This window comes from Equus caballus, chromosome 3, assembly GCF_041296265.1.
Source record: "Equus caballus isolate H_3958 breed thoroughbred chromosome 3, TB-T2T, whole genome shotgun sequence".
In the NCBI taxonomy this organism is placed as follows: domain Eukaryota; kingdom Metazoa; phylum Chordata; class Mammalia; order Perissodactyla; family Equidae; genus Equus; species Equus caballus.
The window spans coordinates 23,497,393-23,756,443 of record NC_091686.1 but is presented as its reverse complement, the minus strand read 5'-3'; the positions used below and the strand labels follow the sequence as shown (position 1 = coordinate 23,756,443).

At 40.6% G+C, this 259,051-nt stretch overlaps 4 protein-coding genes and 1 pseudogene across 5 annotated transcripts; 3 read left to right on the top strand and 2 right to left on the bottom strand.

The window, feature by feature from the left end:
- Nucleotides 1-8,711: 8,711 nt before the first annotated feature.
- MLKL (mixed lineage kinase domain like pseudokinase) lies at nt 8,712-29,572 on the top strand. Its single transcript, XM_014738452.3, has 11 exons — nt 8,712-9,109; nt 12,983-13,451; nt 16,658-16,732; nt 17,574-17,757; nt 19,890-19,987; nt 21,100-21,235; nt 23,799-23,883; nt 25,725-25,876; nt 26,086-26,135; nt 26,389-26,529; nt 28,044-29,572. The coding sequence occupies exons 1-11, from the start codon at nt 8,918-8,920 to the stop codon at nt 28,091-28,093; spliced, it is 1,632 nt and encodes a 543-aa protein (XP_014593938.2). The 5' UTR covers nt 8,712-8,917; the 3' UTR covers nt 28,094-29,572.
- Nucleotides 29,573-33,187: 3,615 nt separating this feature from the next.
- RFWD3 (ring finger and WD repeat domain 3) lies at nt 33,188-75,089 on the top strand. Of its 2 annotated transcripts, none has more exons than XM_023637327.2 (13): nt 33,188-33,342; nt 37,681-38,506; nt 50,610-50,812; nt 55,993-56,063; nt 57,999-58,193; nt 58,293-58,384; nt 63,043-63,157; nt 63,660-63,888; nt 66,254-66,404; nt 67,568-67,744; nt 69,394-69,608; nt 70,862-71,073; nt 72,896-75,089. In XM_023637327.2, exons 2-13 carry the CDS (start codon nt 37,683-37,685, stop codon nt 73,037-73,039), a joined length of 2,628 nt encoding a protein of 875 aa, XP_023493095.2. In that variant the 5' UTR covers nt 33,188-33,342; nt 37,681-37,682; the 3' UTR covers nt 73,040-75,089. The 2 variants fall into 2 exon arrangements, with proteins under 2 accessions (XP_023493095.2, XP_070118164.1); XM_070262063.1 differs by having other exon boundaries at nt 33,195-33,342; nt 58,002-58,193.
- Nucleotides 75,090-99,520: 24,431 nt separating this feature from the next.
- On the top strand, nt 99,521-256,268 carry GLG1 (golgi glycoprotein 1). The gene is made up of 26 exons (XM_003364635.5): nt 99,521-100,005; nt 186,379-186,411; nt 192,522-192,608; nt 196,528-196,743; nt 217,050-217,253; nt 218,297-218,368; nt 219,300-219,483; nt 221,753-221,967; nt 225,784-225,905; nt 227,415-227,516; nt 229,592-229,745; nt 231,564-231,701; nt 234,724-234,810; nt 236,111-236,173; nt 236,947-237,060; nt 237,771-237,859; nt 238,826-238,943; nt 240,194-240,286; nt 242,540-242,677; nt 244,060-244,183; nt 244,905-245,047; nt 245,237-245,338; nt 246,748-246,855; nt 248,257-248,377; nt 249,013-249,119; nt 251,147-256,268. Exons 1-26 carry the CDS (start codon nt 99,565-99,567, stop codon nt 251,312-251,314), a joined length of 3,543 nt encoding a protein of 1,180 aa, XP_003364683.2. The 5' UTR covers nt 99,521-99,564; the 3' UTR covers nt 251,315-256,268.
- LOC138923383 (DPEP2 neighbor protein-like) lies at nt 202,793-204,438 on the bottom strand. Its single transcript, XM_070262062.1, has 2 exons — nt 204,372-204,438; nt 202,793-203,238 (listed from the first exon to the last, which is right to left on the bottom strand). The coding sequence occupies exons 1-2, from the start codon at nt 204,436-204,438 to the stop codon at nt 202,937-202,939; spliced, it is 369 nt and encodes a 122-aa protein (XP_070118163.1). The 3' UTR covers nt 202,793-202,936.
- LOC102148510 (probable ATP-dependent RNA helicase DDX28) lies at nt 208,012-211,442 on the bottom strand (annotated as a pseudogene).
- Nucleotides 256,269-259,051: the final 2,783 nt, after the last annotated feature.

Here is a 259,051-nt window from a genome sequence, read left to right as displayed (position 1 = left end):
GGTGGCTTTATTCCTGCAGCTCCCAGCCTGAAGATAAATGCGACCTGTCTGAGACACCCATCCCTCAGTCTCCTGGAATCACTGGAATCGGGCCCATCCAAGCAGCAGGAATCACATCCTCCGTTTCCTAGACAGTAGTGGAAATCAGACCACGGAGCATCACACCCCAGGGGAAGGAAGAAACAAAAAGGAGGAGCAAAGGAAGAGATCAACTACTTGCAAATAAGTTCACCAGAGAAAAGTCTAAGATGAGCAAGTTGGAGCAAAAAATTAATTAAAAAAAAAAAACAACTTCTTTAAAAAGATTGAAACACAACTAGTAGGAAACACCAAAATCTGAGTTTGTAGCATGGTAATGAGAATATTTAGGGGAAAAATAGTAGGAAAAAACTCCACAAAACCAAGTCAACCTACTGACGGAAAGGTCCACTCAGTGAACACTGGACAATTTCCCCCAGAGCTCCTTGCTGTGTCCCCTGTAACTTTCCAGAGGGTTAGGAATTTCCACAAGGGCTTTGGAAGAGAGAGAGTGAGTCCCATTGTACAGAAGAGAAGAATATAGGAAGTGCCACGAGGCCCTTAACCTCAAACCAGTTGACACTCATGGCACAGTCCTTACTCAGAGGCCATCTGGCTGAATCAGAGAATTTTATGATTAAGTGTAAGAGTCAAAGATTAGATGCTAAAGCAAGCACGGAACATTGTCAAAATGCCAACACATCTAGCACAATGGGAAAGCCTGGAACTTATGGCACATGATTATGTTTATTTCTGTAGTGGAAGAAGACACAAAAATCATCAAAATTTGTTTGCTCAGGCGAAGGGCCAATTAACTTCTGATGAGTGTAAAGTAAATATGCAGGTTGACTCTCAGTGATCCTAGCAATTTACCTCACCTGACTCTCTAGCAACACCCCAGCTGCCCTTAGCAGACTCATAGCGATGATATTTATTTCTGCCATTGTGCTTGTCCTTCTAGACATGCTGTCTTTGGGCATTTCCTGGCTGACCTGGAGAACTGCCCTCTTAACTCAGCTCCATTCCACTCCTCCATTGGCTCTGGCCTCCCAGTCTCTGCCTTTGAGCTTTGTATGATTTCTTATTGTGCCCAGCACAATGCCCAACTTGTAACAGGCCCCAATAAATGTTATTCTTGCCCCTATCACAACTCTGGCAAGTTTCACTGTTTGGTCCTCACTTATCCACCTATTCCCTGGCCTCTGCTGCCCTCTGGTGACAGCATGAGGTCCTGCCCCCTTATGACTGCCGTCATAGTGACTTTTGGAATCAGATGTCTATGACTGTAAAATTCCAGCACTATTTCACCTTGTCTGTTCTCTTGATTTGCTACTTTGTCTCATCTATAGAACTATGTATATGAACTCTCCAGATCTAAATTTCTATAAAGTTATGATACCTGCAAAAATTTGACGGGAGCATTCTTTACGGTTAGATGATACAGCACAATGAATAAATTTCATCTATTAAAGATGCTACAGGATGAATGCTACAGGATGAATGTGAAATTTGGAAAATACCAGAACTCTCATCTTTCCTCCATCCAGACACCTTATAAGCTTGTAGCAGGGAAAAAGAAGAAATGACAAGAAAAAGAAGAACAAATTTTTTTTGACAAAAGCATAAAGGTGAGATCCTGTCTTCATTTAGGTTCCCTAAAAAGCAAAACCTGGAATGAGAAAATGGATGCAGGCAGTTTATTTGGGAGGCAATTGCATAAATAAGGAGTGAGAGATTGCGAAGGGTTAGGAAGGGAAAGTGGGGAGCCATATAAGGATGAATATGTAAAGTTCTCCTATGGATTCTGCAGGGGCGTCTTGAGAAACAGAATACTGGCTGAAATTGTCCACTTAAAGGACAAGAGACTGGAAGACTTATCCACCAGCTTCCTCTCCTCTTGGTTGAGAGTTGTCTTCAAGAGTGTCGACTCCCTTCTCAGATGTGGGTTGTCCTGGCATGGAAGCCAGACAGATTCATTGGCTTTGACGAAGATCCTGGAGCAAAAGCAGAAAGATGGCTGTGTGCACTTCCAGGGGGTTGCAGTCAGTACCAGTTGAGTGTGAGCTTGCCGGGAACTATCCACCAGAACTGTGGCTGAAATCAAAGCTAAGACAGGGTTCACGCAGAACCTCCCAACACAACTGAAGATAAGACCAGAGGTGGACAGAAGGGATATGACAAGACTTACCAGATGTGTCTCCTACAGACCCCAAAGGGCTATATTCTCAATGTAAGAGTGAACCAGAAATAAGCCCACCTTCCCAAGGCACCACAAGTAAAATTGCCTGCATGGAGTGGAGAAAGGCTCTTTTGAGAATAGAGATCCACAAACATAGCCCTCATGGAGGTCTGAAGCTTGAATTCATGCAAACTGGATGGTCTGAAACACCTTAAACCAAAAATTTAGTGTAAACTAGCCATGACGAGTGGAGCCACAGCGCTCTCAGAAGAAGCACTTAAAAACTTCTGGGGAGAAACACGACTTCAATCCAGGCCTCAAAAAATTCCCACAGATAAAATTCCAAGGACTATAAGCTCACAATACAAACAAAAGAAAACACACAAGGAAAGAAGGCACCATGAGTAAAGCTGATAGAAACAAAATGCATCAGAAATCCACCCACAAAGACGTCACACATTGGAATTATGAGATGTGCTAGATATCTTCCATTTGCTCTCCAGATTCACTGTCTTTCCCCATCCCTCTCGGTACCCTGAGGGGCTGATCTGTGTGAACTGCATCAGTGTGTTCTTCTGTTTTTTGGCTGCCAGTTGTTCTGCAAATGCAGGCACTGGCAAGAGACTGGCAGGATGGAAGAGGTTGAGGTCCAGGTGTTTATTCCCGCAGCTCTTTGATTTCCTTCAGCAATGTTTTGCAGTTTTCAGTGTACCGGCCTTTTCACCCACTTGGTTACATTTATTCCTAAATATTTTATCCTTTCAGATGGCATTGTAAATGGAATTGTTTTCTTAACTTCCTTTTTGAATTTTTTATTACTGATGCATAGAAACACAACTGATTTTTGTATGTGAGTCTTGTATCCTGCAACTTTGCTGAATTCATTAGCTCCAGCGAAATTTTTTTATAGATTCTTTGAGTTTTCTGTATACAAGATTATGTCATCTGTGAACAGAGATAGTTTTGCTTCTCCTTATCCAATTTGGATTCCTTAATTTTTTTTCTTGACTAACTGCTCTGGCCAGAACTTCCAGTAGAATGTTGGACAGCATCCTTGTCTTGTTCTTGATCTTAGGAGGAAAGCTTTTGGTCTTTCACCGTTAGGTATGATGTTAGCTGTGAGTTTTTTATAAATCTTCTTTATCATGTTGAGAAAATTCTCTTCTATTCCTGGTTTGCCGAGTGTTTTCATCATGAAAGGGTGTTGAATTTCATCAAATGTTTTTTCCTGCATTAATGGAGATAATCATGTGGGGTTTTTTCCTGTGTTCTAAGAACGTAGTATATTACATTGATTTCACATGTTGAACCACTCCTGCATCCCTAGGATAAACCCCATTTGATCGTGGTGTATAATCCTTTAATATGCTCTAAGATTCCATTTTCTAGCATTTTGTTGAGGATTTTTGCATCTACGTTCAGTGATGTTGGTTTGTAGTTTTCTTTCTTGTGTCTTTGTCTGGCTTTGGTATCAGGGTAATGCTGGCCTCAAAATGGGTTAGGAAGTGTTCTCTCCTTTTCTATTTTTGGAAGAGTTTGAGAAAGATTGGTGTTAATTCATTTCTAAATGTTTGGTAGAATTCACCCGTGAAGCCATCTGGCCTGAGCTTCTCTTTGTTGGGAGGGTTTTGGTTACTGATTCAGTTTCTTGACTTATACATCTGTTCAAGTTTTCTATTTCTTCTTGATTCAGTTAGGTAATTTGTGCATGTCTAGAAATTTGTCTATCTCATCTAGGTTATCTAATTGGTTGATGTGCAATTGTTCATAGTATTTTCTTATAGTTCTTTTTATTTTGGAAAGAACAGTTAACATGAGATCTGCCCTCTTGACAAGTTTTTAAATGTACAATGTGTTATTGTTGACTATAGGTACAGTGTAGTACAGCAGATTAGAGTTTGTTCATCTTGCTTGACTGAAACTTTATGCCCATTGGTTAGTAACTCCTTACTTTCTCTTCTCCCTCAGCACCTGACAACTACCATTCCACTTTTTGGATCTATGGATTTGACTGCTTTAGATACCTCATATAAGTGGAGTCATGCAGTATTTGTCTTTCTGTGACTGGCTTATTTCATTTAGCATAATGTCCTCAGGATTCATCCATGTTGTTGCATATTGCAGAATATCCTTCTTTTGTAAGGCTGAACAATATTCCATTGTATGTATATACCACATATTCTTTATCCTTTCATCTGTCAATGGACATTTAGGTTGTTTTCACATCTTGGCTATTGTGAATATTACTGCAATGAACATAGGAGTGCTATCTCTTTGAGATCCTGATTTCAATTCTTTTGGAAAAATATCCAGAAGTAGGATTGCTGCATTATATGGTAGTTCTACTCTTAATTTTTTGAGAAACCTCCATACTGTTTTCCATAGTGACTGCACCATTTTGCTTTTCCACCAATGTGTGCAAGGGTAACACTTTCCCCATATCTTCACCAACATTCGTTGTCTTTTGTTTTTTTGATAATAGCCATCCTGACAGGTGTGAGATGACATCTCATTGTGGTTTTGATTTTCATTTCCATGATGATTAGTAATGTTGAGCATTTTTTCATATACCTGTTGGCCATTTGTATATCTTTTTTGGATAAATGTCTATTCAGGTCTTGAGCCCATTTTTTTCCTCAAGTTATTAGGGTTTTTTTTACTGTTGATTTGTAGGAGTTCCTTATATATTTTGGAGATTAACCCCTTATCAAATATATGATTTGAAAATAATTTCTCCCATTCTATAGACTGCCTTTTCACTCTGTTGATTGTTTCTTTTTCTGTGCAAAATCTTCTTAGTTTGATATAACCCTACTTGTTTGTTTCCGTTACCTGTGCTCTTGGTGCCATATCCATGAAATTATTGCCAGGACCAGTGTCACAAAGCTTTTCCTCTATGTCTTCTTTTAGAAGTTTTATAGTTTCAGGTCTCATGTTTAAGTGTTTTATCCATTTCGAGTTGATTTTTGTGTGTGATGTAAGATAACAATCCAATTTAATTCTTTTGCATGTGAATATCCAGTTTTCCCAACACCATTTGTTGAAGAGACCATCCTTTCCCCATTGTGTATGCTTGGCACCCTTGTCAAAGATCAGTTGACTGGGGCCGGCCCCGTGGCGCAGTGGTTAAGTTCGCACATTCTGCTTCTCGGCGCCCTGGGGTTCACCGGTTCGGATCCTGGGTACGGACATGGCACCTCTAGGCAAAAGCTATGCTGTGGTAGGCGTCCCACATATAAAGTAGAGGAAGATGGGCATGGATGTTAGCTCAGGGCCAGTCTTCCTCAGCAAAAAGTGGAGGATTGGCAGTAGTTAGCTCAAGGCTGATCTTCCTCAAAAAAAAAAAAAAGAAAGAAAGAAAGAAAGATCAGTGTACATGTGTGGATTTATTTCTGGATTCTCTATTCTGTTCCATTGGTCTGTATGTTGGCGTTTATGCTTTGATTCCTATAGCTTTGTAATATATTTTGAAATTGGAAAGTGTGATACCTCCAGTTTTGTTCTTTCTCAAGAATGATTTGGCTATTTGTGGTCTTTTGTGGTTCCATATTAATTTTAGAATTCTTTTTCTATTTATGTAAAAAATGACATTTGGGTTTTGATAGGTATCGCATTGAACCTGTAGATTGCTTTGAGGAGCATAGACATTTTAACAATACTAAGTCTTCCAATCCATGAACACAGGATGTCTTTCCTTTTGTTTGTGTCTTTAATTTCCTTCATCAATATTTTGTAGTTTTCAGTGTACATCTTTCACTCCCTTAGTTAGTTTATTCCTAGGTATTTTATTCTTTTTGGTGCTATTGTAAACAGGATTGTTTTCCTAATTTCCTTTCCAAATAGTTTGTCATTAGTATATAGAAACACAACTGATTTTGTATGTTGATTTTGTAAACTGCAACTTCACTGAATTTGCTTATTAATTCTAATAGGGTTTTTATGGAGTCTTTAGTGTTTTCTGTGTATAAGATCATATTATCTGCAAACAGGGACAACTTTACTTCCTCTTTTCCCATTTGGATGTTTTTCATTTCCTTTTCCTGCCTAATTGCTCTGGCTAGGACTTCCAGTACTGTGTTGAATAGAAGTGGTTAAAGTAGCCATTCTTGCTTTATTCCTGATCTTGGAGGAAAAGCTTTCAGTTTTTCACTGTTGAGTATGATGTTAGCTGTGGGTTTGTCATATATGGTCTTTATTATGTTGAGAGAATTCCTTTCTATTCCTAGTTTGTTGAGAGCTTTTGTTATGAAAGAGTGTTGAATTTTGTGGAACACTTTTTCTGCATCTATTGAAATGATCATGTGTTTTTATCCTTTATTCTGTTAATGTGGTGTGTCATATTAATTGATTTTCATATGTTGAACCATTCATGCATCCCAGGAATAAATCCCACTTGGTCATGGTGTGTGATCCTTTTAATGTGCTGTTGGATTTGGTTTGCTAGTATTTTGTTGAGGATTTTTGCACCTATATTCATCAGGGATATTGGCCTGTAGTTTTCTTTTCTTGTGGTATCTTTGTCAGGCTTTGGTATCAGGGTAATGCTGGCCTCGTAAATGAGTTTATAAGTATTCTCTCTTCTTCAATTTTTTTCAAAAGTTTGAGAAGGATTGGTGTTAATTATTTTTAAAGGGTTCCATAGAATTTGCCAGTAAAGCCATCCGGCCCTGGGCTTTTGTTGTTGGGATGTTTTTTAATTACTGATTCAGTCTTCATACTAGTTATAGATCTGTTCAGACTTTCTTTTTTTTTTAGAGAGAGATTTTATTTTTCCTTTTTCTCCCAAAGCTGCCTGGTACATAGGTGTGTATTTTTAGTTGTGGGTCTTTCTAGTTGTGGTATGTGGGATGCCACCTCAGCATGGCTTGATGAGCGATGCCATGTCCGCGTCCAGGATTTGAACTGGTGAAACTCTGGGCCACCGAAGCAGAGCTCACGAACTTAATCACTTGGCCATGGGGCCCTGTTCAGACTTTCTCTTTCCTCATGATTTAGTCTTAGTAGGTTGTATGTTTCTAGGAATTTATCCATTTCTTCTAGGTTATCCAGTTTGTTGGCGTACAATTGTTCATCATAGTCTCTTATGATTCTTTTTATTTCTGTGACATGAATTGTAATGTCTTTCACTTATGATTTTATTTATTTTAATCTCTTTCTTTTTTCTTGGTCTAGCTAAGGGTTTGTTGATTTTGTTTATCTTTTCTTTTAAAAAAACTCAGTTTCATTGGGTTTTTTCTATTTTCTAGTTCATTTATTTCTGCTCTAATATTTGTTATTTCCTTCCTTCTGACTGTGGGCTTAATTTTGTTCTTCTTTCTCTAGCCCCTTAAAGTGTAAAGTTAGGTTGTTTATTTAAGATTTTTCTTCTTTTTTAACGTAGATATTTATCACTATGAACTACTCTCTTAGTACTGCTTTTGCTGCATCCCATAGGTTGTGGTATGTTGTGTTTCATTTTCATTTGTCTTGAGGTGTTTTCTAATTTTCTTTTGATTTCTTCTTTGACACAATGGTTGTTTAAGTGCTGTTTAATTTCTATGTATTTGTTAATTTTTCCTTCTGCTGATTTCTAGTTTCATTCCATTATGGTCAGAAAAGGTACTTGGTATGATTTCAAGCTTCTTGAAATTGTTAAGATTTATTGTGATCTCACATGTGACCTATCCTGGGCAGAATGGAAGCTGCCTCTTGCTCCAGAGCGTTGTGCTCCAGACCTCCCCAAGGAATCTGGCTGAAGGTAGAATCCACTGAGACCACATCCTTGCTTAGTGTTTTTTCTCCCCCCTGCCCTATCCTACCCTCTGTCCTGAGAGCCTTCCTTCAATAAATCACATGTACCTGAATCTCTCTCTCAGGCTCTGCTTCTAGAGAAGCTGACCTAAGATAAGAAGAAAACTAATGATGCGATAGATGGGGAACAATAGCAGGGGCAAAAAAGTGAATAAACAAACACCCCAGACATCCTCAACCCCTGCCTTCCCAATCCATAACATCTTTTTGTACAATCCAAGTCTGTCCTTTCAGAGTAAAATAGCCTGATGAGAAAATGAATGACATCACTTAGACTTTCCAGCTGGGGGCACAGCTAACTTTAATAAAACACATCTCACACTGTAACAGAAAGCTCTGCAATGACCTTAGAGGAGGAAGTGCTCTTTTTCCCACTTAGGTGTGTGTCCCCACCACACCCCAACCCCCTTCTCAAACACAGAGAAGCAGACACAAGAACCTTCTATCTGGCTCCCACAGTTTTTTGCCCATCCAATCCTTCTCATATTGTGTCCTGGTTATAATAGTTCCCTGGGACCTTATTCCTTTCTGAATCCCCAGCCCCAAGCAGAGAGCCTGGCACCCATGAGTACTCTATAACAGAGTGAATTTGGGAGGGTAGGGAGAGTGTCTAAAGGACAGGAGGAGAACACCAGGAGGAAGGAAGGAGGCTTCCCTATGAAATGCCTGGAAAAGGGTTCTAGGGAGCCAGGCGTCGTGAGCCTGGTGATTGGCAGCAAGAACCACGTGCAAAGCTCCAAGGAAACGCGTTAGACTTCCCTGCCCATGTCCCAGCCCAGGGGCAGTGGCCTTTGGAGGGTGCAAGACTGACAGCCGTTCAAAGGCTGATTGGAGGGACCCGTGTAGGGGCTGGGCTTAGGCACAACGTGCCGTCTCGAGTTTCACTTCGGAAGGAAGCAGAACCGCCCCGCCACAGCTGGCGCCGCCCGTATGAAATCCCGCACTGCCGTCAAGAGCACAGAGCGCCGGGTACTCGAGGGAAGGAGGCTCTGGACTCGCAACCCCCCCGCCTCGCGTCTGCAGACTTCTCCCCTGGGCAGCAGGCAGCAGGCAGCGTTCGGAGAAGCCTGTGTCTTCCTGGAACTTTCTGGAACACATTGGACGCCTTCGGGAGGGACGAGGGTGAGTCTGCGGGGCCTCCCGGGGCGCGCTCGAGCCCCAGAGGCGGGGTGGGGGGGGAGGAGGGGCGGCGCAGAGGGGCTGCAGCCGGATTCCCGGGCAGTGATGGGAGAACCCGGGGTAGGGATGAGGGTGACTTATAGTCCGCTTTTCTGGAACTCAGGACCCAGTTGGTTTCGTTTCCTCCGCTCTGATGGTGAAGTTACTCAGGTCTCTCTGCTTCCTGCTAAGGAAGAAGCGGAGCAGGGGTGGGGATCAAGGTGGAGATCGGGGAGCGGCCTCGGGAACCTGGCTCAGAAAAATTGCACCAACAGCCCTAGACAGGCGAACTCCCGGTTGTCAGTGGGGAAATTACCAACATGGATAATTCCAGTTCTTTTTGTGTGTTTCTGAGGAAGATTGGTCCTGAGCTAACATCTGTGCCAATCCTCTACTTTGTGTGGGATGCCGCCACAGCGTGGCTTGACCAGCAGCGCTATGTCCACGCCCGGGATCCGAAATTGCGAATCCCTGGCTGCCGAAGCGGAGCGCGGACTTAACCACTATGCCACCCAGCTCGGGGATCCATTTTAGGCACAGGGAGAATAGCCTGACGTGAAATGTAGCTTCAGAAAAGGAGTGCCTCATACCATTTTTTATTGTAGGGGAGAGGGAAATGGCACCGGAGTTCTTTTTGGGTTTATATTGTTACTACCATTTTAAGATTTTTCACTTTTAAAACATATGAACACATTCTTATCAGAGTTGTTAGTAGTTTTTACATATTAGAAACAGCACGGCAATGAACAGCTTAGTATCCGTCTATCTATATACATACAAGCTTTTCTACAGCATAAATTCCTAGAAATTCACAGTGTTGGGTCAAAGTATATATGTAGTTATAGTCCCTTTGAGCCTTTCAATATCTTTATCATATGCTTAATAAGCCCTAAACGATTTTGGTTAATTCAATTTTTAATATTTTAATATCTTATAGGTAAGTCCCTTTATTTACCTGTTTTTTTAAATCATGGTTATGGCTACTAATTTTCTCTTTCAAATGAACTTTACGATCATTTGGTTTCAATACCAAAATATACCATTGGGAATCTTATTGAAACCGCGTTAAATTGGGTTTACATTTGGGAAGGATTGGCAGATTTGTCATTTTTAGTCTTACCAACCAGAAATGTAACAATTCTCTCCATTTCTTCAAGCTTTGATTTGTGTGATTTTCTTCATACCGTCCCATCACTTTTCCTATAAAATTTATTGTTTTAAATTGCCATTTAATGAAATATTTTTCCCATTATCTTTTCTGACTGGTTATTGCGGAGATATGGCTTTTTGATGAGGCTACTAATAAGATAATTGGAGCTTGGAGCTATGCGGCTGAAATCCACAAGATTCCCTGAGCAACGCTTTCACATGTATTTCTGTCTCCGGAGGACCAGAGAAAGACGTAAAGCCCATTGCCCTCCCAGTCCCAAGAAATGGCCTTGAAGTCATCTGCTTAGCAACTGGGAATAGCTGGATACCCTGAGATCCATTGAGTCTTTTTAGTCATTCCTTAATACCTATTTCCCTTGCCAGGTCAATGCAACTCTAAGGCAACAAAAATGAAAGTCTATCAATTGATTGCTTATCTCAGTTCACTTTTGCTAGTTTCTTACTCATATTTTAAAGCCAGATTTGGGTTCCAGGCCAATTATCTTCTCCAAATGGCTATCTGATCTGTAAAATGCTGATAATGTGTGTCCAACCTGTTTCATTGAGCTGTTGAGATTAACTTTGTTTAAAAGTACATTGGAAACTGTTTCCATGGCCTTGTACTTATTTAAATGCAATCTCCCTGAATTTCAGTATCTTTATCTATAACACGACGAAAACCACAGTGAGCTCGTGATTCCAAAGCAGTTAGCATGTGTTAGGTCAATAGGGAGATTTGTGATCATCGTTGTTATGATCATTCATTCCTGAACCCAGTTGCCTTGAGTTGCAAGTATAACAAACATGATTCAAACTGGCTTAAACAATAAGCAAGGTTATTGGTTCGTGAAACCTGTAATTGAGGAATGAGGTAGACTTCAGGGTCAGTTCAAACCAGTGGCTCAATGTTGTCATCAAAGACTCAGATTTTTCTTTTCTTTCCATCCTGCCATCCATAGGTTAGCTTCGTTCCAAGGCTTTAGGATCCAGGCTTCATGCTTTCTCTCTCATATTCAGAGAAGAGAAAGAGAGGTTAAGAGTTAGAAGCTGGCTTCCCAGGCTGTCTTAGGGAAGCTCCCCAGCAAATAGTCTTCTCCGCTCAAATTGGCCCAGGTGCCCAGTTTTGAACTAATCACTGTGATAGGCTATTAGGAATTGTCTGATGGCTTAGATTGAAGTTTCTGAACCTGCCCTGTTGACATTTTGCGCTGGATAATTCTTTGTTGGCGGGGGTGGGGGGGGCGAGAGGGGGCTGTCCTATGCCTTGTAGCACCCTGACCTCTGCCCGCTAGATGTCAGTAGCACCCGCTCCCCATCTGTGGCAACCAGAAATGTCTCCAGACATTGCCAAAAGTCCCAAGAGGGGCAAAGTCACCTTCGATGGAAAACCCCTGGCTTAGACACACGATGTCTCACCCCTGGAACCAGGGGTGGGACCATTCCCTGCAAACTCATTGCTGAATGGGGAAGGAGCAGATAGCTACTGAAAACCTGGTCAGTAATAGGAAGTAGAGAAATGGATGCTGTGTGGGGAAACACAAATGTCCACCACAATTTCTCTGAGCCTGGAAAACCTTAGAATCTTTAGTGCAAATACCTCTTGGGGGGGCAGCACTTGCAACATGAGGTCTTATTGATTTTAGGCCAATGAGGAGGCTGGAACCAATTCGCAGCTTGCTAAAAATGGGGTAGAGAGGGCTTGGGGTGAGGACTAGGGAGGCAGGGATGCTCGAGCATTGGGAAAAGAGACAGAAAGGTATATTTGAGATTGACAGAATCCAACTTCTATTATTATCCTGAATATCCTTGGCCAACTGTGGGCAAGGTTGCAAATTGGGGCTTCATGGGCAATATCCAGTTGGCAAACATGTTTTATTTGACCTACACAGTGTTGGACTGCGTAGGTTTTAAAACATTTTTCGACTTAGCCGCAGGATTTTAAATTGGGAGATTGAACACAAAAATCCAGATTATGACTGCTCTTTGAAAGCTGGGAGATCTTCCACCACTGGGCCCTTTATCCTTGAAGAGCATCAGTTGGTGACTTGCTGAGTAACATTTGCCTACTTTAGACAGGGCTTGAGCTTTCCAACCCACCATCCTATTGCCATCCATATCCTTTGACAGGATACATTTGTTAGGACAGGCTCAACTGATGTAACAAATCGGCCCCAAAATATAATGGCTCAAATGCAATAGAAATTTATTCCCTGCTCACTTAACAGTCCATGGCAGACATTCCAGGCCTGTGAGCCAATCTCCTCCAAGCAATGATTCAGGGATCCAGGATTCTTCCTTCTTGGGACTCTGCTTTCCTTCTTGGGGCTATACCACACCTAGGGCTGCATCATCCTAGCATCCAGGTGACAGTGCGTAAAGGAGACAAACCTGCCTCAGCCCAAAGTAGCATATATCATATCCACTCATACCACATTGGTGAGGACTAGTCACATGGCCACATCAAGTCACAAGAAAGGCTGGGAGATATAGCTGGGCCCACACTTCCTGGCTTTAACTCTGTTACTGTGGAAGGACAGAATAGATTTCAGTGGACATCAGGCTGTCTCTACCTTACATGAAAATAGTGGGGAGACCTCTTCAGCCATTTAAATCACAGACATCCTTGATGTTCTTTTAGCCCAGTAGTAAATATGCAGGAGATCCTGGGACTTAAACAAGTTCCATCAGTTTCTTCTAGGTATGGAGAAACTGGGGCAGATCATCTCCTTGGGCCAGATTATCTACAAACAGTGTAACGAGATGAAATACTGCCAGAAACAGTGCCAGCGTCTAGGGCAACGTGTCAATGGCCTGCTGCAGCCTCTGCAAATGCTCCAGACCGAAGGAGGGAGGAGCCTGCCTGATAAGATAATCAATGCCCTGGACCGTTTCCATGCTGTCCTCCAGGAAGCCCAGGGGCGGATACATGAGTTCAGCAATAAACCCAGTATCTTGAAGTTTCTAACAGCAGGGCATGAGAAAATACTCTTCAGTGAAGTGAATGAAAGGCTGAGAGATGTCTGGGAAGAGTTCTCACTGCAACTTCAGGTGGATCAACGGATCCTTCTTTCAAGCATCAGACAAAAAGCGTCCTGGCAACAGGAAGATCAGCAGGATGCAGAGGAAGACAGGAAAGTCTTCCAAAAGCTGGAAAGTGGTAAGGTTTTGGTGGGGGGTGGGGGAAAGGGAGTGCAAATGGGGGCATATTAATTTCATTTTGATTTACCAAAGGAGCAGGAAGGCTGAAGACATTTGAGTAGATGTCTATTTATATGACTCGGAACTCCTAACGTCCCTGGGCCTGGATATGGTGGGGGCCGGTGAAATTTGGGCAAGCCAACGGGCAAAAGGGAGGGGAGATAATACTGATGCCTCTTCTTTGCCTTTCCATTCTCTTTTTGATGTGATACCTGAAATTCCAGAAGCTAATTCCTTCCAGCCTTAGTTTATCCAGGATCTTCAGTTAATATGTAAATTATCCAGGAGGAAGAATTAACTAATTAACTAAGCAAACACAAATTGAGAATCTCCTGTGTGCCAGACACTGTTCTAAGTGTTGAGGATACACACAGAGCAAAATAGATGAGATCTCTGCCCTCATGGAACATGAAGTCTGCAGATAGAGGGCTAAGTAAATTGTTTTATTGAAAGGCAATGAAAGTCGTAAGTGGGGTGGGGAGGTGGAAATGGACAGTGGGTGCAGAGAGAGTGGTCAGGGAAAGCCTCTCTGATGGGGTGACATTTGAATGAACACCTTGAATAATGAGAAGGAGCAAGCCATGTGAAGATGAAGGAGAGGTGCACTCCAGGCGGAGACAATGGTGAGTGTGAAGACCCCGAGGTGGGAATAAGTTGGTATGTACAAAGAACAGCCAGAGGGCCAGGATAACTTCAGTGTGGTTGGCAAGGGAGAGAGTGGAGTCAGATGAAAGTGGGGAACCGTAGGCCAAAAGATAAAGGAGCAAGGTCATGCAGGGCTGTGTAGGCATGATAAGAATTTTAGGTTTTATTCTAAGAGTCATAGGTAGCCACTGAAGGAAGGTCCTTAAACTTGGGCCTGTCATGATTTGACTTGTATTAAAAGAAAATCACTCAGGCTGTCATGTGGCAAATGGACCGTACTGATGTGTATTAGTCAATTATTGCTGCACTGATGCTGCACAACAAACCATACCAAACTCAGAGGCTTAAAACAATGGTTATTAATTCTCATTCTCACGAATCTGTGGATCTATTGAGGTTCTCCTCATCTCATGTGGGCTTGTCTGGGCTTGACTCCAGGCACCAGGTCCAATTTGGGTCTATCCATGTGTCCCACTCTGGAGCCAAGGCTGAAGAAGCAGTGAGTACCCAGAGAATGTTCTTGTGGCAGAATTGCAACAAGGCAAGCCCAACTGTGCCAGGACATTTGAAACTTCTACTTGTATCACGTCCACTACCATCCAAAGCAAGTCACATGGCCAAAGCCAACATGAAGGGACAGGAAGTACAAAGTGCCTGTTATGAGGCTATGGCCAGGGTGTGGATGTATGTTCCTCCTCCTACATTGGGAGTGAAGAACTCGGACTAATAATTCAACATACCCCTGCGGACCAAGAGTGGGAGTTGAGCCCAGTTAGGAGACCACTATAGAGCCCATGTAAGAGATGACCATGGCTTAAACTAGAATGGCCCTAGTTTGACTTAGTGGAGGACAAGTTTCTAAGGGGATGAGATGTGGGCTAGGTTCGAGTGGGGGATGACAGTGGAGCCATGGCCAGCAGAAGAAGGAAGAGGGCGGAAGAATGGAAACAAATGTGGTCTCTTTACGCTTTTACAGATCCTGGTGATATGAATTCCAAATCCTTCCCTCTTGTAAGGATTATGGGTGGAGAAAGAGGAAGGAGGAGAGGGTAAAGGACATTTGGATGAATCTTCTGGGCACCAGAGCCCAGAGGAAGAACTGTTCTGCCACCTGGATGGGGAGGGCAGTCCATCCCAAGTCATATCAGCAGGAGAGACTCCAGCAGGACAAATCAGGTCTGGGGAGACCTGAAGAAAAAATGCATCTTTTTCTGGATAACAGAAAGTGAAGCATTTGTAATCCCCCAAACAAACAGCTGCTGCCAAGGAGAAAGAGAGTCAGAGACTGGGTTAGAGGGAAGTTGGGGCGGGGTAGAGGCTGACCCAGCTGAAGAGCAGGATTGGTCCCTGACCTTCCTAATCTTCTGTACTCATCGGTCCATTTCCTGGTGGAGGTGGGAGGCATATTGGTGTCATCAACTTAGAGGAAAGGATTTACTTCCTGTTCTCGCTTTTAAATTTTGTAAAAACATTTCTGTTACGTAATACATTCCCATGGTACAAAATTCAAAAGGTACAAAAAAGGCCCAGCATGAGAAGAAAGTCTCCCACTCACCCTTGACATCAAGGTATATTGACTCACCTTGACATCAAGTGTATGTATTTTGTTGTTGTTACACAATCGGCCACATACTGACACACTGTTCTGCTTCTTGCTTTTTTCATTAAATAATCTTGAATATTCTTCTGTGTAAATATCCATAGAGTTGTCTAGTATTTCTTCGTGTACATGGACCAGATATATTTAAGCAGCTCCCTAGTGATGGGCATTTGTGTCCAATTTTTAACTATTGTAAATAATCCTGCAATGAGATCTTTGTATATATTTGAGGATATCTTTAGGAAAATTCCCAGAAGTGGAATTACTGGGTCTAATTGCTGGATCAAAGAGTATGAGCATTTTCAATTTGGATAGAGGTTGCCAGATTACCCTCCACAGAGGTTACACAAATTTCACTCCTACCAACAATGTATAGAGAGTGTCTGTTTCTCCATACTTTTTTCCATTAGAGGCTTTCCTGGTTTTAGCACTGAAGGTCTCATGTCCACAGAACTCCTCAGTCCTGGGAAAACCAGGATGGTTGGCCACTCTATATAGTATGTTATCAATTTTTAAACATATTTCTGAGTATATAAATCAGGATAGGTTAGATTATGCTGTGGTTAAAAAAAAACTATCAAAACTTCAATGTCTTAAGGAAACAAAAGCTTATTTCTCATTCAGGCAAAGTCCAGGAGACTCTCCAATGTCACTGTCTTCCTTCCAGTATATTTCAATATTTTGGCACTTTTTTGTTGACACGAACTTCCCTGACATCTCTTTCACTTCATTTTTTGGCCAAAGCAAGTCACACGGCCAGGCTTCAAGGCACTTCCTGTGTGCTTAGAAGTAGAAAGATAAATATTTTTCAGCAGTAATAATTCCTACCACAATGAATTTGACAGGTGAAAAAACAGTATCTCTGTGTGCTTTTAATTAGCATTTCTATTTTTGAGTATTTGCTACTCTTTTTCCTGCAGGAGATGAAATTGTAGAAGCTTCATTGAGAAAATTGGAAATCAGCATAGAAGAAACCGGGAGAATCGTGAGGCAATGTGAGTTATCATGTGCCCTGCTACCTCTGACTGTCCCCAAACTAGAAGTCATTTGTTTACTAGGAACTCCGGCCTGCCCCTACCCCCATCCTTGTCTGTTTTCTGGGCTAGATGGCTGGAAGCAGCTAACAGGTTTTGGGATGTGCTCGTGGCTAGCCCAGGCTTTTGTCCATAGAGCAGCATTTGAAGGGAGCTTCTTGACCAGCAAGATATCTTCTAGCACCTGTCAAAGTGCTGAAAACTTCCTTTAGATAGCATCACACCTTCAATCCTTTTGCTGAATTTGTAAGAAGAAATTCATATCAAATTTTAAATGCTCATTCATTCATTCAACAAAACTGAGAGTATCTGCTTTATGACAGAACCTGTACATAGAGGAAACTAAGATGCAGAGAAGGACCCTGCCTTCCAGGAGCTCACAGCCATGGGGTGGAGGAAGGGAGAGGGAAGAGAGACATGTGAACACATAACAGTAGTGGAGTTACTGAGCCTGAACTATGTATCTAAGTATTAGAACTGAAATGACTAGACAAGATGCTAAATGCTCAAGTGCCAAGTGAAAGAGACGGGTAGAAATGGAGATTTAGGCTGGAGAGACAGGCAGGATTTGAAGAGGAGAGAAAGGACACATTTCTGTTAACCATCCAGCTGTGTCTTTACCAGTCACTCAGAGGCATTGGCACCTCTCCCCTAGATGCATCAATCGGACACTCCAGCCAGTGCCAGCTTTGGTTTATGGTGTAAGGGCTTCCCACTCACGTGTTCCAAAGATGCCTCTTTCCCTTAGGACACCTTCCTCAGCTCATTGACTCTATTTCCTTTTCTCCCTGGCTGAGGTCAGACTTACAGAAACCCATGAAGGAGATCCCACAAGATCAAATCAAGGAGATTAAGAAAGAGGAGCTTTCAGGATGGGATGGGATCCCACTAACGAAAGGTGAATTCAGCACACTTTATAAAGGAGAATACCACAAATCTCCAGTGGCCATAAAAGTATTCAGCAAATCACAGGCCAGAAGCATTGGGTAAGTCCTTTTGTATAGTTGTCTCATGCATCATTCCACTTCCTCCCTATAACTTCCCAAGGAGAGAGGGACATTGTCTCCATTTTTAGGTGGGGAAAGCCCAGCCCCAAAGGGTTAAATGACTTGCCTTCCACTATTAAGGAGCAGAGCCTACGCTTAATTGCATGTCTTCTCACCTCAATACTAGAAACTTCTGTCTTTTATTCATGTATTTTTAAAAATCTTTTCTCTTTCATTCATGTTTCTCAGTTCCCCATCCTCCCACCACAGACAATAAAGTGTTTTGCTTGTATGTGTTCTTGCAAAATGTGTGTTGTCATTACATGTGCATACATTTTCATTTTTCACAAATGGTAGCGTTGTATGTCTGTTTCCTGCTTTTCTTACTTTTTGCACTCAGCATCATGGACTTGTAGTCCTTTCCTTCTGATTGCTGTCCGTGGTGTAGACCCACATTTTAGCTATTTTTCCAGTTATGGAACCCAATCTGTTTCCAACTTTTCGCCACCAAAAATAATATGATATATGCCTTTATGGACCTGTGTGGGAATTTCTTTGGGCTATATTGCCAGGAGAGGAACTGATGGATCATAGGATTTGCGTATATGAAATTGACTAAGTTCTACCTGATAATTCTTCACAATGGATTGAATACACCTACTCTCCCACCAGCAATGACTGAAAGCTCTGTAGTTGCATGTCTCCACCAACCCTTGGTATTATCCAGCTTTCTAATTTTTTTCATCCTTATAGTTATAAAGTAATATCTTATACTTATTATAATTTGCATTTCTCTGTTTACTAATGAATTCGAACATTTTTTTTCTTATGACTTAGCTATTTGGGTTTCCACTTCTATATAGTGCCTGTTCATATCCTCTGCCCTTTTTTCTGTCACAGTTGCTGTTGTTGTCTTGTCAGTTTGTAGAAGATCCTATGTATTGTGGAAATTAATCACTTGTCAGTTTTAAGTATTCCAAAGGTCGTCTCTCATCACGTTATCTACATTTTAATTTTGTCCATGGTGTCCATCATCAAACAGACCTCTTAAATTTTGTTGTAATCAAATCCACCAAAATTTGTGCTCTTGAGGAGCCCTTCCCCAACCCTAGGTGGCAAAGTTATTCCAGATTTTCTTCTATTAATTTTACAGTTTTATTTTTCACATTTAGGCTTTAAGCTTGCAGGAATCCACCTTTGTATGTGATGTTATATAGGGCCTAGTTTTATTTTTGTCCACATGGTGAGTCCATTTTCTCTACACCATCTATTAAATGTCCTTCCCTGTTGATTTTTGGTGCCCCATTTATTGTATGTGAAGTTTCTATTTAGACATGGATGGGGCTCTGATCTCTCTCACCTGTTCCACTGGTCAACTTGCCTGTCTTTGTACCATTAACACACTGTGTTTTGTTTTGTTTTGTTTTTATTATGACTTTGTAGTAATTCTCAATATCTAGTAAGGCATCTCCTTCTTCTTGACTCTTCTTTCTCAGGGTGACTTAGCTAAGTGAGTATCAGAGAAAGTTTATCACATTCTTCAAAATACACATTGAGATTTTGACTGAGATTATATTTAACAGCTTTATTGAGATATCATTTACATACCATAAGATTCACTCATTTAAAGTGTACAATTTAATGGCTTTTAATATATTTATAGCGTTGTGCAATGATCACCACAATATAATTTTAGAACATTTTCATCATCCCCAAAAGAAGCTCTATGCCCATTAGCAGTCACCTCCCATTCACTCCCACCCACCAACTCTAGCCCTAGGCAACTGCTAATGTACTTTCTGTTTCTATAGATTTGCCTATTCTGGACATTTCTCACAAATGGAATAATACAATATGTGGACTTTTGTGTCTGGCTTCTTTCACTTAGCATGACATTTTTAAGGTAAATCTGTGTTGTAGCATGTATCGTACATGCTAATTCTGCTGCCAAATACATCTAAGGGGTTCCATATGCTGCCATCAGTGACCAAGCTCATCCCAGCACCAGTTCTCACCCCAGGAGATGCTGACAGTCCCTCCCGCCCCACACATACACAGACAATCACTACACCAGATGTTCTCTGGGGGACCTTCCAGTCCTGAAATCTTAATTTCCCCTTTTATCCTCATAGAATAGTGAGGCATACTTTCAATAATGAGATCAGAACCATGAAGAAATTTGATTCTCCCAACATCCTGCGTATATTTGGGATTTGCATTGATGAAACAGGTAAGGGTGCTTCTGGGATAGGTCATGCTCTTGGTGGTCTGTCATATATCTTCTGTGCTATAATGTGTTGCATTTTTAAAGAACAGTCAAAGGGGCAAAATCTACACAGTGGTATTACTATCAACATTAATTTGTTTCCACTCCCAGGATGCAAGTTCCCATCTTCTTTCTTGAGAAGAGGGCTTGAAGCTGGCTTCAGCCAGAGGGCTGGTTTGCACTGATGTGGCCATGTCTCCTACCAGCCCACTGGGAACTGAGAGGGCACTTGTTCAGATGTTGCCCTAGGTGATGGGTGCATTTCGTTGCTATCAAATATAAGGCTGACTGACCTAAACAAGGAATCTAACCTTGATCGTCATCGGTGTAGATTAAGCCTAAAAACTAAATTAACCGCCTCTTTGCCAAGAACCTGATGTGTCAGCTTCTTTTTAATTTTTATTTTTTAATGTGGCCGCGTTTTCCCTCACGGCATGGCTTCTCCTGCTGGTTCTGTTTTGCTGCTCTTGCCTACAGAAAGGACAGAGCAACCCCCATTTTATCCCCTCTGGAAGTTTCTCCACAGCCTCAGGTGACCTGATTTTGGGGCTTAGAATTCCAGCCTGAACGAAAACTTCCAGTGACGTTTATTCTCCTGGGTGACGACTGAGTGACTGACACTGTGTGTGTTGGTTCCTGCATCTCAGGCCCATGACTTGAGACCTCGGCTTCTTGTCTGAGTTTCCCTCACCTCACCAGCCCCTGAAGTCTGTGCATCATTCCTTCCTTCCACACATATTTACTCAGCTCCTTGTGAGCACTGTATGAATAAAACAGACTCTGTACTCTTGGGGCTTACAGTTGAGTGGGGGGGACATTACTCAAGTAGCTAAGCCAAATGTAGAATTATGACATACCCTATACCACGAAGAAGAGGTATGGGAACTCTGCAGGTATTTGACCCATTCAAGGAGGTCGGGGAGCAAACTGTGTGAGATGGGGATAGAGGGTGGGGGAGAAATGAGACTCGCAGCAGAGCTGAGTCTGTCTCTGTAGAGAGAGGGGGAGGTGGGCTGCAGAAAGTGAGAGCTCTGAGTGGAGCAGGATCCTCATAGTGTTTGGCTCCTTTCCATCAGTGACCCCACCTCAATTCTCCATCGTCATGGAGTACTGTGAGCTCGGGACCCTGCGAGAACTGCTGGACAAGGACAAGGACATCATATTTGCTCTGCGCATCGTCCTGGTCCTGCAGGCAGCCAAAGGCTTGTACAGGTACCAGAGGGGGTGAAAGGGCACCGAGAAGAACGGAATGAGTCTGTCTCCCCTGCTGATAATCCCAGATGTGATGAGAGAACAGGCTGGAAGCCCCACGAGTCTCGCCTTCCATAAGCTGTTTTCTACTTACTCTGATTAGAACACCTTAGACAGGAGGGAAAAGGAGGCTTTGCCCAGTGAGCACCAGCTCACAGAATTGAGGGTGGAATTTATTGTCCAGGCTGCTCTTATGGAGCTGGACAGATCTTACTCTTAAGGTGGCCAGATTTAGCAAATAAAAATACAAAATCCTAGGGCTGGCCCACAGCATAGTGATTAAGTTCTGTGTGCTCTGCTCCAGCGGCCTGGGTTCATGGGTTCGGATGCTGGGTGCAGACCTATACCACTCATCAGCCATGTTGTGGTGGCGACCCACATATAAAGTAGAGGAGGATTGGCACAGATGTTAGCTCAGGGGTAGTCTTCCTCAAGCAAAAAAAGAGGAAGATTGACTATAGATGTTAGCTCAGGGTGAATCTTCCTCAGCAAAAAAAAAAAGCAAAATAAAACAAAACATCAAGATGCTCAGTTAGGGCCAGCCCCAGTGGCTTAGATGGTAAGTTAGGCATGCTCCTCTTCGGCCGCTCAGGTTCAGTTCCTGGGCATTGACCTACACCACTCGTCTGTCAGTGGCCATGCTGTGGTAGTGGCTCACATACAAAAAGAGGAAAATTGGCAACAGATGTTAGCTCAGGGCAAATCTTCCTCAGCAAACAAAAAAAAAAAGATGCCCAGTTAAATTTGAATTTCAGATAAGCAATGAATAATTTTTTAGTATAAATATGTCCCAAATATTACATAAGACATACTTTTACTAAAATTTCAGATATATAGAATTTCAGATAATTAATAAATAATTTTTTAGGAGATGTATGTCCCATGGAATTTTGGGACATATTTATACTAAAAAAATCCATTGATTATCCAAAATTCAAAATCAACTGGATGTCCTGTATTTTATCTGTCAACTCTACCTACTCTCATATAGTCTGTGCTTCCTTTAGCCCAAGGATCCCCAAAGGTCAGTCACTCACAGACCACTTCCATAGTTTCTACCATATCCACAATCCTGCTAGTATTATTTACTTCATATGTTTCCTTAAAATAGCTCACTTTTTAAGAAGCTAAATAAGTATAAGAAAAGGATACTTTCTATTATTACCATAAATTGGAAACTAGAATCACTTGCCACAAAAAGGTGACCACAAATGAAACCAAAACAACGTTATGAAATTCTGGCTGAATCATGCTGCCTGCCAAAGGTCCATAATTCAGACCCACGTTTTCTTTGTACAAAGGAGATATTAACAGATTTAGAGAGATGTTAAAGACACCTGACACCAACCAAGACTTTCTCCTTGATAGGATCAGAAAGACTGGAATAAATTGAAGAGAGAATAATTTTGTCACGATGTCATCTTGCATACCACTTATCCCGTACTTTTGGAGACCCTGCCTAGCTATTTCTTTGAAATCATAAAGTTTATTTCTTCTGGCCTCCCTACACTAGTGAGTTTTATAAGAAGTAATTTTGGACTGTAGGGAATACTGTCAGTGCCCCATCCAGACGGCCTCTTCGCCGGCTCTGCATATTCATCCCCCACTCGGCATGCTTTGCTGCTGACACCTCACGGCTGCCATCTACAGAGGACTATCCGTGGGCGCTGGAGCCCCTTTGCCCTTATAGATAGCTGAAAGTGCCCATGAGTTTTATCTCCACCGTTCCTGTCTCAATCCCCCTTGCTCCCAGTCCATCGCCATTGAACAACAGGTGTGAGTACAAAAGTCCAGATTCTTTGCTTCATGCGGAACAAACCTTGAAGGGTAATTATCCTCCAGAGAGCCCCATGGGATCATGCTGAGGCTGGAACTTCAAGTGAAATCACACTTTCGCTTTATTCCTTCTTCTTCTCTATACTGCTTCCTCCACTCTCTTGCCAGTTTTGCCTAGCAATACCTTCTTAATAAATCACTTTGTACCCAAATCCTTGGCTCATGATCTGCTGCTGGGAGAACTCAACCTAAGGCAGTTACTATGATAATGACCAAGTTGGGATGCAGGGGCTCCATCAATCCAAAGCACTTACCACTTACTAAGTTGGAGGAAATCCCAGCTTCACATCCTGTTTCAACCAGAAGCATCCTAGGCATGGTCCAACCATCCAGCCATGCCTCTGGGCACTTTGATCTGCCCATCACTCCCTAGGCAGAGAACCAGAGAGGCACCTTCATCTTTCTCCACCTAACGTGACCTCTAGTACCAGATCATACACGCTCCCCAAGGACTGTCACACCCACTTGTCCAATGGACACTTGGGGTTCCATCTTAGCTCTGCTCTACACTCACAGTACACAACTGTCAAATCTCACTTCTGCATCCTGGTTTCCCCACCTATCCATGGATAGCTACCCATGAAGAAGGCGTGATACTGACCAGCCTCATTATCCCAGTAATGACTGTCAAGCCCCCAAGAAAGTCTGTGCAAAGGTCACTAATTCTCCTTGCCTTTGGTCATGTCAGGTTGCACCATTCGGAAGCATCTCCAGAACTCCACAGAAACATCAGCAGCACAAGCTTCCTGGTAACTGATGGCTACAAAGTGAAGGTGAGTGCAGCCTTCCAGGGGGTTCTTTGGATTTGGCCTGTGTGACTGGTGGTGGGAGAGGGACACGTTTCCTAGAAGTGCTGTGCCTGCTTGTTTCTCTGCCTTAACCTTAGAACTGAGCTCAACTCCTCCACTGGCTGGACACCTTTCTGTGTGCCCACCGCAGGACAGACTCAATCCTGTCTGCTGTTCTGATGCTTGTCTTCCCTCACTGCCTGCTTAGCAGGAATAGGCTAAGAGCCATTTCCCTTGAGGTGCTTGGACACCACCTCTACATCCCTCCAACACCCACCAAGGGATCTTCTTAGGTCCAACTAAGCATTCGGACTCACAGGACTGCCATAGGTCTCACTGATATTGGGAGTCACCTAGAAGGGTATCAGGCAGGAAACACAGCTTGCCAGCAGGGCAGCATCAAATCCTTCTCTCCAGTGGTAGTCCCCACAGCTGTCCCCACAGTCATCCAGGAGATATTTATTTTGCTTTTGCCCCAGGTGCTAGAGAAAGAGGCTCCCCTCAGGGGTGTGCAGGCCGTCCAGGGTAGAAGCCTCATGACCTACAGAAGTCAATATTCTCTTATAACGACTCTGGGCACACCTTCACGTGTCCCCACAAGGGGCATGCTAGTTATGAGTCACCACAAAGCCCAGCATCCCCATCAGCTCTTTATAGTCCCCGTTCCTCCTGACCCCCCACCTATAAGCAATTTACCAATCAACAGTCATTTTTTATCATCAGCAATATTACGTAGGAGCATAGGTGACAGTGTGCCTTTATCAGGTTCCCAGGGGAATGGAACCAAAAAGTTAACTGAAAGTCAGATTCTCAAATGGAAGAGGAAAATGTTTTGTTAATTCAATGTCCACAATTCCCAAATGCTAAAAGAATATTTTCTTTGTCATCCATTGATGGCTTTCTTTTTTCCAGCCTTATGAGCATCCGGAACAGCTTTCAAATAACAGAAGACAGGCCTTTTCCGCCTTTCGGATCCCTTTCCCCCTCACTGATATGATTTAAGTGCTCCCAAAGCACCATGTCTACACCACACTCATGGTGCTCATCCCACCTAACCGTAACATGTGTTATTCAGCCTTTCATCCCTGGTATCTAACATGGTGCCAGATGTCAGAGGATGTCAGTGCTCAGTGAACTTGTGAATGAAAGGGGGATGAGCCATCTAAATGTCTAATCCTTTTCCTGACTTTGCCCCCAGATTTGGGTATCTGGCTGAGTTTGGGGCTGGCAGCCCTTTGCACACTGATGGTGCTAATGACAGGTGTGCCGGGAGCAAGGAGAATATACACTGCCATTAACTATGCTGTGGCTTCAAAGAACATGGCGTTGGACATGCAGGGTTGGTGGGGTAACTTACAGTTATATTAAATCCAAAGGAACAGGCTGGCCACTCTATATGATCAGAAAGAAGAGAGGAGATGCTCCCAAGTCATTTTTTCATCTGCTCTGAGAGAAAGAAAGTCACGTGGTGACATAAGGAAGTTGAGTCTTCAGGTGAGAAAGCCCTGTATCTAACGTAGTAATACCAGAACAACTACAGCTCACCAAGTCTTACAGGTGCTTTACAGCCATTATCTCAAGTAACCTTCATTGTCCCATCTTATATAGAAGACACTTCTTTGTGTATCTCTTGGTCGATGTGCTGTAAGTTGAACCCATAATGCCAGTGCTGGAGTAGCCACACAGGCAGAGGACAGCACTGGAAATAAATCCCAGAGGCAAAAGACCATCCGCTGACGATTGTGTGTAGCACCAACTCCCTGCCCTCTACTCCACTCCCAAGATCGTGCTGTTTCTTTTTGTCTCTAAGTCACCTCTCTATCTAGCTTGCAGGATTTGAGTTGAGCAAAACACAGACTTCCATCAGTCGAGGAACTAAGGGAAAAGAAGCAGAGAGAGTCATTTCTGCAGCATACATCTCACCTGAGAGACTGGAAAATGTGTATCGTAAATATGACATAAAAGCTGAAATATACAGGTGTGTTCATGTTCTTGTGCAGATTCTAACTCAGATGAACAAGACGGGAAAGCCCAGGGCAAACCCCACCTTTGAGGACCATTGTAACTCAACTCTGTTGAGTGGGATCGGGTGGTAATCAGAAAATTCACTGAATTTTCTGGAAATGCCTAGAGGTGCATAGGAAAAGAGAAACATTATGGTTATTCAGTTTCTTGGTTTTCTTTTAGCTTTGGAATCGTCCTCTGGGAAATTGCCACTGGGAAGGTCCCTTTTGAAGGTAACCAGTGTGAAGCCTGGCTCAGATGATGCTGGGATTGGGTCTCCTTCCGATAGACTAGAAATTCCCATCAATGCTGTCCTGGGAGCGTTGTACTCCAATGTGGGCACTGCCTGGGCTGGTCAATGGGTCATTGGAAGCTCTTGTTTCTTCAATACTCAGAGTCTCTAGTTCTGATGCCAGCCATCAGCATCCAGAGAGATGTGTGCCAGATCAAATTTTTAAGCCTCCCATCCTATTGTTCCTATGCTAGGCTTTGATTCCAAGCAGATCTACCAGCGGGTGGTTATGGACCGGTACCAGGAGCCTCTGGGTGAAGACTGCCCTTCACAGTTGCAGGAGATTATTGATGACTGCCGGTCATATGAGCCCTCCAGGCGACCCTCTGTTAAAGGTAGACCTTTCTGGTCTAAAGAGCATGAGCCACACATGTGAAAGATTTCCTTTGTACTTCACAACCGGGGTGGTTTTGCCCCTCAGGGGACATTTGGCAATGTCTAAAGACATTTTGGGAGACTCGGGAGAGGTGGGGTGGGGTGGAGTGCGCTACTGGCATCTAGTGAATAGATGCTTCTCAACATCCTGCAATGCACAGGACAGCACCCTACAACAAAGAATTATCCAGCCCACGTATCAATGCTACAGAACTCCAGAAACCCCGCTCTAAGGGTGTGGTTTAGTCTAAAGTGTATTGAGAAGGCAGATTACTTCTCTAACCTATATTCTTTCTCCCTCTCTTTCCTTCCTCCTTCCCTTCCTGTCTCTTCCTTCCTTCTTTTCTTTTTTCAACATCCTGTGACTCCCTGCTTTTCACATTCCTCCCCCCTCCTCCAGGTGTAACCACTGTTCTAACTTTTGTGGTAAAAATTTATTTCTAGTTTTACAACTAGGTACACTATATTATTTGGTTTCTCATGTACAAGAACAAAAATGATATACTATATTCTACAATAACTTGCTCAACATCATGATTTGAAATTCATCCATGCTAATGTGATGGTTTCAACTCATTCATTTTCACTGCTTATAGTGGACCATTAGATAACCATGCACCTCACTTACCCATTCCACTATTGGTGGATATTTTAGTTGTTCCAGTACTTTGTTCTCAGGAACCATGCCCCTTTAAATAGTCTTATGCATATATCCTGGGGCACTCATGAGAGAGTATTTTGAGTTATAGACAAGGGGGTGGAGCACACTCATTATTGAAGATAAAATGCCTTGAGACACAAACTAAGGAGACAGGTGTCCAACCTTTTAAGGCAGTTCCCCAAGGACATCATCAGTATTTACAGACGTCTGTGGCATGAGGACTGTTCTTTAAGGCTGTCTCATAGGTGGTCCATTGGGAATCACTCTAACAGACACATGAGAGGGTATCTCATCCCTCACCCTTCCTCTCCCTTCACTACCATGCCTACCTTTTGGAGTGAAAAATCAAAATTGTGGCCTAGCTTCTATCTGAAACTTTCTCTTTGCCACCACAGAGCAGAAGAACAGACTCAATGGTGCTTCCTGAAGAATTAGCCTTCAGGGTGGAAGAGAAGCCGACAATGTTTTGTGTAGTACCTTCCTCTCCTTCAAACTCTCCCATGTCTTCTTCCTCCCTCTTCCAGGCTCTCTTACAACCCAGGGTCCTCCTGGTATTAGAGAATCTAATACCCGAGACTAATTCACACTAATGTGTGAGTTTATCCTTCCCACAAGCTATTTGTATTTAAAAGTTGACCAAGTAAGAGAGAACTTCATATCATAAAGGCATGAATGCAGATGGTGGTTTAGGCCCCAGCCAGACCCGGGGGAATGCAGTTTCTATACTATTGTGAAGAATAGAAACATCTTTATGTTTCTATCATAGCTGTCAGCTCCCTGCTGTTGTCTCACTTTCTGTTCACTTATTTACAGAAATCTTGGAGAAACTGTCTGACTTTCACCAAGCTGTGTATTCAAACTGAAACTCAGGAGTCCCTGGACAAGAAGCTGGAAGAGGCACAAGCTGGGCATCTGTCTCTCTCAAATCCTTTCATGAAGTTATTTATTGGTACAGATTGGCAGCACTTTTCTGTTACAAATAGAACACAATTCCAGTCATACTGAGCATATCCCACTCCAAATGATATTGTCAAAAATACCCCTCCAGTGGTAACTATGACAGACTCTTTGCAAAAATGTCCTCTCTCTCTGTATTCACATCTCTTGGCAATGTGACTTTGTAGCTCCTCCCGTCAAGAAGTGGAGTCTTCCTCCCCACCATTTGAATCTGGGCTAGCATCGTGACTTGCTTTGGCCAATAGAATGTAGAAGAAGTGATGGTGTGCCAGTTCTAAGCCTGGGTTTCAAGAGGCCTTACAAACTCCCACTCCCTCTCTGGGAACCTTACCCAGCCATGAACAAGCTGGGCTAGTGTGCTGGAGGATGAGAGACCTCATGGAGCAACCTGCCCCAGCTGAGGTCATACTAGCCCTGGTATCCCAACAGGTGACCCAGCCACATGTGTGAGCCCAGTCAAGGCCAGAAGAACCATACAGCTGAGCCAACCAAAACTGCCCGTTCACAAAATCATGAACCAAAGAAATTATTGTTGTCTTAAGCCACTAAATTTTGGGGTGGTTTGTTACACAATAATAGTAACTGAGAGAATGCTGTCCAATCCTTCCTCTTGCCCACTGAACTAAGTACAAACTGCCCATTTGGATAGCCATGGCCTTGTATCTCTGACCCCAACCTGACTTCCAATATCAAGTCCCAGAGTTCTCCTACCAGAGATTGAAAACTCTACTGCCTTTAGGGTCTAGGAGGGAATCTAAATGAGTGAGTTGAGCTTGGAGGTGACTTCAGGGAACACATGAGCTTTGTTAAGGACGGCCTCCACTCAGCTCCAGCCTATTTTTATCATGTAGGAATGGGATCCCAATGTTTCCAGAGCTTTCCGTTTTGTCAAAAGAAGCTGGAAATTCAGATTTTTTAAAGGTTGGGATCTCATCAAAAATTCTTTTAATGCCATATAGGAAAAACAAAATATATTAATCTAGGAACTCCCAGATTTTAATCTCTGCCAGACTCAAATCCCTCGTCTCCTGCATGTGGCCCATGTGTTCCAAATTTTTACACCTTTGCTTGGCGTGTATGCTTTACTAGGATACACTTACACTTATCTCTACATGTTGCTTTTTTTTCTTCTTTCTGCAACTCATCCCAAATCATTCAACAGCAAATGTGCTGGGCGTTGTTCTAATCACAGAGGAGACAACAATAAATAAAACACATTTGGGGTTTATTTTCTAGTATTCATCTCTGAGGAATAAAATTATGACTGATTTCTATTCTTTTTTATCTTTTACTTATTCTTGATTTCTTTTTTTAAACCTAGAACATGTTTTTCTATAAAGAAAAAGATGTAGATGAATAAACACGGACAGGTGGAACATTTAAAATGATTCTTTTTATTTATTTACTTATTTTTTAAAGATTGGACCTGAGCTAACATCTGCTGCAAATCTTTTTTTTTTCCTCTTTCCCCAAAAGCCCCCAGTACGCAGTTACACACTCCAGTTGTAGGTCCCTCCAGCTCCGCCACACGGGATGCCACCCCAGCATGGCCCAATGAGCAGTGCCAAGCCCATGCTGTCGGTGTCGTGATCCAATGTACACACCAGGATAGATGCGGAGAGGGCTGATGGCCACTCTGAGTTTATTATAACCAGCATTTCAATATATACATAGCTTACATCTGTTAAACATACACAGGTGTTCTGGATGAAGTAATTAGCGAATGCCAAGAATTCTTAGTGATTTTTCAAGGAGCCCTCCCTTGGCCTCTGTTTTGATATTATCATGTTATTGCTGTGCTCGTATATTTTTATCTCGGAGCAGGCAAGGTCTCTTAGGCAACGGCCCCTCCTGCTCCCGATATCGATATGTGTCTCCATCTGTGCCCCCAGGCGACCACGCCTGTCTTAGGTTGCCCCGCCCTGGGGGTCTTACCCATCTTTGGCTGACCGGCATTCTCACCTCTGGGTCACAGTTTGCTGGCAAGCCTTTTCCAGTGATTATTAACCCTTCCTGCATCAGGGGCGGCTACACATGCCCAGGATCTGAACCAGCGAAACCCTGGGCCACCAAAGTGGAGGGCACAAACCCAACCATTCAGCCACTGGACTGGCCCCTAAAATGATTCTTTTTTGGAGTTTACCATCAAGTACTACTATTTTCATCTTTAAAATCCTTTGTTCTTGGGGCCGGCCCCATGGCCTAGTGGTTAAGTTTGGCTCTCTCCGCTGTGGCAGAGCAGGTGTAGTTCCCAGGCATGGACCTACACCATTCAGTGGTGGCCATGCTGTGGCGGCAACCCACATACAAAATAGAGGAAGACTGGCATAGCTGTTAGCTCAGGGCAAATCTTCCTTAGCAAAAAAAAATAAAAAATAAAATAAATTCTTTGTTCACTTTACTGTAAGAGTTACAATGACAATTCTCCCTTGTAGATTAATTATTCACACTCTGGCAGACCCACAGGGAGAGGTGGATTCACTGTGAAACTATTAAACTTAATCTTCACGGCCCCTCACTTGCACAGGATATCCTCTCAGGCTCAGCACCTAATTTTTTCCTCAACATTTATTCATGAAAATTTCCAAATACACAGAAAAGTTAGTAGAATTATATTCTAAACACCTATATATGTACCACCTAAATTCTACAAGTAACAGTTTACTATATGTATTTTATCGCATACAAATCCGCCTGTCCATGCCTCTTTCTATCCACTAATCCATCCTAATTTTTATGCATTTAAAAGAAAATTTCAGACATCAGTACTATGATTAAAAAAAAGAAAGAAATCAAGCAAATCACCATGGACATATTTCTGAAAAGAGTGACATCTCTTTAAGAAGAGCCTCAGGCAGGCCCTTCAGGAGATATTCCAAAAGAAAGCATTTTGTTACTGTAGGAAATGATAACTTCATGTGTGTTGTTGCCCCTGAAGACTTTCCAGTGGGACAAGATGTGGAGGTGGAAGACAGTGATACTGATGATCCTGACCCTGTGTGGGCCTGGCTAATGTGCATGTTTGTGTCTTAGTTTTTAACAAAAAAGTTTAAAAAGTAAAAAAATTTTAAAAATTTTTAAAACACAGCTTACGGGGGCCGGCCCCTGGGCAAGTGGTTAAGTTCATGTGCACCACTTTGGCGGCTAAGGGTTTTGCCCATTCGGATCCTGGGCGCAGACTTAGCACCGCTCATCAGGCCATGCTGAGGCAGCGTCCTACATAGGACAGCCAACTATGTACTGAGAGGCTTTGGGGAGAAGAAGATGAAAAAAAAAAAGATTGGCAACAGACCTTAGCCCAGGGCCAATCTTTAAAAATAAATAAATAAATAAAAATTTTAAAAAACAGCTTACAGAATAAGGATATAAAGAAAGAAAATATTTTTGTACGGTTATACAATGTGTTTGTGTTTTAAGCTATGTGTTATCACCAGTCAAAAAGTTAAAAATATTAAAAAGTTTATAAAGTAAAAAAGTTACAGTAAGACAAAGTTAATTAATTATTGAAGAAAGCAAATTATTTTTTATAAATTCAGTGTAGCCTAAGTGTACTGTGTTTATAAAGACTACAGAAGTGTATAGCAGTGTCCTAGGCTTTCACATTCACTCATCACTCACTCATTGACTCACCAGAGCAAATTCCATTCCTGCAAGTTTCATTCATGGCAAGTGCCCTATACAGGTATACCATTTTTTATCTTTTATGCCGTATTTTTACTGTAGCTTTTCTATGTTTAGATGTACAAATACCATTGTGTCCCAATTGCCTACAGCATTCGGTTCAGTAACGTGCTGTATTGGTTGTAGCCTAGGAGCAATAGGCTAGACCATACAGCCTACTACAGTGTGTAGCAGGCTATACCATCTAGGTTTGTGTAAGCACACTCTGTGATGTTCACACAACGACGAAATCACCTAACAACTTTGTTGTTGTTAAGGGATGCATGACTGTATTTAGATAGATGTAGATTTAAACAAAGTTGGTAACGACTTCTCTGGATAGAGACAATTTTTTTTCTGCCTCTCTGCATTGTCTAATTTCTCTGCATTGGACATGCAGTACTTATACAACAGTGAGAGTCACTCAAAACGTTTTTCATTCTACTCCTAATATATGTGTTTGTTTATGAAAGAAAAAATTCCTTTCTCCTAATATGAGCCATTCTATGACTCAGCAGCAACTTCCTTAGAAAGGCAAGAAAAGGAAAAAAAGTGCAAATGCTGATACCGCCTTTGGTGAAAAGTTTAGAGGAGAAAAATACCGAAAAGTCAATATTCAGATTATCTATGACTTTCAGTTATTTATGGCCTCCTCTGCTACCAATTTCACTGAAAATTCGTAGCTGAATAAATAAAATTTTGGCAATGTGTAGTCTGTGTCTAAGGTTTACATTTTTAGGTTTTCTTCTTAAAAGTGAGATTTTGTCTTTCAGCGAGATGACTGAAAAATGTTTGCAGTTAAGCGATGTGATGATAGTTCTAGCAGCAGGCAATGTATTGCAAACGTTTCAAATTGAAGAGATCGTGTAGGCAAGTTCTTTTGCACGATCTCTCCAACCCCGCAGGAGGATATATATGAAGGGGAGTGTCCCACGCCTCTTAATGGGGTCCAGAATTCTGGGGGCAATATTTTGAAATTATTAGATTAGCTACCAGCCTTTGCATAAAGACAGCTCCTTCGCTAAAGAGCTGGGGAGAAGCAGCAGGAGCCACAGTTTTAATATTTCCGTCTTCTTTTCGAAATGGGTCCAGAAATCTTTTCCTTAGAACTTTCTCCCGCCAGAAAGTTCAAATAAAAAGCGGTAAAACCCTTTTTCGGCTCTTCTCTTTGGAAACGGGCGCGAGGTGACGGACGTAGATTTCTACCAATTGTACGAGGGCTCCCCGCGCGTGGTCCCGCCTAGTCAGTTTACGAGGGACCAGCCAATGAGAGCGCCGCTGTTTCAGCCAGGGGCGACCAAAGGAAGAAGAAAAGAGGGTATTGGCCGCCGGCTGGGACTGCTGCCCAATAGGAGCAGGCTGCGCCCGCGGCGCGGGCGGGCAGCTTGAGCTGCCCAGGAAGTGGTGTTTGGCCCTGGCGTAGGCGATTTCTACTAAAGAAACGGTCTGCCGCTGCGGTGCCCTCGTGGGCCGGACCTCGCCTTTCCGGCTTCAGGTGAGGAGGGCGCTTGCCCCTTCCCAGGCTTTGAGCCTCGGGCTCCGCGGTAACGACCCGGGTTGGTCCCTGCATGCGGGGCCTGGGGACGTCCCACGAGGTGGGCTGCGGGCGGGCATGGAATCCGGCGGCCTGAGGAGGTTCGGCCCCTCCGGGCGGCGCCAACGGTCGGGGCTGAGCTCCCGAACCCCCGCCCTTTCGGGATTGCTGGGGGAGGGGGTGCCCGAGGTCGGGTGGGGGACGGGGAAGGCAGGAACTTCGGACCGTCTGGACCGAGCCGAGTTCGCCGCGGGCGGGAGTGCGAGGTCCCTCGGCTGCCCTCCCGTTGAGCGCCCGTTCTTTGCATCGCTTTCAAGTAAACTGAAAACCTAGTCGTTAGTTTCATCCAACTTTACCTTACAACAACAGCGTGGCATAAATACTTTCATTATCCCCACCCTACAGTTTAACAGAGGATGGGAAAGTAGTACGTGGCAGAGCAGGGATCCTTTGTACCGAGGTGGGGCCGCCTCTTACCTTGCTCATTGGGGCCTGTTGAGGACGTTGAAATCTGAATAACGAAGCTTGGTGAGATGACAAGTGAGAGGTTAACATTTTAAGCACCAACTCTCTTGGCATACCTAGAAAATAGCATTTGTGTGGCATGCCGAGGTCAAGGACAAGGCTGCTCAAGGCTTGGCGGGACCAGCCGGCGGTCTTTTGCACCGCTGGTTACCCCAAGGACTGGAGGGATCGTATTTCCCCACATTGTCTGGGAAGCTTGGCTCCAGAACAGCACTGTTCCATAGAACTTTCTGCCGAGATGATGTTCTATATCTCTGCTGTATCTATATCTCTCTACATCAGGTGGTACGTTCTTAGTTGTTGGGTTTTTTTGGTTGGTTTGGGTTTTTTTAGGTGTATGATGGATAATTCAGTAGGTATTTAGCATCTGCTAGGTACTTGATGCTGTGGATATAGGAATGAGTCAGACTAGGATTCGACTGTCTGCCTTCCTGTTTTAATCTGAACTGGTTGCTTTCTAATCAGAACTGGCATATGATGGGAAGAAATTTACTTCATTTTCTAATATTTAACTGTACTGAAAGGTACAGAGAATAATAAAAAAAAACAAAAGATGTGCACTCATCACCCAGATGTAACAAATTTTGCCCTTGACCTTTTAATATAGTTGCTTCCAATTTCTTTTTAAAGAAATAAAAATACTATGTATATATATATAGTTGAAGCCTCGTGTGTACCCTGCACCCTCCCTCTCCTGCCTTTGTTATTTTTCATGCCCAGGCTTGTTTTATTCTGCAATTGTATATAAGTCCAGATAGTAGCATGGTTTTGCATGTTTTTAAATGTCCCAAAAATGGAATTATAATGGATTTGTTTGCAACCTGATCTTTTCTGTTGGATTTATTTTTTTGAGGAAACTTTACCATGTTGGGCTTCTTAGTTGGAAGAGAGCTTATGGTTCTATCTTGACCAGAGGTTTTTGCTACTTTCTTCTCGGTTTTCTGCGTTCGTTCTTTCTGGTACTTCAGTTAATCAGATATCCTGGCTTGAGTCTTTTCATTTTGTTATTGTCTTACTTGGCTATCTTTTTATTGTACTTTCTGGAAGAGTTCCTTGACTTTATCTTCCAATCCATCTATTAAATCCTTTATTTTGACTGTCATTTTTATTTCCAAGAACTCATTATTGTTTTCTGATTTGTGCTTTTTTCCCCTGGCATTCTTTTCTTGGAAATTTGGATTTTTTTAAATTTTAATTTACTTTTTTTTTTTTTTTTTACTGTTTCTTGCTTTTCTCCCATTTTTCTCTCCAAGTTTCTTCTGTTCGTCTAGTTGGATCTTTTTCTGTCATGTTGGAGGCTTTCCTCAAATGTCAGTTGATCCTTAGCTATTTATTCATTATTAGGAGAGACCCCCTCCAGAAAGCTGATTGAAAGCTCCGTATGACCGGCTGAACCTTATCAACCAGTGGGCTTTTACTGTTAGGTTTATGAACAGAGATGCAGCCATTTTCTTGGGGGATTCACAACTGTCAGTATTTATAGATCTTTTTTCTTGAGCTAGTTTTCTCTGGGGAACAATCCTTTAATCCCCTGCTTTGGGGCATAGAGAATATATATAAACCAGAATATTGTATCCTGGATTTGTGCAGGGGAAAAAAGCTGGGGAGAAAGGTTGGAAATGCCTCACACTGTTCAGTTTGTAGACTTTCAGATCAGTTTGTAAAACTCCTTATTGTCACATCTGTGCCACCTTCCATGCTGGTCCTAAGCCTGTCGGGTTCAAACTTCGAGTTTTCTACAGCACAGCGGGGAGGAGGTTTTGTTTGTTTCTTTGGCTGACTGGCTTTTTGTTGTTTGAGTGGGAGACAGGCTAATTGCTTTTACAGGCTTTCAACCGGCCCTCCTTTGCAGCTCCATCTTTCAATGCTGCCTTCTGTGGTACCTGGTTTCTACAGTTCCCTTAGTGGGAAACCAATAGCACACATTTCCCTCTTTCCAGGCTGTTGTTTCATCTTTTCAGCTCTACTAAGTAATTGCCAGTCATCAGTCTCCTTTATGGCCTCAAAGAACTGATTTGCATATCTTATATCCTGTTTGCATATGCTTTGTCCTTGTGGTTTATCCTTTTTTTAATGCTTGTTGTTATGTTCATGGGTTTTCAGGGATGACTAGAGAGAGAAGGCTACTTTGCTTTATCCACCATGTATATTGGAATTCCCTCCATTTACTCTGCCCACTCCAGTCTGGCCTCTGACCCCATCACTTACGGGAGATTACTCTTTTCTGGATTGGCTGTCATCTCCATGTTGCTGAGTCTAGTGGCCATTCTTCCCCAGGTAGCACTTGACACACTTGAGCATTCCTTCCTTGAAACATTCTCCCAAGACACCATACTCCTCCAGGTTTCCTCCTACTCGTAGTCTTCCTTACTGGCTTCTCTTCCTATAACTCTTGTCGTTTTAATGTTAGTCTCTCTGGTTTTAGTCTTTGGCCCACTTGTCTTCTATCTCTATTCCTTCTTAGGTAGTTTAATCTATCCCATGATTTTAAGTAACGTGACTATGCTGAGGATTCTTAAAGCTGTCTACTCCTTTCTATCTCCACTGCTGTCAAGCCTCTGACCACTAATTTACACTCCCACAGTAGCCTATAAACTGGTCACCTTGCTTGCACTCTGCTCCCCTACAGTCCATTCCTAACAGAGAAGGCCCTTACCAAGGCCCTTGAGGCCTTTAGTGATAGCATCCTGCCTCATCAACTCATCCCATACTATCTGCTCTTCCTTACAGTGATTTCTTCTCAAAAGCACCAAATCCATGCTCACCAGGGACCCTGCCTACTGATTTCCTTCTGAAACTTTTTTGGCTCTTCATATGATCAGCATTTTTGTTTGTTTGTTTGTTTTTGTTTTTGCTTAGCAAGATTCACTGTGAGCTAACATCTGTTGCCAATCTTCTTTTTGTATATGAGCCGCTGCTGCCACAGGATGGCCACTGACAGACAAGTGGTGTAGGTCCACACCTAGGAACCAAACCTGGGCTCACAAAGCAGAGTGTGTGAACTTAACCACTCGGCCGTGGGGCCGGCCCCCATAGATTGTAAACTCTTATATGAGATTTGTCTTTGCCTCTGGGGTGTCTGACTGCATAACAGGTGCTTCATAAGTATTTCTTGAATAGACTGATGTAATGCAGTTAGAAATGGAAAACATAATGAAAGAGACATAACAGGTGATTGATAAGTATTTGTTGACTAGACTGACAAGTGGAATTAGAGATGGGAAACAAAGATAATGAAAAGAATCGGGTAAATAAAGGTTACTCAGCCTTTTTGGAGAAATTAGGTAAACTTCCATTTTGAGTTAGTAATCAAGTTAATTTTGCAAGTGTAAACATGTCCTTTGTTTATGCTTTGTAACTTGGTGCCATGAGGATGAATGTTGCCTACTAGAATTAAATACAGCATTTTATGCATTTGTTTTGGTAAATATCCATATTCAGGTTGCGACAAAGAACTGCAAGAGGTCTGGGAGAATAGTTCAATCTCCATATTTTATAGATCTTTCTATTGTAGAAGACAGTGCTATGATCACATGACTTCATGTTTTCAAGGGTGGAACTGGAAAACTGGTTATAAGTGCTTGTTATGGAGGAAAAAGTTGATGATTACCAAAACACTCTGACTTAAACTAAGTAACTAAAATCTTCTCTTTAAGCTTCTCAGTTTTGCCGAGAATGATTTGAAACAAATTCTCCAAGACTAGATATGATTATATCAGCTACATCGTATGTTTTTTATTTTGCTAATACATTTTACAACTATTGCTTTCCCAGTAATGGCTCATGAAGCAATGGAATATGATCTTCACGTGCAGTTAGATCATCATGCTGCAGATCAGCCTGCTCCTGCTCAAGTGGTCAGCAGCCAAGGAGGGCCACTCCTGCTTCAGCCTGCTCCGGCTCAGGTGGTCAGCCAAGGAGCTCCACTCCTGCTTCAGCCTGCTCCTGCTCAGGTGGTCAGCAGCCAAGGAGGGCCACTGCTGCTTCGGCCTGCTCCTGTTCAGGTGGTCAGCAGCCAAGGAGGGCCACTCCTGCTTCGGCCTGCTCCTGTTCAGGTGGTCAGCGGCCAAGGAGGGCCACTCCTGCTTCGGCCTGCTCCTGCTCAAGTGGTCAGCAGCCAAGGAGGGCCACTCCTGCTTCGGCCTGCTCCTGCTCAAGTGGTCAGCAGCCAAGGAGGGCCACTCCTGCTTCGGCCTGCTCCTGCTCAAGTGGTCAGCAGCCAAGGAGGGCCACTCCTGCTTCAGCCTGCACCTGCTGATGTGGTCAGCAGCCAAAGGGGACCACCCCTGCTCCAGCCTGCTCCACAGGTGTCCATTGACCTGACAGAGGAAGTGGAGCTCTTGGGAGAAGGGAGTGTGGAGAACGTCAACCCAGGACCTTCAGAGGAACATACACAGGAATCTGGTGCTAACCGTACCCTTGGAGTGTCTTCGTTGAATTCAGTGAACAGCTTCATCAGCGGGCTGCAGAGGCTTCATGGCATGCTGCAATTCCTAAGACCACCCTCAGACAGTGGTGTGGGGCCAATAAGAGCGAGGAGGAGGAGGTCTGCTTCACACAGGACACGAGTCGGAGGGTCTCAGAGGACAGACAATGCCAGGTAAATATGTGTATATTTTGTGTGATTAGTGCCAGATTGGGAATTGTGAACCTTAGGCTCTGGTCATACCCCCGGTGCTGCTGAGGATGGGCCGGAGTCAGATGAAAATAAAAGTGCTTGCCTCATTTACTTCACGAAGTAGTGAGGGAATGTGTTAACCTTGGTAGCTCTGAAGACTAGGTGGTAGCTTGTTGGCAACAGTTCCTGTAGAGGCTGGCCCTTCTTTACATCGTTTGTATCTTGTACATCAAGAAACTGTTTCTTTTTTTTTTTAAAGATTGGCACCTGAGCTAACAACTGTTGCCAATCTTTTTTTCTTTCCTGCTTTTTCTCCCCAAACCCCCCCCCCCCCACGGTACATAGTTATGTATTTTAGTTGTGAGTCCTTCTAGTTGTGGCGTGTGGGATGCCACCTCAGCATGGCCTGATGAGCGGTGCCATGTCCACGCCCTGGATCTGAATCAGTGAAACCCTGGGCCGCTGAAGCAGAGCGCGCAAACTTAACCACTCAGCGACGGGGCCGGCCCCAAGAAAGTGTTTTTTAATTTGCAAGGCTGCTCTCCCAAGATCCATTGTTGGTTGGCGCTCCACTTAGTGGTGCAGTGGTCTTGGGAGACAGGCAGGCTGGATTTAGAGAAGCATTGTGAAAAGTAGGATGTCACTTAGTTTACAGCTTATCTGACTAAGTGGCAAATGTTCCAGCTTTCACCTGAGAATGTGTTACAGAGTCAAAAATAGTTTTCTTTCATAGTTTTTTGGTTTGAAGTAGCCTCTTAAAGGGCTTAGCTGTCAAGTCTTGACAGGGTGATTATGAAGAATAACAATTGTCTATGCCTTGTCTGTTTTTTAACTTCCTCCTGCTTTATTTCAAATACTTTATTTCACATTTGGCCTTCTAAGTGTTTTCATAATGTTTGAAGAGATTGAATTCAACCTCTTCATTTTACTGTGAAGGAACTTGGACCCTGAGAGAGTACTTGGTTCAGGATCTCACTGCCCCAGCACAGAGGAGGTTAGAGCTGGGATTGGAACCTGGATCTGACTTGTTTTCTACACAGGCAAGTAAAGGAAGCTTCAATCAGATCCATTTGTTTTCTAACACTATGAAAATAATGAGATGATGGGGCCAGCCTGGGGTTCGCCGGTTTGGATCCCACGTGCCGACCTACGCATCGCTTATCAAGCCATGCTGTGGCAGGCGTCCCACATATAACGTAGAGGAGGATGGGCAGGGATGTTAGCTCTTCCTCAAAAAAAGAAAAGAACGAGGGGCTGGCCCCGTGGCCGAGTGGTTAAGTTCGCTTGCTCCGCTGCAGGCGGCCCAGTGTTTCATTGGTTCGAATCCTGGGCGCCGACATGGTACTGCTCATCAGACCACGCTGAGGCGGCGTCCCACATGCCACAAATAGAAGGACCCACAACGAAGAATATGCAACTATGTACTGGGGGGCTTTGGGGAGAAAAAGGAAAAAAAAACAAAATCTTTTAAAAAAAGAGAAAAGAACAAGATGATACTAAAAAGTGGTAGACATCTACTACCTACATTTAACAAATAAGAAAGCCAATGGGATAATTTGTGATTCGGCTGGGTAACTTTGGAATTGGGATTGTGCCTTCTGATTCTGGATTCAGCATCTTTTTTCCATGGATCCTGCTGATTACTGTCTCAAGGCCTACTCTTACTGTGGCTCCTGTTCTGTAGTGTCTGGTCACTTCTGGGTGTGACCCATCAAGGAAGCTGGGTGCATAGTTCTGTGTTGACAGGAGTTGCAAATGCATGTTACTCTGTTATTTTAGGATGTCATTCCCTTGGATTATGAAGGCAAGATAAGATTTCTTACATTTGTGTCATAGGTGAAGGCAACTTGTATTGCAATTTGGGGACCCCCTTGAAGTGAGTAAGTGGGTTGAGAATTGAGAATGGTGTCCCCAGGAGCTGGTGGCTGCCAAGAGGCCTCTGCAGTAGTCCTCAGCCTTGTTCATACACTCACTCTTGTCAGGGGTAGTTGATTGCTCATGGTGGGGGACGCTAACTTGTGTTAATCAACTCACGGGAGAGTGACACTTGTAAACCAGTTACTAATTTACAGAGAGAAATAGAAACACCATAGAAGCCAAATTCTCTTGTTGGCCTGGTCAGCATGATTTTCCCAGAAGATATTTACACAAAGCCAAACTCCAGTCAGAAAATTGCTTGATGTATGTAGAATCTGTGCTCAGGGACTAGGTTGCAAAATTTAGATGTTGAAAGATGTCAGTCAAGTTATTTGACTGACACTTGCATGTGTCTCCCCACAAAGGGAATAAACCTAAAGGGCCAGGGACTGAGCAGTTCAGTGGACAGAACATGGGTTCCGGAGCCAGATAAACGTGGTATTAAAACTTTTTTTTCCCTAAATATTGTGTTGTAAGCAGATTTCACACTAAAGTCACATGAAAGTGTGAGCTTTCTCAGGACTGATTTTACTCCTGCATCTCTTGAGGTGAATTTCTCATTCTGGTATTTGGCATTAACTCCGCCTGACAGACTCACTGGCCAGGTGTTGAGAGCCTGGGCCAGGTGAGCAGCTTTTGCATCAGACTCCACCAAGAAGCCAAAGTTGGGGAAAGCTGAGTAGTGAGGTATTTTTCCCAACAGGCTTCCCAGCCAAGGTCACAAACTCCTTTCCTGTTTCTTTGTTTGAGGCTGCTTGATTCTGGCTGCCAGCGTCATCACTCATTCATCAAATGTCTATAACACTCCATTATGTGGGAGACTGAACTTTGCCCTGGAGATACACTGGTGATCAGGACAGATCAGGGTATGTTCTCAGGGAGCTTATGGAACCTAGGACGACAGAGGGTAAGCAGGAGGCAAGTACTTACTATACTATTATTTAATTCAAAGATAAGTGCAGGGAAGGAGGAGGATTTCTTGGGTTTCAAGGCTGAGAAACCCTAGCACTGCCTCCTGTTACTCTTCATAGCTCCCCTTTTCTGTGTCCCCAGCTGACCTTGGAAATGCCTGTTTTGCTATATAAAAGCAATATTCATGAGTGATTTTTTAAAAAGTAGTTAATCACTTAATTGTTTACTGGTTTCTATGCAGACTGCTATTGGTATGCATGTCAGTAACCCAACTATTAGCCTAACTTTAGTATATGTTTAATTTGATTAAAATGTTCTGGGGCCAAGTGGTTAAGTTTGTGCGCTCTGCTTCGGCGGCCCAGGGTTTCACCAGTTCAGATCCTGGGCTTGGACATGGCACCACTCATCAAGCCATGCTGAGGTGGCATCCCACGTGCACAACTAGAAGGACCCAAAACTAAAAATAAACAACTATGCACCAGGGGGCTTTGGAGAGAAAAAGGGAAAAATAAAATCTTAAAAAAAAAATTTTTTTTCTTTGGAAATGCTGTTATGTTCTTATATTTATTCTCATGGTAGTGAAAGCTGCTGTTCACACACAGTTCCCGAAAATAAGTTGGTAAACCTGCTTAGCATTTTTTCAAAAAGAAAACCTGAGTGATATCAGTGAAGATGGCAGAGTCAGGACTTCAGAAAATTCTCTCCATAAACGCAGTGAAACAACTGGAAAAATTTAACAGAATCAACTTTTTCAGGACTCTGGAAATTTACAAAATGCTTCTAGCAATTCAGGGAGTGATTATTAAAGAAAAACAGCTGAATCTCAGTAAGAACAGTGAGCTTTGTGGCATTCCCTATTCCCTACCCCTTTTCAACTCCCTGGTGACCTTGAAAACCAACTGCCCGCAATCACAGTGAAAACCAGTGGCCTGGCAGACACTAGAGGGAGTAAAATGGAGTTGGAGCTCTTTCAAAGCCTCATTCCCAAAGAATGCTCCTTTTTTTTTTTTTGAGGAAGATTAGCCCTGAGCTAACATGTGTTGTCAGTCCTCCTCTTTCTTTGCTGAAGAAGACTGGCCCTGAGCTAACATCCATGCCCATCTTCCTCTGCTTTATATGTGGGACGCCTGCCACAGCATGGCTTGACAAGCAGTGCCATGTCCGCACCTGGGATCTGAATCAGCGAACCCTGGGCCGCCAAAGTGGAATGTACGAACTTAACCACTGCGCCACCAGGCCAGCCCCCAAGAATTCTTTTTTTGACCTGTTTAGTGGTTTCCTAGAAGATCCCACTCACAAGACTGTCCCTGACTTAGAGCTTGCCAAGTCTAAAAAGACTAAAGCCTTTTCCCCAACAGCTGCCTGAGGCGGTAGATAACCACTGGGGCAAACAATAGACTCACCAAAAAGCTAAAAGGCAAAGCTGGGGAATGAGGGCTTCATAGGAGTTTCGAAAAGCTCTGATGTATTTTTGGGAATCTAGAAGGCCACACATATGCCCAGGGCTTTGTGCAGCTGTGCCCATGCTCAGGAAAAACCTAAGAAGGACTAAGCTCTCAACTCTGGCTGACCTTGAGGCTCTGCACAAGCAGGAAGTGAAAGCCAAGGCAGAATTGTCGCCTAGCTGGCTGATTATGGAAGGCATGCCCCAACACATACACACAGTCCCTCGGCAAAGACTGGGAGACTTGCTAGTTCTAGGTGTTTAAGGAAATCTCTGTCCAGTTAGAAATTGACCACTAAGCTAACTAAACAAACTTTAGGGATTACTTAAGAAAAGTCTCTAAACAGTAGCAACTGTAAGAAATAACAACAACAAACCATGGAAAGGGGAAAATTTGATTTCCAAAGTTGCTGTATTATTTGAAATGTCCGGTTTTCAAGAAAAGAATTACAAGATGTGCAAAGGAAGTATGACCCATACACAGGGGAAAAAAAGGAACTGTAGACTTACTGGACAGACTTTAATTCTGCTATTTAAATATATTCAGAGAGGGCCGGCCCCGTGGCCGAGTGGTTAGGTTCACCCGCTCTGCTCCGGCGGGCCAGGGTTTTGCTGGTTCCGATCCTGAGTGGGGATGTGGCGCCACTCATAAGCCACGTTGAGGTGGCATCCCACATGCCACAACTAGAAGGACCCACAACTAGAATATGCAACTATGTACTTGGGGGATTCGGGGAGAAAAAGCAGGGGAAAAAAAGAAGATTGGCTCAGGTGCCAATCTTTTTTTTTTTTTTAAAGATTTTATTTTTCCTTTTTCTCCCAAAGCCCCCCGGTACATAGTTGTATATTTTTAGTTGTGGGTCCTTCTAGTTGTGGCATGTGGGACGCCACCTCAGTGTGGCTTAATGAGTGATGCCATGTCCGTGCCCAGGATTCTAACTGGCAAAACCCTGGGCTGCCGAAGCAGAGCGTGCAAACTTAACCACTCGGCCACAGGGCCAGCCCCACCAATCTTTAAAATAAACAAATATATTCAGAGAACTAAAGGAAAATGTAAAATAATGTGTCACCAAATAGTTTCAATAAAGAGATTGAAATTATACAATGTACAAAATAGAAATGCTGGCATAAACAAGAACAATAAATGAAAAAAATCACTAGAGGACCCAACAACAAATTTGAGCAAGCAAAAGAAAGAATTGACTTGAAAAGTCAAGAAGCAAATTTGAAGATAGGTCAATTGAGATTATCCTATCTAGATATAGAAAGAAAAAAGAATGAAGAATGATGAACAGAATCTCAAGAGACCTGTGGGACATCATCAGATATTTCAACATGTGCATAATGGGAGTCCCTGAAGGAGATGAGAGAAAGGGGCAGAAAGAATATTTGAAGAAATAATGACCAAATACTTCCCAAATCTGATGTAAAACATTACAAAAGCTCAACAAACTCTTAAGTAGAATAAACTCAAAAGAGATCCATCCACAGCATCAAACTGTCAAAGCTAAAGAAAAGAGAGAATCTTGAAATCAGCAAGAGAGAAGTGACTCATCGTGTACAAAGGATACTCAAAATTAACAGCTGATTTCTCATCATCGTGAAAGTCAGAAGGCAGTTGGATGACCTATTCCAAGTATTGAAAGAAAAAACTCAACTAAATTCTTTGTCAAGCAAAACTATCCTTAAAAAATGAAAGAGCAATAAGGCACTTCAGGATTTTTTTTTTTTTTGGAAGATTAGCCCTGAGCTAACTACTGCCAATCCTCCTCTTTTTGCTGAGGAAGAGTGACCCTGAGCTAACATCCATGCCCATCTTCCTCTACTTTATACTCGGGATGCCTGCCACAGCATGGCTTTTGCCAAACGGTGCCATGTCCGCACCTGGGATCCGAACCAGGAAACCCTGGGCTGCGGAGAAGCAGAATGTTCAAACTTAACCGCTGCGCCACTGGGCCGGCCCAGGATTTTTTTTAAAAAAAACATTTCCTCAGAGGAATCCTGTCCCACAAGAGTTACTAAAGAGTGTTCTTCAGGCTGAAATTAACACCAGACATAAATTGAATCCATATGAAGAAACAAAGAGCACCACAAAGATAACTACATATGTAAATGTAAAAGACAATACATATATATTTCTTATTTATAATTCTTCTTTTCTCCTATATTATTTAGAAGACAACAGCATAAGTAACTATAGGGGCTGACCCGGTGGCACAGCAGTTGAGTGTGCACGTTCTGTTGTGGCAGCCTGGGGTTCGCCGGTTCGGATCCTGGGTGTGGACATGGCACCTCTTGGCACACCATGCTGTGGTAGGCGTCCCACGTATAAAGTAAAGGAAGATGGGCACAGATGTTAGCTCAAGGCCAGTCTTCCTCAGCAAAAAGAGGAAGATTGGCAGCAGTTAGCTAAGGGTTAATCTTCCTCAAAAAATAAAAAAGAGGGGCTGGCCCGGTGGCACAGCAGTTAAGTGTGAACTTTCCACTTCTCGGCGGCCTGCAGTTCGCCAGTTCGGATCCCGGGTGCAGACATGGCACCCCTTAGCATGCCATGCTGTGGTAGGTGTCCCACATATAAAGTAGAGGAAGATTGGCATGGATGTTAGCTCAAGGCCAGTCTTTCTCAGCAAAAAGAGGAGGACTGGCAGTAGTTAGCTCAGGGCTAATCTTCCTCAAAAAAAAAAAAAGAAAGAAAAGAAATAACTATAAATCTGTGTTGATGGGCACATAATCATCAGATGTAATTTATATGACAATAGCAAAAGTGGAGAGAGAATGGCGCTATATAGGAGTAAAGTTTTTGTTACTGTTGAAATAAGATGATATCACTCTGAACTAGATTATTGTAAATTAAGGTGTTAATTGTAATCCTGAGGTCAACCACTAAGAAAATAACTCAAAAATATGTCGTAGAAGAAATGACAAGAGTATTAAAGTGGTATGCTAGAAAATATTTAACACAAAAGAAGGCAATGATGGAGAGAGAGGAACAGAAAAGACCTAAGACAGAAAACAAACAGCAAAATGGCAGACATAAATCCTACCTTATTGGTAATTATGCTAAATGCAAATGGATTAAATGCTGTAATCAGAAGGCATAGATCAACAGAATGGATTTATAAAAAATCTATATACTGTCTGCAAGACACACACTTAGTATTCAAAGACACTAATAGGTTGAAAGTAAAAGGATGGAACAAGATATACCATGTAAACAGTAACCACACAAGAGTTGGAGTTGCTATGCTAATATCAGACAAAATAGACTTTAAGACAAAAATTGTTCTAGGAGTCAAAGAGGGGCATTTTGTAACGATAAAAGGGTCAATCCATCTAAAAAACATAACAATTATAAGCTCATATGCCCCTAACAACAGAGCCCCCACATAGATGAAGCAAAAACTGACAGAATTGATGGGAGAGAGAGACAACTCACCAATAATAGTAGATGTCAGTACCTGTGGTGTAAGTCCTGGCAGGGGCTCTTCTTTTGTAGAGCAAGTACCTGACTTAAGCTTTTATTGCTGAGGCATCCACTGCGAAGAGGCATGTGCTTCACTGAAGGCTGTCTCCAATAAAGACACTGCCAGCCACACAGCTAGATAAGTGCCTGGCACCACCACAACCATGAGGCTCCCTTGTTTTAGAGGTCCCGGTTGATTTAGATAACTGGCCATTTGGGCTGCTTGGGTTTTCTTCCTTTCTTTTTCTTTTTTCCCCTGCACTTTAAATTCCCGCGCTTATGTTTTAAATTTGCCAATAGAGAGCAAGCCTGCGAAACCCTAGACCCCTACCCTCAACCCTAATAAAAGTAGAACCCTAGGCCCATGCTTGCTCACTCTCCCTCTCTACCTGCAACCTCACCACATGCTCCCTGGTGTGCTTTGTACACTCCAGGGCCTGTAAGTGATAAATGTTTTTTTCTCCAAGTTTTCTAATGGTTATTGCTGAAGGGCGTCTTGCAATCATAATAAGAACCACAAGGTTCGATCTGGTCATAACATTGATTTGGAAAGGAAAGATGTCTGTGGGAGACTCACTGGGACCCCTCGGCATTTCTAGCTGGTAGCTTCACTACCAGTAGGCTAAGACTGGCACAAAAGAGTACCCCACTTTGGATGATGAGTAGAGCAGCTACATGGAATATTAACGAGGAACTAGAAGACTGGAACAACACTATAAACCTACTAGACCTGAGGCCCGCCCAGTGGCACAGCGGTTAAGTTCGCACATTCTGCTTCTCGGCGGCCCGGGGGTTCCCGGTTCAGATCCTGGGTGCGCACATGGCACTGCTTGGCAGGCCACGCTGTCGCAGGCGTCCCACATATAAAGTAGAGGAAGGTGGGCACAGATGTTAGCTCAGGGCCAGTCTTCCTTAGCAAAAAGAGGAGGATTGGTGGCAGATGTTAGCTCAGGGCTAATCTTCCTCAAAAGAAAAAAAACGTGCTAGACCTAAGAGACATTTATAGAACATTCCACTCAACAACAAAAGAATACTTATTACTCAAGTGCACATGGAACATTTTCCAGGGTAGATCATGTAGTAGGCCATAAAACAAACCTCAATAAAGGATTGAAGTGATACAAAGTATGTTCTCTGACCACAATAGAATGAAAGCAGATATCAGTACCAGAAAGAGTTTTGGGAAATTCACAAATATGTAGAAATTACACAACTCATTCCTAAATATCCAATAGGTCAGAGAAGAAATCCCAAGGAAAATTAAAAAGTACTTTGAGATGAATGAAAAGAAAAACATAGGGGCCGGCCTGGTGGCACAGTGGTTAAGTTCGCACGTTCCACTTTTCGGCGGCCTGGGGTTCTCCAGTTCGGATCCTGGGTGTGGACATGGCATCACTTGGCAAAAGCCATGCTATGGTAGGCGTTGCATGTATAAAGTAGAGGAAGATGGGCATGGATGTTAGCTCAGGGCCAGTCTTCCTCAGCAAAAAGAGGAAGATTGGCAGTAGTTAGCTCAGGGCTAATCTTCCTCCAAAACAAAAAAAACATAGTATATCAAAACTTTTATGCAGCTGAAGTAATGCTTAGAGGGAAATTTATAACTGTTGACGGGCATACTAAAAAAGAAGAAAGTACTCAAATCAATAACCTAGCCTTATAAAAAGAAAAGCAAACAAAATCCAAAGCAAGCAGAAGGAAGGAAGGAAATAATGACCAGTAGAGTAGAAATAGAGAATTGAAAAGCAAGAGAGAAAATCAACTAATCCAAAAGTTGGTTCTTTTAAAAGATCAACCAAATTGACAAACTTCTGGCTAGACTGACTAAAGAGAGAAGACTCAAAGTATTAAAATCAGGGATGAAAGGGGGAACATTACTGTGAACCTTGCAGAGGAAAGCAATATTATAAGGGAATACTGTGGACAGTTTCATACCAAGAAATTAGGTAACCTAGGTGAAATTGACAAATTTCTAGAAAGACTTAAGCTACACAGTCAAGAGAAAGAAAATCTGAATAGACCAATAACAAGTAGAGATTGGATTAGTAATTTAAAAAACACTTCCTACAAAGAAGAGCCCAGAACTAGATGGCTTCCCTGGTGAATTCTACCAAATGCCTAAAGATGAAATAACACCAGTACTTCATTAACTCTTCCAAAAAATGGAAGAGGAGGGAACATTTCCCAACTGATTCCGTAAGCCCAGTGTTACCTTGATACCAAAACCATACGAAGACATCACAAGAAAACTATAGACCAATATCCTTTATAAATATAGAAGCAAGAATTCTCAAGAAAATACTAGCAAACCAAACCCAGCAACATATAAAAAGTACTATAGGCCATAACCAAATAGAATTTGTTCCAGGAAAGCAAGGTTGATTCAACATATAAAAAGCAATGAGATACACCATATTAATACAATAAAGGGAGAAAACATGAATATCTCAAACAGATGCAGAAAAAGCATTTGACAAAACCCTATTATAACAACAACGACGAATAGGAATGGAAGGAATCTTCAGCCTCATAAAGGGCATCAGTGAAAAACCCACAACCAGCATCATACCTAATGGACAGAGACTGAAAGCTTTACCCCTAAGATCAGGAACAAGACAAGGAGGTGTGCTTTTGCCACTTCTATTCACCATTGTCCTGGAGATTTTAGCCAGAGCTGTTAGGCAAGAAGAAGAAATAAAAGGCTTTCCAGTTGGAAAGGATGCAATAAAACCATAGCTATTTGCAGATGATGTGATCTCTGTATATATCAAGTTGTGAAAGAAGCCAGAACAAAAGACCACATATTATGTAATTCCTTTCTTATGAAATGTTCACAGTAGGCAAATCCATAGAGACAAAAAAGTAGATTAGTGGTTGCCAGAGACTGGGGGAAAGGGAGAAGGAAGAGTGACTGCTAATGGATACAAGGTTCCTTTTAGGTGTGATGAAAGTGTTTCAGAATCAGATAGTGGCGATGGTTCTGCAACCTTATGGTTATGCTAAAAACCACTGAATTGTACACTTAGAAATTGTGACTCAAAAAGAAAAAAGCACTTGATTGCTACTTCTCATTTCAATTCATTCACATTTCTTTTTTCTTTACAAGAGTAAATCTTTTATCTACTGAATTAGATACCAAATAGTGTTTATTTTGTTCCATTCAATCATTAATTTTTTAATAGAAAGCCCTAATTTGTCATAAATTGCAGCCAAACTATGAAAAATCAAAATTTTTTTGTGTGAGCAGTGTCCGACAATGTTTCTGGACAATAATGTATCTTAATGTCATAAAGATAGTTATTAAGACTTAAAGTAGGCCACCTTTCAGTAATACTTTGTAATCATTAGCTAGGAAGTATGATCTAAAGTTCAGAACACCTTTTTGGTTTTTAATATTAAACTTCATTAATTCTGTGCCATAAGTGGGGATGGCTTGTTATCTTGGAAGTGAGGGAAACTGAGGTGTAGTAGTGGTTACGGTTAAACTCAGCCAGCCAGAACAGATTGGAGTGTTGTCTCCTCCCAGCTCTTCTTATTTTGAGTTATTTTTTGATATTATACTGTTTTTAATCTTAACCTGACATTATTTAAACTTGAAAAGAAAAATGGTATCTTAAGAGCCAGCCCTGATGGCCTAGCAGTTAAAGTTTGGCACAGTCTGCTTTGGCAGCCTGCATTCAGTTCCTGGGCATGGAACCATACTGCTTGTCTGTCAGTAGCCGTGCTGTGGCGGTGGCTGACAGAGAAGAACCAGAAGAACTTAGAACTATACACACTGTTGTATACTGGGGCTTTGTGGGTGGGGGTGGGGTGGGGAGGAAGATTGGCAACAGATGTTAGCTTAGGGCAAATCTTCCCCTGCAAGAAAGAAAAAAATATTATCTTAAAATAAGAAGTGAAACAATGATGACTGAAGCCAGACTTCATACAATGCTCTGAAAGACTTGTCTCCTGAGCTGCAGCAGCAGAATCCCGTAGGGTCATGCTGATCAACAGTGTCCTTTTTCTTCTTGCCCATCTTCTCTTTTCAGTTCTCTAGTAACAGCGAACAAATTGCTGAGTCATGTCTGTTAAAAGATAGCGACACACTGCCAAAGGCCAGTAAAGTGGAATTAGCTTTTAACAGAAGGGTCAAGCTCCAGTGTGGGCTAATAATTGAGTGGAAAAGAGAATGTCCAGGTCAGCCAGCATCTGCCTAAATCTGCTGTTCCTGCTTCAGTGTTCAAAGGCAGCATTTAATAACCTGGAGATGGGTTGAAATTACTAGGATTTACATTCAAATTATTCCTGTGGATTATTCTTGTGATGATGATCCATTGTACTATAATTCTGTTGTCTTTCTGCATATGTAGGTCAAGAGCACCATTGGATGCTTACTTTCAAGTGAGCAGGACCCAGCCTCACTTGCCAGCTACCTCTAATGATTCAGAGACCAGGAATCCTGTCTCTGCAGACTTGCAGGTATCAAGTAGGTCCGATTCTGACAGTGACAGCTCCACAGAGAATGAAGAGGTTGTTGTCCTGGCGGAGGAACCTGGAGCTGTCGTTTTAGAAGGTGTGTATTTTGTCCAGTTTTGGATTTGCAAGGCTATCAGGCAGAAAGCTTAGACTTCAGAAGGCTAGAAACTCTAGATTTGTGTTTCGATATTTTCTCTCCCCCCACCCCCTGCCCCCAATCTAATAGATTCCTGCCTTATAGTACAAAGCTTTCACTGGCCATAATTATATAGAGAGGATTTGATCTAGCTTGCAATTTAATGTGATTTGTGACCCAGTGAGTCAGTCACTTTGTAATGGCATTTTACATTCCCCTTTATTTTCTTAGATATCTGAGAAAAAAGTTGATTCTTTATTTAAAAGAAAAGCTTTGTAAATTCAGCACCCTGTCCAGTCTGCCACTCTTTAAGTCCTACTATAATGTTATGTATTGTGCACATGAACTTTATGTAGTGATCTGCTTACATTAAAAACCTCCTGATACCCCACATTGTGGTCTTTTTCCACTAAAAAGAACCAGGGCTTCTTGGAGTAATAGCTTTCCAGGTTTGGGATAGGAAATAGACAATGTTTTTAGGGCGTTTTATTGTGCTAGAAAGCAGGGAAGCCATCTAAGTCTCGTAGAGTTGTGTCAATAGGCCCAGGAGCAGCCTTGAAAGAAATCCTAGTGGCCTAAGATGGGACAATTTGAGCATTAAAAAGAATAATGAATGTATCTTGGATTGTGGATTGAAATACATGAAATCTATGAAAAGCTGTAAATTCATAATTATGCACTTTTTTAAAAACCTCTTTTATCACCATCATAAGTTATTAGGGCCCTAATTCATTACTCTGAAAACTGATAAATAAAGGATTAAGCATTTATCTTGCCTTTCCTGTGTGAACTGTATTCAGGAAAACCAAATAGTTGGTGAAAGAGATTTGGGTTTTTTGGGTTTTTTTTAAATTTTTTTTTCCGGCTTTTTCTTCCCAAATCCCCCCAGCACATAGTTGTGCTTTTTTTTTTAAACACAGATTTTTTTTTTTTTAAGATTTGTTTTTCCTTTTTTTCCCCAAAGCCCCCTGTATATTCTTAGTTGTGGGTCCTTCTAGTTGCGGCATGTGGGATGCCGCCTCAGCATGGCTTGATGAGCGGTGCCATGTCCATGCCCAGGATTCGAACAGGTTTAAGCCTGGGCCGCAGAAGCGGAGCACATGAACTTAACCACTCGGCCACAGGGCCGTCCCCAGTTGTACATTTTTTAGTTGTGAATCCTTCTAGTTGTTGCATGTGGGATGCCGCCTCAATGTGGCCTGATGAGCAGTGCCATGTCCATGCCTGGGATCCAAACCAGCAAAACCCTGGGCCGCCGAAGCAGAGAGCATGAACTTAACCACTCGGCCACGGGGCCGGCCCCTGGGGTTTTTTTTTTTCAATAAAGATTTTATTTATTCCTTTTTCTCCCCAAGGCCCCCCAGTACGTAGTTGTATATTCTTCGTTGTGGGTCCTTCTAGTTGTGGCATGTGGGACGCTGCCTCAGCGTGGTTTGATGAGCAGTGCCATGTCCGCGCCCAGGATTCGAACCAATGAAACACTGGGCCGCCTGCAGCGGAGTGCGCAAACCTAACCACTTGGCCACGGGGCCAGCCCCTGGGTTTTTTTAAGACTTCATTTTCTTAGAGTAGTTTAAAGTTCACAACAAAATCGAGAGGAAGAGTCAGAGATTTCCCATATATCCTCTGTTCCCACACATGCATTGCCTCTTCCCCATCAGCATCACTCACCAGAATGGTGCATTTGTTACACACCACGATCGCCCGAAGTCCATAGTTTACATTGGTGTTCACTTTTGGTGTTGTACATTCTGTGGGTTTGGACAAATGTATAATGACATATATCCATCATTATAATATCATACAGAGTATTTTCACTGCCCTAAAAATTCTCTATTCTCTGCCTTTTCATCCCTCTCACTCACCCCCAAGGAAGTTTTTTTAAATAGAAAAATTCCAGCCAATAATTGGAGCAGGAATGATAGAAAATAAATCATCATTTTATGACTCCTAATGAAATGATGTATTTAGGCAAAGATCATCAGTGCATCATTAGGTTGAAAGGTTGGTGGGATTCTTTATAATGGAAGGACCAAGCTGATACCACCAGAATCCATTGATCAGTCTTAGCATCTCAGAGAAGGAAAACCACCAGACCCTGTGTGCCTCTTGATGTGTGGCAGTCAGAAATATCCACACCACCTAGGAAGTACTGTTGCTGCCCCAAAAAACCCTGAGTCTACTTAAGACTCTGGATATGATAACCATTTTGCACAGTTTATAGGCAGGAGTAGAAGAAAAAGGTGAACAAGACTTCAAAGATGTAATCATTCAAATCTAAAATGTAGGACATTCTACAAATGGAACATCTAGAAAAAGGTCTTAAATGAGTATGAAAATCTATATTGTAAAGGGAATGTCTCAAATCAGTGGAGAAAAGATAGACTTTTACATTAGTATTGTTAAAACTGGATAGCTAACTAGAAAACAACAAAGTTGGAAGAATCCTCATACTGTAATTCAGTATATATTATAAGTGAATCAGAGATCTAGTGTAAAAAGTGAAACCATTCTAATATTTAGAAGAATATGTGAAGGATAAAACCCAGGAGTAAGGAGTACTTCAAAATCTAGAAGCAATACAAGAAAATTACAAGCCAGCATAGATATTTCCACTTATATAAAATGTCCAGAAAAGGTAAATATAGAGACAAAGTAGATTAGTAGTTGCCTAGGACTGCTGCTGCAAATGTGAAATGATTCTAAATTGGCATGATGGGTCTTTCTGGAGTGATGGAAATGTTTTAAAATTGGATTGTGGTGATGGTCGTACAACTCTGTAACTTTACCGTAAATGAGAGTTAAGCAGTACCATGAGGAAGCAGTCAGTCCAGTCGAGGATGTAGGACATTTTACAGGACAAAGGACCAGATTTCTCCAGCAAATCAATAATAAAACAGGTGAATTTTAATTTAGAACTTATGCTCATCAGAAGACAGTATTAAGAGAGTGAAATGGCAACCCACAGACTGGAAAAGACATTCATAATACATATATCTGTAAAAGGACTTATATCTAGGATATATAAATAACTTCTACAACCTAACAGAAAAATGGGCAAAAGATTTTATTTCCAAAAGAGGGTAGCCAAATGGCCAATAAATATGTAAAAAGACTTCATTAGTATCAGGGAAATATAAAATAAACCACAGTGTGGTAACCAGTATGCACCCACTACAACAGCTAAAATTACAAAGACTGACAATATCAAGTATCGGAAAGGGTATAAAGTAACCAGATCTCTCATACACTGCTGATGGGAGTGTAAATTGGTAGAAACATTTTGATAGTATCTTTCAAGCTCGTTATACATATATAACCTATGGCTCAGCAATTCCACTTCTAGATATATACCCAAAGAAGTGAGTACATACTTTTGTTAAAGACAAGTACAAAAATGTAACAGTGCTGTTTGTAATAGGTGAAAAACTGATTACTACAAATGCTCATCAGGAGTAGAATGGATGAATAATTGTTACATATGTAGTATTGTATGTAATAAAACACTGGAGCAGTGAAAATGAATGAACTACAACTCCACACATTAGTATGGAAGAATCTTACAGACAGCGAGGAACAAAAGTAGCAGACACAAAAAACTCTGAGGTGTCATTTATATACAGAAACACACAAAAATCAATTGATGGTGTTAGAATTTAGTGTAGTGGTTACCTGTGGTGCAGGCAAGGTGAGCCCCTCCCCTTACAGATACAAGGGGGACGTAAGGGTATAAGAGGCACTCTTGTGGTTATTGGTGATGTTCTGGTTTATAGTAGTTTGTGAAAATTCTTTAAACTGAATACTTATGATATATTTTTCTGTGTGCATATTACACTTCAATAAAAGTTTGGATTTTTTAAAAGAAGAAGAGCCAATTTGAAGGGATCCCCCCCCCCCCCACTGGCCTACAGTGGGACAATTTGAGCCTCAAAAAGAAAAGTGACTAAAAATTAAAAATCCTCTTCTTGATCATTAATGGAGGCTGTGAAAGGTTGATGAGGAAGCTGATGGTCTAGGGACTGGACTGACACCAGCTAAACCCACTGTGAGCCTCCTGATGTGCTGCAGTCAGACGCACACAACCCGTGAAGTGTTCTTGCTGCCGTTCCTCTTCCCAGCAAACAGGATTAAATCTACTGAGACCTCTTGATCTAACTGCCAGTTTATAGGAAATGTAGGCGATAAAGCAACAAGGAAGCAGTGCCACAAGGAAGCAGTCAGCCAAATCCAGGAGGTAGGACATTCATCAGACAAATGGCCAGGTCTCTTCCTAACAAATCAGTGACAAAGAAGGGCTAAAAATGAGTGAAGGAGAATTGTCATAGAATGAAAGAGTCTGGGTTTTCTTATTTGTTTTTTGGGTTTTTTTTGCTGAGGAAGATAATCCCGAGCTAACATCTGTTGCCAGTCTTCCTCCACTTTATATGTGGGTTGCCACCACAGCATGGCTGACAAGTGGTGTAGCCAGAATCTGAACCCACAAACCCAGGCCACTGAAGCAGAGGGCATCACACTTTACCCCTGTGTCATGGAGCTGGCCCCCGAAAGAGTCTTAAGAGACGTAACACTCAAGCTCATTGTGGAGACCTTGTTTGGATCCTGCCTGGAATAAATCCACTGTAAAGAGCAACTTTAGAATAATTGGAAAATTTTTAATTTGAACTGGGTCTGGGTATTAGATGGTATTAAAGGATCATTGCTCATTTTGTTAGGTATAATAATGATAGTGTTTATGTAAAAAAAATTCCTTATCAGTTAGTATTACAAACATTTTTACAAGTGAAATGACATTTAGGGTTTGTTATTAAGTATTCCAAAAGAAGATAATGGGAATGGGGGCTTCAGTGGAACAAGATTGGCAAAGTATTGATTACTTTTGAAATTGGGTAATGGGTACTCTTGGGTTAATTATACTGTTCTGTCTACTTTTATATTTGTGTGAAAATATCCAAAATAAGTTTTAAAAAAATAAATTCACTGATGCTTCTTGGGGAAATTGTCATCCCTTTTACGACAACAGTGCCAGTTAGAAATGGAAAGCTTTGGTGAGTCAGACTCTCCCTCCTGCTAGCCTCTCATGCCCGATTTGTGTCTTCTTTTGTATATTACCTGTCCTATCATTTCTGGAAACGGCTCGGCAGAGCAAGTAGGAGGTATGTCAGCAGAGCAAGAAGTCACATGTATCAATGGAGAAGAGACCCTCCCCAAACAGGTAATATGAGCATCTTTTTAAATGAAAGCCTTGGATTTCTGTTTTAAAAGGAGGTTGAAGGGGGCTGGCCCCGTGCCTGAGTGGTTAAGTTTCATTGGTTCGAATCCTGGGTGTGGACATGGCACTGCTCATCAGACCACACTGAGGCAGCATCCCACATACCACAACTAGAAAGACCCACAATGAAGAATATACAACTATGTACCGGGGGGCTTTGGGGAGAAAAAGGAAAAAATAAAATAAAATCTTAAAAAAATATATATTAAAAAAAAGGAGGTTGAAGGCCAAAATGGAAAGCTTCCGGACTTTGTAGGCAGGAGGTGCAATTGTGAATTCTATCCAAGTTTCTCATTTGTGTGACTGCTTCCGCTTAGGTTTAAAAAGTAGAAGGGGTGGGGGAAGCAGGGTGGGGAGGAGGATAACTTGTCCTACCTACACAACAAGGTTAAGTATCAATTAAAATAATAGATATGAATGCAGTTTATGAACTACCTGGCAGAATATGATTGTTATGTGATATATTTTGATTTTTAAAAATAACACATCATTGTCCTTAATACGAGAGTTATTTACATCGACTGTGGACTCTGCCAATCCCAAAACATCATTGATCCACTTTTTGCATGTTTCTGTATGGCCTCCGTGTTTTTATTTCTTCCTTCTAAAACAATTTTATGTACCCGTAAGTTTGTGTGTATAAATGTTCTATTTTTAAATTTACACAAAAGGGATTATATTATACCTTGTTCTGAGCCTGGTTCCTTTTTCCTGTGATTTATTACATCTGGTAGAGTTTTCTGTTATCAGTACATAAAGTTAAATCTCATTAATAGTTGCATAGTTTCCATCATATGAATAAATTTTTGATTAACTCTTCCTTTGTCATGTACACTAATGGTTCCCTATTTCTTTTCTTTCTTTCTTTTTTATTTTGTGAGAAAGATTAGCCCTGAGCTAACATCTGCTGCCAATCCTCCTCTTTTTGCTGAGGAAGACTGGCGCTGAGCTAACATCCGTGCCCATCTTCCTCTACTTTATATGTGGGATGCCTACCACAGCATGGCTTGCCAAGCCGTGCCTTGTCCGCACCCGGGATCGGAACCGACGAACCCCGGGACACCAAAGCGGAATGTGTGCACTTAACTGCTGCAGCACTGGGCTGGCCCCCTCATTCTTTTTTGATAGAAATCAGACTGGACTAAGTATCCTTGTACAATTATCTTGGCAAATATTTATGACTCTGCTTATGGGATATATTTCTAGAGAGAGATTGCTGTGTCTGAGGAAAGATATATGTACTTTAGCTTTGATAGATAATGCCAAGTTGCCCTCTGGAAACTTTGTGCCACTTTCTCTTTACAGCAGCAGTATGTAAGCATGCCCATTTCTCCCTCATCGTCAAAGTGCTTTGTGTCATCAGACATCACTTTATACCATCTAATAGATTAAAAAATGGTCTCTTTAGTTTGCATTTCTTAAATTGCTAGGTGAACACCTGTTGATCATCTGTATTTTTTTGTAAACTGTTTATATCCTTTCTTTGTTTTCTTGGTTTTTTTTCCCTTTGATTCACATGAGCCAAGTATATTGCAGCTACTTGAGTTGATTATGAACCTAATGTTGAATGTATAATAAACCTATTATTTCCTCCTGGTTATCTAGGTAACTGCTAGGTTTTTTTAATCTTTGTAAAGATACCTCCTTCATTTGAATGAAAAAAAAATCCAAGCATTTCGTAAGTTCAAAGGGTAGTGATATTTTCATGGCTTGTATTATGTTTGACTAGATTACGTTCTAGAAAGAATGGCAAGTGATTCATAGGCATTGCAGTTTTCCTACAGAGTTTTCAGTTGGGTTTTGTTAGTTTGATAGAGTTGCACATCTTCTTCAAGACTGCATTTTCTGTAATTTGAATGTATTCTGGTTTCCATCCAGCAGTCTCCCCAGAAGTCCAGCCCCCTTGTACCTTCTGTTTCTATGGATGAGGAAGAAGGGGACACCTGCACAATATGTTTGGAACAGTGGACCAATGTTGGGGATCACCGACTCTCAGCATTACGCTGTGGACACCTCTTTGGATATGGGTGCATTTCTAAGTGGCTTAAAGGACAGGCTCGAAAATGTCCCCAGGTAAGGACCGTAGGCAAGGACTATGCATGTACACAGTCAATGTGTTGAGTCAGGAGGATTGCTAGAACTGCACTAATTGTGTCCTCTTGGGCTCTTTAGTGCAACAAGAAAGCCAAGCAAAGTGACATCGTTGTCCTTTACGCCCGAACCTTGAAAGCTTTGGACACTAGTGAACATGAGCACATGAAAAGGTAGGTGGCAAGAGTCTGCCTAGCTGGAATGTTCTTTTTTTGGTTCCTTGTAGGCGCATCTGAAAAAGGAGGTATAAGTCACTGTTAGTGCGCTTCTGAGGCTACTTGGGCAGTGAGTGGGGATTCTTGGCAGTCTGTCTCACATTGTGATTTATAATACATGACTGATCATCTTCTGAAGGAGGTCTGCATGGTTTGTTCTCCATGAGCATTAAAAATGAGGATCTGGAGGGGCTGGCCCCATGGCCGAGTGGTTAAGTTCGCGCGCTCCGCTGCAGGCGGCCCAGTGTTTCGTCGGTTCGAATCCTGGGCGCGGACATGGCACTGCTCATCAGACCACGCTGAGGCAGCGTCCCACATGCCACAACTAGAAGAACCCACAACGAAGAATATACAACTATGTACCGGGGGGCTTTGGGGAGAAAAAGGAAAAAATAAAATCTTTAAAAAAAAAAAAAAAATGAGGATCTGGAGTAACAAATAATTGTGACTTCAGCTAGCTCAATGAATGTAGGCTCTAGGACTTTTACTCGAACCCTTGAGAAAGAATAGAAGGTAATCCCAGAACTCCCAAGTGCCTTCTCAGCCAGAGGACGGGGGAGTCTGCCTGAAAATGAAGTCGATACACAGGAAAGCAGAGCTGAGAAGTGGAGGAAGACAGGTTCCTGACCCTTGAATCCACCGTGCTTGCGGTTAGACTCCAGTGGATTTCTCAGTTACATGAGTCAATACATTGGTTTTCAGCTTTAGTTTGCCAGTTTAAAAAAGTTTTCATCCCTGTAATCTAAGGAGTATTGACTAGTGCTGTGTCACCTGACATAGCCATCCTGGGAAGACTGACACCTGGGTCGTGAAACTCTCCTTCCTTGAAAGAGAGGGAGGTGAAAGCAGGGCGATAGGTAGGTGGTAGACTATGCCACTTACTCCTTCTGTGTCCTCAGCACCTCTCGTAAACCTCTGCTTTCAGAAGCCTCTTTTGCGTGCTGATTGGAACAAGTAGATTCAGCAGGAGTGGAGCAGCCGTTCCTTCTGCAGGAGCACTTAGGCATTTCCATGAACTTGGAATCAGCTCTCAGACTTAAGCCTTTGGTAATATGACCTAGGAAGTACAATAACGTGGTGTCTTAAGCCTTCCTGAAATCCAGAAGCCATAGAGAAACCTACAGCCCTATAGTAATACCTCACACTTGCCTGGGCAGCAGACCCAAGCTGAAAGATATCCTGGATTTTTTGTAGCCTGTCTAGATTCTTCGCTAGGGATTAAATTTACTGCCTGCCTCTGCTGCTAAATACCGTGAACACTGAATCGGGGATTCCCTGCCTAACTCTTTGTAGCCAATTCATGGCCATGTGAACCCTCTCCAAGTCTTAGTCTCCTCATCACTAGAATAGAGCTAATGATACTTTAAAGAAAGACCATCTGGCATATTGCTTAAATGTTGCCATGTTTGCTTCTCGTGTCTCTAAGCCCTCCTACAACAGCACTCTACACAGAAGACTCCTAGGTGAAGCTTTGCACATGCAGTGCAATGCAAGAAATGATCAGGATTTTGAAAGCCAAGAATAGTTGCTAGTGACGCTCCTTAAAATATGCTTCAAGAACATTAAATAATAAAAATACCCACCACTGTGAGAGAGCATGGGACATGGGTTCTCTCACACATTACTGGTAAGAATGTACACAGGCACAGCTATTTAGAGAGGCCCTGGGCTGTATGCTTCAAAAGCCATTAAAAGCCTTTGATGTAGTAATTCTTCAGGCATTTATTCTAAAGAAACGATTAAGGATGTATGCAAAGATTTACTTACTGAGACTTTTCATTTAGCATTGCTAATAATCCAAGCTGAGAGGATTGTCATGTTAGTGGGTTGAGTACACTGGCATATCCATGTGATGGGGTATTACACACTCATTAAAACTGATGTTGAAGTGCACATAATATGTTGTCATTGAAAGCACGTTATTTGTGTGAACTGGAAAAAAACCACACAGGTAGTCACTAAGGAGTGGGTTTGCAAACGATTTTAATTTTCCTCCTTACTGGTTTTTTCTCATTTGCTCCAATACTTATTTGTAGCATTTTAAAATGGCAGCTATGTGAAGAGGGAAATTTTGTTGAAAAGGCGGAACCTATAGGTGTGCTTGTAATGGATGATTGTATTAAAAAATTTGCTGATTACTATAATCAATCAGGGTGCTCCCTAGGCTCTTTAGAAAATGTGAAAAATTTCAAAATGCCATTCAATACAGAAACTAATAAATGAAAACCCTTTTAAATCCTTTTTCAAATCCTAATGTTTTGCCATATTTGTTTTGGGCCTTTTAAGAAAGAAAGAAATCATTATAGATCAGTAGAAGCTTCCTTGTGAACCAAGTTCTCCTCAATTCCATCTCTCTCCCTAGAGGATCTATATCCATAATTCATATATAGTAGATTTAGAAGGTTTATACACTTTATTCAAATGTTACTAGATTATAATTTTCCTTCTGTAGCTTGATTTTTTGCTTAATATTATGTTTGGGGCATATATGCTAGTTGATCCCTGCAGCTCTAGTTTATTCATTTCAATTTCTGTGTGGTATTCTAGTTCTCTAGTTCGAATTTACCTAGATGTGTTTTTTATTGGTGGTCAGTTAAGGTGGTTTGTAGTTTTGTTAGTATAAGCCACGCTGCAGAGATAGGCGTGAGTTTCTTTAGGTCTGGAAGTGGAATTGCTTTATTGTAGGGTACTTGTAATTTCAACTTTACTAGATTTTGTCAAATTGCTTTTCCAGGAAGTCATTTCAGTTTATACTCCTACCAGGCCGCCAGCCCCGTGGCTGAGTGGTTAAGTTCACGGGCTCCACTTTGGCGGCCCAGGGTTTCACCTATTTGAATCCTGGGCGTGGACATGGCACCACCCAATAGGCCATGCTGAGGCGGTGTCCCACGTAGCACAACCAGAGGCACTCACAACTAGAATACACAACTATGTACTGGGGGGCTTTGGGGAGAAGAAGAGGAAAGGGAAAAAAAAAGATTAACAATTTATACTCCCCCCAGCAACAGTGTAAGTGATTTCTTGTTTTTTTCATACACTCGTCTCCTTTTATTATCAGATTCAATTCTTGCCAGTCTCATGGGGTGAAATAGTATTTACCTAATTTGCATTTACTCAATTACTAATGGGGTTGAACATACTCTTCTATGAATTGTGTTTATATCTTTTACTCATTTATATTGAGCAAAATGTATTTTGTTCCTTATTAATTTATAATTCTTTGTGTTTTCCTTATATTGATTCCTTGTTGGTTGTATACATTGCAAATGTCATCCCCCAGTCTGTGGCTTCTCTCTTTAACTTGTTTATGGTCTCTTTTATTGACCATGAGTTTTTAATTTTTAACATAATCGTTTATGAATATCTTGTTTTGTGCTTTTTGTGTCTACCGCTTCAAGGTCATAAAGACGTAATATCTTCTAAAGTCTTTAGAAGTTTTGCTTTTTACACAGATTTTTAATCTATCTAAAATCTAGTCTTATGGATAACAAGTTCTAGCATAATTATTAAAAAGTATATTCTTTCTATGTGAATTCTCATTGCTGCCTCTATCCTAAATTAAGTTTCTACGTATGAATGAACTACTCTTGCTACGTGCTGTTTGTTGATTCTCGCCCAGTACTCCCAAGTTACAATTTATTGTAGCTTTAAAATACATCCTCCCACCTCGTTCTTCAAAACTCACTTTCCTGTTCTTGCCATTTTGCTCTTCCATATTAATTTAAAATTAGTTTGGTGAGTTCCCTGAAAAACTCCGAGATCTTGATTGAAATTGCACTGTATTTTTAGAGTAACTTGAGAAGTGCCATCTTCATGATTTTGAGTCTTTACAGCCATGGACATTATATAATATCCTTTCATGTATTCACTGTTTTCTTGTGTCTTTTACAAGTGTGCTTTCCTTTGTAAAGATCCTGCATGCCCTTTACCTTTATTCCTAGGTTGCTATTGTTAGAATTGCTGTTGTCAGTGAATTTATTTCTATTATATTTCCTGATCAGTTATCTGGTGTTTAGAAAATGCTATTATCTAATTTTCTTAATCTTGATTCAAGCACTGATTTTTATTCTTGGTGAATGTGTCCTCTCATTATGCATTGTTCTTTATAGGTATTTGTGCTTTTTAATTCTAATTGTTCTTTCTTTTGTTAGCATTTTCCTGGTATATACTTTCTTTTTAACTTAAGCCCTTTTTTGTGGTATTATAGGAGTATCTGATGAACAATGAATAGCTTATTATTTTCTTTTAATAGAATAGAGAACCTTGGTCTTTTAACATGTCATTTTACTCTTATATAATTTGGTCCCAACTCAAGCAGTGAACTTGGCTCTGTTCTCTCATTTTCTATTTTTAGTCCTCATTCCCTAGAGGGAGCCTGACTTCTGGCTGTCACTACCTGCTTTGACACCAAAGCCCAGTAGGCTCATGAGTTCAGCCCTGCATGCTACTTTTCTGTATTGTTTCTGGACTTGAGAGATTTTTCTCGTATTGTACTCACTATCATGACATAGTTACAGCACAGTATGTATATCATAGCATGAACTTACTGTGCCATCTTGATGGGAAGTCTTCTGTAGCCTCCTAATCTCCCCCTGTTGCTGGCTTTCCCTCTCTAGTTCCTTACTGAAGGAGCAGATGCTGCGGCAACAGGCCGAGCTAGAGTCAGCACAGTGCCGGCTCCAGCTGCAAGTCCTCACTGAGGAGTGCACCAGGCTTCATAGTCGTGTCCAGGTGAGGTGGCCCTTTCCAATCCGAAGAATTTGGGGGATAGGAATTGAAAAGAAAAGGAATCTAAATATTGCTTGGGTTTATCTTGGATACAAATAGGATTTACTAAGTTTTTCAGGATGTAAACATGACCTGCTATTTTATTTCTGATTAGAGTATTTGTCTGAAGCTTACACACTTTATGATGAATTCTACTGCAGTCTGGATTTTTAAAAAAATTAAACAGCCAGCTGATAATTCAAGCTTGTTTAAGTCATTTCACCTCCTTGAATCTGCCAATAAAATGAAAGTTTTAGACAAAACAACCGTTGAAGACTTTCAACCCTAATATTTTCTGATTCTGTGCTCTCCTTATTTCAGTTGCTTGTTGAAATACCGTGAAAACTGCAGCAGCTCTCTGGGATTTGTGTTAACATTTTCATATGTTAAATTAAATCAAGGAATTGTACATGAAGGGAATATCAAACGAAAAAGCTTCACATTTATAAAATATTTTTTATTTTAGGACTTGCAAAAACTTATTGTGCAGCATCAGGATCAGATTTCACAGCAACCCAGGGGCTCCCAAGCACGTTTACAAAACAGCGTGCCCTCCAGCCAGGGCCAGCACAAGTACCATTTCCAGAAGACCTTCACGGTGTCTCAGACAGGAAACTGCCGAATTATGACATACTGTGATGCTCTGGGCTGCCTGGTGGTGTCACAACCTTCTCCTCAGGCCTCCTTCCTTCCAGGTGAACAGTCCACAACCTCTGCTTTCATGTTCATTATTGGACTACATTTATTTCTCTCCTCTCTTTTTGGAGAATCCATGACTCACTAATGGGTGCACACTGACCACAGCCCACCAAATCACCTTTCCTAATCAGTTCCCTGTTAATGCAGATACTTTAGCGTGCTGCAGAGATGTCTGTAGCGTCTATTGACTTCATTCTGTGAAGTTGTTCACCAAAAGGGCAGAAATACTGATAACTGGGATAAAGTGAAAGAAGATGAGGTACTTGGAAGTGTGGGTTCCTGGGATAGTCCAGGGAGGACATCACCCCCTGGATGTCCCATTAAAGGTACAGATTCATTTTAGACTGGGAGTACTCAAAAAACACTCCCCCAAGGGCTAATTCAAGTTGAAATAAGATCTAATACTTATTTTCTGTAGTGTACAAATTCCAAATAAAAGAATTTGGGAATACATTGATACTCTACTAATTTTCTCATATTGTGCTTTTTAACCTTAATTTTAGGTTGTATTAATTTGGAAAACCAGATCTCCTCACATACCCAATTAAATCATTCCTCAGTGTTGTGGATGTTTCTTTGTACCACCTTCAGCTTGTGATTTCTGCCAACTGTCAGGGCCCTTTGCTTCAGCCTGATTTCCTCTGTCTCCGCACTTAGAAGTTCCATTCACATGCTTCAAAACTGTGTCCTCGAAGTTAGGATTGGGAGTGGAATCCCTAGATTGTCATATATTTTTCTAGTCACTGATATTAGCTATGAGTTGAGAGATTATCAAGGGGCTCCAATTGAGGGGAAAATATGAAGATTGTTTATAATGTTCCTATTTCTCATCCAAGTTTTTAATAAAAAGAATTATAATTAAATAAAACATCTTTGAAAATTGGAAAAATACTCGTTTCTTCTCCTTGTTCCCCCAATTGGGTATGATCTGTTCCTTTTTCCTTGATGTATCTATTCCACCCTGCACAGCCCAGCTCTTCTTCTTTTTTTTTTTTTTTGAAGAAGATTAGCCCTAAGCTAACATCTGCTGCCAATCCTCCTCTTTTTGCTGAGGAAGCCTGGCCCTGAGCTAACATCTGTGCCCATCCTCCTCTCCTTTATATGTGGGACACCTACCACAGCATGGCTTATCAAGCCATGCCATGTCCGCACCCAGGATCTGAACCAGCGAGCCCTGGGCTGCCAAAGCAGAACGTGTGTGTTTAACCGCTGTGCCTCCAGGCCAGCCCCAGCACTAGCTCTTCTTGATATCCTGCTGGTGCTGATTTCTCCTTGTTGCCATTGATGATTACCTAGGCAAGTGTTCATGCTCCCTTCTTGATTTAAAGCCTATAGTTTCCCTGTTTATGTCTCTGGCTCTCCTAATTCTGTTTCAGGAGAAAATGCAAAGAACTCGCCCACTTGATTTCCTGGAGAAGCTGAAGTGTGATTCAAGGCTATCATGTGTAACTCAGATAATAATAGATATTTAGTGAAAGTAAATATATCATCATAGCCTAATAAGAGAACAGAGTAAGAAATAAATTAAAAAGGACAAGTTCTGGAGTTTTTTGCCCTCCTGGAATGATATACATTGATTGGGATTCTTGAGGTGTCATCTGTTTTCATTCCATTTCAGACAAATGTAGCATATCTTGACCCCCTGAGATAGAAATTTATCTTCATTCTTTTTTGTTCAGTGTCTCTTCTGCATCTTGAGTGTTGGTGGTTGAAATGGTATGGTCTCTTTCTCTCTGTCTCTCTTATCAGCTTTATTAAAGTATAATTGACATATAATAAATTGCACATGTTTAAAGCATACAGTTTGGTAAGTTTGGATATATTTGTATGCCCCTGAAATCATCATCACAATCAAGATAATGAGCATATCTATCACCCCACGTTTTCTCATGCCCTTTCGTAATCTGTCTCCCACCTGACCCTCCCTTCTCTCACCATCCCCAAGCAACCACTGATCTACTTTCTATCACTATAGATAAGTTTACGTTTTCTAGGATTTTACATAAGTGAAATCATACAGTATTACTCTTTTTTGTCTGGCTGCTTTCAGCATAAGTTTTTTGAGATACGTCCATATTACTGTATATATCAATAGTTCATTCTCTTTTATTTATGGCTAGTATTCCACTGTATATGTATACAATGATTTATCCATTTACCTGTTGCTGGAGATTTGGAATGGAATATGCTTTTTAAAATAACTTATAACCCTGGGGAATTTTTATTTTCTTTGTTTGACCTGCTGTTTTCCAGGGACTTGTATGCCAAGAAAGATGAACAAGGGAGCCTCTTGAACAGGTAGTTTGCTTTGCCCTAGATTGACTTTCATTGTGCTGTTTCACTCTCTCTTACCTTTGGCAGGCTTTGGCGTTAAGATGTTGAGTACTGCCAACATGAAGAGCAGTCAGTACATTCCCATGCATAGCAAACAGATCCGCGGACTGGCTTTCAGCAGTCGGTCCAAAGGCTTGCTGCTCTCTGCTTCTCTGGACAGCACTATTAAACTGACCAGGTGAGTCCTTCAGGGAGGAGATGGGCCCTGGGCTGTTTAATGTTGAACGGTGTGGAAATTAATATCCTTATTATGATGGTCTTAGCTTGCTTTTTTTTTTTTTTTTGGTGTGAGGCATTGTCTTCTGAGATTCAGGCTCATTGAATTTAAAATCTGTCGCTTTTAAGTGGACACAGCAGGTTATAAAACAGTATGTGTAGTGTCCTGTTTCTTTAAAATTATATATGTTGCAAAATACTTCTTAAGCCATACAGACGAGAGTAGTACGCTAGAGATAGTAGAATGACAATATGGAGAGAGCCTTGGGATCTGGCACCATGGAGTCACCATACCAGCTTGGCATTGCTTATTCCTGATCTGTTACGTGGATCATTCTGCCTAACAGAAATGCTTACCAGGAACTCAGTCTCCTGGGGTACCAGGATGACTTCTCTCATCAGTAACCCTCAGTTACTGCCTTTTATCTTTCACATGCTCTGCCAGTGCTGTGAATTAGATCTCAGTGTGCTCCATGCCCTTATCTTTTAGGAAGTAGTTCTGATCAGATCTCTGATAGTTGGCTTCCTGTTTAATTTCTGCAACTAAATCTGAGGGACATCACGATAGCACTATCAGGCCTGATAAGCTTTTTGACTTTTCAAGACTGCTTCAGCTTAATTTTGCCCCAAAACTCAACATACCATTATATTTTATATGTATGTATTAGCCTATGATTTTTTTCTAGTGGTTTTCAAAAATAGGGGGAAAAGAAGAAAAGTTAAATACCAGAGTGTTATTGACTACCTCTGGGTGTTTAGATTATAATTTATTTTACTTCCCTTATGTGTATTTTCTAATTTTTTAACATTGAATATGATTACCTGTGTAATAGGTAACTATGGAGAAGGTAAGGGGTAGGGTGGGGAATGTACTGTTTATATGGCTTTTTAACTTATTCTTTTACATCCTTAGAGCTCAAAGGAAAACTGTGTCCCCCAAAACAAATATTTTTGAATGAGAAGGAGTTATCTGGGCAGTCCCCTAGAAGAAACTGGGAATCCAAATAGAGTTTGGGTGTGTGGGTGTGTTCTTAAAAGATCATCGTTGAAATGATAATCTTTACATCTTCGTTACATATTTGATTTTCTTAATGCATAGTTGTAAAAGTCTCTTGAACTCCACAGCCTGGAAACAAATACCGTGGTCCAGACTTATAACGCTGGACGTCCTGTCTGGAGCTGCTGCTGGTGTCTTGATGAAAACAATTACATGTATGCCGGACTGGTCAATGGTTCAATTCTGGTGTATGACCTTCGAAACACGAGCAGTCATATCCAGGAGTTAGTACCTCAGAAAGCCAGGTACGGAGCTGCTTACTTTTTTCCTGTAGGTAGCAGCTTTCTCTTGGACTGTTATTTTTTAATCCTCTCCTTCCAGAGTGTTTCACAGATGGTCAGAATTTCTCACAGAGGGCAGTTCTCTGAGTCCACTGATTAGTCTCACTTCTCACTTCAGAATCAGTAAGATCCTTAGAGTTTTGTGTTCATACTTCACATGGTAGAAAGCTCTGGTACCAAGTATATAGAGTATATATACTCATCACCCAGCATGGCAAAATGAAGTCAGATCTGTGTTCAGAACCCAGCTCCACAATGTACGAGCTGTGTGACCTTGGTCATGTTTCTTGGCCTGTCGTAGCTTCATCTGTAAACTATGGTTAGCATAGATTTGCTCTCATAGTTGCATGTCTAACACACTAGAAGAGATCAGTAAAGAGTAGCCCAATAAAAAGTGATTTAAAACTTCCCTAATCCACAGCTAAACCAACTTGGTCTAAGGATACAATACAACTATGATTTATCATAATCAAGTTACAGAGTTGGGAGGTTTGCAAAGTCAGCCCCGTCTCTGAGGGTGGGTGGCCACCAGCGCTACTGTGGCTCTTCAGAATGTGTCGAGTGCCATTTGGGGATAATACTCTTCTAGAGGCATAAAGTTCTCAAAAGGGGAGTGGGGTCTGTGACCTGGGCCAAAATGAGAAGTGTCTTAGGAGGAATTTCCATTTCCAATTTGAATATGTATTAAAAAGAGGCACAGGGATCTAAATATAAAGATATCACTACAGTGATAATGACTTCTGAAACCTAGCCCAGCACTTGGGTTTTCTTTTCATTTCGGTGGGGTGGAATCATGCTTCAGTGATGTGGTCGTGGGCCTGAAGATGATTGATGCAAACTTAGACAAATGTGAGCTCCAGGCAAACAAGGTAACTGCCATCGATGTAGAAGGATCCACATAGAGCAGGCAGTAAAATACAGCAAATAGCAGCAAGGAAAGAATATGTGTATGTATGGTTCATTTTTTTAGTTTGCCTGGGTTAGCTTCATTCTGACAGGGCAGTGAAATAAAGCAGACAAAGTGATCGCTTTGGCAACTTCAGCAGAAACGGGTTCATAGTAACATGGTCTGCAGGCCAGTATTTCTGAGAAGAGTTCTTGGCATATGACGCTGGTCATATGCTTGCAGAAAGAGATTTAGAAAATCTCTAAAGAAAAGATCCTATTTCTGAATTAAAGTGTGGTTGCTTTAGGCTGTATTTTAATTGAAGGGTCTGTCAACAACAGCTTGGAAGCTTTCTTTTATTAGATGTATAAGCTGTGTTTCCTTCCTGACTTTTCTTGTATATGTGGCTAACCCCATTTCCAGAAGCCTCACACCAGTCTAGCTTTCTTGTAATTGTGATCTTATACTATTCAATTTCCTAGTCCATTTTTTCATTGCTTTTAGGGCATGTGGTGTCTCCTCTGAAATTGGACACAGAATGTTACATATATGCCCTTTTGTTTCTACAAGTGGGTTGGTAGTTTTTATCACATAAAGGATAGTGACCCACAGGTTTTTAATCTCTTCTTATAGAGGTAGGAATGTGCTTGAGGGCTCCTGGTAGTGGGGTCTGGAGCAGTCCAAGTATTGGAACGTGAAAGACATGGTGTCCTTTCTTTCCCTTCAGATGCCCACTGGTATCCTTGTCATACATACCCCGAGCTGCCTCAGCTACATTTCCGTATGGTGGAGTGTTGGCTGGAACCTTGGAGAACGCTTCCTTCTGGGAACTGAAAATGGGCTTTTCTCATTGGCCTCATGTGCTGCCTGTGGAGCCAGGGGGCTGCATAGACTTTCAGACAGAGAGCAGTACCCGCCACTGTCTTGTGACCTACAGGCCTGGTGAGTGTTGGGGTGTCCTTGTGGGACCTTCTGTGGTTTGGGTAGAGGGGAAGACAGGAGAGTTTGCCCTACCCTTCAGATAGTACTGAGGCCCCTCACAGGCTAACAGCTCTTGCTACTACAGTGAGGATGGTGGCCCCAAGTCCTTCCATAGAGCCTGCCTCCCGACTCCTCACTTGTGTGAACGGGGACATAGTCTGCCAGATACTCCCTGGAAGTGAAGTAGCCACTTTAGGAGCCTCTATGATTTAGAACAGTGGTGGTATGAGGAGACCTGCTCTTGAAGCCACTGAGCCACCTTCACATCCGTTTCATATCTGCTGCTTGCCCCTCACTTCACTTAAAAGAAAGGACCAGATGAAGGCAGCCCGGTGGGGCTGAGTAGGGTATTAGCTGTTCCTCCTTATCTGGGGCCAACAAAGGTAAATGGGGAGTAGATGGACAGCCATGGTGGGCCTAGCCGGCTGAACTTCTCACTGCCTCCAGAACCAGGGTGGAGCCCCGGACAGCCACCTGTGCTTAAACTCCCTGGTTCTTGTAGCCTGAGAGGTCTGAATCTAAATTCCTAATGAACTATACTGATGGTGAGGCAGGTGTTTTGGCAGAGACAGTCATTAAAGTGCCCATACTTCAGCTAGTTGTGGGTAGGCCTAATCAGTTAAGTGTTTTTTGGGCTGAGCATCTGCGTCAGCCAACTCTTCCTACGGTTTTGGTTCTTAGTTACCTCATAGGTGTTCTCTCTCCAAGGCTGTGATTTGCTGTGACTTATGTAGAAAGCTTGGGTGTCCCATTTTGTCCTCCAGCTTTTGTTTGCCTCTGCAGAACTGCAGGTATCTATTCCCCCTCTGTAGTAGTATGCTTTCACTTCATAAAGATGTGCAATTCCAGGGGCTCATGGGGTCTTCACGGGGGAAGGAAGAAAAAACTTGTGGTCAGAACTCTTAAGGAAGATAAAAACCCAAGCAGAGGTCTGGCAGGATACAGTGATTTTACTAAAAAGGATCTCAGAATTATTTCCCTCATGGGCAAAAACCTATTGTAAACACCTTGCTTCATCCTAGCCTAGGGTTCTACATTTCATTTTTGCTGTATTGTTTTGTTCTTGTTATTATGTTTGCTTTGTAGCTATTGTTGATGGTTTAACAAAGTGTGGCTTTTCCATTCAACTAGGTTGTAAGCATCTGAGGTTCAGGTACTTGGTTATTTTCTTTGGACCATCCCTGTGAAGCAACACTGATTTCTCTGTCCCGTAGATAAAAATCATACCACCTTACGAAGCGTGCTGATGGAGATGTCCTACAAGCTGGATGATGCTGGAGAGCCAGTTTGCTCCTGCCATCCTGTACAAACATTCCTTGGGGGACCCACTTGCAAACTGCTAACCAAAAGTGCCATTTTCCAAAACCCAAAGAATGATGGCAACATCCTGGTGTGTACTGGGGATGAAGCGTCAAATTCTGCCCTGGTAAGCCTATTATTTTTGATACAGAAGAATTTAAAGCAAAAAGCTCAAGTTCTCTGTAATTTCATATATCTGCATATGTGTGTATATCTGTGGTTGCTTAATCTATTTTTTACACAAGTCACACTTTACATACTGCTCTGTCGTTGGCTCTTTACCCATTTAACTTACTATCTTGGATATCTTTCCATTTCAATATCTGTAGATTCACCTCATTCTTTTTACCTGAGTTATAGTGTCCTGTGGGACTGTGAACCTATAAAGAAAAAAGGCGCTACTGAAACCCCTATGAAATAATTGATTCAGGCATCCACTTCATCAATTCAGGATAAAGCCAACACATGAAAGGTTAATGGGAAATTTTACAGTGGAGGGGTCAGCCTGTCACCACCTGAAAACATTGATCAGCCTTAGCATTACTGTAAGTGGGTTAACCAGGAATTCTTTGCCTCTTAATGTTAAGACAATATGAAGCACATGGTGTCTTCTGTGAGATGTCCTTGAACCTGAATTTAATCAAGCCTTAGAGCAGCACTGTCCAATATAGTCACACTAGCCACGTGCGCGCTTGAAATGTGGTTTGTGTGAATGAAAACCTTAATTTTTAAATTTTTAATATAAATATAAGTAGCTTTATGTCGCTAGTGGCCCCCATATTGGATAGCACCACTCTAGAGTGTAGTGCTAACTTTCATTTACTGGAATTGCAATAGATAGAGAACAATGTAGATAATAGCACAGAAAGCAAACAGGCAAATCTAGGTTGCGGGCGTCCTGTGGGACAACGGGCCCAGCTTCTGCAACAATGGCAGAAGAAAAAAAGCGGGGAGGTTGGGATCTGCTCTAGATTAAAATAGACTTATTAACATTTATAACTGCCAATGTAATGTAGACTTTACTTGGATCCTGATTCAAGCAAACCAAATGTAACAAGAGACTATCAGAAAATTTTGATTATGCACTGGATGTTAGATAATACTATGAGATTATTGTTTGTTTTGTTGTACATGATGACGTTGTTATAAGAAACTTTTTTTTAGAGATGCATACTTAAGTATATAGGAGTAAAATGACATGAAATCAGCCAAGAAAAAAGTAGAATCAATAAAGCAGAGGTGGCAAAAGCTTAATGATCTGAGTGATGGGTAGCTCATTGTAGTTTAAAATTTTATTACTTTAAAATTATTATTACTTAAGAATTTTTTCATTAAAAAACATTTTTTAAAAGGAAAAGAAAACTCCAGTTAGAAGATGGGGTCCATGAAGGCAGAGACAGGGACTTTGTCTTCTTTTCCTGTCTGTCCCTAGAAGAGTGCCAGGCACACAGATTAAAGGGGTGATGCTCAGCTTGATTTTCAGATCCGCTCTGAAAGCCAGGCAGACTAATGGCTGATTGCAGTAGGTGAGGATGTGCCTGAAGCATGTCAAGTGTGCTGGCTTGGTGCAACCTTGTGAAGGTTAGGGATGGGCTACTTTGCTCCCCAGGCAGTGTGCTCTCTGCAGCTCTTTCAAAGTTGTCTTATGATAAAGCAAGCAAGTCTCAGGGCTGGCCCCATGCCCAAGTGATTAGGTTCATGCGCTCCGCTTCAGTGGCCCAGAGTTTCACCTGTTCAGATCCTGGGTGCAGACATGGCACCGCTTAAGCCATGCTGAGGCGGCATCCCACATGCCACGACTAGAAGGACCCACAACTAAAAATATACAACTATGTACCGGAGGTGCTCTGGGGAAAAAAAGGAAAAAAAAAATCTTTAAAAAAATAGAAAGCAAGTCTCTCAACTGACCTGAATGACTCCTGACCTTTATCTCTGCTTGTCATCTTTAGCTGTGGGATGCTGGGAGTGGCTCCTTGCTACAGGATCTGCAGACCCATCAGCCTGTCTTGGACATCTGCCCATTTGAGGTGAACCATAGCAGCTACTTGGCTACCTTAACAGAGAAGATGGTCCACCTCTATAGGTGGGAGTGACCATGGTCTTGAAACTTACAAGGCATGCTGCTGGTTAAGATTAAAGATCGTTTGCTAGCACCTAGCAGCCCTGAGCAAGAGCTCTGCTTATTGTCTGTGGCCGAGAACTTTTGGGATCATGGTTCCTTTGGATTGGTGTAATTCTAGGACTCCAGGTCACTGAAGCACTACAGATCATGTATTTGCTGTGTCCACCAAAAGAGTAAGTGACTGGTACTCCATCTACGTTATCCATTCCTTGGGTTAAAAGTTTTCATTAATCTTTGTTGAGAATCTGCATTTTCGATCAGACTTTCTGCTGGACCTCAGAGAGTATCCTCCCCTGGCAGTTATTTAGGATATGAGTGTGCACCAAGCATTTTCTGGAGGATGTCACACCATGCCTGAGTGGTCTTGTCACTTGAGCTGCGTGAGTTGAGAATGCTTATGTCCCTGAAGGGACTAACCATCTTCTTGATGCTGCATGGATGCAGAAGAGTCTTCAGTGGAACACAAGAGGGCACTGTAGAACCTTGCGAGGGATTTGATCTATTTCTGACCTTGTGGGCTGACAACCTTTTAGTAAGTTGGTCTTATCCCCACAGAAGTGTCTGGTAGAGTACATCTAATCTGCTTTGTGGCAGCAGCAGTTATCTTTCAGGTGTGCAGTGCTGTGATATTGACAAGCCCAGTGATGGAGGCACCTGATGAGACGTAGACCTTTTCCTAAGGCATGAAGTTCATCAGGTTGTGGGAGCCAAGGAAAGAGACCTGCTGTTTGAGCAGTGGGGAAGACTCATTTTTTTCTAGCCAGCTTAGAATCTCAGGATGGGTTTTATATAAGCCCAGCTTTGAAGATCACTCCTTTTCCTTCTCATTAGGAAAAGATGAGTGGTATGTCAAAGCTCTTGCTTAAGTCTCTACTAGTATCAAAGATAAAGTGTTGTTAGTGAAATATTTATTCTCAGGAAGATAATAGTGGTTCGAGACGTGTGTGGATTTGCAGGGAGATGCCCACCAGCTTTCATTCCATCCCTGGGTTGTCCGACTCTGGGAGCTGCAATTTTTCCAGCGGAGGGTTCAGTTTATACCTGTTTGCTTTGCCTGAGGCTACTCTGCAACACTCCGGTCCACAGCAGAACGTGCCTCAAGGGCTGGACAGTCACTGCCCTGTTCTTGGGAGCAGGATGGCTAACAGTGTGATTTTCTTAAATAATTGTTGGAGAAAAGTTATCATTATTTTTATTTTACAACAGTTATGACCTGTCAACTCCTGAGCTGTTTCCAGTATTTCTTACCAGCAAGAGGTTATTGCAGTCGATTCTCCCCAGAGTTCCAAGTTCTAGGTGTGCCTTTTAAAGAGTGGCTTCTTTCTATTTAAGGTCATCTTTCAAAAAGCCAGTTTCCAGGCCTGGAAAGAGCCCTCTTTTCTCAAAGATATTCCTTTTGCTATGTTGATAATTAAGAATGTCTGCCAGGCCTAGAGCATCAGTGGCAGAAAGAGATTTGAATTAAAAAGCAGAACTCATCTGGTTTCCGCAGATTGTCACAGAGAGGATGCAGATGGTCAGGCCCTGGCTGCCTTTGTCTTTGGCAGGGGCAGAACCTGGGCAGGGTTAGGACTGGACTAGTGTTGAAGTACGCTCACCTGAAGCTGATGCCCCAACGCGTAGGAACCGAAGGAAGCTGAGTGAACCTCATGTCTTACCAAGCCTTGCGTTATTCTGGTAAATTTGAATGTTTTAGAAACAAATTCATATGACTATGGCTAATTTCTCCAAAGGAAAAAACTTCACCCCTAACTCCCCAACCCCAGGCCCCCTCTGCCTGGCAGGAGATTACATCTATAGACCTGGCCCTGCCCCACTCTGTTCAGTCACCCTGTCTGTAAAGTGCTTTTCCTATTTGAGGGTGGGAGTTAAGCAGACTGAAAATACCCTGTCATTGTAGATATCCTTTACCTACTTTGAAAACAGGGCAATTGGATCTCTGTTCGTGTTCTATGTTTTAATGTTTGTGTTTTATGTTTTAATGTTACTATGAAAATAAAGCATCTGCCTTGTGTACCGGCTCCTGGTGTCTGTTGTCTCTTTGACTGCCAGAGGCAGGAACAGGTCTGCCTCTTGGGAGAGGGGTATAATCCCAGTCTGGGAGATTTCTCCATTTCAAGCAGTGTCCTAGGTCTGAGTTGCACAGGATGGTCCCTGGATCTGAAGTAAACATCTCATTTACGTTTATGAGGTGGTTTAAGGTTTAGCTGGCAATTCTATTTCACTGTTGCTAATGGAAAGCTGTGTGTTTGCCTGTTAAGAATTCCCCTTCGCTGGTTATTTGTCTGTTTACTCTCAGATCCAAGGGGCTAACTCCTGAAAACTACGTATCCCAGACTCCCTTTGCCTGCTGTCTTCCTGTTAGTTTCTTTGAATCCAGAAGACTGCAATATAGGAGGAGAAGACGACTTACCCTTTTATTTCTTCTAGTCTTTGGCAGCACTTCTGATGGTGGCAGCAGTGTTGGGCAAATGTGGGCTCCTGGGTTCCTACTGAGCACAGTTCTGGCCAAGTGCCTCAGTTTCTTTGTTCTGTTTAGTTTAGGAATTTCTATTGCCATAAATCATGGTGTTCTGGGATTAGACTGGAAGGGCTGAAAATGTGTTCCAGCTGAATAGCAAATTGAGTCTGTATACTAGATTCCGGGAGGACTGAATCCATAGGTCTTAGCTTACTATTGTAATGGAGCCTGGTACTCCAACAGAAGATGACAGAGGTCCTGGGGTAGAAATAAACCCCCAATTACTAAGAAACCCTACATCGTTGTTTTCTTGTTCATAATACTCTTCCTCTTGTTTCCCATCTCAGTGACTGGCTGTAAGTGAAATTCTGAAAATAGATGTTTGTGTGTCCTTGTCCTTTTATCAGTCAATTTCTGTTTGTTGGTAATGATCTCCTGTTTATTTAACCCTTTTATAGTTTACAAAGCCCCTTCCTAATATATTTTTAAACAATGTTGTGGAATAAGTATTGTTACTCCAATTTACAGGGGAAGAAAGAGGTTAAAAATTCTATTAAAGGAAAATGGCATTTAGGTGGTATTCAATTAAATTTTACATTCCCTAGTCTTTACATTCTCTACTTTCCAATAGTGACAGCTGAGCAGGAGTTGGGGAACCTGGGTGGAAGCTCACTTCCACCCTTGATGTCTCTGTTTCCAGAACAGCCTAGGCTGATTCCCTACAACTTCTCCTACATTTAAAATGAAAATAAAACAGACAGTCTTGCATATCATGACACTTACAAATGCCCTCATTTGTCTTGAGTTTCTGGGTGCTGAGGCTGGGAACACCACCGTCCAGTGAAGAGTCCGTGACACATGGGCTAGAACCCCCCCAGTTCAGGGCTATCACAGACGTCAGCTGAAAGGGGAAAGAAGTGGGTGGAGCTGCTCTGTCTTGCTCCTAGAGAGCGGAGTGCAGTGCTGGCTGAGGAAGGAGCCTGCTGTTGAGACGATGTGCAGAGGAGTGCCATGACCCCTCGTGTGCCCCTAAAGAGTAACAATAGGTTCATCCAGTTATGGACTCACCAAGCAGAATGGCTCACCTGGAGGCTAGACGTGGGCCCAAATAACAATATCTGGATTAAAAGGAAATGTTGCACATTGAGAGGAAAACAAAGGAAGTTCAGAACTTCACTTAACAGATGCTTGGGTAAAAAGACTGGAGGTTCTGTTACCTAAGCTAAACTCTGAGCTGCCGACAGTTGGATGGACTGTTGGTTAATGAAAGTGGAGGCTTAGCAGGGCACTTGTTCCTGGAATAGAGGAGAGAATGTCTTCCCCGGGATAAATAGTCATACTCTGCCTTCAAACTCTTTGCAGTGCTCAGGTCTGTATCATGCCCATAGACCTTCCGTACCATCTGATTAAAATGTCACCATAAGGTTAAAGCAGTGCTTCCAGAAGGGTCCTGGTAATTCCAGGCTTGAGCCATGGTGGGAGGTATTGGGCGTTGGTGTGGCTCAGTTGTTTCTCTTAAACATGGTACAGAAAATTGATTGTTTGTCAGGTTAGCCAGGAACAGATCAGGAAGGAATGAGGGCCTGTCATAAGAAAGTGATGGGGGTAGGGGGGAAGGGGCTGGCCCCGTGGCCAAGTGGTTAAGTTAGCGCACTCCGCTGCAGGCGGCCCAGTGTTCGAATCCTGGGCACAGACATAGCACTGCTCATCAAACCACGCTGAGGCAGCGTCCCACATGCCACAACTAGAAGGGCCCACATCTAAGAATATACAACTATGTACCGGGGGGCTTTGGGGAGAAAAAGGAAAAAATAAAATCTTTACCAAAAAAAAGAAAAATAACATTTCTAAAAAAATAGAATTTGCCTGGGTGTGGTGGCCATAAAAATGAACCTCTTAGATGTCCGACTATAGTTCTAGCTGCTCAGCTCCGAAATCCATTACTGCATCCACAGCAAGGCCACGCTTCCCAAGGGTTCCTCCCAGCCAGCAACTAAGGATTGCAGGGATACTAAGCCAGGCCCATTTCTAGGAGACACTGAACTCCTGACGGGCAACTTTAGCTTGAAGACTCTCCGATGGCCTTGGCCAAACTCTTAGAATTGAACTTCAGCCTAAATTTGATCTGTTTCTCCCAACCATCCTTCCTTCCCTCCCTCTCTGCTTCACAGAGGGTGACACCTGCATCACGGTTTGATGGCTTTCTCACTCACCCAATTTTTTTTTTTATAGATGTTGCCCCTAATAAATTTCTTGCAAGGCTAATCCTCCCCCCTTTTTTTCCAGTTCTTTTTATTGTGGGAAGATACACATAACATAAAAACTTACCATCTAAACCATTTTTAAGTGTACAGTTCAGTGGTATTAAATATATTTATAATGTTCTGTGAGCATCACCACCATCCATCTCCATAACTTTTCGTCTTGTAAAACTGAAACTCTTTACCCGTTAGACATTAACTCCCCTTTCTCCCTCCCCACAGCTCCTGGCAACCACCGTTCTACTTTCTGTCCCTGTGAATTGACTGCTAATTGCCTCATATAAATGGATTGATACAGTATTTGTCTTTTTGTGCCGGCTTATTTAACTTGGCCTAATGCCCTCAAAGTTCATCCATATTGTAACATGTCAGAATTTCCTTCTTTTTTAAGACTGAGTAATATTCCATTTTGCTTATCCATTCGCCTGTCAGTACACACTTGGGCTGCTTCCACATTTTAGCTATTGTGAATAATGTTGCTGTGAACATGGGTGTACAAATATCTCTTTGAGACCCTGCTTTCAATTCTTTTGGGTGTATACCCAGAAGTGGAAATGCTGGATCATATGATAATTCTGTTTTTAGTTTTTTGAGGAACTGTTCTTCCACAGCGGCTGTATCACTTTACATTCCCACCAACAGTGCACAAGGGTTCCACTTTCTCCACATCCTCTCCAACTCTAGTTCTTTTCTGTTTTTTTTTGGTAGTCACTGTTGTAGTTTTGATTTGCATTTCCCTAATGATTAGGGATGTGAAACATCTTTTCATATGCTTATTGGCTATTGGTTTATCTTCTTTGGAGAAATGTTTATTTGAGTTCTTTGCACATTTGTTATTTTTTATGGTTTTGTGGGTTTGTTTTTTTTTTGATGAGGAAGATTGGCTCCAATCTAACATCTGTTACCAATCTTCCTCTTTTTGCTTGAGTGAGATTGTCATTGAGCTAACATCTGTGCCAGTCTTCTATTTTGTATGTGAGATGCTGCCACAGCATGGCTTAATGAACCATGTATAGGTCTGTGCCTGGGACCTGAACCTATGGACCCTGGGCCACCAAGGCAGAGTGCGCGAACTTAACTATTACGCCACCAGGCTGACCCCATTTGTCCATTTTTTAATTGCGTTGTTTGTTTTTTTGTTGATGGCTAGTCCCCTCTTGTCTGCTGTTGGTAGACCTAGACTAACACAAGTAGTGCCAGGAGTGTGCCAGAAAACAGGTGCTAAGATTGGGATGATTGGGGCCTCAGAATTATAAAGACCAGGTGGTAATGCTTAACTGCCACAAGCCAGAAGACCACAATTACCATTGTTACCAGCAAGAATGAACAGGCAACCAAGGGTCTTAACCAGCAGGGAGTTGTGGAGAAGGTTAATAGAAGATAGCATCCCAGGCCAACCCCGTGGCCGAGTAGTTAAGTCCTCCGCTCTGCTTCGGGGGTGGGGGGGGGTGGGGGGGGCCAGGATTTCGCCAGTTCAAATCCTGGGCGTGGACATGGCACCGCTCATCAGGCCATGGTGAGGCATCGTCTTACATGCCACAACTAGAAGGACCCACAACTAGAATATACAACTATGTGCTGGGAGGATTTAGGGAGAAAAAGAAAATCCCTAGGGGCAAAATAGATACAGCCAACAAGGGTGCTTTTTAACATCAACCAAAAAACCCCACAAGAATGGCAGAGCAGGAGGCTAAGTGTGGTCATCCCCACTAAGTCATGCTCTCTTGCTCAGTTTCTAGACTTGAGCCCAGTTTTCAGATCCAGAACCCACTGATGAATAAGTACTTGGGAACCTAGGAATAAAGACCCTGCAGCCCCACAGCAAGTATATACCACCACGGTGATTCCCTCAGTCCTTCCCCAGAGAGACTCCTGCCCATTTACTTGGCTGGATGTACATTCACGAAAGGGAAATAACCAAATATTTTGAGGACCATTAGACACTTGGTCTGAGTTCAACTGATACTGAGACCAAAGGCGTCATAGCCCCCTGGCCTCTGAGGGCCAGGTAATAAGTGGAGTCCTGGCTGAAGTATGGCTTACAGTGACCCAACTGGAAATGTGGACCCAACCAGTGGTCATTTCCCCTGTCCCCAGATATATAACTGGAAATGATCTAGAATAACCTCACATTGTGTTTCTGGCCTATGGGGTAAGAATGAGCATGACAGGCAAGGCCAAATGTAAACTTTGGAAACTGCTCCCCACCACCAGCCAAGATAGTAAATTAAAAGCAATGTCTTATTGGAGGATGGATGGTGGTGGAGATTACAACCACCATTAACAACCTAAAGGATGGGTGCTGGCCCCATGGCCGAGTGGTTAAGTTCTCATGTTCTGCTTCAGCAACCCAGGGTTTCGCCAGTTTGAATCCTGGGCGCGGACATGGCACTGCTTATCAAGCCATGCTGAGGTGGCATCCCACATGCCACAACTAGAAGGACCCACAACTAAAAATACACAACTATGTACCAGAGGGCTTTGGGAGAAAAATGAAAAATAAAATCTTTAAAAAAAAAAAATAAAAGACCTAAAGGATGCAAGTATGCCCAGAAAAGATGGTGAAGGGTGAAAAATATTCCCAATGAGTGGAGCTGTAAGCTGTGCCCCTAGTCTTTCCACTTTGTATGGAAGGAGAAGTGGTCTTAAGTGAGAGTATATACAGATTCTTGGGCAGGGTCCAACAGCCTAGTCTGGGATATAGGCATGTGGATGAACTATATGGGAGAAGGCACAATAGGTAAAGATTTTTTATCACATGACAATGCCCACCAGAAAGCCTCCACCGTGGAAGAGGTACTGAACAACCAAGTAGGCAAAATGACTCAGCCAATTGACATTAGCCAGGCTTCAGCTCCTGCAGACCTGATATACTAGGCACAAGAAGAGAGTGGCCATGGTAACAGAGATAGAGGCTACATATGGGCCCAAAGTCCACATGGGAGAACAGACTTCCAGTTACCAAGGCTGCCTCTGCATGTTCAACCTGTCAGCAACAGTGACCAACACTGAGTCTCTGATGTGCACTATTCCTAGAGAAGACCAAGCAGCTACTTGGTGGCAAATCAGCTGCAATGGGCCCCTTTCCTCTAAAAAGGCCAGCAGTTCATCATTGCAGGGAGAGATACCTATTCTGGGTGTAGAATTGCCTTTCTTGCTTTCAGAGCCTCAGCCAGTGGAATGCCTGATTGAGACACAAACTGCCACACAGCATGGCATTTGACCTAGGAGACTAACTTTACAGGGAAGGGATTGCAGAAGCAGGCCCATGACCATGGGATCTGCTGGTCATGTCATATACTACACCGTCCAGAAGGAGCCAGTTGACAGAATACTGGTAGTGACCTTCTAAAGGCACAGCTGAAGCACTAACTGAGAAGCAACACTCTGAAAGAGTGGGGTGCCATTCTTCAGGATGCAGTGTTAAATAAGAGACCTCTAAATGGTGCTATGTCCCTAAAAGAGAATGTATGGGTCCAGGAACTAACATGGGGAAACAGGAGGGTCCCACTTACCATTGCTCCCAGTGACCTGGGTGACCTTGTACTTCCCATCCTAGCAACTCTGGGCTCCACATGGTTGAAAGCCCTGGGTTCCTACAAGGGATGCACTTTGCCGGAGGCCACAGCAAGGATCCCACTGAAACTACAAGTTATGGCTGCTACCAGGACACTTTGGAACCTTGTAGCCAGAGACCAGTAGGTGAGAAGAGGAATCATCATACTGACTGTGGTAACTAACCCTGATCAACAAGAGGAAGTACAGCTGCTTGTACATAACAGAGGCAGGGGGAAATACTCAGGTGGTCTATTTGGGTGCCTTCTGGTACTCCATTTCCTCTCTGTAACTGTGAGCAGACATGTGCAACAATACAACAACAGACAAGAAGGGTATGGTGACTAATAAGCGTTCAGACACTACCACCACCGCCACCTCAGAAATAAAGGCTTGTGTCACATCACCCAGTAAGCCATAAAGACTTCTGAGATGCTAGCTGAGCGTAAAGGAAATTCAGAATGGAGGAGAAGGGGATGAATAACAGTGGCAGCTCTGAAATGACCTGCAGTGATGGATGTTAGTTTATCCCACTAGTCTCCCTCTTCTGAGCTTTTCCCTCAGAAAGAGAGATCCATGGACACTAAGGAGTAGCTGCTCACCAAAATTGTGTGGAGAAATAAATCTGTGAGGCACAAGGGGTGAAATATGGTGGTCATGAAAATTTGCCTCTCAGATCTCCAACTGTGGGGAGTGTAATTGACCAATTGTACTTCCCATCCCCGCAACTCTGGGTTCCACATGGTTGAAGGTCCTGGGTTCCTACAGGGGGTGCACCTTGGCAGAGGACACAGCAAGTGTCCTACTGAACTACAAGTTATGGCTGCTACCAGGACTGCTGAAATCCATCATGGCATTCACTCTGAGACCACACTCCCAAAGAGTTTCTCCCACCAACGAAGGGAGCATGGCAGAGATGCTACAGCAGGCCCATTCCTGGGAGGCTTTCATCTTAATACATCTCTTCCATGGCTAATCCTCTCTGGAGACTGCTTTTCATAGAACCCAGAATAACCCATCAGCAGATAAATGGTGGAGTAGATAATGAAACCTAGACAGTCTTGGCTGGTTCTTCCAATAACAGTGCTGTCACCAAGGCAGAAAACACATAAAAGGTGCCCAGAAAATAAGTGCTGAATAAATGAATAAATATGAAAATGATATGGAGTGACATCAGCATCATGGTGGAGAAAGCTGTTCCCTTAGTCTCTCCACACTAAGTAACTGCCAGATGGACATTCGTTAACCAACAGAGGATTCCCTACAAAGCACAAAATGACATCTGAGAGATCCAAGCACCCATACATCTAAAGATGGGGGTACTGGATTCCTGGGAAGCAGTGGAAGGAGGTAAGTGGATCCCCTCCCCCTCCAATCTAAGTTGCAGGTCCTCACACAGCAGCCAGTGTGTGACTGTAAGAGGAGGTGGGGGAGCAAGCAGGCCCATATGTGAAAGCTTTCACTTTCAGAGTTGCAGCCTGGCCTACAGGAATGCTCCACACCAAGTGGTGCAAGTCAGCCACCACATGGGCACCCCCGCCAAATGCAGCAGCCCAGGTGGGCCACCTGTGAGTGCAGAATGGGCCAGCATGCATTCAATAAAGTGTCCCCCTACTCCACCTAGCGCACCAGCTCATCTAGTCCCCAACCAAGGCAGCAGACCTGCACCAGAACACCTGCATGTGCATGTGTGATCTGCCAAGTGGCTGCAGCCAGGGGGCAAATGCAGATTAGGCATATTGGCACAACTTCCAGCATATGCAGCAGGTTCAGAAAACACAGCTCCTGTCCCCTTCTCCCCAGTGGTGGCAGGTGGAATCTGTGACCTGATATCACCACTGTGCACTGGCAAAGGATCACTTCATCAAACACTATGAAGAACTACATTAACACTCCAGAGCAGAAGGAAAATGACAAGTATCCAGAAGCCAATCCTCAAGTCATAGAAATTTACAATCTAAATGACAGAGAATTCAGAAGAGTTGTCATAAAGAAACTCAACGAGGGGCTGGCCCCGTGGCAGAGTGGTTAAGTTCACGCACTCCACTTTGGTGGCCCAGGGTTTCGCTGGTTCAGATCCTAGGCGTGGACATGGCACCACTCGTCAGGCCATGCTGAGGCGGCATCCCACATGCCACAACTAGAAGGACCCACAACTCAAATATACAACTATGTACTGAGGGGATTTGGGGAGAAAAAAGCATAAAAAAAAAACCAACTCAATGAGTTACAGAAACACTCAGAAAGACAGTTCAATGAAATCAGGAATAAAATTAATGAGCAGAAGGAATTATTCACCAAAGAGGTTGAAACTCTAGGAAAAAAACAAACAGAAATTCTGGAGATGAAGAACACAACAAATGAGATTTTAAAAAAACAATCTAGAAACCTTTGGAAAAAGAGCTGATATTATGGAGGACATAATTAGTAATTTAGAGGACATAAATGCTTCAGGTGGACGAGGAGAGAGAACTGAGACTTTTAAAAAATGAAGAAATTCTTTGAGAAATATCTGACTCAATTAGGGAATGCTACATAAGGATTATAGGTATTCAAGGAGAAGAGAGGGAGAAAGGAGCAGAGAGTTTGTTCAAAGAAATAATAGCTGAGAATTTCCCAAACATGGGGAAGGAAATGGACTTACAAGTATATGAAAACTTTCCCAGATAAACAAAGGCTGAGGGAGTTCTTTGCCACTAGACTTACCTTACAAGAAATGATCAAGGATGCCCTCATACCTGAAACAAAAAAGCAAAGGTTTACAAAGCCTTGAGCAAGAAGATAAATAGACAGACAAAATCAGAAAATTACAGCTCTCTATCAGAACAGGTTAGCAGGGGCTGACCCAGATGGCATAGTGGTTAAGTTCATGTGCTCTGCTTCAGCAGCTGGGGGTTCATGGGTTCAGATCCTGGATGTGGACCTACACACCTCGCTCATCAAGCCATGCTGTGACGGCATCTCACATACATAAAATAGAGAGAGATTGCCACAGATGTTAATTCAGCAACAATTTTCCTCAAGCAAAAAGAAGAAGATTGGCAACAAATGTTGGTTCAGGGCCAATCTTCCTCACTCTTCCCCAAAAGAACAGGTTAGCAAATGTTTAATTATAACATAAAAGATAATGGGAAAGACACCATCAAAAATAACTATAAACACTTCATTTTAATCACAAACTCACAACACAGAACACTAATTTGTGACAATAATAACTTAGACAAGGAAGAAGAAAGGGATGAAATCTGCTTAGGCTAATGGAGATAAGAGGCTGTCAGTGAATGGACTATCTCATCTATGAGATCCTTTATATAAACCTCACAATAATCACTAAACAAAAAATCAGAGCAGAGACACAAATCATAAACAAAGAGAAAACAATCACAGCAAACCACCAAACTGAAATGACAGTCAGAAATACAAGGGAAGAGAAAAAAGGGAAATATAGAACAACCAGAAAACAAGAGATGAAATGGCAGTATTAAGCCCTCATATATCAATAATAAATCTAAATGTAAATAGATTGAATTCTCCAATCAAAAGATACAGAGAAGCTGGATGGATTAAAAAAACAAGACCAAATAATATGCTGCCTCCAGGAAAACATCTTAGCTCCAAAGACAAACACAGGCTCATAGTGAAAGGATGGAAAACAGTACTCCAAGCAAATGGCAAGCAAAAGAAAGCAGGTGTTGCTGTACTTATATCAGACAAAGCAGACTTCAAGATGAAAAATGCAATGAGAGACAAAGAGGGGCACTATATAATGATAAAAAGGGCATTTCACCAAGAGGCTATAACATATGAATATATATGCACCTAACACAGAAGTGCCAAAGTATATACAGCAACAATTAACTGACCTAAAGGGAGAAATTGACAACACCACAGTAATATAGGGGACCTGAACACCCCACTTACATCAATGGCTAGATCATCCAGAGAGAAAGTCAACAAGGAAATAGGGGACTTAAATGAAAAACTAGACCAGATGGACTTAATAGATATATAGAGAACATTCCATAAAAAATAGCAGAATACACATTCTTATCAACTGCACATGGAACATTCTCAAAGAGAGACCACGTATGTTTGGAAAGAAGGCAAGCCTCAATAAATTTAAGGAGTCTGCCCGGTGGCATAGTGATTAAGTTCACACACTCCACTTTGGTGGCCTGGGGTTTGCAGGTTTGGGTCCAGGGCACAGACCTACACACTGCTGATCAAGCCATGCTGTGGCAGTGTCCCACATACAAAATAGAGGAAGATTGGCAAAGATATTAGCTCAGGGACAATCTTCCTCAAGCAAAAAGAGGGAGATTGGCAACAGATGGTAGCTCAGGGCCAATCTTCCTCACCATAAATAAATAAATTTAAGAAGATTGAAATAATATCAAGCATCTTCTCTGACCACAACACTATGAAACTAGAAATCAACTACAAGAAAAAAGCTGGGAAAGTCACAAATATGTGGAGACTAAATAACATACTACTGAACAACCATCGGATCAATGAAGAAATCAAAGGGGAAATTAAAAACTACCTGGAGACAAATGAAATGAAAATACATCATACCAACTCTTATGGGATGCAGCAAATGTGGTTCTAAGAAGGAAATTCATAGCAATACAGGCCTACCTCAACAAATAAGAAAAATCTCGGGGCCAGCTCCATGGCTGAGAGGTTAAGTTCGCGCGCTCTGCTGCGGCAGCCCAGGGTTTGGATCCTGGGCGCGGACGTGGCACTGCTCGTCAGGCCACGTTGAGGTGGCGTCCCACATCCCACAACTAGAAGGACATGCAACTAAGATATACAACTGTGTACGGGGGGGTGGTTTGGGGAAGATAAAGCAGAAAAAAAAAAAAAAAAGATTGGCAACAGTTGTTAGCCCAGGTGCCAATCTTTAAAAAAAAAAAAAAAAAGAAAAGAAAAATCTCAAATAAGTAATCTTAAACTACACCTCATAGAACTAGAAAAAGAAGAACAAACAAAGCCCCAAATCAGCAGAAGGAGGGAGATTATAAAAATTAGAGCAGAGATAAATGAAATAGAGGCCAAAAAAAAAAAAAGAAAGAAAGAAAAGAAAAGAATAGAAAGGTGAAACTAAGAGCTGGTTCTTTCAGAAGATAAATTGACAAAATTGACAAATCCTTAGCCAGACTTACTAAGAAAAAAAGAGAGAAGGCTCAAATAAATAAAATTAAAAATGAAAGAGGAGAAATTACTATGGATACCAGAGAAATACAAAGAATTATAAGAGAATACTATAAAAAACTATATGCCCACAAATTGGACAACCTGGAAGAAATGGATAAATTCTTAGACTCATGCAACCTCCCAAAACTGAATCAAGAAGAAATAGAGAATCTGAATAGGCCAATCACAAGTAAAGAGATTGAAACAATAATAAAAAACCTCCCGAAAACAAAAAGAACAGGACCAGATGGTTTCTCTGGAGAATTCTACCAAACATTCAAAGAGATTTAATACCTATCCTTCTCAAACCATTCCAAAAAATTGAAGAAGCTGGAACACTGCCTAACTTATCCTATGAGGCCAACATCACCCTGATCTCAAAGCCAGACAAGGACAACACAAGGAAGGAAAATTACAGGCCAATATTGCTGATGAACATAGATGAAAAAATCCTCAACAAAATATTGGCAAATTGAATACAGCAATACATCAAAAGGATCATACATCATGATCAAGTGGGATTTATACCAGGGATGCAGGGATGGATCAACATCCGCAAATCAATCAATGTGATACACCACATTAACAAAATGAGGAATAAGAATCTCACGATCATCTCAATAGACGCAGAGAAAGCATCTGACAAGATCCAACATCCATTTATGATTTAAAAAACTCAATAAAATGGGATAGAAGGAAAGTACCTCAACATAAAAAGGCCATATATGACAAACCCACACCCAATATCATACTTAATTGTGAAAAACTGAAAGCCATCCCTCTGAGAATAGGAACAAGACAAGGGTAGCCACTCTTGCCACTCTTATAAACATGGTACTGGAGGTTTTGGCCAGAGCAACTAGGCAAGAAAAAGAAACAAAAGGTATCCAAATTGGAAAGGAAGAAGTGAAACTGTCGCTGTTTGTGGATGACATGATCCTATATATAGAAAATCCTAAAGAATCCATCAGAAAAGTATTAGAATTAATCAACAACTACAGCCAAGTTTCAGGGTACAAAATAAACTTACAAAAATCAGTTGCATTTCTATACACTAATAATGAACTAGCAGACAGGGAAGTCAAGAATACAATCCCATTTGCAACTGCAACAAAAAGAATAAAATATCTAGGAATAAATTTAACCAAGGAGGTGAAAGATCTAAACACTGAAAACTATAAGACATTGTTGAAAGAAATAGAAAATGACATAAAGAAATGGAAAGAAATTTCATGCACATAGATTGGAAGAATAAACATAGTTAAAATGTCCATACTACCCAAAGCAATCTACAGATTCAATGCAATCCCAATCAGAATCCCAATGACATTCTTCACAGAAATAGAACAAAGAATGCTAAAATTTATATGGAACAACAAAAGACCCTGAATTGCTAAAGCCATCCCAAGAAAAAAGAACAAAGCTGGAGGCATCACAATCCCTGACTTCAAAATATACTACAAAGATATAGTAACGGAAACAGCATGGTACTGGCAGAAAAACAGACGTACAGATCAATGGAACAGAACTGAAAGCCCAGAAATAAAACCACACATCTATGAACAGCTGATCTTCAACAAAGGAGCCAAGAACATACAATGGAGAAAGGAAAGTCTCTTCAATGAATGCTGTTGGGAAAACTGGACAGCCACATGCAAAAGAATGAAAGTAGGCCATTATCTTACACCATACACAAAAATTAACTCAAAATGGATCAAAGACTTGAATGTTAAGACCTGAAACCATAAAACTCCTACAAGAAAATACAGGCAATACACTCCTTGACATTCATCTTAGCAGCATCTTTTCTTTTCTCTGAGGAAGATTAGCCCTGAGCTAACATCTGCTGCCAATCCTCTTTTTGCTGAGGAAGACTGGCCCTGAGCTAACATCCATGCCCATCTTCCTCTACTTTATATGCGCGACGCCTGCCACAGCATGGCTTGCCAAGCGGTGCCATGTCCGCACCTGGGATCTGAACTGGTGAACCCCAGGCTGCCGAAGTGGAACGTACGCACTTAACCACTGCGCCACCGGGCTGGCCCCAGCAGCATCTTTTCAAATACCATGTCTATTTAGGCATGGGAAACAAGAGAAAAAATAAACAAATGGGACTACATCAAGCTAAAGAACTTCTGGGGTTTTTGTTCGTTTTGGTTTTGTGAGGAAGATTGGCCCTGAGATAACATCTGTTGCCAATCTTCCTCTTTTTCTTGAGAAAGACTGTTGCTGAGCAAACATCTGTGCTAGTCTTCCTCTATTTTTTTGTATGTGGGATGCTGCCACAGCATAGCTTGATGAGGTGTGTGTAGGTCCAGGCCTGGGATCCAAACCCACAAACCCTGGGCTGCCAAAGCAGAGCTCATGAACTTAACCACTATGCCATCAGGCCAGCCCCTAAAGAGCTTCTGCAAGGCAAAGGAAACCATGAGCAAAATGAAATGATGACCCACCAACTGGGAGAAAATATTTGCAAATCATATATCTGACAAGGGGTTAATTTCCAAAATCAATAAAAAACGCGTACAACTCAACAACAAAAAAAGAAACAACCTGATCAAAAAAAAGATCAGAGGGGACTGGCCAGACGGCGTAGGGGTTAAGTTTGCACGTTCCACTTCAGCAGCTGGGCTTCGCAGATCGGATCCCAGGCATGGAGCTACACACCACTCATCATGCCATCCTATGTCAGCATCCCACATACGAAATAGAGGAAGATTGGCACAGATGTTAGCTCAGGGACAATCTTCCTCAAGCTAAAAGAGGAAGTTTGGCAACAGAGGATCTGATCTAGGGCAGAGGATCTGAACAGACATTTTTCCAAAGAGGATATTCAGATGGCCAAGTGGCACATGAAAAGATCTTCAACATCACTAATTATTAGGGCAATGCAAATAAAAACTACAATGAGATATCTCCTTATACCTGTTAGACTGGCTATAATTACCAAGACAAAAAAAAAAAAATAACAAGTGTTGGAGAGGATGTGGAGAGATGGGAACCCTCATACACTGCTGGTGGGAATGCAAACTGGTGCAGCCGCTAGGGAATACAGTATGGAGATTTCTCAAAAAATTAAAAATAGAAATACCATATGACCCAACTATCCTACTACTGGGTATTTATCCAAAGAACTTGAAATCAACAATTCACAGAGACTTATGCACCCCTATGTTCACTGCAGCATTATTCACAATAGACAAGACATGGAAGCAACCCAAGTGCCCATCAACTGATGATCAGATAAAGAAGATACGGTATATATATACAATGGAATACTACTCAGCCATAAAAAAGATTAAATTGTCCTATTTGCAACAACGTGGATGGACCTTGAGGGTATTATGTTAAGTGAAATAAGGCAGATAGAGAAGGACACTGTATGATTTCAGCCATATGTGAAAGATAAACAAACACATGGATAAAGAGATTACTGATTACCAGAGGGCAAGGGAATAGGGGGGTGGAGTGGGTTAAAGGGTTATATAAAGGGGCACATATATATATATATATATATATATATATATATATATGGATGGATAAAAATCAGACCATTGGTGGTGAGCATGATGCAGTCTACACAGAAACTGATAAATAATAATGTACACCTGAAATTACATCATGTTATAAACCATTGTGACCTCAATAAAATAATTAAAAATATATATATATAAATGATATGTTGGCAAGGCGTTCATTTTCCCAAGAAAGCTTCAACAACATTGAGACTTTTGAGATGAACATTAAAGGATAAAAGAAAAATTTTTATGATGAAAGTGTCAGAACTGCATGGATTGGGCGGGCCCCATGGCAGCAGATTGGTTAAGTTCACTCACTCTGCTTCGGCAGCCTGGGGTTTCACTGGTTTGGATCCTGGGCATGGACATGGCACCACTCATCAGAAAGAAAAAAAAAGATTAGCAACAAATGTTAGTTCAGGTGCCAATCTTTGAAAAAAAAAGAAAAAAAAAAGTTAATCCATGCACTTCTTTTTTTTTCTCTTTCTTCTTCTTCTCCCCAAAGCGCCCCCAGTACATAGTTGTATATTCTAGTAGTAGGTCCTTCTGGTTGTGCTATGTGGGACACCACCTCAACATAGCCTAATGAGTGGTGTCATGTCCGTGTCCAGGATCCAAACCAGGGAAACCCTGGGCCTCCGAAGTGGAGCGCGCGTACTTGGCCACAGACTGCCCCGATCAATGCTATTTCTAGTTGATCTTGAAATCTTGGCAAAGTTCAGGAAGCTGCCCGAGGGAGGGAGCCCACCAATGCTGCCCTGCACTAGAGCAATAGTTGTCAAAGACTGGCAGGCACCATGCCGGCTTAGTTGTTGGGAAAGCACCTTCCTGGATACCATAATCAGAAACTTTTGAAACTTGCTCCAGGCGATTCAGTTGCATAGTCAAGTTTGGGGAAGTATTCCTGTACTTTGGAAGCCGCCATAGTCCTCAAATGAGAAAGATGGTAAGAAGTGAGGGGGGAAAAGTGCTCTGCTCGTCACCTCTTTTCATCTTGCTTGCCCAAACGGTGGGTGAGAGAGAGCTGCAGGGCTGGAGGACTAGTGGGCTTCAGGGAAGTAGGAACGTTCCAGCCACTGAGCAGTGGGAGGAGCAGGCTGGCCTATTGAGTACGTCTTCATTGATTGCCCTCTCTGTGCCCAACTTCATGCTGAGTACTGTGAGGGTGGTTGTGAGGCGGATAAAGACTCTACCTTTACCAGCTCTTGCTTGATGCTTAAACCACTCCGCTGCTGAAAACCCTCCAATGGCTTCCCATTGCACTTACATTTAAGTAGACTTCAACCTAATGCAGTTGTTTTCTATTTGTCCCAAGTATTTTCTGTTATGTTATTCCCACCCTTTTTGCCTTCCTTTTGGATTAAAGTGCTTTTCATTCCAGTGTTGTTTTTCTTCTAGTAGCTTTATACTTACACATTCTCATAGTATTCTTTTAGTGTTTATCCTAGACTGTAGGGCCTATAGATTACAATCTGCATCCTTGATTATATGCTTGGGAGTCATATATTTCAGTGTTACATATGTTATAAATCCCCCATTGTTTTCTAAAATAGATTAATTGTCCACATATTTACTCTTTCAGTGTTCTTTATTCCTTCCTATTGCCCTTCCATCTGGGATATTTTCCTCTGGTCTAGAGTAGTGCAAGTCTGCTAGCAATGAATTATCTCACCATCTCAGCTTTAGTTCGTGTGAAAATGTCTTTATTTCACTTTCTTTTATGGTTCCAACTGTATTTTTTTTCAAAGATTTTATTTTTCCGTTTTCTCCCCAAAGCCCCCCGGTACATAGTTGTATATTTTTAGGTGTGGGTCCTTCTAGTTGTGGCATGTGGGATGCCACTTCAGCATGGCTTGATGAGCAGTGCCATGTCCGCACCCAGGATCTGAAGTGGCGAAACCCTGGACAGCTGAAGCAGAGCATGTGAACTTAACCACTCGACCATGGGGCCAGCCCCTCCAATTGTATTTAAAAAAAATTTTTATTGAGATAAAATTCATACAACATAAAATTCACTATTTTAACCATTTTTTAAAAGGATAGCCTGTTTATTTTTTTGAATTAATAAACATTCCTCTCATTATTTATTTATTTATTTATTTATTTATTTATTTTTTATTTTTTTTTTTAAGATTTTATTTTTTCCTTTTTCTCCCCAAAGCCCCCCAGTACATAGTTGTGTATTCTTCGTTGTGGGTTCTTCTAGTTGTGGCATGTGGGACGCTGCCTCAGCGTGGTCTGACGAGCAGTGCCATGTCCGCGCCCAGGATTCGAACTAACGAAACACTGGGCCGCCTGCAGCGGAGCGCGCGAACTTAACCACTCGGCCACGGGGCCAGCCCCTCATTATTTATTTTTATTTTAACCATTTTTAAGTGTACAATTCACTGGTTTTTAGTATGTTCACAAGGTAGCGCAACCATCACCACTATCTGATTCCAGAATATTTCCACCACCCCCAAAAGAAACCCCATACTTCTCAATTCTCCCCTCTCCCCATCTCTTGGAAACTGTTAATCTGTCTCTATGGATTTGCCTATTCTGGATATTTCATATAAATGCTATCATACAATATAGGTGGCCTTTGGTCTCTGGCTTCTTAGCATTGTTTTCAAGGTTCATTCAAGTTGTTGTATCATCTATCAGTACTTCATCCCTTTTTGTGGCTGAATAATATTCCATTTTATGGATGTATGGATATATCACATTTTATTTATCCATTCATCAATTCATGGGCATTTGGGTTGTTTTCACTTTTTGGTTATTATGAATATGGCTTCTATGATCATTTATGTATACGTTTTTGTGTGAACATATGTTTTCACTTCTCTTGGGTATGTACCTAGGAATGGAATTGCTGAGTCATACAGTAACTCTAAGGTTAACTTTTTGAGGAATTGCCAAAAAATTTTCCAGAGTAACTACACTGTTTTACATTCCCACCATCAATATATGAAAATTCTAATTATTCTACATCCTTGTCAACACTTGTTATTCTGCTTTTTTTCCTTTTCTTTTATTATAGCCATCCTAGTGGGTATAAAATGGCATCTCATTTTGGTTTTGATTTACATTTCCCTGATGCACAATAATGTTGAGCATCTTTTCATGTGCTTATTGCTCTCTGTATATCATCTTTGGAGAAATGACTATTCAAATCTTTTGCCTATTTTAAAACAGGATTATTTTTCCTTTTATTATTGAGTTATAAAGGTTCTATCCGCATTCTGGATATTAGACTCTTATCAGATATATGATTTGCAAATATTTTCTCCCATTCTGTGGGTTGTCTTTGCACTTTCTTGATTGTGTCCTTTGATGCACAAAAGTTTACTTTAAAAAAAAAAAAAGATTTTATTTTTCTTTTTCTCCCCAAAGCCCCATGGTACGTAGTTGTATATTTTTAGTTGTGGATCCTTCTAGTTGTGGCATGTGGGATGCCACCTCAGCATGGCCTGATGAATGGTGCCGTGTCCATGCCCAGGATCTGAACTGGAGAAACCCTGGGCCACCGAAGCCGAGCATGCAAACTTAACCACTCGGCCATGGGGCCGGCCCCCAGAAAAGTTTACATTTTGATGAAGTCCAACTTATCTATGTTTTCTTTTGTTGCTTGTGCTTTGGTGTCATATTTAATTTACCTTCATTTTTGAAGAATATTCTCCCTGGGTGTAGAATTCTAGGTAGGCAAGTTTTTTTCTTTCTTTCTGTATTTGTTTATTTATTTACTTATTTATTTTGAGGAAGATTAGTCCTGAGCTAACATCTGCCACCAATCTTCCTCTTTTTACTGAGGAAGGCCCGAGCTAACATCCATGCCCATCTTCCTCCACTTTATATGTGGGATGCCTGCCACAGCATGGCCTGACAAACAGTGCTTGGGTCCACACCCGGAATCTGAACTAGCAAACCCCAGGCCACTGAAGCAGAACGTGTAAACCTAACTGCTGTGCCACCGGGCTGGCCCTCTCTTGGTATCCAGATTGTACCATTCCATTGTTTTCTGGCTTCCTTAGTTTCTACTGGAAGTCAGATTTTAGAGTTATTGCTCCTTTGAAGATGTGTCTTTGCTTTTAAGATCTTCGCTTTCTCTTTGATTTTCAGCAGTTTCACAATAATGTGCTAAGATGTGGTATTCTTTCTATTTATCTGCTTGGGTTTCAGGGAACTTCTTGAATCTGTAGGTTGATATCTTTCATTGGTTTGGGGAAATTCAAAGTATTGTCTCTTCAAATGCTAAGCTGCACCATTCTGTTTCTCCTCTCCTTTTGGGATTCTAAATTATATGTACATTAGAACTTTCAGCTGTGTTCCACGTATCTCTTACACTTTGTTCTTTTTAAAAAAATCTTTCTTTCTGTGCTTCATTTTGGGTATTTTCTATTTATCTGTTTCATTTCAATTAATTCTGTCTTCTGCCAGAATCCAGTGCTACAGACCGAATGTTTGTGTCCTCCTAAAACTCATGTTGAAATCCTAATCCCCAATGCTATGGTACTTGACGGTGGCACCTCTGGGAGGTGATTAGGTCATAAAGATGGAACTCTCATGAACAGGATTAGTACCCTTATAAAAAGAGACCCCAGAGAGCTCCCTGGTACCCTCCTACCATGTCAAGTTACAGCACGAAGACGGCTATCTATGAACCAGGAAGTGGGCTCTCACAACACACCGAACCTGCTACCACCTTGATCTTGGACTTTCCAGCCTCCAGAACTTTGAGAAGTAAATTTCTATTGTTTATAAGCCACCCAGCCTATGGTATTCCATTATAGCAGCCCAAACAAATTAAGACATCCAGTCTGCTGTTAAAGTCATCTAATGAATTTTAATTCAGTTCTAGAACGTCCATTTGATTATTTGTATAGAATCCAATTTTCTGTTGAAATTCTCTATTTTTCATCCATTTTATCTATATTTTATTTTTTATGACTTATTAGTCACAGTTATTCTGAAGTCTCCATCTGATAAGTCCAATATCTGTATATTATGGAGTTTGTTTTTGTTGACTTTTTTTTTCTTTTTGGTTTTGGTTATTTAGTCTAGTTCAGTTTCGTTTTGTTTTTAGCATGCCTCAACTTTTGATTCAATCCTGCACCATGAAAATTAAAAATTGTAGATGCTCGGGGCTGGCCCAATGGAGCAGTGGTTAAGTTCGCATGTTCCACTTCTCAGCGGCCCGGGGTTGGCCGGTTCAGATCCCGGGTGTGGACACGGCACCGCTTGGCAAAAGCCATGCTGTGGTAGGCGTCCCACGGATAAAGTAGAGGAAGAATGGGCACGGATGTTAGCTCAGGGCCAGTCTTCTTCAGCAAAAAGAGGAGGATTGGCAGTAGTTAGCTCAGGGCTAATCTTCCTCAAAAACAACAACAACAACAACAACAACAAATTATAGAGGTTCAGGATAATGTTATTTTCTCTAAAAACATTAAGTTTTCTTCTTGTAGACACAGTACTGATGAGTCACCTTGATCCCACTGAAGCATGTTTTAAGCTTTATAGAGTTGGCCTACTATAGTTTTGCCCTTTCTTCTAGGGCAAGGTCCTTACTCTTAGGGTGTTGTCTTTTCTCCTGGGGTGTGGGCTTTATTCCTCAGATGTAACCGTTCTGAGGCCTCAGTTAAAAGCCTGTGGTGTTTACCAAGGCCTCTATACCTCAGCAGAGTTTAAACTCTAACTACTACTTCCCCAGACTTACGGGGCCGCTGAAATCTCTCTCAGTTTATTGCTCTCTCTGTTATTGCTTTCTTCAGGATTTGTTTGACCTTTCCCCTGTGCCTGCACAGCTTACGAGTCAGCCAGTGACTTGAGAGAATTTTATTCACAGATTTTCAGCTCTTTCTCCGTGGTTTCCTTCTCTCCAGTATTTTGACCCTTAAGTCTCAGCCACTTTGGGGTCTCTGAACTCCCACCTGTGTATTTTTAGCCCAGTAAGATTGCTGCTTTCTGCATGGGTTCAATTCTTCTGAGTCACAATTTTGATACTACCTCAGAAAAAATCTGGGCTGGATACTTCCCTGCATACTTTCCTTTTCTCAAAGATTGTAGCCCCTCATTCCCTGACTACATTGGTTACTTTCTAATCCCTTCCAAAGATATTTTATATACTTTATCTAGCTTTTATGATTTGATTTTGGTGGAAATACAAACTCAGTCATGGTTGGAATAATTACATGTATATGATCTGACCCTTGATCAGTTCTCCTTCTGTTCCCCTCTTTCCTCATTTCAATTCAGCCACATGGGCCTTCACTTTGAATGCTTATTCCCACGTTAGGGTCTTGAACTTATTAACCTCGTCTTTTGGAACTCTTTTGTTATGGTCTAAATGATTGTGTCCCCCTTAAATTCATATGTTGAAATCCTAACGCCCAATGTGATATATGAGGAGTTGAGGCCTTTTGGAGGTGCTTAGGACATGAGAGTGCAGCCCTCATGAATGGGATTATGTACTTATAAAAGAGACCCCACAGAGCTCCCTAGCCGTTTCCACCATATGAGGACACAGCAAGAAGCCGTCAGTCGCAGTCCAGAAGAGGGCCTTCACCAGAACCCAACCATGCTGGCACCCTGATCTTGGACTTCCAGCCTCGAGAACTGTGAAAAGTAAATTTCTGTTTATAAGCCATCTGGTCTGTGGTATTTTATTATAGCAGCACAAACAGACTAAGATAACTTCAGATCCAGTTTTTTATATGGTTGGCATCCTTTTTTTTTTTTTTAGGAAGATTAGCCCTGAGCTAACATCTGCTGCCAATCCTCCTCTTCTATTTATTTATTTATTTATTTTATTATTTCTCTTTTTTTTTTAAAAGATTTTATTTTTTCCTTTTTCTCCCCAAAGCCCCCCCTGGTACATAGTTGTATATTCTTCGTTGTGGATCCTTCTAGTTGTGGTATGTGAGACGCTGCCTCAGCGTGGTTTGATGAGCAGTGCCATGTGCGCGCCCAGGATTCGAACCAACGAAACACTGGGCCGCCTGCAGCGGAGCGCGTGAACTTAACCACTCGGCCACGGGGCCAGCCCCAATCCTCCTCTTTTTGCTGAGGAAGACTGACCCTGAGCTAACATCCGTGCCCATCTCCCTCCACTTTCTATGTGGGACGCCTGCCACAGTATGGCTAGCCAAGTGGTGCCATGTCCTCACTCGGGATCCAAACTGGCAAACCCCAGCTGCCAAAGCAGAACGTGCGAATTCAACTGCTGTGCCACTGGGCCGGCCCCTATGGTTGTCATCTTGATGCTGATTGACTCTCAGCTTAATTATCACTCAGAGAGCCTTTCCCTTGCTGCTTTCATATAAAATCCCCTCCCCACCTCAGTCATCCCATGTATCTTTTATTTCTTCATAGCATTTATACCGTCCGAAATTATCCTGTTCTTTTTTTACTCTCTTATTGTTTATGTCTCATATAAGCCAGTTCTTGAGCAATGCCTGTAACGTAAAAAAAAAGAAAAAAGCTCACCGGATATCTATTGAATGAATTAGGGAAGTGAGGATCACGAAACAAACGGTAAAATGAAGGCTAAAATGAATTCCCACCCTTTTTGTGTTAGTGATAGAGATAGTCTATTCAATATTGAAAAGTCAGTGAGGCCAGGAGACCCAGGTTAGGTCAACCCTCTTCCCACTGGCTTAGGGGTTTGTGCCTTCTGTAAAGTCTAGACTTGCCTGACACAGCCCAAGCTGGCTGGATTCCCAGATTTCTCTTGGTTACTTGCTTCTTGGTCACTGTGATTTCAAGATAAGCACATATACTCTTCCCTATCTCTGGAGGCAATCTGTGTCTGGGTATAGGGTTTTCTCAGTGTAGGCTGAGAGGCAGGCAACTTCTGGCTTCTCTTAGCAGATTATCAATTTCTAGCCTTAAACTGGCTTAAAATAATCTCCCACTTGTTGTCTGAGCACATGTAGACCATCATTGAAAATTAATGGCCCCTTGTGACTTTTCAAGAACATCTGGTGATGTCTTCAGCCTGCCTGCCCGACATACCTATGCCATGTACCTGTTAATGAACATGTATATTTATCTGGCCTACCCTGGGCTGCCTTAGCTCATGCTCAAGGTTGGCAGCGGCCTCAGGACCATTTTATGGCAGTAGCAGGGATGAGTCTTGATGGAGATGCCAACATGCCCTCATTCCCAGAGATAGAGGCCTGCAGTCAGCCACAGTGGGAAGTTTGTACCCCAAGAATATTCTCATTCTCAGGGGTACCTGAGCCCCCACCCCACTTCTCAGGCTCTAGTTATATCTGATCTGCTCTTCACTGCCCCTTTGTGGGTCAGGACAGCAGATGCTGTATTTTTGAATACAGACAACCAGTGGGGATCACATGCCTCAAGCTGCCCTCATTCCCCAACACACTGTATTGGCAGAGTGGGATAAATGTGCACCAGGGCAGAGGGAATCCCAAGGGATTCTGGTACCCAGGCTAGCAGAGTTCATCCTGGGCAGAATTGTTACCATCTCCATGCCATTCCTCAGTTGAATTAGAACCCAACCCAGGCCTGACGATGACACACACTGGTGACTGATGAAATCACACAATGGATGTGAAGATGCCTTGGGAACTTATCTCTTCTAAGGAGAGGGAAGAGACACTGGGGTGAAGTGCAACCACCAATCTCTGCCTGCAGTGCTGCTGCAGATCAGCAAAAACAATTACTCAGGCACGGACCTAACCTGAGGCCTCAAAGACGTTTGTTATTTTCTTCTCCTTTAAACACGAGTTTAAGTTCTCGCTTACTATCAAGACTCATGCAGAAAGGGCTTCACAGTGTATTTATAATATTAGCTATAACTTTTGAGTTCTATATCATGGGCCAGGCACTTTCCTTATTATTATTTCTAATCTTCACAATTATACTTTACATTAGAACTCCTTCTCTTCTTTCTCAGACAAGAAGAATGAGCTTCAGAGAAGTTACAGGACTTGCCTAGTTTGCGGAAAAGCAAGGATTATAACGGATCTTTTTTTTCATCCCGTGGATAGGAACCTGTGCTCCTAACCCTGATTCAACGCTGCCGTCTTCTCCAGGTAGGAAAGACTTCTGAGGCGGCTAGCAGGAAGCAAGGAGAGATGCAAAAGAGGCTCTTAGATTCCGGAATACACCTGATCGTGTAAAGTTCACCTCTAGACACATAAAGTTTTTTTTCAAGTCATTGAACGGGCGACACTACCGGCCATCTTGGTTGTGGCAATCCCAATTCCTTTTTATTTTTCCGTGACGACAACCAAGGGAATTAGGCAAAGCCACCCTACCCAGGCTCTTTAAGGAGCGCCACCGACTCCGCAGGCAAAGAGCGCCGCTCTCCCGCCCGCCGAGCCCCAGGGCGTGGGCCGTTCCCAGCACGGCCTTCTCCCAGACTCTGCTCCCAGCCCCCGGCTCGGCGCCGGCCGGGACTTACTCGGGTGGGCCAGCCGGGCCCCGCCCCGCGGCCCCGCCCCCTCATTTAAATACGCGGCGCCGCCGGGCGCGTTGAGCTCGCCGCGGACCCAAGATGGCGGCGTGTGGACGTGTACGGAGGATGTTCCGCTTGTCGGCGGCGCTGCAGCTGCTGCTGCTCGCCGCGGCCGGGGCCCAGAAACACCCAGGCCAGGGCGGCCACAGCCAGGTCCAGGGCCCCGGGGCCAACCTTGTGTCCTTCGTAGGGCAGCCTGGAGGCGGCGGGGCAGCGGGGCAGCAACAGCCTCAGGCATCTCAGCTCCAGCAGCAGCAGCAGCAGCAGCAGCAGCAGCAGCAACCGCCTCAGCCACCGCAGCCGCCTTTCCCGGCGGGAGGGCCTCTGGCCCGGCGGGGCGGAGCGGGGCCCGGCGGGGCTGGCGGGGGCTGGAAGCTGGCAGAGGAAGAGTCCTGCAGGGAGGATGTGACCCGTGTGTGTCCCAAGCACACCTGGAGCAACAACCTGGCGGTGCTCGAGTGCCTGCAGGACGTGAGGGAGGTGAGGAGACAGGACGGGCCGGGAGGGCCAGGCCTGGTGCGGGCCCGAGGGTGTCGCCGGCCTTGGAAGCTGCTGACGCTGGTCTGCCGCTTCTCCTGCTTCCTCTGCTGCACTCCCACCTTCCCTCCCTGCCCGTCGCTTCCCGGCGCGTTCTGAGAAGAGGACCCCACCCTCACCCCTCTTTCCCTCCCTGGGGCGGGGGTCTGGAACCGAGACCCCGGCTCCTGGCCGCGATCGGCGAAGGCCCAGAGCGTGTTTATGTTTGCTCAGGTCTTTTGTGTGATGCTCTCTAAGCACAGTGGCTCCTTGGCGAAAACCTGCTTAGGATTTGGCCATCCGTTTCGACTTGGATAATTTGTAGCAACCCTTTTAAACATGAAAAATGTTGGCGTACTTGAGCTGTTAAAGAATGATCCGCTCTTTATTGGCAGTAGGTAATGTTTATTTAGGTAACTCGGCGTCTGTATTCTGTGTGTATTGTAATCAGCAGCCAAATTTACTGTCTTTACCGTATTCTTTTGTAATTCGCAAATTTCTGTTATCTACCGGGTGCTGAAAATAATGTATGCTTTTCTTTTTTTCTTCTACTTCTTTTGGTCAATTTGTAGTGAATCTCAAGTTTAAGCTATTACTTCAAGTGATTTAGAGTTCCAAAGCTTGGAAAGTTGGGGCGGCATCTGAAGCTGTAATACATATACAACATTTGTGATTGGGTTGTGGGGTCTTGCTTTTCTGATGTATGAATGATTTTAACAGTACTTCTTAATGAAATCTGGATTTGATGTTGTTTGATGTGTTTCAGTTAAATGACATATCTCCTCTAGATTTAATGCAGCAGACATAAGTGCGTATTGGACAGTTCTGTAAGATTTGGAGCAAATCTGGTAGGGATACTTTTTTTTAAACAATTAAGTATGGAGAATTAGGCCCAAAGGTTGACAAGTAGAATGAAACTGCCGCTTGATACACTTTTGTCATCAGAATTATCTAAGGTGTTCATGGTCATGGGAAGACCACTAGTTTGTAGAAAATTGCTAGTCTTGGCAGTCCCCCCCCCCCCCGCCACTGTGATATTTGCTCTAGTATTCTATACAGAGTAATTCCCTAGAGGAAAAGACATATATAATCAGGAGACAGACGGAAGTTTCCAGAGCCATCAGAAATGTGGAGCCTCAGATGATTTCTCATGGACAACTTGAAGACTAGAAAGATAGTATCTTTTTCTTTATTCTTCAGCTACTTCTCTAGTGGATAGACTGAGATTCTTAACTCTGTCAAGCTTTTTGGAATTTCCTATTTGGTCTTTGGGGATATATAATTCATGTTGTTTCCTCAAACTAGAATCCTAATATTGTTGACCTCTTTGTTAGTAGTTTGTGACAGAAATAGGACATCATTAGGCAAAGTGGCCCATCTGAGGAGTACGTATCTCTTCCTTTGTGTGCGTTAGAGATATTTGGAAACCTCCACTTACAAGAGTGGTCTTCCATTGTCATGCATGTGGCAGTGTGTAGCAGCATATATAATCCATAAATAACTTAGATTTGACCACTTTTGGAGTCTGTTTAATTTAGTAGTTACTATCTTTCTTGGATTACTTAGAGCAAAGAACCTGGCCTGAAAATGTAGTCCCTGCTCCACCTTCGATTGACAGGAAGATGCTCAGGAAGGATATTGTTTTAGTACCTACAGTTTTCTTCCCTTATGGGGATGATATATAAACTCTTTGAGAGTAGTTTCTAGGTCTTATATTCCTTTGTAACTTTCCAGAGTACCTATTTCAGTGCTGAGACTCAGTAAATGTTGTCAACTGATTGAGGATGAGTAAACAAATGCAGTTGTATTTATGCTCCAGAGAGGGAAAAGGTGTTGTGTAAATTGGATGTGGAGGTGTTTTGGGGAGCAGGGATTTCCAAATTTAATTGATTTTCCTCCAATTTTATATACATAAAAATTGAAAGGAGAGTACCATTAACAACTGTGTATATTCTTCAGGAGGTGGAGCTATTTTTTTCCCTAAGATTTTATTTTTCCTTTCTCTCACAAATCCCCCTGGTCATAGTTGTGTATTTTTTAGTTGTGGATCCTTCTAGTTGTGGCATGTAGGATGCCGACTCAGCATGGCTTGATGAGCAGTGCCATGTCTGCACCCAGGACCCCAACCGGTGAAACCCTGGGCCACCAAAGCAGAGCGTGTGATCTTAACCACTCAGCCACAGGCTGGCCCCCTGGAGCTATTTTTAAACTACTTTTTTCTTCTTTAAAGATAACAAAAGCAAATTTTATTCCACTTAGTTTGAGAATTAGTTAAATCTGATTTATGTATGTGAAAGAGCATAAGTTAATTAAAGAAATAAAAAAGGTAGGCACATTTGAAGTGAAATTATGGAATATGTTCTGTATTTGCTTTTTGGTAAGTGGAACTGTTTGGTAGGGAAGTAGACATGTGCTCCTTTATCCCTTTGGATGCAAATTTGGGGAAGATTGTTCTCTGTGTACTTGCTATTAGAATTATGAAAAGGCAAAGCATGTAAGTATTTAAGTGGCAGTATAGTAAACTACATTTTTATTTTGAAACAACATGGGAGTATTTAGAGTTAGATTAAGTCTGAAGTTCAAATATTTTAAGGTTCTCTCTAGTGTAGTATTCAAAGTTATGTAGTAATTCACTTAAAAAATTTATTTGAAAGTATTTATGGTTACCTTTAAATAATTTCAACGGATTGTCTAATGCATCCTATACCAACAAATTAAAAATCTGTTCGTAAATTATAATAAACCTCTATAAAGACTGCAGATTAGTTCACAGCTTTTCCTCAGTCATTGTGGCTGTTATTTTGAAAGTATGTGCTCTTCTTTTTTTTTTTTTAACCCTCTCGGATGAGTCATGGTTTTTAAAAGGTCAAGTATACCCAATGGGCCCACTATTAAATAGTAGGTGTAATAACAGTAATGGTGGGAAAGCAGTCCCGGTTATATGTATATATATATAACTAGTAGTAGTTGTAGTTATAAAAAAATATAACTAGAAAGTATAAGGGGAAAAAGGAAAAATACAGCCTGGCCTGTTCTACCAGGTGGAGGAATAGTAATAGCAAAGAAGGAGAAGATGCTGCTCTTCTAGCTAATATTTGATAAAGAGACAAGAGAAGCTTTATGTTGAGAGTAATTTTAAAATACTTCATATATTTTTGGCTGAAATGACCAGTTGTATCTTGTGTTTAGGAGTTTCGGATGGAGACCTTGGTTCCTTAGGAGAACGTTTTTGGTGGTGTGCATAGTTTTTCTTGTTTTCGTTAGATTAAAAACAAAACCTTTCTCATATGGAAAATTTCAAACATACACGGAAGTAGAAAGAATAGTATGATGACTCCACATGTATGCATCACCCAGCTTCAACTATCCCCGCCTTTTTTTTTGGCACAGTAGTTGGGAGACTGGTATATTTTAAAGCAAATCCCAGACACTATGTCATTTCACTTATAAGTACTTCAGTATGTGTCTCTGATAAACACTAAAAAAAAGAAAAATCTGGAACCTAAGTGTTATTTATTTATTTATTTATTTATTTATTTTTGGAGGAAGATCAGCCCTGAGCTAACTGCTGCCAATCCTCCTCTTTTTGCTGAGGAAGACTGGCCCTAAGCTAACATTCATGCCCATCTTCCTCTACTTTATATGTGGGATGCCTACCACAGCATGGCTTGCCAAATAGTGCCATGTCTGCACCCAGGATGCGAGCTGGCGAACCCCGGGCCACTGAAGCAGAACGTGCGAACTTCTGCTGCGCCACCGGGCCGGCCACCCTAAGTGTTATTTTTTAGTACTTAAAAGTATCATGAAGTAGTTTTTCTAAATTTCATGATACTATCTCTTGATATATCAGTTTAGATTATCAGTTTAGATTCTCTTGATATATCAGCTTTAGATTATAAATTTGTGGACCATTATCTTTAAGCTATGCACAGAGTGAATATTTTTTAAATGTTTACGTAAGTGGTACTATTTTATGTATTGAACAGGAATTAATATTTCAGCATTACACAGTGTAAACCCACTTTCTTTTTTTTTCAGATTTTTAAATTTTTCCTTTTTCTCCCCAAAGCCCCCCGGTACATAGTTGTATATATATTTTTTTCAGTTGTGGGTCCTTCTAGTTGTGGCATGTGGGACACTGCCTCAGCGTGCCATGTCCGCACCCAGGATTCAAACTGGTGAAACCCTGGGCCACCAAAGCAGAGCACGCATACTCAACCACTCAGCCGCTGGGCTGGCCCCTAAACCCACTTTCAAACTCATAAAGTGAACATTTTTCTTAACCTTTCACTTAACAGTATCCTAAGATAGTGTACCACACTATCTATATTATTTAATATTCTTGATAGTCTTAAGAGGTAGTATCTTTTTTCTTTTTGCTTTTTCTCCCCAAATCCCCCCAGTACGTAGTTGTGTAGTTTTAGTTGTGGGTCCTTCTAGTTGTGGCATGTGGGATGCCACCTCAATATGGCCCAATGAGTGGTGCTATGTCTGCGCCCAGGATCCGAACCAGTGAAACCCTGGGCCGCCTAAGTGGAGTGCATGAACTTAACCACTCGGCCACGGGACCAGCCCCTGAGGTAGTGTTATCTTATTATCTCAGTTGAGAAATAGGCTTGGAGAGATGAAGCAATTTGTCCAGTGTTATATCCTAAGTGAGCTGGTAGTCAGCAGGTTCTCTTTGATTTCAAAGACCGTACTCTTTCAAGTCTACCCTGGAGGGTTGCAGTTGGTGAAATTAGTGTGTGACTATTGAGAATGCCAGGGGTTCATAAATGGACACAAAATGAGAAGAGTCACCTGGAACTAGAATCCTCTTAAAGATTGGTAACTGAGCTAACATTTGTTGCCAACATTCTTTTTTTTTCCTTCTTCTTCTCCCCAAAGCCCCCCAGTACATAGTTGTATATTCTAGTTGTAGGTCCCTCTGGTTGTGCTGTGTGGAACCTGCCTCAGCATGGCCTGATGAGTGGTGCCATGTCTGCACCCAGGATCCAAACCAGCGAAACCCTGGGCTGCCAAAGCTGAGCGTGCGAACGTAACTACTTGGCCTTGGGGGCAGGCCCCCAAGAATCCTCTTTTCTTAACTGCCAGGAACAATTGTATATCACACGTTCTGCTTCTCGGTGGCCCGGGGTTCGCCAGTTCAGATCCGGGGTGCGGACATGGCACCGCTTGGCACGCCATGCTGTGGTAGGCGTCCCATGTATAAAGTAGAGGAAGATGGGCACGGATGTTAGCTCAGGGCCAGTCTTCCTCAGCAAAAAGAGGAGGATTGGCAGTAGTTAGCTCAAGGCTAAATCTTCCTCATAAAAAAGAACAATTGTATAGCAACAGCTCCTATCCTTTGGAGTATTGTAGATTTCTCAGGGAGACAAACCAGCATTATTAGACAAAGTTAATTTAATTACTAGTCTGAGTCCATCATGAGCAGAAATTCTACGTAATGAAAAGATTTTCGAATCCCACCTCACCTTAAGCAGGATTTGTACAAGTATAATGGAAGAATTTAGATATATTTCCCCACTGTTTGTTTGAAATCCATGAAACAGCACAAAGAGTGAACTAGGACTAGAGCTGGCACTGCCTTTAACTAATTGTATGACTTTGGGCAAGTTGTTTTTACCACTCTGAGTCTCAGTTTCCTCATGTGTTAAATGAGAGGTTTGAGTAACAGTACAATTTCTAAAATCCATGTTATTTAACTTATATGAGTTGTTTCTGGTAAACGTATATTCTCTGTATGTATATTTTATATAGTTTCTAGGACTTATATGTATACTATATCCTGATTCCTTATTCATTCATGGGGGGAAAATAGTGAAATGAATAATGCAAAAAACAATTAATCCAAACTTTATTTGACTTTAGGATATATTATGATTGTTTTGTTTGTGCCAATATGGGATTTCCGCCTGTGCTAACTTTCAGTAGTTGGAAACAATCTAACCACATAATCAAGGCATTATTAATCCCCTGTTATGCACCCATCATTGTGGAAGAACATGAATACTTTAAGACACTACCATTGTTTACAGTTGTTTGATAAATGAGATTATGATCAAAAACAATTGTATAAGAAAGTTAATCACTTGGTGTCATACAGACAGTAGATTCTTTAGGGCAATGAAAAGAGCACAAAATTAGGATTTTTTCTTGTTTTGGTGAGGAAGATTGGCCCTGAGCCAACATCTGTGCCCATCTTGCTCTATTTTGTATGTGGGATGCTGCCACAGTATGGCTTGATGAGTCGTGTGTAGGTCCATGCACGGGATCCAAACCTGCGAACCCTGGTCCTGTGAAGCGGAGCATGCAAACTTAACCACTATGCCACCGGGCTGGCCCCCAAAATTAGAATTTGGACTTGAGTGGAACCCAGCTCTGCTACTCTTAGCTTAAAAACCTACCACTTTTTTTCCCCTTTAAGTAGGGATTGTCTACTTTATCCCCTGTCGTAAGTGAAGATACATGTGAATTCTTGACTTTGATGTCCTGGTTATGTTTTTCTAATATACATTAAATGAAATATATGACCATTAAACCATATGACCATTAAATACTGACACACAGCACCTGAAATCATCTTGCTGACCACCTATGGTACGTGCTTTGGAAAATACAAAGACTGGATTATCTCTTAAGATCCTTCTGGTAGTTTGTGATTCTGTGATCTGTTGGAATACAAAACGTGCAAGGGAGTCATAAGCACAGGTGAAAAATGAGATGTTTTGAGAAATTAAGGAGGCCGTACTGACTGAAGTAAAGAGTTTAAGAAGTTTTCAGCATCTAGATTATAAAGGATCTTACATGTACCACTGGTTCATTCTCCATGTAAAGCCCAGAAATGGGATGTGTTTTTCTTTTTTTTTTAAGATTTTTTTTTTTATTTTTTCCTTTTTCTCCCCAAAGCCCCCCGGTACATAGCCGTGTATTCTTCGTTGTGGGTTCCTCTAGTTGTGGCATGTGGGACGCCGCCTCAGCGTGGTCTGATGAGCAGTGCCATGTCCGCGCCCAGGATTCGAACTAACGAAACACTGGGCCGCCTGCAGCGGAGCGCGCGAACTTAACCACTTGGCCACGGGGCCAGCCCAATGGGATGTGTTTTTATCCCAGCCTCAGACAGAAATATTCCTGCAGATAATTGAGAGTTAACACTAAATTAGCACTGTCATTTATGGCAAACACTTTTTAAGAAATCTCTCCTCTTTTCTTAAAATTTTTAAATTTTTCTCTTTTCTCTCCAAAGCCCCCCGGTACATAGTTGTATATTTTTTTTAGTTGTGGGTCCTTCCAGCTGTGGCACATGGGATGCCGCCTCAGCATGGCCTGACGAGTGGTGTCGTGTCCGCACCCGGGATCCGAACCCACGAAACCCTGGGCCTCCAAGTCGGAGCGCGAGAACCCAACCACTTGGCCATGGGGCCAGCCCCTAGAAATCTCTTGATAAGAGTGCTTTACAGTATATAGTTGCTTAATAATTCATTGTTCTTTGGAAGAAAATAAAGTCCGTGAACAGTCCAAGAGATGAAATGATACTTTTCTCTTGTGTGCATTTCTCCTAATTTGTGTTCAAAACAAATTTAGTCACCAACAATCCAAGAAAATCTTTTCCTGTTTGTATGAGATATTTGTATATTTTACAAAGAAGCAGTTAAAATGGCTTTCAGACGTCTTGCAAATTAATTTTTCTTCCTTCAGCAAGCATTTATTGAATACCTACTATGTTCAAGACAGTGTGCTTACTGTTACAGGATACAAATATATGTTAATAGTTGGCATTTATTGAGGGCTTTCTGTGAGCCCTCTCCTAAGGGACCAGGTGTTTTCTAGGCATTATATCTCCTTTAATCCTATGAGAGATGTATTGTTATTATTATTAATTTTTTTTTAAATGAGGAAACCACCTCAGGGCCAGGAAGTAGTGGAATTGAGATTTGAAAGCAAGTCTGTCCAACTGTAAAATAGCTTATCCCCCCGCCCCCTTTCCCTGTGGTGGTTCAGTGTGGTAGTCACCAGCTATATGTAGCTATTGAGCAGTTGAAACATGAATCGCCTGAATTGAGATGTGCTGTAAATGTAAACTACACACTTGATTTTGAAGACTTAGTACAAAAAAATGTAAAATATTTCATTAATTTTCATATTGATTACATGTTTAAATGACAATATTTTGGATATATTGGGTTAAATACATTATTAAAGACAATTTTATTTTTTAGTTTTTAATGTGACTACTAGAAAACATAAAATAATATATGTCTCATATATTTCTATCGGACAGCATGGATCTAGAAGAAGAAAAAGTTATCTTCACTAAAAACCATAATGCAAGTTATAAAGTAGTAAGTACCATAAAAGAAGGATAAATTAAATGCTATGGGCATATGGTAGAGGAAATAGTTGGGAAGATCAGAAAAAAGCCCTTCAGTACTTTTCATTCTTCTTAAGTTGGTTGTTCATATCGTGAAATTCTTAATTTAGCTGCTTTAAAATGCCTCCTAATCTGGTTAATGGAGGGATCTCACATTCCCCTTGCCTGATTTATGAGTTGTAAGGGGTACTGTAGCTCCTTCAACTGGAGAGGAACAGTATTTATAAAACTGGAAGTCAGTGACTCATCTTTATTTGAATGAGTTAGATAAATTTGAAACTAAAGAAAGAATCTCAAGTGATGGCCGTCAGAACTGTGCCAGTACTTACTCTTGTATCTGCATTAAAATAGAGTGTGGAGGAACAAGAAGTGTGGACTGGAATCTAAAAACAATGAATGGAGAGAACCAGGCATCTGTTTTCATTCAACTTTAATAATTTTACTGAAATTAGAAAATTGTGTTAGATTGAATGCATGGTATTTATAGTACCTATAAATTCTCCTCTTGAAGGCTTGAATGACATGTGTAACTCTCTGTAGGAGGAGTGATAGTGAAAATGGGTGCTGACTTGGATTCCTGGATTTGTGCACTTGTAAAACAGAACAAACTCTTAACCGTTTTTGTTTAAAAACTGTTTTAAAATATAACAGATGTGATGTATATTTAAAATCATAAGATAAACAGTGAAGTGAAATGATACGTGAGAAAAATTAACCAGGAGAATGTGCATGTAAGTTATAAATAATTCAAATGCAAAGTTACAAAAAAAAAAAAGAAACAAAAAGAAATCATGTTTAAAGAAAGCACTCTGGTATCTAGGAAGATTTCATTTGTAATTTAAGTTTAAACTAGAAAGACAGCCTGCAAGTCACCTAACAGAATTCCCAGAGTTCCTGTGTTACCAAACCTGAAGTGAGTTCGCTCACCCGTTGCGCAGCAAGCCAATCTCTGACACCGGGGGTGGTGGAAGAAAGTAGGAACTTTATTTTTGCACAGCGCTGAGCAAGGAGAGAGGGCAGCTAACGCTGAAATACCAAACTCCCCAAAAAGCTCAAAGGAAGGGTTTTTATTTGGGGCTTTAGGTAGGAGAGGGGGAGCATATGGCCTTGCTGGTCAGAGCTTTCCCACCAGCCTGTCTTTGGCCTTGAGACACTTGTAGAGAGGAGGGAGCTCATGACCTTGCTGGTCAGCAGCTTTCCCACCAGCCCGTATCTCTTTGCGGGAGGAGATAGTCCAGGTGCTTGTCCTTGACGGTGTCTGTCTCCATGGAGGATAGTGGATTCTGGAGCCAGGAAGCCAGAGAGTAAGCAGGGAATGAGTGTTTTGGTTTTAACCCCATATATGCTGAGTTTAATGTGGGGAAACTGATATCAGGGTCGATATCACCTGCACTGGCCGGATCAGCTCTGCAACGTGATAGAAACATGAAGTGGACAAAAACTTCAAGGAGGGAGAAGGGATGTAATGGAGAGTTTTATTCATGAACAGAATCTGCCATCGGTTAATTAGTGCCATTGCTGAGCACACCTGTTACACCTGAAGGGAAAAACAAGAGAGATGAAGTCCTGTAGTCATGTGGAGCTCGTGTTGGGAGAGGCAATGTGAATGGCAAAATAGAGCAGGCTTTGGAACTACAGTCCTGGATTCAGATCCTGGCTCACTTACCACTTACTGTGACCTGGGCGAATTACTCTCTTCAACCTTCAGTTTCCTTCTCTGTAAAACTGAGGTAATGAAACATACTCCCACAGGGTTATGGTGAGGATGAAGATTTTTAAATATGTAGACCATCCGTCAAATTGCATTTGCCCATAAATGGTCTTTCCCTTTGTTGTTGCAGATGAAATTGCTCAAGATAAGGCTTTTTATGGGAAGTCAACTGTAATGCACCACACCTTTTATATAATCCTTCCAAGGCTCCTTCAGGAAAACGTTAGCTGAACTTACTTGAAGAGTAAGGCCAAGGATATTTATAGAGCCCTTACCTGGTATTTAAAATGTGTACGCGTTGAGATTATAGAGAGCAAAGGAGTGAAGTCTCTTGGTAAAGGAATTCAGTTCTACCAAATACTCTTTAGTTCTCTTTGCCTAAATGATGCCTAAATTTGGAATATACTGCCTATCAAAGGACAACTTCATTGTCTTAGATAAGAGGAAATAATTAGTCCTTATTCTAGAGACTGCCTTAAGGAATGCAGTCAAAAGGAATGACTAAGAATTTAGCTCTTTTATCAGCTGAGAAACAGAAGGCATTGATTTTGTCTTTTTGCCCTTTGTAAAACCAGATAAATATAAAAATCACTGAAATTTTTCCAAAAGTTAGCAACTTTTAAAAGGGAAAGTAATATGTAAGGACTTTTATATTGCTAAGGTTGGAACATTCTCTGGTCTATGAAACTGGTCTATATTAAAGTATAAATATATAAATTAATCATACATTAAGGACAGTGCAAAAATATTTTCAGTAGGTAATCCACTTTTCTGAGGTAATTAGGTAGCAGAATTAGTTTTGAATAGTTTTTTTTTAAGATTTTATTTTTCCTTTTTCTCCCCAAAGTCCCCTGGTACATAGTTGTGTATTTTTAGTTGTGGGTCCTTCTAGTTGTGGCATGTGGGATGCCACCTCAGCATGGTGACAAATAAAAATGGCAAGCAATAGGATATCTTGGAGAATATGAGGAAGCCATTTGGTGTAAACCTAATTCGGCCTGACCTTTGAGTGTGCATAGTATATCTGCTTTAGATATTCCCTATGGCAAGAACAAAGGCCCTTGAGATAAAGGTGCAACTTCCCTCCCCCTCCCAACGTTGGCATTCCCTTAAGGATTAAGCCTCTTTCCTTGGGCTAGGAACTGATTGCTGCGCTCACCTGTGACCACCCAGCTCAAAACAATAGGCTTGCCTCCTGCTACGCCCTCTGAGATAGCAGACCACACTACCTGCTGTGTCCACCAAGCTCTGTGCTGACAGGGCAATCTTGTGACTATTGTGGGAGGGACATTTCAATCATATGTGAAACGTCCTGTATGGGGGTATATAACCACTCTGTATACCTCACTTATTTTTTTTTTTTTAAATTTTTTTATTGAGTTATTGATAGGTTACAATCTTGTGAAATTTCAATTGTACATTAATGTTTGTCAGTCATGTTGCAGGTGCACCACTTCACCCTTTGTGCCCACCCCCCTCCCCACCTTTCCCCTGATATCCACTAAACTGTTCTTGGTCCATAGTTTTAAATTCCTCATATGAGTGGAGTCATACACAGATTATCTTTCTCTCGCTGGCTTATTTCACTTAACATAATTCTCTCAAGGTCCATCCATGTTATTGCAAATGGAATGATTTTGTTCTGTTTTGCAGCTGAGTAGTATTCCATTGTATATATGTACCACATCTTCTTTATCCATTCGTCTGTTGCTGGGCACTTAGGTTGCTTCCACGTCTTGGCTACTGTAAACAGTGCTGCAATAAACATTGGGGTGCACAGGACTTTTGGGATTGCTGACTTCAGGCTCTTTGGATAAATACCCAGTAGTGGGATGGCTGGATCGTATGGTAGTTCTATTTTTAGTTTTTTGAGGAATCTCCATACTGTTTTCCATAGTGGCTGCACCAGTTTGCATTCCCACCAGCAGTGTATGAGGGTTCCTTTTTCTCCGCAACCTCTCCAACATTTGTTGCTATTAGTTTTAGACATTTTTGTCATTCTAACGGGTGTAAGGTGATATCTTAGTGTAGTTTTGATTTGCATTTCCCTGATGATCAGCGATGATGAGCATCTTTTCATGTACCCATTGGCCATCAGTATATCTTCTTTGGAGAAATGTCTGTTCATGTCTCCAGTCCATTTTTTGATTGGGTTGTTTGATGTTTTGTGGTTGAGTTGCAAGAGTTCTTTATATATTAAGGATATTAAGCCTTTGTCAGATATATGACTTGCAAATATTTTTTCCCAGTTAGTGGGTTGTTTTTTTGTTTCAATCCTGTTTTCATTTGCCTTGAAGAAGCTCTTTAATCTGATGAAGTCCCATTTGTTTATTCTTTCTGTTGTTTCCCTTCTCTGAGAAGGCATGGTGTCCGAAAAGATCCTTTTAATACTGATGTCAAAGAGTGTACTGCCTACATTTTCTTCCAGAAGCCTTATGGTTTCAGGTCTCACCTTTAGGTCTTTGATCCATTTTGAGTTTATTTTGGTGAATGGTGAGAAAGAATGGTCAATTTTCATTCTTTTACATGTGGCTTTCCAGTTTTCCCAGCACCATTTGTTGAAAAGACTTTCTTTTCTCCATTGTATGCCCTCAGCTCCTTTGTCAAAGATAAGCTGTCCATAGATGTGTGGTTTTATTTCTGGGCTTTCAATTCTGTTCCATTGATCTGTCCACCTGTTTTTGTACCAGTACCATGCTGTTTTGATTACTGTAGCTTTGTAGTATGTTTTGAAGTCAGGGATTGTGATGCCTCCCGTTTTGTTCTTTTTTCTCAGGATTGCTTTAGAAATTCGGGGTCTTTTGTTGCCCCATATGAATTTTAGGATTCTTTGTTCTAATTCTGTAAAGAATGTCATTGGGATTCTGATTGGGATGGCGTTGAAGCTGTAGATTGCTTTATATACCTCACTTCTTTGGTGCCCTTTCTTCCTTCAGGAAGAAAGACCCCCTGGTCATGGTCCTCAGATTTCAGCTCAGAATAAACTCTCCCAAATTTTCATTTATAGATTGGTTATGGATTATTTTCATTGGCAATGGCCTGATGAGTGGTGCCATGTCCTGGCCCAGGATTTGAACCGGCGAAACCCTGGGCCTTTGAAGCAGAGCGTGCGAACTTAACAACTCGGCCACGGGGCCTGCCCCTAGTTTTGAATAGTTTTGAAACGGAATTCCTTAATGTCATATTAAAACTCTGATTTGGTGGATTTATTAGGGCCTGGCTGTTTGTTATTTTGTATATAGATAAAAGCTTTTGTGTGTCTGGTTGTTGTTGTTTTTATTATTATAAAAGGTTTCAAGGATTTATAGTATTGTATATTGATTTTCAACTTGAAAGTGTATCTGAAATAGGAGAAACTAGTGCAGTGAAAGCAGAAGTCAGAAGAGATTGGTGTGGTTCCCTTCCTCATATGGAAAGAAAGTCGCATACTTTTTTTTAAAGATTGGCGCCTGAGCTAACAACTGTTGCCAATCTTTTTTTTTTTCCCCTCTCTGAGTGCCCCCAGTACATAGTTGTATATATTTTTTTTAATTGTGGGTCCTTCTAGTTGTGGCATGTGGGACGCCGCCTCAGCGTGGCCTAATGAGCAGTGCCATGTCCGCGCCCAGGATCCGAACCAGCGAAACCCTGGGCCACTGAAGCAGAGTGTGTGAACTTAACCACTCGGCCACGGGCCGGCCCCAAATTCACATTCTTTAGCTGGACGGTCACAGCCTACTTCCCCAGCTCTACTTCCCACTAACTCCCTACACAGCATCCTGCTGTCCCACACCCATAAACACATAGTGCAGTGGTGTGGGCTTCTAGAGAGTACCAAGTTACAGCTTTTGAGTTTACAGGGTTTATATGTAAATATTAGTTGTTGGTAAAGATTTTTTTTGCTGAGAAAGATCAGCCCTGAGCTAACATCTGTGCCAGTCTTCTTGTACTTCATGTGTGGGTCACTGCCACAGCATGGCTGATGAGCGGTATATGTCTGCGCCCAGGATCCGAACCTGGGCTGCTGAAGTGGACTGCTTTGAACTTAACCACTATGCCATGGGGCCGGCCCTGGTGAAGATTTTATGTTCAGTGATTTGGGAATTTTCTGCACCAAAATACTGCTCAGTACTTTTCCTTTGCACAGCCCACTGCCCCTTTCCCCTCTTCCCAGCTCTCCTTTAAGCACTGTTTTCTGGCCTCATTGTTTTTGTTACGTTGAACCATAAGAAATTACCAATATTTGATTGTATTTGACTTATACAGCCATATGCCACATAATGACGTTTGGTCAGCAACAGACCGTGTGTACAGTGGTGGTCCTGTATAGCCAGTGTCTGTAGTAGGCTGTACCATCTAGGTTTGTGTAAGTACACTCTATGATGTTCGCACAATGATGAAATTATCTAAATGCCTCATTTCTCAGAATGTATCCCGCATAACTGTAAAAGCAGCAGTTTCATGTGATTCAACCTAATTGTTCATCTTGTTCAGATTTTGAGTAAATAGTATCTCCTTTCCAGCAATTTCATTGTTTTGTTTTGTTTTGTTTCAGCTTGAAGTCTCCAGTTAAAAGCAAGGAGATAGGAGGAATTAGTCATTTTAGTGTAGAGTTCTCAGCTTGGAGGGTCTCCCTGAAATTTTTTTTCCCAGCTTCTGATTTGGCTTATCTATCCCCAGGACCAAAAGAAGAGAACCAGTTATTTTATCTTATACTTTTATCTTAAGCTTTTTACTCATTCGTTTGTAAAATAGTTACTGAGCATTTACTGTATGGGTTAATTAATAAGCAGGATTTTATTTGGCATGAAAAAGGTGACAAGAGTTTTGTTTCATATAAAATGTGTTCTGAAAAACTTAACTCTCTTACAACAGGGGAAATGTGGAACCAGGTGTAAGTGTCAGACAGGAACTCACCAAATATTCTTGTTTTGTTTTTTTTTTTTTGAGGAAGATTAGCTCTGAGCTAACATCTGTGCTGAGGCAGATTGTTTCTGAGCTAACATCTGTGCCCATCTTCCTCTATTTTATATGTGGGACACCTGCCACAGCATGGCTTGCTAAGCATTGTGTAGGTCTGCGCCTGGGATCCGAACCGGCAAACCCCAGGCTGCTGAAGCAGAGCACGTGGACTTAACCACTATGCGACTGGGCCAGCCCCTAAATTATTGTTTCTTTTTTGTTTGGGTTTTTTGTTTTTGTTTTTTGGTGAGGAAGATTGGCCGTGAGCTAACATCTGTTGCCTATTTTTCTCTATATTCTTGCTTTTTAAAAACTGATTATTGGCCTAACAATCTTCTCCCTAAATGTTTAATTATTCTGAGTCAAGTCACTATCCAACATTTAATTTATGGAACTCTTTTTATCTCATTTGCAGCACTTGATAATGGTATGCAGTAGATAGGACAGATATCAGCCTTATTTTACAGATAAAAAAATGAATCAGATGGATTGTGTTTGCCCAAGTCACATAAGTATTAAGAAACAGAGCTTAGCAGACTGACCTGGTGGCCTAGTGGTTAAGTTTGGCCCGCTCTGCTTCGTCAGCCTGGGTTTGGTTCCTGGGCCTGGACCTACACCAGTCGTCGGCGGCCATGATGTGGTGGTGACCCACATACAAAATAGAGGAAGATTGTGACATAGATGTTAGCTCAGGGTGAATCTTCCTCAGCAAAAAAAACCAACAAAACAACGAAGAAGAAATAGCTTAGATGCCAACCCAGGTCTTTTTAAATTCAAAACTTCAGTCTTTCCATGTTACCACATTGCTTTTCTGGTAACTTGCATATTTACATAGATAATATATTTCACACTATTGTTTTTTATGTTTTTATAGCCCTTTCCTGTTTTTATTTATGTCTGTCAGCAAATACTTGAACACACACTGTGTGCCCATTATTTCTTCAAATAGTTTTTCTGTTCTGACTCCTCTTCTGGACTCTAAAAATCTTACCTAAGTTAAATTGCTTGATATTGATTCACAGGTCATGAGGCTCTGTTCTTCACTTCCCCTCCCCCAAAAGAAATTTTTTTCTTCCTGCTTCATTTTTGTTAATTACTATTGCTGTGTCTTTAGGTTCACTGATCTTTTCTTCTGTAGTTTTCAGTCTGCTGTTAATGTTGTCCTGCGTACTTTTTTATTTTGGATATTCTATTTGTCGTCTGTAGAAGTTTGACTTTGGTCTTTTATGTATGTGTGTGTGCATATATATATATATATGTATATACATATGTTCCATTTTTCTCTTCATTATGTTCATATTTTCCTTTACATCCTTGAGTGTACTTGTAATAACTGTTTAAAGGTCCTCATGTGCTAATGCCATCATCTGTCATTTCTTGGTCTTTTTCTACTGATTAATTTTTCTTCTGATGGTCATATTCCTGCTTCTTTGCGTGTGTGGTGATTTTTTTATTGGATGTTGGCCATTGTGAATTTTACATCTTTGAGTCCTGAATTTTGTTGAATTCCTTTAAAGTGTGTTAGATTTTGTCTGGCACACAGGTTACATGCAGATTAGTTTGATCCTTTTGAGGCTTACTTTTAAGCTTTTCTAGGGCAAGTCCAGAGTAGCTTTTAATCTACGCCTAATTTAATTCTGCTGCTAAGATGTGACTCTTCTGGGTCCTGAGTTATATGAAGTCTTTCCATTGTGGCTGGTGTGAGTGAACTACTCCCTGACTTCTGTGAGCTTCAGGAATTATTTGGCCATTTGCTTTTCAGTGTTTTGTTTCCCACCACATGTACATAGGACAGGATTCAACCCAAGGGGATCCCTCTGCAGATCTCCTGGGCTCTTTGCGTGGCTCTCCTTTATAGTAGTACTCTGTCTTGCAAATTCTAGCCCCCTTGGATTCCCTGAACTTTGATTTCTCGTCTCTGCTCAGCAAGAACACCAGATTCTGTTTGGGTTCCCTCTCCCTGTGCTGCAGCCTGGAAACCACCTCCAGGCAGCAAGCTGAGATAATCGTCAGGCTCACCTTGTTTCCCTTCACTTAAGGATCGTAGTCCTGTGCTGCCTGTTGCCCAACGTCTGAAAATTATTTCTTACATTTTGTCTAGTTGTTAATTACTATGGGGGCGTGGGGGATCAGAATTGGCCACCTCAAAATGTGTCTCTTTGACTTGATTATTTTTAAGAACAAAGGACTCTGAAAGAAACTCTGACATTCCCCCTGTCTAAAAAATTTCAAGGCAGAAGGCCTGTTCTAGGAAGGAGCTAATGCTATAAGATAACATTGTCTACAACTGTTCCAATAAACACTTGTTTAACAAACATTTACATTTTTTTCTCCATGTAAATTGCCTTCCTCCTCTTCGAAGCCCCAAACTCCCACCCCCAGCATCCTCCTTTGTCTTTAGCTGAAGATGGTATCTAAGGTAGTGACCTCAGCCATTCTGGTGAGTTGCGCGGTTTTCCTGGATTTCTCCCATGTATACATATTGTAAAGCTTTGTTGATTTTTTCCTGTTATTCTGTCTCATGTCAGTTTAATTCATAGACCAGCCAGAAGGACCTAGAGAGTGGAGGAATTGTCTTCTTCCCCTACAGGGGCAATTCCTGTAGTAATTAATTAGTCCTTCATGAGTGGAAGTAGAAATCACCATCCCTTGAATTTTGACTTCGGTCATATCAAATGGAAATGAATGAGGAGAATTTGTTAGAAAAGGAGATTGAGATTTATTAAAGTTGCAAATGTATGTATATATCCTTTGACCCAGCATTTGTATACATAACAGTATGATGAATGTGTAGGAGGTGTTTTATTGAATAATTTTTGTGGTAACTGCAAACAATTGGAAGCAACCCAGCACCCTTCAATAGGGAGTGATTAAATGCATTATTGTGTATCCATACAATGAACAATTGTATTGCTGTGGAAAAGAAGCTCTTTATATCAGGTATGGAAAGATCTCTAAGATCTGTTATTAAATGAAGAAAGTAAAGTTACCACTCAGTATAGTATACTACTTTTTTTATAAGGAAGAAGAATAAAAATAGTTATTAGTATTTGCTTACATTTGCGTTAGAACACTCTGGAAGGATACAGAAGAAACTAGGCTAATGGAGGTTGAAAATTGGTGTGAAACTTTCCACAATATTCTTTATATTTTTTATTGAAAGAATGTTTGAGCCATATGTATGTGTTACCTATTTAACATTTTTAAAAATTTAAGATAAAGATCTTCATTGGCTCATATTGACAAAAGTGCTTCAGCGTGAGAGTTCCATGGGTACAGTTTCGTTATGTGTCAGGAAGGTCAGCTTATCTTATAACTGGGTTGAGCTAAGCCCTTTACCCACTTACAAGATAAAAAATTTCTTTTCAGTTCATGTATTATTTGGGGTAAGACTAACTGTCATACCAAACCCAAAAATATCAGTGGCTTAGCACAAGAGAAGTTGTGGGAGACTATCAGCCATCTGGTGATCTGGAGACCCTGGTTTCTCGCATCTTGTGGTTCCATTTCCCAGGGCTTGGGAGGCTCTGCTGTCAGGCAGGAAAGAGGCGGAAGCCCTGCCTGCTGCTGCCTTTTGTTTTCTAAGTCCTTATCACCTCTCTCTCCTTCCTTGCTCATTGGGATGTGATTTACATACCATAAAATTCAACCTTTTAACCACCTGTTCTTAAAACCCTGGCCCCAAGGTGATCAGCTCTGCTTTTGTTCACATTACATTGGCCAGAAGTCTTCAGCAGCACATACCCAGGGGTTGGGTAACTCCTGCCCGGTGACAACTCCACACTGAGAAGGGGAGCACGAAATGCTAGCAGCTAGCTAGCAAGCTCTGTCACGGTGGTCTGGGCAAGTCGAGTCAAGTTCATGTGCCAGCCTTTGATTTGTCATATCAAGAAGTTACATTCCTTCCCATTTTCTCCAGAAAAGTGAATGTTGTTAAGCAATAAGGTTTTTCTTTTTTCTGCTCTAAATGTATGGAAAGGGAGACACTTTCTTGTGATCAGTTTTCAGTGTTATAATCTCTTTGGTTTAAAGTATGGAAGTGGTTTCAGGCTTATGTAGTGACCTCAGTTTCGCTTTTCTCCTTGCTGACAGTCAAGACCCTGTGTTCTGTCCCTGGTCATTAAGCCTCAAGCCTAGGTTAATGGAACAGTCTCCCCTCTTCCTTCCTCCCCTTCTTGGTGCCATGGTTTTTAATCCTCCTTCCCTCTTTTTCCTGGCACCTAGGGTATTCTCCTTTCTTCTGAGTCCATCTGTGTCTTTGAAAGAACTTTGTTTATACAGCTAAGTGTTTATTGTTGAAGGCTTTTCATGTTGTGTTCTTTACTCAAAAACATACATTGCTAGAACCTGAAGTTCTTGATTTTTTGAGTTAGCCCATTCTTTGGATAACTGACATTGTTCAAAAGGGACCAGGAGATAGATTAACATTTATTGGGCAGCTGCTGTGTGCTTGTGTACATTATGTTGTTTAATCACTACTGTCTCTCTAAGGGGTAGATTTAGTTTTAGCCCCCATTTATTATGAAAAATTTCAAACATACAGAAATGTTTTAAAAAATCGTATGTTGAACACCCATATACCCAACCACTGAAATTCTACCATTAACATATTACTATACTTGCTTTATCACATAAAGATGTTAGTTTTAAGCATTTATTGTAAACTGTATGAAAAATTGTATTCTGTATCAATTTTAATTCATAGATTTTCTTGTGGTTACTAAAAACAAAACACCCTCCTATTGCCAGAATTTTAAACAAACAAAATCTTGTATCTTAGGAGAAAACAACTGTATTTATTTTGTGTTAGTCTTTTTTTCCCTCCAAGCGATTGGGAAAACCACTCTCTTTTTTTAAGCAAGTCTGCTTCATTCTGCTCTGATGAGCCAATATCTTTAGATTTTCCTTCTTTGCTCAGTTTCTGAAGGTGTTATTTTCACACTTTTCTGTTTCTGGCTCTGTCCTTTCCATTATTATAAGTATTAATTTATGTAACCTAAAAGAAATTCCAGATGATTCAAGATACACCAAGCTTTCTCTTGAGTGGCAGACCTTGCAGCATGTCATGGCAACTTGGACTGATACATGTTGGAACTTTTGCTGGTTTTCATGAAAATTTAGTAATGCTGGGTAACACTGATTTGTACGTTTCATTGACATAATAATAGATTTATTCTTTAAATTAATTAGAACTAGCAAGTAGAATGTAGCAGGAATGCAGAATAAGTGTTACTCTGAGCCAGTGTCTTCTAACCCAAAATAATTGTTTGATAATTTAATTATAATAATAGCCTTTATAGATGTTGTCAAAGTTTTGAAATGTTTATGCTTAGTTTTATTTATTTATTTATTTTGCTGAGGAAGATTACCCCTGAGCTCACATCTGTGCCAGTCTTCCTCTATTTTATATGTGGGTCACCGCCACAGCATGGCTGATGAGTGATGTAGGTCTGTGCCCAGGCTCTGAACCTGCAATCCCAGGCCACTGAAGTGGAGCGTGCCGAACTTAACCATTAGGCCCCTAGTTATTTTATTTTTTTTAAATTCCATTATTTCATCTCTCCATTGGATGATTGGGAGATCAGTCTTTTGTGATGATAAATTAAGTCCATTGACAACCTGTAGTCTAGACATAGGTTTATTCTTGCTGTGCAGTGCTTGTATTTCTTAGATTCAGAAGATGGCTGTCAGCTGGAGTTTCCTATGAGTCAATTTAATATGACTGGATATATGTTAAATGCTGTTGGTGTTGGTAATGATTGCTTTTTGCCAAAAGGGCATTTAAAACATTGGGTCCTTGGGGCCGGCCCTGTGGCTGAGTGGTTAGGTTCGCACATTCTGCTTTGGCGGCCCAGGGTTTCGCCAGTTCAGATCCTTGGGTGCAGACATGGCACTGCTCATCAGGCCACGCTGAGGTGGCATCCCCCATGGCACAACCAGAGGCACTTACAACTAGAATCTCAACTCTGTACTGGGGGGCTTTGAGGAGAAGGATTAAAAAAAAAAACATTGGCAACAGTTGTTAGCTCAGGTGCCAATCTTTAAAAAAGAAAAATAAATAAATAAAACATTGGGTCTTGGTTAATTTTTTCTTTATTATGTGGTTAAGTTACAAACCAGGATTCTTGTGAAATGATGCTACTTGTTGTGGCAAACAAATTCGTTTATATAACATTTATATATTATTTTCTCCCAAAACGGTTAATTTGTTTTCTTGCAACAATTCAGAATTCATCACATTTTTAGCAGAGAAAAAGAAAGCAAAGCAACCAAGGTGAATTTTTGCTATCAGCGTGGAAACAGATTATTTAAGAAATAGTTGTGTGTATAGTTTTTGCAACATATTGGGTAATTTTGCGCGTATTCTAAGTGGTGATGCCCTACGTTATTTAGTGTTTATTTGTATTTTCTGTTTTTTCCCAGCAAATTGAGTAATTACTGAGCAAACACTTAAAGTTACTTGTTGAAATGGACAATAAATATCCAATTGTGGATGTCATGCAGTCTGGTTTAGAAAGTTAGTGCTTGTTCAGGCCGATATGCCCATTCTGCTAATGATGCTTTATTTATTGATGAAGTAAAGGAAAGTAGATATTTTAACTAAGGATGAGCAAAATATATAATTTTTTTTAAACTTTGAGTCAGAACACTTAGATAAATTGTTTTGTGCAGGTCAGTTTGGGGAGCTTCAGTTTCCTTAATTGTGAAAACAAGCAGTTGTAAGGAGTAAAGTTGAAGTGAGGCATAGTAGAGCTAAACGCGTTTTGTAAACTTGAGAGCTTCCTATGGGTGTAAAGAACTCTGCTCCTGCTCAGGATGTCCTGCGGGAGTTGGCAGATTATCTGATGCCGATTTAACATCATGTGGAGGAATTACGGCTCTTCATTCAAGTATTGGGAGAGTTTATGAACAAATATTTAAAAATTATTTTTAGATAATTTAAAGGAATTATTCTTACTAATGTATTATTACCTAATTTGATACTTGTGTATAAACTTGGATTTGATTTATGCTCTGGATTAGATTGAATACATTGGACTTGACTTTACAGACCACTTTTTGTTAGCGATAAACTTAATAGAGCCCTTTTGCTGTGTTGTGCTTTCATCATTTGCCTTAGCTTCAGGGCCTTGATCTCTGTTTGCTTTACACTTTTCTCCAGGGTAATTATTCAGTACATTTTAAAACAGGTTCTGTGTTTATGCCACTATGCCATTCTTACAACCTCTTCCCTTCATTTTGATTTTGGGCAAATTGCCTAAGGTCTCTGGGTTAATATAACACTGGAGATAAAACACAGAACAACTGGAGTCCTTGTTTAGTTCCTTTTGAAAAATCAAATTGGAATTCTTTTAAAAAATTTGTGGTAAAATTCCCATTGTCTTTTCTTGAGTTTAGATGTGATGTGAGGACAGGATTATTTTATAAAGTTCAGGGAGTGTGACTGCTAAGGTTTTTTGTTTTGTTTTTCTTAATTGTATTTAATCATGAACTGAGGTCCATTTAATTCTCTGAAAGCACTGAAGTTAGCAAGACTGTTTAATAGTGTTCCCCTCCCTGCTAGATTTTTGGGTCTTATCTACTAGTGGTCTTCTAGTAGTGTGGTACCTGCCTACCTATTTGTCCACTTGTCTGTTCTTTTTCTAATCCGTAAGTATTCTAACTTTAATAATAATGCAGGTTTCCAGTTCAGGAAGTTTTTTTGTGTTGAAACATGCATAAAATTATGCAGCATGAGATTAAATCACTTAGAGATCTTACAAGAATTTTAAAAGTTTAGTATTTCTTTCTCTGTAGCTCTTACCATAAATTATATGAATAATCTGTCTGGGGAAAAAGGCATTATACTTACCATTAGAAAACCTAGTTTAAATTATTGGGCTTTAATGAAGAGAAACTAAGCCACTCGATTTGATTACATATTATTATATTTCATAAAGATTTTAATATCATAGCATAGTAACACATTATGGTTATTTTTTTTTCTTATTTTTGGTGTATGTTTTATGAATTTTATTTCATACAGAAACAGTCCCTTGAAAAAGAAACTTGCAGTTTCTTTCTTCCTTTCTTTTTTTTATGAGGAAGATTAGCCCTGAGCTAACATCTCTGCCAGTCTTCTCTACTTTGTACGTGGGATGCCTCCACAGCATGGCTGATGAGTAGAGTAGGTCCACACCTGCATCCGAACCTGCAAACCCAGGCTGCTGAAGTACAGCATGTGGAACTTTAACTGTTCGGCCATGGGCCTGGTCCCTTAGAAACTTGCAGTTTCTTTTCTTTCTTTCTTTTTTTTTTTTTGAGGAAGATTAGCCCTGAGTGAACATCTGCTGCCAATCCTCCTCTTTTTTGCTGGCCCTTAGCTCACACCCATCCCCATCTTCCTCTACTTTATATGTGGGATGCCTGCCACAGCATGGCTTGCCAAGCGGTGCCATGTCCAGGATCCGAACTGGTGAACCCCAGGCTGCCAAAGCAGAACGTGCGCACTTAACCGCCGTGCCACCAGGCCAGCCCCAACACTCGCAGTTTCTTAATGGGGTGTGTTATATTAACAGTTTTTTCTAATGTTAAACCAGTCTTCATCTGTTATTTTAGATAGGTAAATTTAATTTGCCATAATTTACTTAGACTTTTTGAATCTGTGATCATTAGAATTTAAGGCCAAATTTATGAAACTATCCGAAACTATAATTGATAAGAATTTCATAAATAATAATATTAATCATACCTTGTAAGAAACACATCCTAAGAGATAGTTTGTAAATGTATTGCCAATAAAACTTGGTTAATTAATATTAGATGTTTGTGATGCAGTTAGTAGTAACATTTCCAAGGTAATGTTACTGCTGGTGGTCTGCAGGGAACTTAGAATAAGGGAGAGTCAAAGAGAAGAACTGGTGTGTTTTTCAAAGCCATGGCCAATGGGAAGGGCTGTCCTGAGCAGCTGACATTGGTGTTCTTGGCAAATTGAGCTCTTTAGTGAAATGTCTGCATTAGCTTAGATTTATTTTTGAGGCAAATAGGAGGTCACTGAAGATTATTGGTTAGGAGAATGGCATAGTAAAAAAGTTAAGGAAATTATTCTTGTGGCAGTGTAGAGTGAAGTGAGGAAAATCTGAAGGAGCTCATGGAGTAAACTACTTTTGTATTTAAACCGTGAAGTAGAGACCTGGATTACAGTGGAATATTAGCAATTGAGATGGAAATAGGATTGATGGGAGACTCGTTACCCAGGAAAAATGTAGAGCGCTTTTGTTCATTCACTTGACAAATTTTGGATCAATGTTATTTACTACATGTCTGAAACTTAATGGTAGGTGCTGAGAATATGGTGATTACCATACCCCTCACCTTCCACTCCCAAAAGGCTTGATCCCTGCTCTCATGGACCTTACCAACTAGTGGAGGAGGTAGCCATTAAAGAATCACAAAATAGATGGGAAATTATAGCTATGAACGGCTGTGGATGAGAGGTATGTGGACATTTGGTAATCAGGGAGTCAGGAAATGTTTTCCTGAGAAAATGATGATTGAGCTGAAAGGGTGGTAGAATTTAACCAGGTGAAGAAAAGTTAAAGTTTAACTGTTAGCTGCCCAAAAATATATTTCTTAGCTGTGTTGAATTTGAGCTGACAGCTAGGCATTTCAAGCAATTTCCAGTAAGAGGATGTAAATTTGGAACTCAGTCTTGAACTTAATCTAAATTTCAGTCATGCAACCAAAAAGTCTATAGTTGGAGGTATGAAAATGGTTGAGCCCTCTTAAAGAATGTGTAAATAGAAGAGTACGTATCCAAGGACTGAGCCCTGGGGAATGCTCACAATTGAGGGTTGGAAAGAGGGTTGTTGAGGGAATTACAGGGGGCAGAAGGTGTGGTTGAGAAGTTAAAAGAAGATTTAGAAGAGTTTAGTTTTGGGAGCCAAGGAGGGAAATTTTAGTTGTGGGAACCAAGGAAAGGGAAATTTGAAAGGAGGTGCTAGTAATCACTAGGGTAAATAGAATAACACCGTTAAGGTTAGGGACTGAGAAAAGAGCATGGTTTTTGGTAAAACAGAAAACAGTTTCTATCGAACCCAGATTTGGACTATTTGAGACTGTTTTAGTCTGTTTCAGAAGTTTGATACTGACAAGAGGTGAGACTATCTGGAAGGGAGGACATCCCAGTTAAGATTTTTCAAGATTAAGGAAATCTATTTTAGTTTAAAGGCAAAGAGAAAGGAACCAGTAGAAGATGAAAGATTAAAGATGCTTGAGAGAAAGAGGGTGAATATAAATGTTCATAAAGAAAGAAAAATGGAGGAGATTCAAATCAGTTTGGTGTCAGAAAACATGATTTATAATTTTTTTGAAGAACTTTAAAGGCTATAGCCCTTTTAAATTTCACAGACCTTACCAGTTCCCAGGAAAGTTGCTATCTTGGGTTTAACTTATGATCCACAGAGTAAAGAATATCCAGCTTTTCTTCTTTTTTTCTTCCTCAGAACCTTTTCATTATAAGTTAAATTTCAGCAAAAGTAAATAGAGATGTTTAGCCTTCTTGTCCAAAATAATTGTGTAGCCACTTTCTAAATTGTCACCATGTTGGTTAATATTGCCAGGTAGTATTGTGTTGGAACCAAACACTTGGGGCTTGTGTCCCACAAATAGTGTTTAGTAAGCCATGGTGGCTTCTAGGAAAGTAGATAAAAAATAGTTTAAATGTCATTCTGGAATAGATCCAGATCAGTTGGGAAAAGCACCGTAAGTAGCTGCTGTCTAGAAGACTTACAGCTTTGGGAAGGCAAAATGTTTGGACCACAAAGAGTGAACATTCTGGATCCAACTAGAAGTTTTTCAATACATCACATAATGCCTAAACTTTGTCACCTGGTTTTGTGTTTGTATAAGAACACTTGGCCTCTTGGGCTCTGAGTATGTATGCATACATACAGCAACACAACATATTCCCAGTTCCTAACCTAGTGCCTCGTTTGTGCTCAATAAATTCTTGATGAGAAAGAAGATTAACTTTCTACTGGTTGGGAGGAATTAGAAACTTAATTATTTTAAGTTTCTCTGCCACTAATACTAAGAAAGACTATCTGGTTTTGTATAGTTTGTTTTCAAACTTGGCCTCTGCCTACTGTTTGTTTTATTATCGTACCAGGAGCATACAGGTTCAAAAACAACCCAAAACGATGTCATCTATTTTTTTCCCATTTTTTTTTTATTGTGGTAAAATATACATAACATAGAATTTACCATTTTAACAATTTTTAGGTGTACAGTTCACAGTGAATTAAGTACATTCACACTGTCATGAAACCATCATCGCCATCTGTCTTCAGAACTTTTCATTATCCCAAACTAGGACTCCATACCCATTAAACAATAACTCTCCATTCTCCTTGTCTTCAGCTCTGGCAACCACCATTTGTTTTCTGACTCTGAATTTGACTACTCTAGTAACTCACAGAAATGGAATCATATAATATTTGTCCTTTTGTGTCTGGCTTATTTCACATAGCACAGTGTCTTCAAGGTTCATCCATATTATAGCATATGCCAGAATTTTCTTCCTTTTAAGGCTGAATAATATTCCATTGTTTATCTGTACCACATTTTGTTTATCCATTCATCTGTCAAGCAATTTGAGTTGCTTCCATGTTTTGGCTGTTGTGAATAATGTTGCTATGAACATGGGTGTACAAATATCAGTTTTTTTGGGTATATGTACTCAGAAGTGGAGTTGCTGGATCATATGGTAATTCTATTTTTCATTTTTTGGGGAATAGCTATACTGTTTTCCATGGTGGCTGCATCATTTTACATTCCCACCAATAGTGCACACAGAGTTCCAGTTTCTCCACATCCTCCTCAACGCTTATTTTCTGTTTTAGTTTTTTTTTTTCATTTTTTAAAATAATAACCATTCTAATGAATGTGAAGTGATATCTCCTTGTGGTTTTGATTTACATTTCCCTCATGATTAGTGATGTTGAGCATCTTCACGTGCTTATTTGGCTATTTGCCTACCTTCTTTGAAGAAACGTATCTTCAGGTCCTTTGCCTATTTTTTAATTGGGTTTTTTTTTGTTGTTGAGTTTTAGGAGTTCTTTATGTATTCTGTATATTAACCTCTTATCAGATAAATGGTTTGCAAATATATTCTCCCATCCCATGAGTTGCTTTTTCACTTTGTTGATTGTGTCCTTTGATGCACAGAAGTTTTTAATTTTGATGTAGTCCAGTTTGTTTTTTTCTTTTGTTGTCTGTGCTTTTGGTGTCATATCTAAAAAATCGTTGCCAAATTCAGTGTCATGAAATTTTCCCCTATGCTTTCTTCTAAGACTTTTATAGTTTTAGCTCTTACATTTAGGTCTTTGATCCATTTTGAGTTACTTTTGTACATGCTGTAGGGTAAAGGCCAAGCTTCATTCTTTTGTATGAGGATATCCAGTTTTTCTAACACCATTTGTTGAAGACTGTCCTTTCCCCGTTGAATGGTCGTTGCACCCTTGTTGAAAATCATCTGACCACATATGCTAAAGTCAGGAACCCACATCAAACTCTAAATGACAATTGCTTTTTGGGCTCCTTATTCTATTCTTTTTTTATATGTCTGTCTTTATGCCAGTACCACAGTTTTGATTACTGTAGTAATCAAAAGTAATAATAAATTTTATAATAAGTTTTGAGATCAATAAGTGTTAGACCTCAAACTTTGTTCAGGATTCTTTTGGCTATTCAGGGTCCCTTGAGATTCTATATGAGTTTAGGATGGATTTTTCTATTTCTGCAAAAACCTTTGTTGGGACTTTGATAGGGATTGCCTTCAATCTGTAGATCTCTTTGGGTAGTACTGACAGTATTAAATCTTCCAGTCTATGAGCATAGGCTGTTTTCCCATTTATTTGTGTCTTTAATTTCTTTCAATAGTGCTTTAGAGTTTTCTTTTTTTTTTTTTAAAGATTAGCACCTGAGCTGACAACTGTTGCCAATCTTCTGCCTTTTTTTGTTCCTGCTTTTTCTTCCCAAATCCTCCCAGCACATAGTCGTACATTTTAGTTGTGGGTCCTTCTAGTTGTGGAATGTGGGATGCCGCCTCAGCATGGGCTGGTGAGCGGTGCCATGTCCGTGCCCAGGATCCAAACCAGCGAAACCCGGGCTGCCAAAGCGGAGCGCGTGAACTTAACCACTTGGCCATGGGGCCGGCCCCTGTAGTTTTCATTGTACAAATTTTTCTCCACCTTGGTTAAGTCTATTCCTGTGTATTCTTTTTGATGCTATTGTAAATGAAATTGTTTACTTGATTTTCTTTTCCGATTGTTCATTCTCCTGGGGTTTTTAACCCCCAAGCTTGTCCACACTGAGCCTGGAGCAGTTGTCGTTCAGAGTTTGAGTTCCTGTGGGTTCCTGACTCCAAGAGTGGGCTTCTACTCCTGGGCTTCAGCTGCCAGTAAGCTGTGATTCTCCGTATTCAACTGTCTCTCCAATTTTGTGGCAGAAGTTTGCCCCGTGACTTCAGTTCTATGAAGGATCTAAGAAGAGTTGTTGATTTTCAGTTTGTTCAGCTTTTTTCTGTTGTGAGGATGAGAGTGTTGGTTTCCAAGCTCTTTATGTGTCACAGCAGAAACTAGAAGTCTCTCAGGCTCATCTTATACTTTTCCAATTCCAGCCCTGGAATCAACCACTTCTCCAAGGAACCCGGTTTCCTTTTTAGCGAAGAATGGTATTTAGAAGCTAAGGTCTGGGTGCTAGATGTGCTTATTGCTGTTAAAGTGTCATTGCTTCAGCAGATAGAGCCAGAAAATGTACAAAGTGTGTGTGTTTTTGTGTGTATTTACGTGCATGCATTCATGTGTACATATACACACGTGTGTATATACACAGATATCTATTCATATCTATACATATATGGACATGTTAAAAACTGATTTTTATTCATTTGATGCCTCTAATACTACAGGGTTCATTCTAGCTTTCTCCCTTTCCATATTTATAATTCCCTTCTCTGACAGTGAAAAACTTGATTCTTATTATCCACAAATTATTTATTTAATTGCTGAATCCTATAGTACACTTAAAATTGTTTCAGAATTGCTAAACTATGCCATTATGAGAAAACAAACCTACTAACTGGAGTTCAGTATTTGTTTACAGCTGTTTTTGTCATTGGGCTGAGAATATACAGTCAAAATAGTGTGTTCACGAGCCGCTCGGGTTAGTCTCCTTTCTCCTTCCCTTCGCTCCCCTTTGGTTATACCATTCCTTCAAAATATAGTTAGATTCATTTGTTTTTCTTTGAATTGCAATTTTGCTTGCCCCATTCTTATTTTTTAAGTTTTGAGTCAGTAAAAATTCTAGAACATGATTCTAGAATTGCCTCCCTGGTACACTTTTTATCCCATTCCCATCCTTCCATCCTTTCCTTCCCATTCCCAGGGTAGTCAACCTCTATTTTTAGTTTATACTTTGTTTCTTTATGTACAAGTGAGCAGATACGTCTATATTTTCTTATTTCCCCTACACACTGACCCAAAAGGTAGCATACTTGATACTCTTTGGCACTTTGCTTTTTTCCCTTTAACATTATGTCCTGGAAATCACTTTATATCAATTCATAGATATCTTCCTTAGTTTATTCAGCCACCCTCCTATGTATGAGTATTTACTTCCCGTATTTCACAGTTATGCACAATGCTGCAGTAAATAGCCTTGTGGTTATGTAGTTTCATAGTGTTGGAGGAAGTATTATAAGTATCATAGTATTCCCGGAAGTGCAGTTTTGTTGGCTTTTGTCACTGTACCAGCAGCATATTAGTTCAAAAGCAAACTAAAAACTTTTGAAGTTTTGTACAACTTATAGTTCACAAACATTAGTTGGTTTGGAAAAACCTGTTAATAGATGACTCCCCAAGTACTGTTGCTGGGTGATGTAACCTGGCAGAAAAATCCCACCTAGCTGAATTGCTCCAAAAGTAAACACGCTGAAGGGAAACAGGAAGCACCTCCTTCTCTCAGTGAGTTACGGTCAAGCCAGTAATCTACTCTTTGTAAGTCACAGAACATTGTACGTTATTATTTTTCTTAATTCGTAATTCTTAGTTGGAATTTTTTGGAAAAGATTATGTCATGTACATCTCTGTAAATAATGTGATGTGAAGCCCAAGCTTATCACTCATTAGGGAAACAAAGATGGACATATATTAACAATACAGATTTTTTAATTGGCACTTCAAAAAACAAACAAAAACCTCATTGCATTTATTGTTAGTTTGGCTTTGATTCTCGAGGCCTTCATATCATGAGCTGTTTTCTCTACCCAACCCTTGGATCTCCCGCTTTTCTGATAGGCCCAGAAATGCCTCACTGGAATTTGTTCTTATCCTTAAGAGCAACATTTTCAATTTAGTTCTTTGATCTGGCATCTTTATTATCTAATAGCCTTTAGGATTTAGACCTGTGTTTTGAAAAATGGTACAGCATGCGATTCAACTATTCTGGAAAAGTTATGCTAATATTTTTAAATGAGGATTTGAGTTTTAAAAACAGTTTATGCATCTCATTTCTCATTTCTCCTGGTATGTTATTGCTACTCAACATTCCTGATGCAGCTTTGAACCCTCTGATTTAGAATCACAACCCATTTATGTGAATTATTAAGAGCTGGCTCTTAAAAATGCAGAACTTTCAGGACACATTTACCTATTTTCAGCTAGTTAAAGATTACTGAAATACCTTGTAAGACCATGTCATCTTGGAGGAAAACATTGTCAAAGGTCTTTCCTTAAATCTTGTTTTAACTGGATGACTCAAAATAATCATGCAAATAATGTTTTGGGGGAATTAAGACAAAATGAAACAAAACCAGTATCTCTAGACTAGGTAAATTTCTGTTCACTGAAGCGCAGCAGAGTTAGAGTGGGAGTGCATCTTCAGAAAGTGCTTCCATGCTCACAGTCTCAGTCTCTTCCCCTCCTTTTTTATTCAACTTAATACATACGTAGTTTTAATATATAATTTTAAAAGTCAGAGTGCTACCAGGTTTATAATGGAAAGCTGTAATCTCCTATTTTAGTTCTCTCCCCTTTCAGCTCTTTTAGCTCTTTGTTCCTGTATTTACCTAATTTTTCAGTAGAAACTTATGCTGTTCTCTTGTTTTTTGTTATATTAGACATTATCTATTGATTTCTTACAAACTATTTACATTTAGTCCTCATAAAACACACTTGACAGTATTTACTCTGAAATTGAACTTCAGAAAGCAAGAAATCCTGCAAAGCTAAAGGATAAAGTAGATTATACTGCACAGACAGTATTTAGACAAGTCAGTAGCTTTAGAATGTGGCATTAATTGGCTGAGTTCTACAGAAAGCTTTTATCTGCTTTAATAAGATCAATTTGGTCCATTTCCTTCTTGTCTCAGTCTTATTCATCAATCATGAGTCATCAACATACTCATATAGCAACAGTTTTTTAAAAAAAAGATCAAATTCATCATTAGTTAGGTCTGATTAGTTAAAAAACAAAAGCAAACAAACAAATGAAAAAACCCAAAAGAAATCCCAAAGTTGTGTCTTACTCATTTTTTTACTTTTAACAGAGAACTGGAGGCAAATCTAAGTCATTGCTGTGAGAATGTTTTAGCGTCATGTCAGAATACTTGGAGCAAACGTGATTCCCCCCTTCATGTTTTATAATTTTCATTGTTACATTTGGGATTTTTGTTTCAGATTTCAGTCCTTTAGCTATGTTTCTTTTGCATTTCTGGACCCATAGTCATGACCCATTTTAACTTTGCAGAGTTCTTTGTTGGACAACATTTCTTTTTTTTTCTTTTTTTCCTAAAGATTGGCACCTGAGCTAACATCTGTTGCCAATCTTTTTGTTGTTCTTCTCGCCAAAGCCCCCCAGTACATAGTTGTATATTCTGGTTGTGAGTGCCTATGGATGTGCTGTGTGGGACACCACCTCAGCATGGCCTGATGAGCAGTGTCGTGTCCACAGCCAGGATCTGAACCGGTGAAGCACTGGGCCGCCGAAGCAGAGCACGTGAACTTATCTACTCCGCCATGAGACCAGCCCCTGGACAGCATTTCTGATGAGTCTACCTTTTAGTGATTTCCTTTGTGACTCAATTTATCAGGATAGACTTACATAGAACTTGTGTGAATCTGGGTTTTAAATTGGGAAGTGTTTTCTTCTACATAGGAGCAGCTAAGGGTCTCTTTCTGGGCACTTTGACAGAGATTCTCTTGAATTGGCGTTCAGTTTTTAAGTTTCTCTTAATAACTACTGAAAACACCATTTATATAAAACTCACCAATAAATTTATTTTCCTTTTATAAATGAGTACATGTTGGACAGCACTAATACAAAAACTGTTGCCTTAGCCTTGGCTTTTCACTGGTCTTAGAGACTGTCGTCTTTCTTCATGGTTACTAGAGCCTGGATAGATAGACTGCTATTAGCGAAAGTGAATAGGATGATCCTCTGAAAGTTATTTTTTGTCTATTTATGTCAAAACCCAGAATTGTAGATGATGGGGTCCCATGTATAAAGTATGATAGAAGTCATTAGAAAAATGATTTGACGTCAATAAGATCTGTGTCTTTTTTTCCAAATTAGAATTGGTACGTGATTTCCTCCAAAAAATAAAAATAAAAATATTTCTGCAACTACTCATTCAAGATCTTATTCATGAGTAAACAGAAGCTTGTCAACAACTATATTTTAAATGAAAAGAATGAAAAATAAAATTTTTCTTCAGTAAACTTTGTTTTTTTGATTTAGCGGTTTTTGTTAAAGCATTATTAAATACCTATTAATTAAAATCTAGAATAGATCTCTTCTCTAATTTCTTCAGCAGTCTTGTTTCATGAAGCACCCATTTATGCTCATTTATGTCTTAGACTAGGGATTGGCAAACTACGGATCATGGGCTAACTTCAGTCCACAGCCTGTTTTTGTATGTCTCTGGAGGTAAGAATGGTCGTTACAGTTTTAAAAGATTGTTGAAAGAAGGCACCACAAGATTGTAGAGACTGTATGTGGCCTGAAAAGCCTAAATATTACTGTATATGTCCATTTACAGAACAAATTTGTCTTACACTATAAAATATAATGTACATGCAGCTCTTTTTAAATGGTTTACAATCCATCCGAATCAGCATCATGTTCAGTTAGAAAAATATTAGGCTATAATCTCTTTACATAGCCTTCATTTTTATAGGAATTTATGAATTTGTCAGTTTTTATAGTTGGTATGGACTTTCATTAATCAGGGCCATTTGTGTATGCATGACACTCCAGACTTTAATTAAACTAATTTGGGTTTTTGAGAGAGAGAGAGAGAGAGTGTGTGTTTGCTTGTGCTTAATCTTGTGTTTGCTCTTGTGTGTGTACATTTTTGTGATACTGCTTTAGTGGTGGTAGTGAATTTGAATATTGCCATTTCTCCATAGACGTAACATTTTCTCATTGATACGTCTGCCAGTTGCATAGAGGAAGTGTTATTTCTTTCAGGCTGTATTTTGATGTTAAATTGGGATGTATGGTTGTTTTGGCTGAGAGTTTTAATACAGGTAGACAGCTTTTGGCAAAAATCCTCTCGTTGCCTGGTTATAATGCTTTGTCATTTATCATATTTTATTGATTCTAAAACATACTTTTTATTTTTCATCTTAACATCTTTGAAATCAAGATGCATCTTAGATTTTATGACATAATTATAATTCGCAATTTTTTCTCCTAGTGGTACATAAAATAATGGTGCATCTTAAAATCATTGAGGTATGCTTCATATACTCTACTCATTTATATTCTTTAAGTGCATCATTTTCTTATTCCTTATATTGATTCCACCCCTTCGTACTTATTTTGATATTACAGCCAAAGTTCATTATTTTGGAAATCTTTCATCATTTGAGGGTTTACTTTGGGGGTTATTTTAATTCTGAGATTTGTGTATTGAGTTAGATCATAAGCACTATCATCCATATCTAGTTAACAGAGCAATTTAGGGAAATGAACAGTTAACGCAGAGTGTTTTGAGTAGCACAATATCCTGATCTGTTGCTGTTGGTTAGCAGATGGCTTGCAGCCTGGTCTTTTATATTAGTTACTATTTTGCTGAATATACTGTAGAAGAACATTAACCAGAAAACCTGTTTAGCTGTAACCTTAGCTGAGATACTTGGATGCTTGCAACTGGGAACACCCTGTGAATTTATAGTAATATCCAGTTGACAGGAAATAATTAGAAATTACATAGTCATTGTTTTTGGACCTGTAGTATCTCCCAAGGTGAGCCGCTTTGTATTACAGAGACAGTAAGTCTTTTTAAAGCTTATTTCAATGGAGGATCATGTCAGTAACTTCAAAAAGGCAATCCAGATAAAAGGGGAAGGAAAGTGGAGATTAATGAATGCCAAGTTTACATGTACAGGCATAAGTTTTTAATCTAAGTCACAGTGGTTTTAAACCCTAGTTGCACCTGGGGTGCTTTTTTAAATATCAATATCCAGATGTCTCACGTAAATTAAATCAGAATGTCTCGGAGTGGTCTCTGTCATTGAATTTTTTTAATCGTTTAAGGTACTATTATTATTGTGTTATAAGAGCAGTGTTTTTATAGATTTACCCACATATTTAGCACTTTCTTTGCTCCTCATACCTTCTTGCATCTCTGATCTTCCATCTGGGACCACTTTCCTTCTGCTTACAATACATTCTTTAGAATTTCTTTCAATGAGGGTCTGCTGGTAGCCAGCTGTTAGGTTTTGTCTGTCAGGAAATGTCTTTCTTTCGCTCTATTTTTAAAAGATATTTTTGCCGGGTCTAGGTATCAATTATCTGTTTCTGGGTAACAAACGATCCCAAACTTAATGACTCGAAAACAACAAATTCCCCATGAATCCGTGGGTCAGCGGTTGAGCAGGGTTCAATGGGATGGCTTGTCTCTGGTCTACATGGTGTCAGCTCAGCTCATTCATATATCTGTAGTCACCTGTCAGGTCAGCTGGGGGCTAGACAGTCCTAGATAACCTCACTTAGATGTCTGGTGGTTTTCTAGGGTGAGAGAGGCAACTAGGCAACGTATCTCTCATCATTCAGCTGTCTAGCCTAAACTCCTTCACGTGGTGGCTAGGTTCAGAAAGCCATATAGAAATGGCAAGCGCCAACACACAAGCACTTTTCAAGCCTCTGCTGTCGTATTTGCTAATGTCTTCTTGACCAGAGCAAGTTAGGTGGCCAAGCCCAGATTCCAAAGGGTAGAAGAATTAGACTCCATCTCTTGATGGGAGGAGTGACAATGTCACATTCAAAGGGGTGTGCATAAAGAAATGAGAGGGATTTGTGGCCTTAAAAAAAATCTATCACAGTATAGAATTTTAGGTTGGAATATTTTTTCTTTCAGTGCATGTTCTTCTTTCCACTGTGTTTTGGCTTTCACTGTTGCTGCTGAGCAGTCACTTAGCTCCTGTAGCTTCTTTTCAGATTTTCTCTTTGTGTTCTCACGTTCACTGTCATTTGTCTAGGTGTGAAATCCCTTTTATTTGTCCAATTTCAGCTTTATTGAGTTTTTTTGATTTGGTGTTTTTCATCCTTTCTGGAAGATTTTCAGCCATTATCTGCCTTTACCCTACTCTTTCTCTTCTTCTAGAACTTTAAGTTAGATTTCTTGCTGTTTTTCCATGTCTTTTTTTTTTTTTTTCTGTCAAGGTTTTATTATGCACAGAGTGGGGAGGGGGCTCAGTCCTTGGCAGCTGCTTTCCTCTTGGTAGGCAGGATGTTGTTCAACTCCTCTTACATCCTCTTGGCATGGATGTGTGTCCCCACTCTTTTCTTGATGAACTTCAGGACTTGCTTGTCCTTGGAGACCTTGAGCAGCTCCAAGGCACTCTGCTTGTATGAGGTGAAGTGGCATACCTCTTGTATCATGTCCCATAGGAGCTTGGTGTGCTTGGTGAGGTGTCTCTGGTGGTGGCTGTGCCTCAGCTTGCTCATGTTCTTGGTCACCTTGTGGCCCTTGTTGAGGCCCATGGCCATGGGTAGCACAGAGCCATGGCTGCTGTTCCTCAGTGGCTGCTGTGATGGAAGGCTCCGTGTTTAACTTCTCTTCTTCATGCTCCGTTCTAGATGATTTCTTTTGGCTTACCTTACAGTTTACTAATTTTGTCTTCAATTATGCCCAACTGCTTAACTCTTCTACTTTTTTAACACTAAATTACCATAGTTCATTGTTTTTAAAAATTAAGGTATAATGTACATGCAGTAAAATTTACTTTTTTGTGTGTGTATGCAGTCTATGAGTTTTAACACATGCATAAATTCATTCCTTTAATCTATATATCTATGCTCTTGCCAGTATCCTGCTCTTAATTACCGTTGCTTTATAGTAAGTCATGAAATCAGGTAGTATGAGTCTTCCAACTTTCTGTTTCAAAATTGTTAGACTCTTGTAGTTCTAATCTGCTAGATCACTTTTGATGTTTTTCTGTACCTTCAAGATTTTTTCAAGTTTGCCTCATTTGTTTAACTATCATTGTACCATGCATGACCCAATTTTAGTTTTTGAGTTTCTTTTTTGAAAAATAACATTTGTGAAGATTGATATCTCATGACGTTTATTCTTTTTTAGACATCTTTCAAAGAACAAAGAGAAAATTTACTTTCTATCTTGCAATTACCACATGGATGCATTGTACTCTATTGTAATTCTAAATACCATCTTTGTAGTTTACTTTAAGCTTTCATTGAACACAGTTGAAAATTCAGAATTTTTCATTTTCTGCCCATAATGGCAAAGAGAAGAACATTGACAGAAGAAAATACTTCACAATTATATGAATTAGAAGATAAATGTAAAGAGACAAAATAGCAGCACTGTAGACCTGCGCATTTCGGTATGGTAGCCACCAACCACCTGCAGCTGTTGAACACTTAAAAAGTACACTTAAGATGTGCTGTAAGTGTAAAATACACATGGGACTTCAAAGACTTGGAAAGAGGAAATTTAAAATATCTCCATTTTTTAGATTGATTACCTGTTGAGATGACATTTTGGATATTTTGGGTTAAATATATTAAAATTAATTTCACCTGTTTCTTTTTACTTGTTTAATGTGGTTATTAGCAAATGTAGAATTATATGTGTTGCTCATATTATATTTCTGTTGGGCAGCAGTGGTCTATAATCTTAATAGTATAGAAGCAATATTTCAGACTGAGTCTAGATGACAATATCCTAGATTAATTTCCTGAAAATGCGTGAACAAATTATTTCTAAGGATAAAAATGAAATATTGTATTCTCGTGTAATTAGTTATTCAGCAAAAAGGTCTTTTGTGACGAGTACCTAGAACATCTCATTTTGCTAGGAGGATGTGTGACAATGTTGTACATCTTTTATGACTTTGCTCTAAAATTTACTGGACAGGTGGGCAAAGGCTGAAGTCAAATGTGTATACAAAAGTGAATAGAAGCATATAGGAGATGTAGAAATGAAAATATTTAGATTTATTGTTCTAATTGGTTTTTATTGATATATAAATGAAAATATATTGCAATGATGGAGCTTTAAAGAAGAGGCAGTCCTGTTTTCAACGAAATTATGAGGTATCAAAATTTTCAAGCATTGCATTTTATGATGCAAGTCCAAGAAGAAGCAGAAATAATGATAAGCTAGAATCTTTTATAGATATATTTGAAATCTGGAAACAGTATTTACAAGAGGTTATGTTCTACGTTTGTGATTGACAGTTGATAAGCAGCTGGGTATGTATACTTTCAAACTCAGGAAAATACAGTATATATATTGGGTTTACTATGTTAAAATGTATATTAGGATTTCTAATAAAGTTTCCATTTTCACTTTATTCTACTCTAAATTTTCATAAAGGATATATAAAGTATAACGTATTAGTTTAAAAATGGTAAATGATGATTATTTTTCCTAGTATTCTGAAGGTTAGCTAATATGATTGTTCCATCATCTCTGTCTGATAATTCCAATAACCGAAGTCTTTTAAGATCTGTAATATGTGAAGTTTTTTAAGATCTGTTTCTTTGTTTTTCTGCTGATTCTCATTAGTATCTTGTTTCACAGTATGTTTAGTTATTTTTACTGTATACTACCCATTTTCTTTTGGGAAATTATTTGTAGGAATAATTTGGGGCCTAAGATGAAAGTGTTGTTTTTCAGAAAGTATTTTTATTTGCTTCCATTAAGCAGTTTGGACCACTACCAGTCCAGGACCATCTTTTTTTTTTAAGATTGGCACCTCAGCTAACAACTGTTGCCAGTCTTTTTTTTTCTTTTTCCCAAAGCCTCCAGTACATAGTTGTGTATTCTAGTTGTAGGTCCTTCTGGCTGTGCCATATGGGATGCTGCCTCAGCATGGCTTGATGAGTGGTGTCATGTCTGCTCCCAAGATCTGAACCAGCGAAACCCTGGGCTGCTGAAGCAGAGCATGTGAACTTAACCACTCGGTCACGGGGGTGGCCCTCCAGGACCATCTTAAATCAATTTCACAGACTTGAGATTTTCTGAAATGCCCAGACAGTGCAAATCTATGGAAGGGCTGGTTTGCTTATAGTTCGCCCTTGCCTTAAGACTGTAGCCTTTTGAGATTCCAGCTTAAAGTGAGGAGTGTCTCATATTAGATTTTCTACTTTGGGCAGGTCTTGGGCTTGTTTTCTGCCCACGTGGCCCTTCAAAGAGGAGGACCCATTTTGATTGGTTTAGCAAGTACCTTCAAGGCAGAAAGTGAGCTTTTGAGCCTTCCTATGTTTCTGGGTACTCCCTTTTCCTTCAGCTCTGGCTTGGTAATACCTACAGTATTGTTAGCTCTTTGTTGCTTTTGAGATTTTTTTTGTCTTATAACATTTTTAGTTGTTTATAGTTTGAGGGTTGTTCCAAATAATCGAACCCACCATTACTAGAAATGGATTGATTGCCACATCTATTTTTTCTTTAAAGTTTCCCTATTAATTCACATGTATACCAGATTTAGTATACTATTGATTAAGCACTTTGCAAATAGAAGATACATGTAGAACTATTAAAATTAAATCAGTGGGGAGTCACATTTTATGAGGAAGAATCTAAGAGTCATTAAAGTCAGTGAGTATTGTTCACTTCAGTTTAAATGCATACACATGCACACACACACACACCCAGACACCAAGACAAAAACTTTCGTTTTTTGAGTTAATAACAGGATGACACAAAATATTTTTGTTATCTTTGAGGCTTTTGAGTTGATCAGACGTGTTTGTGGTTGTAGGAAGTTGAGTGCTTACCAATATGGAAAATTCAGGCTTGGGATGAAAAAATGATTACCAAAACACTTATTGATGGCTGCTATAGTACCTGGATGACAGAAGATCATCCACCCCATACTCATGAGTAATGACATGCCTAGTGAAAATGTAAGGTTAAAACTCTTGCATCAACCTTATTTTGAACATAGCTTAATCCAGTAATTTATATTTATTTTATGGTTCAATTTTTTTGGGGGGTGGGGGTGAAGAAGATTGGCCCTGAGCTAGCTTCTGTGCCAGTCTTCCTCTGTTTTGTATATGGGATGCCACCACAGCATGACTTGATGAGTGGTGTGTAGGTCCACGCCTGGGATCCGAACCTGCAAACCCCAGGCCTCTGAAGTGGAGTGTGTGGACTTAATCACTACACCACCGGGCCAGCCCCTTCAATTTTTTTATAGTGAGCCATTTTTCTGAGCTACCTTATATATATGTAGTAAAACAATTGTAATTTGACAATCTACAGGTGAGATATAAAAGGATTGCATCTAATTATTTTGTTTCCTAAAGATTTTTTTCTTCCACTAACAATAAACATATCTTTCTTCCCTGGTTATTTTTCATTAAGTTTACACACTGTTGTAGCTAGGAAAGTGACAGTTTTTTCTTAACATTTAACAGGTGGCTTTGCTTGCCACACCTCTTTAAGAATGTGGTTTATTATGTTGCTCTGGATTACACAAGCTAGGAATTAAGGTATTTAAGTATTATAGGAAGATCAGATATTTTGGTAATTGACAGTAGGCTGTTGCTGTGATTCTTGGGTCTTGAGGTTAGCGGTCTCAAATTAGAATTGTCTTTTCTTAAACAGCGAAACAAATGTTAGAGGAGTGTGTCAGAGACATGGCAGAAGGTGAATCAGATTGGTGGAATGGTGAATGGATGCTTAACAGCTGGTACATTTGTCTCTACTCCTATCGAATCTTGTGGTTGACAAAGGCGAAAGAAGAAATAATAAATGTAGTTGCTCTGTAAGGAATGCAATTTTTGCCCCTTCCATGATTTGACAGCTGTATATGCCTTTTGTAACATGCTCATACATAGTACTTTCGTTTATTATGCATTGAAGTCAACAGTGATGTTTACATTTTGCACAGTGAATTATGTCTAGGATCATTGTCATCTGAGATAGTCACTATAAAGTCAAACTGGAGTTATTCCAAGCATTGAATAATTCAAAATGCTTTGAAGTTTGAATGGCAGAATTGAGCATGTTAATATTTACCAGGCTATAAACATTTACCACATTTTTACACAAGTGATCTAGCCCCACTATTATGAAAACATGAGCAGGTTCTCTCCCTACACTTGTCGTTTTGTTTAATACACTTTTTTTTGTTTTCTCTCTTGACTCTTGCATCCTTATGGTGGTTGTAGCAGTAACTATTACAAACCAACAGCCACAAAACCCTGTTTTTTCGTTGGTTTCGTTTGACAAACCTGTCTCTGAGAAAACAAACATGATGACTTCTTTCCAGGGCTCCTTTCAAGTCGTCAGCTTCTGGGCCTTCCAGAGAGACAGGCATTTTATTTTTACTAGTTCCACAAAACTCTCATTTGGTTTGTTCTGCTGTGAGACTATCATTGAAATCCTCTTCAGTATTTCAGCTTACTATAGTTGCAGCCAGGGAGCTGTTAATAGAATTTATTTAATTCTGAGATATAAATTTAGTAGTTTACTGTCTGCCCATTAGAAAGCTGATGAGACTTCAAATAAGCAGGTGAAAATTTAGTAACTCTTCTAGGCCTTATTGAAAAATGTGATTTAGAAGGCTGACAGATCCCATTGAGATTAGATAGTTATAGGATATGAAAGTGTCATGTTACTTTTGAAAGATGCTAGACAGAAGTTGCTGTTAAATGTGGCTTGGAATTAAACAGGTCCATTTGCCAGAGTATAGAATAATTAGCTTTAATGTCTTAAAAGTAGTATGTTCCTTTTTCCCATGTTCCCTTAAATGTGACTGGGTAACTTCATTGCATTTAACATACTTAACCACTGGATTCCTTTAAAAGAAAAGAGACTTTTACTGTGTTGTCATTACAACTTTAGATAAACATGGGCTAGGTTAAAGAGTTGTAAAATTATTCTAATGTTTCTTTCATGTTTGTTTTATCAGAGTGAGATTTAAGTAAAAAGCACATGTTCCTCACTGTGTCAAAAGTTATGATTCTTTGTAGTAACAGGAAGTCCTATCCAAACTAGCTTAAGCCGAAAAGAGAGTTTGCTTCCTGTAACTATAAAGATAAGGTATAACACTGGCTTCAAGCTTAGCTGGATACTGGAGCTCAACCTCTTAGCTGGACTGATTTCTCTCTTACTGTCTGCTTCTGGGTTGGCCTCCTTCATAGCCTCCACGTGGTGCCAAGGTGGCCAAAATATCTCTTATCCCTACTCCTCCATCTGTGCCAGCATTATTTGCAAGTGTTTTATTGTTTATCATTGTCCAAGTCCCTGAACACTTAGGAATCTTATATGTATAGACTTAGATTGGAGCCATTTCATCTACTCCTGTCTGTGGAATGAAGTCCCACCTGAAGTACTTGGACTAAAAGTGGGAGAGACAAACAAAAGTGCAGCCATTTATACGTAGGATTTCATACATACATGTATATGTAGGGTTTCAGTATAGGAAGCAGTGATTTTTATCTTTGGGAGTTTTACTTCTGAGATGACCCAAATCAAGAACAGTGCTATGTCCTTGGGCACTAATGTTTAGAATTCACTTCCTTTATTAGAATAAAGAGATAGATACCTGTCAGTTTGCTCATTTCACATTCTAAAGAGCTGGCATCACAAACTTCACTGAGACCACTGTGAGCCAGGCGAGAGCCAAGGGAGATGTTCACAACAGAGGTAATTGAACTTACTGTGTTCCTCGCACCAAAAAACAAAACAACTGAGACAAATAACACACACACACACACACACACTCACACACTCTCCCCCTCCCCCTCCCTCCCTACCTCTCCCCCTCTCTCCCTCTCTCCCTCCGTCCCTCTCTCCCTCTCTCCCTCTCTCTATGAAAGGCCAGTCCAGGAGGCCAATGCTCATGTTTCATAACCTGAATTGTAGATCCCAGCTGTCAGTGAGTCCTCACCAATAGCCTTGAGAACTTTATAATAATGAAATTTTGGTGTTTTGCTAATTTAAACAGTTTTCAACATCTATGCAATCATATCTTTATTTAAAAAAGTTTTACACCTTTTCTAGTCAGAAATGTTATTAGCACTGTATGAAAACGAAGAAAACTAAATGACTCTTGGGGAACTCACACTTTATTTCCTCAACAAAAATAAGATGTGCCATCCCCCCCCCCCCCCTTTTGCCTCTGTCCTCCCTTCCTCTATTTCATGTTGTAAATAGTTGGAAAAGCTATACCACAGTATCTCCCGCTCATAGGTCAAGAGACAAGATTACATCCCTGTGGTATAGGATATGTAATTTTAGTCAAGATTTTCTCCTATAGAAAGTTCAAAAACACCAGATTTGGGGAGACTCGCAGAGTCTGAAAGATCCTTAGATTCTTTTTCTGGGCAAAAACATTTTCCTTTTCTTAGCTTCTTAGTTACAGTTTTGTAACACCTTAAACATTTTCTCCTCTGATGTTTACATTCTTCCTATGATTATATATACTTTTCATTCATGCCATAGCAATATGTGTTAGGTTTAAGATAATTAACATTTAAATATTTATCTTGTTTTTTAAATTTTCTCCAGGCTTTTTATTTTCCTAGCATGAAGACTAAACTGTGGTGAAGAAAAATTGTGTTGTATATTCTACTTCCCAACAATTATTTATTATGCACTCTCTACATTCTAGGTACAAATCTATAGTCAGGAATACTCTTTCTGTCTCAAACAGTGTGACTGCATGCTATGAAAGCGGATTGGAACAGAACGAGGCACGGAGAACAAGGCCAAAAAAAAAAAAATAGACCTGCTCAGAGGTTATTCAAGTCATCTAGAAAATGAGGACAGCCTGGATTAAAGTGATGACAGAAGGAAAGGAGACTGACTAAATCTGAACAATACTGAAAAAAGATGACTAGGGAGAGCTTGTTAAAGACTAAGATATGGGACATGCAGGAGAGAAAGGAATCAAAGGTAAACCCAAAGGTCCGTTGGGTGCATGGGGATTGCTCACGTGAGGGAACGATGATGCTGTGAGAGAAAGAACTGACTTGGGGACAAAAACTAATTCTGTTAAATAAATAAATGGGAGAGAAGAGACAAATCTCCTGTACAGAAGTATAAATAATTTATGTAGATATGCCCCCTTCCAGGAGGTAGAGCTTAACTCCGCATTCTACACTTGAGTATGGGCTGAGCTTAGTGAATTGCTTCCAAAGGGTAGACTGTGAAAAGGTGGAGGGGAGTTATTTTAGAGCGGAGAAACCTGGCAAACATTCCCTCGGCCAGGTGATCAAAGTTGGTATCATTAGCGATGCCATGTTTTTAGCGTGTCTGCCCTCAATATGATATGAGGAGGATGGCACTTCTTCCCCAAAAGCTGTAACCTATGAGGAAACATCACACAAACCCAAATTGAGGGACATTCTACAAAATACCTGACCAGGCTTCCTCAAAACTGTTGACGTTATCAGAAATACAGAGGTTAAGGAGACATAAGGACTAAATCCTGAATGGGAATAATATTTGACCAAATATCTGGGCACCCCTTGGGCCAGTGAAGTTGACACTTAGTCTTGTGTCACTGCCCAAAACTAAGAGAGGATAGAGAGTTAAAGAGGATAAAGGGCCAAGGAGAAGAGAGTTGTTTTTTAAGTACCAAAAACAGCAGAAAGCCTAAAGATGAGATAGGGTGGATTACTTTTAATGATAAAAGTCATACGAAGCAGGAAATAAAGAACTGTAGTCAGACTCCTCGTTTAAAAAGTGAAAGGAGGATGCACAGCCAGTGACAGAGTGGATAATAGAATCAGATTAAAATTTCATTTTAAGATGAAATTAAATGTTTGAAGATGGATTTAAACATTATTTATCTGCCCTTCTCTTAGGACATCCTTTTACTTCTAACTACTCCAGTCCCCCAATACTTCTAGGGCCAAAGTAGCTAATGCATAAAACTTTTCCTCAACTCTTGGGGGGAAGAAACAAGTCCCCCACCAGCTCAAAAGCAGATTCTTCATGTCCTCTAAAAATGTCTTGAGATTCTCAAGTACTCAAATTTATGAATGTGTATCCATAGAAACATGGATAACTGCTAGATAGGTTAAAGTCAGACTTACATGTGATAAAGCAGGTGCTCAGTGAGTTAACAAATATTATAAAATCCTAAATTTTTCTTAACCTTTTAGGTACAGTCTTCAATAATGTAGTTCAAACATTTGTGCACTTTTTTTTGTTTTATTATCCATCCTTTATAATTGAGTACATGGAAGACTGGCTTAAGACCTAAAAGCAATCAGTTACATTCGAGATGCTTCTTTTTGCGAATATCAGCACTTGCATTTTCCCCCTAAGCTGAATAAAATGTTCTAATAATTTCACAAGATACACCTTAAGTGGTGATACTGCAGAAAGTGAACTATGGGTGGGTGAGTAGGACCTGCACTCAGTAGATCAAAAGTCTGTCAGCTGGCAAACACAAAACAGAAAATCAACATGTAAGAGTCTGGGAGGGTGGGAGAAATGAACTGTTTTGGTGTTTTTTTTAGTTAAATTGGATACATTTTTAAAAGAGTTTCTTAGGTATATAAAGCATAAAAATCAAACTGTGAAAGTTGAGGACCATTTGTAAATAAAAATCCAAATTTAAAAAAAATTCTTAACCACCCAGTTTCATTGTTTTACTGCTTTCTTTAAATTGGTATGTATCCAGCATTTCAAAATGTTCTCCTTTGTTCAGCACGTTCTTCCCAAGTAACTAGTATATCTTCTATAAAAAGGACTCATTTTCTTCCTCCTTTAATATAGGAGAAACTGATTCAAGGCTCAGGCTTTTCAGGACGGCACTATTTACAGGGAGCCAGGCTGGCTGTTTCTAGCCAGCTGCACTACACTCCTGTTAGATGCTCCAGGGTACGGTCTTCCAACCAGGATCTTCAGCCTTCTTTGCTTCGTGTTACTTGCTCAGTCTCACAACTCCTCACTCAAGCCTTCGCTCTCTTTCCCTACAGTCTCTGCACTTGGACAAGTGTTTGAATTAACCATGCTCAGAGTTTTGGCCTGTCAGTATCTGCAAATAGTATTCACCTCTACCCAGTCACACCCTCTTAGACCAGTCTATTCTCTGGTCACTTCCTTGACCCAAAGAGCTTCCTGCCTATTTTAGTACCTAAAAACCCTATGATTAAAATTTCCCGGGCCAGCCCCAGTGGCGTAACGGTAAGTTCAGCATGTTCCACTTCAGTGGCCTGGGTTCGGTTCCCAGGCGTGGAACTACACCGCTCTGTTAGTGGCCATGCTGTGCTGGCAGCCCACATACTAAAAAATTGAGGAAGATTGTCACAGATGTTAGTGCTCAGGGCAAATCTTCCTCAGCACACACACACAAAATTCCCTTAGTTGGGAGTCTTACTGCTTTACTTCAGCTCACTTATTATACTGTAAAATGGGTGACTATTCAATAAATAAAGATCCGTAAGAATAAAGTGAAACTCAAATACTATGTAGTCGTAGAAAAGTTTGTAATATTTGAGATAAGGATTTACAAAGCTGTTGAATCAAAGGCCCTGAGTTCCTTGTAGTTTTGCTAACTCTACACCAATTTTGGGGGGAAAAATTGGTCAGTAGGAAAAGTAAAGATTCACTCTAGTGATTAAAGTGTGGAGAGTAAATCTTCCTCCTACCAAATTACTGAAAGTACTTTACTGTTCCTGAATAGTGAAAATCTGAATAAGTTTTCTTTATGAGAATGCAATTAAGTTAATTACAGCCATTATTAGAATTGTTCTTATGATTTCTTTGTATCAGCCTATATAATGTAAACAATGTACATACAGTTAGAGTGTTAGTTTCTGCTTTTACTCTTTGGCTACAGACTTTAGGTTATTTTGTATGAAATCTGCATATACTAAGTTGTGCCATACAAAAGTTGTTTATATAAAAGTGCTTGAGTTAGCTTCAAACAAAAACAAAAATTTTGTGGAAAGAAGTCTGTTTCTCCTAGTGAAAAAACTTTCTAGTAAAACTATTCAAAGTCACATTTTATAAAATGAAGAATAATCAGTAGGCTTTTATTATTGCATGTTTCCAACATCTTGCTTTTCTCCTATAGGATTATTTTGCTTTCTTGTAGTAAAAGCAAAAGGGATTTTTCTGTGATTTAGGAATTTAGAATTAACTCTTACTTTAATATAAAGTAGATGAATTATCGCCAGTTTATAATTTTCCCTGTATGAGTTAGTGACTCTGTTTTTTCCATAGAAATTGTTTAAATCCTAGGCTAATTGTTTCTGAGCCATTGGTCAACCTGTGTTCAGGAGTGGGAGCACATTTTAATAACTAGCTCAAGGAAAATATAATTAATAAAGTTAATCTGTTGCTAAATGAAACCTTATGATGTTCCAAAGCAAAATACACATAGAGGTTTTTATATTCCAAACCAAGTTCCTTAGCATAAATAAGTGAGAGAAAGCCCAGGAATGGTCCCAGTTCTTAGCATGGAAAGAGGAGCTAGCAAGAGACATTCTTTTCTGCCATCCTCTGCAGTATGTGAAAATTTTGCCGCTGTTACACTATATTACAGAAAATGATTAATACATATTAACAGTTATCTTGATGTTATGTGTGGTTATTTTCCACAGAACCATAAAAATAGTTGTAAATCATTCCTTGGAGGATGGAATCACATTTTATTTTATTGATTTATTTATCAGTTATTTTATTGAGGTCATAATGGTTTATAACATTGTGTAATTTCAGGTGCCCATTATTATATATCAGTTTCTGTATAACTGCATCGTGCTCGCAACCAATAGTCTAACCTTTATCCGTCACCATACATATGTGCCCCTTCACTCCTTTTGCCCTCCCCCCACCCCCTTCCCCTCTGGTAACCACTAATCTCTTCTCTTTATCCTTTTGTTTATCTTCCACATGTGAATGAAATCATATGGTGTTTGTCTTTCTCTGTCTGGCTTATTTCATTTAACATGATACCCTCAAGGTCCACCCATGTTCTTGCAAATAGGATGATTTTGTCTTTTTTTATAGCTGTGCAGTATGGATTCACATTTTAAATGTACTGATGGAGTTGACGATTTAAAGGAAACGTGTACTAAATTTAAGTTTTTTGTTTTTGTTCTGAACAGTAGTTCCTTTCACAACATGGATAATTGACCTATTTTATGTTTTGTCACTCTGGAACAAAGCCACTAGACAAAGACGAAATTATGACTTGAGTTTGGTGACCTGATCCAGTTTTCAAAGAAGGAAACATTGCAATTTGTGAACATATTTTTTAAATCACTACAGTGATCATTTGATCAGTATGTAAGAATAGTCCATCTAGTTGGTACCTCCAAGCGCAGCTATAGCTGATTTTTAAAAAATGTTTTGTCGGGGGCCAGCCCTGTGGCCAAGTGGTTAAGTTTGTGTGCTCTGCTTCAGCGGCCCAGGGTTTCGGCACATCGGATCCTGGGCACGGACATGGCACTGCTCATCAGGCCATGCTGAGGCGGCATCCCACATGCCACAACTAGAAGGACCCACAGCTAAAAATATACAACTATGTACCAGGGGGCTTTGAGGAGAAAAAGGAAAAATAAAATGTTTTCTTGATTTTTTTTTTTTTTTTTTGGGAAGATTAACCCTAAGCTAACATCTACTGCCATTCTTCCTCCTTTTGCTGAAGAAGACTGGCCCTGAGCTCACATCTGTGCCCATCTTCCTCTACTTTATATGTGGGACGCTTACCACAGGATGGCTTGCCAAGCAGTGCCATGTCCGCACCCAGGATCCCAATCGGCAAACCCTGGGCCACCGAAGCAGAACGTGCACACTTAACTGCTGCACCACTGAGCCCCTGTTGATGGGTTTTTTTCTTCCATTTCACCACAAAACTCTATAAAATACTCTGAGGGAAACTACATCTTTTTATGTTAGCATCTCATCTGTATTTGAATATCTATCAATAAGTCCACTGTTGAGCAATGAGCTAAAGTGACAAACGATGTTGTTGAGTTTGCAAGTTGAGGAAGTGAATATTAATAAGATACATCCATCAAAAGATAATTTTATTCATACACTTTACCAAAGTTCCTGTCTATAATGTAGTTCTTTTCCTCACTGTTCGTTTTCATCATAATTTAATGAAGTCTCATCTGACTTTAAGTGACCAACTGATATTTAGCGATAATATATAGAGAAAAGTATAGGAATGTCAACCCATTTATTGAAGAAATCCTGTCTTAAATAATTTTGGGCCAAATTAGGCTTTACATGAGTAATACTGAGGAATTGTAGTTTTTTTTTTGTAAGGCTAATTTTGTGGAGTCATTTTCAAGTATCTCCTGTAGGTGACTATTTTGTGTTATACCTGATTCTTAAAGACTTCTGTTACTGAGATTTACCGTGGTTGTAAACTATGTTGCCATGGTTGAGAATGTTGGATACATATGCTTTGCTTGAGGATTTTTAGTAATCCCATAATCTAGATTGATAATTGTGTCTTTGTATGTATGAGACTTGCTGTTATCATATGGCTGCTTGAGTAAAAGAGCTGTTTACCAAATTGTAGAATTTGAATATACAGTGAAAATTTAGCTTTTAGCAGCCACAAGAAGACCAAAAGAATGGCGGAGTGTCAGAACTGGAGTTGAAACTGCTGTGGAGTCTATACTTATTTTAAAGAATGTTCTAGAAGATTGCCATTTACTTAACTAATACTGCTAAGCTAGAATCTGTCAGAATAGTCAAATTTTGAAGAAAGAGATAAAACAAGGTCCTGTGACTCAACCATGAACTTAAATATCTCTCATAGAAGAGGAAGTAAAAGCTGGATTCAGTGAGTTACCTGGGAGAATTCTGCCTGAGTCGGAGCCCACACAACCTATACTGAGGGTGTGGTTGCTGGAGACACTGTAGAGGCAAATCCCAAATGAAACCACTCACGTTCCTCTGGGTCCCTGTTTTACTTGAAATGACCCAAGCTAATTTTAATTTTTAAAAAGGCGGTTGTAGAGCAGACTGAGTGACCCCCTTCATACATATCATCACTGTACTTCCACACTGGTGAATTAGTGGCATATTTATAAGGAACCTTTCTCATTTTTCAAGCATGTGATATAATAAAAAATATGTTTGGTCTTTGTTTCCAGTTTCTGGCACAGAGCTGCTAAAACCTTGGGATTTCCTGAGTGATGGGGATTCTTTTGTTATTCCTAAGAAGCCACTTTCTATTACACCTGAGTTTATGTTAATACGACAATTTAAGGTGAGGCCCCTAGATAGCTTCACAATGGGGCTGGTTATCAGAAAGACCGAGTGACTGGAGGGTTGGAACTTTCAGCCCCTCTCACCAAGGAGGTGTGTGTTAGTTTGGGGAGAGGAGGAGGCGGAGGCTGGATATTGAACTTTATAAAAATTGTTGAACTCAAAGACCTGCGTTGGTGAACACATGAAGACATCAAGGTGCTGGGAGGGTGACATGCCCTGAGGGCATAAGGAAGCTCTGTGGCTTCTCTGCCCACTTTGCCCTATGCGTCTCTTCCATTTGACTGCTCCTGAGTTGTATTCTTTATAGTAAACTGGTAAATGTAAGTAAAATGTTTTCCTGACTTCTCAAAATTGGTCTAGAGAATCATCAAACCTGAGGAGGGAGTCTTGAGAACCCTCCAACTTGTAGCCAAGTTGGACAGAAGTACAAGTGTCTTCGGATGTGGGGCTTAAGACTGGCGTTTGAAGTGAGGGCTGTCTTGTGGGACTGAGCCCTCAACTTGTGGGGTCTGCACTAACTTCAGGAAGTTAGTGTCAGAATTAAATTGTTTGACGCCCGGTTAATGTCGGAGAATCTGAAAGTTGGTGTCACAAAGAATAAGCTCTGCTTTGTTTTTGTGTGTGTTTTGTAGATATTAAAATTTGCATTGAAAAACAGTACATGAGAATAAAGTTTGAATAGGCAGAAGTCATCTACTGTGATAGAAAATAGACCATTAGTTGCCTGAGGCAGGAGTAGGGACAGGAGAGATTGACTGCAGAGGGGCACAAATGAATTTAGGGGAATGGAAATGTTCTATATCTTGATTGTGGTGGTGATTACACAGACGTGCATTTGTCAGAAGTCACCAGCCTATACACTTAAAACGTGGATTTTTTTGGTGAGGAAGATTGGCCCTGAGCTAACATCTGTTGCCGGTCTTCCTCTTTTTGCTTTAGAGAGATTGCCGTTGAGCTAGCACCTGTGCCAGTCTTCCTCTTATTCTGTATGTGGGACACTGCCACAGCATGGCTTGACAAGTGGTGTGTAGGTCCACACCCAGGATCGGAACCCCTGAACCCCAGGCCACTGAAGCGGAGCACACAAACTTAACCGCTGTGCCACCGGGCTGGCCCCAAAATGTGGATTTTTTTATTGTAAAGTATACCTCAAAGTTTATTTAAGGAAAGAATTTTATTGAAAAGTAGTGAATAAACAGTCTCTCTTACAAAAGTAATTTGATTATGTCTGTCCTCTGATTCAAATCCTTTAACACTTTCTCATTGCATTTCAAATAAAATCCAGACTCCTTACTGACTTCTTTTTGAATGCATTTTCTGCCACTCCACTTCTCACTGGGCTCTGTCCGTGCCTCTCTCTCTAGTTCAGAAAATATGCCCATCTTTCCCATGGAGTATTCCTTCTGCCTAGAATGCTCTCCACACTCCCACCTCCCGCACTCACTTTTTCATAGCTACATCCTCTCCCTTTAGATCTCAGCTTAAATGACGTCTCCACAGAGAAGGTTTTCCTGTCCTCCCCACCTGAAGTAAATTTTCCACTGTTACTCTTTATTCCCTAGTTTGCTTCACGACAAAATTTGCCGTTATTTTAGTCGTCTGCCTGTTTGTTTTTTATTTATCTGAGCGCTGTTGAGTGTAAGCCCCAGGAGGGAGTGCCCGTGACTGTCTCTTTGAGCACTCTGTCTCCAGCACCTATCCCAGAGTAACCTATGCTTTTTGAAGGAGGGAACATTGCTCCCTGTGCCTGAAATCTCTCTGCCTTTTCATCTGTGGAAATTGCCTCTCATCTTTCAAGGTCCAGCTCAGATGAAAACTATTCTTCAAAGTCTTCTCCCACTACCTTATTTAATGTCCCTCAGAATTAAATTCTTTGATGTACAAGGTAGTGATAATAAGATACTTTCAAAACTGTTGAAGGAATTTAGGACAAAAGCACAGGTTGAACACTGGATTAAGCAAAAGGACCTATAACTTAACAGGGTTCATATCTTCCGAGTCAAGACACTTGAAGGAAAAGAAGGTAATCCATCCTGTAGCAGGCAATGTTGAGTCTCAAATAAATGTTGGATACATTTTTGATTGCTCAGGAGAATTTTTATATAGCCCATTTTCTGTATCCCTCAAACTAGGTCATAGCAGTGGCTTAAACTATACACACTTCAGACTTCTTTGGATAAAACTTAACTCTTCAGGAGGAAAGGTGAAGGACTGGTAGGAAAAGAAAAACTAGAGAAATGTTTGCCATTTTCTTCTAGTTGTAGTTAACTTGCTGTTCTAGACTAGTTTCTGTTGTGTCTACTTAGACTAATGGGTAAGATTTTTAAGAACCTGCAGGTGAAAAAAAAATCTTAAAAAAGATGCCTTCCCTTCCTTGCTCCTCCTTTTCCTGCCCAATACTTCTGGTACATAATTCACCTGGTGCATTTGAAATTACAGTCATATACTGTGTAATGACGTTTTGGTCAATGAGGGACCACATATACGATGGTGGTTACCTAAGATTATTACCATTTAGCCTAGGTGTGTAGTAGGCTATACCACCTAGATTTTGTAAGTATACTCTCTCATGTTCCTACAGTGACAAAATCGCCTAGTGACACATTTCTCAGAACGTGTCCTCATCGTTAAGTGACACATGACTGTATCTATGTAGTATTGTTACAGGCTTTGGCATGATACCTCAAGGAAGGCCCCTTACCACCCCCCTATAAACACACACCTGCACACGAATCAACCAACTGACTGTTTAAAGTTGTATTGTATTTTTTTTAAGAAAGAAAAACATGTAGCACTTAGAGGAATGAGAAGATACAATTCTGTAAAACCCAAAAAGTGTTTCTCAGTTCTCCTGTCATAGACCTCTGGTTAATTTATAACTTCTAGGCGTTAATATTGTCAGAAAATTACAACAGGGGGCTGGCCCCGTGGCCGAGTGGTTAAGTTCTCACACTTCACTGCAGGCGGCCCAGTGTTTCATTGGTTCGAATCCTGGGCGCGGACATGGCACTGCTCATCAAGCCATGCTGAGGCGGTGTCCCACATGCCACAACTAGAAGGACCCACAACGAAGAATATACAACTATGTACCAGGGGGCTTTGGGGAGAAAAAGGAAAAAAATTAAAAAATCTAAAAAAAAAAAGAAAATTACAACAGAAAGTATGACAAAAGAAACCAAAGTTGTTATATTGCTTTTCAGCAGTAATGATCTATATTTGGCATTCTTTGGCTTTCTTACCTCAAAATCCAAGTACTCTTTCCTCAGTAGTTCTTAAACTTGAGCATGCATTGAATCACCTGGAAGCCTGGTTAAAACACAGATTGCTGGATCCCATCTCCAGAGTTTTCGATGCAGTATGTCTAGGGTGGGGGTCCAAGAATTTGCAGGTGCTGATATTGATGCACTTTGAGAACCACCGTAGCTTGTTTGTTTTTACATGTTTGGGTTGACTGGACTAACTCTCTTTAGTTAGGTGAGTGTTAAAGTTTACAATTCACCTTACTCTAGATAATTTGTGTTTATTGTTATGCAAGATAATAAATGGGCAGGAAAATGGAGTTTTTCACTTGTAATTTTAGATTCAACCTAGTCCTTATCTTAAAAATTTCTTGCTTTATATAAAGCAGTTCATAAAACCTATTTGCCAGCTCAGGACAAACTAAAAGCTATTTTTATTATCTATAATTAACCTAATTCAGGAGAAAGGAGTAGGCTTGGGGAAAAGGCTTTGAAACAAGCATGGAAACTCAAAACTTCCTGTACCAAAATTACTTTTACCAGCCTCTCTATAGCATTTCGAATTGTTGATTTTAGAATCCTGGACCCAGTTACTCAAATCTCGGGCTGAGTTTGTAAGAGCTAAATTGTTTGTCTGTTGGATTTAACATGAATGTTTCCAAGGTTGCTCTAACTTTAAACATTAGATCAGCTTATTTGAGTAGTTGGTGTTATTGTATAAAAACTTGGAGAGTGGCTAGAGAGAAATACAGATTCCATCCCATTCATACCCCATCTTTCACCTTTTCACTTCTACTGCCCTAGTTTGGTGTTATCAAAATATGGTATTCCAAAAGCTGTTTCTATACATTGCACTTTTATATCTATAGTATAAATATTAAAAAGACTTTGTTTAAATCGTTAAAAAAATTTTTTTTGAGAAAATTGCTGCCAAGCTTATTCCCTGTCTCTTGGCTTTTGTTTGCGTCTTTGTCTTATTTCAAAGACTGAAAGCTGTTTCCCAGTTGAGCCTTGGATTATACAAGTCTAAATTTTTTTTTTTTTTTAAGATTGGCACCTGAGCTAAATCTGTTTCCAATCTTTTTTCTTCTACTTCTCCTCCCCCTCCTCCCCCTCCTCCTCCCCATCCTCCTCCTCCTCCTCCTCCTCCTCCTCTTCCTCTCCCCCTCTCTCTCTCCCCCTGCCCCCGCCAAAGCCCCCCAGTACATAGTTGTATATTCTAGTTGTGAGTGCCTCTGGGTGTGCTGTGTGGGACGCAGCCTCAGCATGGCCTGATGAGCGGTGCCATGTCCGTGCCCAGGATTTGAACCGGTGAAACCCTGGGCCGCAGTGCAGAGCAGACGTACTCAGCCATGGGGCCAGCCCCCAAAAATCCAATATTTTTGAAATCTTAAAATTAAAAAAAGGTCTTTCTTAATTTTAAAAATCCTTCTGTTTTAAATTTGGGATATATCACGTTTCATGGCCCAAAATAGCACAATCAGTTTTTGGCAGCTTCTGTCTTGCTCATGCCAATAAAAGCAGCACCATATGGTATGACTTCTGTTACGTTAGGAAACCCACACACTGTGGAGACATTGCCTGGCATAGAAGCAGAGCCGCTGCTTCCCATATGCTTATCTTTTTAAGCCAACATATTGACCAAGATATAGAAAGATTCCAGGACATCATGGTATCCTATCAATCAGGACTTCCAGCTCTTTTTCCTAGCAGCTTTAACATTTGGCCACATTATGAAAACAATACTCAAAACTTCATGGAATCTCTTACCCAGCTTCAGAGAGGAGCTTTTGAATGACCGTTGCAGGAAAGAATGTACTTTTTAGAATGCAATCAATAAATATTTTTGTACCCCTTAAGTGCTAATACCCCTCCATCACTGTTTCCTCTCTTGATAATAATCTCTTCCTCTCCCACTAAGCCCCCTCCCCTAACCACATACCCAGAAGGAACAGAGTTTGCAAATATTGATCTTAGGTGTTGGTGTACGTTTGGCAAGATGGGATGACATTTGTAGTTTTATGTGATGGGAAGAGTTTAGAACGTGACAAATAGAAGGGACTAATCGTTTTTCTTCTCTTACTTCTGTGTATTTTGTCCTTGTTGAACAGGTATATTGTGTTTTCCAAATGACATGCCCTCTGCCTGTTGTTGTCTGTTTTATGCTAGAGCAATTATTTAGTTCGCTGTGACCTTCATCCAGACGCTTCTTAACTTTACACAATTATTATTAAGGCTTTCTAGTATAAAATTAACTAATTCTCCTGAAAATAAAAATTAGTTACACAGGTTTTGTTCATCATATAGGTTATGTTTATTAGTTTTCAATAACATTGTTCAGTTATTCTTGAAACAAATATTATTGAGCACCTACTATGTGCCAGCTGTTTTAGACACTGTATAAAAAGATGGAATAGACATAATTCCTCAAAGAGCATGCAGACAGGTTATAATAACAGTAGAATGCTTTACTAGAGAGATATACAGTATACTATGGTTGTTTCGAGGCAGCTTATGAAATTACACTTTCAAAAGACTCAAAGGAAAATATTAAATTTCGGCGTTACGCAGAAGAGCTTATAAATGTTTTTGCCTGGTCTGGTATAGAATGCTTAAAGCTCAGAGAGAAATTTGTAAGTCTGGTTCAAGCTAAATGACAAATAACTGAAAAATTAAATATTTATTTAAATGTTTGATGTTATTTCTAAATTTTGAACATCTAATAGTCGTGTGCGATTTTTCAAAGTTAAAATGTTGGGAAATTATACTTTTAATTTGAATATGGTGAAATATTTTGTTAGTAATGTGTATGCCTTATATATTAATATTTTAGAATAAGAATCTACAGGTACCTTACCTTTTGAGGTACTAATAGGAACATGGTTTAAATCAATATTTCTCAGCAGGAGTGCTTTTGGCATTTTGGAGGGACCATTCCTCTTTGTGCAGTACTGTTCAGTGTGTTGAAGGACATTTAGCATACTCAGCCCCTTTCTATATATTTTATATTCATATAAAAAGTTGAATGTGGGGCCGGCCTGGTGGCGCAGCAGTTAAGTTTGCACGTTCTGCTTCGGTGGCTCGGGGTTCCTCAGTTTGGATCCCTGGTGCAGACATGGCACCGCTTGGCACACCATGCTGTGGTAGGCATCCCACATATAAAGTAGAGGAAGATGGCCGTGAATGTTAGCTCAGGGCCAGTCTTCCTCAGCAAAAAGAGGAGGATTGGCAGCAGTTAGCTCAGGAAAAAAAAACCTTGCTTAACCATCACCGTAAATCCATTTTTGAACATTTTTACCACCACAGAAAGATCTTTCGTGCCCATTTATAGTTAATCCCCATTCTTTCTCACACCTAGACTCCACTAATATACTTTGTTTCTAAATTTGCCTTTTTGGACATTTTATATACATAAATAGAATCATCAGTATGTGACCATCCTTTCTTAAAACACTTCTCTGTAGCTTCTCTATCAGACTGTTCTTTCTCAGTCACCTCCTCTATCAAGTGCTTAAATGCCGTAGTTCTATTCTCACTTGCATCAGCTGATTTCATTCCCATCCAAATGTGATGACTCCCTTATTTCTATCATGAGCCTAAACCTCTTTCCTGAGCTCCAGACGTATATTGCCAACTATAGATCTGCAGGGGATTTCCATGGGCACTTCATTCTTAACATCTCTGGAACTGAGCTCAGTACTTGCTACTCCAAGGCCAGTGGGCCTGGATTTGACATCTCGGTGAAGGTACTACCGTCTCCTTTGTCTCCCAACCTGGATACTAGGGCAACCATCATGCTTCACTCTTTCACTTCTACATCCAATAAATTACCAACTCTGAAATCATTTCCTAAATACCAGATACTTACTGATTATAGTCAACCTGGATCTAAGTGATATAAGTATGTCATGTAATTTGAGTCAAGAATCTGTAGAGATTCTAAGTCAAGATCAGGCCTTAACAAGAAGTGTAAATTCTCATCCTTCCAGTAGTTTTAGGTTTTGAGATTCACAGGAATGAACTCAGCACAGTTTTAGTAACAAGATATCTTTAACAAGTTTCAGAATCAAGCTTTTCATCAGCTTAAATTTTATTATTTATTTTTAATTTTTTTCTTTTTTAAAATTTTTTTAATCAAAGTTACACATACATATAATTAAAAAAATCAACGAATTCTGCAAAGTTTAAGATACATAGCAATCCATATTTCCCCTTAAAATATATATATATATTTTTAAAGACTTTATTTTTTTCCTTTTTCTCCCCAAAGTCCCCCGGTACATAGTTGTATATTCTTCGTTGTGGGTCCTTCTAGCTGTGGCGTGTGGGACGCTGCCTCAGCATGGTTTCATGAGCAGTGCCGTGTCCGCGCCCAGGATTCGAACCAACAAAACACTGGGCCGCCTGCAGCGGAACGTGCAAACTTAACCACTCAGCCACGGGGCCAGCCCCTAAAATATTTTTTAATTAAGGCTAAAATATCGGTTCTTCTGGCTCTTACCTCCTCTCTCCTTATAGTGTAAGAAAAGTTTTCCATTTTTTATAAAACAGAAGTATAATTTACAGTTTCATTGGTCACAAAACAGAATTGCTGTTTGGATAGCAAATTGAATATCTGTTTGCGGCAGTTTGAAGTTTGACTTAGTTAGAGGCAGTTTCCTGTTGAGTAAGTAAAGACCGCTATTTGTATTTTCCCTTTACAAAAGAGTAAACTTCCTTTTTATTTTTTATTCAACAGCAAATTTTAATTGGATAAAGAGCATTTTAAATTTTATGCAGAATCTTTGTTGACTTAGACTTCAAGAGTACTCAGATGATGAAGACTGAGTGGAATTCGTGAAGAACAGAGTGGAACAGGGAATAGAATTAGAAATGAGTTGTTAGATACTTAAAGATTCGGTAGAAGTTTGCAAGAATATCTTTTCTAAAGAATTGTTGAGAAACTAAGGGAAAGGGTTTTTTGTTTGTTTGTTTCTTTTTTTTTGAGGAAGATTAGCCCTGAGCTAACATCTGCCACCAATCCTCTTTTTGCTGAGGAAGATTCGTCCTGAGCTAACATCTGTGCCCATCTTCCTCAACTTTATATAGGGGACGATTGCCACAGCATGGCTTGACAAGCAATGCATAGATCCGCACCCAGGATCCGAACCGACACCTGTGAACTTAACCAATGCGCCACTGGGCTGACCCCTAATTGTATTTTCTTTTTCACTCTCGCTACTCAGGTCCTCTGCCTTTCAACATTTCTTCCCTCTCAACAGGCCCAAGAAAATGCAGATCCTTTCTGCCCCTTATTTGAGGTTGACTGATGCTCATCCTCAGTCATTGCCATGAACCTCACCTCCACTGCCCAGGATTCCTCATCTTCTGACTTTCCTAAATAGATGTTTCTAAGAAAGAAAGAAAGCAGAATTTACTGAGATTTCACATGAAATTGATTGATTTCTGAAGCACTCCTATGTTGTAACTAGTGATATAGTAGACTAATTTTTAGAAACTCTTAAGAGGGTGTATTTGAGGGGAAAGTTTAAAGAAATAAAGTTGTCCTCATGAGATAACTAGACTTGGAACTCCATTCAGAAGTTCTCTCTTTTTTTCAGATCTAATTCATTGGTGTTTATTCATATGGGATTTTTTTTCTTGGTCATTTCTAAAAGCTTCATTTGAAGGATGAGAAGTTCCTCCTGGGGAAATTGGGTTTAAGTAAATAATGGTGGTGAATTCCTTTAGAGGTGTGCAGAGACACTCTGGAAATGTAATTCCTTTTTTCTTTTTAGATTGGCACCTGAGCTAACAACTGTTGCCAATCTTTTTTTTTTTTCCTGCTTTTTCTCCCCAAATCCCCCCAGTACATAGTTGTATATTTAGTTGTGGGTCCTTCTAGTTGTGGCATGTGGGACGCCACCTCAACGTGGCCTGACAAGCGGTGCCATGTCCATGCCCAGGATCTGAACCAGCAAAACCCTGGGCCACCAAAGTGGAGCGTGAGAACTTAAGGACTTGGCTGTGGGGCCGACCCTGGAAATGTAATTCTTGATGACCCTTTTCTTCCCCATCCTAGTGCTTTTCCATCAAGAAAACAATGTAGTGGACTTAATTTTCTGAGAATGGCACTAATTCTGACAGTGCTCTTTGACATCCTTATTTAATGATTTCTTGTTCTGTCCAGCTTGAAGCCATTACATAATTTTGGTCTTAATTTGGGGCTATGGTAGAGAATTGATATTATAATTGAAAGGCCTGAAAAATAAACTAGAAAGGAAAAACTTTGAGAGAAGCTGTTTATTTCATTTTGACCCCAGTGAAAGAGAGTGTTTGTCTTTGGAAGCTTAGAGGTCAGATAGAATTTCTGTCAACCAAATAACAAAGGTACAGAGAACGGCAGTGTGTGCCTAGTATTGTGGTAGGCCAAGCTGAGATTACTGCCTTCAAGAAACTTCCTTAAATGTAAGTATCTGGACTGTTAACAAGAAAAATTCTGCCAGAAACTGTCGGGGTTTTATGATCAACCCAGAAGTTATTAGGATTCTGATATTTTCAGGAAGAATTTCAGATAGATACAACTTGGAACCAAATTTACGCCAGCAAAATTATTTGTGCCGTTGCCTGCTCTGTGACGTCATGTTTGCACAAAATAAGAATTAGAACATAGATTTGAAGTTCTTACTCGATTTCAGATGGAATAAGGTGTCCCGTGGCAGATATTTTTAGAATGGGGAGCAGCTGAAAGACTCATTGTGAGTCAGGTTCTCATTCAGAAACTGATATTGAACATCGACTGTAAAACTTTGAATTTTTCATTATTCTTAAATTAACTGGCTTTAATTTTAATTTAATTAAGTTAACTGGTAGAATAGGAATCAGAATTAACGATTTCACAGTCAGTTGCTTTCCTCACTATGCAAAAAGGAAGCTAAATATGAAAAAAAAACTTTGAATTTTGTCATAAATGGAAAGTGTAGCCTTAAGCCAAAACACAGATGCAAGACACTTTTGTTGTGTCTGATCTATTTTGGTGGCAATTACTTATGTTGGCTAGATCTACTTGATCTTAAATTCTAAGGCGTATGTGGTTAGTTATCTTTGGAAACAGAATCTGCCTGTTCGTTTTTTCTGTTTTTGTTTTTCTGAGATTTTTAGAGAGGATACATAATTATACTAAATAAGCTGTTGGTGAAACAGGGAAAAGGTTGAGGAGGTAACTCACACTCATAGAAAGTTTTTGGGTTTTGCTTGTAGTTGAGGTACTACCACTTCTAAGGGGTCAGGGGAAGAAAATAAAACCAGAAAAACTTAGGAATTTTTAGTGACCCCAAAATGAACTAATAAGAGACCATTTTAAACCAGGGAAGTCAACTTCCTATTCTTATATGCACTGTTTCTTTATTCTGGAAGCAGAGGCAGTTTCAGTAACCAGCTGAATAAATTATTTCGGTAAGTCATGGGTATTGAGATCATTTGTTCAATGTCATGCCTTTTGGAAGGGAAGGATTAATACATTCACTTCTGGCTCTTTTCAGACTTCATTAACTTGCTCTTAGGTCAAAATTATCTCATGGAATTTTATATTTTAAAATGTATATTTGATAATTTTGAGATAAAATTTAAAAATTAAAATTCTGGCTAAAGGTTTTTAGTAAGTTACTTAATTAGATAAAATATTCTAAGATATCTTAGTGTGAGTTATGTCCTAAATTTTTATTTTAAAATCTATCACAAATCACATAAATTGGCTTTTGTACACACTTCTGAATTCTCTCTGTTAATGGCATAACTATCTACCGACGGTTGTAATGTTGTAAGATTCTTAAGCAGACAGATGACTGAGGCTGGGTATATGTGTGTGTACAGAACTATTTACAACCAAAGTGTATTTTAAATGTCTTAGAATGTTGCATTTTGTGGATTTTATTAGTGAGGTAAAAATAAGGAACATAGAGAATCTAGGTAGATGGTTAAAAAAAAATCCTTGGTATCAAAATCAACAGTTTTAGAAAGAGAACAATCCAGCATTAACTTTCTACTATCCCCCTTCCCCTAGTCTTTTTTTTTTTTTTTGAAACTGAAACAAAAATATGTTTTGGGTAATCAGATATCACCTCTTGCTTCAGAATATACTTATGTGCTCCCTAATGCGGAGGGCCTTTCCCCAGTCAAGGTCTGTGACATGGATTATTTAGTAAGATTTCAGTTGGGAAAACGCTTGCATGCCTCCTGTGGCTCACTTATGTTATTTGGTCTGTCCTCTTTCTTTGGTAAATGAGGTATTTCATTTGTATCACAATGAATTTAAAATTCAGTGAGAATTTAAAATATGTTTGAAATAGCAAACTTTCCTCCAGAAATGGATTTTTTAAAAAATTGAGGTCATAATAGTTTATAACATTGTTAAATTTCACTTGTACATTATTAATTGTCAGTCACCATATATATGTGCTGCTTTACCTCTTAGGCCCACCCCTCAACCCCCTTCCCTTCTAGTAACCACTAACCTATTCTTTTTGCCCATATATTGGTTTATCTTCCACATGAGTGAAATCATTACAGTATTTGTCTTTCTCTGTCTAGCTTGTTTTGCTTAATGTAATACCCTCAAGGTCCATCCATATTGTTGCAAATGGGACAATTTTGGTTTTTTTTTTAAGGCTGAGTAGTACTCCATTGTGTATATATATCACATCTTCTTCATCCATTCATCAGTCATTGGGCACTTGGGTTGCTTCCACATCTTGGCTGTTGTGAATAACACTGCAGTGAACATAGGGGTCCATAAGTCTCTTTGGATTGTTGATTTCAAGTTCCTTGGATAAATACCCAGTAGCCGGATAGCTGGGTCATATGCTATTTCTATTTTTAATTTTTTGAGAAATCGCCACTGTTTTCCATAGTGGCTGCATCAGTTTGCATTCCCAGCAGTATATGAGGGTTCCCTTTTCTCCACATCCTTTCCAACATTTCTTTTTGTTTTCTTTTTCCTTTTTCTCCTCAAAGCGCCCCGGTACATAGTTGTGTATTTTTAGTTGTGGGTCCTTCTAGTTGAGGCATGTGGGATGCCGCCTCAGCATGGCCTGATGAGCAATGCCATGTCCACACCCAGGATTTGAACCGGCAAAACCCGGGCCACTGAAGCAGAGCGCGCAAACTTAACCACTTGGTCATGGGGCCGGCCCTTCCAACGTTTCTTATTTTTTGTCTTGGTAATTATAACCATTCTAACAGGTGTAAAGTGATACCTCATTGTGGTTCTGATTTTCATTTCCCTAATGATTAGTGATGTTGAATATCTTTTCATGTGCCTCTTGGCAATCCATATATCTTTTTTGGAAAAATGTCTGCTCATATATTCTGCCCATTTTTTGATCAGGTTGTTTTTTTTGTTGTTGAATTGTATGAATTCTTTATATATTTGGGAGATTAACCCCTTGTTGGATATATGATTTGCAAATATTTTCTCCCAGCTGGTGGGTTGTCTTTTCGTTTTGTTCCTGGTTTCCTTTGCCTTGCAGAAGCTCTTTAGTCTGATGAAGTCTCATTTGTTTATTTTTCCTTTTGTTTCCCTTGTCTGAAAAGAAATGGTATTCGAAAAGATCCTTCTAACACCAAAGTCAAAGAGTATACTGCATATATTTTCTTCTAGAAGTTTTATGGTTTCATATCTTACCTTCATGTCTTTAATCCATTTTGAGTTAATTTTTGTGTATGGCGAAAGATAATGGTCTACTTTCATTCTTTTGCATGTGGCTGTCCAGTTTTCCCAACACCATTTATTGAAGAGAACTTCCTTTCTCCATTGTATGTTCGTGGCTCGTTTGTTGAAGATTAGCTGTCCGTAGATGTGTGCTTTTATTTCTGGGCTTTCAAATCTGTTCCTTTGATCTGTGTGTCTCTTGTTGTACCAGTACCATGCTGTTTTGATTACTATAGCTTTGTAGTATATTTCGAAGTCAGGGATTATGATGCCTCCAGCTTTGTTCTTTTTTCTCAGGCTTGCTTTAGCTATTCAGGATCTTTTGTTGCCCCCCCCCCCCCCCCCCCCCCCCCGTGAATTTTAGCATTCTTTGTTCTATTTCCATGAAGAATGTCTTTGGGATTCTGATTGGGATTGCATTGAATATGTAGATTGCTTTAAGTAGTATGGACATTTTAACTATGTTTATTTTTCCAATCCATGTGCATGAAATATCTTTCCATTTCTTTATGTCATCCTCAGTTTTTTTCAGTAACGTCTTATAGTTTTCAGTGTATAGGTCTTTCACCTCCTTGGTTAAATTTATTCCTGGATATTTTATTCTTTTTTTGTTGCAGTCATAAATGGGATTGTATTCTTGAGTTCTCTTTCTGTTACTTCGTTATTAGAGTATAGAAATGCAACTGATTTTTCTAAGTTGATTCTGTACCCTGAAACTTTGCTGTAGTTACTGGTTATTTCTAATAGTTTTCTGGTGGATTCTTCAGGATTTTCTATATATAGGATCAGGTCATCTGCAAACACAAGAGTTTCACTTCTTCCTTTCCAATTTGGATACCTTTTATTTCTTTTTTCTTGCCTAATTGCTCTGGTCAAAACCTCCAGTACTGTGTTAAATAAGAGTGGTGAGCATGGGCACCCTTGTCTTGTTCCTGTTCTCAAAAGGATAGCTTTCAGTTTTTCACCATTAAGTATGATGTTGGGTGTGGATTTGTCTTTTATGGCCTTTATTATAATGTTGAAGTACTTTCCTTCTATACCCATTTTATTGATAGGTTGTCTCATAAATGGATGTTGGATCTTGTCAAATGCTTTCTCTGCATCTATTGAAATGGTTGTGTGATTTTTATTCCTCATTTTGTTAATATGGTGTATCACATTGATTTGCAGATGTTGAACCATCCCTGCATCCGTGGTATAAATCCCACTTGATCATGGTATGTGATCCTTTTAATGTATTGCTGTATTCAGTTTGCCAATATTTTGTTGAGGATTTTTGCATTTATGTTCATCAGCAATATTGGTCTGTAATTTTCCTTTGTGTTGCCCTTGTCTGGCTTTGGGATCAAGGTGATGTTGGCATCGTAAAATGTGTTAGGAAGTGTCCTGTCTTCTTTAGTTTTTTGGGAATAGTTTGAGAAGGATAGGTATTAAATCTTTGAATGTTTTGTAGAAGTCTCTAGAGAAGCCCTCTGGTCCTAGACTTTTATTTTTGGGGAAGTTTAGTTACTGTTTCAGTCTCTTTACTTGTGATTGGTCTATTCAGATTCCCTATTTCTTCTTACTTTAGTTTTGGGAGGTTGTATGATTCTAAGAATTTATCCATTTCTTCTAGATTGTCCAATTTGTGGGCATATAGTTTTTCATAGTATTCTCTTATAATCTTCTGTATTTATGTGGTATCAGTTGTAGTTTCTCCTCTTTCATTTCTAACTTTATTTATTGGAGCTCTCTCTTTTTCTTAGTACGGCTAAGGGTTGTCTTCACAAAGATCTAGCTCTTAGTTTCATTGATCATTTCTACTGTTTTTTTGTTTTCAATTTCATTTATTTCTGCCCTAATTTTTATTATTTCTCTCCTTCTGCTGACTTTGGGCTTTGTTTGTTCTTCTTTTTCTATTTCTGTTAGGTGTAGTTTAAGAGGCAGTGGTTAGGGGCCGGCTCCGTGGCTGAGTGGTTAAGTTCGCATGCTCTGCTGCAGTGGCCCAGGGTTTGGATCCTGGGCGTGGACATGGCACCGCTTGTCAGGCCACGTTGAGGTGGCATCCCACATCCCACAAGTAGAAGGACCGGCAACTAAGATATACAGCTGTGTACGGGGGGGTTGGGGAGATAAAGCAGAAAAAAAAAAAAAAAGGGAAGATTGGCAACAGTTGTTAGCCCAGGTGCCAATCTTTAAAAAAAAAGAAAAAAGAGGCAGTGGTTGGCCCGGGCATGCAGCTCTGCCATCATCTCTTCCCAGGTTGTACCTGCCGTTGTGCTTGGTGGGCGGGGTCTCCCCACAGGGTCTGAGCCTAGGCCACTCTCTGGGACCCCGTAACACTGTGGGCTGTCTCACCAGATGGGAAAGTGATCACACAGGGGCTCAGGGTTGCCATCACCTGCTCATAGTCTTGCCTAGATGCGCTTCCCTCAGAGTCACAGTGGTACTACAGGTGCTCCACCCAGGAGTTGCTCGCTTGCAGAGGGTTGCCAGGGGGCAGGAGGACGCCCTGAGAGTGCTCAGCTATCTCCACCATCTCCCTGGAGGTAATCCGTCCACCTTCAAGGGTATAGCTGTGCAGGTCTCTCAGGCTTCCTGTTGTTCTGTGTGAGTATCTTCCTCTGATCAATGAATGTACATTTAGTTGTAGTTTGAAGGGGGAGAGATAAAGGGAACAGCTCACTCCACCGGGTTGCTGAGGTCACTCCCCCAGAAATGTATTTTTATCTTCTCTCTTTTTGGTGTAGACTAAACATTCAGAGGCTTTAAATTGAAGGCTTATATTTTAAACATTAGATTTCCCAGTACCCTTCTGAAGAATAATAATTGTGATGATCAAAATTTTAAAGATATTGTTGTAAGGTCTGAGCACATTTGAAAGAATTATGGTAGTGTAGCCCTGGACCTCTTTTGTACTGCTTTGTACTACCTGTTCACAGGTGGCTGTCAGGTGATTTAAAGTAATGAACGTAGACAAATGTATGACATTTAAAGTGAATTGTCCAAGTCATTGATCTTCCTTATTAAAGTTGACCAGTTGGTGACAAGCAACATTTACTTTCACAAAATGAATCAACTTGAGTTTGATGTGATGAGAGAAGTACGTTGACTCAGCAGTAAGCTAGAAACATTTTCCAAGTAAAATTTAGAAAAGCTATCTTAGTTGACTAATAGCCTTGGTTTTTTTGCGTATTTAAAGATAGCTGCATCTGAACAGTTGAACTTAAATGCAGAGGTTGTTTGGAGCCTTAGAACATGTGAGTGAACAAAACCAAAACTATTTAATCCTCTGATGTTTACTTAGAAACAAAAACCTAAATGAAGTTCAAAACAGATATCACATCTGAATTTGTATATGGCTGTTAGATTGAGAAATTAGGTTGAGGGGCAGCCAGAAATTCAACACACTTATTTGTGCTAAGCAAACTTGGTGACGTTGTTTAAAGACTGTTCTTTTCATTAGAATAAGATTTTTCTACCATAATTTCCTAAATTATTTTATTCCTTTAGTTTGTCCTAATGTGATTGAACTATTTAAACTGAAGTTTTCTTTCTGTAGCTAAGAATCTGTAAATTTACAAATTTATTCCTGAAGTTGAGGTTTTAAAAGAAAACTTTCTATTTATTTTTTCCTTATTTTTGAGATTGACTTACTCTGGGGGTGGGGAAGTACAAAATTAACACTATTCTGGAAGTATACTATAATAATAGTAATAATAACATTATTATTCTTATCGTAGGTAATATTTATTGTATGCTTACAATGAGCACTGTGCTAGATGCTTTATATGTTTTAGCTTACTTATGCTTACATATGTAATAAATATGCTTATTATCCTCATTTATAGATAAGAAAATTTAGGCTTACCTTGTCAGAGGTCACATAGCTAGTAGCTGGAAGAGCCCAGATTTGATCCCAGGTCTCCGTCTCCCAAGCCTGTGCTTCATAGCCAGTCCTATAGTCTATATGGTAATGAGTGCTTCGAAATACTTGGGAGTGTCCTTTGTTTCTGTTATGGGAGGTAAATATTCTTACTAGAGAAGTAATACATTTTCAAACCATTGACTTGCTTATGAAGTGTTTTAAAAGTGTAATGCTGAAAGACTTGTAACTCTTCTGCCTATCTCCTTTCATGTCTCCCAATCATTTCTATAGCAGTACGTATTTCCTCTTCCTCAGAGAGAGAGTTATCTGTTTTTACGGAATCATTAGATTTGCAACCAGTTAGAGTCGAAGTGTCTTGCTTTTTATTCAGTTCCCTACATATTCTAACTGAAGCCTGGGGAATTATGATTTTCTCAGCCCACAGAATGATTATTGGCTCAGCTGGAGTACCATCACAAGGGTCCTCCTGGTCTTTTGTTCTTTGCACTTTGGTTTCAAAATCAATTAATTTTATAATAGAAAATTACCACTTTAAAAGGCAGAGATGTAATTTGGAGATAATAATTCTTACAAGATATTGTATCTTTATTATCTTTTACTTTACTTTATCAATATTTCCCAAAGTAAATGTTTAACTTTTATCATTTCAGCATTTATAGTTTGATATAGTGGTAATTATTATTATTATTGTTATTTTTTAAAAGATTATATTTTTCCTTTTTCTCCCCAAAGCCCCCCGGTATATGGTTGTGTACTTTTAGTTGTGGGTCCTTCCAGTTGTGGCATGTGGGACGCCACCTCTGTGTGGCCCGATTAACAGTGCCATGTCTGCGCCCAGGACTCAAACAGGCCAAACCCTGGGCCGCCACAGTGGAGCACGTGAACTTAACCACTCAGCCACTGGGCCGGCCCCCTATAGTGGTAATTATTGATGTATAATTAATAGTACCTTTCCTACCAACTGTAGAATGATGTTATCTAAGCAAGAAACAGTGAAGTTATTTATTGATTTATAGTCTTATCTTTCCTGGGCAAAGATTTCCTGAAACAAACAAGTATGTCATGTTTAACATAGATGGACTATAGTCTAAAGTTTTATTGACAGAGTTGGTCTTAGTTATCAGTCCTCTGTTATGGTCCTTCTTCAGCCCAAACTGGAGAATGGAACGTTACTATCTGGGGGCACACAAACCAGTTGTAGACCACTGTTTTAGAGAATCATGATTATATATCCAGTTTCTGGTGGTAGTCATTTCATCCACTATATTTATGTCAAGTTTCCCTGTTCTTATTGTGCCATGATCATTTATTCATTGGATCATCTGATCCATCGTTTAAGACTCTGGAGATCATACAGTTGAACACTGCACCTCAAACAGGAGAGAGAGATTATGGTCAGAGTTTGCAATGTATTTCTAAGCCAGGAATCAAGAGTGCCCAAATTAAAACACGGAAATATCTCATCCACAGTCCGAGGAGCCAGATGAATTACCTGTGGGGCTATCAGCCAACTTACCTGTTTCATGATTTCTTTGATTGTCTAGCTCTCATTTCAGTCTCTGAACCATATATAACATGTAATATTTTCCCAACTTTCTGTGCCTCTTGTGAAATGTGTATGAAGAGGATTGAGGACAAAAGGAAGCTGTCCAGAATTCCCTTTGAGTGGTTAAGCTTTCAGATCTCAAATCGAGGCCCACTTTTATTTTTATTTTATTGTGGTAAGATAGACACAACAAAAATTTAGCATTTTAAACCATTTTAAAGTGTCCAGTCCAGTGCCGAGGCCCGTTTTTTTGTTGAGAGAAGTAATTTAGTCTCTTTTTCCTGGAGGAAGGAGGGGGAACAGTGGACCAGAATGGACCCTGAGTGGCAGCAGGGACTATCTTGAAGACAAGCATTCATTTAGCAAGCTAACAAGTTCCTGTCGAGTTTGCTGGTAGTAACCAAGAGGCTTTTGTGTCACAAATCCAGTACCAGTCATTAGGGGCTACCCAATGACCTGTTCTTGACCAAAATATCCCTATAGGGTTGCTAAATTCTCATGTATAGTTTTCTTGTCATTCAAAAGTAATTAGATGCCAGATAGGACAATATAAAGTAGAGACATCATCAAGTAGACGAAGGGTTAGAGCTGATAAGGAATCAGAAGATTATCTATATAGTAAAAGGCCTGTAAACATGAGACAGGCATTAAGTACACACTGTTTCCTGTTACATTTTGGTTACAGACTAGCTCCAGAAAGTAGTCATTAAGTCTTGTTTTGGTGGAGGCAGAAACCTCCTTTCCTAAGTGTGACAGGATAGGGGATTTTAGATTTGAGGTTTTACAATGGGAATATAGGAGAATAAAGGAAAAGGTAGGGCTTTCCATTGGGTTTGTGTTTTGTATTGGAGTACTGGTTATGTTTTTGATTTTTGAAGGATAACTTTGTTTTACAGCTGTATTTTCAGGTCTCTCAAAACAATGTACCGGGATGCTAGGTTTTCCCAGTTCACTTTTCACACAGGTCTTAGTTTTCTTCTGTACTGAATAGCATTTATATGGAGCCTTAAGATTTTCATTCAGCCAATTATTGACTTTGTGACCTTGAGCAAATGACTTCTCCATTCTGGACTTAAGTGGAGGGGCAGAGTGGTACAGGGGCGGTTGGGGAAATGGTTTTGGACTACCTCAGTGATGTTCAGTCTATGTGCCTCAGACTGTCGGGGGGAGTAAGAAGGAGGTCCCAAAAGTCTGAAAATCTCTTGGATAGATTATCTCTAAGTTACCTTTTAGTTCGTTGACATTCTGATGATTTCATGAGCTCCAGGACATACTATCCTTTGTAGGTCTTGATCAGGACTACTTCAGAAATTTCTGTAGGTCCTGATAGTTCTATTTGTCGTTATCTTCAACTTTATTCAGTTTTCCTTATATTCATTTGTTATTTTATATTTATCTTTCTTCATTTTTACTGTTGGTCAATAGTGATTACTTTTGCCTCTTCACAATTTTTTTTTGATGTTCTTTCTTTCTCTAAAGATTGGCACCTAAGCTAACATCTGTTGCCAATCTTCTTTTTTTTTGCTTCTTCTTCTCCCCAAAGCCCCCCCAGTACATAGTTGTATATTCTAGTTGTAGGTCCTGTTAGTTGTGCTATGTGGGATGCCACCTCAGCATGGCTTGATGAGCGATGCCGTGTCTGCTCCCAGGATCCGAATCAGCGAAACCCTGGGCTGCCGAAATGGAGCGTGTAAACTTAACCACTAGGCCACGGGGCCAGCCCTTCTGCTCAATTTCTTGATGTGACTCCTTTTCAAGAAGAGACTATTTATATGGTAACTATTTACTGTTTCTCTACCACTTTTAAAGATTTTATTTTTCCTTTTTCTCCCCAAAGCCCTCCGGTACATAGTTGTGTATTTTTAGTTGTGGGTCCTTCTAGTTGTGGCATGTGGGACGCCACCTCAGCATGGCTTGATGAGCGGTGCCATGTCTGTAGCCAGGATCAGAACCAGCGAAACCCTGGGCCGCCAAGCAGAGCGCGTGAACTTAACCACTCTGCCACAGGGCCGGCCCTTCTCCACTTTTGAGGTTCATTTAATGAGACTGAGGTACCCTTCTTTCTCCATTCCAACTTACCATTTCCCGATACCTGAATATGCCTGATCTCATTCATCTAACCTAAGTTTTGTCCTCCTGCCAGTTTCTGCTTCAAAATTTGCACATCCTTTAGAATTATGCATTGTTAGTTGCTGTCTTAATTCAGATGGAACGTCTGTCCCTGAATCAAAGGTGTTCTCTTAAGAAGCACCAGTTTGAGTTATACAGGATGGATTCTGCACATTCTGGCAGCTCAGCTCTATTTGCTTCTCCTTAGGCCAGTGAAAGTAAACAATGCACTCACCACTGGTTAGTATGGAAGAAATGCGGTATTTTTAGATACTTGTGTATGGTGGGGCGTGAGAAGTTGTATTTCGTTTCAGGACTTTTTTTGCAACCTATAATCTTATATCCATTTCTTGGTTTGATCTTTTCAGAATTGTAGAATAGAAGTAACACAGTTGGATTGGAGGTACTGAGCTGCATTGACAGAATCAGTCCAATTTACTGGGTGTAAACATTAATAGTATTGTCAGATGTCTGGAAATTTTCTATTTTAGTCTAGTTTCGTACTTTGCGTTTGGCTATAGTAACGACTGTTTTGACAAATTTGTACTTATATTCATCTGTTCCAAATCATCTGAGACAGCAAATAAATAAAGGATATAAAGGATCCCATATAAAAATTGATGTTCTGTTCCTTATTCATACATTGCCCTTCAGCGAATTTTATTTTCACCTCTTGTTCTAAAACTGCCACATCAAAGTTGGCTGTACTGGGAAAACTATCCCATAAAATGGTTACTGTATTTTTCTTGGAGTAGAACTACCAATCTAGGACCCTTAAGAGGGCTAGATTGCTACTTGCCGTGTCCCAGAGGACGTAGAGATCCCATATTTCCTCCCTACCACCACTCCCTTTGATATAAACAGTGCAAGAGAAAGAAATAGAAAAATATGGACTGGGAAGAATACATCATTTATCATTAAACTTCCTTGGTACCCCAACCATGAAGATGTATTCCAAATATTTTCAAAGGTGTCTGTGTATGTCTTAAACTGGAATTATCTCTATTTTTTCGCACATGGCACAAAATTCAAAAAGTGCAAAAGCGTAGAAATCTTTTTATGTATTCTTTCAGAGTTAATATACACATATTCAATCATATATGTATGTCACGTATATTGAATTCTTATTGCCTGCATAAAATATGGCCTACTAGAAAGCAGTAATGTTGCTTTTGATGTTTAAATGATTAGCTTATATACAGAGAATGAAAAGCCAGTAGTATCTTATATTTGCAGTGCCTTCTATAATTTTCAAAGACCTTTTACATAACTCTTCTTGTTCTACCCATAACAGCCTCATGAGGTAGTAGGTAAAGCGGGATTTATCTCTGTTCTAGAGACATGAAAATTTGAAGCCTAAAGAAATATATGACTTGATCATGGTTGTTATGTAACGAATGTACAATGAAACCAGAATCATATTCAGAAGAAGTAGGGCCTTTTTGATGAATTTCCTATAAAACAGTTTATAAGTGTAGGTGCCAATCTTGTAACATAGGCACCAAAACTGACTTTATCCAGGCAACTGGGCAATGAAAGACCAGGCCTTTTATCCGTTTACAGCTGTGTGCCTGCCATGGTTGGGGGCTGAGTTAATAGACCTGTCCAAGGTTCTTCCTCTTGAGACTATGTGGAGTCTGGCTGAGCATTTGATAGAGTGCCCAACTCTGTTTCCTTCCTGTATAAATTAGGTAAAATTGCACACCATCAGCACCAAACTGGGTTCTAGATTTCTAAATTATCTCCTAGGGAGGAAAAGTGAGTGATGGGAGGTAAGTTTTCCCTCCCTGCTGATCAAGGCTTTCTGGAGGATGCTTTTGTCCCAGAGAAACTCATTCATTCACAATGGAGAAATGAGGCAGGGTCCTTGCAAGGCCGTAATTGGATTTTAAAACACTTATCATTGCAAAACAATCCCTACGTTTCTTGAACATTGGGCAGTCTCAAATGGGGAGTTGATGGAAAGGTGTTGACTGGGCTCTATATATGAAAAGAAGTATGGCTAAACATTCTTTGGAGAATGACCTGTCTCCTACCATTTATAGGTGCCTCTATTTCAAATTCATAATAGTAAAACAAGTGGGAAAATGGGGGAAGTTCACAATATTTCTTGGAGAAAAGTGCATGGTTTTATAATTTATATTTTTTAATAAACTTTAAGATTTGCAAAACCATGATCCAATGTGTATCCCTTTGCCATAATGTAATGTAGCAATTTTTGTTCCATAAGTAGATTACTATATCCTTTTGGTATTTGTCATTTCCTGCTCTGAGACAGAAGATGATAAATTATATTAATTTTGAGTATTTCCATTAGGTCAATTTAACTAGTTTTAGACTTTTCTTAAACAAAAATATGATTTAAAATTTGACGTCTCAAAGTAGAATTTGAGACATAGCATCTTCTTAATGCATATGGATCATTCTGTCAGTGAGACAAGAGTCACTCAGTCTTTCTTTTTTTGGGGTCAGCCATTTAAGTCCAGTAATTTGCCAGATTATACTGTGTTTTCATATTTTCAGAATAAGAGTATAACCTCACTGAAGATGAATGAATTAGTGCTTGACAGAGCTAAAAGTCCTGCCAGGATTTATATCAGTGAGTAATTATGCTGTCTGAACCAGAGCAGAACCATTTTGCTAATTCCCACTGTAATGTACACTGACACATGCGCATATTTATATACACACACGTGTATATATATATATATATATATATATATGCACACACACATACGCATATATACACGTATATATATATATATGCACACACACATACACATATATACACATGCATACATACTCTTTTATTTTATTAGAATTAAAGGACATTGGGGATATTTTTCATTTTAAAAGTATAAAGCAAGTAAGTCATGACCTCAACGTAGCCCACACACTGCTCTGCATTTATGTGAGACTGTCCAAGAACCAGGGATAAATGGGCCCTAATTTGTTTGTGAGAGTTTCACCTATATATCTTTTACTCTTTTTAAAATTCAACATGCCCTATAGAAGTAACTACAATGTTTACCAGCTGTTACCTCACCACCCACTAGAGAAACACGCTAGTAAATAAAAGTAAATAAAATCACCACTCTCTACACTGTGTTTAACATAACATATTAATTTGGACTATGGGAAAATTACTGGACCAGTGTTGGGATTTTATTAAAACTTTATGGTTATCCTACCATGTATTAGGAGATGCCAAATATGTAAGCCTAAGAATGGTGACTGTATGGCCAGCCCCAGTTGCCTACTCGTTAAGTTTGGCATGCTTTATTTTGGTGACCCAGGTTGAGTTCCCTGAGCAGAGACCTACACCAGTCGTCTGTCAGTGGCCATGCGCTGGTGGTGGCTCACCTACAAAAAGAGGAAGATTGGCAGTGGATGTTAGCTCAGAGCGAATCTTCCTTAGCAAAAAAAAAAAAAAAAAGAATGGTCACCATAGGATTCCTCACTGTCTCACTCAAGTGTGCTCTCTGACAGAATGTTCCTTTCCAACTCCTCCCACACCCTAGTGTTCTGTCCTACACATCCTCCATCTCATCTGCCTCAACATACATAGAGTGTCACATCACCAAGTCATAACCTCCTTTTAAGGCTTAACTCAGATGTACCCTCCTCCATTAGACTCTTTCTGATTTCCTTTCTATCTTGCTACTCGCGGGGGTTGGCAGTACTTTTTTCATTCTTTAAAATATCAGGCCCTTCTTCCCAGCCCTACAAACTCCACGTTCAACTTTGTGTGATAGTTAAATGTAGACTCATGTTTTATCTTCTCTACCACACTAATCTACTTGAGAGCCAGGCATCTGTAATCTATATTTCATACCATTTTTTTTAATCTCCCACTGGACCTGTACAGTAAATCCTTTTTGAAAAAATTGGATGAATGTTGAAGAATAAGCACAACTTTTTAGTGAATCAGAGCATTGCTGGAGGGCATAAAGCCTATGTTGATCACTGTCCTTTTGGAAAAATAATACTTAGCCGCTATCCCTGTGTACAAATAAGAAAAATTAATTCTAATTGAGCCAGACTAAGGCACTAAGAGGAGCATAGTTATGAATCTGACCGAAGGTTCAGATTCAGTGTACACTTGTTCAGGGAAGGTTTTTCAAGGTTAAGGACTGGATTTATCTAATCATTACCAACTACGTTATATTCAGTTTGCATTTTTGGTAGGTGGGAGGTGGGTGCTTTGGGCCAAGTTAATAAATGAATTTCTCATATGGTTGGGAGTTTACTAGGTTCTTAATGAATAAACTCCCAGAGGAAGAATTTACTTATTACCGCAGCAGAATGTTTTTAATCAGGAGGCATCAGCTTGTTGCCCAGCCTTCAGAGTTTTGCAAGGCTATAAAAGCACTGATACTATTGATATTTTTCTGTTTGTTTTCCCCCAGGTGATTAATAAACAGAGTCTGTTGTCACTTAATTTAGTACCAGGTGTGGTCTGATGGGTAGTTCAACTTTAGTAATGTAACTGTAGAATGTTCCATATTTTAGACACAATCCAACTCCTAAGCATTTCTGTTTCAGAAACTGGGACAACTTCCAAGTTAGTTTTGTGAATCCTTTAATTTCTCCTGCCAGACTCATTAAGTCAGCCTGTTCACCTTGGGGAAATCATAGGTCCAGACTTGTACTTTATATAAAAACCATCCTCTTAAGTGAATGTGATGGTTGATTTAATTGAGAATATTCACAGTCAAGCTTTTCAGTAGTTTACTATTCTGAAACCCATTGTTGTGATTTTGACCAACAGAATGGTTAAGATGAAGCAGTAGGAAACCATAATCATAATGAGCAAATTACCTGCATAAAAAGACATGGCATTCAATAAATACTTCTATTTTTGTATTCCACATCTTAGAATTTATAGACTCATAAAGCTGGAAAGAATAACCATTTTAGACCAGTGTTTCTTAATTTTTTCTTGTCGTATGGATCTTCTTGAGATTATGATGACAGCTGTGGATTCTCTTCTCAGAGAAATACACTTGCACACAAAAGTTTGTATTCAATTTCAAGATGATTTCAGACTCCTAAAGTCTGTTAGGGATCCTGGGAGAAGAAATCTGTGTTCCAGTCCAAATCCTGTTCTCAGACGTCTAGAGACGTTAAGTGACACACGTGAAGTACACAGCTTCTATAGCTGAATCCTTCTGTTGGTCGATTGTTCTCCTTTCACTATTCTATCCCTTTCCTTAAAACCAATTCTGAGTTGATGGAAGTTAGAGGAAGGGCTAATGGTTTTAAGCCTTAAAATCAGCTATTTCAGCTTTGGTTTGCCCAACTAGAAGATTAAAATACAGTAATACCCAAAGCATCTAAATCATTGATTTAGAAAAGCCAAATGAACTAAGCAAAGTTTTTTATAGCTTGCTGTGGTTGTTCAAGAGCTAATCCAGATCCCCAGTTGATCTAATTACTTCCGCAATTTCTTATCTGGGCTGCCTGCATCTAAATTCATCACATAGCTGTCAAACAAATCACTCTAGAGCACTGGTTCTCTTTGTTCATTTTGTCTACCCTTTTCTTGCACCTCCCAAAGTCCCCCATCATTGTGCTCAACCTGACCTATCGAGCCTTTTTTGGGAGGTATCAAGTTGATAGCATCACAGTAAGTATTAGTCGCCATTTATTATTATTTAAATCCCAGTTTTGTTGTCTCCTAGCAGTGTACCTTTGATCACATTCTGTTTCTCTATATTTCAGTATTTTAATCTGTAAAATTAGATACAACACCATTTATGTTACAGTGCAGCATGTAGTAAGAAATAAATGTAGGGGCCGGCCCCATGGCCGAGTGGTTAAGTTCCCGCGCTCCGCTGCGGCAGCCCAGGGTTTCGCTGGTTCGGATCCTGGGCGCAGACATGGCACTGCTCATCAGGCCACGTTGAGTCGGCGTCCCACATGTCACAACTGGAAGGACCCACAACTAAGATATACAACTATGTACCAGGGGGGATTTGGGGAGATAAAGCATTAAAAGAAAATAAAAAAGATTGGCAACAGTTGTTAGCTCAGGTGCCAATCTTTAAAAAAAAAAAATACTCCTAATAAAAATTAAAAAAAAAAAGAAAGAAATGTAGCACCTAGTTCAGTTAGTGAAGTGACAACTTTCACTCTTTCCTGCTACACCTATCACATTCTTTATTGGAGTCAGGCAGGTGTCTCCAAGTACTCAGGGCTTACCTCCTTTACGGAGATACTGTAAAGGTTGATGGTTAATACCATCATTTGTTCAGCATTAACTGAGTTCCTTCTCTGTTTTAGTCACTGCTGTGTTGGGTTGGGGGGACGTGTCATATTGTCTTCTTTTTCTCTTTCCTCTATTCATAATAGTTTCTTTACTGATATTAACATATGCAACTTTAGCAGTCGCTTCTGTAAAATTTGATCATTTAATTAACAGAAAGCTATTTAGGAGGCTTTTCATAAATTTTTCTTCTCTCAGTTTTCCATTGTTAAGGGGACAATTATTTTATTTCCACTTTAAGTAAGAGACTTCTTTTTGAAGTCCACTCTAGAGTGGTAGAGTAGCTAATAATGTGGCAAAGCTCAGTTTCTAATTTAATGCTTCCACAAGCTAGGAGCCAGCACTTTGCCTCTGATTTGAAGGGGTGGGACTCCTACAGTGATTATAAGAAAGGTTTCAGATGTTAATCTCCTAGCTTGATCATCTTCTTATCATTTGAAAAAATTATTAAGCATACTCCCAGGAGATATATATTTATTCATAAAATATTATTCTAATATATACATTATTAAAATATAAATTAGTGGCTGGCCCCGTGGCCGAGTGGTTAAGTTCGCGTGCTCCACTGCTGGCGGCCCAGCGTTTCATTGGTTCGAATCCTGGGCGCGCACATGGCACTGCTCATCAAACCATGCTGAGGCAGCGTCCCACATACCACAACTAGAAGGACCCACAACGAAGAATATACAACTATGTACCGGGGGGCTTTGGGGAGAAAAAGGAAAAAAATAAAATCTTAAAAAAATAAAATATAAATTAAAGGATAAGTTTTTGGAAAAAGAGAAGTTCTGTTATTTTCTTCCTGAGCCCCAGGGGATCATCTAACTTGCATCCTCTTTGGAAATCATTCTTCTGTCTAATCCTTCTGGCCTACCTCAAGTTCCTACTCTTGCTTAATTGCTTGATTTCACCGTTTTATCTCTGCAGCTGGATTGTAAACTACCTGAGATTAGAGACATTGTCTTATCTTTCTTCTGTGTCCCACAAGAGTACCTAACACAATTTGGGGTACATCGTAATTATTCGTTATTTGCTTGTTGATTCATCTTCGGATCATTTCAGAGTGTTATTTCACTGATTTTAACAATGAGCAAAAACAAAAGGAAAAAAATCCTCAGCCTTATTCTACCTTAGTAATTTGGGATTTTATTTCACGTGCTATTCATCTTCTAAGATTAAAGATAATCAAGCCTATCTGCATTTACAGTTTTGCAGAAGTAGATGAAGTGATTTGATTGGGACATAACAAGAATGGTGCAGTCTGAGAACCAAACCTGTGTCAGCACCCTCATCTGCTTTTGTTCCTTTTCCTTTTTAAAAACATGTTTTTACTTTTAATGTTTTAATGAGTTCATAGTAGTTTACATCAATGTGAGATTTCAGTTGTACATTATTTCTTGACTGTCACCACATAAGTCCTCCCCTTCACCCCCTGTACCCAACCCCCACCCCTCTTCCCCTGGTAACCACTGAACTATTTTCTTTGTCCGTGTATTTGTTTATATTCCACATATGAGTGAAATAATCTGGTGTTTGTCTTTCTCACACTGGCTTATTTCGCTTAGCATAGTTCCCTCTAGGTCCTTCCATGTTATTGCAAATGGGATGAATTTGTCTTTTTTTCTGCCTGAGTAGTATTCCATTGTGTGTGTGTATATATACATATGTATATGTGGTATATATATATATATATATACCACATCTTCTTTATCCAGTCATCAGTCTGTGGGCACTTGGATTGTTTCCATGTCTTGGCTATTGTGAATCTTGCTGCAATGAACATAGGGGTGCATATGTTACATTGGATTGTTGATTTCAGATTGTTTGGGTAGCTGGGTCATATGGTAGTTCTACTTTTAGTTTTTTGAGGAATCTCCATACGGTTTTCCATAGTGGCTGCAGCAGTTTACATTCCCACCAGCAGTGTATGAGGGTTCCCTTCTCTTCACACCCTCTCCAACATTTATTGTTTTTTGTCTCAGTGATTATAGCCATTTTAACAGGCATTAAGGTGGTATCTTAGTGTAGTTTTGATTTGCATTTCCCTGATGATTAGTGATGTTGAACATCTTTTCATGTGTTTATTGGCCATCTGTATATCTTCTTTGGGAAAATGTCTGTTCATCTCCTCTGCCCACTTTTTGATCGAGTTGTTTGTTTTTTTATTGTTCACTTGTGTGAGTTCCTTATATATTATGGAGATTAACCCCATTTGGTGGGTTGTCTTTTTGTTTTGATTCTAGTTTCTTTTGCCTTGCAGATTCCCACTTGTTTATTTTTTCTTTTGTTTCCCTTGTCTGAGACGACATGGTATTTGAAAAGATCCTTTTTAGTTTGATGTCGAAGAGTGTACTACCGATATTATCTTCCAGGAATTTTATAGTTTCAGGACATATCTTCAAGTCTTTGATCCATTTTGAGTTTACTTTTGTGTATGGCATGAGATAGTGGTCTACATTCTTTTGCATGTGGCTCTCCAGTTTTCCCAACACCATTTATTGAAAAGACTGTCTTTTCTCTATTGTATGTTCTTGTCACCTTTGTTGAAGATTAGCTGTCCATAAATGTATGGCTTTATTTCTGGGCTTTCGGTTCTGATCCATTGATCTGTGTGCCTGTTTTTGTACCAGTACCATGCAGTTTTGATCACTTGGCTTTGTAGTACATTTTGAAGTCAGGGATTGTCATACCTCTAGCTTTGTTCTTTTTTCTCAGGATCGCTTTAGCAATTTGGAGTCTTTGGTTGCCCCATATGAATTTTAGTATTCTTTGCTCTATTTCCATGAAGAATGTCATTGGGATTCTCAGAGGGATTGCATTGAATCTGTAGATTGCTTTAGATAGTATGGACATTTTAACTAGGTTTATTCTTCAATCCATGCGTAAGGAACCTCTTTCCATCTCTTTATGTCATTATCAGTTTCTTTCAGTAATGTCTTAGCGCTTTCATGGTATAAATCCTTCACCCCCTTGGTTAAATTTATTCCTAGGTACTTTATTCTTTTAGTTGTGATTGCAAATGGAGTTGTATTCTTGAGTGCTCTTTCTGTAAGTTCGTTATTAGAGTATTCAAAAGCAACTGATTTTTGTAAGTTGATTCTGTACCCTGCAACTTTACTGTAGTTGTTAGTTATTTCTATTAGTTTTCCAATGGGTTTTTTGGGGTTTTCTATATATAAGATCCTGTCATCTGCAAACAGCGAGAGTTTCACTTCTTTACTCCTTATTTAGATTCCTTTTATTCCTTTCTCTTGCCTAGTTGCTCTGGCCAAAACCTCCAGTACTGTGTTGAATAAGATTGGTGATAGTGGGCGTCCTTGTCTTGTTCCTGTTCTCAGAGGGATGGCATTCCAATTTTTGCCCATTGAGTATGATGTTGGGTGTGGGTTTGTCATATATGGCCTCTATTATGTTGAGGTAATTTCCTTCTATCCCAATCTTGTTAAGAGTTTTTTTATCATAAATGGCTGTTGGATCTTGTCAAATGCTTTCTCTGCATCTATTGAGGTGATCATGCGGTTTTTATTCCTCAGTTTGTTGATGTGGTGTGTTACGTTGATTGATATGCAGATATTGAACCATCCCTGTGTCCCTGGTGTGAATCCCACTTGATCATGTAGGATCCTTTTGATGTGTTGCTGAATTCAGGTGGTGAAAATTTTGTTGAGGATTTTTGCATCTATGTTCATCAGCTGTATTGGCCTGTAGTTCTCCTTTTTTGTGCTGTCCTTGTCAGGCTTTGGTATCAGAGTGATGTTTGCCTTGTAGCATGCGTTAGGAAGTGTTCCATCCTTCCTAATTTTTTGGAATAGCTTGAGAAGGATAGGTATTAAATCCTCTCTGAAAGTTTGGTAAAATTCCCCAGGAAAGCCCTCTGGTCTTAGGGGTTTATTCTTTGGGATGCTTTTGATTGCTGTTTCAATCTCTTTACTTGTGATTGGTCTATTCAGATTGTCTGTTTCTTCTTAGCTCAGCTTTGGGAGGTTGAAAGAGCCTAAAAATTGATCCATTTCCTCTAGGTTATCCATTTTGTTGGCATATAGTTTTTTGTAGTATTCTCTTATAATCCGTTGTATTTCTGTGGAGTCTGTTGTTATTTCTCCTCTTTCATTTCTGATTTTGTTTATTTGAGCTTTCTCTCTTTTTTTCTTTGTAAGTCTGGCTAGGCGTTTGTCAGTTTTATTTGTCTTCTCAAAGAACCAGCTCTTTGTTTCATTAGTCCTTTCTACTGCCTTTTTTGTTTCAATAGCATTTATTTCTGCTCTGATTTTTATTATTTCTCTCCTTCTCCTGACTTTGGGCTTTGTTCTTCTTTTTCTAATTCAGTTAGGTGTAATTTGAGATTGCTTATTTGGGATTTTTCTTGTTTGTTAAGGTGAGCCTGTATTAGGATGAATTTCCCTCGTAAGACAGCTTTTGCTGCATCCCATATGAGTTGGTATGGTATGTTATCATTTTCCTTTTTCTCCAGATATTTTTTGATTTCTCCTTTAATTTCTTCAATGATCCATTGGTTGGTTGTTCAGTAGTATGTTGTTTAGTCTCCACATCTTTGTCCCTTTCTCAGTTTTTTCCTTGTAATTAATTTCTGGCTTTATAGCATTATGAGCAGAAAAGATGCTTGTTACTATTTCAACTTTTAAAAATTTATAGAGGCTTTCCTTGTTCCCAACATGTGGTCTATCCTTGAGAATGCTCCTTGCATTCTTGAGAAGAATGTGTATTCTGCTGTTTTTGGATGGAGTGTTTTGTATTTTTCTACTAAGTCCAAATGTTCTATCTTTTCACTTAATTCCACTGTTTCCTTGTTGATTTTCTGTCTGGATGATCTATCCATTGATGTGAGTGGGGTGTTGAGGTCCCCTACTATTATTGTGTTATTTTTAATGTCTTCTTTTAGGTTTGTCACTAGTTTCTTTATGAACTTTGGTGCTCCTGTGTTGGGTGCATAGATATTTATAAGCATTATTTCTTCTTGATGGAGTGTCCCTTTGATAATTATATACCGCCCCTCTTTATCTCTCTTTACCTGCCTTATCTTAAAGTCTACTTTGTCTCATATAAGTATTGTGACGCTTGCTTTCTTTTGTTTGCCATTAGCTAGGAGTATCGTCTTCCACCCCTTTACTCTGAGCCTGTGTTTGTCTTTGGAGCTGTGGTGTGTTTCCTGGAGGCAGCAAATTGTTGGATCTTGTTCTTTAATCCATCTTGCCACTCTGTGTCTTTTTATTGGAGAATTCAATCCATTTATATTTAGGATGATTATTGATGTATGAGGGCTTAATGCTGTCATTATATCACCCATTTTCCAATTTTCCTGCATTTCCTTTGTTTCTTGTCCTGTGTGTTTTGGTGCACCCATTGAGTTATGTAGTTTTTTATGATGTGTCTCTTTGTTTGTTCCTTATTTGTATTTTGTGTCTCTATTCTGCCTTTTTGTTTAGTGGCCATCCTGAAGTTTGTATTCAGAATCTCGTGTATAAGATAGTCCGTTTTCCAATGGCCTCTTATTTCCTTAGTCTAAAACGATTCAGTCCCTTTCCTCCTCCCCTCCTAAGTTGTTTTTCTCATATCTTATTCCAACTTGTGTTGTGAGTTTGCAGTTAAAGTGACAAGATTGTGTTTGTATTTGGTGTTTTCCTTCCCTTTAGCCTAATGCTGTAGCTGAATATTTGCTATCCTATTCTGATTCTGTCTACCTTTTCATCTCTTTACTCTGCATTTTGTGACTCCTTTCTCCCTTTTTTTTTTTTTCAGGTATGAGGGCCTTCTTGAGGATTCTTGTAGCAGGGGTCTCCTGGCTACGGAGTCCCTTAGCGTTTGTTTGGGAAAGATTTAATTTCTACCTCATATCTGAAGGATATTTTTTCTGGATAGAGTATTCTTGGCTGAAGATTCTTGTCTTTTGAATGTGTCATTCCATTCTCTCCTAGCTTGTAAGGTTTCTGCAGAGAAGTTTGCTGAAAGCCTGATGTGGGTTCCTTTGTAGGTTATTTTCTTCTGCCTTGCTGCCCTGAGTATTCTTTCTTTGTCATTCATTTTTGCCAGTTTTACTACTATATGCGTGCAGTAGGTCTTTTTACATTGACAAATCTAGGAGATCTTGAAGCTTCTTCCACACATATTTCCCTTCTTTCTCTAGATTTGGGAAGTCCTCTGCTATTATTTCTTTGAACACGCTTTCTGCTCCATTCTCTTCTTCACCTTCTTGAATACCTACAATTCTTATGTTGCATTTCCTCATTGAGTCAGATATTTCTCGGAGACTTTCTTGATTTCTTTTTAGTCTTAGTTCTCTCTCCTCCTCTGTCTGGAGCATTTCAACATGTCTATCTTCGATTATGCTGATTCGCTCCTCTATGATGTCCACTTGAGCATTTGGGGAATCCATATTTTGTTTTATCTCTTCCATTGTGTCTTTCATCTCTAATATTTCTGATTGATTCTTCTTTATGTTTTCAATCTCTTTTGTGAAGTAGCCCCTGAACTCGTTGAATTGTTTCTCTACATTCTCTTTTACCTCGTTGAGTTTTTTCACAATAGCTATTTTGAATTCATTGTCATTTAGCTTACATGTTTCTGTGTCCTCAGGACTGAGTTCTGGGTGCTTGTCGTTTTCTCTCTTGTCTGAAGATTTGATGTAGTGTCTGATGTTGGAAGGTTGGCTCTTTTTCATTCTGATGTTATTTGGTTGCAGTTACAGCCTTTCACCACTGAGTGGGGGTCGAGAGCCACATAGTCTGAGCTGTCCACTTTCAGCCAAGATGGCACAGGGCAGGTGAGGGGAGGGACGCTTTCTCTTGCGTGCAGTCCAGGATTTCTGGATCAGCTCTCACTGTCTGGTCTCCTGGGATCTAGGCTTGATGAGGTCACCTTGCGGCAAAGCTTTCGCCCTGTTAGAAGGCTTTCCTATAAGCTTCAAGGACCTGTGGGAGTCCTGGGTGATCCCAAGGATCCTCGTGATGCCTCCCTCTCTCCTTCCCTCACACATCCTCCCGTGGCAGCAACGACAGTCTTTAGGGGAGGGAATGAAGTTCTCCCTTACCCCGTTCCAGCTCCTCCGAGGGGGGCTCCAGCCTCTCCACCCTCCATTGTGTGGCTGCATGTCTCGCCAAGCTTTTTGTGTTGTTAGAATATCTTCTGTTGGAGTATGGATGTCCCCTTTTGTTGTATGTTGGAGGGGAGAGAGTTCTTGGCATGTTCACTCTGCCATGATGCTGATGTTACTCCACTGCTTTTGTTTCTTGAGATTTCAGTCCTTTAGTTCCTTATCAAATGGTTAAGTGCTAAACCGTAGAGTTTTGTTTTTATACTTTCTCTAGAGTTAACTTGTGCTGGCATTATTCATGTTCCTACTATTTGGGTATACTACTTTATATTTTGCAGGTCTTTGTTCTGTTCCTCTTAACCATTACTGTGTTCTTTGATTCTAAAGATCCTTTTAAATTTCTGAAATTATTTGCAGTTACTCTTAGACTTTCTTTGCAGCTATTCAGTTCTGTGAATCCCAATGGTTTAACGTCATAACCATGTTCTTATGGCATGCCTATTTTGTCATCCTGTCTTTCTGAGTAGAGAAACTAAATCTGGAAAGAAAAAAATTAAAACCCACTTATAGTCGTTTGCAAATCCAGACAGTACAAGAGATGAATACCAAACATGATCTCCAAATTTGTAGTTCATTTGAGTCTCTGGATTATGTCGTTCCTTCATAAAAGACAGTACTCTGTACTTACTAATATATATATAATTCACTAAATTAGATCATAGCTGTTACCAATTGCAACTTAAACATTTTGGAATTTTTATTGTTTCATTTGCTGAGTAGGAATATTAGTTATCTTTTTTTCTTCAAACACCCTTAAAATTTCAAGGGCTTATAATGACAAATATTTATTTTTCTTGCTCATGGCTATGCAGGTTGATTGGGATGATTCTGTCCAGAGTATGGGTTACTTTTAGGTCTCTCCACATGTCTCTTCTCCTTGTACTAGCACCTACCTGGGCATGTTCTTCTCATGAGGAATGGCAAGAGTGTGAGAATACAAGCCAAACCACCCAAGCACATTTAAAAAGTGTCTGCTCATATTACGTCTGGTAAATCCTGCTGGCCAAAGCTAATCAGATGCCTAGCTTAACGTCGGTGGAGCTGGGTATGTACTCAGTCCACAGCAGGAGGCTGTGCAAAATTACAAGGCAAAGGATCTGGATATCAAATCCTGTTAAAGAGGAATGAAAACCTGAAGGAAATAGGCTAATCTACCACTGTAGGGAAGCAAGCCAGTAAAAAAATTATTGATTTGCTAATAATAGGTCTTGTGGATTGTAAACATGACTACACTTTTTTCCATGGGTAGCTTACATCTTATTTGACTACTTTATTTTGAAAATTCTCCAATGCTTTGAATTTCTTTCAAGAGTACTCCTTTAATCCAAAGTTATTGTTTAGTAGAAATGGGTATGAGTAGAGATGGTAGTGATATTAATTGCCTTCTATGCTTTGTTTCAGAAAGAACTAGAAATGCTGATTGAATGGAAAAAATTTAAGGATTAGATTAAAAGTGGATAAGGTGGAAAACTGCCTAAATAAAATAAAGCATTCTTGCTAAGAAACTGTTAAGAGAGATAAATTAAGCACTTGGAATTGAAGTGGAGGGGAAGTGAGTTAAGCTAAATTAACTCAGTATGGAGGCTGATTTCTGAGACCCAGAAAGGCAGTAAAACATCTATTCTTACTTAGATGAGTAGGAGGAAAGTTCAAAAGTGATAGGTTATAATCCTGTGATTGCCTAGCAATCTAATTAAAGTCAGTTTTAATATAATATTTTATAAGTAAGTACAGAACGAGTTTATATTTAGTATTAATGCCTGCTAAATCCTGAAGTAGAATTAATAGTTTCCTAAAAACCTTTTTCTTCCTGAAGTAATGCTAGATGTGGCTGCTTAATTTGTTAATATTTACTATTTTCTTTATTTCTTTATCTTTACCTTGGATAGAATCCTTTATTTTGAAAATGGTACCATTTACAACCTAAATTGGTAATTTCTCATAGAAAGTACACAGAATTCACTTCGTTTGAACTGGTTGGAGTGCTATGGAAACTCAAAGGAAATGGTGCTTTATTATGATGTATATTATTACAATTGTATCTCCTTTAACGGTATGAACAAGGAAGCTAAGGATGTGTATTGCAAAGCTATGCGATATTAGGCATCACCTTAGCCCACCCTTTTTCATCATGGAATCTAAAGTTTGTTGTATCTCTGGTACATGTACCTGGCTTTACAAAGCAAATGTATTCATGGGACTATATATATAATTTCTGGGGTTTTTTAACTTTCTAGTTTTAATTATAGACTTGAAAGATTATGGACTCACAAGAAATTACAAACATTGCACATAGAGGTCCTGTGTACCCTTCACCTAACTTCCCCTAATGGTCACATGAGACTTATTTTTAAATCATTGGCAGACTTTCTTTGCCCTCTTTAATAAGTGTATATTTTTTTTGGATACTTAGCTTTCTTTAAAAAAGAACACCTGTGTTGTGCCTGATCCTCTTTAGCTTTCAGAAATATTAGGAAATGTCATGTAAGGATCATTATGTCACTATTGCTTTATCTCTTTAGCAGATTGTTCTCTGTCTTCCCCCATTTCCAGATTGTACCATTGATTGGGAAGGGAGTATGTCTCATCTACTTTTCTGATATATTCCTCCCCAGCAATCTAAAAGATATATAAGCCATTTTCTGCTCCTTATATTGAACAAACATATTCAGTTGAATATTCAGAGTTCTTGTTTTGAGTTTATTTTGGTGGTGTTTGAAAACTTGAGAGGGTTTTTTTTTTAACCTCATCTCTTCTTTTTTTCCTTTTAGCCTGAAAATGAAATTTCTTCGGACTGCAATCATGTAAGTATGGATTTTCCATAATTCACCATATGTGTTTTATATATATAGTGACAGACTTTGGGGTGCTTTTCCTGTTGTTCTGGGAAACATTATGTTTTCTTAAGTTCTCTTAATCTTAACAAGAGGGTGATAAACTTTGTTTAAGGGCATGGTAAAATCTACAGATATCATTCCATTGTAGAAATTGGCAGCTTCTGCCAAATAATATTTATGCACTTGAAACTTAAATTTTTCTTCAGTTACTGCTACCATATGAAAATGATTGTTTCTCTGCTTGTGAAGTTTACTACTTTAGAATTCTGTATTTTAAAGTTATTTTGTTTAGTTATACTGTCATCTATGTGCTGAACACTGTAGTAGAAACTAGAGGCATGTAGAGAAACACTTTGAAGATACAGACATGTGTTAGAGTTAGCACATAAGAACTCCAGGGATAGACTATGATTAATATGTTAAAGGTTTCGTATATATAGATAGATAACTATAATTAATACACTAAAAGTCATATGTATATATCCATATTATATAAAGTATAACATTAAAAGGAGACTGACGTGAAATCACACCTATGCAACAAGTGCTCAGTACTGTGATAGAAGTCTGTACAGAGCAGAGTGGTAACACAAAAGTGAATTTTAACCAGGTGGCTTGATGTCAGGAAAGATTTAATAGTGGGGGTGATACTTGAGCTGGGTGTTAAAAGAGGTTGTATATCTGACAGTACTGGAAGAAATCACTCAGTCACAGTGTAGAAGGTAGTTTGGACAGGAGACTGCGATAACAGAAGCAGCTTTGCAGCTTAGGTTCACTACTTATTCTAAAGAAGATCTGGATGGGCAGATTTAAAGTCAAAATCAAACCGTGAGAGTACTAGAAGAAAACACACACAGAAGAAAGGTTTTTCTGAATATGATACAACCTCAAAAAATATTAAAAAGAAAAAAGATTGATAAATGTGATTGCATTAAAAAACTCAAAAAAGATTTGAGGTTTTTCCTTCAGGAAAGTTATGTAAATTATGAAAAAGTATTTGCAATGCAGATGAAGAGACTACATTCTCTAGTAGAAAGTGCTGCTAATAAATATAGACAACAACATGATTATTAATAAATATAGACATATTAATATGTATATTATATTAATATACATATTATATAATATATAATATACATATTATATATTATATATAATATACATATTATATTATATTAATATACTATATTAATAAATATAGACAACAACAACATGAATAGACTTCATAGGAAAAGAAAAAGAAGTCCAATAGACAACAAAAAAATTGATTCTCCCTCATAATTAAGAGCATGAAAATTAAAAGAGGGGCCGGCCCAGTGGCGCAGTGGTTAAATGTGCACCTTCTGCTTTGGTGGCCCGGGGTTCACTGGTTCAGATCCCAGGTACGGACATGGCACTGCTTGGCAAGCCATGCTATGGTAGGCGTCCCACATATAAAGTAGAGGAAGATGGGCACGGATGTGAGGTCAGGGCCAGTCTTCCTCAGCAAAAAGAGGAGGATTGGCAGCAGTTAGCTCAGGGCTAATCTTCCTCAAAAAAATAAAAATAAATAAATAAATAAATATTTTAAATCCCAAAATCTTTCAGAGAGAGAAAAAAATAAAGTACTGGGAATTTGAATAATATTATACTTCTTATCAGCATTATTAGAAGCTAGAAGACAGTAGATCAGTGCCTTCCAAATTTTGAGTAAAAATGATATCCCATCAAGATAATGTAAAATAAAGGCATTTCAGACATGTGATTTTTCGAAACATTTCCAAGCCATCCATGTTTTCTCATACAGCTACTGGAGGGTGTGCTTCCACCTTCCACAATGAAGCAATACACCAAGACAGAGAAAGATAAAGAATCTAATAATTAGTGAATCAACATAGGAGCAAAAGCAAAGGAAATTCTAAGGATGACACCTGTACAAAGGCCTGCTAAACAACCAGTCCTGGGGCCAGCCCAGTGGCGCAGCAGTTAAGTGCACACATTCCACTTCGGCAGCCCTGGGTTCACCGATTCGGATCCCGGGTATGGACGTGGCACCACTTGGTACGCCATGCTGTGGCAGGTGTCTCACATATCAGGTAGAGGAAGATGGGCACGGATGTGAGGTCAGTGCCAGTCTTCCTCAGCAAAAAGGGGAGGATTTGTGGCAGATGTTAGCTCAGGGCTAATCTTCCTCAAAAAATAGGTAAATAAATAAACAAAAAACAAAAAAAACACAACCAGTCCTGACTGAAGCAGGAAGGTGGAAGACTCCAAGAGCAATGTCTGACCTGAGAGATTACCTGATGCGTTTGAACATTTTGTGGAGTTTATCTTTTCATAAAGAGATTGGGGATTAATTAGTAGTGGGTATATAGAGAAATAGACCTATGAAATAAATGACTGCTAACTATATGACAAACTAAAAGTTGTAAGGAAAGAAATATAATAATATTCTATATAGCTCAGTATATATAATTATTTACAGAGTCAATAATGTAAATACTGAATATTTAACAGCATTCTGATTTAGCTTTCTGTGAGAGGATTGGGTTCAGCAAGAAGGTTGTAAGAGTTTATTCCTTCTATAGTGTAAAGCTACTGTAGGATACCGAAAACTGACAAGTCAAGAAATAGCAATTTAGTTTAAAAATATGGAGGTAATTACCATAAGAAAAAGCTAAAAGAATTTAAAGTGTTTGCCTCTGGGGAGTGGGTAGGAGTTTAGAAAGGGACTTGACAGCGAACTACTTGTTTTGATTTTTTTAACTACCTTTATAGAACTGTTTGACCAAACAGATAATTTTGATTTAAAATTTCTAGGGATAAATGGAAGAGTAAGTAGATAAAATGAGCTATAGACTGTACTTTCTGGGAGCTTCTTTGTGAAGGAAGAATTTTACTTTGCCCTCCACATCCACATCTTGCCATTACTCTCTTCTAAATATATCAGATACACCCCTTCCCATCCACGTCAGTTCTTGCCTTTTGACTGGTCTACTAACCTCCCTCCATCTAGCCCTTCTTTACACTGTGACCAGAGTTGATCTTCTGAGTTCTCTGGTTAAAATTATCCACTAGCTTCCCATTTCCTTTAAGATAAAGCTTCGTTTTTTAAATATAAGCTATAATATTCAATATGATCTAACCCCCCCCACCACCTCCCTCCACCCCCTTTCATACCCTCAGCTCTGGCCATTCTGAGCTCCATGTGATTCCTAGAAGTTATCATTGTTCTTTCTGTCCTTTTTACCTTTGCATCCTGGAACCCCCAATCTCCCTCAGTTCATTTGACAAAATTCCTTCTTATCCCTGGCGATGGCGCCCTGTGTAATTTGACCACTGTCAGCACCACCTATCCCTCTGACACCTTCAATGAGATGTATTCTTCCTGTGTGTTGCCATAACCTCCTTCTGTTACCACATTTATCACACTCTATTTTTATAGCTTATTTTCTTCCTAGTCTGACTTTTCCTTCTTTTGTCTCCCGTGGTTGAGCTTCTCAAATGCAGAGACAGTGGCTTTTTTTTTCCTTCACCTTTCTCAACTCTGTCACGTAGGAGGGTACTCGGATTACAGTAGTTACTCAATACATGTTTGGGAGAGGGTGAGGAACGGAATCTATCTATCCATCCCTATATCTATCCATCTAATCTATGATAGATAGATTCATAGATGAACGTCTTAAATTTAAGGAAATTGAAACTGAGTTATATCTTGTAAACCAATAGCACTTACTGTCAAATTGCAGTTATTTTTCTTATTTATAACCACTCAGGAAAGGACACTATTAAATATGGTATAAGTAATCAACTCTTAATGATCAAGTGTATGTATTTATTTTCTAGCGGAAAATGTATTGGTGGCAACCTGTGTTGAATTCCCTTTTTACTTATATTCCTGAAAGAGAATAAGAATGTATTAATAGGTCATATTAAAAATGAAAGACTAGAAAGTTGATTAATGATTGTCAAAGGATGGAAGTAGGGAGGATGGGCAGCAACAGAATGGGTATGGGGTTTCTGTTTGGGATGATAGAATGTTCTAGAATAGATGGTTGTGGTGGTTGCACAACTTTGTAAATATACTAAAAACCACTAAATTGTACAATTTAAAATGATAAATTTTATGGTATGTGAATTAAATCTAAAAAATAAAAAAAGACGAGAGGTAGAATATTTTAGCATTTAAAAATACTGTCATTTTGGGAGGAGTGCTGTTCATAAGGAAATTTATATCTGTTATCAGAATAAAGTTCCAAATTAAAAGTTGAAGACATTGAAAAGATCTAAATTATTATCTAAATGGCTATTGATAGGAAATCTATTTCTGGTCCAATCACAGGACATCTGAGTTTGCATTAGATAGAGGAAGTATTCTGTGGTTTGTGTTTATAATTTTACTAACATTTGTTGCTGTCTATTCTAAATCCTAAAGCTACCAGATAGCTTTTCTTTTTCTTTCTTTTTTTTTTTTTTTACAAGAGAAATGGGATTGAGTCAGGTACAAGTCACTCAAGAAGGAAGAAGTATTTTAATCTATCTTTGGTTTGATGTCCACAAAGAATTAGGATGGTCTGAATTTTGAAAAAAGAGCATTGCTTTAATTTTACAATATAAAATTTAATGACCGTGTAGTACTTACTTAATTCATAGATAATAGTAAAATGTATTTGTCTAAATTCTTACCTTGTCTTTTGAATCATTGGATTAATTGCTGCTTCTCAGGAGCTAGGAGGCCCAGGATTCCTTCAGTTAGAACTATGCTTCTCCTATATCCATTTTCAGTTTGGCCTCATATATCCTATTGGTTGAACTTGTCATTCATCATGGCATAGGTTTGTTTATTCGTTCATCTATTCAGCAAATATTTATCGATGCCTGTGTGTTCCATACACTCTTCTGGGCACTGGGTTTACAGGGGTGTACAAGGCAGAAGTCCCATCCTCTTAGAGCTTTCATTATAAATGGAGACCAGATTCTACTCTTTTTTTCTAAAAATTGACTTACTGATGATAGTTGAGAGATTAGAACATTTTCATTTTCCTTTTTTTTTTTTCTGAGAGAGGAGAAGAAATCTAGTCATCCTTCATAGTTTGTCTCTTCACAAAATCTTCCTCAGCACTCCTATACAGAATTAACTGCTTGTTTGTTTGTTGTTCCTAATGCTCTTTATATATGTCTCTGTTTTACTTATAAAAAACAGATCTGGTCATGTCACCCCCTTGCTGTCCCTTCAGTGACTCTCCATTATTCTTGGGTTAAAGTTCAAACATGGCTCACGGGGGCTTTATGATCTGGCTCTAGCCTGCCTCTCCAGAGTCAACAGTCCTCCACTGGACTTTTAGTCCCCTAATACACCCTCCTTCCCATTTGGGTGAGTTTCCACGCATGCTGTTTCATTTACTTAAAACGGTCTTCTGCTTACCCGTTTAATATGATTAACTCCTACTTATCTTTTAGCTTTTTGTACTTTCTCTGGTAAACCTTCCTTGACCAAAACCTCCCCCCACCACCCCGCCCCAGTCCGGGGTACTGCTCCCCTGTGCTGCTGTGGCAGCTTGTGTTGCCGTTAACCAGATGCTTAATCACGCTTAATAGGGCCATGGACCATAGCCACCACTGGACAGTCTTTGTCTTTCTCCTCTTATTTTATCCCACAGTTCCTAACACAGTACATACTCAGACATTTGCTTCTGTTTCCTGTGATAGCCTATGAAGCCCCTTGAGGTTAGACTCTGTGTGGTACAGCATAATAAGCTAAGCAGATGTTTGAGTGAATCAGTGAATGCTTGATTGTGTTGATTGATTATATATTTTTCTTGACTTTTTAATGACTGAATTCATAGCTTTAAGAAAATTGTCCTTAAGTAAAAAAAGAAAAAAGTATGTCTGAAGGGTAGTGTTTTTATTTTGTCTGCATGTTTTTTTCCTTTTATCTGTAAATTTGATGACATTTTATCTTTTCTGTTTTAACTGAAGTGTGAATGTGCTTTATCTGACTCTGTGTAATAGCTTTTATCATTTATAGTGGTCATTGATGATAAATTCCATAGTATTCTAACTGGAGTTTTTTTGTTTGTTTTTTCTCTTCTACCTAGTTGTTGTGGAATTATAAACTGAACCTAACTACAGATCCCAAATTTGAATCTGTGGCCAGAGAGGTTTGCAAATCTACCATATCAGAGGTAGGTTGTGAAAGTATTTTGTGGGTATTGAATGACGTAGATGAGAAAATTACATCTGTTGACCAACCAGTCATTAAACGAGGAATGACTGACTCAGTTACGTTACTTTTCTTGAAATTCACATCTGTGTTGCTTGAGAGATAGACCAAGAATGGGGATGTAATTCTTTTTGTTAATGTTTATCTACATTTACATTAGATGCTGTTGATTCAGACAAACTGGAAATCAGGCTCTGTTGGTCACCAAACAGAGAATACAACTGCTCTGTCATCGGTGCTGCTCTCACACATTTTACAATCTACTTATGTCTGAGGCATACCAAAATGGCCTCCCCAGGAAGCTTATAAACATTCCTAAGTGTTTTGGCTATCCACTTGGATCAATTGAACCATAGAGGCATACGCTTCAAATAATAGGAGTTAGTATTAAAAAGATTTGTAACAAGATTATGTATAATATTATAAATGGATATTGAGTATAAAGACAAAAATCATGAAAATGTATAACATTGTGTGCATGCTAATTGGGGAGATTTTTCAATTATTTCTCTTGGCTCAATGTAAACAATAAATAGTATTAGTGAAAGTTGTGGTATTGGATTTTTTTTTTTTTTTTTAAAGTTTGGCACCTGTTGGGCTGGCCTGGTGGCACAGCGGTTAACTGCACATGTTCTGCTTTGGCGGCCCTGGCTTCGCCAGTTCGGATCCCAGGTGCAGACATGGCACTGCTTAGCAAGCCTTGCTGTGGTAGGCATCCCACATATAAAGTGGAGGAAGATGGGCACAGATGTTAGCTCAGTGCCAGTCTTCCTCAGCAAAAAGAGGAGGATTGGCAGCAGATGTTAGCTCAGTGCTAATCTTCCTCAAAAAAAAAAAAAAGTTTGGCACCTGAGCTAACATCTGTTGTCAATCTTTTTTTTCCCCATCTTCTTCTCCCCAAAGCCCACCAGTACATAATTGTATATTCTAGTTGTAGGTCCCTCTGGTTGTGCTATGTGGGGCGCCACCTCATCATCTTGATGAGCGGTGCCATGGCTGCACCCAGGATCCAAACCGGTGAAACCCTGGGCCGCCAAAGCAGAGCACGCTAACTTAACCGCTCGGCCACAGAGCCAGCCCCTGAAATTTTTATTTTATTTTATTTTAATTTTTGGAATTAGTAATAGAAATTCCAGAAAGCCAGAGATTTCTGTATACTGAAGTATAATAATCACAGAGAAAGTAGTTGCTGTTTTTCCACTCAAAGTTAATAGTCATAGATCTTATAACATATTGATCTGTCCTCAAACTGACCCTATTGATGACTTGACTTAAGTCAGGACCCCTTTCTCCTGAGCCTTCCAGAAGACCTACTCCACTCAGATAAGCCCTCAGCTTGTGTTCCTCACTTAACGTCATTATGGGATCTTGTAGAACCTTTCTTCCTCAAACTTTCTAATACTGGATCAGGTATATTTTATTCTTTTAAAGCAATGACCCTTCTTATTTACCTTGGTGTATCTGTGAAAGATTGATCTTTAGCTTCTACCTTCAATATTCTGTATCTCACACTCCTTTAGCTAGCTATATAACTAGCTATACATACCAATTTGATTGCCATGTGGAAATTTAGCTCAGAGTATATGCAGATTCACCTGAATAATTACCCTCTTTGTTGGCTTATTATATGTGTATCTGTATCTGTTATAAGGCTGGCTTTCTTATCATGTATATGTAATGATGGCCCTCTTGTAACCTTTTGGAGTATTGTGGTTTTGTAAAAGATTCAAGAAACAAGGGCACTTCTCCCTCCCTAGAGGGAGATTATAGTAGAGTCTGGAAAATTAAGTATCAGAAAGAACACAGTGGCTAACAAAACATCTTGTTCTACATCTCCTTCTTATCTTCTTCCTTAATTTTGGAATCCTACTTCCAAGGAGAAAAACAACATCACAAGAATAGCTGCAAACTGCCAACCAAGCTTTTTATTTACTCTCCGAGATTGAGCCAAATACTGCCCCCTTTCCTCCTGTCTCATGTCAGAAATAGAGTGACTACAGCATTTTTCTAATGTACCTTGTGAATCTGCTCCCCAGCCCCTTCAGAGTTTACTCCTGTTCGTAGATATGTTGATGATTTAATGCTATTTTTTGCTGTTAATTTTACAAGTCTTATTAAACTTCTATTCAATAGGATGGTTGAAGAAAAGCATAAACTTCTAATTCAAATACTACACTTCATGTAATTGGTGGTAAACTGAAATACAAATAGGTACTATATCTCTGTATTTCAGTAAAACCTCAAGTGATTAAAGCTAAATATACATTTAACTTCTTATTGGGGCTCCAACTCAAAATCTGCTCTTGCTTTTTCTTCAGATTTTTAAACTGTTGATTGCCCAGTATCAGGGCCTGTATGAATTCTTCTCCTTCATTAAGTTTTAAAATCAAATGTCTGCCACTAGTCCTATTTTTTTATACAGGACTTTTTCCATGGTTGAATCGCAAATGCTCAGATTTTCACGCAGCCATTCCTCCTTTTACTTTTGAAACTTAACTCTGTTTTGCTGAAAAACAACCCACCTTTTTAGGCATCACAAAAGAAGATTCCAGGTTAAGCTGAAAGAATTGCGTTAATCTTGAGTGTTGAGATGTCTGCTGCCTCTTGAAGCCAGTATGGGACTGTTTACTTAAATTCCCAAGTTTATTTCTTTAAAAGTAAACAGTTTTCTGTCTTGAACCGAGTTTTTAACTTGATCTGGATTTAGATGTGAAGAGACCTAGTGGCCTATAGGATAATTGATGTGTGGTATGTATGCCCTTCACCCAGTGCCTTTTGGAAAAGGAGGTTGTATGTGTTTTGTCCTGTTTACATATTTACATTACAGTAGGTAGTGCAGTGGTAGAGAATGGTCTGCATTGATTTAAAAATACCAATAAATCATTGTCTTCTGTGTTAAAAATAAACATTTACATTTGGCTCCTTCCTTTTGTCAAAACTTCCTTTTGTTTCTTTTTAATTTCTCCAAGTGCAGTAGGAGAAACAACCTTCTCGCTTTATAATTCAAGCTTATAGCCCTATAAGTAGATTTCACTTGTTTATGCATGAATTTCAGCATTTTTTGGCTAGTTTGCTTTATGAGCACTCGTGGTTTGGGATGAACTCTGCAGGAACACTAACCACTCTGTGCTTGACCCACTAGATCGTATGTCTAAACCACCCAAATTAGGTTTACTGTGGCCTTCCGCTTCCCAAACCTCTCAGCAGGCTGCAGTGAACATCATCTTAAACATGTTTCTGTTCCAGACCACAGTGGTGAAGCTGGGATTCTGCTAAGTTCAAAAACACATGTCCAAATCCATAGTTATTTCAGAACACATTAATGTCGTGTCAAGAAGTGATATTATGCCTTCCCTCCTCCCTCCCTTTGGCCATTAGGTTTACCAGCAGTAACAGTTTTCTGTGTAGCTTGGCTTGGGACGTGCAACTAGACCAATTCTGCACCTGTTTTCCAGACATGTTCTCTAGATTAATCTCCTCACTATCCATTGCATTTTTTGCATAGATAGAGGGACTTCTCAGTAGAACTATTCTAAAGCTGTAGATGTTAAAAGCTCTTTTAAATTATATCTCAGTAAAGCTGAAATTTTTTAAAAAGCTCTTTTTACTCTATTTAAACCTGAGTTCTACCTAAGCATTTGTTTATGGATATATTTTCTTGCAAAACACGTTAATCAGGTATTTCTTAGAAGGCTCAACCATCTGAGAGGGCGTGGCACACTATTTCCTTTACAATAAATGTATTTCTAAGTGTTTCCTTTTCTCTTCCAAGTATAGAGTTGGGTAATCAACAAGAAAATATCAGACATTGTCTGTTTTGTAAAGGTTATTTGATATGAGAATAGAATACTTGTGTAAAATAGCCACTTTCTTTTGAGCAGATTAAAGAATGTGCTGATGAACCAGTTGGAAAAGGTTATTTGGTTTCCTGCTTGGTGGATCACCGAGGCAACATCACTGAGTACCAGTGTCACCAATACATCACCAAGATGACGGCCATCATTTTCAGTGATTACCGTCTAATCTGTGGCTTCATGGATGACTGCAAAAATGACATCAATATTCTGAAATGTGGCAGCATTCGGCTTGGAGAAAAGGTACTTACTGCGCTGGCTTCACCAAAGGGGTCTTACAAACTTTATAAGTGAACAGCTTTGTATAATTGGTGTGGTAAAATTTAGGGCTAGAGGTGGCCTTAAAGTTGAGGTCCAGACAGCCCCAAGATCTAAAGCTAGTGGACCTGTGAATGCATTTCATCTGTTTGTAACAAAGTGTTTCAGCACTGTAGAGGGAAGTAGAGAAATTTATATCTGCTAAGAGTGGTGTTATCCTCAAAATACTAAACCATTTGCTAGTTACCTATAATGTTCCTCTTGAAAAGCATTTTGAGGTTCTGTGGGAAAAGTAGTTGGATTAGAAGAGATTTGAGTTCTCTAACCTTTCTCTGCATATATCTCACTGTTGCCATAAAAAATTACTTAGTAAGCACACCACTACAAAAGAAAATTTAAGATATGTGAAGGTATTTTTACCTTGTTAGAAGAAAGGTACTCTATAAATGTGACATGTTGTCTTCATTTCAGAAGAACTAGTTTTAGTAAAGACAGAAAATAACTACCTAGCTAGTTTCTTCTTCCTTGTTTGTGTCTGATCTTATTTTGTCCTTGTTAGTCTGTTGTCCAGAAGGTCACAGTGGACGTTTGGCCAGGTTTGTTCTGAATTTGTTAGCTCAGCGAAAATGAAAGAAACTCTTGAGAAGTAACAGATGCCAGTGGGAGAGGTAGTCTGAGATCTGTGTATGGCATCAGCTATTTATTACCACTGCTCATTAATCTGATGTTTAGGAAATATGAAGGAAAATAAAATCCATTTGTCTCTTTGCCCTCTATTTGTTCATTGCACCATGGTTTGCAGGCTTCCGTCACTGACAAAGGGGACATAGTGTTGGAATGCTGGAAATTCATATACTGGTTCAAATGAAGGGTTTAGTGCTGGGTATTGTCTGGCTGTCACCAAATACCCTTTCCTTTATACCAGCACAGGGCTCTGGCCATTTCACACAGCATTCTCAGTTGATCTTGAGAGCACTGTGAACTTGACATACACCTTTCAGGCAGCTAAAGAAGGGCCAGTTTTAATAAAGAATGTGGATTTTTTTTCCTCTGCAGCAGACTCTAGAAATGGCACAAACCACTCAAGTCATCCTGAAAATTCAGGAAGTTCCTCTGACTTTCTTTAGGGTGTGGGAGATTATATTCAATTCTAAACCTGACTCCTTTTAAACTCTTCACATAAGTGTTCCAGACACTTTGCAGGAATCAGGGATGACACTTTTTCGTATTTATGATGAATGAAAGCTAATCTCTGATTAGCTTCCCACTAGCAGTCTGAATTGTCAGTATAAAACGTGCTTTCAGCTGTGTGTGTGAGCTCCTCAGTCTGCAGTGACTGAGACCATTGCAGGAAGTAGTAGTGCTAGAGGCCAAAGACATGAGAGGGAGGCTTGTTTTTTCACCTTTGTTAAAATAACAAAAAATGTTTCTATGGACTATCAAAATGCACATCTTTGTCATTTTTATCTTTTGCTATACCTACCAGTTAGGTGAATTTCTCTTTATACCAGGCCCTCACCCTAGCATCAAAAGCTTTCCTGTACTTTGGTGACAGTGTGATGGGCTCATGCCTGTGCTTCTGAAAAAGCATGTTCCCTCCTATATAATTTGCTCTGGTCCTACAGCCAAGTTTAAAAATGAGGAAGGCATGTTCTAAGCCTTTCTTTGCCTTTTCCAACTATAGTTTACTTCTCTGAAGCCAGTTACTTAGATATGAAAATTATCCTGAAAATTAATGAATCACCTTCTGACCACAGAAGAGAACAGGCTCATCAATTCCAAATTTGTTGCCTCTGAAGCTTGAAAATTCCTCATGACTTGCTGTGAACAGACCTCCTCTAAAGGGCAGAGGCAAGAAGTCATGGTTAATCTGTTTGTCCCTGCCTCTGTATGAACGTAAAAATGTCATGATTTTGAAACGATAACAATTTTTTTCAAAACGTTAATATATGTAAATTTTAGAACAAAGATTATATATTAATTAAACCTACAGAATCCTATTTACAATCACGTAAAAAGAATAAAATACCTAGGAATAAATTTAACCAAGGAGGTGAAAGATCCATATACTGAAAACTATAAGACATTATTGAAAGAAATCAAAGAAGACATAAAGAAATGGAAAGGTATTCCATGCTCATGGATTAGAAAATGAACATACTTAAAGTGCCCCTATTACCTAAAGCAGTCTACAGATTCAGTGCAATCCCAATCAGAATCCCAATGACATTCTTCATGGAAATTGAACAAAGAATCCTAAAATTTTATGGAAAAATAAAAGACCCCAAATAGCCAAAGCGATCTTGAGAAAAAGGAACAAAGCTGGAGGTATCACACTCCTTGAATTCAAAATATACTACAAAGCTATGGTAACCAAAACAGCATGGTACTGGCACAAAAACAGACACGAGATCAAAGGAACAAAATTGAAAGCCCAGAGATAAAACCACACATCTACAGCTAGCTGATCTTCAACAAAGGGGCCAAGAAGATACAATGGAGAAAGGAAAGTCTCTTCAGTAAAGATGTAGGGAAAACGGGACAGCCACGTTCAGAAGAATGAAAATAAACCATTATCTTATACCATACACAAAAATTAACTCAAAATGGATTAAAGACTTGAATGTAAGACCTGAAAACATAAAACTCTTAGAAGAAAATATAGGCAGTACACTCTTTGACACTGGTCTTAGCAGTATCCTTTTGAATACCAGTCTAATCAGGCAAGGGAAAACAAAGGAAAAAAAAACAAATGGGACTACATGAAAGTAAAAAGCTTCTGCACTGCAAAGGAAACCATCAACAAAACAAAAAAGACAACCCTCCAACTGGAAGAAAATATTTGCAAATCACATATGCAACAAGGGGTTACTTTCCAAAATATATGAAGAACTCATACAACTCAACAACAGAAAAATGAACAAGCAAATTAAAAAAATGAGCAGAGGATCTGAACAGGCATTTTTCCAAAGAAGATATACAGATGGCCAACAAGTACATGAAAAGATGTTTAACATCACTAATTATTAGGGAAATGCAAATCAAAACTACAATGAGAATGGCTGTAATTACTGTCAGAATGGCTATAATTACCAAGACGAAAAAAATAACAAATGCTGGAGAGGATGTGGAGAAAAGGGAACCCTCATACACTGCTGGTGGGAATGCAAACTGACGCGAACAGTATGGAGGTTTCTCAAAAAATTAAACATAGAAATACCATACGATCCAGCTATCCCGCTACTGGGTATTTATCCAAAGAACTTGAAATCAGTGATCCAAAGAGATTTATGTAGCCCTGTGTTCACTGCAGCATTATTCACAATAGCTGAGACGTGGAAGCAACCCAACTGCCCACTGACTGATAAATGGATAAAGATGTGGGGTGTGTATATATATATATATACACACACACACACACATGCACAATGGAATACATACTCAGCCATAAAAAAAAGGCAAAATCATCCCATTCGCAACAACATGGATGGACCTTGAGAATATTATGTTAAGTGAAATAAGCCAGACAGAGAAAGGCAAACATCACGTGATTTCACTCATATGTGGAAGATAAACAAACTCATGGATAAAGAGAACAGATTAGTGGTTACCAGAGGGGAAGGAGGTTGGGAGGTGGTTTTAAGGGGTAAAGGGGCACATATATGTGGTAATGGATAAAAGTTAGACTATTGGTGGTGAGGATGATGCAGTCTATACAGAAACTGATAAATAATAATGTACACCTGAAATTACACAATGTTATAAACCATTATGACCTCAATAATACAACTTTCAAAAATAAGAAAAAGAATAAAAGCCAAACTCAAAAAAAAAAAAGAAGAATGTAGAATATCAGATTTTGAGAGATAGGAATAGTTCTGTAGAGTGCTGATTGAAGGATCACAGAATATGTGGGTAAATAAACTTTTCAAATAAGAAGAAAAGAAACCTGCAGATTTCCAGACTCCACCCTGAAAACCGTATTCAGTTAGGAGTGGTGTGGGTGCTGGGGATGTCTAGTTGTCCTAAGAGCCCAGGTGGGTCTCTGCCTCATGTTTGGGATTCGCCAACCTATCTGACTCCCCCAGTAACCACAAGTCTGCCTCAGTCACACCAAGTCTCAGAGAGAGATTCTGAGGTTCTAATTTCCAGTACTGGGCAGTGGGGTCACTGCAAGAAGAGGCATTAGTGGTCTTTTGTGGGTTAACTGAGACTCACAGTGCGAACTTGCTAGGAACCGCAGGGTGTACGCCCCCGCTCCTCTAACCCAGGTTGGGGAAACTTCTTAAGTTATCAGCACTTTCTCTGGCCTTGAAGGTGTGTGTTGGGGGAAGGAGCCACAGTCTTGCTGCTGTGGCCCTGAGAACCAGTGTGCTGTCCACAGGTTGGGTGATTTTACCCGGGCCTGAGGGCTACGAGCTGCTGACAGTGTCCCCTTCTGTTCTGGGCTGAAAAGTACGTGGGCCTGGGATACAGGCCCAAACACTGCTCTTTCCTCTCTGCTGATTTTCTCCCACCCTCACTCCCCAGCACCAACTGTCCCCTTACCTGCTGAGAGAGGCGTTCCACTGGGAACAGCCAGCACCTCATTGCCATGGCACACAGCACTCAGTGAGCTGTTTAGCATCTACATCAGATCACTTCACTACCCTGTTCAAATCCCTCCCGTGACTTCCCGTCACATTTAAGACAGGATGCTCTCCTCACCATAGCCGACAAGGCCTGCTACGGTCCAGCCCACGCCTACTTTTCCAACCACATCTTTCATTCTTCTCTATCTTTCCTCACCAGCCACACTGGCCTATCTGCTGGTCCTGGAACAGGCTAGCCTCTTTCCTACCTCAGTGTCTTGGCACTTGCCATTTCCTCCTCCGGGAAGAGTCTTCCTCCAGCTCCTCACATAACTCCTTCACTCACATCGCCACTGAAATGTCACCTCCTCAGAGAAGCCTTCCCTGACTACCTTGTATAATATAGCACCCCTTCATCACTCTATCCTCTTATCCTATTTTAACTTTTCTTTATAACAATTATAATTACTTGAAATTATATTTTGTTTCTTCCTTTAGTTTGTGGGTTCCTTGAGGAGAAGGGCTTTGATCATCACATTCACTGAAATATCCCAATAAATATTTGTTAATAAATAATGTCAATAAATATTTGTTAAATGGATGGATGGATGGGTGGATTGGTAGATGTAACAGCATCTTCTCAGTCCTGCCTCTCCTCTCCTTACACACACACACACACACACACACACACTTGCACTTGCACATAGAGAGGGAAGTACTCATCAGGCTCTGCATTTCTTAAAGAACCTGCCTGTGTCCTGCCCCAGTTCGCATAGCCACATAGTGAGAAGCAGCACCCAAGGGCCCTTTTTGGAGGCAGAAGGTCTTAGAGGACCAGATACCCCATGTGGAAATGTACTTTAAGGGAACAGGGAGGTTTGGGGCCTGGCCTTGGACAAGCTGAATTTCAAGTCAAACACTGTTACAGAAAATCATTTATTGAACAATGAGAAACCCCACTGGGGCTAGAAAGGGCTGGGAATAAAGGAGGATGTGAGCAGGGGGTGTGGGCGGAGGGGGGGAGGTGGTGGCGTGGGGCGAGGAATGCTGCTTGACTCTCTCCATCCCCTTCTTGCTCCAGGGAGCAGGTCTTCCTGGGTCTCTTTATTCTGCCTCCTGAGACCCCAAGCAGGAGGCTCCCTGGGTAGCCACAGATTGCTTCTTTCAGATTCAAAAAGCCCAGCTCCTCCTGGTTAGTGCTGGTAGCTGCTGGCAACGAGTCATGCAGGAGTCCATCTGGTAGACCAGGCCGCTGATAAAGCCGCTCTGCACCATCTCTCTGCTCCTGCATCCTCCTTGGCTCACAGAGTGCAGAGTTTTCTTTCTTCTGCCCAAGAAGGGACACTAGAGGATTGAGCAGAGGAACATCAGGTTTTCTTCCAGGCCAGCTTCAGCCCTGGGATGCTCAGAGCAGCCTCTCATTTCAAACCTCAGTTGCTGAGGCTCCTTGCCCATGGCCAGTTAGTATGGAAGGAGGCTCCTGGCAGAGAAAGGCTCAGACAGAATGGCTCAGGTTCTAACCTCCAATGGTGGTCAGCGGGGCTCACTGCAGGAGGAAGCATTAGCTGTATTAGGCAGTTAAATGTTTACCCTCTCTACAGAGTGGCTCAGCCAGCAAGCTTCCGCAGGGTCCGCCTCCTACCACCAAGCTGCAATCGTGGAATTTTGGGTTTGGGGCAACCGAGGTCTTCTTCCGGCTCTGCCACAGCTCGATGTCTCTTGAGCCCCCGCCTGGGGACTGGCTTCTCTGCTTCCACCTTTGCTGGGGTGGCCAGAGGAGCATCTCCGTAGGCCCGGTAGCCACCAACCAGGCAGTATGTCTCTCCATGCCAGCTCATCTGGGTTTCTCCACACCCTCGGTAGAGGACATGGTATAGACAAGGTGTAGGAGGAATAGTGGGAGCCACTGCTGTTGCAAAGAAAATCACAACTGATCAGTCACTTCTGCTGGGCACAGTGTCCTGCCAGGACCTCCCCTCTCTCATGTCTGTCTCTGGTTCTGGTTGAAGCCCTTTAACCTACTTGGCATCCACATCACAGCCTTGGCCCATCACCTCCGAGTGCCCTAGAGATGGGTATTGGGCTGCAAAAGCAATTCCCTGGAGCCTATACCAGCAGCAGGAGACCAGGAAATCTCTTCCCCATCCCAGAGAAAACTGTAGAACCCGAAAATAATTGCAATCAGGATCCCCCCCATCTCTCCCTTCCACAACAGAGAAAACATTTCTTAAGTTCTGTCACTTCTGAGGCTTTAATGGAAATGCCTTTCAAGTTTTGAAAAAATAATCTAATCTAAATGAGTTAAGAACCCCTTTCACCTTGGCAACTTCTCTTGGGCCTCGTTCATTCTGCCTGTTTCAACCACACTGAACTCCAGCCCTGTGATACTTTTATCTAGATTAGAAAAAAGGCCAAATACTGAGACATAGTGACCAGGACGTTCCAAGCCAGAATCTGGGTACCAAGTCTAGGCTCACATCACCCCATCCTCCTGGGACACCATTTCCTCAGTCCTCCAGGCTCAGTATCACTTCATCACTCCCCTTCCCTCTTCTGTTCTTCCCATCGATATGACACCACTCTTTCCCCCAGTACTCAGCAGCTCGGTCTGGGATGCATCTGAGGGGACCCAGGTGGATGTCTACATGACAGCACAGCGAAGGTGCCTGGGTTGAAAGGTGAGGTTCAAGAGCAGCCTTCAACAGCTCTTCCTCAAACTGCTCCATTTATCACTTGCCAACAAAAACGCTCTTTTGCTCAGAGGCCAATCAGGAAAGGGTCTGAATGGAAGCATCTTGTAGCCCAAAGGGGAAGGCTACATTTGTAAACCCTTCTGAACACTTGCCCAGGGATGACATTTCACTTGTCCTTGGTAGTGAGCAGGAACACTGCAGGTCCCTGAGGGGGCCCTAGGCCACTGGTACTACTTACAGCTGGGGATGTTCTGAGGTGTGGTAGGCAAGCCCAAAAGGAACATGTGGCAGCCAGGTGAGGTTGTATGTATACCAATGCCTCTTATACAGACGTCCACACTAGGCCTACCTGCTCCATTGCCCTCCCAGGGGACAGAGGACAAGTTCGAGTTAATATAGAAGATCCGGTCAGACATTCTCTCTCAGGCAACCTAACAGATCGGTATCTGGTAGAGAACTAGTAGGGAAGTTTCCCCAAGAGCACCACATTTGCCATGGAAACTGTGAGAAGGTCTATGAGGTCATCACTACCCAGTGAGGTCACATAAGGAGTCTGTGACTTGAGGGGCGGGCTTCAGGTTCCGGGGGTTTTGTGGAGGAGAGTAAGGTGGAGGCAGAGAGGCATCCTGCCTGGGCCCGCACACCTGCCCCTCCCCACCCATGCCCTAGTCAAGTAGCCACTCCCTGTGGAGCATACCTGTGGGCTGGCACAGCCTCAGGGACCACAGGAGGGCAAAAGAAACCCATATTCTGAGACTGGATGGAGAGGCAAGATTAGCTTAAGAGACAGCCGGGTTGTATGTCACTGACCCTAAGTATTCAACAGCTGGAGAGGCAGAGATTTGTATGGATTGGAAATCAGAGAAGGCGCCTGGGTGGTGGGCCTGAAGGACAAGTGAGATTTGGACCCATGGAGAGGAGGGAAGATATTCCAGGTGGGAAGAATAAAAGCAAAGACGAGCTCTTCCTGACCTTGTCCTGCCTCAAGTGTAAATTCATAGAACCTTCACATTTTCACAACTGAGGACTCCAAAACCCGAGAGGCTAAGGGGTCTACCCAAGGCTACACAGGTAGTGGAGAGGTGTTGTGCTCCATGATAGGGCTCCATGTTGGGACTCCGGATTTGTAGCTGATAGAAACATGAGGACAAGCTCATCACATTCCAGGGACATCACATTCCATCTTTGGGAGAAATGTTAAAGGTGCTCCAAGGCAAAATGAGGGTCTCGAATGACTTCAAAAAGTGGGAATGATGGGCCCATTTTAATATGAAATTCAAAACAATTTCATGACAAAATGACATAATACAAAATGACAGCCTGATCATTACACTCCTCTCTCCCCAAAAAGGGCAAATAATGATAATCCCATCACCATGAAAGGAAGAGATGTGGGCCCAGCAGCAGCCCAGGTGAAAAATATGGTCAACACTGTGAAAAAGTGTTACTAAAAAACAATTTGGTCCTACTCAGAGGAGGAGGAAAAAAACTCTGCTCTTAGCCTGACTGGGCCCACAGGAAGGAACTATATTTAGGGCAGCCTTTGATGCAGTGTGTCCAAGAACTTCCTAGCAATGAGAGAGAACCTTCCTTAGCAGGGGCCTCCTTATGGCTGACCTTGAATAAGCAAAGATGGGACATTTCAGGGCCTGCCTGGTGGCTCAGCGGTTAAGTTCACACGTTCCACTTCGGTGGCCCAGGGATTGCTGGTTTGGATTTCAGGTGCAGATATACGCACCGTTTATCAAGCTGTGCTGTGGCAGGCAGCCCACATATAAAATGGAGGAATATGGGCACAGATGTTAGTTCAGGGCCAGTCTTCCTCAGCAAAAAGAGGAGGATTGGCAGCAGATGTTAGCTCAGGGCTAATCTTCCAAAAAAAAAAGATGGGATATTTGTTGACTGGGGCTGTTGCAGAGGGGATGTGCCCAGGAGGTAGAGATTGCCCGGGCTACTATTTCAGAGGTTGGCCAACCCCAGTTGAGAAGCACAGCACCTTCTCTCTACTCCTAAGTTACCTGATCAGTGTGGTACAGGATAGGACAGATGAAGTCAGGCCTAATTAGATCAGACTGCTTTTGGGGAGGGTTCTGGAGGAGGTTCATCCTGGCAGGTGGGCCAGCATGAGACCCCTCAGATTCTCCAAGGCTCCAGAGAGATTACTTGTCCAGGAGCACCCCTCTGCTCTGGTGGGGGACTGAAACCTTATCCAGACCTGGCTGGGTCTCTGGGGAAGGTGGAACAGTATACACAAAAGGTTTCTCAACTTAAGAGAGTTTGAGACTCACCTGGGGAGTACACAAAACAATTTAGAAATACTCGTACATGGATTCTTGGGCCAACCCTCAGAAAACTTATCCAGATCTGGAGTGGGGCTAGGAAATCTGCCAGGGCCGGCCCAGTGGTGTAATGGTTAAGTTCACATGCTCTTCTTTGGCGGCTTGGGGTTCGCAGGTTCGGATCCTGGGTGTGGACCTACACATCGCTCATCAAGCCATGCTGTGTCAGCATCCCACATACAAAATAGAGGAAGATTGGCACAGATGTTCACTCAGCGGTAATCATTTTCAAGCAAAAAGAAGAAGATTGGTAACAGATGTTAGCTCAGGGCTAATCTCCTTCACCAAAATTTAAAAAAAAAAAAAATCTGCACTTTTAACAAGCTTCCTGGGCAGCTCCACCATAGTGGTCCAGGGATAGAGCAACCAAATTATTGTCTAAACTGGGTCACTTTTTTTTTTTTTTTGAGGAAGATTAGTCCTGAGCTAACTGCTGCCAGTCCTCTTTTTTTGCTGAGGAAGCCTGGCCCTGAGCTAACATCTGTACCCATCTTCCTCTACTTTATATGTGGGACACCTACCACAGCATGACGTGCCAAGCGGTGCCATGTCTGCACCTGGGATCCAAACTGGCGAACCCCAGGCCACTGAGAAGCAGAACGCGCGAACTTAACCACTGTGCCACCAGGCCGGCCCCTAAAGTGGGTCACTTTTGAGAGTCAAACTAGGCAGTATTAAAAACTGTGCCAGGTGTAGATGTAAACAAGGAATATTCAAGGAAAAGAGAGATGTATAGTAATTCTGTGTGTGTATCATTTTTGAAAAAAGCCAGTATGGTGGTTAAGAATACAAACCTTGGTGCAGACAAGACCAGATTCTGTCCAACTTACTTGTGTGATTTTGAGTAAGTTCTTTTGTCCCTCTGAGCTTCAGTTTTTTCATATGGAAAAGAGAGCTCTGATTGTACATTTGGTACAATATTCTGTTTTGGTAAAGGCTGCCCTGGGCCCATTTCTGTTCTCTGAAACCTTATCATTTTCCGCGTGCAAGTATTTGTAAGTTGTTTTGTGGAGTATTTTGATTCTGACCTGTTCATTACTTTAGGCAAAACTCATATACTGCAGCAGAGACTGGAACCTAGGAGACAATCAGAGGATGCTGCACACTTGTTTTGCCAGTTTTGTAAAACAGTTTAATCCCCTCTCCTCTTCCTCTGCCACCAAGGGACAGAAGAGAAGGCAGAGCCTGGAAATGCACAGCCAGCCACACTTCTGCGTCAGTCTGCCTTGTATTCTTCTGCCAGTACTTCTCAGAGATTTCACCAAGAGTGCCCAAGCCTGCCATGGGCACTGCTGGTGAAGATTTCTCCCTACTGCTAGTTACTTCACCTTTCCCTTTTCCTGGGAGCTTAATGGGTGTTTTAGGGGCAGGAAATAAAACCTAAATGTTTACGAACTAAACCATCAGTTGAAAGAGCCTTTGTCCTTGGTGTGGTAGTTTGGAGTGTGAATCTTCTCAGAATTCAATTAATTCTGCCCTGATGATAACTATTATTATTGGGTGAGATCCATAAAAACATCATATATTGTTAGAAATCATGACATAATGCAAAGCCAAAATCTACTTTATGTTTCACGAGTCATGTGAAAGACTACAGAGAGACATGCTCAGGAGCTCACCCTCCAATGCCAGCCAGCAGCTTACCTTTGGAAGCCAGACAGCAGCTCACCAGGCCTTTGAAGAGGTGATTGAGCGGCCTAGCTCATCCTACTGACAATTGTGCTCACCCCTACAGAACACAGGGAAAGATCCCTGTTAGGACATTGTATTTAAGCCAGCTGCAGTCAGGTTTGCTGGGGCAAAGGCTCTCTCACTAAGTACCCTAGTCCTGGAAGGCTTCTCCTCCAGCGAGCTGCCAGCTCAATGTGAACCAAGGATGAGTCACAAAGCTAATGACTGTTCCTGGCACCTTGCTCCCCACACGGCCCACTCTTCCCACTCTCTGGATGTAGTCTTGCAGGGTAAGGGGGAAACCATAATTGACACCCAGCTCCACATGGGTGCTGTCCAAGCCCCGAGAGGCTGTGTCTATGCACAGAAGTATGTCTCGGGAGTTGGGAGCCCTTTGGGAAGTGCTGGAACATACCTGCCCTCATTGAGGCTGGCATTTGTCCCTGCAGCCTGAGGTGTTGGATTTTGTGGTCATCTAGAATATACCCTAGGCAGTTCACAGTGCTAGAGCTATTACAGAACACCAGAACACTTCCTGAGGGGCCCGTCCTATATTCTCTGTCATGCTGGTTGAGGATCTGTATCACCTCAGTCACCTTCTCTGCTCCCTTCAGCCTCATAAATGTCTGTCTGATATGAGACATGACATGGTGGAGCTTGGAGCTGGTGACAGTGGTTAGAGAGTCTGGGCTGGCAACTTGACTCGGTAGCTGGCTTACACCTTGGGGAAATGTGGCCCCCCACCAGCACTAAGTGAGCTTTGGGATTGAAGGGGTATTTTAAGTCAGCTGGGCCTTCCAATATACGGCTCTTCTCCACGATGCAGTCCACTAGTTCCAGGAAGCTTCCATGCAAGAGTGTGTCTACCTCATCCAATACCAAGAAGGAGAGCTGCTCCAGGCTGATCAGTTACCTTTTCAGGGTCTTCCGCAAAGCCTCCAGAGTGGCCACTAGTACATGTGCTGAAGGTTGTTTGGACACTTGCAGCTGGATCCTACTCATGCCATGGCCTCCCCCAAGCTCCTGGACATGGAGGTCCAGGGAGCTGCCCAAGGGCTGTGCCACAGCCTGGACATGTTCAGCTAATTCTTGTGAAGGTACAAGGATCAGGCCTCAAGGAGCAGGGATACACTGGGAGACCAGGCGTGGCCAGCCCAAGAGCAGTTGAAGCAGAGGTAGTAGGTAGCTGAGATTCTTGCCATTGCCGGTTTCCAGAGCACAAAGGATGTGGTGATCGCGAAGTAGTGAGGGGATGGTGCTCGATTGCACAGTTGTAGGCCAAATGACTTTGGGAGAATCCCCTTGTAGTGTGCACAGCACAAAGAGCTCCAGACCCAGATTGGCAAGGCTGATCAGTTGCATTTCTGTACACTAACAATGAACTAGCAGAAAGCGAACTCAAGAATACAATCCCATTTACAATCACAGCAAAAAGAATAAAATATCTAGGAATAAATTTAACCAAGGAGGTAAAAGACCCATAACTGAAACTATACTGAAAGACTATGACTGAAAACTATAAGACATTATTGAAAGAAATAGAAGGTGATGTAAAGAAATGGAAAGATATTCCATGCTCATAGATTGGAAGAATAAACATAGTTAAAATGTCCATATTACCTAAAGCAATCTGCAGATTCAGTGCAATCCCAGTCAGAGTTCCAGGGACATTCTTCATGGAAATTGAACCAAGAATCTTAAATTTCATATGGAACAACAAAAGACCCCAAGTAGCTAAAGCAATCCTGAGAAAAAAGAACAAAGCTGGAGGTATCACATTCCCTGACTTCAAAATATACTACAAAGCTATAGTAATCAAAACACCATGGTACTGGTACAACAACAGACACACAGATCAAAGGAACAGAATTGAAAGCTCAGAGATGAAACCACACATCTACGGATAGCTGATCTTCAACAAAGGAGCCAAGAACATACAATGGAGAAAGGAAGGTCTCTTCAATAAAGATGTTGGGAAAATGGGACAGCCATGTTCAGAAGAATGAAAATAGACTGTTATGTTATACCATACACAAAAATTAACTCAAAATGGATTAAAGACTTGAATGTAAGACCTGAAAGGTAAGACATAAAACTCTTAGAAGAAAATATAGGCAGTACACTCTTTGACACTGGTCTTAGCGATATCTCTTTGAATACCAGTCTAATCAGGCAAGGGAAAACAAAGGAAAAAAAACAAATGGGACTACATGAAAGTAAAAAGCTTCTGCACTGCAAAGGAAACCATCAACAACAAAAAAAAGACAACCCTCCAACTGGAAGAAAATATTTGCAAATCACATATGCAACAAGGGGTTACTTTCCAAAATATATGAAGAACTCATACAACTCAACAACAGAAAAATGAACAACCCAATTAAAAAAATGAGCAGAGGATCTGAACATTTTTCCAAAGAAGATATACAGATGGCCAACAGGCACATGAAAAGATGTTTAATTTCACTAATTATTAGGGAAGTACAAATCAAAGCTACAATGAGATATCACTTCACACCCTTCAGAATGGCTGTAATTAACATGACAAGAAATAATAAATGCTGGAGAAGATGTGGAGAAAAGGGAACTCTATTCATACACTGCTGATGGGAGTGCAAACTGGTGCAGCCACTATGGAAAACAGTATGAAGATTTCTCAAAAAATTAAAAATAGAAATAGCATATGATGTAGCTATTCCACTACTGGATATTTGTCCAAAGAACATGAAATCAGTAATTCAAAAAGATATGTGCACCCCTATGTTCATCACAGCATTATTCACAATAGCCAAGACTTGGAAGAAACCTAAGTGCCCATCAACGGATGAGTGGATAAAGAAGATGTGGTTTATATGTACACACACACACACACACACACACACACACACACACACACACTAGAGTACTACTCAGCCATAAAAAAGACAATTGTGCCATTTGTGACAACAAAGGATAGACCTTGAGGATATTATGCTGAGCAAAATAAATCAGAGAAAGACAAGTACCGTAGAATTTCACTCATGTGGAAGATAAACAAACACATAGATAAGGAGAACAGATTAGTAGTTACCAGAGGAGAAGGGAGTAGGGGGCCAAAAGGAGTAAAGGGGCACATGTGTATGGTGACATAAAAACTGGACTCTCAGTGGTGAACACGATGCAGTCTATACAGAAACTGAAATATAATGATGTACACCTGAAATTTACAGAATGTTGTAAGCCAATATGACTTCAATAAAAGAATTTTTTTAAAACCGATAGAATTTTCTAGATACATATTGTTAAAATGAAAGCACAGAGATCTCATCAAGATGGTGGCGTAAGCAGACGCTGAACTCATCTCCTCCCACAAACACAACCAGGTTACAACTATTTTTGGAAAAATTACCCTAGAGACAAAACTGAAAACTGGATAAAAAGAACCACAACAAGGGACAGTCCCGACTAAAGCAGAAGAGGCAGAAATTCCTGCTGGAGAGGAAAAAAGCCACCTTTCGGAGCAGCGGAGCTTCTCAGCTGGCCAGGCGGGAGCCACCCTAAGGTACACAGCCCTACCTGGAGGAGTGAGGTCCGGAGCAGGGGTGATACTGCTGTAAGCATCCTTCAGACTCAGCCCAGCTGAGACGGGGGTCTTACTGTATGGCTTTGCTGGCTGTTAACCGCAGCGAGGATACCCGCAGAGAAGCTATCTGCCGAAAGCCGAAAAGACCCGGGTCTTAAACAGCCCATGCACAAACTCACTCATTGAAGCAACCTAAAATCACCAGACAGAAGGCTGACAGTCCTTTAATGAAACAAGACTCACCTGATGGGTTCTGGGGGCATCTTGGTGAGAGGAGGGACCTCTCCAGAGACTGAGACATTGGTGGGGGCCATTGTTCTGAGCTGGTCCAGGCGTGCTGCTATGGACAGCGCGGGCGCCATTGAGGTTCGTCCCTTGGCCTGTTAGCCCAGGGGTCTGCCACGCCCACTAGAGCACAGATTTCATCCAGTTCAGCCAGGGCAGGCAACTCGCCCTAGGGACTGGCCCCACCTAACAGCAAGCCCTCAGGCTACTTTTCAGCCTGGGTTGAATGGGTGCCTTGATCCTCCACAGGCAGGCAAGGGTGTCTGCCCCTGTGGGGCAGGGCCTGTGTGAGGACCAGGTGAACTGTGGGGGGGCATTGGTGGAGAGGTGGGCGCCTCTGCAGTGCGGTGTCAGGGTACGCTCCAGGAGGTTGAGAAGCTTGCACCGACCAGGACTGTGTTGACATGTGTGTGGTCCTGTAGGGGGTGAGGGTTATCCGGCAGAAGACCTGTGCTTCACAAATAGCCATGAAAAGGATCAGCCCCACCTTCCAAAGCCTGAAACAATTGAGTGCTCTGTGCCTAGGGCCAGCCCCACTCAGCTGTACTCCTAAGAGAACTGACAACAGCCATGTAGGCCTGAGGCCTATAGCAACTGTAAGCCCCTGAACCTAGCAACCAGCTACACTGGGTACCAACCCAATCAAGAGGAAAACTGAAATAGGAGTGTGCTAATAGACTTTGTAGCCAACAGGTGCTGAGGCTTCCCAAACCAGATTTACAAACAGCTGGCCAGGGAAGGAAAGACTAGACTCCCTGGGTATCTGCAGTGGGAGCAACCCTGACACAGAAGAAGAACACAAGTAGCCCACAAAGGGGTCACTTCTGGATCTTCTGGACTGGTGACGAGAGGGAAGCACACTGCTGGGCCTCATAAGGCATCTCGTACATAAGGCCACTTCTCCTAGATCAGGACACATAGCCAACTTACTTAATACGTAGAAATAAGCACAGAGAAAGAGGCATAATGAGGAGACAAAGGAATACTTTCCAAGCAAGGGAACATGACAAAACCCCAGAAAAAGGACTAAATGAAACAGAAACAAGCAACCTACTCGACAAAGAGTTCAAACAAAATATCATGAGGATGCTCACAGATATTGGGAGAAGACTGGATGAACACAGTGAGTACATCAGCAAAGAACTGGAAGATATAAAAAAAACACAATCAGACATGAAGACTACAATACTGGAAATGAGAAATTCACTAAAGGGACTCAATAGCAGAGTAGAGGATGTAGAAGAACGGATCAGTGAGCTAGACGAAAGACTAGAGGAAATCACCCAAGCAGAACAGAAAAAAGAAAAAAGAATTACACAGAATGAGAACAGTCTAAGGGAGCTCTGGGACAATATCAAGCGTGCTGGCATTCGGATTATAGGTGTCCCAGAAGGAGAAGAGAGAGACAAAGGGGCAGAAAATTTATTTGAAGAAATAATAGATGAAAATTTTCCTAATCTGAGGAAGGAAACAGACATCCAAGCTCAGGAAACACAGAGGGCTCCAAACAAGATAAGCCCAAAGAGGCCCACACCAAGACATATTATAATTAAAATGTCCAAAATTAAGGATAAAGAGAGAATCCTAAAAGCAGCAAGAGAAAGGCCACAAGTGACATATAAAGGGAAGCCCATCAGGCTACTAGCAGACTTCTCAGCCGAGACCCTACAGGAGAGAAGAGAATGGTACAACGTATTTAAAGTGCTAAAAGGAAAAAACCTACAGCCAAGAATACTCTGTCCATCAAGGCTGTCATTCAGATTGGAAGGAGAGATAAAGAGCTTCCCAGACAAGCAAAAATTAAAGGAGTTTATCACCAAGAAACCAGTTCTACAAGAAATGATGACGGGACTTACTTAAGTGGGAAAGCAATAACCACAAATAGAGATTAAAAAAAATAATCAAAAAACAAAACAAACAAAACAACAACAAAACAACCAGGCAATAAAATCACTTGTAAAGATAAAAATATAGCAAATCTAGCAGATTAACTACTGTGAAGATGATATGAAGGTTAAAAGACAAATGTACTAAAATCACCTATTTCAATGATAAGAGGGTAATGGATGGACACACACAAAACAAGCGACTGTATATGATTTGAAAAACATAAAATATGGGAGGAGGGGAGTGAAAAAGTAGAGCTTTTAGGAAGAGGTCAAGCTAAAGAGTATCAACTCGGTGTAGACTGTTATATACATAGGATATTAAATAGATCCTCATGGTAATCACAAATCAGAAACATGTAATAAGCAAGCAAAAAAGTAAGACAAAAGAAATCAAACATATTACTAAAGATAGCCATCAAACCACAAGGGAAGAGAGCAAGAGAAAAAGACAGGAACAGAGAAGAACTACTAAAACATATATTCGGAATATATTATGATGTAAAAGTGTAAATGATTTATATCCTCTGAAGAGAAAGTTGAATGTGGCTTCCAATACGGAAACTTAGTTGTGGACTCGTGCCACATTATTGCTACTTTCATACTTTTCACTCAGTAGTTACATCAGTTTATCATTCTCTGCTTTTATCCCACTACTTTGAATAATTCAGCATTCCTTTTCTCTCTTTATCTGGTGAGGTAGATCACAGAAGACACCAAAAATGGTGAACTAGAGAATGATTTATAGCAGAAATGAAAACTGAATTCTTGCTTACTTTTTTGAGATTAGTGTTAAAAACTGATCAGAACACTAGCAGTAGTTTTAAGACGGATATTTGTCTCACCACAATAGAATCTTAAAAATTCATTGTAAGTCCATTTACAGGATCATTTGTTATTTATATGTCAAGCCTGTGTATTAATAACTTTTTTAACCTAAGTAATTTTATTTTCTCATAGATAATGTGCAGGTGCTTTCATTCATATACAGTAATTAGCCAGTCTTCTTTGTCAAATACTTGCATGCACTTCAGTTATATACCCCAAATGAGCTGAACCAAAAAGCTTAAGAGACTAGGGAACTGAGAGGGATCCCTGAAATATCTTTATTTGAAAAATTATCTGTCTAAAGTTGTGATGAATAAAAACGTCTAATGGAGGTGATATTATGGCCCAGTACTGATGTGTGGTGCTATAATTGCTATAATTAAAATTAAATTTTAGATTCCTTAGGGAGTCTCAAACCATGATGATGCTCTCTTAAATCCAATAATAAGCAAACAGAACCATTAAGAAATATAATAGCCCTAAGTAGTTAATCTTACTGGTGGCACATTTAGAACAGTTATAAATCCTAAGTATACAGCGAAACATTTTAGACTCATTACGTGGAAGTCATTTCTTTACCATGTGTCAAGATTAAAGGCTGAATGAATCTAAATCAAGAGTTGACTCTCATGCTATTGTTTTCAACGTCTTTTATATGGTTAAGACCTAATTGCTAGTGACCATCTAAGTAAATTATGATGGGCTACTAAAAATTGGTACAGGGTGTTGTTTTATAACATAAAATCTTGTTTATAATAATCTCTTATATACTGTAAATAGTATATGACCAGTATGTTTCTGTCCAAGTCTTTGTCACAGATTTGTTTTTCCTTTGGGTAGTGGAAATGGTTAGGCCTTTCCTAAGTGGGTCATAGTCAGACAAACTTGAGTGTCACTCATAATTTAGGAAGAAAAGATAAGCCTTACTCCGATTTCTGGGGTTTGTGTCCACTTTTCTTTCTATCCTTATCCTTTTGTCACTTGTCCCTCAGAGTTTTGTTTATCTGTTCAGAATTACTCTCCAAAAAAATGTTTTGTTGATCTCAGGTTTCTAAGCATTGGTTAGAATCGTACAGCAAGTGAAAAAGGTTAAAGTGCAGATAGAGAATAGGAAGGCACAAGGACAGCATGCTCCTAGTCTTTTTTGGGTCAGCAGTTCTTTTTGAAAATTTAACAAAAGCCAGGAACCCTCCTCAGGAAAAGTACAAAACCCACACACAAATTTGAGGAGTTTCGTAGAACCACAAGGTCTAGAAAAATAAATGATGACTGTTGGCTAGGCCCCTTACATTCTGCAACTCAGATGAGTTGATAAACTCCTGTAGGCCTCTGTTTACTCATCTGTGTAATAGATACCACAATTCCTATCCTTTCTTCACAGGTACATTAGGAGAGAACATGAATATTCTTGTGAAAATACTTGGAAATTAATGTATTATAAAACAAATCCTATTACAACGAAATAGAAAAAACTATGTACTTTTTTTGTTGAATTGAAATTTTGCTTAAAGTAGATGTTTCTCTACCTGGTTTTAGGAATCTTTTTATTATATACAGATGATTTTGTAGACATGGTATTTTACTGTGACAAGATTTTTTATGCGCACATGTGTGTAAATAAATGGTAGCACTATATTTTCTGCTACTTTGGTTTGCTACATTAATGGTTATACCTCTGAAGTTATTGAAGCATGTCTTCTGAGTATAGAGGATTAGGATTCTTGAATAGAAAATATTTAAGGGAAATTTCTCATATTTTCAATGAGTGAATGCTTGTGGTTGCTATGGGAATGATGCAAAGTACTATTAAAGATAATTGGATGGTTTTAGGAAAGCTCTCAAAAGCGGTTTGTATAAAGTGGTGGTAATCTCGTTAAATCACATTAAGATAAATTTAAAACATCAAAGTGAGTATTATACCACAGATTGTACATATTGGGGTCTTTGTGAACAGTATAGAGTAGAAAAAAGAGGAAAAGGATCTCTAACATCTTTTCTCAATGGATTTTGTGGTCTGCTGTTGTTTTAACTTGACCAAAAGCCCTGCTATTTGGGAAATACCTAGCCCTTAGAAGTAAATGAAGAGAGATTTCTGCAATGTTATTTCAACATTGACATGAACTATGATCAGAGCATTGGGCTGATGTAATTTCTTTAAATTTTTCTGACATTTTAAACTTGAAGAAGTTAAATTCCTATTTCTAGTGCAAACTAAAGTATACTTAAATTTCTGAGGATGTCTATTTGCTTTTGTGGCATGCAAGTATTATATTCTAACCAAAGATTTTTGAGAGCATTTTCTGTAACTTCCACAGTGTAGTTGGTTCCCACTTGATTTTTTAATAGAACATCAATATGTTAACTATATGTTGAGTTGGGGTTTTTTTTTAACCAAATGATGTTTATTTGAAACTCATTGCAGTGAGAGTTTTTAAATGTTACTATCATTGCTATTTTAGGATGCACATTCACAAGGTGAGGTGGTATCATGCTTGGAGAAAGGCCTGGTGAAGGAAGCAGAAGAAAGAGATCCCAAGATTCAAGTCTCTGAACTCTGCAAGAAAGCCATTCTCCGGGTGGCTGAGCTGTCCTCAGATGACTTTCATTTAGACCGGCATTTATATTTTGCTTGCCGAGATGATCGGGAGCGTTTTTGTGAAAATGTGAGTCAGCTTAGAAACTGTTCCTCTTTTCTCCTTACATTTTTATTTTTTTAATTTTTTTTCCTTTTTCTCCCCAAAGCCCCCCAGTACATAGTTGTATATAATTTTAGTTTGGGTCCTTCTAGTTGTGTCATGTGGGACGCCGCCTCAGCAGGGCTTGTTGAGCGGCGGCTGCCATGTCTGCACCCAGGATCCGAACCAGTGAAACCCTGGGCCGCTGAAGCGAAGAGCACAAACTTAACCACTCGGCCAAAATACAATAAACCAAGACAAACCCTCACATGTAGAAAAGCCACTGAAATGGAAGATGGAGTTGGTCCCAGAATAGCAGAAAGTGTCATTGGATGCTCAGCCTTGGTGGCTTCACATCCAGTTAACAGTTGGCTTCTGACAACCTCCACACACTATTTTTTCTACTTTATCTCATTCTCAATTTTAGTTCTTGGAAGTTTGTTTTACCTATAGGAATCGTATTTTACCAGGGAATCCCATTCACATCTCTTCTATGGCTAAAACTTTGCCATATTACGTATTTTTATATTTTTGGCTAAGATGAAGAAAACAGGTGGCTAACTTTTAAAATCAAATCTTTGATTACTACCTGCAGACTCTATAGAACAACTTTCCAGCACTTTAAACAGAGTAATCTCCATCTATATAACAAAGGACTGAGAGTGACTTGTGTAAACTCCCACTCTGCCTGCTGTTTTGAATTAACAGCTTTAACCATCAGAGCCACTGATTATGAGTTTTACTGACTCTAGCATAAAGTTGTGAGAAGGAAGACTCACTGACATTTCTCTTGCTTCTCTAATTAACGGTATATCTGGGAACAAGTGACAGTAGACAAACATCATGGGAAAATTTTTCTCATCTTTACTGCAATCACTATTTTCTTTCAAAGGCTACTGCATTTCTGTTCATTCAAAAGTACGCATCATTATAATAATTTAACACAAAGTTCTCTATAAGATTGTGGATAATGCCCAGCATAACTACTTAGCTAATAATGCTGATAATGATGAGGATGTTCCATCTTACAGACGCAAGCTGGTGAAGGCAGAGTGTATAAGTGCCTCTTTAACCATAAATTTGAAGAATCCATGAGTGAAAAGGTAAGCATTACTTTGAAACCAATGTTTTATTCATTTCGTAAAAGCTTTCTCAAATCCCCTCAAAAATAGTCTTGTAAACTCATACTAAAATATAAAGGACTGATAAAGCTTATCCTTCTCAGAGGTGAGATACTAGGCTTTTAGTAGGGAACCAAAGCGTGTTTCACTTAAACCAAGAAAATGATACTTTTTGTGATATCTAGACAGTGGGAAGCTAACTGGAAATCAATTTAGGGGGTAGAATTGGAGAATTTTATATCAAAATCACACTGAAGCCATCCCTGTATATTCAGGAAGTTTATACTAACTAAACCAATGTGCTTCATAGATAATTAGTGATTTCGTCTTTCAGCAGCTGTCTCATTAAGCATTCTCATTACCGTTAGTCCTCTGTTCCTGGATGAATGCAGGAGTCTTTTATGACTTTAAAAGTGATTATTTTTGTTTTGCTATCCTGTCATTTACTTTCCTGTGCTGAGGAAATGTTTTTCATTTCGATTCTTTATATTATTTACTATTGATTAATTATGTTTAAAAAGTATAGAATGGAATTTGCAGAGTGTTGTGGCAGTTACCACTTTGATTCTGGTGAAATTTATTTTTAGGATATTACTGAAGAGGAAAAGAATATTTTGTCAAGTTAATGTATTAAAATCTACCAAATATTTATGTGTTTAGGACAGCTGCTATTGCTACAACAGTCAGCAATTCACTGTAGAATTCCAGGGTGCCCCACCCATTTACCCCTTCCTCTTGCCACCTACTCTAGCCTACTTGTGCTCAATTTTAATCAAACTTAAAGGTAGCCATTTTGTAATAACCACGGTGGTTGACTATACTTGGCCACAAGCTCTGCGTGTCTTGGAGGTACATATGAACAGCTGAGCCACTTGGGTGGTCTTACAACTCTCTTGCTGCACCCTTCCCTCAGTGTCGAGAAGCACTAACAACGCGCCAAAAGCTGATTGCCCAGGATTATAAAGTCAGTTATTCATTGGCCAAATCCTGTAAGAGTGACTTGAAGAAATACCGGTGTAATGTGGAAAACCTTCCTCGATCCCGGGAAGCTAGGCTCTCCTACCTTCTGATGTGTCTGGAGTCAGCTGTACATAGAGGTGAGAGTCAGTTTCTTTTTATCCATTTCATTCCTTTTTGGATAGTTTCCTCCTATATTTACTCTTTTGACTGCACCTGTGCATTGTGACGCAGGAGCATAACTCTAGGCTGAAGGGTTGGGGTCCCGAAGCATGATTGAAGGCCCTTTCTCTTAGCTCAATAATCCCAATTTTGTTTTTCTTTTACATCCCGTCTTGCCTTTTAAGAAGTAAGTTATATTTCTCAAACCCAAATATCTTAATTTTTAAACTGCCTCTCACACAGCGTTTCTAGCAGAGTCAGGGCCGTGTAATGATTTACCACATCAGCTTTGGGCCAGAGGGACACAGCTGCGAATTATGGCTCTGTCACCAAATTAACTAGCTGGGTGACCATCGCTTATCTTTCTTAATCTCTCCAAACCTCATTTTCCTTATGTATAGAACAAGAATAACATTACTTATGTTAAGGAGTTCTTGTGAGGACTGAATGAAGTAATTTGGCATAGCACTTAATATACAATAAGTGATAGATACTGTTATTATTATGACAGTGATGATATCAAGAAATTAAACAGCAAAGGAGTAAAAGATTACCCCACAAGGTCAGACTCATGGTCTATTTAGTCTAAAAGTCAATCTCTGACAAAGGAACCAACAAGGATGTATAGAAGGTCAGGATTGTCTTTCTTAATATTGGCTATAATCTGTAAAAGTGAAATTCGTAGCTGATGTTGAATAAATGGTGCTGGGACAATTGGTTAGTGATTAAAAAGTGGGAAAAAAATCGATCATTAAATAAAACTCAGAGCTTTTTGATGAAATTTTTTTTTCATATCTGGATAGTCAAAGACACCTAAGCTTAAAAGCAATAGATTGAGTGCCAAACAAAGGACATTTTGGAGGCAATTGGAGAATTTTGATTATGGTCTAGGTGTTAGATGAAATTTTCCTGAAATGAAAAGGTGGGGATTATTGACTAGTAAAAGCATATTATAAAATGATATGCATAATGTAATCTAATTTTGGTATTTAAAAATAGAAAGTGAATGTCCTTAAACTGCAAATTAACAAGAAACACCAAAAGGCTCAGTAAATAAATGGCCAAAGGATATGAATAGATAATTCAGAAAAGTTATATAGAATGCTAATGTTAAAATAAGACTGACCATATTAAGTGTTGGTAGGCTGTGGAAGAACTGGAAGTGTCATACACTGCTGATGCTATTTTAAAATGGTACAACTACTTTGGAAAATAGTTTGCTGGTTTCTTACAAAGTTAAACATACATCTACCATATGACCCAGCCATGTAACTCCTAGGTATTTACCCAAGAGATCGAAAGCATATGTCCATATAAACTCTTATACAGGAATATTCATAACAGCTTTATTTGTAATAGCCCCAAATTGAAAATAACCAAAATGTCCATCAACAATTAAAGGGATAAACAAAGTATAATATATCCACATAATGGAATAATATTACTTGGCAATAAAAAAAAATAAACTGTTGATACATGAATGAATCTTAAAAGTAATTATGCTGAGGAAAAGGAGTTAAACAAAAAAGAGTCCCTACCGTTTGATTCCGTGTATATAAACTTCTAAAAAATGCAAACTCGTAAACGGATCTGTAGCCACAGAAAGCAGATCAGTGGTTGACTGGGGGTGGGGTGGGTGGGGAAGAGAAGGAGTCTCAAGGAGCATGAGGAAACATTTGGAGTTGATGGATGTGGTGGTCAATATCTTGATTGTGGTGATGGTTTCATCGATGTATATATGTCAAACTTGTCCAATTGTATATTTTAAAAGTACAGTTTATTATATGTCAGTTAAACCTCAGTACAGCTGTTTTTTAAAAAATTTCTTAAGTTTCTCACTTGACATTTACAGCTCAAGGGAGGCAGGGAGCTGTAGTGAATATTTCAAATGGAGTCTTTTCCACAAGCTTTAACTGTGTAGGCCAGCCAGTAGGGATTATTCTTGGCTTTCATCTTTACCCCAATAGTTATCTTATTAATAAGCCTTCCATTGACAAAACATTTGCATTATTAGTTCAGTAGTATAAAATCTGTATAATGCAGAACACCGACAAGATGAACGCTAGTCCCTGGAGTCTTAAATTCATTTTATGCTTATAAAGCTTTTGCTAAAGTTCAAGCCTTTCAGTCTAGATAATAGCATGACTGGTATAGTATATTCTAGGGAAAAACGTGTTCTTTTAATATGTGGTGATATCTGATTCTAATGCTCGCCTCCATAATGTTTTGGCTTAAATCCTAACTTAGGGCGACAAGTGAGCAGTGAGTGCCAGGGGGAGATGTTGGATTACCGACGCATGTTGATGGAAGACTTTTCCTTGAGCCCTGAGATCATCCTGAGCTGTCGGGGGGAGATTGAACACCACTGTTCTGGATTGCATCGAAAAGGGCGAACCCTGCATTGTTTGATGAAAGTAGTTCGGGGCGAGAAAGGGAATGTTGGCATGAACTGCCAACAAGCGGTAAGGAAAAAATTTCTACTGCCGTTTTGAATGTCACACTTTATCAGCTGAGGAACCTCTTCCTGACACGATCCCAACTTACTTTATCGGGATCGTTATGACATCACAGTGAACATTAGCTACTAGGAACCAGACATGGAATGTTGTTTCTTCAGGCGTATCTTAGTAAGAATGTGGAATTCTCTGCAGAGCAGAAGTTTGAGCTCATAATCAATAAAACGAGCTATATACTTAAAGAAATAGATAAAATGCATTGTTTGCTAGAGTTTTTAAAGAAAAGGTAACTTGCTAGATTGAATTTACTAAATCCAGAATCAGGGCAAACCAGGTTCTGGTAAATCAGAGAAGTTCTTCCACCAAAAGAGAATTTGCCTGTCTAAATAGGTTTGATTGAGTTGAGGCTGAAGGAGAGCTGAAATGAATTGAAGTTTTATGTTTCTTTTTGTTACTGATGTGCAGCATGGTGTGAATTCCTGACCTGAGGATCAAGAAAGCGTGTCATTTTCAAAATCACACCATTTTTTCTTGTTAGAGTAGGGCAACTATGCGTGGAAGGGTCTTTCTTTCTCTACCTCCAGACTCTACAGTCAGCAGTTCTATAAAGATAGTTGGAGAAAATTAGCATAGTTTGCTTGATAAAATAAAGTTATTCTTGATCCCAGGGTTCATAAACAATTGAATAACTACAGATCAGGTACATAATATAAATTTAACAAAATATTATAGATACAGTGCATCTATTTCATTGCCATTGTCCATGTTTATTACTTTTTCCTGAATAAGAATCTTTGAACAATTTACAATACCAAATGCAACAGCAGTACCCTGTACAATGTACCCCATACTTTCCTATACTTTTCCTTAGGAAGCACAAAAGATATAGTTTACCTTTCTATCCTAAATTAGAAAGTTGTGCCTCTCTCTCAGTGAAACTTTAGAAAACCACTATTCATTAGTCTTTTGTTTTTAGCATTTTTATTAAAATTGACTATTACTTGAATTTTATTTTCTTGCTAATTATGTAAAATCAGAATTTTACAGTCTGAAACATAAAGTTTCCATAAAATTTTGATGTGGAGTAAAATTTCATTTTAGCTTCTAATACCCTGACCCAGAGTAGACAGTAACTTTTACATGCCGTGGTAGGAAAAATAGACAAATGTAGCCTGTTCTCCAAAATACCAAGTGTAGCAGAAGGAGTCTTCCTCAGGAGCAGTCCTTGCTGGTTACTGTGCTAGGAAGCCTCTGTGATAATTCATGTGCCTGGGCCCCAGCCCAAGAATGAATCAAGACATTCTATATTTGCATTTCATCCTTAATGTGGCGTGGAAAGGGGACTGAGGCTACACTTGTACTAACGTTATAGAAAAAAGAAAATACATTGGTTTGACTTTATTTTGAGGCATCTAGTTTACCTCCAAGGCTTTTTGAAATTTAGCTTATTAAAAGAGCTGGTGACTCAACCTGAAAGGTAAATAAGTACCACCCACCTCTTCCTTTGTGTGCAGAAGAAAAGTGCTTTCCCAAACCTAGAGGTTAGCCTCAAATAGTGAAATATGTAGTTTTGACCACATTAAGTTTTAGCCAAGTGGGAAACAAACACTTTATTTTGTTTTTTATAGACCCATGGTTTTTTAGCCTTTGCTCAAAACAGTTGAAGGAATAAGAAGAAAATCTTCCTTAGTCTTCTACTACATTAGCCGTCATCAAGTGGAGGAATGTTTAGAAATAATTTATTTTGAGTGGATTTCTTTCTTTTTCAATTTTCTTCCTTGATCCAGTAGACTTTCATACCTGTCTGTGGTTGACCATTAATTTTTCCTGTTCTCTGCTTGGTGATACTTTGATTTAGTGATCTCTCAACAAATAGTAAACTGTGACGCATAATGATAATTATTATCTTAATCATCTTATCTTCCAAATGCACCGTAATCGTGAACTTATTAAATTCTCTTCAGTTATGGTTGAACGAGTCTGGGCCCAGTCTCTCCCAAGCCAAAGGTGACTGCCCAGGCTATTCTTTAGATTAATCATTTCTTGGAAGCATTTTCCCAGGTTTTTCCTAAGCAGTTAGGGGCTAGAATAGACGTATTATCATGTAGCAATTCACGTTCTTAGTGTTTATTTCCCAGACTGTTGTCACTGGATTCAAGAGTGGGAGTAGCTGTGATCCCTTGAGCCATTAGCCTACTAGAGTCTATAGCGCATTCATTGTCTCCTTTTAGGACCTGCAGTCTGCATTCATTGAGAATTCTCAAAGTTCACCTGTCAGTCATGGATATTTAACTGATACAGTTTTTGCAGTGACTTCCAGATTCCCATGATGCTTATAACTTCCCTCAGAAAAAGATGTAAATATTTTAGTCTTTGTTAGCAAACATCATAACTAAAATTGGTAGTCATTTGACAATAATCTTCCTCCTAACTAACCACAGCATTTTCTAGCTTCTCCAAATTGCCACCAAGAACTGGTACAAATAACTTCCATCCCAAAATATTGGAAGTCCTTCATGCTTCTCTCATCTTAATTGCTGACTTCTTTTGGGATAGACAGAGTTTTCTTTCTCCATTTCCTTTTGATCTGTGTTCTCTGATCAATATGTGATGGGATCATTGCTTTCACAGGAGCCCCTGTGGGATCGCAGGTCAAGTGTATGAGGATCAGAGAAGGCCTCTTCAGAGGCTAAATCTACGACACAAGAAGGGCTCCAATTCTTTAACTTGGTAAAGGAACCAGAAGAATTAGTAGTTTTCAGATTTACTTTCTGTTATTTAAGATTCCCACCCCAAAACACCATCTGCTACCCATCTGTAGTAACAGTGATCTTTTACGTCTGTAAAATACTTTACAGTTTATATAACGTTCTCCTCCATACCACTCTTTCTTATAATCCTCTGCAGTAAAAGAAACTGGAGCTTAGAGGTTAATCAACTTGTTCATGTTCTCAAAGCTGGTATCTATGTGGCAGAGCCGGAACTATTAATAGAACTCAGGTCTTCTGATTCTTAATTTAGAGTTTTTTCCTCTGCGCTCCCACTGCTTTCTTCTCAAACACAGAAAAAAAGAATCCAAGGCACATTTTATCATGCTTTCACTTTATTCCCTGACAAAGTATGGACCAAGCAAAAGTAAATCTTAAAGAAATTATTCTCATTTTCAACTGCATAATCGCAAGTATTTTTCTGTATACTTTGAATGGGCAAGTTCTAGTTTTCCTCTAGGTTGTATAAAAGACAGTGAGGAAAAATAGGAAATTATAAGTACCATATTCTTGTTTTTTGTAATTGATATTTCTTGCAAGTTAAATGAAATCTCACATCTGTTTTTAATAAAGCAAAGTACGCCTGTTGTAATGCGAGTGTCCTTGCAGCAAAATTCAAATTCTAGATTCCTTTGACCAAATTAGGTCTCTAACTGGAAATGTCTTCTCTTTACTCTTCTCGCCCAATTCTGGCTTGGCCCTGAGTGTCAGATTTAGTAGACCAATTACCAGATAGATATCTGCCTAGATGTGAGGAAAGAGGCAGACTTTACATTGTAAAGACCTTTTGTTTTGCAAATATCTAGAGATGGTTCAGACAGGTAGGCAAGCAACCCCCACTTTGACTTAAACAGAAGAATTTGCAGTCAAGGGAGAGAAACCAGTTGGAAAGTTTTTGGCAACAGCTCTTGAGCTTGGCCAGTGACAATCGTAGGACCTTATTGAGAGTACATTGTGATATACCAAACTGAGTAACTGATTGCGTGAAGATGTGATATTGCTCTTCCCTAATGTGTAAGTGGCTTTCTTTCTTAACTTTTTTTTTTTAATCCAGCTTCAAACATTGATTCAAGAGACTGATCCTGGTGCAGATTACCGCATTGATAGAGCTCTGAATGAAGCTTGTGAATCTGTAATACAGACAGCCTGCAAACACATCAGATCAGGAGACCCAATGTAGGTTATCTTATTTGTGCTATTTATCCATATTATATTTTATTATATTTGGCAGGGCAGCTCAGGGAACATTCCCTCAAATGACTTTTGGATGGTTTAACATCTTAACTGAAATTTTGTTAAACAGGAACACATACCAACTTTTGTTAAAACTACTGTTGGAATTGAGACTTCGGCTCTGCCTCATCCACACTGTAGAGACACCTAGACCGAGAATTGTGATGATATTTGTTGACATTGACTGACCATATATGGGCCTATACATTAGGTCACTGAATAATTCCATTTAATGGTCAAATAAAAATGAGATAGAGAAACTCTCAGGATAAAGAGTGACACATGCTTTGGCTCTGTATTTTTCATTTGTATATTAACTTGGATACATTGACTACTCAATAATCATTAGATAGAAAGTAATTAATTATTGAAATGAAAAAAATGTGATGGTTAGAGGGAGTAATAATGGACAAAATGAGCTCTGAAGTTGCATCCAAGATCCAGGAAAGCTGTACAATGCTGTAATAAAGTATTTGTATCTCATGCATTAGTTTTATTCCATATGATGTACAAACAGCTTTTAGAAACAGGTTGCAAGTAAGAACAGGTTTCCAATTCTGCAAAAATCTTTATAACCTGCAGCTGGCAGTACCCATCAATAAAAGCAATGCAGTCCATGTTTATCATCATTCTGCTATTCATGCACTCCTACTGTTCATACTGTGGTAGGGGATTTAAAAAAGGTCTTCTTCCTTAAAGCTCTTTGTGTAGTTGGAGGAGATAGACAAACACTCTTAAGACTAATTAAGAATATTTACCAATATGAAAATAATTGCACCAGCCATGAAGGGGCCAGTTGAGAGGGAGGAAAGAGGGAACTGCTACAGATTAAATAGATTTGAGATACTATCAATTAAATGTAGTGTGTGTGGACCTTTTCTGAGTCCCACTTTGAACAAAGATGTAAAAAGGCATGAGATAATTGGAAAAATTTGAAAACTGATAGGATATTTAATGATTTTCATTGATTTATTTTGGTGGATAATAGGATTGTGTTCTCCTATCATAGAGAAATATGGTGAAGTATTTACAAATGAAATGATATGGTATCTGGGATTTGCTGTAAAACATCAGTGAGGGGATATAGAGCTAAAACAAACTTGGCCATAGGTTGATAAAGCTATAGGAATGGAAGGTGGATGTATATGATTCTCTATTTTTGTGTGTGTTCGAAAATTTTCATAATAAACAGTTAAAAATAAAGCAGGTGCATGCAGATCTTATGCAAGCTGAGTCCTAAGTGCTGAGTGGCTCCGAAGTTGATAGAAGCCATAATCACTGTCAGGCTGGGTTAATTTGAGTGATTCTCAGAAGAGTAAACTCCTGATTGCCCTAGGAAAATAGTGAAATGGCTTTTCCCACAGACCAAGGAAATACTGATGCAAGAGTTCAGAACCTGTTGTCAGAACTCTTCTTTCCTTTGTTACAATTTCACCCCTATTTTATGCCCAGGATCCTCTCATGCCTGATGGAACATTTATACACAGAGAAAATGGTGGAAGATTGTGAACACCGTCTCTTAGAGCTGCAATATTTCATCTCCCGTGATTGGAAGTGAGTATTTTGAAGCCAGAGTAAGCGTAAGCCTCAGCCTGTTCTCCTGTGTCGCCAGTATCCCTTGTGTTTTTTGAGATAATCGGTAGGAATTTGTTTTTATTAAGTTCTAGGATAGCTGACAACACTCCGGTCCCCTGAAAAACCTCAGTATTTAAAGGCAGACACCGTCCTGCAGGTCTGTTCCCCAGTGCCCGTGTTCACTACTACTTTGGAAGTCAGGGTCAGATGCTTCTGATACCACAAACATCGTCTAGAAAGAGCTTGGGCACCTATGGGGCAGCAGAAGCATCTTCAGATATGTCTTTAAGACGATAATAGCACATTTTTATTCTTACTGATTTGCACTCAGTATGGGAATTTGCTGTTTCTTGTTTTTGATTGCTTTTATTTTTTTCCTTTTTTTATTTTAATTTTTGTTTTTATAGCAGTAACATTGGGTTATAACATTATATAATTTTCAGATGTACATCATAATATTTTTTGAATTCTGTGTAGATTACATCATGTTCACCACCCAAAGACTAATTATAATCCATTACCACACGGAATTTGCTATTTCTTTAACTATTCTAAGTTATTGAATTTATTCTGTCTTAAGAGGCTCTTACCAATAAGTGACAATTTGATTCTTTTCTCATCCTGTTAGCTGGAAAAAAGAGGAGAAGTGAAATAGGAGAAGTATCTATATTACACTCAGAATCTCTATAATTTATTGGCTTCAATCCCCTCCTCTTTCCATGTCTCATTTTCCCTTCCCCTTCGAAGCCGCCAGTACCTGATCAGTCTGCTCCTCCTGCATCCCAAGTTCAGCTGCTTCCTGATTCAGTTGTTTCAGCCACTGTACTTTGGTCATTAACTTTTTCTGGAGATTACTATATGTTTTACCCACATACTTTACTGGAAAGAGAATACTTGAGGATTCAATGTGTTTCTATTTCTGTTCCCTCAAATTAGCTCTGGAAAGGACTACAGAAAACTGTGTAGGAATTTCCCTGTGCTTACCCGGGCCATCTAGACTGAAATAGCAAAGAGTTTACTGCCTGAAAAAGTCATGTTTTTTCCTCTTCTGTAATTCCTTCACCCATGATCTAAAGATGCTTCACAGTCTTACAAGCTGCTCATTAAATACTAACTTTTCTCCTCCCCTTAAATAGCCCTTCCCAAAGTTGACATTGTAACATGGACAGAATTAAGCATGCATTGGCCTAATTTGGAGAAGCAGCAGGCTCATTGCCTGATCCACTGTCTCCAGAGTCTAAATTAAATGTCAGGGGTTTCTTTTCTTAAGGATTGGCACCTGAGCTAACAACTGTTGCCAATCTTCTTTTTTTTTTTTCTCCTCAAATCCCCCCAGTACATAGCTGTATATATTTTAGTTGTGGGTCCTTCTAGTTGTGATATGTGGGAAACCGCCTCAGCGTGGCCTGATGAGCGGTGCCATGTCCGTGCCCAGGATTCGAATCGGTGAAACCCTGGGCCGCCAAAGCGGAGCGTGTGAACTTGACCACTGGGCCACGGGGCAGGCCCCAAATGTCAGGTTTTTTAAATTGATACGCTTATTCAGGTATGCTGAAAATATAACTGCCTTACCTTGCATGGGGAAAAGAAGAGCAACAGTGTTACTAGAAAGGAAGTTGAGTGGGAGATTCTGTTTATCTTGCCATTTCCTGATTTTATTGAATCCAGTATATCAGGTAGGATTGAATTTTATTCATACTTAGAAAAAAGTATTGAATGAAAAGTTGTGAATTGCCTGATGGTAGCTAAAACCTTATTTTCTTGTTTCAGCCAGGGCATGTTAGTGCTAAGTGTAGTATTGTACTATTCTGTGCCTTACATAGCCAAGATAATATCTTTAAGGTAGAGCTTAAATCTTCTGTATTAAGGTTGACAAACACCATGTGTTCGTGAAGAACAAAATTCAGCAATGTACTTTTGCTTGCCTGCTGTCTCCACTACCCTGGAGGTGGTTACCAATGAGTACACAAGCAAGCACCTTGTAAAAACCCTTAGCATGTCTTAGAAGGAAAAGTATAGTAAGAGTGATTATCTTTTAACTCTTAACCTTATAGGCTGGACCCTGTCTTATACCGCAAGTGCCAGGGAGATGCATCTCGTCTTTGCCACACTCACGGTTGGAATGAAACCAGTGAACTTATGCCTCCTGGAGCTGTGTTCTCTTGCTTATATAGACACGCCTACCGCACTGAGGAACAGGGCCGGAGGGTATGCACTCAATATTGACTTCATTTCTTCTTATTGTCATTTGGTTTTTAATTAGTTTGCTATATGTTGTTCTGATTTTGTCATCCTAGGAAGACTTAGTATATCGGGCAGGGAAGGTTACTGCACTACTAGCAACTTTTTCATTCAGTGAACGTGCACAGAGTTGTTCTCCAGCTTCTTTCTGTCTGATTTTATGTTTTTAACAAAGTGAATCGGGACATTTCCAGTTTTTTTTCTTAAAATTACCAGAATCTAAATCACAAAGAGACAATTAAATTCTGTTCATCTAACTTTATTTAGCTTTAAAGATCCATTAGAAGCTCTTAGCCAGGATACAAATGGTCTTTAGGCTTCTGCCCTTGATAGCAGAGCACTAATGCCTATGGGAATGAGGCCTCCCTGACAGTACTCCAGTTGGAGCAGAAACCTCCATACCTAATCTCTTGGCATTTGACCTGATTGCTACTTCTTGTTGGGGTATTTGTGTGTGCTTGGCTCTCCAGCAAAATTTGCTGCTTTCCATTGTCACACTGATGTGCTGCTTGCTCTCCATGGTAGCCTTTTTAAGCCTTCTGAGATATCCCATTGCATTTCAGTCCTGCATTTGTTACAGAAAATAGGGAGGGTATTATTTCACATGCATGTTTACAAATACCCCTCTGAGTTCAATGCAAAAGTCTGACTGTTTAAGATTCAGAATGAGGAGACCCAAACAGAAAGAAATGTCGTACGTCAGTTACTGTGGTCTTAACCCAGGTTTTCTACTACTGTGTAAAAAAATATGGGAATTTGTTGTTACTTTTTCCTCCATATAATGAGCCTCTTATTAATCAAAGGCACTCCTAAATCCTGGCATCTTGGTAGTCACTATAGTAGAAAGTTCCTTCTCTTGTAATGAAGAAAGGGTTGGAATCTGGTATGATGTCTTTTTTTAAAATATACTAAAAAATATTAACTAAATATATATAATATAGTATATAAATAGTATGTAAATATATACTAAAAAAGTATAAAAATATACTAAAAAAGTATAAAAAATATACTTTTATAAATTGAAGTGAAATTTGCATAACATAAAGTTAACCATTTTAAAGAGAAAAATTCAGTTGCATTTAGTAGATTCACAAAGTTGTGCAACCACCAGCTCTACTTCTAAAACATTTCCATGTCTCCAAAAGGAAACCCCATTCTCATGAAGCAGTTGCTCTCGTCCCTTCCCTCACCCCAGCTGTGTTGGCTTTTTAGGAAAGAGAGACTGACTGTACCTGGCAATGACAGCTTTCTCACAACCCTACCAAATAAACTAATTTTCGTCTGTTTCACCCTCTGCTAATTTTCCCTAAATCGTCTAGAAGAGCCTAGTCCTGACCTATAGTAACTGTTGCCTGCTTCTTCCGAGTTTAGGTAAATTTGAACTCACTTCTCCTGACCCAAGTGTGTATTCTCTCCTGAATCGGATCAAGCATTCTACTCTTTATTCATAGGGTAGTGGCAAATTAATTTTGCTAAACACAAAACTCTGTAAGTTAACCGCAACAAATCCAGTTCACTTTATATCAGGATATCCTGAGAAAAGAATGTTGTTTCATATAGTATATTAGAAAATGCTGAGTGTATAATCTCATTTATAGAGACAGAGGTTTTTAGAGCCTCATGAAACATTTAATTCTTATTCTAGAAGAGATTCGAGGTATAAAGTTTGGTTCAACTAACTATAAAGTTATCTGTTAGTTTCCTGACAACAGATTTGCTTTGTTTAATGTCTTTTTCTTTTGGTTTTGATACCTTTAAAGTATTTTACTGTTGTTTCTCATGTAGCTCTCACGGGAGTGCCGAGCTGAAGTCCAAAGGATCCTACATCAACGTGCCATGGATGTGAAGCTGGATCCTGCCCTCCAAGATAAGTGCCTGATTGATCTGGGAAAATGGTGCAGTGAAAAAACAGAGACTGGACAGGTAAGTGACATAGCTACCTTATTTATCTTACAGTAATAATAATAATAATGTTCATGATTAACATTTTATATAGAGTACGACTACCATAAAATCCATCTCTGTTGGGGCTGGCCCACTGGTGTAGTGGTTAAGTTCGCCCACCCTCTTCAGTGGCCCAGGGTTCACAGGTTTGGATCCCAGGGGTGGACCTGCACACCACTCATCAAGCTTTGCTGTGGTGGCATCCCACATACGAAATAGAGGAAGATTGACAGATGTTAGCTCAGGGCCAATCTTCCTCACACACACACACAAAAAAGTCCATCTCTGATTACTTCACAGACATGGTTTGTTATATTATTCTTCAATCTTCCACCTGTAAAAAATCCTCAGGAAAGTTTTCTCTTTGGTCTCCATATTAGGAATAATTGTACTTTTCTTAAGCAATTAGTTTGTTTTTATATTATGGTTACTGTATTTTATAGTTTATTATTTTCCCCTCTGTGTTGCCTCTTAAAAAGCCTGGAGCCAAACATATGGCCTGTCTCTAACAAGTGTATAAGGTTTTATGGTGGGCATTTTGTGTACCAAGCTTACTGCTGACTTCACTCCACTTTCTTTACCATATTTTCCTTTTCTTTCCTATTTTTTGCTCACTTTTAATTCATTTTATCTTTTTTTTTTTCTTTTCTCACTTTTATAAGCTACATTAAGTCCTTTTGAGGGAAGGCAGGATATAAATACATACATATGTATGTGAATACTGGCATGCATGAATAATGAGCATGTCCTACAACAGTCCTACAAGATATGTAGGAATGGAATTATTTTTTCCTTCTAGTAGTTGACAAAATTGAGGCTCAGAGAAGTGAAGTGTATTGACTTCCTTCCGTAAAACTCAGGTCTAATCCTAGCAGGCATTTATTCTATTATAACGTAACCTCTCCAATACAGGAGAGTGTAGGGAAGGAGCAGCCCCCAAGGATTACAAGCATGCTATGAATGATTTCTAAAGATTTTGTACCTAGTTTTAAAAAAAGAGAAAGAAAGGGTGCATTACTGCATTCTAGTAAATTAAGGGGGAAGTAGCTTGTCTTCTATCGTAAGGCAGGGATACCAAGCAGTGAGGAATAGCTAGTTGGATAAAGCCCCATTAATACTAGAGTAAGGTGTGAACTCAGGTTTCCAGCTTCCATTTATAACACTCCAAAACACCCTCTGGAACCAAACTATTAAAAAGTCACGTGTACAGGAATTGAACATTTTTTTTTTTTTAAAGATTGGCACTTGAGCTAACATCTGTTACCAATCTTCTTTTTTTCCCCTTTCTTCTTCTCCTCATAGCCCCCCGGTACATAGTTGTATATTCTAGCAGAGGTCCTTCTAGTTGTGGCATGCAGGACACCGCCTCAGCATGGCTTGATGAGCAGTGCCATGTCCACGCCCAGGATCCAAACCGGCAAAACCCTGGGCTGCCTAAGCGGAGCGCACGAACTTAACCACTCGGTCCCGGGGCCGGCCTCGGAATTGGACATTTTTAAGAAGCAGCATGGCTGCCTACTCAGATCTGATGGGCCTGGGAATATCATTTTCAGCAGTCTGCTTCCTGGGCCTTATACAGTTCTGTCGAGTTTATTGTTACAAGATGCCTATAGTTCAGCTTTCTGCTGCCTCTGTCTAATGAAACAGAGACACAGTGGTATGGAGTCCCAGGAAAGTTTCCTTTCCTACCCCTGTAAAGTAACATCGAAAAAGCTGCACTACATTGCAGCCCATCACTGTGAAGCTAAACTGAGGAAAGGAGGGGCCGGCCCAGTGGCGCAGCGGTTAAGTGCGCACGTTCTGCTTCTCGGCGGCCGGGGGTTCGCCAGTTCGGATCCCAGGTGTGAACATGGCACCACTTGGCACGCCATGCTATGGTAGGCATCCCACATATAAAGCAGAGGAAGATGGACACTGATGTTAGCTCGTGGCCAGTCTTCCTCAGCAAAAAGAGGAGGATTGGTGGCAGATGTTAGCTCAGGGCTAATCTTCAAAAGATAAAATTAAATTAAAAAATAAACTGAGGAAAGGATTCCGTGAATAGGGTTTTTCCCGTAGCTGTTTATCTTACTCCCAAATGTTTTATGCATTTTCCTTTGGGTTCCCTCACCACCACCATCACCAATTCTGGCTGTTGTATGATACCTACAGCCCTCTCCTCCCTTCTCATTCTAATTCTGCGCAGGGAGGTTCTTGCAGAATGGTCAGTAAGTTAAACTTGATCCTTTAACAGAGCATTTTGCTGAGAAATAGCTGTTGATATGCTTTGGGAAAGTGAGCTGATATTATACTTCAAATCTCTAAATCTCTAAGAGGAATAGTGATAGGCTGATGCTATGGGGTAGCTCCAGCTCAGTTTCTAAAGCCCAGACAAGACAGCTTTTAGATCCCCAAGCCCTAGTGTGCTCACTTGTTTCAGGGTTTCCCTCAGAGGATCCTTTTAATGGGGGCTGGGGTTAGAGTCCTAGATTGGACTTGCAGGAGCTATTGGTTCTGTGCTGTGTTTCCGACTCTGGGTCCCAACCTGCTTTGCCCATGAAGAGTCTTAAAATATGCCACATCTTTCCCTGTGAATTTGCTGTTCAACAATTATTATCAAAATGCAGATTTAAAATGGAAGACAAAGATTATCAAAACACAGGTAAAAATGGAATGGCAGGGTGTTAATGAATGAAATAAAGTCCTGATTATTTTAGACTCTGAGGACACCCAAACGCTGATGATGATTAATTGTTGGACTTACCAATTTGGCCTTCTGGAGGATTCTCATGGCTGTTGTATCCCCTTAAACCTCTTAACCACCCTGTTACGTCAAGTACTTATCCTTTCAACAATCCCAGTTTGGAGAATCAGATAAAGCATTAGTGTTCTGTTCTGTGAAGTCATTTTAATAAGAGAAGAAGAAGAGGACCTCTGAAAAGGAAGTCGACACTAGTATCTCAGCTTCCCTTGACCATTTATGCAACTGGCAAATGCCAAGGGATTGCCTTTTGATTTGCAGGAGCTTGAGTGCCTCCAGGATCATCTCGATGACTTGGCTGTAGAATGCAGAGATATAGTCGGCAACCTCACCGAGTTAGAATCCGAGGTAAGCATTTGCAGCTCACAGAAGGAGAGTGTCCTGTCAGCAGCCTTTGCTTTTTTTCTTAGTTCTACTGTTTCTAGACTCTTGAGCATGCAGAGTCTCTGTAAAACAAAAGAAGCCTTGTCAGATTCTCTCCATTTGCTTTATAAAGAAGTATATTGTGTTGCTTCCCGAACCCCTCTCCTCATTTCTCTAGAAAAACACTCTATACATTTAGCTCTTTGGTTTTCTTCATGTTAGAATTATCACAGTGATTAGATGTATCGTTTTCCCCCCCTTTTAGAAAATATAGCAAATGTACTTCAGATCTCTTAATCACATTCAAGAATAGTCCAAGCATTCCTATTCCCTTATCTTTAGCTTTTTCAGTTAGGTCATTTGGTAATGTTTGTGTGTTTAATGAAATAAAAACGTGGGACTTCCAGTTAAACATGAACGATTGAATACGTGTTCCATCCTGAAACCCATTCAATTGTAAAAACGGGGGTTAAAAAACCTCATAAGCATAGGCATATTATTTAGAAATACAGAGATTATTACAGGGTGGAGCAGCTAAAAAGTTAAAATTGGCTTGTGCAGAAATCACGGTAACAAAGAAACAAAGAATTGCTTTTTTATTTTATCTAACCCTTTTAGAACTATTTGAATTGTCAAAATTGGCAATACATAAAATTACATTTCTCAGCATCTTTTTTTGCTTTCTGTTTTTCAAAAGTTTATTGCCTTTTTCATCTTCTGTCATCTCCTCTCCCATTCTCATGTCCTTGTGGGCTAATGAGGACATTCTGGGTGTGTAACTTGAAAGGAAGATCTTGTTTCAGCAGCTAGTGCTATGCGGCGGGTACTGAGCTTAAAGGCGTTCAGTGTGGTTCCCCAGATGCAGTGGTTTGTCATCTGGTTTGAGGACAGTGATCTCGTTTAGGAGCTTAGAAACTAAAGATAGAGGTCAGTTACTCCTATTTTCTTTTTGAACTGCTTAGCTTTTTGGGGAAAATTCCAAAGGCTTTACATACTCTAATATTATTTTTAAATACTTTTTTCTCCCCACCGTTCTTAATTCTGCATTCTCTTTTGTTTGGGCACAAGGGGAATCTGCCTCTAGAAAACTTGCCTTTCGAAGTATAATGGAGGAGCAGTTCTATCTATGCTGGGGCTATCTTACTTAAATACTAGGGTAGTTTTTAGATGTCCATTTTAGATTATATACCCATCAGATGCTACTAATTCAGAAAAAGAAACTGCTCCTACTCTTACCCCTGGCTGTTTCTAAAGCAGAATTATTAATGTATGTTATCTTCTACAGGATATTCAAATAGAAGCCTTGCTGATGAGAGCCTGTGAACCCATAATTCAGAACTTTTGCCACGTAAGTGATGTCTGGAAAAACAAGGGTCACAAATAGAACCAGATTCACTGGGCCTCTGGCCCGCAAGTGTGTTGGACTCATCTCTGTCTCCAGCACACGTTTCTCCTGAGTGATAGCCAACTTTGACAAGGTAAAGTTAAAATGTAAACATCATCGAGAGAGGAGTGCCACCATCCTGGGAAACCTTATTTGATTATCCCTTGTGGGTACCCAGGTGTGTGGTTAGCAGCACTTGTTGAGATGCCTTTTATAAACAGAGAGAAAAGGGGGAAGCCACTATCAGCATGGCTGAGTTGCTTCAGATACATCAGTCCAGGATTTGTTAGCAATAATAGTGGCTTTCCCCTTCCAGCTGTCTCCTTGTACCTCGATATTGGGGGAATTCTGTTAGTTTATTCACTTACTGAACTATCTAAATTGTGGGAGTGAAGCACACCGAGGACCCGTGAGGATCTGACACCCAGGAGGCGGTGTTAGATGCTACCCTGAAAGCCAGCTTCCAACATCAGAAGGAAGGGAGTAAAGGCCCTGCATGGTGCATGTTCTCATTGGCGCTTCATGTGGGGCAACTTGCTGTGTAAATTTTATTCCCCTGAATGTTTATTCTTTGTAATTTCTCCAGCTTATTTTGACATGATTTGTGGTATATCTTGTTTGTGAAGGCTCTAGAATCAGTCTAGAATCAGTCTTGTTTGTATTTCTCATGGGCTGGGGCGTAGGGTTTTTTCATTAGAGGTTACAAATAAGGTGTAAATGTGCACTGCTTTCCCCAGGATGTGGCAGATAACCAGATAGACTCTGGGGACCTGATGGAGTGTCTGATACAGAACAAGCACCAGAAAGATATGAATGAGAAGTGTGCCATTGGAGTCACTCACTTCCAACTGGTCAGTAACACCTGGCAGGTCCTTCTTGCCTTGGCTCTTTGGATGGCTACTGAATCCCTTCCTCTTTTAGAACATCAGAGCACCACTTCTGTGAAAAACCATTTTCTCCAAATATATGTCCTATTTCGATTTATTCTCAGTAAATGTGATGTTTTTATCTGCTAGGGCCAGGTACTTTGTTAGACTTGGGAAATGCAATGATAGATAAGACAGGGTCTGTACCCTTAAGGAGCATGCAATCCAGTGGGGATGGGGACAAATAAACAGGCGTTTCCTGCTTCAGTCACACTGCTTGCTTACATAAGATATTTTAGCTTTTCCTTTGACAGTTAGTATCAGTGGGGTCTGCTATTTTGTGTCACTGTTCAGTGCAGCAGCCCAAATGTATATCAATACTCTGGACTCTAAGCCTTTTTTTCTTTTAAATCATACTACCCAGGGTTGGCATTTGAATAAGATGGTTAAACTATGCTCTCCATAGTTACCACATGTCAAAAGGCAGTGTTTCTGGTAAAGCAAGCACTTCCCTCCCAGGAGGATGACATCCAGTCAACTGTGTAAAATTGATCTCTTCTCCGGGCCTGTTGCCTTTAACAAACGGTATCGAGGGCCGCTGAGTGCAGGCACGGGGAGACAGAGGTGGAATGACAGATCCTGCCCTTGTCAACTCCACTCAATATTCTGATTTTCTTTCTGATCATCTTTTTCAGGTGCAGATGAAGGATTTTCGATTCTCTTACAAATTTAAAATGGCCTGCAAAGAGGATGTGTTGAAACTTTGCCCCAACATAAAGAAGAAGTATGTAGCTTTTAATTGATTCGTTCTGCTTCCCCAAAGTCCCTCTTAGTTACTGAATGAACACCCAAGACGCCAGGCAGCCTCCTGCTGTCTGGCAGATTAGCCCTGGAGACCTCCTGCACGCTCCTTTGGTGGTATGGCCAAACACTTGGATTGTCTGGACAGATCGTCTTTATAGCTGCCTAGAGCCACAAATGGTGGTGGTAGTTCTGATATGGAGAGCCTATAGTCTAAAGGAGCATTTTGAATTTTTCCAGGTTAAGGCCATCTAACTGATGAAGCAGATATAGATTGTTTACTTAGAGGAGCAAGTTGCAGTATGAATAAAAGACGTTAACTGCCTTCCTCCTGACATCATTCCATTAAGTTGTTTCTTCAGGGAAACAGCAGAGGCTTTTACTGAGTCAAAGATCTTAGGAAGAAACAAAACCTTTATTCATTTAAGAATTAGGTCTTATTGAGGAGAGTGATGAGCTGTTATAGCATGGCTACCCAAATGCTTCCATGTTACTCTTTGAAAAGGCACATTTCTAGAAAACATTTGCCCGCAAATCAAGTTCCCATTTTGCTCAGGTTTCTGTACCTTTCTGGAATGAGTGTCACAGTACATCAAAGACACAGTTCAGAGTTAAGAGCAGCATTCCTCTCTGGTCACATGTTTTTAACAAAACAAGTGTTGAACTGTGCTTGCACACATGTCCCCTCTCTGGCCTCCCCACCAGTCAGAAATGTAGTCAGAATGTAGTCAGAATTGTAGTCAGCATGGCCCAACTTTTATGACATACACAGTCAAATTACTACTTTTAGCACTCTGAAAGGAGAGTGAGACTTACAGGAAAGGCATTGGGAAACACAGAGGGGTCACGGATTCTGGGGAGGTGGTATGGCACCTGCCCCCGTCCAGTTCTCAGCTGTCTGCGCACGTGTGGCTCCTGCCAGTCTCAAGTCTTCTCTTTTCCTTGGCAGGGTGGACGTGGTGATCTGCCTAAGCACCACCGTGCGCAATGACACTCTCCAGGAAGCCAAGGAACACAGGGTGTCCCTGAAGTGCCGCAAGCAGCTGCGGGTGGAAGAGCTGGAGATGGTAATGCCTCGTTGCACAGTCTCTGGTCCCAGAAGCCACAGGGGCAGGGCTTAGAAAGTTGGGTGAGAGGCGAGGGCAAATTGGAAGATTTTATTAACAACTGTTGAATGGAAAAGACTCAGAGCTAAGTGCTGAAATTTTACCATATGGCAGCTTCTTGCTTTACCTTTTTTTTAATGATAAAATATTTTTATAATTTTATGTGCGGATAAAATACTGCACATAACTGGAAGTCCAGCTGTAAGACAAGCTGTAAGCATGTGATACAGTCATTGCGTCAATAATGTCCTCAAGGATCGAGGGTCTTTCTCTCTCCGCTCCGCTATCCCTGGCACTAACTTGATCGTAAGGCTGGCTTCCTTCATGGCTGCATGATGGCTGCCCGCAACAACTGGGCTACTTGCGCCAATATTCGTCTGCAGCAGGAAAATAAAAACAAGAGAAAACTACCCCCAGCATGAAATACAGATCCTTCCCTTCAATTTGATTGTGTCAGCTTGAGATCTGTGCTTACTGCCTGAGCAACAGTTTCCAGGGAAATGCCACACTCTGGTGAGCTTACTCATCATTGAGGCGAAATGGATATTGGGAAGTCAAGCACAGGCTGCACTATAAGAAGAAACTTCTTACTTTTCTTTTGAGGTTAAGCGCAAAGCATGTTAAGAAGACAGGTAAAAATTTTTTGTGATATGTTTTATATTGTGAATCATACTTATTTCATCTCAGTCTAAGCGACAACTAGTACTGAACACCAAACACCATTAATGTTGCAAAAGTTGCATTACCATATTTTCACATATAGTGGTAGTGATTCAGTGACACTTATGTTTAAGTGGAGCTGGCCTAAATGCTCTATTTTAGTTGGGACTTTGGGTCCCTAGCTTTGACCCTAGCTCTTTCAGTAAAATAATAAAGGCAGGACCCTACATTTATATAATGGTTTTAACTTTCTAATGTGGTTTTTGCATGATATTAATCTTATTTCACCTCATAGCAGTCCTGTGAAGGGGTCAGGGTAGATGGTAGCATTTCATCGTAGAAAGAAAGTCCAAGGCCAAGTAGCTAGTTAGTGGCAGAACTGACACTAAATCCCATTTGTCCGTTTACTACAGCGGCCACACGGCTGCCACTTTGCTGTGTAAAAGCGGTGGTCATTAGCCAAGATCCAGTCAACAAATAAGTCTGTAGAACATTTGACATCTCCAGCTTAAAATAAGCTCACTTTTCTATGCTGGTTCCCTCTCATGCAGACAGAAGACATCCGTCTGGAACCAGACCTGTACGAAGCCTGCAAGAGTGACATTAAGAACTACTGTTCCACTGTGCAATATGGCAATGCTCAGGTAATGTTTTGTGTTGATTTTTTAATTGTAAAGGTAACATGTTAATAATTAATTCTTCACCAGTGAGATAGACCCCATCACATCCTTTCCAGCCTGATCAGCCCCTCTTTTTTTTTGGTGAGGAATATTGTCCATGAGCAACATCCATGTCAGTCTTCCTCTATTTTGTATGTAGGATGCCACCACAGCGTGACCTGATGAGCAGTGTGTAGGTCCACACACGGGATCCAAACGTGCAAACCCCAGGCTACCAAAGTAGAGCATGCGAGCTTAACCAGTATGCCGCCAGGCCAGCCCCATGATCATCCCCTCCTAAGCTGTGCCAGGGTACTTTCCCCAAAGTTCCTCACCTGCATTCCTCTCTGTCTCCTCTTCATTGTCTCCCCTCTTTCAGGTTACCCTGTCCTTCCCTACCTTGTCTGCCTAGTATACTGCTAATGATCCTTCAAATGCCTCTTCCTCTCTATAGCTTTCCTAACACTCTGCATCTCCAAAATTAATTTATTCCCTTATACATTTCCATTGCACAGAAGTTCTTAACTAGAGGTCACATAAGAATTTCCTAGGGAACTTTTTTGGGGGTTTTTTTTGTGTGTGTGTGTGAGGAAGATTGGCCCTGAGCTAATGTCTATGCCCATCTTCCTCTATTTTGTATATGAGATGCCACCACAGCATGGCTTGATGAGCGGTGCGTAGGTCTGCACCCAGGATCCGAACCTGTGAAACCCAGGCCACCAAAGCAGAGCAAGCAAACTTAACCATTATGCCACTGGGCCAGCCCCCTTTTTTTTTCTTTTTTTAATACACAGAACAGGGCCCTACCCAGAATCATCAGAGTGAAGTGCAAGTGATTTTTTTTATTGTTCTCCCCTGGACTCACCTCCCTCTTCTAGTTGAGGGCATTGCCATGGTGCTTTAGCCTTTGAGATAATGGCTTCATTGTCTTCTTGATCTATTATTGTTGATGCCAAGTCTGATGTCAGTCTGATTCTCATTTCTGTGTAGTTAATCTCTCTCTGAATTTTTTCTTTATTTTTAATGATCTGTAACTTCACTGTGACATAATTAGGAATGGTTTTTGTTTTCTTTATCCTAGTTTTTTCCGTCTCAGAATTCATGTCTTCATTTCTGGGAAATTCTCAGTCATGTTTGTTCACGTATTGTCTTCCTTTTCCTTCCTTTTGGAACTCCTGTTTAGACAGTTGGAGCATCTGAATCTGTCCTCCATGTCTCTTAACTTTTTCTTTCATGCTTTCCATTTTTTTGTTTCTTTGTACTACATTGAAGTAATTCCATTTCCCAGCTTAGTAATTTGTTCTTCAGCTCTGTCTGTTTTGCTCTTTAGAGAGACCACCAATTGGGTTTTATTTTTCATTTCCAAGATCTGTAATTCATTCTTTTCATAAGTACCTGTTTTTGACTGTTGTTTACTATTTCATTCTGTATTGCTCTGAGGATAGTAAATATATTTTTTAATTGCTCTCCTACCTTTTTCCCTCAGTTATTTGGTGATTCTTGGTTGTGCCTTGAGGATTTCATAGAAATCTCATGACTTCATGCTACGGCCCTAGCTATTGCAGCTTCCCATCTGCTTCTCTTCTTTATTTTTTTTTATAATACCTATAAGGTTGATGTAGGGGAGATTTCAGGATATACTTAATTTATTATCTTAAAACCCGTCCTGTAGCACTTTATGCTTTTATGTTAACCCACTCATCTTTTTTATTGTAGTTATTTGTTTATATAAGTTTGCCCTGTGAGATTGTGTATTCGTCAAGGGTAAGGATTGGGTCTGATTCTTATCTGGCATCTAATGGTCTGTTCTCATGTGGTAAATGGTGAGTTGAACTGCACCTCCTGTCTTGTGCCTACTGTCTAGTCAGGATTATTGCTCCAGGGAAATGCAGAGAGCCTGTGTATGCTCCAGAAGGAATCTTGACAAGGAACAGGTCTAGAAGGCAGAAGAAACTGGGAATCCTGAATGGGTTTCCTTCCCTTTGGACTCCAGTGCAGCCTGCTATTCATCTGTAATTTTATGCAATTTGATTTGCTGTTAGTCCTCAGGTTATAAATCTATAAATATAATTCTTCTTGGTGAGGAAATCCTGATTCCTATTAACCTAGGAATTAGAAATGGAAGGTACTTGGATAGGAAAATGTGGGACACACTAAGAACTGAATGCTTCGGTCAGAATACATGGATTATCAATCCTTCATACACCCCTTAACTTGACCATAATTCTTATGCCATAGATTATTGAATGTCTGAAAGAAAACAAGAAGCAGCTAAGTAACCGTTGCCACCAGAAAGTTTTTAAGCTGCAGGAAACAGAGATGATGGACCCAGAACTAGATTACACCCTCATGAGAGTCTGCAAGCAGATGATAAAGGTAAGGGATCCAAAACCAAGGGTTAAGCACAGGGTAAGTAAAAATGACAGCAACATAACTTCTTGAAATTTCAGAGCAAATTCATATAATCTTTCCATTTCAACCTGTTTTATACAGCTAAGATGGTAGTTCTCAAAGGCTGGTCCCTAGAGCAGCAGCAGCAGCATCACCTGAGAACCTACAGATGCTCAGGCCCCCCCCCCCCCCCCGGAGCTACTGAATCAGAATCTCTGGGAGTGGAGAGTCTTTTTAACGAGCCTCCAGGGGATGCTGCTGTACGCTCAAGTTTGAAAACCACTGAGCTAAGATTCTCTTTGACCTAAGGCACAAGTAAAGAGATGTCCAATAAATATATGATTAAGTTTTGAGGGCAGAGTCGTAGGTATACCACAAAAGCCACCACTGAATGTCCTGATCATCCATCTACCACAATAAAAAGGCTTTGGTGTTCTACAAGTTCTTCTGCTTCATTTGCTTCTCCAGTGAACATTCTCTGCAGCAGGGCTGACTTGACAATCTAGGTGTCAGTTTGTGGATCTATCCACATATACGAGAGATTAAACTTCAGGTTCTAACCCCTTTTTTCAGCTTCCCTTTAAAATAAAATGTGACTTTTCACCCTATCAAATAAATTCCAAAGAGAATTTTAAAAGTTAGAGAAGTCTCTTTAGCTGGGCCTGGTAGAATTGAGTCCTTTGTAAAAGTGAAAATGTCGGGCTCTGATTTGAAGGAGCTTTGTGAGATTTTGAAAGCTTTTATAAAAATCAATCAGCAATCCATGTCTCCATATTAAGATATTAGTAGATTATAATTAGTAGATAGACTGTAGATTAGCAGGTAGAGTTTATTGCTAGTCCAAAATGGATCTCTGACTTCAAGGACACTAACAAGTGTACAGGGCCTAGCCCCACAGGATTCCGTAGGATTATAACCCCTATAGTTAACAGATGAACCAGATAGGTCCTTTCCCCACATCTCTGTCCACATTGGTTGGCGAGTAATTCCTAAATTTCCTATTGGGATTGAGTAGATTTGGCTTGAGGACTACATGGCCATGTGGTACAATGTTATATTCGTGCTTAAACAGGATTTAAGCTCATGAGATGTCATGTAATGTAACATAGCCGTGTAGGTAGAGAATCAATCTATGTAGAGTAGGAAACAGTGAGGTGGTAGAAAGAAATGTGAGAAATATAGTAGAGACTAGGTAAAGAAAGGGGGACTTGAGACTGAGTGCTTATTCAGACTTAGCCAGTTCTCTTGTACCACGTGATACCTTCAGGCTGTTTGTCTTAAGCTCCTCAGTAGATCTAAGAGTGATACAGATCGTGTTAATTGCCACATTTGGATACCTATTTTTATAAAACTTTGTTTCTTTGCAGAGATTCTGTCCAGAAGCAGATTCCAAAACTATGTTGCAGTGCTTGAAGCAAAATAAAAACAGTGAATTGATGGATCCCAAATGCAAACAGATGATAACTAAGCGCCAGATCACCCAGAACACAGGTATCTTGGCTTGGCTTTCCTGGTCCCATTGAGCACAGCATAAGTGGAATCGAGTGGGCATATACTTGCATAGTTAAACCATAGGTGGTTTGTTCATCGTGAATTTTAAGGGAAGAGTCTAGATGTAAGAAAAATGACTTACTCCTTCCTTGAAGAATATCCAGAAGAACAGAATGAAAGTCATGTGAAAGAGAGGCCTGAAAAAATAGAAAACTGCTTTTGAAAGGCGTACAAAAGGAATCAGGGCTAGCATTCCTTGATAAGTATGAAGATTTAATAAAACTTCATGCACGTGGTAGGAGAATATATGAGTAATCTGTTTTAGAACAGAGAAATTTCACCTCTGCATTGCAAGACCTTGTAATTTACTGGGCAAGGTGAGTTAGAGATTCTGTTTTCAGTGTTTTTAAAATACGTTATGGGGAAAGTTGCTGGTGTCTGCTTGGTTTTGTGAGGACTGCTTGAACCTTGGTCTGAACAAACCCGGCAGAGCTGCCGCAGAGCAGAAGCATTCCTGGGGGTCTCGACATCCACTCTTTCACCCAATTATGTTACTGGTTAGAAATACTGTAGTGAGGGCACAGTAAACATGTATTAAGTAAACAAATCCGTGGTTTATTCATGGTCATTGCCATAATATGCCCCCTTTTGGAAGATGGATCTCAAAATTTGTGAATCCGGGTGGAATATTTTATCATGTGCTTATCTCTTTCTGCTCTAGATTACCGCTTAAACCCTGTGCTGAGGAAAGCCTGTAAAGCTGACATTCCTAAATTCTGTCATGGTATTCTGACTAAGGCCAAGGATGATTCGGAGCTCGAAGGTCAAGTCATCTCTTGCCTCAAGCTGAGATATGCTGACCAGGTAAAGTGGCCTGTGCTTTCCACAGAGGTGTATTTATGGAGCCACCACTATTCCTGATGCTCTTTTCTTTGGAAGTTCTTAGCTTGTTCCTACTTTCCCCAGACCTTTTTCATACCTTTCCCAAGCCAGGGCCAAATAAAAAGCTGAAGTTGTCTAATAGGCTGACTTTTCTCCCTTTGTTACAAGTAGCGCCTCTCTTCAGACTGTGAAGACCAGATCCGGATTATTATCCAGGAGTCTGCTCTAGATTACCGACTCGATCCTCAGCTCCAGCTACACTGCTCAGATGAGGTAGGTTTTGGGTATGAAGCTGGTTGTGAACAGAGCTGGTCAGAGAAATTTTTTTTTTTTGCTGAGGAAGTTTCACCTGAGCTAACATCCACTGCCACTGTTCCTCTTTTTTTGTATGTGAGCCACCGCCACAGCATGGCCACTGACAGACGAGCGGTGTGGGTCCATGCCCATGAACTGAACCTGGCCTGCCAAAGCGGAGTGTGCTGAACTTAACCACTAGGGCCCCGGGGCTGGCCCTCAGAGAAGTTCTTATTGGAGAAAAGTTCTTTATTCTACTCTCTTTCACTTCAGCCTTGAATCCAGGGTTTGTTGAAGGCCCATCTTCTAGGCTCTCCATTGTCTGAGTTCCTGGTTCTCCGTAACACTGAATTAGACTTGGCATTAGTCCTGTCGCTGTACAATGTTGGTTCCATATTTCTCTATGGAACAAGAGTATCCTTTTATTATTATATCTCTCTACATAGTTTGTTCTTCCCTTCTCCTTATTCTGATGGTCAGCCAGAACACCCCCAGGACTTGCCAGAAAGACAGAAGTGCTCCTATAAAGAAGCGTCTGTCCTTGGAAATGACTTCCTAGCTAGAAAAGGCCATCTGGGGAACCTTGTTCAACATATGTCAGTTTTAGGGGATTGTAGCTAAAGCTCTTTCAAAGAAGCTTACTCATAAAGCTGTCCAAAGAAGGTTACTTTTTTGTTTTTGTCTTTGCTGAGGAAGATTACCCCTGAGCTAATATCTATTGCCAGTCTTCCTTTTTTTTTGCTTGAGGAAGATTAGCCCTGGGCTAACATCCATGCCAGTCTTTCTCCATTTTATATGTGGGTCACTGCCACAGTATGGCTGATGAGTGGTGTAGGTCTGCACCTGGGATCCACACCCATGAGCGTAGGCTGCTGAAGTGGAGTGTGCCAAACTTAAGGACTACACCACAGGGCCAGCCCCAAGAAAGTTATGTGTTTAATCTGTGCTGCAGGCTGTGTTTCAGGACCTCTGTGTGTGTGTGTGTGTGTGTGTGTGTGTGTGTGTGTGTGTGTTTCCAAGTTGTGAATCTAAGTTGACCAAAGCTCTGTAAATGTCAAGCATTTGCTTTTAGTATTTTACTTGGCTTTATAAACTTCATGTGGAATCAGGAAGTAGCCTTCTTTGTGACCAGTCCTGGGACAGTCTGACTCAAATCTCAGCGTTGACAGAATAAAGATATGTGCATTGACTGGTTCTCTGTGTGCTAGTCCTTGTGAATGAGAACGGAGCCTGGCCCATACGGGAGGGAGGGGAGAGAAATCCACCAGGAATCTGTTTGAGAAGAGCCCTGGGCACGTGTGTGGGAAGATCACCAGATCCACACATTTCAGAAACAAGGTCTCTGGTGAGAGCAAGGGTGACCTTGTTTATCGGATGTCTCCTAATAGATCTCCAGTCTATGTGCTGAAGAAGCAGCAGCCCAGGAGCAGACAGGTCAAGTGGAGGAGTGCCTCAAAGTTAACCTGCTCAAAATCAAAACGGAAGGGTGTAAGAAGGTAACCGCCATCAATCACCATATTTCCGCCACTTGCTTTTCTCTTCTCTTGTTCCTTTTAAAGCTGTAGTCTGCATGTCTTAGTAAAATCTAAACCGTCCTTCCCAGAATTCTACTGTTTCCTCTTACCAGACTTTACCGTTAATTGCCTATAACTTAAATATTCTTTTACATGTACTAATTATTTGTGAGTATGTCTCCTCCTCATGACTAGACCATTGTTTAAGGGCATTGTGAGTGCTATACCAAAGCAAAATATCAATTCCAATATTTGACATTATATGATGTTTAGCAGATATTTTCATCTTCTCAAAATGTTCCACATTCCACATGGTCTGAGAAGTGGTAGAAGTTGGCTAAAAGCTAAATGTAGATATTTTCCTTGGACTACTTTGTCATCAAATGATCCCATCTAACTTTAAGAAGGACTTTTTGAACAATATTTGAGTTTTGGTTTTTATTATTGTTGTTTTACCGGGACTACAGTCTTTTTTTTTTTGAGGAAGATTAGCCCTGAGCTAACTACTGCCAATCCTCCTCTTTTTGCTGAGGAAGACTGGCCCTGAGCTAACATCCATGCCTATCTTCCTCTACATTATATGTGGGACGCCTCTACAGCATGGCTTTTGCCAAGTGGTGCCATGTCCGCACCCGGGATCTGAACCGGTGAACCCCAGGCCACCGAGAAGCAGAGAGCACAAACTTAACCACTGTGCCACTGGGCCGAGCCCCTGACTACTGTCTTTCTATTGAGGGCAGACTAATTTTTGTCTAAGAAAGCAGTTCTGTCCTGTCTTTACCTCCTATAATTTTATCACGTATAAATGGAGAGTCTGCAGAGCTGATTTCAGTTCTATCACATTCCTGTTCCTCTTATTCGGAACATCTTTAAACTCACAGAAGAGTTATTCTCATGGTGGAAGTTATCTTCTGTCAATTCTTTTTTCCCTTTTGAGGATAATAGAAGTAAAGTGAAATATTTTGCAAACAAATATACCTTTGTTTGATTGGGAATTTTAATATAGCATATTACTCTGATTTTCAGATTTCACATTTTCAGACTTAAAGTAACAAAATAACTGTATTACATAAATATAAAAACTAACATTTTGTATTTAATAATAGGGCATACCAGAATGCCGAAAACCTAAATCTGATCTTATAGCCCCCTGCTTTGTGTAGCACACAGCTTTGCATACGAAGTGTACGCAGGTCTATTATTGAATTCGATCAGATGCTAACAATCTGCGTTCTTTGCATCATCACACCTTGCTGTGCATCTCAGGCTCTTTTGACTCAACCTTCCCTCCTTAACTTTCTTTGTATATAAAGTATTTATAGACAACAGATCTGATGCATTTCCTGTATAAAAGCTCTGTCTACAACGATCCTGTCTTCCTAGGAAGTGTTAAACATGCTGAAGGAGAGCAAAGCAGACATCTTTGTGGACCCAGTTCTTCATACAGCTTGTGCCCTGGACATTAAACACCACTGTGCAGCCATCACCCCTGGCCGTGGGCGTCGTAAGTCACTGTGTTCCCGCTGAGCCTGTCTGAACCATCTTGGGAGGAGCAGGGACTCCCTGTGAGACATCAGCTGCAGCTACTCTGTTCTGTAGCTTCAGTTCAACCACAGACAGCACCTCCTGGGGGCCTGGTTGATGCTGGGACTAAGCCTTTGTGGCAAAATGAATTTGGGAATAATCCTGCAGGTTTGAAGTGACCTAGCCATGACCAGAGGTAAAGATTTGATGAAAAGGCAAAGTGGAGCTATTTATCAGGGAAGCAAAGTGAAGCCATCATCATGGCCCTTTTCACCCCCTTGTCCAAACCAAAACAGCTTCAGCAGCTTCCGCAGTGGCCACGTTAGGCTCAATAGATAAGTTTTATGTGAGGTGGAACCTGGGCAGCTGTAAAGTTGTTCCTGAGCTGTGCATGCCCAATAAAAAGAGAAATTTTAAGAGAGACTCTGGACAGCCAACCTTGGAAATTAAATATTCTTCTCCATGTTAGCTCTTGGGTTAAGTTTCCTGAATGGATTTAACTTTGGGTAGCCTACGGATCTCAATTCTCTAGTGCTTAGGTACCCGTCTCCCTAACCTTACAGAAATTTCCGTTGTGTACAGTTTCAGACTCTTCTTATCCCTTTCCTTCTACAGAAATGTCCTGCCTCATGGAGGCCTTGGAGGATAAGCGAGTGAGGTTACAACCTGAGTGCAAAAAACGCCTTAATGACCGGATTGAAATGTGGAGTTATGCAGCGAAGGTAATGACCAAGAGAATCTCCTGAAGTGGCCATCTCTTCTATCAGTTTCCTAGTCTCTGCGAGATACTTCACTGGTCTCCTTGTCCTTGTTGTGAGACTGGCAGTAAGTGTATTTGAAAAATCTATCAGTGCACCTGTCAGACTCCTTGGCTGTCTGTGAGCCTGGAGCCATCATCTCCCTTTGCATTGAGTTGTGTCTGCAAGGCTTTGCCAAGGCCACTACTTTCTGCCCTCAGTTGCCCATAGTCAACCACTGACAAGTGAGTCACCCAAAGGAAGCATGTGACTTAAGCCAGCCATGCAAAAGAGAAACCAGAAAACATGCCCATGGGAAAAGAACGATATCCAGCCCTTTCTGTCTTAAAGCTTGTTTTTCTAACTTTACAGTCTTTGGGAGAAGAATATATATGTGAGACTAGCCCCCAGCTAGCCTGGAATTTGGAGAATAATAGGATACTGGGAGACTTCAGGACACTAGTGAATGTTTAAGATACCCAGGCAGACTTGGGCTAGAGGAAATTTTTCCTACAAAAATTCAGCCTCAGAAGAAGAATGAGAGTTTTTCTCGTGTATACATTGGTTTGTAATTTACAAAACACTTTGATGGATATATTACCTCATTTGAATGTAGAAATCCTGCAAGGTAAGTTAAATGATCATTTCCTCACTTTATGGTGGAGGAAACTTTGACTTTGGAGATTATGATTTGCTCAAGATCCGTCGGTAAAAAAGTCAGGTTTCTAGTACCATCCTCTTTGTATCACCCCACACTAGGATAGACATTCGCAGTTACCTTAGATCAAGAGAGTGACCATGAGAACTCCCCTCCTTCTTGCCCAATTCCTCCTGTCACCCATTTGCTTAAAACTCAAGGGTAACAGGCAAGTGGGAAAAACCACAGAAAGTCTTCATACCTAGGTGTAAGCGAGATGAGAGGAAGAGATGACAGCTGACAACACAGCAAGCACACCCGTCACCCCTTCTCTCACGGGAGCAAAGTCATCTTTGAAGCCCTTGGTCAGATGAGGGAGCAGTGACACTAAATTAGTCTCTTCTTTCTTCACTGGTTTCCACTTTTGAGCCACTAAGCATTGCTTCAGAGTGCCTCCACTGCTTATATTGTGTTGGCAAATGTTTGTGCTCAAATTGCCTTAATCTGGAGCCTTCCTGCTTTGTTCTGTGTACCTGGGATGACCGTAGAAGCAGCCCAGACCTCTCTGGGCCAGACTCCTCTGAGGCGTCAGACTAAGGTGAGACTCAAAAGGACAGGTTCCTTTGCACCTGGTGAACCATTCGATCCTGATCCTGCCGTAGGAGGCGAGCGTAGAGGGCTGTTGGAGAAAGCAGGGAGAGAAACTGAGGATGAAAACTGTTAGACTACCAGTGTCCACAGCTGGGGGAATGGTTAGGTGGGTTCAGTCGGTATACGTCATGTTTGCACATTGGTTTTGATGGGGGGATGCGTATGACATAATGGTGAGTGAAAATAAGGCAAGATGTAGAATTAGCCCCTAGTACCATCTCAGCTTTTCTCTTTGTTTTTAAAAAGGCAGCAAACATGATGAAGAAAATAAATCAGAATACCTAAAAACCTGTGACCTTGTGTAAGTCACTTAGCCGCCTCCCCACCCTCAGGCTTCTGGGTCATCTGTAATGTGGGAGTAATAAAATCTATTCGTAAGGATTGGCACCAGGACTAAATGATTGAAAACACATCTAGCCCTTTCCCAGGGCCCAACACGTCGTCGAGTCCTCAGTGTGAGGGCTGTTACTATGTTGGCTACGATGAACTGTATGAGACTCCACCTCTTTGTATTTGTCTGTATCTTCTAATTTTCTGTAGTAGATAGGTCCAGTAGTATGATCAGGAAGAAGACTTTGAGTTCTCTGTTTGACTTTTCTTGTCCAAGCCCTCTCTCCCCGAAAGAAATGACATAAATTAACTAGGAATCAAGGGGAGCAAGTTAGAGCCAGCAGAGCCCCTGCCTAGATCTCTCAGAAGATGATGCTGCCATGTGTCATTCCAGGTAGCCCCAGCGGATGGCTTCTCTGACCTCGCCATGCAAGTGATGACATCTCCGTCAAAGAACTACATTCTCTCTGTGATCAGCGGGAGCATCTGTATATTGTTCCTGATTGGCCTGATGTGTGGACGTATCACCAAGCGAGTGACACGAGAGCTCAAGGACAGGTAGAGCCACCTTGACCACCAAAGGAACTACCTGTCCAGTGCCCAGTCTGTACAGCCCTCCTGTATAGTGTACCCACTCACCTCGTTCTTCTAAGAGGTGACACCAACACTCATGTTAGAGCAGCAGCAGGTATCCACTGCGTTGTCCCATCTCAGACTTCGCCCCTGTCCATGGTGTCCTCCTCCTCCTCGACCATTTGTGCAGCATCAGCAGCTGGCCACTTTGGTTATTGCCTTTGTTGGCAAACTTGGATTTACCTGCCCGTAGACAAGTCTCTCTCATACCAATGGAATTACCAATACTTCCAGAACCAACTCACCTGACCTGCAACTCAAATGATTTTTTTTAAAAAAAAAAACACCAAAAAAAAAAAAGGAATTTTTAAAGAAAGAAAAAAATGTATATAGTAACACATCTCCTCCAGGCTTGCTTTGGGCGATGGGGTTATGTCTTCGTGACTGTGTAAAGTGAAGGCAGGACTTTAGAGGGAAACGCACCACCCAATACTCTGTAGCTGGGGTGTCTTGCTCATTTCTCAAAAGCACCTTTGGGCCACGTCAGGGCCACGGACTTCACCAAGTAGTGGGAAACCTTTAACTAGCCTGCTTTGGGTCTTGTTTTCTTCTGCTGGAACAGTGATGCCTTCCAGTTCCCACCCTAACAGAATCACTGCTGGTCAAGACTCCAAGGCCGTGATCTCCTCACCTCGGTGACGTGAAGCATGTGCTTCCCTAGGCAAGGGCATGTGGGTTGGGGAAGGGATCAGAAGTGGGTGAAGCTGGTCAGTCCACTGATCTGCGCTGAGAGGCTGGACCCTGAGTCCAGGCAGCAGGATCCCGGTAATCTCCTTCCTCCAGGCTAGTGCAGGACTCAGTCACATCTAGACTGACTCTGCTGGAGTAGCAGTTACCCCAGAAACCCTCCACTTCACAGGAGGCGGGAACTGTGGGGCAAGGGGGCTCAGGGCAGGAAGGAGAGCGGGGGATTGATTCACTTTGCTTTATTTTCCAGGCAACAATGCAGGTCAGAGACAATGGCTCATAAAGATTTAGCGTGGCACAGGGTGTGACTGGCAGTCTAACCTGACCTTTCTGCAGGCTCAAGGCCAGCTTCCCAGACAAGCTCCTTTATGCCTCTACGTGGAGAGGGTGTGGAAAGTTATTACATTCAAAGATGGAGGCTTTTCTCCATTTTTTTTTCCTTTCTGTCCATTTGCTGCATACACCCACTGTAGTAGGCATCGGCTACATGTTGTACTTTGATGATTCAACAGTCTTTCCAGAATCTGAGCTCTATGGAAGCAGCATTCCTGGCCGTCCTCCCTCATCCCTGCGTGTGGAGATGACAGGTTTGGAGTATAAAGAGGGAGGAGTGCAGGCATCATGGTTCAACCTGGCACAGCTTGGCTTGAGTTTAGGGCTGGAGTCACAGTGGCTGCACAAGAGGGCGGCATGTACAGTAGGAGATATATTTATATAATATATATTTTATTAACCTGATAGACGTCCACAAGTATTATAAATCATGTGCCTAAAACTGTCCACATAGACCATGGCACCCTTCCTTGCCCTGCCCCTCCTTTGCCACTGTCCACATGTGCTGTGGGACCTGCACAACATTTGTCTTCCCTGAAATGTGCTCAATACAAAGTGGGTCAATTTGTGGATCAGTTGATCCAAATTACTCCGTGTCTAACCTGACTGACATATATTTGAATACTGTGGTTTTCTTCTTTTTCTTTCTTTTTTCTTTTTGCTATCCTTCCTGGAGGCAGTAGGTTCCAGAAGCCAGCTGTATATCCCCCCTACCTAGGGTACTACAAGTCTCCAAGGGGAGCTGCTAAGCTGCTTGGTCCTCTCAGTCCTGCTTTTAGGGTCTTCCTGATTCTCAGCAACTGCCCTGGGATTCTTCAGTCTCAAAACTTGAAACTCTTGGCATCCGAGCAGCACCCCCTCCTGCCACCACTGTCGGGCTGAATTGAGCTGGGGCAGGTAGTCCACCTCCAGGGTTCCCACCTGGGTGGCGGGGGCTTGGGATTGAGAACGGGGGATGTCATCTAAATGCAGGTCTCCACTGACGTGTCTGGTGTGATTTACAGGTTAGGATAAATGTTCACCATGTGATGAGAATGGGGTACCATTCTCCATCTCTGCAGTCTCCCTCCCAATACATGTAAAACATCTCCATGGTTTACGTGTTAGTCTTGGTCTTTCTGTTCTTTTTGAACTGAGAGACCATCTCATTAGTTGTCTGCAGCAGATCTGGAAGTTTGAAAAGGAGTTTGATTCTTGAAACATTTGTCACCTTTAGAAATGGTCAGAATAGAAGGGATGACTGCTGGTGTTTTCAATTACTGGTTGCTAGGAAGCATTTCACCATCTTACTTGGAATAGTTTCATGTGACTGGTTCTTGAGGGTCCCAGGTGGTGTTCCTGAGCAGTTTTCTACATCCAGGGGGCCCAGCACCATCTGAACTTGCAGCCCAACTGTACCTATTCTGTACCCCATTTGATATAACAAAACCGCTTCTGGGGCACCTCTGAGTACTGGCCTCATAGGTCAGTCATGGGTAAATCAACTAGTCAAGAACTCGTCAAGAAGAGGAAACCATGGCCCTAGATGAGGGACTGATGATGGACCTTGGTCTTTATCTCTTCTCCTGATGTCTAGCCCATGAACAATAACCTAAGCAGCAGAGCAGGTAGATTTTTTTTGCCAAGGCTCTAGGCACTTGCTGAAAATTAACAGTAGCCAGGTAACTCATCTGTCCTTGTCAGCTCACTGCAGTGTCTCAGGGACTCATACTTACTTAGTGTGCTCCACCACATTCCAGAGGCACGAGGAGATCAGTCTCCTGGGCTGGAGGCCCTGTGATACAGGAAATCAAAAATCTAGAGAAAACATCAAGAACGAGACCAACTGCTCCCTCTAACAGAGCTACCAACAGACGGGTAGCTCTGGGAGTGAGACCTGTATCCTGGTGCATCCCTGGCCTCCCTCTGCTATTGTTGGTGCCCCAAGAGAAGCCTGCTAGCACGATGTGCCCATATGGGAGCCATAGCAAAAGCTGGAGTTCAGTCCAGCCGGAAAACCCTCCTTCTCTGGGTTCCCTAGAGACCTTCTAGCTTCCCCTCCCAGTCCCGCTGTGGATCCGGTAGCTTGTTCTGAGCCAGTGCATCCTCAGAAGCAGGGGAATTCCAGTATTTAGTGAGCAAGTGTTGACCTGAGTTTGTGGCAGGCCTTTGGCTTTCTCACATCCTGCCCTGACTCTCCTTGGGGACAGTGAAGAGCTCTGCCAGTGGGGAGGGAGGGAGATTCTGCTTTCCTAGAAGAGGCAACAAAATTACTACCAGATTTCATTTCTTCCCATTTCCTGAGGCCATGTAATAGAAGAATCCAGTGGTAAAGAGGTCTGTAGCATCCATTTACATTTTATCAGATAAAGTGGAAAGGGAGTTGTATGCTGACTTCCCTCTACCTTCCCCAAGAGAAGATTTACTCTCATATGCAAGCGTGACTTCTGGAAGTGGCTCCCATCCTCCCCACCTCCAGGCTGTAGTACTGCGTCTAGCCCGGAGAGCCCCACTGTAGTGAGACCTCCAGGGAGGGGCGGGCTGCTTCACACGGCTTCCTTTCTTAGCGAGTCTTAAGTTCCCCTGAAACGGCCTTCACTCTCCGTTTCTTCCCCTCCCCGACCAAAGAATAAACATTCTCCACATATAACTTATTCTAAGTAAGCAGATGTGGAGAAGGAAGCTGAAATAGGGACCCTGGAAGCCAGCCAATCCAGTCTGACACATTCAACCTAAATTTTGGCCATAGAACAAAAAATATGTCTTTTAGAATCATGTGCATTTTGGTATGTTTACTTGCATTTCAGATTCTTATGAATTTGAAAAACCTCAAAGATCCCTTTTATTTCTCACCATTTGGACAGCTCCTAAGTAGTTTTATAAAGTGAGCATCTAGTGCCCTGAGTTTCTTCTGGGCCTTCAGGGACACTTCTAATTCACCTCTTCGCTACTGATCTTTGGTTCCCAAAGGCCTGGGGCCAGAGCTGATCTTCTGGCTTGCCTCTCTCTCTCTCATTTGTCTTTGGTTGGCAGTCTCTCTAACTCTACTCCTCTTGGTCCTCCTCCTCTCCACTAGGACCAGGATCACAAGTTAGGGTAGTCAAGTTTGAAGTCGAATTCCCCTTCCTGTCCAGACCTCAGACAACAGATCAGTTATTAGCAAACCCAGACTGACTTGTCAGAGTGACAGGCTTCCCCAGACCATCTGGTGAGATCACTGTGGAGACCCAGGGATTGTCTGTCATCTGGAGCACAAAGGTGGGACTGTCTGCCTGGGCTAGTGGTCACAGGGTCCTGATGGTGGTTTCCTCTCCTTCCCCCTTCCCCAGATCTTCACCACACACAGGTAGGGATGCTGGGATACATGCAGTGGAGAAATCTCCCTGGGCAAGGAGAAAATTCAGACAGTGCCTCTATATTCTGTTTTTGCCTTCCCCCCAACATAGAATGGACACCTGGACCCCAGAGCCCCACAGGCCCTATGCCAGACATGCTAGGGTGGTTCGAACAGGTCCCCTGGTCAGACTGCAGTGCACTGATGGAGTGGCCGACAGGAGAGCTGGCAGCTGGAGGCATCCTGAGCGGCTTCTCCCAGCACAGTGTTCCCAAGTCAGTCCAAGCAGGAAAACAGACTGTACAGCAAATGCTGTGTGAAATCTTAGGCCTTTAACTTTTTATTTTTAAGAAAGAAAGAAAAATTAACAAGCTTCTTTTGTAAATGGTTTTCCTTTCTATGTATAAAATCCTGGCAGTTCCTTGTTTTTACATGTTCATGCTGTGTAATTTTGAGATGTTACTGAGAATCTGAACATAATGTGCATTTTTTTCTGTACAGATGAAATGGGAGAATTTAATAAAGAGTTTGCAGGTTTTTACTTGTTAAATCTTCTGTGGTGACTGGGAGGATGCTGCACCCACCCACTCTGCTAGTGGAAGTTTGTGGAGCTGGAGCACTGATGCTCACAAAACTTACTGTGAGGTTTCTATCGTTCCTGGCTGATTAGGGCAGACAGACTGGGATCATAGGACTTTCAGAAGAGAGCTGGAATCAGATCTGGGGTTTACTCTCAGGCTGCTGTGTCCAAAATTACTCATTCTACTGATGGGTTTAAGCTATGTCATGAGGCTCCTTCCTGGGGAGAGCACATACGCAGAACCCCTTCTTGGATGGCACCTGCTCTCTAGTGGCCACCTTTCCATTCAGGCCCAGAACTAGGCCGCATTTATTTTCTGTGCCCTGCCATGTCCCCTTTTAATCAGTCCTCGTCTCCACATTCCAACAGCCCAGTCCTGGGGTCAGTGACCTCTGTGACACCCTTCCTGAGCCTTCTACCTCCTCCACTTTCAGCAAAGGTAATTTGCATCTGGGTGTTAAAAAGTAATAGTTTAAGGGACCAGCCCGGTGGCACAGCAGTTAAGTCCACGTGCTCACGTGCTCCGCTTTGGCGGCCCAGGGTTTGCCAGTCCGGATCCCAGGCGCAGACCTCCACCCCACTTATCAAACCATGCTGTGGCAGGTGTCCCACATATAAAGTAGAGGAAGATGGGTACAGATGTTAGCTCAGGGCCAATCTTCCTCAAAAAAAAAAATAATAATAATAATAGCTTAAGGAATTTGCATGGTAGCAAGGATTTCTTGAAGTGGTGATGTCCATATTAGGATTTGAGTAATGGGATGTTCAGAGAGAAAGGACGAGGTAACCTGGGACCCAGGGTTTCTTCTCAGAACTCCTCAAATCCATTTTCGGCAACAGTCATTTAGGAGATGATGCACCTGAGAGTAGAGTGGAGACTGGGAGAAGGTGAAGAGTCGCAGAAAGGAGGAAGAGCGTCTGGGGACCTTTTATGTCCCTCCTACAAATATTCCTCTGTCTAGGGAGCTCTGGGCAGCTGTCAGCCCTGAATGAGAGGCATCTGGGACCAGACACTCTTGAGTGTCCTGGAGAGGCTGCCCTGCTTTGCTGTAAATGTGGGAAATGAGGCGCTGGGTTCAGGCTCCTCATCTGTGGTATCCCCACAAGGCGAAGTGGCTCACCCAGCCCAGCTGCTCTCGGCCGCTCGAGGGCACGCCGCAGCAGTGACGGGAGCGTGCTGCCCAGCTGAAGCCTCAGCCGGCTCTGAAGGAATCGCCCCACCCCCAGATTTTGTGTGTGAAGATATTTCTGGGTAAGATCTTTGGCCAACTTCAATCCTCAGAGACATCGGGCATTTGTTCTTAAAAGGGGCTAAGAATGAAAAGGTTTTAGACAAAAAGGGGAGAACCTTAGACCATCCAACTCTCTCACTTGGATGAAGGAGTGAGCTGCAGAGCCGGGGAGGGACCTTGCTTTCACAGACAGCTGATTAGCAGCAAAACGAGAATGTCTGCCCCTGCCATATGCTTTTTCGTCTGACGAGCCAGATTGGCTTTGGGACCCGTATGACCAAACTAAAACCCCAGCCCCCATCAGACTCCGGGCGGGGGCGGCTGACCTGACTCTGGCATCTGCAGACCCCCGGCAGGCCTCCCTTAGGAGCTATTGGTCCTGGTCCTGAGGTCCCACCTCGCTTTCCCAAAGCAGCCCACAGCACAGTACTGTCTTCTTAAAGTCCCTGTATTTGTGGAGAAAGCTGGACAGTCTGCGAGGGAAAAGAAGAAGCCAAGGGATAATGAAAGGCAGCAGACTAGGAGGAAGCTGCTTGGAGCAAGGAGGGAGAGGCTGGGGCACGGGCAGCTTCTTGAGGACGTTGAAGCTGCTGGGGCTTGGCCCCTCACGCCCTATGGCCCTGGCAGGAGTATGCCTTCCACCCGCCTGCATCCTGGAACCAGGGGCTGGTCCTTGACCCTTTCAGGTGAAGGGCTCCGTAGGGTGGGCCCAACAGAGCAGCGAGGACGAGGCCGTAGACCAGCGCTGCACCCAGCAGCCCCGGGTAACAGTAGGTGATGGCAGTGATGGTCTGTTCCACCTCCACTGCGGAGGAAACAGGCCCAGAATGAAAGGTGAGCCCAGCCAGCCCTCTGACATTGCGTCTTCATGGTCTCCTCCCTGCCACTGTCTCCTTCCAAAGAGCTTTCTCCGGCTCACTTTCTCCTCCTAGAGGTTGTATTACTCCCCATTTATAGATGGGAAAGTTAGATTGAAGGTCTCTAAAGGCAGAGACGGTTTGGACTGGGTGTAGTAGGTGGGTGGGTGGATCTAAGGCCAAGAGAAGGTAAAAGACTCACCTGAGGGGCCACAGAGTTGGGGGCGAACCAGGACTGGACCCAGGTGCTCTTGCTGGCTCTGCGCACTTCCCCAGCCGTAAGCTCAGGGCTCGGCTCTGACTGCATCGTCCACAGGAGCTCCCAGGTCCTCCGTGGGGAGGGTGCCTCCGCTCTCTGAGCTCCTGAATGTATTCTGTTCCTGCCCTTCAGCAGACCTTTAGCGCAGCCTTCCTTGCATTCTAAACATTGCTTCAGCGTCTGACCTAGCTTTCGAGACTCCCTAACGTCCAGACCGTGTTCCAGTCATCCCTCTGCCCTGGCAAATACTTAGTACTCCATAAATATTTGTTGAAAGGGTCAGTTTGACAGTGAAAAGTCATGGCTTTACCACCTAGGGGAGCCCAGGTCAGTCTTGTGGAGGTCTTTACCAAGGAGGATGTCTTCACTGAGTCTGATTCCAGTTTTACAGTTCCAGCCTTTTCT

What these genes read in the sequence shown, in the direction of transcription:
- MLKL (XM_014738452.3), top strand. Translation starts at nt 8,918, where the DNA reads ATGAAATCCCGCACTGCCGTCAAGAGCACAGAGCGCCGGGTACTCGAG. An exon ending in CGCCTTCGGGAGGGACGAGG is followed by an intron (nt 9,110 to 12,982) that starts GTGAGTCTGCGG and finishes AAGTTCCATCAG; the next exon opens with TTTCTTCTAGGTATGGAGAA. An exon ending in CTTCCAAAAGCTGGAAAGTG is followed by an intron (nt 13,452 to 16,657) that starts GTAAGGTTTTGG and finishes TTTTTCCTGCAG; the next exon opens with GAGATGAAATTGTAGAAGCT.
- RFWD3 (XM_023637327.2), top strand. Translation starts at nt 37,683, where the DNA reads ATGGCTCATGAAGCAATGGAATATGATCTTCACGTGCAGTTAGATCAT. An exon ending in CAGAGGACAGACAATGCCAG is followed by an intron (nt 38,507 to 50,609) that starts GTAAATATGTGT and finishes CTGCATATGTAG; the next exon opens with GTCAAGAGCACCATTGGATG. An exon ending in TGGAGCTGTCGTTTTAGAAG is followed by an intron (nt 50,813 to 55,992) that starts GTGTGTATTTTG and finishes ACGGCTCGGCAG; the next exon opens with AGCAAGTAGGAGGTATGTCA.
- GLG1 (XM_003364635.5), top strand. Translation starts at nt 99,565, where the DNA reads ATGGCGGCGTGTGGACGTGTACGGAGGATGTTCCGCTTGTCGGCGGCG. An exon ending in TGCAATATGGCAATGCTCAG is followed by an intron (nt 240,287 to 242,539) that starts GTAATGTTTTGT and finishes CTTATGCCATAG; the next exon opens with ATTATTGAATGTCTGAAAGA. An exon ending in CACCCCTGGCCGTGGGCGTC is followed by an intron (nt 248,378 to 249,012) that starts GTAAGTCACTGT and finishes TTCCTTCTACAG; the next exon opens with AAATGTCCTGCCTCATGGAG.
- LOC138923383 (XM_070262062.1), bottom strand. Translation starts at nt 204,438, where the DNA reads ATGTCTGACCGGATCTTCTATATTAACTCGAACTTGTCCTCTGTCCCC. An exon ending in CTGGGAGGGCAATGGAGCAG is followed by an intron (nt 203,239 to 204,371) that starts GTAGGCCTAGTG and finishes TCTTTGCAACAG; the next exon opens with CAGTGGCTCCCACTATTCCT.